The 217,592-nt window shown below is 39.0% G+C and overlaps 2 long non-coding RNA genes across 3 annotated transcripts in view; both read left to right on the top strand.

Moving 5' to 3' along the window:
- The first annotated feature begins 9,884 nt into the window (after nucleotides 1-9,884).
- On the top strand, nucleotides 9,885-117,195 carry LOC126500570 (uncharacterized). 2 transcript variants are annotated; one of them, XR_007591379.1, is made up of 6 exons: nucleotides 9,885-10,054; nucleotides 51,221-51,271; nucleotides 68,841-68,961; nucleotides 80,081-80,203; nucleotides 99,980-100,111; nucleotides 113,035-117,195. It is a non-coding gene; the product is annotated as an uncharacterized lncRNA (long non-coding RNA). The 2 variants fall into 2 exon arrangements; XR_007591380.1 differs by lacking the exon at nucleotides 51,221-51,271.
- Nucleotides 117,196-191,264: 74,069 nt separating this feature from the next.
- Nucleotides 191,265-217,592, top strand: part of LOC126500640 (uncharacterized) — a 69,885-nt gene continuing 43,557 nt past the window's right edge. Inside the window, exon 1 of the long non-coding RNA XR_007591392.1 lies at nucleotides 191,265-191,288. This is a non-coding gene — a long non-coding RNA (uncharacterized lncRNA). The remainder of the gene's footprint in view (nucleotides 191,289-217,592) is intronic.

Here is a 217,592-nt window from a genome sequence, read left to right as displayed (position 1 = left end):
CTCCCCCTCCCCCAACCAAGCCCCCCTCCCTCGTCAGCCCAAAAAGCAATCAGGGTTCTCTGCCCTGTGGGAAGTCCAAGGACCACCCACCTCCATCCAGGTCTAGTAAGGAATGTCATATTTTCTCTGCCTATGGTGATGGAAAGCTTTACTGGTATAGTAGTCTGACATAACATCTGTGGTGTCTGAGTGTCTTTAGAGCACCTGTGCAGGTCCTTAGGAATTTAAAGCTTCCATTTAGGAGTCAGGCTTTATTCTAATAGGGCTTCCTTTATAAGTTCATAGGTCTTTTTCCATTGCAGATTTTAGTATTATTTACTTGTTCTGTACATTTATTGTTTTGATTATTATGTCTTGAGGGGGCTTCCTTTTCTATTCCAGTCTATCTGGTCTCCCATATGCTTCTTGTACTTTTATGGACTTATCTATTTTTAGTTTAGGAAAATTTTATTCTGTGATTTTGTTGAAAACATTGTCTGTTCCCTTCACCTGCGCTTCTTATCCTTCCTCTATTTTTACTATTCTTAAGTTAGATCTTTTCACAGTGTCCTTGATTTCTCAATGTTTTGTGTCAGAAGTCTTTTAGATTTAACATTTTCTTTGACCAATATATCCATTTCTTCTATCCTGTCTTCAACACTGGAAGCCTGAATTCCATCTCATATATTCTGTTGGTGAAGTTCTTTTTTGAGTTCTTAGATTTTTTGTTTCTTGATTTCCTTTAGTTTGCGTTTTCTATATTGATTCTAATTCTGCTTTTAGGTCTTGAACAGTTTTATTGATTTTTACTATTTTTGTGTTTTCATATATTTCTTTAAGAGATTTTTTCATTTGCTCTTTATGGACTTCTATCATATTCATAAAGGCTCTTTTAAGGTCTCGTTCTTGTACATTAGCTATGTTGCAAAACTCAGGGTTGCTGGACTTTATCAAGAACACATTTTTCCTGTCTGTTATTGATTGTATTTTTATAATGGCATCTAGGTATCTGGGATTGGGAAGATTGTGATTCTAGACGCTTGTCTTTGTTGGTTGGGTGTTTTGTTTCCTGGTTTCTGTTTCCTCTCTGATTCTTAGGAGCGTGTGAAGGTTGTGTGCTGCCTGTAGAAAAATCTTCTGTGGTTGTGATAGATGTGGCCATGGGAGGTACCGGGTAAAGTGTGTTTCTGAATTTTGGGACCTGAGACTCAGAGATGTGGAAGAGCTGGGAAGCGGTGGAGTGTCTTCACAAAAGGGAAGGAAGCAGGCCTTCTGTCATCATCTGCTGAGTTAGTCCCTGAGAATGTGGAACAGTGTGAGAAGAGGCCAGAGTAGAAGGTTTGCTAAAGAGCTGGGGATAAGACTAGGGGAGTAGAATTAGGGGAAATGGAGAGAGAGAGGTAAATATCTTCAGCTAGTCTACCTATTTTCTTGGCAAGAATTGTATTTATTTTTTGCAACAGGGTTTTTCTATATAGTTCTGGCTATCCTGGAGCTCACTATAGAAGAGATTGGCCTTGAATTTACGAAGAACTGCCTATCTTTGCCTCCTGAGTTCTGAGTGCTGAGATTAAGTGTGTGTGTCACCACACCTAGTGACAGGTTTTATTTTTATTTATTTAGTAATCTCACTACCTTCCAATTATATCATATTTAAGCATAATGACATTTACAACTACTAATTTGAATATTTTACTACACTTTAAAACTACATTGCTGTTACTTGTGCATATAGAATTATTATATCTTGTTGGTGGTCAAAATGCAATGTGATCCCCTGTCTCCTAACAACCAAGACACACAGGGAAAGACAGAGAGACAAAGAGACAGACAAACACAAACACACCTTTCTTAATCTATGGAAGTTTCTGTAGTATGAGTTTTGTTTCTCTGACAACAATATATAAATTCTAGTTTTCTTGGGTTAATATTTTATAAGATAAAATAACCTAGCCTGTTGGTTTTAATTATCCTATTTTGCAATATTAGAACTAAATTTGTTTTAGATAGCATATAGTGGGGTCATTTAAAAATCCAATTTGAAAGTCTCTCTTTTCTAACTTCTGTGCTTAGAATAATTGTATTTAACATAGTTATTAATAGGTTTAGTGCAATCATTTAATTTTCTGTTTCCTCTAAATATCACTGATGTGTCTCCCTTCTTGCTTTTACTGAATGCATTTTAGGCTGTTTTCATGTCATATCTTAATATGTGGGATTCAGTGGTTACTAACACAAACCTTGTTTTCTCAAAACAGTTGAAGTATTTACCACTTCATCTGAAAGTTATCATTCTTCATTAGGAAATTTACAATTACACAGGCTCTATTAGCATCCCATCTTTATGAGATTTTATGAAGCTTTCATAACATGGTGTAACTATATACATTAAAAATTATTCCTATAAAGCTGGGCAGTAGTGGCATATACCTTTAATCCACTGGGAAGCAGAGACAGGTTAATCTCCAGGAGTTAGAGGACACTCTGGTCTATAGAGTGATTTCCAGGACAGGTTCCAAAGTTGCCGAGAAACCCTGTCTCAAAAAAAAAAAAAATTCATTTAAGACAAAAATTTCTTTTGCTTCAGTGATTGAACATATTTTAAATACTTGAAGTAAATATAATAAGCTGTTAAATTTAACAAAATTTTGCTCTGTTCATAGGATTCTTATGAAATGAATGTGTACTCTTCTGTTAATTTCACAAAAGTCTTTGGGATTCTCTTACCCTCACCCCAATCTCATTTCCCCCTTCTGCTGTTGCTGCCTTTCCCATCCAGTGAGTTCGGCATTTTGCTGTTGCATTTTTCAGTTCTATATTTTCCTTTAATTTTTCATTTTGTTTTGTTTGAGACAGGGTATTGCTGTATAGCCCTTGAACCCATGATCCTTTTTACTAAGCTTCCTAAGTCCCGGGCTGGCTAGTACGTGCCACCATATCCAACTTTGCCTGGTTTGCCTTTGCTGATTTTACTGGTTCATTGTTTGTTTCAAGAGTGCTTACTGATGCTTATTGAGCCATCCGTATAATGACTTTTCTACCATCCTTCACATAGAATGCTGACAACAGGCCACCTTAGCACTCTGCATTTGGGTTGTCTTGCTATGTGTTCATTAAGAGTTTTTTGGTTTTCTGTGCTGTACAATTTTGAATTCTACCCTAAACATTCTGAAGATAGCTGATGCTAAGGGTCTTCCTTAAAATGTGTGATAGGTAGGTAAGCCAGATGTGTTCACATACACTTGTAATCACAGCACTTGGTGGGTTGTGGCTTGCTGATCTTGAGTTGGTGGGCTATATAGCAAGTTTTAGACCAGCTTGAACTATACAATGAGTCCCCATGAGATGAATGAAAAAATGCAATGAAGAAAAAAAAAAGAGGGAAGGAAGAGAGGAAAAAAGGCAGGAAAGAAAAAAGGGAAGCAGGAAAAGGGCAAACATTGCTGTTGAATTTTAATACCACGGTTTCACTTGGTCAGGCTCTAGCTATGAATTTCAAGCAGGTTTCTGTAGGTTTGGGCTCAAAGATGTTAGCTCACTCTAGTGATGTACAGTTTTGCTCATCGTGTCCTGTGTGCTTTCCTATGATTATCTGACATTGGGACAACAAGCAAGCTCAATTTTCCAAATTGTTTAGAATACCCATTAGAACCACACTTATGGCCATGCAGCTTAAAAACTGAGGCCAGGGGATATAACCCAAGGTTTATTGGTCACGGTTTTCTAACGTTCATTCCCTCCATAGCCTTCTGGGAACAGTAAGTCCATTGGATTTTAAGAGCTTCTAAATGAACACTTCTCTTTCATGCTTTTGCTGTGAAGTCCTGTGGATTTATTTTTCTGCTTGCTGGAGCCTCTGAATCTGTATTTTGTCTTAGGTTAAGAGAACTATGGCACAGGTAACAGTGATAGTTGCCTCCTAGCACTGAGTGAGAGGCCTTTGAGAGGCTCCTTATTGTTGCTTGGGGCTGCCCACTAGAGGCTGGAGGAAAAGAACAGAGAACCACAATACAGAGGATATCCGGATTTCCTGCAAGATTTGAGAAGCATCATTGTATCCCCCAGTGCCAAAAGTAGAAAGCTTTCCTGCATATTTCAGGATATGCTCATGGCCACATCTAAGTCTAATTTTGAACTGCAATCAGTCCAGGGACTACTAGAGAAAAATATCACTACACAAATGTAAAACCATCTGCTGAATTTTAAATTTTGGTCTTCTTTCCCAACATTCTTGCTACTATTTGCTTTTCACCACCTTAAAATAGTTCCCATTACATTCATGACTATGAAGAGTTAATAGAGGCATATATATACATATGTGTGTGTGTGTGTGTATGTGTGGTGTGTGTGTATGTGTATGTGTTGTATGTGTGTGCGTATGTGTGCATCTGTATGTGTGTAGTGTTTGTTTGTGTATGTGCACATGTATATGTTTCTGGTATGTGTGTATGTGTGTATGCACTGGAGTTTCATTCTTTATTTTTCATTTTTAAAATGTTTTATGTTGAATTATTTAAGACGTAGCAAAGTTACCAAAAGAATTCAGACAGTTTCCATGTTTGTTTCACCTGGCTTTCGCCCAACAACAATACCTTACATACCAGAACATATTTTCAGAGCCAGGAAATAGATACTGATACAATATTACCAGTTAAACTATAAGATTTCTGTTTTATTTTGTTGCTTTTACAATGTCTGGTGGTGGTGGTGTGGTTGCTTGTATTGTAGAATGGAATTCACCTTGCCTATACACATTTGCATTAACATCACCAGAGTCAATTTATAAATTCTTCCATTGCAGCACAGAAAACACCTAGTACTGCTTCTGTATAGCCACAACTCTCCCCTGTTGCCCTATATGCTGGCAACACCAATCTGTTTTCCATCACTATAATTTTGTAATTCCAAGATTGTTCTATAAATGGAATGATACAGTATAGCCATCCTGTTTGAATAGAATCCAATTTTGGCTCCCATACTATGTGTTCTGTTGCTGTCAGGCATTCAGACATCCAGTAACATTTTTTTTCTGGGACAAAAGCTATATGATACTTCCCTATTTATTGAGAAGGGGCTGTTAAAAATCACACAGCTCCTTATTCAATTATTTTCCATTTCTGAGCGTCCAGTTGCTGGCCTCCTGGATTCAGAATGTCCCTTGGACAAAATGACCTTGACTCATGGCTTCAAACCACAAAGGAAGACAAAAAGACAGTGCTTGCCCTGTCCCCAGCCCAAGGGTGGCTTTTTCTGCCTTGATGAGACTGTGAGGGCTAAAGTGTAAGATCCAGGCAGAGCACATCAAAGCTATGTAAAAAGGGACACATTTAAACACACCTATTATCCCTGTGGATCAGTCAACAAAGTATTTCAGTCACTGATGAGTCTCTCTGTGTTCCCAGATTTAGTTTTAGGTGAGTACAACAGATTATTTCTTTGTTTGCTTTTCTATCTGCTTGTGGTTATTTCTTCCTCCTGAGTGGTTCATCACAGCAACCGTCATATAGCAATCATCTGTCAGTATGTTATTATATATTATGTATTGACTGCCATAAAGGATCATAAAGCTTTTCAGGTGCCTATAAAAATACCAGCCACTGGCTGCAAAGCATACAGCCACACTTATGCATTTTTTTACTCAGGACTTGGAGATATTAGCCCAAAGACAAGGCAGCCACCGATGGGGAATGGTCCATTACTTTCGGCTTCCTTCTAGTCTGAGAGATGGATGCAGAGCTTGGAAGGATGCAGGTTGCAGAGATGCAGAAAATGAAGTGGACAAAGCAAATGTGCTTAGTGCGGCTTTAACAGGTGGAGCAGCTGGTGCCTGTGGTGGTGGCGTGGTGTGGGGAGCTGTGACTTGTCTCTCTTGGTTATGAAAACAGATCTGCTTATCATTTTTTCCAGAAATGAGACACTGTAGTTGTAAGAGAGAATGGAAATAAAACAGAAGGATCAATAACATGTATTATTGATTGGCTCTTTGTGTCAACATTGGTCTTGGTGTCCAGGTATAGAAGACTGCATCTCACAATATTTTATAGGCAAGCAACAAAGGTGGAAACAGAAGAGAGAGAGAGATGATAAATTTGTCCAATGTGGTGGCTAAAGCTGAGCAGGAGACAGGGGAAGGAGGATCAGCTCGAAGGGCTTATCAGTTGTGATGGGTTGTTCACGAGGGAGTGTGGAGAAAAAGGGGCTTGGTGAACCTAAGGGATGAATTGACGGAATACAAAGGGGACCTTTGAGTGACAGCAAACTGTTCATGCAAAAGTCCTACCGGTTTATGTTTGGAAAGTGGGACGAGGATTCTATCAGTGGAACTGCAGCCTAGTGGGCAAAGAAGACAATAAAAATGAAGTCATCGCTAAAACCATAGGTGGAGGTGCATTTGATTCTGGCAGAATGGTGAGACAGCGAGTAAAGCGCTGAAATTATGGAACTGCCTGAACTTCTTTATGAAATAAAATATCCTTTAGATGCTGTGTTAATATGCAGAAAATAAACTGGACTAGATAAGAGTAGAATGGGTCTATGTAGTATGGAAAGTACTTGGCTGACATACTCAGATCTTTTGTTGTTATGGGATAAAAACTGTAGTATCCCTGTGCTAGACAGTCTGGTGTCAAGGCCTGGGAGATGGTGCACTTGGTAAAGTGCTTATCACACAAGCATGAGGGCTGTGTTTGAATTACTGGATCATACATAGGAAGGTGAGTGTGGCAACACTCATGTGTAAGTCCTGGTCAGAGTGTGCCAGCCCTCATCTGTAACCACAGTGCTAGGAGGTGGCAGAAACATACAGGTTCATTGAGGTCATGGATTAACCAGCCTGGCTGTGTTTGTAAACTCAGGTTTTGAAACCCTGTACCAAAATTAAGGTGGAAAGCAATAGAAGAAGACACTTTGTTTGACCTCTGGCCTTCACGGATGGGAGTGTGTGTCCATGTACATTGCCATATGCTTACATACATACCCACATGAACACATGTATGCATCACACATATGGATACACAAAATAAGATGGATAGTCATAGAGGGAGATCTCACCATTGGCTTTTCCATGTGTCTCCACACATAAACACGCACATATGCACACAACACAGGAAACCAGCCCTAAGTTTCTTGTTCACTGAATGTTTGAATCAGAGTTACTTCTCTTGGGATCTCTCATCTCATCCTCTGAATAACCTGGGACCATACACCTTGCTTTAGAGAGCAAGAGAGTCTTTGTCGCTACCTTACATTCTCTACTCTTTTCTTCCTTGGGTAACAACAACCAGTTTGTCTCACTCTGCTGCGTGACTCCAAGCAACTGAATTGCTCCACATGTGCAATGACCAGCTGCCTCCAGGGTAACATTCAGATCACACCTCAGTGATGAGGGGAGGCTGAACCCTCTTGAGATTCTGCTTCTCAAGAATGTACATCTTTCCCCTGACAGTCCAGTGTGGTCTTCTCAAGTGTTATGTCAATTTTTGCTACCACAACAGACCAAATCCTGCAATTAGTAGTACTCAATGATTCTTTAAGGGAAATAATAGCTTTTCTGGGTTATTTGGAGAACTGAGATAATCTGCAACTAAATCCCTTAGGGTGTGTGTGTGTGTGTGTGTGTGTGTGTGTGTGTGTGTGTGTGTGTATGCACGTGTGAGCACATGAATACACACGCATAATAGTGATGAAACAAATCCCCTTCGTTACAGCCTGGGAGAAGGGGAACCCATCTTTGGAAATCCTGCATGTGTTTTATATCTTTTCTGTGATTTCTTTTACTGTGGGGAAGGAAGAAAACCTTTATATTTTGTTTCTTTCCTTTACCTTTAGTGACTTTAATTCTTTTTTTCTAATTAAACTGAAAAAAGAAATGAATTGGAGAAAATGTTAATTATGTTTGGACAAGGATGCAAATTTTACTGAGAAGAGGAAAAAGTTACCTCACAAGGTTATGTGTCATTCTAGGAAAGAGTGGTAACTATTGGGAAGTAACTCAAGGAAGAACTATCTAAGAACTGTAACATCCGGGCCTGCTTGTGGTTTCTGTCCTGCCTGGTACCCCATAGCCTGCAAGTCCCAAAGAAAAATCACAGAGAGTCTACATTAATGATAAACTGATTGGCCCATTAGCTCTTGTAGCTTATTCTTATCTATGTTAGCCACATGGCTCGGTACCTTTCTCAGTGGGCAGGTCACATCCTGCTTCTTTGGTGGACTGGGCAGGAATGCGAGAATGGGCTTCCTCCTTCCCAGAATTCTCCTGTTCTCATAGCTCTGTCTCTAATTCCTGTCTAGTTGACCCGCCTATACTTCCTGCCTGGCCAATCAGCGTTTACTTAAAACACGATTAACAGAATACAGATAATTCTCCCGCACCAAAGAACAACACACAAGTGGTGGTGGCTTATGCCTTTATTCCCAGTACTTGGGAGGCAGTCTGATCTCTGAGTTCAAGACCAGTCTGCTCTACAGAGTGAGTTCCAGAATATTCAGGGCTACAACACAGACAAACCCTGTCACAAAAATAAGTTGTAGGGAGGTAAATATGGGGCAGCTGATAAGATTTCTTTGTGCAAACTCATCTTGATGTCAACTTTCAGTCTTCTTCAGGACTGTTAAAACCCAGGAGTGGAGGCTTTATGGCAGACCAAGCTCCAAAGTCCATTTTGTCTAGTTAATGGAAGCTCCTGCAGCTCAAAATTCTCCATTGCCAAAGTGAAATGTCTGGGTGTGGCATATTCATTGTATTCTTTTCTTCGGAAAATATAGTATCAGGGCCAACTACCTCAATGGCTTCCAGTTACACTTGGATTCAAGTCATGGCCCTGTCTAGAGTTTTTCCTGGGAGAGTCAATGCGAAGCAGTAAGAATTTATCCTTTAGAGTAGGACTACCATGTGCAGAGTCTTAGTTTTAAATAACACTATACACAACCAGGAAGCTTCTGGGGTTGTACCTAATATTTTCATCTGTAAAATTGGACTACTGCTAGCAATACTTATGGTCAGAGAACAGCCCAGTCTGGCTGCACTGGCTTTTTCCTCCAGGCTCACAGCTTGGGATATTGTACAATTGCTTTCACTGGAACTGACTGCCAGGGTCAGAAAGGAGGAGAGGAGGCAAGCTGTAGCCTGTGACTGGTCCTGCCTCTAACCTGACTCCTCTTGTGATGAGTGATGGGTTTAAGGTCCTCAGTGCTCTCTGTGAACACAGTAGACTCCAGAGGGAGGTAGTTCCTTCTTGCTGGAAGCAGACTCTTGCCTTAACTTTTCTGCCTTCCGTGCTGAGCTGGACATTCCCAGCTGTCCCCATCAGAACCCTTCCTTCATCTGTGGATACCACCAGAGAAGATTTTGTCAAGTTCCCTTTCCAAAATTTTTTCACAAGAGAGTGCTCATTTGACCGTGCTGTACCAGGCCATTGGTTGCCCTTCTGGAGAGTCAGAAATGCATGCTTCTTGATTTTCCCCTGGATGAAAATATGGCATAATTTAGAAATCCCTCAAGTTTATTTTTCACTCTTGATAGTAACCCAGGCCTAATAAAAACTTCCCTTATTTTTATTACCTATAAATCCTCCTAATGGAATTAATAGAGAGAAAGTCAGTTAGGTTTCTGTGCTCAAATCACTGTCTTACCCAAAATCCTAAGCAAGATCAGATTTCGTTATGTATTGTAAATGACTGGAAGCTCATTTATCCTTAAGATAAACCATGCTGCCTCTACATTAAATCTTCCTTTGGAATGCCTCCACCTTTTCTGACAGGCTCAGGTGAACTTGAATTTGCATGAGGCAATAGAAGACTCTACATAACAGGAGTGGGCCGTGGAGTTAGCCTTTGCTCTGAGCAAATATCAGGCTGTCACATGACAGGTGCTAGATTACTGTCTGCTTTGGACTTAGCTCGGAAAGGGTAACCATCCTGAAGAGTTTGGTTCTACTTCTCATGTCTAGAAGCAGCTGTACCTGTATGGCAATTCACTTCTGAGGAGCTTGCTATTCAAATTTCTGTGAAGAGAGCAATGGGACTTGTCTTATGCATTGGTATCTCCCGTTTCCACACCAGTGTTGGAAATAAGGTGAGTGTTCAGTTTCCCCTGCAAAATGAATGAGCACAACGAGGAAGGACAGCTTGTTGGCTTTAGACCCAGTGCTTTGGGACGGTCTGCTACTACATAGACTGTAATGACTTATTCAGCTTTAGCTATGACACACTGGAGCAAATATTTAAATATAAATGCATGATTAATATAAATTTGTAAATCAGTGAAAAGAGAAATAAACATATAGTTTTAGTGAAGAACTTTCTTACTTGTCAGCTGTCTTAGGGCTTCTATTACTGTGAAGAGACACAATGACCATGGCAACTCTTTTTTTTTAAATTGATTTTCATTGAGCTCTACATTTTTCTCTGCTCCCCTCCCTGTCTCTCCTGTCCCTCTCAACCCTATCCCAAGGTCCCCATGCTCCCAATTTACTCAGGAGATCTTGTCTTTTTCTACTTCCCATGTAGATTAGATCTATGTATGTCTCTCTTAGGGTACTTCTTGTTGTCTAGGTTCTCTGGGATTGTGATTTGTGGGCTGTTTTTCTTTCCTTTATGTTTAAAAACCACTTATGGGTGAGTACATGTGATAATTATCTTTCTGTGCCTGGGTTACCTCACTCAAAATGATGTTTTTTAGCTCCACCCATTTGCCTGCAAAATTCAAGGTGTCACTATTTTTTTTGTTCTGCTGTGTAGTACTCCATTGTGTAAATGTCCCACATTTTCCTTGTCCATTCTTTGAGGGGCATTTAGGTTGTTTCCAGGTTCTGGCTATGACAAACAATGCTGCTATGAACATAGTTGAGCACATGTCCTTGTGGCACGATTGAGCATCCTTTGGATATATACCCATAGCAACTCTTAAAAAGGAAAAACATTAAATCGGGGTGGCTTATATTTTCAGAGGTTTTGTCCATTATCATCATGGTGCAGCAGGGTAGTGTGTAGGCAGACATGGTGCTGGTAAAGTAACTGGGTGTCCTATATCTTGGCTTTCAGGTAATAGGAAGTGGTTTCTCTCACTGTGTATAGTTTGAACATAGGAAACCTCAAAGCCTACCCCTACTATGACACTCTTTCTCCAACAAGGCCACACCTACTCTAACAAGGCCCCATCAGTACCACTGCCTTTGGGGTCCATGTTCTTTCAAACAACCACATCAGTTTTTATAGTAACTGACCAATGGACAGACTGTGAAAGTTTGTCTCAGCCAATGAAGATCATCAGGTGTAGGGGTGATGGGAAAGAGCCTCCCTCCACTTTCTGAAGGTTTGTTGCAATTAACTAATCATGGACAGATTAAACAGGACAATAGGCACACGAATGCATTATAGGCTTAGAGGCAAGAGTACAGTGTGATTACCCATTAGTCAGAATTATTTATGAGATTTATATAAAAGCCCCATTTCAATGAGACAGAGAAGAGCTGGGCATGCATACAAATGTCTGGAGAATAATAGATGATGTAGTGGAATTCCATGCACTTGGAGACTATGTGAAGGCCGGGGACAGAGTGTCTTGGGCATATTAACTCTACAAGTGGTTATAGATGATTACATTTGGAATACTAACTGGGACTGAGCACTGAAATGGAAAACACTGCTGGATAACAAAAGTCTGTCCAGGCACATTGACAGATTTTATTATTTCAAAACAAGATATGAGTTTAGTTAAAAGAAAACTGGTATGGGAGGTCCTTCTGTCTGTGTGTTGCTTTGATTGGTTAATGAATGAAGAACTGCCTTGAGCCTGTGGCAGGGAAGAACAGGACTAGGTGGGGAAAGCTAGGCTGTATGCTGGGAGAAAGAAGGGCAGAGTCAGAGAGAAACCATGTAACCTGCCAGAGACGGATGCTGGAACTTTAGCTGGTAACCCACAGCCATGTGTCAATACACAGATTAATAGAATGGGTTAAATTAATATGTAAGAGTTAGCCAATAAGAAGCTAGAGCTAATGGGCCAAGCAGTGATTTAAATAATATAGTTTCTGTGTGATTATTTCCATTCTGGGTGACCGGGACAAACAAGCAGCCTCCTCCAACAGAAAACCAAGGAAAGGGGCCAGAAATAACTATTTGGTTCCTGCGTGAGTTTATATTTAAAGCACAAACAGAGGTATTAACTCCTTGGGCATTACTTTTGGGGGACAAAATATCCAGTATTTTATGGGAGAGGTGCTTTCTGACTAACTCAAACACACTGAAAATTATTGTTTTCCTATTTCTTTTCCCTCTTACCTTTTACCTTCCTCTTTCTCCTTCTCTTTTCTTCCTCCTCCTTCATGTTTGTCTTCCCTCCAGAGAGCCTTACAAAGAACCAGCTCAAATGCCACAGTCACCCATCCAGAACTGTTCTGCCCATACTGTTTTAAACATGAGATACATGATCTTAAACTGAGGGTGTTCAGAAATGTGCCCACTTTTTGTGTCAGAGAATCTTTCCCATGCAAGTGAGTATGCCTTTACCTTCCAAAGTTCCCTACTGTCTAGTCTTTCTTCTAAGTCTGTAAAGAGACACCATCGTAGCCAAAAGCTTTTCTGTGTCCCACCTGGTCACACACCACTTATAAAATAATCCCTCAGAGGCTTAATATTAATTATAGTTGTTTGACCAACAACACAGACCTTTTACTGGCTAGCTTTTATATTTAAATGAACCCATTTCTATTAGTTTAAGTATTACCATGAGGCTTGTGGCTTGTTACCTTACATCATGCTTCTACAGTGGCTGCTGGCATCTCTCAATCCTGCCTTCTGTCTCCCTGTATCTTTGCTTGGATCTCCTGCCTCGTTATATTCTGCCCTCATAGGCCAAAACAGCTTTATTCATCAACCAGTAAAGACGACACCCATTCACAGTGTACAGAAGGACTGCCCACATTACACCATGACCATGGCAACTCTTCCAAAAGAAAACATTTAATTGAGACTTGCTTATGGTTTCAGAGGTTTAATCTGTTATTGTGGCAGGGAGCATGGTGGTACGCAGGCAGACATAGTATTGAAGAATAAATGAGGACTCTACATCTGGATCTGTAGCCAGCAGGTAGAGAGAGATGCTGGGCCTGGCTTGAACATTCGGAATTCTCCAGCAAGGGTACACATACCTCAACAAGGCCACACCTCCTAATCCATGTCAAGTAGTACTACCCCTTAATGATCCAAGCATTCAAATATAAGAGCCTTGCAGGTTTTTACTGTTTAAACCATGATTCCTACTTTCTTGGTTTGTTGAGGAGCTTGCTCTGAGAATTCCCTCTAGCACACTCTTTGCTTGTTGCAAGTACTAAGCATTTCTTCATTGTTTATCTCTTAGCTGTGTTTATGGGCTTTGCCCTCAGTAAGGAACAAATTCACTGCGTTCAGTTACTACATTTGGGCAAAGCCCCTCTCAGTATCTGTTGTTTTTTAATTCTTTTAGTTTGAACTAAACAGCCGATGGGGTTACCATCTGAGGGTGGTGGCCCTGAACTCTTCCTTGCTATCTGGGTTCCAGCACTGGGTTGAGTTCTCTTGTGCCTGGAACATCCCAGTTCATCTTAGTGCACTCATCCCCGTCCCACCCCGACACTGTAAGACTCAAGTTCAGCTCGGTTGCAGAAATTCATGTTTTTCTATGATGGTAACTTGAGAAAATAGTCGAAAGACCTCTGTTTTTATTTGATTTCTTCCTCTGATACTGACACTTTATTTCCTTTTATCCAATTTCCTAACTTTTCTTGCCTAGGGATGTGTCTTCTTCAAGAGCAGTCGTGGGAAGGGCAGATGGAAAGGGGTACGGAGTCTGGAGCCAATTTTTCTTTTCTGTAGAGATCATTAAAGGACACTACAACACATTTAACTTAAAGGTCCTGGTAGGCTTCATTTTTGATTGTAGAACTGAGCCATAAAAGACTCTAATGAACTCGGCACGCGTGGGTGGCTGTATTGCTAGGAAAGGGTGGAAGGAAGCAGAAAGGAAGAGTAAGCGGCGGATTAGTTCTTTCCTGGTGAGGGATGTAGAACGCGAACAGGAAAATGACTAGTTAACATCAAGGCATCCAGGTGACCTTTCTGTGTCTTATTAAAATAGAGGAAACACTCAGATGAAAGACAAGCTTCTTGTGAGCCTCCAGCTCCAAAGACCTTGGTGTGATTTCAGGAGTATCAGTAAGTAATTTCCCTCTAAGACAGGCTGAAGGAGAAAGTAGAAAGGGAGAAAGCAGAGGTGTGAATAAGAAGACTTTGGTGTACTGAGTTTGAAGCTAGGGAGGCCTATGGTGAGAAGAACGGAAAGTGGTCTTTATCACTGGCAGCAGGAAATGTAAATCCAAGTCTCCAGATGCAACCTGAGGAGTTTCACCGTGGACTTCTACTTCTATGTAGCCAAGATTTCACTCATGCTGTAGAAAAACCATTTTAGGTTAAGTCATTAAGGCTGATTGCAGGAAAAAATACATGCCTAAACAATAGTATTTAGAGAGAGGCCTTGAATACCCATTAACAGTAGCTAAATCTATATTTTTTTGTGTCATTTGAAGTTACATTGTTCAAGGAATGTGATCTGTCTCTAACTTAAAATGAGTTATGCTTTTACTCAAAGATACTTTTTCTCTGTAAAGGGGTTTGCAGGTGCATTGGACAAGTTTGTAGATAAGAAAGGACTTACAGATAAGATAAAACAAGATAAAATGGTCAAGAGAATTCTTACTACACACAGGTCACAAGGAGGTCAAAACTTATATTTTAACCGTAAGCATGGCTCCAATCTTGTCTGTGAGTCTTTCTCAAAAATAAATACAGGCTTGCAGATACGAAAGAAGAGCTAATAAGTGTGGTTCATTAGATGTTTTAACCTTGTTTGAGATAGGTCTTAGAATAATAAATATCTCTATGTAGGTTATCTTTACAGGAGCCTCTGCGTGTGTGTGTGTGTGTGTGTGTGTGTGTGTGCATGTATGAGTGCATGCACGTGCACATGCAGGTGCTCATGCATAGTGTGCACATAAGCCAGATGCCAACCTTGAGTGTCTTCCTTAAGAGCTATCCACCTATTTTTTTTTCTTTTTCATCTTTTTGGCACCTGTTCATTCAGTCATGGGAAGGGCATGAGCATGCCACAGTACATACGTGGTAGAAACAGGTCAATTAATGAAAGTCAGTTCTCTCCTTCCATCATGTAGGTTCTGGTGATTGAACTCAGATCTTTAGGTTTGGTGACAGGTACCCTTACCCACCGAGTGCTCTCTCAGGTACTAGCTTATTTTTGAACCCAGGTCTTTCACTGAGACCTGGAATTTGCCCATTAAGTTAAGCTTGCTGATCAACAAACCCCAGGTATCCATCTTGGCCATACCTTGTTTGAGCTGAGTTTTTTTTTTTTAATGGGATGTTTGACATATAGAAATATGAGCTAATAAGAAATAAAGTTTTGTTTTATGCTGTCAAGTATAGTAATTTATTACAGCACCAATAGAAACCTAATATATACTCTATCATGTGCAATTAAGTTCTAAACAGAAGAGGTAAATAGAGATTGTGAATAGCCTACTTTAAAATTACAGGGTGAACTCATTTGCATCTTGAAATGATTCTTAACATTACAGAAGGATAAAAGGTCCCTTTAAGTAGCCCTTATTTAAGTGTTTGTTTATAGATCATTACTTGCTTAACAGAGGAGGAAGCTAAAAGATGAAATGTTCCAAGCTATTGCTGATTAAACAGCAATCAGAAATGAAGATAAAGCATGAGATTATAATATAACAAATGGACATTTACACATTCATTTCAAATATTTACATTTTATTTAACTAAACAAAAATTTTAGCATCTCTAGTTTTCTCTGATATATCCACCTTCTTTGGCAACCTGCATCCAACTCAGGCGAGAAACTGTGCAGCCAAGGATACCAAGGACAAAACGGAGAGAAGTTTGTCCTTAAGGTATAGCCTCTAAGTTGTCTTGCTCCCCAATTTTTTCTGACATAGCTTTTGGGAACAGAAAATACTCTCCCCTACTCCTGATGACCTGGCCTGCTTTCACATTTGATTCTGAGATGTATTTGATTTTGTTCCTATGTTTCCAGTATAAAAGTTGTCACAATCAAAATGTGGACACCTGTGTCAAACAAAACAAAAAGTAAGTAGAATGTGAGGTTGTGAAGGAAGGCATAGTTCTTGTAGACGATTGCTTACCAGTGATTATCAAAACATTCTGTCAGAGCCACAGTCTTGAATAAAGGTCAAATGAGAAATAAAACCAAACCACTTCAAGGATATTTGGTTCATCCTGGCCTGGTACCAACACTCTGGTGATAATCCTGTGGTGTAGGATTATTATTTCAAAATATCCGATGGCAGTCCATGGCCTTTTGGGTCATCCAAAGGGATTTGGCTAAAAGTTACAATGATCTTAGGTCAAACTCAGAGGAGGATAATGGATGGCTAATAAGGGTTCTAAAGATATCCCGTGATATTTTGGCTGTAGCCCTACAGCATTCAGCTCCCCACAATCACAGAGGTTGTAATCAGTAAATTAGTCTCAACAGAATGTTAGATACAGGTGTGCTTGCTCTTCTGGAAACTTCATGGCATGTTATCCTGTTGCAGTGGATTCAAATTTTATTTTCAGGATACTAAAAGTTCTACAATTTATTTTAAACCAAGTAAGCTTTCTTTTTCTTTGAAAGTAGTCACATCTGGTGGATATGGAGATATTGTTCATGAGATATCAGCTTCGCTGCGCACCTTACCTGGAATTAACTGCATGTGTTCTTAATGCTATTGGTCCCCAGCTATTCCCAAGTCTTTTCCATAACATGGTTTTTATGATACGATAACTCGTGTACTTACACATTCTTATTTATTAATTAAAATTCTTTTTGTCAAACAGGGTATGGTGGCACATGTCTTTAATCCCAGCACTGAAGAAGCAGAGGCAGGCAGATCTCTGTGAGTTTGAGGCCAAGGCAAGTCTGGTCAACATAGGGAGTTCCTTTACCACCAGATCTACATAGTGAGATTTTCTCTCAAAACAAAAACAAAGAAACAAAAATCTTTGACCAGGCTTCTTGTGTATATATTCATTTACCTCACTCTTTTCACTAATGTATTTTTTAATACATTTTTAATAGCTCAAATAAGAGTTTTAATAATTTTGATACTTATTTTTATCCAAAATGGGGCACCGAGTTCAAGGAGGATTCAGAGCATAACTATAAACCATCCACAAATCCATTCAATATATGTTTCACTTGTGCCAATTATTTACCACACTTTAGAAATTCATACAGATATGATCAGAAAGTTTTTAGTCCTTTATAGAGCTTATAATGTTTATTGAAGAAGAAGAAGAGATGATTGGTTATAATAATAATATCCAGAGAACACAAACACGAAGAAGATACCTAATGTAAGTAGAAGGGCATGTGTAGTTAATGGCTTTCTGTCTCTGAGATAAAATGCTGACACTATCAAAAAAGACTTACTTTGGCTCCTATTTTTACAGGTGTCAGTGCATGGTTAGTTGACCATAATGTTTTTGTGTCTGGTATAGTAGAGCATTATTGCAGAAACACATATTGGGGGAAAGTTGTTAATGTCAAGGTAGCAGATGAGGAGACATGAAAGAAACTGAAGTTTTACTATTCTTTCATGGGAACATTGTTGGCAGAAGCTCTTAATTTTGTTCCTGGCTGCTGAGCCCCCAAATAACCACACAGAAACTGTATTAATTAAATCACTGCTTGGCACTTTAGCTCTAGCTTCTGATTGGCTAACACTTACATATTAATTTAACCAATTTCTCTTAATTTGTGTATTGCTATGTGGCTGTGGCTTACTAGCTAAAGCTTCCAACATCTGTCTCCAGCAGCTTCATGGTTTCTGTCTTCTGTCTGAATCTGCCTTCCTCCTCCCATGCTATAGGCCAAGCCAGTTCTTTATTCATTAACCAAAAAAGCAACACATAGACAGAAGCACCTCCCACACAAACACATCTCCAATGACATAACCTCTTTTCTGAAGAGCCTCTACTTCCTAAGAACTCACAATCTGATAACCAGGCCTTCAGACATGGCTCTTTAAAATATAATGTGGAATGATGAAACACTTCTTACACCGGTTACAAAACAAAATAAGTGCATTGTGCAAAATGAATAAGAATCAGCCAGATATCTAGGAAAGAAATCAAGGTGATTTCACATCCTTTTGAGAGTACATGTGGCTGATGGATGCCTAGAAAAAAAGCATGAGATAATGATGCCAAGGGCAAGCTAATTCCCGGATGTTGTTTGATTATGTTCACATAGAAGCTGAGCAGAGAACCATGGTGAACAAAATTCTGGCAGAAAAGCAGAGCTAATAGGTGCCCAGATTATTCTTGAACTGGGAGTCTGTCTTTTGAAGATGAGGACTAATGTGCATGAAATCACCCCATGACTGTCCTTGTAAGCGGCAGGCCAGGGGGATGTGATAGGGAGCCCTAGAGATTCCAGGAAAGTAATCGTTTAGCAAAACACATTATTTCTGGTTTTTATGCTCCACACCATTCCCACTCAAACACTCTGGTCAAAGAGTAGATAATGACAATATAGGAGATTCTACTTCCGCTTGAAAGGACCACAAGAAGAGTAGACAGCAAGACATGTAAGAATTCAGGAGAAAGTATGGCCCCTTAGAGAACAGAGAAATGTGTCAACTGCAGCTTCCCACTCAGAGAGTCACCAGACAGTAGGCACCTTTAAAGTTCCTTTGGGTGGAACACACTACAGACCAAACAATGCTCTGGCCAGTGGCTACTTCAGAAAACAACTTCGTGGCATAGTTAGGAATGCAAAATTTTAATATTCACACTTATTAGCAACAATATACTTCATGGCTCATTTTATCCTACAGAGAATATGAGGAATGTAATAGACATTTTGTTTCAATGGCCAACAACTAACTCTAAAGGGAGACAAGAAACCGATTTCACCAGTTTCGATTCCCACTCCTCTGACAAGTGACTTCCCTTGCATCTCACTCTGGATTTCCTTTTCCATTTCTTTTTTTTTTTGTTTGTTTGTTTATTTTTTTTTTAGTTGTTGAAAAAAAATTTCCGCCTCCTCCCCGTTTCCCATTTCCCTCCCCCTCCTCCCACATATCGCCCCCTCCCCCTACTCCCCTCCCCCTCTCCCTGTTCCTCTCCCCCTCCCCCACTCCATTCCCCCTCCCTTTTGAGTCTGAAAAGCAGTCCAAATTCCCTGCCCTGCAGGAAGTCCAAGGTCTTTCCACTTCTATCCAGGTCCAGGGAGGTGAGCATCCAAACAGGCTAGGCTCCCACAAAACTAGTTCATGCATAAGGATCGAAACCTAGTGTCATTGTCCTTGGCTTCTCATTAGCCTTCATTGTCTGCCATGTTCAGAGAGTCCTCCGGTCTCATCCCATGCTTATTCAGTCCCAGTCCAGCTGGCCTTGGTGAGCTCCCAATAGATCAGTTTCACTGTTACAGTGGATGTAAGGGGTACACTCATCCATTGCTGGTAGGAATGCAAACTTGTGCAACCACTTTGGAAATCAGTGTGGCGATTTCTCAGGAAATTCAGGATCAACCTACCCCAAGATCTAGTAATACCACTTTTGGGAATATACCCAAGAGATGCCCTATCAGATGACAAAAGCATTTGTTCAACTATGTTCATAGCAGCATTATTTGTAATAGCCAGAACCTGGAAACAACCTAGATGCCCTTCAATTGAAGAATGGATGAAGAAAGTGTGGAATATATACATATTAGAGTACTACTCAGCAGTAAAAAACAATGACTTCTTGAAGTTTGCAGGCAAATGGATGGAAATAGAAAACACTATCCTGAGTGAGGCGTCCCAGACCCAAAAAGAGGATCATGGGATGTACTCACTCATATTTGGTTTCTAGCCATAAATAAAGGACATATAATTTGTGATCCTAGAGAAGCTAAATAAGAAGGTGAATCCTTTTCCATTTTTTAAAGCTCTGGCCCATTCTGCTTTGTCTTTCAATCTCCACCTTCCCTTCTAGGAATATATTCCTGATGCTTTTTTCCCCCAGAGCCCAGGTGATATGAATCTTTTCTGAAAACCTTTCTTGCATTAATTTCCCTATCCAAGACAGCTGGACAGTTTCTTGGCCAGTAATATGCCTTGGGTAAAGTCAAGATTTTCCATTCTTCTAGTTGAAAAGTTTGAATGCCCTAGGAAATGCTCATGAAGCCTCATCCCCAGTAGCCTCAGGGGTAGGAGAAACTTCTGGAAAGTGTACCTGGGGATGTGAGAGAACAGATTCTCTAAAACTTTCTTACTATCTCTCTATAGAGTTTTTCTTTTCCTTCTACTTTGAGTGGAGAGGAACTAGTAGTAAGGAAACCCATTTGTTTCTTTTCTGTAGGATGGTCTCTGTCACATTTAGGTTCAAGGTATCTACCCTTACCCATAGCTTTTAGATTCTTTTCTATAACTTTTATTTCATGGTTGGCCTTTAGGATGGAAATGGTTCTTAATACCTGTAAAAGAATAGACACCTCTTAACATTTGCATACGACTCTTTAAGGCATCTCTAACTGCCTTGAGTATTCATGTCTTATTTGATTCTGACAACTGTCCTTCATAATCCTAAAATGGTGGTAAAAAAATCCTGAACTTCATCCCAAGTCTTAACTTCATCCCAAGTAGTCTCCAGGAAGCTCTGCACTGCATAATTTGATCTGTCCACAATCTAAATGAAAGTATTTCATCACCCCCATCTTTCACATATGAAAATGCAAATGCAGATGCTATATTTCTCAGGTAAAGAATCCGTGTTTTCAAAGTCATGTTTGCAGCTACAGAGCTGATACCAAAGGCCAAGCGGCCTGTCTCCATCTTGCTGCATATCTGTTTTATTTGGCAGCACCTCTCAAACTGGAAAGTACACAGTATTCACACAGGATTTTATTAAATACAGATTTCATCACAGTTAGTCTTGGGTGAAGTCGAAGATACACATTTGGAAAAACCTCATCATGTGGATGCTGAGAATGAGTTATTTGAGTAAGAAGGTTGTAGCTGGGCAGTGGTGGTGCACGCCTTTAAACTAAGAATTCGGGAGGCAGAGGCAGGTGGATTTATGTGAGTTTGAGGCCATCCTGGCCTACAAGAGCTAGTTCTAGGACAGGTTCCAAAGGGGTGTGTGTGTGTGTGTGTGTGTGTGTGTGTGTGTGTATGGAAAAGAAAGCAGTAAGCATCAGAAGACAAATCTTTTCTCTCTATTCTCTACTGTGAGTTTAAGATCATTTTCCAAATAGGGATTTTCCCCTGAATCTCAACTAACTCTGTTGAAGCAAAAGCTATTCTTGAGATGGGGTCTGGATAACCTTTGAGTTCCTCTGCACTACAGATGCTAGGGAAAACATTTCTTAGAAAAACGTTCAGACACCTTGACCTCAAAGGCAGTTTTAGTTGCTATGAGTGAGAAAAAGATAGGAAAGGTGACATGATTTTTAATCCAAGAAGGCTTATTTCATCTGTGGAAATTACATATACTTTATAAGATGTTTAAATTAGCGAAAACTTTTTAACTTACCCAGGAGCTCACAACCTGGCAAAAGCAACTATTCACACTTTCATCTATTTACAGTAAGTTTAAAAATAAGATGAAATCATTAGTTTGCAGATGAAACAATGAAGATCACCTTGCATTGTTCAATTTATGGATTGTGATTGGTTTAGAAGTCCAGCAGGACCACTGCTCTATGACATTTAGGACTTCTATGTAAATAATTTTTGATGGTGGTATAATTTTTCCATTGTTTGTCCCAAGAAAATTTTCTTAACTAGTCCCAAACTGCACCCCTTCAGGTTATTTTTTGAGTTTTTGATGTTGCGATCAATACTGAAATAAATCTCAGTTTACATGTGCTGTGGTTTTCTTGCAATAAATTCCTAGTTGTGAAGTTAGTGGCGCATTAATTTCGGGCATTTTTAAGACTTGTTACATAGGCCCAACTTGCTTCTCAGAATTGCTGCTTTCCAGAAAGTTAAGCTTTATAGATGTCTCCTTCAAAATGTGGTCCTGCATCCTACGATCAAACCCAACTTCAGACCCCCTTCTCCTCTTGGAAATTCACAACATGCCCAGCCATTTACCTGACTTACTTTCCGAGTCTTTCTTCTTCGTACTATCTGAATGGTGCCAGTAGCTACCAGTTGGATTACTTGTACATGGTCCCTAAGGACATGACGTGTTACACATTTGGCTGATGGTAGTTTCAGAGTATGTTGTATATCATCAAGGTAGGGCATGAAAATGAGCCATAAGAAAAGAGAGTCAACTTCTCATGGCTTCTCCACCTCTGCAAGCTACCAGAAACTCTGCAGAAGAGGACTGGGTACTGTCTTCCAAGATAGTCATTTAAAGTCCATTTTTGATAGTCCATTATGTTAAGTTTAACTGAAATTAAAGCGCCTATGGTTTAACAGTGGTTCTTTCTCATCTATCAGCACGTGTTTTTCTGTTGTTCAACGTCATGTGTCTTCATATGTAGGAAGGGTGAGTGTCATGGAATAGGAGTGAGGGCCCCAGGAGGCCCACACTCTGCAGTGGAAGGGAAGTACCCTTGGTGGAAACCAGCATTCATGGTTACATAACTGTCAACTCAGGAAACGGGAGGAAATGAGTCTTATGTCTTCAGATAAGTCTCCAGGTTCAGAGAAGGAGAGGCTGAAACACAAAACCGTCATACCTTCAGTTGGAGATGAGCCTGGCCTCAAACACAGCCCAGAGTCTAGACTCAGTAGTGATTATAGGAACAAAGCTGCACCTGACCTCAGGCTCACTGAGCTCCAGCATAACCTCTGTCCACCCTGACTACAAGAGAAGACATGATCTGGAAAAAACCAGAAACTGTGCTCCAATTAAGAAGATTTCTTTCTGTTCTAATAACATGGCTCATGGCCTTTAGAACATATGATTCAGGGCCAGTATTTGACCCTGAGCTCTTGTCACCGTTTCCCAAGATCAGTGAGTACCTTTAGTTTCTTATTGTCTTAGTTAGGGCTTCTGTTGCTATGAAGAGACACCACGACAACGGCAACCCTTATAAAGGAAAGAATTTAACTAGGAGCTTTCTTACAGTCTCAGAGGGTTAGGCCATTATCACCCTGGATGGGGGCATGGAAGGAGCGTGGTGACATTCATGGCGCTGGCAAAGTAGTTGAACACAACATCCTGATCCACAGGCAGAAAGGAAGCCTGGGCCTAGTGTGAACTTTTGAAACCTCAAGAGCCCACTGGCAGTGACACCCTTCCTCCAACACGTCCACACCTCCTAAAACTTTTCATCCTTTCAAACACTGCCACACTCTTATGACTAAGCATTCAAATAGATGAGCCTATGGGGGCATTTTTACTCAAACCACCACATTTAATGATTTATAATAGCAAGTTTCATTATTACATCTCATCTATGTGATTATATTCACCCTGCTCAATCCTTTCTTGTCTCCTCTGATCCCTGCTGCTCTCCTTCCTTTTCCCAACCTGCCCTGTTTCCATTGTCATGTCTTCTGTGCTGTTAATCACAGCGATCGAGGGTCCAAGAGTGCCTTGTCTGTATTGTGTTAGGGAGAAAGTGTTCTGCAACAGTCCACCCCTGCCTTCGGACCCCTGTTCCACAACGTTCCCTGAACTTCGAGTGTGTCACGTAAATGTCCCATTTAGGACCCAGCTTTCAATTGTTACAGCACCTGGGTCAGAGATAAATCTCTGTAGTAACTCCTGTCCCCTGATAAAATAATCCTCTGTGACTAAAGGTCATAGAAGCATTGATCTGTAGGCATAGACAAAATGAGTACAATCAGTATAGTCTGTGCTGTCAATGAAATATCAGTAATATTTTCCTCACTAGAGCCTATGAGTGTAGTGGTATTTTAACTGCTTTTTAATAAATAAAGACTGCCTGAAGTTCTGAGAATAAAACAGTCCCACTGGTCAGCTTTAAGGACCAGATCATGCTAACACACACCTTTAATCCCAGTAGCCACACCAGTTGCCATAGAAACTAGACGGTGCACACCTTTAATCCCAGCCCTAGAGAGGAATTTAAGACTGGGGGGACAGCTCTCAGACACAGTCTCCTTCTGAGATTCTGGGAGGCAGGATCACCATTTCAGACTGAGATTGAGGTAAGAGTCAGTGGCTGGCTGCTTGGCTTTTTGGATCTTCAGGTTGAACCCCAATTTCTTTCTTTTTTTTTTTTTTTTTTGTTTTTTCGAGACAGGGTTTCTCTGTAGTTTTGGAGCCTGTCCTGGAACTAGCTCTTGTAGACCAGGCTGGTCTTGAACTCACAGAGATCCGCCTGCCTCTGCCTCCCAAGTGCTGGGATTAAAGGCGTGCGCCACCACCGCCCGGCTTGAACCCCAATTTCTAACCCTGAGTTTTTATTAATTGTGCTTCATATGACCTTCCGGTCACATTCACAGTGACAGTTGAGAATTCCTTTCTATGGAACAGGCCTCAAGTTCAATTATAAAGTTCTTGGAAGTGGGCCTTCACTGGTCCAGTTTGTGCAGCTCTCTGGGTTGAATGTATGTTGCTACCTGAGAGTGTCAGACTGTGGGCTCTGCATATGCTCCCAATCACCAGATCTCACTAGGGTGCTTGCTCAGGCACTACTCACAGGGACCAGGAATGATAGCTATGTTCTTTTCACTAAATAGACCATATTTCGGAAGCATGTGCAATGCATCATAATAGTTTTGATCTGAAGCCTGAGTCTCAAATTGAAAGTTAGGAGCATAGATCTGAGCTAGCTGTACGGCCCCTCCTCTCCTCAGCCTCTCCTTACCCTGTCCCTCCTGTAACTGCCCCTTGCTTGGGAGCTCTGCTGTGCCACTCTTCCACACATACTCGGCACACTGATTCCCCGTTTCAGGGATATCTTTATTTCTATCTTGCCACTTCAGAAACCCACATATCACTGGTTTGGTGGCCACAGAACTCTTAAGATGTAACCCTTCTTATTTCTTGAGTCATTGGGGCTCACCCATTGCTTTACAACAGTGCATAATCTAGTCAAGTTTTTTTTTTTTGGAGTGACTTTATCGATGAATTATGAGGCTCCCAGGGAAGGCTGTTTATGGCAATCACAGCTCAATGTAGTTTCATTTATCAAGAATAACAGCATTTTCCTCCTGAGATAGTAGCCAGACCAGAGTTGTCTAGAATCGTACATAGGATATGGAACAACAAAAAACAAACTAATTTCTCTAAGCTTTACAAACTGCCAACATGCCTAATAATGCACACTCAAGCCACAATCTTACACATTTCTGGGGACTTCAGACAAACAGAGCACAGTGTAGGTCTGCTTAGCCAGTGCCAAAACAGAGGTGATGGCTTCTTCTAAGGACCTCCATCCCTTGGAATGTACAGGGGATTTGTTCTAGATAACAAATTCTAGGGCTCAAGCCCTTTCTAGAAAATGCAATGTTTGTGTGTATGTTCAACTGTATGCCTTAAGTCATCTCTACATGATATATAATAACTAAGCTAATGTAAGTGTTTTGCCAATATTCGTTATACTGTGTTGTTCGGGGAATATTGTCAGAAACTAGGTTTATATGCAGGCATTATTTCCTCAAGTACCTCAAGTACCTTCGATCTGTGTTTGTTTAAATCCATGACCAGATGCCAAGCTTGTGGATAAATGGCAGACTGCAATTTCCTGGGAGCCTCTATTGTTATAAACTCAGGTTTTCCTCATGTCCTAATTTTTCTAACCAATTCAGACTAATTTTGTCATTGTTTGGCTCCGCAAAGCTTCCGACTAATTACTAAGCACATTCATCTTCAGTGGCAAGGCCTGTCTTCAGCCAGAGGGGACACAGGTGATGAAGAAGAAGGGTAATGCCGCTGACACACTGAAGGATGGCTCGCTTGATGTTCGAGGACTGAAAGGAGATTTGGGTCTAAATGTTTTCCAGAACCTTCAACAAGGCTTGCTTTAAACACAGGCCTGTCTCCTAGTCACACACATTGCGCCTGACAGAGCACACTCAATTTCCCCCACTTGCAGCCGTCTCTCAGTTGTTCCCAGTTGCCCCAGAAACAATAGCAAAGGGATCCAGAGCAAAATCAGATTACCTCTGATTTCATTGCTATTTCAGTTTCATGGATCATAGGTTTAGGTTATTTTAAGAACTGTTGCTGATGGAGGAAGGCAAAGGAATTCAATATAATAATACCACCAGTAACGTGACCAGATCGGTCTCTGAAAGCCTGCGCTTGGCCCTCTTGCCTCCTTCCTTCTCCCTGAAGATCTATTCCTTCTTTCTCAGACCACAAGTGAGCACCAAGGATAGGCACTGGGCACTGGTGACAGAAGAGGAACAAGGCCAGGACCCTCCCTAGTTCACCAGTTGGTCCTGAGGACAGCAGAGACTGAAGCAGGTTTTGGATCAGGGCCCCACAATACCTGTGGGGTAACGATGAGCATGCACTTCTCCCTCTCTGTGATTCGAATTTATGCCTTATAAAATTTGACAGTTTGTCATTCAGACTCATATCATCAAGAGGAAAGCCTAGCCAGGTCTGCTACCTTGGACTCACAGCTGCTCAGAAAGCTGAGGCAGAAAATTTAAAGACTTCTCTGGGTAAAGAATAGCTGTGTGTGTGTATGTGTGTCTCTGTGTCTGTGTTTGTGTGTGTCTGTGTGTGAGGATGTGAGGCATAGGATATAGATCAATGTGTGAGAGCTTATTTAGCATGTGTAAAGCCAAGTTTCAATCCCCAGTTTTTTTAAAAGCAAAAAGAAAAGAGAAAATGGCAAAAAAAAAGCACAGCCCACAATTTTCATTGCTCTTTTAAGTAGTAATATTTGTCTCTAATGAGCTTTCTTCTAAGACACAAAATTCAAGCCCATTCCAGAAACTACCAAAGACAATAGATCATACTGACTAAGGTCTCATTTGGTTCTAGAACTGGTACAATGAAAATCATACATTTCTTTGCTTCTGAAACCTAAGGGATTGATTTAGTTAGTGAGGACAGAGCAAGTAACCACAACTGAAAACTGGGGTTCTAAACAGGTTATGGTAACTTCAGAGTACAAACCTTTGACTACCTGTTCAATCTGCCAACAAAAAAAGGAGGGCCTGTTAGTTCCATTATAAAGCAAATTTGAGTAATGTACTTCCTTTATCCCTCATGTTTTCTTGACTCAAATTACATTGTGCTCCATTTCCAGATCAATATTCAATAGCATTGACATTGTCTTACCTTGTTTCACATTTCAGGGTTTTACCAAGCATAAAGTGTTTAATTCTATCCAAGTTGTTTCTGAGAGCCGCTGAGATTGCTTTTGATCTGAAAATATTGCTAACAGTATCAATAGATTTGTGGACATTGCAACGTCTGTGCCTCTCTTGTCAAGGTAACACTGGAGAGAATGAGAAGGACACAACCCTTCCTGCATGCTCCATGTATCACAGCAAGGGAGGCAGGTTTCACTCTTCACAGCAAGAAATGGATATCCCACATGTAAGTGAATGGAATAAATGTGTATTATGATTAGTACCATGAGTAAAATCAGAAGGGTCTTGTGATAAGGAACAGAGAAGATGGAGACAGGAAGTGTTACCTTTGTAAAACGATCCATGACGTTTTGAGAAGCTGATATTTAATGTTATTTCTGGACTCGAGGAAAAATTGGTAATATGAAAAACTGAGTCTTTTAAAGTCAAGTAATCTTACAGGTGCACATATTCACATGAACAAGTTCCCAGGCCCTAGAATGCACCGCAATGCCCCTTAAATCCAGGGGCAGATGCCCTGACCTGAACCTGGCAGTTGATGCCAATGTTTTCATGCTATGCTCAGTCAAACTCCTGTTAAAGTTTCTAGGCAGAGAAGAGTCAGGATGTTACTGGCAAATATAAGTGTTTCACTTGGTTATTGTGTAAAATTGGAGCTTCTGATTAAATCACTGATAACAAAAGTATATAACTTCCATTATTCAATGATACAAGAAAAATAACCAGTGCCTAATAAACACATTCAAAATCACCAATACATAGGGAATGCAAAAGAATCAGTGATAGAGTACTTAGTATCCATTAAGGTGGTTATTGTCATACAAATAGATGTCTGTATCAGCATGTCCTGTGAAGAATTCAGCTATCAAGTAAAATGGAGGAAGTACAACTATTGAAAACAGCAAGGCAGAAAACAAGTGATTTCCTGAGGACAGGACAGGAGCTGGAGTCCAAAATAGAGAAACATGAAGGGGCAGACATGAGGATTTTAAGGGTTAGGCACTAGCACATAAGGAGAGCTGAGCTCTGCATGAGTCCATGTGGGCCTTTGTGAAGAGGCAGCCTGAGTAAACGACGGTGCAACTCTTGAGGCACTATTGCTGTAACATAGAAGATGAGTAGACACTGGGCTTAAAGAATGGAGTTCAGAGACTCAGTTTAGTAAGGTAGAAGTTTTGGAGGCAAATTTTATTTTTTCCTTTTTTATTGAAAATAGATTCCTTTCTTATCCCATAGATCCTAATCATGATTTCTCCTTTTTCTACTTCTCCCAATTCCTCCAATCTCTGTTCTTTTCTGGATCCACTAACTTTCTGTCTCTTGTTAAAAAAGAACAGGCTTTAAAGAGAAAATAATAACATAAAGTGTAATGATATTAAAACAATGATTGTTGTATGGATGTCGGGCCGCTTCCTGCCACCCGGCTCCTGCACGGCTAGCTTTACCCGAAATAATTACATGGAAACTGTATTCTTTGGAACACTGCCTGGCCCATTAGTTCCAGCCTCTTATTGGCTAACTCTCACATCTTGATTAACCCATTTTTAATAATCTGTGTAGCCCCACGAGATGGTATCTTATCAGGAAGGATTCTAGCCTACATCCGTCTGGGGTTGGAGAATCATGGCGACTGCCTGACTCGGCTTCTTTCTCCCAGCATTCTGTTCTATTTACTCCGCCTACCTAATTTTCTGTCCTATTAAAGGGCCAAGGCAGTCTCTTTATTTAACCAATGAAATTAACACAAAACAGAAGACTCTCCCCCATCAAATGATCACATCAGAACTTAACAAGACAGGCAGAAGGGAAAGAGCCCAACAGAAAACATAATCAGAAGTCCACATGTTCACACACTCATGCGTCCCATAAAAGCCCTCAACTGGAAACAATAATATACACAGAGGACCTGGGGCAGACCTGTATGTGCCCTGTGCAGGTGGCTTTAGTCTTGATGACTTCCCATGAGCCTTGATCTTTGTTGATTTATAGGGCCTTGTGTTTTCTTGTTTATTTGTTTGTTTACTTGATTTTGTTAGCCTCCATCCCCTCTGGTTCTTACACTCTCTCCACCCTTTTTTCCACACAAGGTTCCCTGAGCTCTGAAGGAAAGAATTTGGTGGAGACATCCCATTTATGGCTGAATAGTCTAAGGTCTCTCACTCTGTTTATATTTGGTCATGTTGCTCTGTATTTTCTCACATCTGCTGAAGGAGGTAGCTTCTTTAATTATAGCTGAGCAAGTTGGTTTTTTTTTTTTTAATTTACCTCAGTAATACTTAGTTTTGGTCTAGGTCCTGGGATATCTCTAGTCTCAGGTTCTTCATCACCCATCCAGTGTCAGGTATGGATTTCAAGTAGTGGAATGGGCCTTAAGTTAAATCAGTTACTGTTTAGTTACTCCCACAAACTTGATACCACCATTGTCCTAGCATGTCTGACGGGCAGGATACCTTCCATTTGCTTACTCTATAACACCCTCTGTGGAATATGGAATGGTTATCATTGAATTAACAGCTAATATGCACATATAGGCAAGGATAAACCATGTTTGTCTTTCTGGTTCTGAAATGCCTCACTCAGGATGATTTTTTTCTTTGTTTGTAATTGAAAATAGATTCCTTTATCATAGATATATCCTGAATACAGTTTCTGCTCCCTTCACTACTTTTATTTCCTTCTCACCTCCTTTTCCTCTGGAATTACTCCCTTCCTATCTCTCATTAGAAAAGAACAGGCTTCTATCAGTTACCAACCAGACACACAAAAACGAAAGCTAATATGATAAAAACAAAAACTGTCATATGAAGGGTGGAGCAGGAAACCCAACAGGCGGAAAGGAGCCCTAAGAGCAGGCATAAAAATCAGAGACTCATTCATTCACACAATTAGAGTCCCATAAAAATACAGGGATGTCTTAACTTCAGTATGGAAGTCAGGAAATACATTGCATTGGGTAAGAGGTTATTCCTCTGTTTCCACCAGAAATAAAAAGCTATAGATTTCTTCAAAATTAATGAAGTTCAAATTTGACTGGAGGAGACCTTTTAAAAAATCTTGGTTATAGACATGAAGGAAGAAACCAAGGAAAACTGAAAGACAGAAATATATGCTGATTCCTCTACATGAGAACAGCTTTGAGATTGGATGAGACATGATAAATTTTGTTGCCTGTAGAGGCCTCATGACTTATTATTACATGCTACTATTTCATATTGCATGGATGGAGATTTATATTACAGTTTAGTTTTGTTTTCTAAACAGTCATATAAAGTTAACAGAGTCCATGTACCTGCTCAAACAAAGAGCAAAGAATCATTCATCTTTACATGAATTGTACATAATGCACATTCCATACTTTGTTAATGCAGATATCAATGTTAATTTTAAAGGTCTGTGTATTTTCAGAACAAAATGATCAGAAACCAATGAATATCTCCATCCATCGCCAGATGAAGGTTCATATTTCTCTTTTTGGATCTGGGTTATCTCACTCAGTAAAGTGTTTTCTATTTCCATCCACTTACATACAAAACTCAAGATGTCATTGTTTTTTTACCGCTGAGTAGAACTCTAAAGTGTATATGTGCCACACCTTCTTTATCCATTCTTCTATTGAGGGGCACCTAGGTTGTTTCCAGATTCTGGCTATTACAAATAGTGCTGCTATGAATATAATTGAACAAATGCTTTTGTAGTATGATTGGGCATCTCTTGGGTATATACCCAAGAGTGGTATTGCTGAATCCTGATGTAGGTTGATGCCTATTTCCTGAGGAACTCCCACACTGATTTCCAAAGTTGTTGCACAAGTTTGCATTCCCACCTTTTTACTCCTATGAGGTGTGATTTATTCATTTTGTTCTAGAGCTTTCAGGTATGCTGTTAAATTCCTAGTGTTAGATCTCTTCAATTGTTTTATGTAGGTACTTAGTGCTATGATCTTGCCTCTTAGACCAATCTTCATTATATCCAGTTAAATTTGGATATATTGTGTATTCATTTATGTTGAATTCTATAAAGTATTTCTTTTTTAAATTTATATCATGACATATTTTCATTCATAGCATATTGTACAGTTTCCTTGAGTTGGTAAGCTTTCTTTTTCTGTTGTTGATATGCAGCTTGAATCTGTGGAGGTCAGATAGTATGCGGGGTGTTGTTTCAATTTGCTTGTATCTATTGATAATTGATCTGTGTCTGAATATGTGGTTAATTTTTGGGAAAGTTCCATGAGTTGCTGAGAAGAAGGTGTCTTCTTTTGTGTTTGGGTGAAATGTTCTGTAGATACATGTTAGGTCTTGGATAATAAGATCAATTACCTCCATCCGAAGGAACTTTCTTTTCTGGTCTAGTCTGTTTGCTATCCTGTATGCTTATTATAATTTCATAGGCATTTTCTTCTTTAGGTTAGGGATTTTTTCTATGATTTTGTTGAAATCTTTTTGTGCCTTTGACCTATCTTTCTTCTCCTTCCTCTATTCCTATTAATTTTAGATTTGATCTTTCTATACTGTCCCAGATCTCATGGATGTTTTGTGCCAGAAGGCTTTTATATTTACTATTTTCTTTTCTTTGACAGATGTATCCATTTTGTCTAGTGTGTCTTCAGCACCTGAAATTCTGTATTCTATGTCTTACATTCTGTTGGTGAAGTTTGCCTCTGTGGTTCCTGGTCAACTTTTTAAATTTTTATTTTCTAATTTACCTCCATTTGAGTTTTATATATTGTCTTTATTTCCACATTCAGATCTTGAACAGTTTTATTTATTCATTTCCGCCACTGTTTGTGTTTTCCTAAATTTCTTTAAGATATTTATTTATTTCCTCTTGAAGGACCTCTCTCATATTTACAATAGCTGTTTTAGGGTCTTTTATTTGTGTCTTGACTATGTTGAAGTAATAAGGAGGGCCTGTTGTGATAGAATTTCTGGGCTTCAGTGGAAACATACTACAATGGCTATATTTTTTATGTTTTTGTGCTAAAGTCTATGCATTCAGGATCGGAAAGATTGTAATTCTAGATGCTGATATCTGGTCTTTTTTGTGTGGATGTTTTGTTCTTTGGTTTTGTTTTCCTCTTTAGTTCTTAGGAGAGTATGTTGGCTGTATGTTGTCTGTTAGGAAATTTTTCTGGGGTCCTGATAGATGTGTCCATTGGGGGTTCCAGGTGAAATTTTTTCTTTTTCTCTGTCCAGAATAATGAATCATGTGCAGTAAAAAGGTTAAATAATCCTGTTCAGTTGTAATGGGATCAGGCGATATTGAAACTACTTGCCATAATAATGACAGCACTCTTCAGGATATCATAACATATCCAAAATTTATTCATCTTAACACAAGATGTATTGTAGAACATTACCATTTATTAAAACAAGATAGAGAAAAATTTTCCTTCACAGTGCCTACTTCTAATAATTCTCAGCCTGTTAAGAGATATCAATGGAAGATTCTTCTACAAGGGACATTGAAAAGCCCCACTATGTGCCAATATTTTGTACAACAGTCATGGAAATGATTTGTGTAGTGTCCTCAGTCTATAATTTACCATTATGTGGATGATATCTTATTCGCTGATTCAAATGTAGATTAGAAAATATGTTTGAAGAAGTAAAAAAAAATTCCCTTGCTGGGGATTACAAATTGCTTCTGAAAAAAATACAAAGAGGAGATTCTATTGATCGCTTGGGATATAAAATAGGTTTACAAAAGATTCAATCCCAAAAGGTACTAAAAGGAGAGTTTTTTTGTTGTTTTCTTATTCTCATTTTTAATTTTGCATTATTAGTTAAACTTTCTGACATTCGTAACATAAACCAAGTGTAGAATCCTTCATTAGGTATAATTAATTTTCATTACTTTTTTCTTCCAAGAAGAATTATTACTAAAGCCATGATTTTTCTTCCAAACCTTAATTTTCCCTTGATCCAGCAATTTACATTTCTTTCAATATTTCCAGATAATAAGCATAGTGCAGTTCATGTGCATCGATCCAGATTTAGGAAGTATTTTCATCTTCAGCTTCATTTGCTTCTATTTTGTTTCCCCTAGGCCAAAGTAGGCCTGAGGCACAGAACTTCCCCTTGGGCTGGAGTGGGCCTGAGGCAACAAATTCTACAGGAGTGGGAATAAACCAGTTACCTAGGCTGGAGTGGGCCTGAGAAAGCAAGCTCCATAGGAGCTTGCAAAAGAAGAGATTTTTATGAGAGTCTTAATGACTTTCAAAAATTACTGGGAGAAATTTTTCTATGGCCCATTATTGGAGTAACTACTCAAGAACTGAGTAATTTGCTTTAAACCTTAGAAAGTGAAAAAGACTTAAATAGTTCAAGAGAATTATTAGCTAAAGCTGAGAGAGAATTGTCTTTGGCGGAAAAGAAATTACAGGGTGCTCATGTGGATTGTTTGGATCTGGAGCATGATTGCATTCTAGTTATTTTACCTTGTACTCATTCCCCCAACCCTCCCATCTACCCTCTCTTGAACCCCCTCCTATATTCCCTCCCAAGTTGATAGCCTCTTTTTCCTTATTAATGTTACACACACACACACATAAGTATATATCTGACTCAGTGGGTATATAAATGTATGTATATATGTATAATTTCAAATTATCTACTTACATTAACATTGTACTATTTTATATCTGACATTTTTCTGTTTATAACAAAACTGACTCAGTGGAAATATTGTCAGAGATAAAATAGTACAATATTAATATAAGTAGATAATCTAAACTTCATATTATTAGTGCAATAAAGTCATACATACACATGCATACATGCAAGTGCAAAAACATATACTCAGTCTCTCTCTCTCACACACACAAACTTACTTTTCATTAGTCTGATTCCAAAGCATAAACATATTATTGAAAGAGACAGCAACATGCCTATATCCCTACAGATAGGATGTTTATGGGAATTAATAGAGAAAAGAACAAGATTTTTTTTTTTATTTTGTTAGTGGCCCTACACCAAAAATAAAGGGAAAAATGACAAGAGAAGACATAAATGGAGATTATCAGCATTGTGCTCTTTAATCCAACCACAGGAACAAACAAAGAATGGAACTGTAAATTGGGTATTGAATATTCATGAAGACTCATCCAACCTACCCCTAATTGAAGATGGCAAGGTTTCAAGTAGAGGGGCCCTACTGAGAGATCTTCTGGTCATTGATGATGTGTCCTCAAATGGGATTGTGTGCCTTTGGTCTTTCTCCTTCTCTGGATTTCTAGCCACCTACTCCTGCAGTATGGCATCATAGATTCAAAACAATGGACCAGGTTGTCGTGAGATGAAGCCCCCAAATCATGACTCCCAAAGAAGCCTGTTTTCATTGTAAGCTGACAACTACAGGTATTTGTTACAGAATTTCAGGAGGCTAACACAAATGTAAATGGTATCCACACTCTAAAAGTTAAACAGAAGCCAAAGTAATCCTGTCTGCTCTTCAGAAGAGAAAAAGGAAATCCATATGAGGCCAAATATTAAAGGAAAAAAAATCCCACTATTAAATGACTTTACAAGCAAAATAGCCACCTCATTTTAAGAATTCACCATTAACCTGATTCCAAAGTAGAAGAAACATGTTACTGGAAAAAAAAAAAACCAGTAACACACCATATCCCTATGAATAAAAATCTTTAAAATACTTGCCAATTGTATATATTTAACTTCATTTTCCCATTCCAAATATGGACACTAATATTACCGAAAACAAAACAAAAAAAACCAAATATGGACACTATTTCTCTTTCTATCCTTCATTGAGTTTACCAACTCTTTTGTTTGTTTTAAGGCTCATAAGGGCATTGATTCTAATTTATGTTTTGTTTCAATATCCTCCCAGAATTTAGACTGAATTAAAGCTTGTGAATGACTATTATGCATATGTTTCATTTTATTTTCAATATCCCACAGTCATTTTAAAAGACTGAGGAGCACAAAAATGCAACTATCAAATTAGCTTTATTTATTGTATTCAGTTTTCCTCAAACTCATTTGCTATTTTTTGATCCATTAAAGATTGAGAGAATTGACTTAGCTTAACTTGATTATGGGACCATCACTTTATCTTTATATTGTATTAGCTTTTCTATTTGTGTTGATATGGTGTTATTCAGCATAATCACTTCATGGCATCTATAAGAACAGTTGTTATCAACAGTGCCATTAGTACTAAAATCACTTCCTACTGATGTCTGGCTGCAGCATCTGGCTCCTGTAAGACGTCTTGCTTTGATTCCCAGCTTGTCCTTCTTACAACCCCTCAGCTACCTGAACTTACTTAGTTCTTCCATTGCTTTTGTACTGTTCTTCTAACGTGATGTGTTGAATCATGTTCTTCCTCGCTGGATCATAAATCCCTTGAGAATAATGGGGGCACTTTGTTCTCTTCTGAGTTCCAATTCTTAACATCCTGTTCTTGAGAAAGAACCCAGAACATGTTTGTTGAATTGGATTTGAAAGAAAAATGGCAAAACATTATGTACTTAGAATTACTCATTGTGTGCCAAGGAGAATGTGCTGCCTATGAAATCAGGCAATAGAAATACAATTGAAAAACAAAACAGAAAACTAGAAGAAAGATGTACCTTCTCTCTCACTGCCCTAAGCCACTCAGAACACAAGGCTGTTTTTGCAGCTTTGTAGTGGAAGGTCGCTTCTATGAGCAACCTCTCCATTTTATAAGGAATAAGGCAGACAGGAAGGCCTCTGTGGTCAGAGATCAACATCTGGAAAAGACATGAATGTTCTTGTTGGGTATGTTGGCACACACTTGTAACAACAACACATGGAATCCCGAGGCCAGAGCATCATGATTTTGAGGCTCTCATGAGGTAAATAGCAAGTTCCAGGACAGCCTGAGTTATGAGACCCTTTTTTTTTTTTTTTTTTTTTTGTTTTTCGAGACAGGGTTTCTCTGTGGCTTTGGAGCCTGTCCTGGAACTAGCTCTGTAGACCAGGCTGGTCTCGAACTCATAGAGATCCGCCTGCCTCAGCCTCCCGAGTGCTGGGATTAAAGGCGTGCGCCACCATCGCCCGGCGAGACCCTTTTTTAAAAACAAAAAAATGTTAAAACAGTGTTTTCATTTTTGTGAGGGATACCAGAGCTCAGGAAAGTCTTTGAATGAAGGCAAAGATAAGGTTGGTTTGATGGGCAGCAATGGCTTCCGGGAACCCTGCACAGCCACTGTTGGCCAGCTTCTGACCTGAGGATGCCTAAAGCAACCTGGACTGTAGCTTCAGTAGTTTCTTTTAGAAACATGTCTCGAACTCCTTCTCTCGCATTAACCCCGTGCCTCTCTTGTGTACCTCTGATGACCCTTTGCGCCTGGTGAGCTGGGGAATGGGATGAGAGCTGACTGAACAGATATTAGCAGCAGATCCTGGAAATCCTCCATCGGCCTCTATGACAACTCTTCCTACTCCCTCCATACTTCTCGCCATTTCAAGCCTTTCTGAAATCATCTTGTTTTGACTTCTCTATGAAACCTATAATCTTACCTGGGGAAAATTGATAATGTGCTCTAACATGTAGACAGTAGTGAACATTTTTGCTAAAATATGCATTTTCCTATTGGTCTGGAGCATCTTTAATAGAAAAGTCAAAATTGTATCCTCATCCCTTTGTTTTGCATTTGGTACCTAGTGTTTGGCATGTAGTAGTCGACTGATACATATGAATTTATTGGAACTGGAAGGCTAGATATATTAACAGACTGATACCTGGGAGGAAGGTGCTTCATTCTGGAGCATTGGCCTTTACGTAAATGAGTCTAATGGTTCTGATATTCAACACTTTGCCAATTATGGTTGCTACCATCTAAAATACTACCACCCACTCATAGTCATTTTTCAAAGAGTAGTAAGTCTCTTGTGTACATGGATGTTGTGAATTCTGGCTCTAGTAAGGTAGCGCGTCATCTGCAGGCTCTATGCTAGGATTTAGTAGCAGAGCCAATGTTAGGGTTTAGCTGCAGAGTACCTTGGTGTGTTGGGGCCAAGCCATGTTAAAAAAATAGTAGCCCTCCTTTGCACAGATGATAAATGGGCTGAGAAAAATATGAGAGAAGCATTATCCTTCACAATAGTTACAAATAGCATAAAATGTCTCAGAGCAACACTAACCAAAGTGGAAGACCTGTATGACAAGAACTTTAAATCTTTGAAGAAATAAATTGGAGAGGACATGAGAAAGTGTCCCATGCTCTTGGGTAGATAGAATTAACATAGTAAAAATCACAATATTAGCAAAAGCAATCTACAGATTCAATGCAATGCCCATCAAAATTCCCGCAAAATTCTTCATGGACCTCTAAAAAACAGTACTCACTTCATATGGAAGGGTAAAAAACCCAGGATAGCCAAAACAATCCTGTACCATAAAGGAACTTCTGGAGGCATCACAATCCTTTACTTAAAACTCTACTACAGAGCTACAGTACTGATAACAGCCTGGTACTGGCATAAAATCAGACAGGAGGACTAATGGAACCGAATCAAAAACACAGGTATCAATCTACACATCTACGAACACCTGATTTTTGACAAAGAAGCAAAAAAAATATAAAGTGAATAAAAGAAAACTTATTCGATAAATGGTGCTGGTGTAACTAGATATCAACTTGTAAAATAATGAAAATAGACCCATATCTGTCACCATACACAAAACTGAAGTCCAGATGGATCAAAGACCTCAACATAAAGACAACCACACTGAACCTCATAGAAGAGAAAGTGGGAAGTACACTTGAACTTATGGCACAGGAGACCACTTTCTAAATATAACCCCAGCAGCACAGACACTGAGAGAAACAATTAAATAAATGGGACCTCTTGAAACTGAAAAGCTTCTGTAAAGCTAAGGACATAGTCAACAATACAAAATGGCAGCCTACAGAATGGGAAAAGGTTTTCACTAATCTCACATCAGACATCCAAAATACACAAAGAACTCAAGAATTGGTCATCAAAAGGGCAAATAATCCAGTAAAAAATGGGGTACAGACCTAAACAGGGAACTCTCAACAGAGGAATCTAAAATGGCTGAAAGACACTTAAGGAAATATTCCACATACTTAACCATCAGAGAAATGCAAATCCCAACAACTCAGAGATTCCATTTTACACCTGTAAGAATGGCCAAGATCAAAAACACTAATGACAATTTATGCTGGAGAGGCTGTGGGGTAAAGGAACACTCCTGCATTGTTGGTGGGAGAGCAAACTGGATAGTCCTTTTGGATATCAGTGTGGCAATTTCTCAGAAAATTAAGAAACAACCTTCTTCAAGACCCAGCAATACCACTTTTGGGTATATATCCAAAGGATGCTCAATTGTGCCACAAGGACATGTGCTCAACTATGTTCATAGCATAATTTGTCATAGCCAAAACCTGGAAACAACCTAAATGCCATTTGACTGAGGAATGGATAAGGAAAAGTTGGTACATTTACACAATGTTACACAGCAGAAAAAAAAAATGACATCTTGAGATTTTCTGGCAAATGGATGGATCTAGAAAACATCATATTGAGTGAGGTAACTCAGATCCAGAAAGACAAATATTATATGTACTTACCCATAAGTGGCTTTTAGACATAAAGCAAAGAAAACCAGCCTACAGTTCACAATCCCAGAGAACCTAGAGAACAATGAGGGCCCTAAGAGAAAAACATGGATCTAATTTACAGGGGAAGTAGAAAAAGGCAAGATCTCCTGAGTAAATTGGGAGCATGAGGACCATGGGGGAGGCTAGAAGGGGAAGGGAGAGGAAAGGAAGAGAGAAGAGAAAAATAAAAAAGTAAAAAATAAAAAAAGAGTGACCTGAATTGGGGGCGGGGCAGGGACTTTTAAAAAGTCAGTGAGTAGTGGTGACCCCAGCAGGCCTGCAGAGTGCCTGCTTCCTAAAATGTTTTGGAGGTCAACAAATAAGGAGTCTGGCTTCTGTTTTAATGTGATCCTAGGCCTGCTTTTGTTAGGTTACAGTTTTTGACCTCATTTATTAACAACAGAATATATTGATTAGTAACTCCAGCCGCATTCAATATAACCAAGTTCCTATAATGTTTTTCTCCTAACAATTTTTATTTGCGTGATGCTTTGCCATTTGCAATGTTCTTGCCCCTGAGTGTGCTGGAGATTAAAGGAGGTGACAGACGACCAATCAAAATTGCCCTGGAGTTTGTGCCATTAGTTTTTCTCTGCATTAAACACACCGATGATGGGTGAGCTATGTCCACGAACAAAGAGAGCTCCCATGGGTCCAGAGCACAGTTTAAGGCCTCCAAGTTGAGCAGGGTATAGTCTTTGGGTTTCTGGGCACTGTGTCCAGAAGTGGTCAGAGCTGAAAGGAAGCATAAGAAATTTGCAACATGACGTTGGTAGGTTCATGGGAACAAAACAATCTCTAAACATCCTCTGGGATGTGAGCTCCTTAGCCATCATAGTGACTGAAGCAAGGGGGAAGGCAGGCTTCAGGCACCCGGGCATGAAGGCCGAAAGAGATGCCTTGAACTCTGTGGTGGGGTTTTGGTGTCATGTTTGCTTTGATAGATGGATCCCCACACACCAGTATAAGATCTTGTTATGGACTGGGTGATGCCGGGGCATACGGGGAGACAGTGGAGATTGCCAACAGTAAGTACAGAAAAACAAATCATATTTAAAACAAATCAAACAGCTTTTCAAGCTGAGTTGGCCAGGGGCAATTCCAGGCAATTGGCTGCTCTGGGAGCTCATGGAATAATAACTTAGCCTCTCCCTGTCTGCAGCAGCCCAGTCACTTTCATGGTTTCTTAAACACATATTTAAGAATTTGTCACATTTTCTTTCTAGACAGTGTGCACCTTAAGATCAATGGCTCTCTCTTAAGTACTCCTTCCTTCCTGAAGGGATCTGGGCCTGGGCAATCAGCAGGGGCTCACAAACTGTTTGAATTGGGAAGAAATCCATGTAAGAATGCTGCGACTTTGTACTGGAGTTTTTGCAAAGAGCACAGTGGGTGTGTGCCTTGCCTGTGTGAAGGGAACTTGAAATGCCTTCCATTCGGACAGGCCAGATGTCCTGGGAGCTTCTAGTTCTTGAAGCTAATAACATTCTCTGCAAATACAACCTCAGTCTTCCAGTCATAGATTCAGCCCCCACTACAGAGCAAGGAAAGTTGCAGGCCAGCAGCTGCCCTGTGCTTAAGGCTCATGAAGCGTATTTCATCTCTTGTCTGGCCAGCGCAAGTGAGCATTGCTCTCCCTGCTGCCTGGCTGACTTATCCTCTTCCCTGTAGTCTGGTTTACTTTCTTGGACTAGCAGCTGTGTGCTCTAGCATGAGAAATCTGGCTGCTTTCACAATGTTAGGATCATTACTCCCTACACATACACACACACACGCAAACATATGCGTGCACACACACACTTCTAATGTTTGATATGTTATTTTCTGTGACTTCTATATCACTAAATAGCACTATTGTTACATACCCTGGGGCTATATTCAATTCTAAATGTGACTAACTTTGCCTCTGACATTCTCTCCGTTCGTTCTTGCTATATCGATCTGCTCCTTTTTAGCTCACATCTGATCTTCAGGGTGTCTCTGGTTCACCTCGAGGGCCCCATCACTCTGCCTTAGTACTTCAGTGCCTGGGATTGAAGCAGCCTTTTGTCATGCTAAGGCTGTCCTATCATTGCCACCACCCATCAAGTCAACTCTTAACCATATGTTAATTTCATAAGCCAGCAATCACACAGTATTTATATCCAATACTTGCTTTGAACTCACACAACATTGAACTCAAAGTCAAAATGCGGGCAAGTAAGGTAAGCAATTACAGAGTGATTGATTTTAATTACAATCTAGAACTACTTGGCTCTAAGCCCATTCTTTCTCTCTGTGATGACACCCTCTGTACCTGTGTATGATCATCACACTCTGTGCAACGCTCCTTCAGCTCCGCATGTGCACCGTGATTCTCCAGGGACAGTTCGTTTGTTCAGAATGTCAAGTGTAGTTGATTCAGACGAGAAGTCTAAATCTTCCACCTAGAGTGACATATTCACTCATGACTCTGTTGTCAGCGGTATGATTCTGTATGACAGTTTCCCTGAAGTTGCAACCCTGGCTCTTGCCTCTCAATCCATGTCTTTTTTAGAATCTGTCTTCCTATCTAACACTGGCTTTGCAGCTACCTAATCCTACTTCTATCTCCTAGCATTGTTTCCTTCCTGGATGCTTATCAGAGAGACGATGTCTGAAGGCAAACAGGAGGTCCACCTTAGTGCTTCTCACATCTATGCCATTATTTGGTGTCTACATAACAATAACAATAAAGTTATTGTTTTATGGCCAAAGGGGGGAACAAAATGTCCATCACTCACTGTATCCGGCTTAGACTCGGGCACCTGAAAATGATAGACCCTCTTCCTGTCTAAGACCCTGGGTATTCTTTTGGCCTATGAAGTGAGATGGAGCCTTAAGCATCAATTCATACTGAATGAAAAAAGAGAGAAGGTGGAAAGTCGAAGATAACAGGTTAAAGTGCTTATGTATATAAAGACGGTTGTAACTAATAGCTTCGACCACAGTGTGCACAGCTGCCCCGGGATTCACCTTGCACCTAGGCTAGTTTCCTCTGTGGTGCATTTCCAGTTCTCCCTGCCTTTCTCCTGCCCCAGATACAACTGAAATTCTTTCCCTGAAAGGTTGAGGCTGCGTTAGTCTGTTTGTTGTTGCTATGACATATACCTCGGCAGAATAACTGAAAGGAGGAAGTATTTATTTTGGCTGACGATTTAGGAGGTTTCAACCTCTGGTTAATAGCATTCCTTGTTTATGAGTATCCACTAAGGCAGAAAAGCTGGGCAGAAAGATGCAGTGGTGGGGGCTGCTCTTGTCATGGTGGCCAGGGAAGCAGTGAGGGGCAGAGAAAGGGTTGGAGCAAGATACTCAGTAAAGGCAACCCCCGTAACTACCTTTTCCCACTTAATCCCATGCTTTAGTATAATTGCCTTCTCCTCCAAATAGTGCCAACAGCTGGGAAGATGATCCTGTGGGGGACATGCCACCTTCACCATATCAGAAGGGAACTTTTATTACCAAAGATGTTGGTTTTTAGTAGTCCTGCTTCTATTGAATTGTCATTGCCTTCTATTGAGTCTTATTTCTAGAAATTGCTACTTCAGGCAATCCTTTGAGTTCCAGACATATTTCCTGACTATTGCAGACATAACTACATTTCTGTTTTATTGATAGAAACATCCCAGTTCTTATCTGTTAATTGATATAAATCACCCCAGGTAGAAGAGAACTTCATTTTCTGCCAAGATATTCAATAGTTTGTTGAGGAGAATCCATAATTTACAACTTAATGGGGTTGTCAGTACTCTTTGAATTTCTTTTACTTTGAAACAAGGGCTTGTACGGTCAGAGCTACCCAGGTCACAAGGACTGAAATTCTAAGAGCTTTGAATTACTTACCTGGTGACTCTCTTTATGGTATGGGAGGTGGTATAGCAATGGGAGAAATAGCATGTACTGACTGCTGGAAAGTGTTCATAGCATCCCTAGGCAATGGTTCTAACTCACAGGATACTGCCACCTAAATGAGGTTTCCTGGGAGGTATTCTGTTATTCTTTTAGGTCACCTGTGTCTAGATGGTGGAGTATGGGCTATGATCAAAGAATTTCCTGGGAAAGGTCAATTGGCAGACTTATGTTGCTGTTTTAAAGAGATTTTGAGCAGAAATAATGCAGTAAAGGAATGGTAGGGCAGTGTTAGAAAAGATTTCAAATGGAGATGGCACGTGAATTGTGAGGGTAAACATACACTCACAAAAAGACAGCTCCAACTCTGTTTTCCCAAACCCAGCCCTCCAGTCCTGCCCCTAACTTTGCAGCAGAGTGCCAGCTGCAGCCCCCTCCAAGTGCACACCTCCTGTGGATCCAACAGACTATCACTTCCTAACTGCCCCCTCCCACTTGTAGCTCTATCCCAGCCCCCACCTCCAGCAAGTGCTTCCTGCCAACCTAAGAGCCACTCTTCCCAGAGAAATAAATAGGACGAAGGCAAACCATCACCTCTCCTACTGCTACTGAGATCCAATCCCCTATCTCATCCCCTGCTCTATAGTTGAAAACCTTCTATGGTCTCCTCTTCTTCTTTGGCCCCATCACCAAAGGATGATAAAGACTTTCTCCTCCAACATTCCTTCCTCCAATTCATCACAGCATTCCAGACTCAAATACCAGCAGGCATTACTGATGAATACATCTGCTGAACAGGTCAGGAAAACAGGGAATCCCCAACCATCACACTCTCTAGATATCCAGAGAGGAAAAGGAAACCAAAGAATAAAACACCCACTTAACAAAGATAAATGCAGAAATCAAAATCTAGACCTATAATCATCCCAAATCTAGATGCCTAGACACCAGTAGAAAAACACAATTAAAAACAGCCAAAGAAATACGTCTTCACTAAAGCCCACCTATCCTATGAAGTATTCCAACATAACTGAATCACAAAAAGAATTTATCAGCATTTATGAATATGATAAATATATTTAAAGGAAAATAAAAGCAATTAAAAGAAACAAATAAAACTGTTCAAGACATGAAATTGGAAATAGACTCAATAAAGAAAACCTAAATTGAGGGAATTCTGTAAAAGAAAAGTTTAGGAATCCTAACAGGAGCTATAGAGGCAAGATTCACCAGCAATATGCAAGAGAACAAATTTAAAATCTGAGGCACTGAAGATCACAATAGAAGAAACAGATAACATCAGTCAAAGAAAATGTTAAATCTAAAAAACTCCTGACACTAAACTCCCAAGGAATCTGGGGCACCATAAAAAAGACAAAACCTAAGAATAATAGTTATAAAGAAAGGAAAAGAAACTAAGACCAAAGGCTTGGGAAATGTTTGAAACAAAATCATAGAAGAAAATGTCCCTAACCTAAAGAACGAGATGCCTATAAAGGTACAATAAGCACACAGAACACCAAGTATATTAAACCAGAAAAGAAAGTCCCCTTGGCACATGATAATCAAAACATTAAAAGTACAAGACAAAGAAAGTATATTAAAGCAGCAAGATAAAAAAAAGTAATCTTTCTCTCTCTCTCTCTCTCTCTCTCTCTCTCTCTCTCTCTCTATATATGTGTATACATATATATAGAGAGATCTGTTAGTACATCTGATAATGCAAAAGAGACTTTAGAAGCCAGAGGGGCCAAGACAGATATGCTACACACTCTAATAGATCACAGATGCCAGTCTCGACTAATATACCCAGCAAAACTTTCAATCACCATAGTTGGGGAAAATAAGATATTCCAAGTTGAAGTCATATATATATATAATATATATATATATATGCAAATACAGCCCTAAAGAAAGAAAACTGCAATCTACAGTAGTTAATTACATCCAAGAAAACACAAGGAATAAATAATCTCACAACAGCAAAATCAAAAAAAGGAACACACACACACACCAGCATGACCATCACCATCACCACCACCACCGCCACCACCACCACCAACAATACTACAACCACAAAGACTGCCACCACCACCACCAAAAATAAAATAACAGGAATCAATAATCATTGGCCATTGATATATCTCAGTATCAATAGTCTCAACTTTCCATTTAAAGGACACAGATTAACAGAATGAATAAAATCATGATCCATTCTTCTGCTGAAATCCAAGAAATATATCTCAACACCAAGAACAGACATTACATCAAAGTAAAAGATTGGGAAAAGATATTCTATGTAAATGGACCTAAGTAATAACCTTGTCATACCCAATTTAATATCTAACCAAGTGCTTTCAAACCAAATCTAATCCAAAGAGATAGAGAAGGACGCTGCATAAAATATCCAGGGGAAAAATCTACCATTTCAATTCTTCACATCTATGCCCCAAACCCAAGAACACTCAAGTTTGTAAAAGATACAATACTATAGCAAAAATTGCATATTGACTCTCAAACACTGTAAGTGGGAAGCTTCAGTACTGCACGCTCACCAATGAAAAGTTAATCCAGACAAAAACTCAAAAAAGAAATACTGGATAAAACGGAGGCTATAAAGCAAATAGACCTAACAGAATTTACAGAACATTTCCTTTAAACATAAAACAGTATACCTTCTCTTCTGCACCTCATGGAACTTTTTTCCAAAACTGCCTACATACAATTTCACAAAGAAAGTATCAACAGGTACAAGAAAATTGAAATAACTTCCTACTTCCTATCAGATCACCATGGGTTAAAGTTGGATATAAGAAACAACAGAAAGCTTACAAACTCACAACTCTGCTGAGTGAGAAAAAATGGGTCAAGAGAAATAAAGAAAGAAATTAAAGACTTTTAAAAATTCAATGAAAATGAATATAGAGCATACCCAAATATATGGGACACAATGAAGACTGGTCTAAAAGGAAATTCAGAGGATATTCTGTAAAAAACATGTACTGCATCAAATTGGAAAATCTAATAGAAATGGATAAGTTTATTGATAGATACCACTTACCAAAGTTAATTCAAGAACAGATAAAGAAGTTAAATAGATAACACTAATGAAATATAAGCAATCATTAAAAAACTCCCAATCAAAACGAACCCAGGGCCAGATGGGCTTTAGTACAGAATTCTACCAGACTTTCAAAGAAGAATAAATGTCTATACTTTCCAAATTATTATACAAAATAGAAACAGGAGGAACAGTGCTCAACTCACTTTATGAGTTTCCCTGATACTCAAACCACATAAAGACTAAACAAAGAAAGATAATTACAGACCAATTTCCTTTATAAACTTAAAAAAGATGCTTAATAAAATACTTGCAAACTGAACCCAAGGACACATCAAAAATATCATGTACCATGCATGATCAAGTAGGCTTCATTCTGTAGATGCAGGGCTGGTTCAATACATTAATATAAGCAAATGTCATCCACCACATAAACTAAAAGGAAAAAAAAAAAGAAACCACATGATCCTATGATTAGATGTAGAAAGGCTTTGACAAAATGTGACATCCATTCATGATAAAAGTTCTAGAGAGATTAGGGATACATGGGACATACCTAACATAAAAAGACAGTTTACAATAAGCCTATAGCCAACATTGACCTAAATGAAGAGAAACTCAAAGCAGTTCCACTAAAATCAGGAACAAGACAGGATTGTCTACTCTTTCCATATCTATTCAATATAATCCCTGATGTTTTAGGTAGAACAATAAGACAACTGAAAGTGGTCTAGGCTACAGTTTTGAAAGGAAGAAGTCAGAATATTGTTATTTGGAGATGGTATGATATTATACATATATGACCCTAAAATTTTACCAGGGAACACCTTCAGCTGAAAAACATTTTCCAAAATGTGGCTGAAACAAAATTAACTAAAAAGAAAAGTCACTATGATGGGGAAAACCTTGTTAGCCAATTATCTTTAAGAGGTGAATCTAAGTTAAGGCGTGACACTTCCCAGGTGCTCTCTCTTTGGGTGATTCCTGCGGCACCAGCAGAACTTGGACTTCTCATTTCCTGATTTGTGAGTTTTTTCCCTTTTAATAAATAAAAATCTAATTGTTTTATCCTTTAGCTAGCCTGGTTATTTCTACATCACTAACCCTCCTATATACAAATGACAAATGAACTGAGAAAGAAATCAGGGAAATAACACCTTTCATAATAGCCTCAAGTTATATAAAATATTTTGAGGTAACTCTAACCAAGCATGTGAAGACTCATAAAATAAAAATGTTGAGTCTTTGAAGAAAGAAACTGAAGAAATCAGAATATAGAAACATCTCACATGCTCATAAATTGGTAGGATTAACATAGTAGAGCTTGCCATCCTACCAAAAGCAATCTACATTTTCAATGAAATCCCCATCAAAATTCCAACAATTCCTTACATACCTTGAAAGATCAATACTGAACTTCATATGAAAAAAACTAAACAAAACAAAATACTCAGAATAGTTATAACAATCCTGACTAATGATAAAGAACTGTCAGAAGTATCACCATTATTGAATTCAAGGTATACTACGGAGGTATAGTCACAAAACTGCATGGAATTGGTATAAAAACAGGCAGTTTGATCAATGGAATAGAATTGAAGAGTCAGATATAAATCCAAATATATATGGAAATCTGTTTTTTATTCTAATAAATAATCCAGAAATATGCACTGGGGAGGGGGGAAGACAGAATATTCAGCAAAAAGTACTGATCAAATTGGGTATTTCCATGGAGAAGAATCCAAATGGACCCATACTTATCACCCTCACTTTTAAACTCAAGTCCAAGTGGATGAAAGACTTCACCATAAAACCAGATACCCTGAATCTGAAAGAAGAAAAGTGGGGAAGAGTCTTGAATACATTGACGCAGGAAACAACTTTCTGAATAGAACACCAATTGTGAAGGTACCAAGATCAACAATTAATAAATGAAACCTCATGAAACTAAAAACTTTGTGTAAGGCAAAGGACACTATCAATCAGACAAAGCTGCAGCCTATGGAATGAGAAAAAAATTTTTTAATCAAAGTCGTGTCTGATAGAAGACTAATATCCAAATTACATAAATAACTCAGTAAACTAGATATCAACCCCCCCCCCCAAACAATCCACTTAAGAAATGGGTTACAGACCTAAATAGAGAATTCTTACTAGAGAAACTTACATGTTTAGGAAATACTTAAAGAAATGTTTAATATCCTTAGTTAACAGGGAAACGCAAATCAAAACTACTTTGAGATTCCATCGTACACTTGTCCGGTGGCGAAGATCAGTAATACAAGTGACAGATTATGCTGGAGAAGATGTGGATCAAGGGGAACACTCTTCATTGCTGATGGGAGTTCAAACTTGTACAGCCACTTTGAAAAAGATATGGCAATTCTTTGGAGAGTTGAGAATCCATCTACCTCAAGATCCATCTGTACCACTTGTGGGCACATACCCAAAGGATACTTGATTCTACCACAAGGACACTTGCTCAAATATATTCACTGTAGCTTTATTCAAAATAGCTAGAAAATGAAAAACAACCAAGATGTCTCCCAGCTGAAGAATGGATAAACAATATGTAGTGCATTTACACGTTGGAGTATTAGTTAGTTTTTGAAAAAAATGACATCATGAACTTTGCAGACAAATGGATGGAACTAGAAAACTCATCCTGAGTGAGGTAAAGAAAAAGCTAAAAAGCTAAATATGGTATGTAATCACTTATAAGGGAATATTAGCCATTAAGTAAATAATTATCAAGATACGCTTAGTAGATCTAGAGAGGTTGGATAAAGAGGAGGCCTCTAGGGGCTACATATGGGAGAGAGAAAAAAAATAGATTTTAAGGGTAGACTGGAGGCACATAATGTTGGAAGTGGAGGATCAGGTAGTGGGGAGATTAGGTGGAATCTTATTGGTAGGGAAGGCTATGAATTCACACTTGGAAATTTGTGTTTGTTTTAAGCCTGATTAAGGTTAAATACAATCAAGCATATGAATCAGAGGTTGGTTGTTTATTGGGCCAAAACCATGCTCATGTTTGTTACAAAAACTTGAATTTTGGTTGATAATGTCTCCTAATTTGTGGTGCCTTCTTTTGCTACGTGGTCTTGTTGTTTAGGTACATAGCCGCACACTTTGGCAAGGGTTAATGACATATTTGGTATTCGTCTGGAAATTTAATATACATGCCTGGAAAGGACACTGTGCTGAAGTAAAAAGATTAGAACAAAATGAAAAGGATCAAGGACCAGTAAAGACATTGAAAATATAGAGTCTGTGAAGACAATGAAGATAAATCTATTGATATTAAAGACAAAGAAGAGAGACAATAATTTCTACATTTTTATTTAAAAAAAACATAACAAATGACTCCAATTTGGCAGGGCCTGGACATAATTCAATGCCAATGAGCAGCGATAATTTTGTTTTTATTCCAAGGTCCCAATATCCCTTCCAAATATCATTCTCCAAGGCAGCATAAACGTTATCATTAGAAAAAAGAGACTAAAATGTGGGGAACAAAGGGACATTTATCCAGATCTGACATAGGAAGCAAAATGGTTGGGACTTTTTAGATAAATAGTGTAGCATGAATAATAAAAACCCAGAAACAGATATTGGGGTTCAAGCTGAAGATCAGAAAAGCAAAACATCCAAGCCACTAGAGAAGTCTTACCTCTACCAAAGCTGGGTTACGGCAGACTGAGCCCCGACCCTCTGTCTCCTCCTGTCTTAAATTCCCCTTTAGTGCTGGAATTGAAGGTGATGGCTCCCTAGTACTGGAATTAAAGGTGTGTGACACCACTGCCTGGCCTCTAGTAGCTTAGTTTTACCCTCTGGTCTTTAGGCAAGCCATATTTATTAAAGCATAAATAAAATATAACTATAAAAATAGACTGCGGGACTACCTGGTAAGGTATGAATTCTATAGGCTATAAAGGCTACATCAGTTGAGAAGACATAGAGGGCAGCCTTCGTGACACACTGGGTATTCATAGCATACAAAATAATGCCAAGTGAGCAGCAAAGCTTTTATAAGTGTGACTTACAGAGACAGTAATGTATTGGCTTGACTCTCAATTAAGTTAGGATTTTCACACCTGCTCTTCTGCTAGGAAGGAAAATGGACCCTCAAAAATGTCCATGGACAAATTCTCCAAGTTATATTCTGTTACACAGAAAGTAGAATTTTTCATGTGTGGTTGAGTTAATGATTTTGAAATGGAAACTTTACTATGGACTATCTCAGTGGGCCCATTCTAACCATAAGCCTCTTCACCAGTAAGAGGCAGAACTGTCTCAGTAGGAAATGGATTAGATATGCTTCTAAGCTGGCCTTCTAGATAGAGAGACCATGAACCCAGGGATACAATTTGCATTTAAAACCTGGAAAAGACACTAAATGGGATTCTCCTCTAGGCATCCTGAAATCCCAGACTGGACGACACTGTCCTTAGCCCAATAAAACTCACCTAGGACTTCCAACTTATACTAGAATAAAAAAAAATAAGTTGGCCTGACTTTAAGTCATTAAGTTTATTTTTACAATAATTTTAATTTTTACAATAGTAATAGGAACCCAAATTCTCATACAAAGCTATCTGTAATAGAGTCTTTTGGGAATATGGCAGGGGTGGTATGTTTGGGTTATATGATAGTTCCATCTTAATTTTTAAGCCACCTCCATATTGAATTCCATAGGAGTTGTTCCAATTTATATTCCCAGCGAAGGGCTCTCTAATAGGCTCAACCATGGCAAACACGGCACCAACAGGTTTTGCCCTTTACTATTCTCTCTCCCTCGCTAAAAACCAATAAATTACATTCCCAGGTCTAGCCCTCAATGTACATTCCCTTATTTGGCCACTGACTCATTCCCGAGACAAAACACAAAGGTTCAACAATCAAAATTTATTTTTTGTCTAATCAGGATTTACCAACTTTTCCTGGCACAGACTTCCCCCCTTCCCTCCTTAAAACTCACCCCGCTGTTGCCGCTGCTAGCTGTTCTGGGGTAAAAAATGGCCTTGTTCTGAGAAGTTGGTGTCTGGGTGTGTCCTGTACCGACTCCGAGGGGCCACCCTCCCTTTTACCCATCAAGAGTTGCAAAGAGTTACTTTGAAAGAATCTTCATTCTAGATTTAAAAAAAAAATACTGCCTGGTAGCGATAATAGTCTTATAATGATACAAAGGACCGGAAATCACACCAGTTTTCCTACAGAGGATACTGTTTAAGTATATGTCTAAATAAAAACATTCTGGGAGAACAGCCAGTGATTCAGCAAACTGTGGCATCACATTGTAGAGTACAATCCAGCAAGATAGACATGAATGTAAATTTAAGCTTTGTTTCAAATTGGATATAACAGGTAAAAGCAAGTTGTGCATCTGAGACTCAGCAGTGCTGTATCTAAAATAAGGTAAGTAAACAACATGGACGGAGGGGGGAGGACCTTGGACTTTCCACAGGGCAGGGAACCATGAATGCTCTTTGGATTAGAGAGGGAGGCTGGGAGGACGCGGAAACTTTTTTTTCTTATTCTCAATAAAAAAAAATTAAAAAAAAATAAAATAAAATAAGGTAAGTGTATCGTCCACTGAATCATGGTTAAAGGGATTAGTTTTATTTATTTTATCTTATTAATGATATTTAATCAGATTTATTAATATTAATGCTATTTGTTGAAATATTTAGCAGACTGGAGAGCCCAACCCACTTTAAACTCTTCCTTTTAAGGAAATGATACAGACTGCTCACTTGTTTATTCTGAAGGCCACCTTCCTAGAAGGTTACAGGGATTGCAGTCAGAAGTCCCTCGGGAGCTTTAACTATCTAGTTTTTGTCAATGTGACACAAATTAAAGTCGTCTGGGAAAGAGGGAACCTCAAATGAGGCATTGCCTCCATCAGATTGAACTTGGGGAATGCTTGTGGATGATTTTCTTGATTAATGATTGACATGGGAGGGTCCAGCCCACTACCATCTCTTGGCAGGTGGTCCTGGGTTGCCCATGAAAGCAAGCTAAAATGGATGCTTCTTCACAGCCTCTGCTTCAGTTCTTGCCTCAGCCCCCACTCTTCCTTTCCTCTGTGGTGCACTGTTCCCTGTGTCAGTCAAGCCAACCCTTTCCTCTTCTAAGTTGATTTTGTCATGGCATTTTTATCACAGCAACAGAAAAACCAACAAGAACAAGGAGACTCACAGGCTATTTGCATTGAGAGAAGAGATTGAGTGCTGGGATCAGGGGATAGTGTTAGGGATCACATCTCCACATAGGAACAAGACCTTTGAGACTAAGACAGTGAGCATAGAATAGTGGCTGATTCTACACAGGTGGTTAGCATTACCAAGGAAAAAAAACAGCATAATTTTGACACTACCCAATTCTAATTTCCCAGTCTAAGAACACTGTCTTCCTTTGGTTATTTTCCCAAGCCAGCTAATTAAAAGTGTCTTCTCCCTATGAGAAAGCATGATTGACAACCACCATCTCTTAAACCTACAGCTGTTAAGCAATGTGTTTCTTTTATCCTAACATTTGCACTTAAAATGGATGGCCTGTCACAACTTGGTGAAATTATCTGAGCACAGCCTTGTCCATGGTGTGATGCTTTCCTAAGCCCATCTGGGACAGGAGTATCAAGCCCTCCCTGGTGCGCTGGCTGGGTCAGCCACAGCAGAACCCAGAATAATTGCTTAATACAGTGCCACCACTATGTTGCATGCAGGCAAAGTCACCAAGCTTTCCCTAGGAAACTGGCAGCTTTTCATAAGAGTTTTGCCCAGAGCAGCTCTCCAGAAGGGACAGAGATGTCCCAACTCCACGGAGGAAAGAGGATTACAAATAAATATCTGTCTCGTGCCAGATCCTTCATGGAAGATTGAACAGAATGGAAAAGTCAGCTAAAATGCTTTATTTTCATTAAAGTTTACATTTCATTATCGAACAATCCTTGTCTGATCAGTATGATCCTTTTTCCATTCACCTTTCTCTCTGAAAATGGTCATCTTGGAGACAGACAACTATTCAAGGGCAAGTCCTTGACTTTCTATCGATTGACCTCCTCTTGGACAATATGATAAACCAACTATCATTTTCTTGTCACTCACTTGCTACTCTTTACTCATCTGCATTTATAGATACCTGATGCTGCCTGCTGCCTGCCTCTTTGATATGTCAGTCTCCCGAGAGTTTCTTTCATTCTGAGTTTTTTTTTTTTCATTCTCTTTTAGCATTTTTTCCTGGCAGCTCAGCCACACGCACAGAACCAGATGCTAACCAAATGTTGAACACTTCTCCTGCCCTGAACATTTACGCTTTCTCCAGATTCACATATCTATGGGTTACAGCCAGGTGTTCTCTCAACGCTCACAGTACCTAAAGGACATTTTTGCATTATCTGGTCACTTTGCAACCTAAGCAGACTTACCCAGGTAATTATAACGGATCTGGGGCCACAGTATCTAAATCTCCAACTTATTTCCAAACACCTTAGCCGGTGTTAGGTTTGAATTAGCACAAATTCTGATCCCATGATAAGGCAAAACACCTGTAGCTCCCTGATTAACAAACTGGCATCTCTTAACCTTGTGAGGTGTTAATTTTACCAGCACTCACATTTCCAGTTTGTTAAATTTTAGATTTTGCAGAGATGGTTTTCAAATTTAAAAGTTACTGAGATTCTCATGAATTCGGATTCATCTGCTACAGAAATAATATATAATTTTTGATTACTTCCTCTTTGTAAAAACATTTCTAGCTTTGTAGCATGTTGTTAAGAGAAGCTGTCTCTCTCTTTCTCCCTCCCTCCCTTTTTTCTTCCCTTCCTCTCTCTCTCTCTTTCTCTGCCATCCTCCCTCTCTTTCTTCCTCTCCTCATATGTGTATGTGTCTCTTGGGGATTGATGTATACATGTGTGTACACATGTATGTGCAGTTGCTCTCACCCATGTGTGCATATATGGAAGCCTAATGTCAACATCGATTGTCCTCTTTTATACTTCATCTTACCTTTGAAGACAGGGTCTTTCAGTGAGCCCAGAAATCACTGGCTATTTAGTGAATACCCTCAGATTTGTCCCACCAACTCTGGTATGACAGGCATATTCTTCAGCTGGCTTTTCTGTAGGCACTGGGGATCTAAACTCAGGTTCTGATGTTATGCAGTGAACACTTTAGCCAATGATCCATCTCTTCACCCCCTCTGTCTCATTATTAAAAGTGTACTTCATTGACTCCTGTGTATTTTTATTTAATGAACTGTACTGGCTAATTTTATGTCAACTTGACACTGGAGTTATTGAAGAGGAGGGATTCTCAACCAAGAAACTGACTCCATAAGATCTGACTGTAGGGAATTTTCTTAATGATTAGTGAGAAGAAAACTTAGCCCATTGTGTATGGTGCTACCCCTAGACTGAGCAGGCCACAATGAGCAAGCCAGTAAGCAGCACCCCTCCATAACCTCTGCATCAGGTTTCTGCCCTGCTTGACTTCCTGTCCTGACTTCCTTCAATGAGGGATTAAGATGTGAAAGTGTAAGCCAAATAAACTCATTTATACCCAATTGCTTTTGGTTGAGGTGTTTCATCACAGCAATAGAAACCCTGATTCATGAGCTTTGTGAAAGTTGATTGTAGTTGGGAATGGGGAAATTAAAATGGATTGCTCTTTGGGCTGAGGAGGGAGGGGGACTTGATTGGGGGAGGGGGAAGGGAATGGGAGGCGGTGGTGGGGAAGAGACAGAAATCTTTAATAAATAAATAAATTAATAAAAAAAGAAAAATAAAAAACAACCTTTATATTCAATTTTTTTTTGAAATTTTTATACAAATAAGATGTCACATTCAATCCCCCCCCCCCCAATGTGCTCTCCTAAGGACTACTATAGTTCTTGGAAATGTCCCAGAGGTGGCCAGTGAGAACTCTGAAAGGCAGAATAATGTGGAATATTCATTTCATTATGTGAGTTTATCTATTGTGAATGGTTTAATAAAGAAGCTGACAGGCCAGTAGCTGGATGAGATTAGGCAGGAGAGTCAAACTTAGAATTCTGGGAAAGAGAAAAGCAGAATCTGGGACTTGTTAGCAGGTGCAAAGGGAAGCAAGATGGGCATGCTGTATGGAGAAAAGTTATCAAGTCACATGCAAAACATAGATAAGAAATACTGGCGGTGGGGAAGAGACAGAAATCTTTAATAAATAAATAAATAAATTAAAAAAAGAAATACTGGTTAATTTAGAATGCAAGAGTTAGCTAGTAACAAGCCTGCACTATTGACCAAGAATTTATATTAATATTAAGCCTCTGTGTGACTGCTTAGGAGTGGCTTGCAGGATAGAAATTTTCACCTACAGAATGAAAAAGACATTGCATATTAGTTAGCTGCCCTATAATTCAGTGGTTCTCAACTTGTGGGTCATAACCCCTTGGGTCAGATATTTACATTATGATTTATAACAGTAGCAAAATTACAGTTATAAATTAGCAACAAATTATTTTATGGTGTGGGGGGTGGTCACCCCAACATGAGGAACTATATTAAAGGTTCTCAACACTATGAAGGTTGAGAACCACTGCTATAATTGGAGGAGCAATGTATCTCGTCTTTCTATTCTACTGAACAGTAAAGAAAAACCCAGATTCCTAAGGTTACAGGACAAAACATCCCGGCAAGAACAGTGTTTCTTTGCCAAGTTGGATGGTGGTCCCTCTGACATGACATGAGTAAGTTAGTATTGACTGCCAATTACTGGCTTTACTGTTAGTGCTGAGGAGACCTTGACACACAGCAGTGGAGTAGCAGGTAATTAGAAGATTTTACAAACTCATGCTATGTGCTCTGCCAGCTTCATTCACACATCTCTGAAACAAAGCAGTAAAGTGGTAAAGACTCCAAACCAAACATTGTGTCATCTCTCTTCACTAAAGGCTATATATGTAAATAGATGTATGAGGATACTGTTTCACTAAATACAAACTTTTTTTTGTTAGTTACTTTTGTAAGATTATGGCAGAATGTTTGGCAGAAATTAGTTATGGGAGGACAGAGTAGTTTCAACTTATAGCTATACATGCTTTTAGTGCCTTGTGGGGTTGGGGGGTCAGGCATAGCAGAGTTCACAGTGGCAGAGGCATACAGTAAAGGCTTCAAACATCATGGTGGACAAGGAAACAGAAAAACTAAATTCAGGTTTCTGGCTATACCTTTTAAAGTTCCCTTCCCTAATGGCTTACTTTGGTCAAAATACAAATTTTGGGGAATATGTCAATTCAAATTGTAACACTGTTCATTACAAAAGAATCTTTCACATATTCAAGTAAGGTGAAAAAAAAATCATAGTGGCAGTGTGTTCTTTCTTCAGCCGTCTTCTGACCATATCAGCAGACCATGAACAAATGGTAAGAGTGGCAAAGCAAACAGGCTTCCTTTCATTGAGATTCCTCTTATGTCTCTAAGTGCTGAGTATCCACCCTTGCAAAATCATGTGACACTGAGACCCAGATCTAGCAGTTTTCACTGTGACAGCAATCCATTGCAAATGACCTTTGTTTTACTTAATACTTTTCAGTTTACAAATTTCATTCTGTTGAATATTTTTTTTCCTTTTATTGAAAATAGACTCTTCCCTCATACAATATATCCTGATACAGTTTTCCTTCCCTGTACTCTTACCAGTTTCTCTCCACCTCCCCTTTCCTCCAGATTCACTTCCTTTCTGTCCATCATTAGAAGAGAACAGGCTTCTAAGAGGTAACCAAATATGATAAAGAGAATATAGTAAGATTAAGCAAAATCTATCATATTGAAGTTGAACACAGCAACCCAATAGGAGGAAAAGGGACCCAAGAGTAGGAAGAAGAGTCAGAGACCCACTTGTTCTCACAGTCAGAAGTCCCATAAAGCTAATGGATATAACATATATATCTATATATCTATATCTATATATCTATATCTATATATCTATATCTATATATCTATATGTAGAGAATCTGGTGCACACCCATGTAGATACTGTGCTTGCTGCTTCAGTCTCGGTGAACTCATATTCACCTTGCTTAGTTGATTCAGAGGGTCTTGTTCTTCTGGTGTCCTCTATCCCTTTTGGCTCTTGCAATATTTTTACCTCCTGTTCTGGGGAATTCCCTGAGCTCTGTGCAAAGGTTTTGATGAGACTTCCAATTTAGATTCTTTCTCTACACATAATATTGGGCTGTGAGTCTCTGCATCTATTCCCATCTGCTGCTGGTAGGGTTCTCTCTGATGATGACTGGGTAGGCACTGATCTAGAGTATAGTAGAATATCATAAGGAATCAAGTTATTGATATATAGTTCTTAAGCAAATCATTTTTGGTTTTATTCTAGGTCTCTGGGTGATCTAATCCAGTGGTTCTGAACCTGTGGTTTGTGTCATGACTCATTTGGTAGTTGAATGGATCTTTTACAGGGGTCTCTTAAGACTATCAAAAAACACAGATGTTTACAATGAAAAAATTAAAGTTATGAAGTAGCAAAGAAAATAATATTATGGTTGGGGGTCACCACAACATGAAGAACTGTATTGATAGGTTGCAATATTAGTAAGGTTAAGAACCACTGACCTAGTTTCTGATTCTTGGTAACCCAAGCAGTGTCAGGTATGGATTCCTTCTTGTGGAGAGGGTCTTAGGTCAGGTTAGTTTCTCCCACAAGTTCTATGCCATAATTTTCCTAGCATATTTTCTAAACAGGACAGATTGTAGGTCAAAGATTTCGTGGCTGGACTTACTGGTATCCATGTTTCTCTTTTGGTAGCTTGCAAATTGCTTTCCCAGGCCAAAGAATCTAGAACTTAAGAGTGAGGACTTCATATAATCACTAGCTAGACCCCTCCACGTTAAAATAGCTGTGTATGAGTTGTCCTTGGCAATGGTACCTCGGTATCAGTTTGTAGAAAGCAAACTTTTATCTTACCAACAGTCTGGCTGTTTTAGGGGACATCCATAAATCCTGCTAGGACAACAGCTCAATAGAATGCAACCTAGTCCATCCACTGTAAGTCTTACCTAACTATAGCCATAGCTAGTTGAGACTCCATATCTCTTATTACTAGGAGTCCTCATTATTATCACTTTCATTGATTCCAGAAAGTTTCTACTCTATGAGTTTTCCACACCATCCCCAAATACTCCCCTAATTGCAGTCATTTCCTGTCATACTGCCTCCCTCTACCCCATCTCAGCCCCCACCTAATCTCCCCTTGACACCATCCCCACCTGCCCCCAGTTTGCCCTTAAAGTTCTATTCCATTTCCCACTCTCAGAAAGATCACTACATCCCCAAGATTCTTCCCCTTTACCTAAAATCTCTAGGTCTACCAATTTTAGGGTGGTAATCTGTAATTAATGGCTAATATCCCCTTATAAGTAAATATATACCATACTTATCTTTCTGTCTCTGTGTTACATAACTCAGGATGATTTTTCTACTTCCATCCATTTGCCCACAAATTTCATAATGTAACTTTTTAATAACCGAGTAACACTCCATTGTGTAAAGGCACCTCATGTTGTTTATCTCCCTTTCAGTTGAGAGACATCTTGGTTGTTTTCATTTTCTGGCTATTTTGAATAAAGCTGCAATGAACAAGGTTGAGAAAGTGCCCATGTGGTAGGATGGAGCATCCTTTGGGTATATGTCCAAGAGTTGCATATATGGATCTTAGGTAGATTGATTCTCTACTTTTTAAGGAAGCACTAGATACATTTTCAAAGTTGGTGTACAAGTTGGAACTCCCACTAGCAATGAAGGAGTGTTCCCACAGCTCCTCATTATTATTAGCTTAGCTGTCACTTGTGTTATTGATTTTGGTCATTTTTACAGGTATAACATAGAATCTCAGAGTTATTTTGATTTGCATTTCTCTGATAGCTAAGGATAATGAACATTTCTTTAAATATTTCCTAGACATTTGAGTGTCCTCTAGTGAGAATTCTGTTTAGGTAGTAACCCATTTCTTAAGTGGAATATTTGAAGTTTTTATATCTAGTTACTTGAATTCTTTATATAATTTGGATATTAGTCATCTATCAGATGTGACATTAATATTTTTTTCCATTCTTTAGGCTGCAGTTTTGTCTAATTGACAGCGTCTTTTGCCTTACAGAAACTTTTCAGTTTCATAAAATCCTATTTATTAATTGTTGATCTTAGTGCCTGCAATATTGGTGTCCTGTTCAGAAAGTTGTCTCCTATGTCAACATGTTCAAAGCTATTCCCTACTTTCTTTTCTACCAAGTTAAGTGTGTCTGGTTTTATGTTGAGATCTTTTATCTCCTTGGACTTGAGTTTTGTGATCTATTTTTTATACATCTACATGCACATATCCAATTTTACCAGCACTATTTGTTGAAGATGTTTAGTGTGTATTTCTTACTTCTTTATCAAAAATCAAAAAATATAAAATGGATCCCACATATTTGGGTATGTTTTGTGTTCATTTTCATTGAATTCTAGAAAGTCCAATTTCTGATATCTTCAATTTTTTTCAAAGACTTAAAGTTCTCATCATACATGTCTTTTACTTGCTTAGTTAGAATTACACTAAGATATTTAATATATTTTGTGGTTATTGTGAAGGGTGTTATTTCCCCAATTTTTTTCTCAGTCTTTTTGTCATTTGTATATAGGAGGACTACAAATTTTTGAGATAATTTTGTATCCAGTCATTTTTCTTAAGGTTGTAGGAGTATGTGGGTAGAATTTTTTGGGTTGCTTATGTATACTTTTATATCATCTGCAAATAGTGAAACTTGGACTTATTCCTTTTTCACTTCTGTCTCAACCATTTTTTTTCATTTAGCATTAATGTTCATAACTGTTCAGTGTCCATGAGTTTGTAAGCTTTCTGCTGTTTCTATTGTTTTTGATATCCCGCTTTAAACCCTGGTGGTCTGATAAGATGCAGGGACTTATTTTAATGGTCTTATATACTGAGGAGGTGTGGATGGGGGGGCAAGAATTGGGGAATGGGAAGAGGAGGAAGTCAGTGAGAGGAAAACATGGAGGGGAGGCTGCAGTTGAGATGTAAACTAGTAAATAATTTTTAATAATATTAAGATACTTGCTTTGTGATAGAGAATTGTAGGCAATTTTGAAGAACATTCTTTGAGGTGCTGAGAAGAGAGTATATTATTCTTTTGTGTTTGTTGGAATGTTCTGTAAAATCTGTTAGACTCATTTGGTTTATAACTTCAGTTAGCTACAGCATTTCTCTTTTTAATTTTTATCGAGATGACTTGTCCTTTGGTGAGAATAAGACAGTGAAGTCTCCTGCTATCAGTGTGTGAGAGTCATTATGCAAGATGTGCTATAGTAGTGTTTCTTTTTTTTTTCTTTTTCTTTTTTTTTATTGAGAATAAGAAAAAAAAGTTTCCGCCTCCTCCCAGCCTTTCATTTCCCTCCCCCTCCCCCCAATCTTCTCCCCTCCCCCCTCTCTTCTCCCCCTCCCCCCACTCCTCTCACCCCCCCTCTCCTATCCAAAGAGCAGTCATGGTTCCCTGCCCTGTGTTTCTTTTACACACTTGGGTGCACTTGGGTTTCAGGAGAAGATGTTAAGAATTGAAATATTATCTCGGTGGATTTTTCCCTGGATATTTATGCACTATCCTTCCCTATCTCTTTTAATTTGTTTTGGTTTGAACTCTATTTCATTAGTTATTAGAATTGCTACAGAAGCTTACTTATTAACTACTTGGAATATCTTTTTCTAACCTTTTACTCTGAGGTAATGTCTATCCTTGATGTCGAGGTGTGTTTGTTGGATGTATCAGAAGGGTCGACCCTGTTTGTGCACTTATTCTGCTAGGCTATGTCTTTTTATTGGGAAATTGAGACTATTGATACCAAGAACATTTAATGACCAATTGATTCCTGTTATTTTGATATTATTGTTGTTGTTGTTGCTGCTGCTGCTGCTGCTGCTGGTGGTGGTGGTGGTGTGTATGTGTGTGTGTGTGTGTGTGTGTGTGTGTGTGTGCATGTTTGTGTGTGAGAGTGAGTGTGTATGTGTTTCCTTTCTTTTGTTTTTGCTGGTGTGAGATTATTTTCTGTGTTTTCATGGGTGCAGTTAACCTCATTAGACTGAAGTTTTCCTTTGAACACCTTCTATAGGGATGAATGTATAGATAGGTATTGTTTAAACTTGCCTTTATCTTGGAATGCCTTATTTTCTCCATTTATAGTGATTGAAAGTTTTGTTGGATAGAGTAGTCTGGCCTGGAATCTGTGGTTTCTTAGAGCCTGCTGTCTGTCCAAGCCCTTTTAGCCTTTAAATCTCCTTTGAGAAGTCAGGTGTAATTCTCATAAGTCTGCCTTTATGTTACTTGGTCCTTTTGCCTTGCAGCTTTTGAAAGGTATGTGTGCTCCAATAGATTTCTCTGCCAACACAGTAAATCAGATCAAGTTAAATTAAAAACTAAAAGATCAGGTTTATTGCACAAAACACTCCCTGGTGATCTTTACAGGGCCATAGGTGAGGTGGGGGAAGGGGACAGGAAAAAAATTCACATGGCTGGATGTAGGGGTAGCCCCAGCCAATCACCTTGCTTGTAGGGCGGGGTCGCCTGAGGATATTTTTTACTAATAAATATTGCTGGTGTGCTCTCCCCGCCCCTTCTGCTTTCCTGTTCTCCACCGGAACCTCTGGTTCTGTAAGTCTCTTTCCCAATTAAAGCTGTATATATTATTACAATTTCTGTCTGCCTTCATTTAAGCCGCTACAGCTGGTCTAGAGAAGGGGGCTTAAATACCTTGCTGGTATAGTCTTTAGCAGCTAACAGCTTTGGAGAAGGAGCCTGAACTTTTGATGCTTTTCTTCTGAGAGGGGAGGGTTTTGAGAAAGAGGAGTAGGGCCGAACTAGAGGGAGGTTCCAGCAGAACAGCTTTTAATATTCTTTCTTTGTTCTGTATTTTTAGAGTTTTGATTATTATATGCCAAGGGGACTTTCTTTTCTTGTCCAGTCTATTTGGTATTCTGTGTGCTTATTGCACCTTCATAGGCATCTCCTTTAGATTAGGAACATTTTCTTTGATTTTGTTGAAAACATTTTCTGAGCCTTTGAGCTGGGATTCTTCTCTTTCCTTTGTACCTATTATTTTTAGTTTATGGGCTTTTCATAATGTCCCAGTTTTTCTGGAAGTTTTGTGTCAGTAGTTTTTAGATCTAACATTTTCTTTGACTGATGTATCCAATTCGTCTAGTGTATCTTCAACACCTGAGATTTTTCTCTTCAATCTCTTATATTCTGTTGGTGTATTTCTGTAGTTCCTGTTCAGATTCCTAAAATTTTCATTTCCAGAATTTCTTCCATTTGTTTTTTTCTCTAGGGGTTCTATTTTCATTTTCAGGTCTTGAACGATTTTACTTATATCTTTCGACTGTTTGTGTTTTGTTGGATTCTTCTAAGGGAGATTTATTATTTTCCTCATCATTATTTTTTGTTTTCTCAATTTTAAAAGGTATTTCTTTATTTCCTCTTTAAGGACCACTATCATATTTATAAAAACTATTTTAAAGTGTTGGGATTCATCTGTTAAGAGTTCTCTGTTTAGACCTGTACCCCATTTTTTATTGAATTATTTGTTCTTTTGATGACCAATTTATTGAGCTCTTTGTATATTTTGGAGATTTCTCTGCAGTGGGAGCACATTCTGCTCCTTCAGCCAATAGCCTTTAACATACCAGCCCAATTGGGTGTGGTCTTTTATAGTTTAAAAAGCAGTGGGAACCATGCCCCTGCTCTCTTGCTTCTGGCTCCTGTTCTAGCTGCTGGACTCTCTTCCTGTTTGTGCTCAGAGGATTGTTGTTTAGAATGGCGATCTGTAAGTTTTCCCCTTAAATAAATAACCATTTTATTATCTTAATTCTGCACTGGTGTGGGATTGTATTACAGCATCAATTGGCACCCGTCCGATGAGGGGTTGGTGAAGATCTTTTCCTATTCTGTAGGCTGCAGTTTTGTCTTGTTGACCATGTTCTTTGCTTTAAAGAAGTTTCTCAGTTTCAGGAGGTCCCATAAAGTTGCTGAAAGACACTTAAGGAAATGTTCAACATCCATAGTCACCAAAGAAAGCAAATCAAAACACTGAGATTCCATCTTATTCTGTAAGAATGGTCAAGATCAAAAACACTAATGACAATTTATGCTGGAGAGGATGTGGGGTAAATGGAAAACTCCTGTATTTCTGGTGGAAGTGAAAACTGGTACAGCCACTGTGAAGATCAGTATGGCAATTTCACAGAAAATTAGGAAACAACCTTCCTCAAGACCCAGCAATACCACTTTGGGGTATATACCCAAAAGATGCTCAATCATAGTACAAGGTCATGTGCTCAACTATGTTGATAGCAGCATTATTTGTCATATCTAGAATCTGGAAACAACCTAAATGCCCTTTAAATGAAGAATGGATAAGGAAGATGGTACATTTACACAATGGAGTACTACATAGTGAAAAAAATAATGACATCTTAAAATTTGCAGACAAATGGATGGATCTAGAAAACATCATACTGAGTGAGGTAACCCAGACCCAGAAAGATAAATATCATATGTACTCACTCATAAGTGACTTTTAGACATAAAGACAAAACCAAAATAAAAACAAAAGCAAAACAAAACAAAGCAAAAACGAACCTAGACAACAGAAAGGACCCTAAGAGAGACATACATGGATCTAATCTACATGGAAAGTATAAAAAGACACGATCTTCTGAGTAATTTGGGAGCATAGAAATCATGGGATAGGATAGAAGGGGAGGAGAGAGGAAGAGAGGAGATCAGGGAAAAATGTATAGCTCAATAAAAAGAATTTAAAAAAGTGTTGGAGTTTTGTTTGTTTTTTTGATTATTTGTTTGTTTGTATTTCAGGTATGTTGGAATATTCCCAGCATGCTCTTGTAGAATAGATGGACTATAGTGGAGACATATTGCCTTGGCTGTTATTGATTTTGTTTTGATGCTGGCATCTAGGCCTCTGGGTTTGTGATGATTATAGATCTTGGTGTTGACTTCTGAATTTGTTCCTGTCTGATGGGTTTTTATTCCTTGCTTTTTGTTTCCTCCCTGGACTTTTGGAGAGTGTGATGGCTGTGTGCTGCCTGTTTTTCTGGCCTGTGTTTTCAGGGAACACCTGTGTTGGGGTTTGAGGCTCAGATACTGGCTTTCTGGCAGACGTGGCCTGCAGGTTAGCAGGGAGTGCTGCTGAAATTGAGAGCTGGATAAAAGCAATGGATGGATGAAGGAGGTTAGAGAGGTAAGATCTGTGGGATCCAGAGCAGATGGAAGGGGGCATTTGGGGGGGGGGTAGTAAAGGCTGCCACAGGTGTTTTGCTGCAGAGTTAGGCATGAGACGGTGGGATTGGATCTGGGAGAATAGAAAAAAAAAAGGAGATGCTTTTGAATAGGGAAGACAAAGAAAATAATTGCAACATTGAATGACAATAATGGGAACAAAGAAGTGAATGGGATGCTTCAGAAACAAGTGGCTTTAGAATGTCCACTCTGAGGACTTTCTTTAAAGAAAACAATAACATACTTGATGTGGGGAAGAGAAGTTGGTGTATAAGAATGAACATGAGCGCATGTCCTATATTGGAGAAAAACGTAGGCAACTGAAGGCCATAATGTGGCTGAATGTTGGCTATGAAGAGAGCAATGCTGAACATGGGAGCAGGTTTGAATATTAGAAGATTCAGACTAGACTGTTTCTCGGCTTTTAGGTTATGACACAAGTCAATTGGAAGAAGGGGAAATCGTAAAGTATTTTATAGTTTAAGGTGAGAGTTATGGAGGAATAACATTGAAATCTGTCAAATGAGGAAAGTCAGGAGGAAGGATATATTTAAGAGGGAAACAGAATTTCAGATATGTAATATGTGACAAACCCATTGGATTATCAAGTGGAGCCACAGAGTGGACATTTGGATTGATGGATCTGGAGTTCAAGTGATGAGTCAAAAGTGGATGGAGTTATTCATGATGTTAAAGCTCGATACCCATTCCAGTGTGGATACTTTTAGTGTCAGACCTGTGACTTTGATGCAAAGAGTAAAAGAAGGAAGGAGAAATGGTCTAAGTCAAGTCGCATTTGCAAGTTTCTCTTCTCTCGGTAGCTAATAAAAGAGGTAGACAAAGGAGCGTAAGAAACTGAATGAGATTTGAACAAACTGCATCAACAGTGCAGGAGATATATAGAACAATGCTTTTAATAAATGCAAAATAAGTACTCATTATACTTCACAAACACTGACCATGTGGCAGGAGAGAGACAGGACATCAGGGTCAACACATGAAAGAAGATAGCTAACAATAAAATCTGGAACGCTTTCTCACCTAAGCTGTAGTAGCAAAGGGAACATTCCTATGAAACGCTTGTATCCACAAACAAGGAGGAGCAAATGCAGAGTAAATAAAGATGTGAGCTTGGTGACTCGGTGCTTTTGGAATTTTTCCCTAGATCACTAGCCCACTTCCATTCTCAGAGGTGCCTTTCTGTTTCTTAATGAACTGTCTCTGTTTCTATTATCTCGCTGTGTGTCCCTGGGACTATTCTTTGCCCCCAGAATATTTGGCAAGTGTCCCCTTCACTCAAAATGTCCATGAACGTTTCTTTCTGCTTTAACAAAGACATCCAACAAAGAGCAGTGACAATAAATGAGCACCTTTTCCCTTTTCCTGTCTTTCTTTTCTTCCCACAACTCAAGTGATCAGGAGCCCTTAAATAGCCAGGCTTGCCTAAGGAAGCATGGGTCCCACAGGCAAATTATGTTGCCATTGTCACAGGACCACTGACAAGCCAGTGTGGCAATACTCGGGCAGCAGCATGGGTCCGCAGTGCCATTGGTTCTGTAGGGCAACAACATTTTCTCTTTCCATCACTTTTTCTCACACCACCAATCTTCTTTTCAGCCTTCCAGAGGCCAGTCAGGATGACAGGAAATGGCAGAATCAGACATGCCTCCAGTGCCACAGGTAATGTGGTAGCTTACTGTCACCTACAACAACCAATGGCTCTGCATGTTGACCTGGCCAGGTGGAACTTAATTAACTCTGCTCATAATTTCACACTGCTATGATTTGTTTATTTCTGTTTTAGCACCCTCTAACTGCCCTCAAGCTCCCTGCTCCACTTACTGTAGACATTACTGCCATAGAAGAGTACAGAGCTGACTCCCCAGGGACAAGCACATTTCCTTGACCATTAGAACTATAGCAGGGAAGTTATGCCTGCTTAGAGGGTTAACCTGAATGGCAATTTAAAGCAAACAAGCCTTCCACATAAACAAGCATCCTCTCTGAATCTAGCAGCCAAAAAGTTTGGGCTTTTTAAAATATATTTATCTTAGTTGGTGCTCTGTTGCTGTGATGAGACACCATGACCACAGCAACTCATATAAAGGAAAGCATTTAATTGGGGCTGGCTTACTGTTTCAGAGAGTTAGTCCATTATCATCATGGTGGGGAAGAATGATGGTACAGAGGCAGACATGGTACTGCAGAAGCATCTGAGACTTCTAGATCCATATCTGCAGACAGCTGGAGGAGAGAGTGCCACTGAGCCAGGATTGAGCTTCTAAAACCTCAAAATCTATCTCTAGTGACACACTTCCTCCAACAAAGCCACACCTCCTAATTGTTTCAAGTATTGTCAAGTATTGATCATGTATTCAAATCTATGAGCCCATGCGGGGCATTCTTATCAACTACCGCATTTCACTCCCTGCCCCCCATAGACTTGTTACCATATCATAATGTAGAAATGAATTCGATCCAACTTTAAAAATCCCCATAGTTTATCATAGTCTCAACATACACACACACTCACTCTCAAAGTTCAAAGTCTTTTCTGAGGCTCAAAGCAATTTCTTAACTGTAACCCCATGTAATCATAATGAAGATGACATACTTCTAATATATAATAGTACCAAATATATAGTATCATTCCAAATGGGAGGAAAGGGAACATAGTGAGGAAATACTGGACTAAAGCCAACCAGGCAAACTTCAAACTTTGTATCTCCAATGATGATGTTAAAGTTCTAGAGATTTCCAACTTTTTTCAGTTTTGTTAACTGCAACATACTCCTCTCTCTGGGGCTTATTTCACAACCACCCAGTGTGCAGCTCTCTTTGGCTGATATCTCATGGCCAGCCATCTCCAGATGCCATTCGGGGTCTCAAGTTCAATCCAGGCTTCATCTTCATAACTTTATGCAATGGCCTCTCTGGGTCTTCATGCAGGACACTTCTGACACAAGCTTGTCCTCAGCAGCTTTTTTTTTTTTTAGCCATGGAGAGAATTTCCACAACCAGTTCCTTGTATCCTTGACTCTAAAGCTAGAACCACATGGCCAAAGCCGCCAAGTTCTGCTGTTTGATGGGGAACTTGGCTTCTTCATTCAAATATGTTTTCATCACCTTTCTTTTTTCTATAGTTTCCTTCACTGTTTAAGATTTCCTTTGATTCATTTGTATAAATTGGAAGTTTAGCTGTGAGGGTTTTTGCCCTGATGATACTACACTCCCTTTATTCCATTTAACATAAGACTTTTCTTAAACTTTTATCTCTGTGAGCCCTAGACTTAGTTCCGTTATACTTCCTGATGTTCCTTTTCTCCACAAGCTGTACATTATGTATTTTTCCTTACTCCACTTTCTCCTTTTTATTATAGATTTGTTGGCCATTAATAACCACATGATATAGTCAACACTAGACTGACTGTCTTGAAATCTCTTCTGCCAAGCCATTAGTCCAAAATTCTTAAGTTTAGCTGCAGGCAGATATTTTTGGACAAAGGCTGAAAATGGTCACATTCTTTCTTAAAATATTACAAGAATAGTCTCTAGGCCATGGACTAATATTATTCTTCCTGAAACCTGTTGACCTGAACTGTGATAATCTTCATTGCTTTCAGAACTACTGTCTTCCACATTCCAACTAGTATGACCTATTAATCCTTGTTTAAAGCATTCAACTACTTTACGAATCTAATGTCCCAAAGTTCATATTCCCTCAACAAGAGGCATGGCCAGGCCTGTGATAACAGTGCCCTGTTCCTTGGCAGCAGCTTCTGTCTTAGTGTTCTATTGCTTTGAGGAGACATAATGACCACAGCAACTTTTATAAAGGGAAACATTTTAATTGGGAATGGCTTACAGTTTCAGAGGTTTAGTCCATTGATATTGCAGTAGGGAGAATTGTGGTATACAGCAGACCTAATGCTGGAGAATTAGCCAAAAGTTCTACATTCAAATTTGCAGTCATCAGGAAGAGAGTGCCCCTGGATCTGACTTGGGCTCTTGAAACCTCAAAGTCCACCTTCCGTGACACACTTCCTCCAACAAAGTTACACCTCCTAATTGTTTCAAATAGTGTCACTCCCCAGAGATCAAGTACTCAAGCCTATGAGCTTATGAAGAAATTCTTACCAAATCACATTTCTTTATTTTCTTACCTCTTTTCTTCTGCAACTTAAAAGTTTTATTAATTCAATTTTTGAGAATTTAATGTATGAGTACTGCATTTACATCATTTCCTTCTACCTCATCCATCTAATTCCTCCCATATTCCCCAACTCTAATGACCATTAATTCTTTAATTATTATTGTTTTACACACACACACACACACACACACATACACACACACAGAGAGAGAGAGAGAGAGAGAGAGAGAGAGAGAGAGAGATATGCACACACACACAAAATCTTATGAGCATAGTTTCCCTGTGTGTGTGTTTCTATTGCTGTGGTAAGACACCATGAGCAGAAACAATTTGGTGCAGAAAGGGTTTAGTTCAGTCTATAGCACTCCATTCCTAAGGGAAGACAGGACAAGAAATCAAACTGGGCAAGAACCTGGAGGCAGGAGGTGGTGGAGAAGCCTACGAGGGGTACTACTAACTGCATTTCTCCCTCATGACTTACCCAGTCTTCTTTCTTATAGGGCCCAGGACTGCCAGTCCAGGGATGGAATCACAAACGAAGGGCCGGGTATTCCCACATCAATTGCTAATTAAAGAGGTGCACTACACAGGACACCTTCCCTACAGGACAATTGAGTGGAGGTATCTTAATCGAAAGTTGCTCTTCCTCAAATGATACTACCTTGTCTAATGGATGTAAAACTAGCAAGTGCAACATATATGTTTATGAATACTCATATGTATTTCTCACATGCCCTTGTGTTTAGGCCTAACCAGCCAGGATTGGATAATCAGAAGGTTCATCCAGAAGAAGACTAATTTTCCCGCCTCAGTATCCATTAATCGACTATAATGCTTCATCTAGGTGTAGGGCCTTGTGAGATTTCCCTCATCTGTGCTGGCATGTTAATTGATATCGTCTTTTTCCAAATCTTGTTTAGGAAACTATATTGTTGAGATTTCATGAGTGCAGTGTCCTGTAATGTCTGCAAGATACTGTTTTGAGGCAGAAGTCCTGGTAGTCTGGTTCTTACAAACGTTTCAAATTTATTTATTTTAAAGTGCTTCATAGGAGAACGCTGTTGTTTGACTGAGGTGAAAGAAGGAAGCTTAGTGGTACTCATAGAAGGTAATTAAATCTTGGGTGTGACTAATTGGCAATTAATTAACTCAAACCAGGGAAAGGGTAAGTGGAGTAATGTTAGTGACCCAAACTAGTGTTTCTGACTCATCTTATAATCAGATCCATCTAACAATGTTTGGGTTGAAGTTATGAGGAAGAGAGCTTGAACCCTTCAGATATTCTTGAGGACTCTGAAAATAATTGGCAGGGATGCAAGTCTGTGTCCAGAGGCCCTGGTATGTTTCCCTACTCGATGTTCCATAGATTATCGCATGCTATGATACAGCCTCAGGGATTTTTATAAGGTTGATCCTGAGACTTTAGAGAAAAAGGAATATATTTTACTGTAGCTCTCCCTGACCCCAGCACAAGCAAGGCAGAAGAAAAGTTTGACCAAAGGTTGATAGGTTAAATTATAATATCATCCCTACAACTGGGTCTATTCTGTAGGAATCAAGGGAATGATCTAAGGCAATGTATGTAAGGCCCTTATAGCTCTCTGTGATGATAGTAGCATACAAAGAAAATCCAAAAGTAAGAACCTGAGATGTTTTAGATGCTCTTTGCCTGTATCCAAACTCAGCTTTTCAAACAGTAAATAACTGTCAACAAGAATCAGATAAAGTAGGTTGTTTCACTCCTCAGAGATCCACCCACTTCCACATTCTCCCATTTATCCAAAGTAATCAAAAGGGAAGGCAATAAGTCTTGTGGAGAACATAGCTATGGCACTTTGTCACCTGTCTATTCTTTTTTTTTTTTTTTTTGGAGGAACCACACATAACATTTATATTCAGGATGGTAGCACTAGTAGTTTTGCTTCAATACAAAGTATGCTAGAGAACGTGTGAACTTCACACGTAGGCATGTATTTGAAATCTTCATTATCTGGACACAGATCTTGATAGTGAATCTCTTGATGATAGATATGTAGCTAATTTATCCCGGAACTCATGAAGATAATTATATTGCTTGATGGTCTGTATGGCCCCAGATCCCCTGACATCTCGAAGGCTGTCTATGGCTTGCTGTGGTGATACTGAGTCAGACAAGTATAGGAGGAGACAAGCAGCTACAAGACAGGATTTTCCAAGTCCTCCATAGCAGTGTATCAGGGTTTTCCGGTGGTTTTTAAGGCAGGTGGCCAGCTCCTAACACCCCATTTAAAGGGAATGACTGGACTCCCAGAAAAAACTGGAGGCAACATTCCCTTTTCAAACAGGGATTCTCTACAAAGCAAGGAAAAACTAGAAAGCTATTCTGTAGACCTCCAGAACTTCACTGGGCAGCTACAACACATTAATGTGGTTATCCGAAATCTGATTCCTATCTTGATATTTTTCTGTACTCATGAGTTTCTGAAACCTCAAGTTCTTTGACCCTGTTGTCACTATAGGCTGTCGCTTTCCTGATACCTTCCAAATAGACTAAAGTACTTCCTTGTTCCAGACTGACAACTCTCTTTTTCTGTTTATGGCCTAATGACTTATCCTAGAACTTAATAACCCAAACAACAATCTTAATACAAAATTTTTAATAATTTAAAATTCTGAGGCTTCACCAACTCGGGTGTTAGACACTGTCTTCTCACTGGTCACCAACAGAGACCTAAAAGAAGGGACCAAAGCCTGACATGATCACTTTATAGAAGAACTGAAGGTGCCAATGAAAGATAAAAAATAAAAAGACAGCCCTACAGTGCCCCTAAGAGTTAGACTTATTCCCTCCAAAGATAAGCATAGATAAAACCATTTTATCTTGATGCACTTGTATCTTATATGTTCAGAACTATTCCAATTGTTTCCATGCCATTCTTTGTAAAGACAACATGACAAAATAAGGTGAATCTGGAGTTTAAAGTCTTTGACAACAGAAATTTACACTTAGAATGTGTTTATAAAACATGACTATAATTTAGGAGGACATACTGGTACACGTTGAAAAGTTTCTCTCTGAGATATTGAATAAAATACTATTTTTCACCAAAATAAGAACATATTGTTACTTTGTTTCATGTGTCTAGAATAAACTCAATGCCACAACCGACAGTAGCTTATGTAACTAAAAACCTAAGAACCATTTCATTCCTGAAGGAAGATTCACTGTGTCAAAACAGTTCAAAATATCTAAGAAAAGCATGAAGCTTCATAAGAGGTTAGATTAAGAAGGTAGCATTATTGGTGTGAACTTTAGAAAATCAAATAATGTAGTTTTTCACACTACCAGAATAAGGAAGAAAAAGAATGTGATCATTGAAATAGGTAAAAAGTTGGTGATAAGATTTAATACCTATTCATCTTTGAAGTCTTTTTGTGCTAGGAATATAAAAGGATCATGTTGATCTGGTTAAAGTTATCCATAAAGAGAATTCTTCCATACATCATACATAAGGGCAGCATGGAGACAATAAACAGTATAAAGTATATAGCACTACAGTATTACATAATACCGGATAGTATTATATAACAATGAAGACCTAATAGGCCAGAGAAATAATAAACAACTACATTTAGATGTACTCATAGTATTCCTGACTATAGTAAAGGAGGAAGTAAAGCATATTTAAAAAAGGTTTTTTGTATAAAGGGTGATGCACCAGTTGGACATCAAGAAGGACAAAATGAAATTTAACTACTATTTTGCATCTAATAGAAAAACAGATTTCAAAAAGCAGTAATATTTATATAGCTCATAAGAAAATAATTCTTATAGAATATATTTATTTATTAGTGTAAAATGGGGTTGAAAATAACAAGTTTTGTAACTATAACAAAATGTTGAAAAAAAATCTATGTTAATAGTAAACTTCTGCTTCTAAATTTTTGCATTCTTAGAGTTTTTTTTAAAGCAGCGCCTATAAAAATATACTTGTGATGGTTTACCTTTTCCATTTGCCTGGATGTACAATCAAAAACTGAGCTGCTGTGGCAGCTCCAGCTGTTCTGGAACTCGTTCTGTAGACCATGCTGGTCTCGAACTCACTGAGATCACCTGCTTCTGCCTCCCTAGTGCTGGGATTAAAGGTGTATGATTTTCTTGACCTGATTATTTGAATTGTTTGAGGTACAATGACTAACCCTAAATGTGGGCTGTTTCTGCCTATGTAAATGCAGACAAAAGAAATTCAAAAGAAAATCTTTACCGCATTTTCTTTGCTCATCCTGAAAAGATTAATCTGTCCTGGTGCTGCTGTTGCTGCTGATGCTGATGCTTTTCTTTGCTGAGAGCAGACCCAGCTTTATCTGGCTTTCAATGTGGATTGAAGAGTTGCAGGTTTCTAGGAATTTGCTATGCCTTCAGTGCCAAAGAGGGACTACTGGACCCAGCCTCATGAACTGAGAAGCCACTGGTTTCTTGGCTTCTGTAGTGCTAAGCAGCCATTGTTGGACTACCCACACTACAGCAGAAAATCCAATGTAATAAATCCCCTTTGAATTATATTGATTCTACAGACTTTGTTACTCTAGAGAGCCTTAAATCAGTAGTCATATACAAAATGTTTATCTATCTTTATCAAATCCATAATGAAAATTAATTGACTACCCAGTAGAAAGCAGAGAAGGGACCTAAGGAGTACTTTATCAAAGCCTGTCCATTTGCCTTAGAAATATATATTTAAAGTACTTATGATTGTGAGTGTAATCAAAGAAAATGTAATCATATGTAATATAACATTTTACCAAACCAAATGACCATTGGGAAAAAAAAATCTCAGCACTTAGAAATTGGAGGGAGAAGGATCATGAGTTCAGTACTAGCTCAGGTTTGTCTCAACCAAGATCTTTTCTCAAAAAAAAAAAAAAATCACCAAACAGTTTTACTTCTTACAGAGGATTAATCTCTAGAATGCGGAAAAAGCTAGTAAGGGGAAGTTTGTAGGAGTTGGAGTTTGGTGAGAAGAAAAGGGAAATAAAAGAGGGTAAGGTCCTGAATGTTATCAGAATATATTATGTATATGTATGAAATTATCAATGAATAAATTAGTAAAAGAAAACAACACCAAACTCAAGCAAAACCTCTAGTATTTCTAAGTAGTAGTAAATATGACGTGGAATTGACGGAATTGACTCCTACCAGTAGGAAATTAAGTTTCTGTCAATATTTTGGAAAACATTTGTCATTGTCAAGTAAGGTCCATGCTTCACATTTGTGTATCTAGCTAGACCCAAATAAGTGTCTAAAGATGTGTACAAGGAATATATGCAAGAATGCAAGAGTGCTCTGAGTGATGTTATTTATAATGATTCTAAAATAGAAACAACCCAATGCCCATCAAAAATAGAATGATTAAACAGATATCTGCTCCTATATGTAAGACTTTTTTTTTTTTTAGCCAGCAGTAATCTATAAATTACAGCTTTCTGTTACAACAGGGAAGATTTTACAGCACTAATGTTTTGACAGAAAGAAGTTACACACAAATAATTTCATACTTGTCTTAATTACTTTTAAATTGCTGTGAAGAAACACCATAACCAAGACAACTTATAAAGGAAAGCATTTAATTAAGAGCTTGCTTATAGTTTCAGAGGGTGAGTCCATGACCATCATGGCATCATGGTAGGGAACATGCTTTTTGTCCCGCCCAACTCCAGCACAGTTAGCTTTACACCCGAAATAACAACACACAAATTGTATTAATTTAAACACATTAGTTTCGGCTAATTCTCACATCTTGCTTTAACCCATATTTAGTAATCTGTGTAGCACCATGAGGTGGTTGCTTACCAGGAAAGATTCAGCATGTCTGACCTGGCAGCTGGCTCCATGGTGGCTGACCTACTATGCTTTCTTTCTCCCAGTATTCTATTCTGTCTACTTCACCTATCTAAATCCTGCCCTATCAAAAAGCCAAGGCAGTTTCTTTATTAACCAATGAAAGTAACAAATACACAGATGACCCTCCTCCATCAGAATTTTTTTTTATAGTAGAGTAATTCAACAAAAGAGAAAGGGACTACAATGGTGTTGAATCCAGAACCTAGTGGCCAAGGTGATGAGCTCATTTGATTAATATCTTCATGCCTTGAAAAATCTCACCAAATACAACAGCATATGTGTATGCATGCAGGAGTACACACATGCTCTCCCCCCCCCCCCGTCTGTCTCTCTCTTATACATACAGAAGAAGGAGAAGAGGAGAGAGTGTGGGGCTAGGGGTAGGGGATTGGGAGAGGGAGGGAAAGGAGAAAAAGGAAAGGAAGAGAATGTCTTGATAGAACACATCCTCACCTTCCATGCAAGCTTCCCCTCCCAGCACATATCCTGCTGGGATTGCATATGCATTTATTTAGGCTGTCCTCCCATGAGACAGTATGTGCTATGTATTCAGTAGGAATTTTTTTTTCTTTCACTCAGCCCTTGGCATAGCGCCTAGCATTTTATAGGTGTCATATCTGAATGCATGAATACATGAGTAAATGCACGTTATGTGGAAGTATCCTTAGAAAAATCATTTGAAGAAGTCAGATTTGTCATGAAGAAATGTTATTAACAGTAATGCTCCTGCTCACTGATCAACTGCACTAATGCACTTAAACCAATAGATCTTGTATTCATTTAGCCAGCCATTCATTAATAAAAGTACAGTTACTAGCAATGCTGTGCCAGGTATGCAGCCCCGTGGGGGAAGGGAAATGATCACAGAAGTAATTTAGTTTTTGTGTGAGAGTAGTTATATGGAAACAACCCTGAATTTGTAGTTGTGTAGTTTAAATTTAAATTCTGTTTTTTTGTCTTTACATATTCCTTGGCATTAGTTAAGTTTCCGTCATCTTTTAGGCTGCTCTTTTCTCATTAGTGTGATGAGACAGATTCATCCTTTGCAGTGTGTTGGATTGCATGTGACAACCTATTTAAGGCCTATTAGGTGATAGTGCAGTGTGCTCTGCTATTCATTAAGAGCTGAGCAAAAGGCAAGTCAGGGATGGGGGAAGTCATTTAGCATCAGAGGTGCTGTGCACAGGCCTAACATCCCAGGTGTCTCTGCATTCCACAGGTGGCAGAACAGCTTTGGCTCCCTCTGAGATTTGTCCTCTTATCTCTACATATGTGCTGTGACAAGCGTATACTCCCATATATACATAATACACACAGAGACACACAAACACACACAGAAACACACACACACACAGACACAAACACACAGACACACACAGAGACATTCACAAACACACACAGACACACATACATACACACACAGAGAAATGCACAAACACACACAGACATACACACACACACACAGAGAGAGAGAGAGAGAGAGAGAGAGAGAGAGAGAGAGAGAGAGAGAGATGGATTGATTAAAATTACACAAAGATCTGAGGCAGAAAACTAGGGCTCTAAGTATCGTGAAATGTGTACGTTGATGAAGCCGAGATGCTGCTGTTTTAAAACAAAAAGCCTTTGGTTTAATCTCATGTTCTTCGGGCAATAATACAATGTTGCAGCTGGGAAGGATTTAAAATTCATATAACCCAAATATCCCTTTTGAAGGTGAAGGCTCTAGAGCGCTATGAAGGGAACTTATTTCGGGTCCTGAGCTTCATCCTGGGGTTGAGAACCAGTATGTATCTTAGAGACAGCTCATTTCCTCCTCCCTTGCTTGTGGGGGTTCTCTGCTGGGGTGCTAACAGGCAAGCTATTTTGAGGCAGGAGTTGTATAAAGAAAAGCTCACAGCAGTGCCCAGTCTTGGTCCCGCCATTGTGTTGGCCTCCTGTGATGCCGCTGTCCTTCCAAGGCACTTTGTGCCAGCAGGAATGTGAGGCAAGTTGTGAAATTCAATTAATTCTACAGCCAGCCCACATACCTCCCTCCAGGGCTGGCCCAGTCAGGATTAGGCAGTGCTAACAGCTAGGTCTGAAAATGAGGTTTCCAGCCTCACTCTCTTCCATTCCAGCAGCAACTTCTTAGGTTTTCTCTCTTCCCTCTTTCCTCTCCTCCTCTCTTCCTCCTCCTGTATCTCTCGGTCTTTCTTTCTTTCTTTCTTTCTTTCTTTCTTTCTTTCTTTCTTTCTTTCTTTCTTTCTTTCTTTCTTTCTTTCTTTCTTTCTTTCTGTCTCCCCTTCTCTCTGACCTCATAGGTTACAAAACTGATATATGGGGGATGCGTTTTCATAATTAAAAACCACGTTGGGTTTTAATCATGAGAATGCTTTTGTTGACGCTGGGAGACAGTGGCTTGTCTCTGGAATTCTAACAGAGAAACACAAGTAAGCAATCCTATAATCTGTAAGTAAAGGATTTCCAGCAAACCTACACCAAAATGGGGTCACTAGTTCTAGGCACTGTGGACAAAGGGATGAAGGGCATGGTTATAGCCTAGTTTCAGTGGATGTGGTGAGAAAATAGAGTCCTCTTCCCCTGCTGTAGCAAAGAATACCGTAGAAGGACAGTAGGAAGTGATATCAGGATCTCATAACGATTCTGAAGCAAACCCAGTGGGATTTAAACACAGCAAGAGTTGTGGGACGAAATTATAGTCTTCCTTCCAGTATTTTCCTTCTGTGGAATGAAATAAATGTTCACATTCTGTGGACCAATGAGCACAGGGAAATAATGTTTCGTCTCAGACATTCTGCAGGATATTTATGCGTCTGTAGATTGAATGTGGAACTTCAGGTCAACTGGCATGGCAGATGTTCACTTTGGAGGCCGGAGGGCTATGGTTTATAGCTCAATCTTATCATTGTTTTCATGATGTCACTTTTAGAGATAGGAAACTTGAGTATAAATCCCTCATTGCCAAGAAATACTGAAATGAGTTAGGATGGACCATTAATAAATTGAACAGTAAGACTGGCTTTTGCCCTTAGAAAATGGCTTTTAGTAAATAATTCAGTTTTTAGCCCATGTCAATTCTTTCACGTTTCCACTAGAGAATGTCATGAGAGCTGGTGTGGTATGACACCAACAACTTCACAGTGAGCTTTCTATCTTTTACCTCCAACTTCCTGTTGTCTCATGGTTATGAAGATCTGGAAACAAACAAATGAAAAATGAAAACTACAATGTTAACTTGGCAAACATAAATCTTAGAAAACTTCATTTTTTTGTAATAAGAATTTGTTTCTGAACAGAGTACAGTGAATAATCTAGACTCATATTGCTGTTGTCAATGAGAGATCATGGTAGAAGCTTAATCCTGCCTGGAGATTTATAAATAGAGAAGAACATTTTAAAAATAATCAGATATTCTTGGTTTTAGCAGCATGGGACACCAATCCATCTACTGAGTCTATTCCACTTGCTTGTTAAGTACAGTCTCTGTGCCTTGGAATCAAAGTGACTTCTCAATAAAAGTGTGACTGTGCTTTAGTTTGTGCTTTTTAGTCTCTCTTCTTCTGGTGGTGTTGGGTTGCTGTTGGAGATACTTCTGTGCACATAATATATTTACTGCTATGATGTCCTCAGTTATTCCTACTTTGGTTGCATTTCAAACTTTTAGTATGTTCTACTTAATTTTCATTTGTTTTAAAGTATTCTTTTAACTTCCCTTTTCAATTCTAACTTGAACCAATGGGCACTAGAGTTTGTTTTCTAATTTCTAAAAATTTGTGGAAAGCTTCTGATTTTTCCATCGCTTGTGTATTTCTAGTTTTATTCCATTGGGCTTAGAAAAGTACTGGGTATGTAAGTTTCAGTCTTCTCAAGTTTGTTAATAATTGTTTGTGGCCTAACTTTTAGGGTATTCACCAAAGAAGACTGCTCAGACATGGACTTAAGCCAATAAAAAGTATTAGCCATTTTTCATGATCCAATACAGAACTGAGCCTTTCTCAGGGTGAATGTTTAAGCACAAAAATCATTTTCTGGGACTAGGCAGTGGTGGTGCAGGTTTTTAATTTCAGCACTGAGGAGGCAGAGGCAGGTGGGTTCAAGGCCAACCTGGTCTACAGAGTGAGCTCTAGGACAGGCTCCCAGGCTCCAAAGCAACACAGAGAAACCCTATCTTGAAACAAAAAGAAAAAAAGAAGAAAAAACAATATACCCTCTAAAAAACAAAAACAAAGAAACAAAACAATAACAACAACAACAAAAAAAAACTTAAAAAAAACAAACCAAACAAAAAAATATGTTCTGGGTTGACACACTTACTTAACAAGAAACGGAGTAGGTATGTTTAAAGACTTTTCCAGAACTATGGACTCTGAAGGATTCATTAGGTCTTTGTTTTATACTCTGCATGGTGCTTCTGTCTTGGAGTCAGCTGTGCTAAGGTTTCAGGACCTATTTAGGTCTGTGACTTTGTTATATTTCCCACTGGTCTTAGTGAGTAAGTCAAATTGTGGACTTACCCATTTCTAAAGAGGTCCTAAGGACCATTTAATTTTACCAAACTGATACACAATTGGCTGTATAGTTTAAGAATTAGAACTCCAACAGTAATTCAATCAAAATGAGAATTAAAGGCCCAACTGGTGCTGATATTAGAGCTAGCCAGGGAGACCAAAAGAACAGGAACTGGTACCACTCTATCTGATTAATGACTTTGTCTTTCTTTCTTTTTTTGAGTTTTTCTTTTCAACCATGGAATGATTTTTTTTTTGTTTTATTGTTTTTACATTCTAAGCAAAGCTTCTTCGTCTTCCTCTCTGTCCAGTCTCCCCTCCTCTCTTCAGTCCTCCTCCACTGTTTCTCTTCAGATGCAGGTGGGTATTTCATAGATATCAGTCAGTCATGGTATATCAAGCTGCAGTGAGACCAGGCACCCCTCCTCCACCAAGGTTGGATGAGGCAATCTGGAATGAGGAATGGGTCCCAAAATCAGGCAACAGAGTCAGAGACATCTCCTGCTCTCACTGCTCGGAGTCCTACAAGAAGACCAAGATATACAATTGTAACATATATGCAGAGGGCCTAGGTCAGGCCCAGGCAGGCTCCCTGCTTGTCAGTTCAGTCTTCTTGAGCCCCTATGTGCTGTGTGGACAATGGTTTTCTACTCTGTAAAGATTTGTCATTTGTATTGCTTTAATAAAACGACGATTGGCTAGTAGCCAGGCAGGAAGTATAGGTGGGGCAACCAGGCAGGAAGTATAGATAAGGCAACCAGAACAGGAGAATTCTGGGGAGAGCAAAGGCTCAGATGGCAGTCATCATCCAGATGCAGAGGAAGCAAGATGAGAATGCCTCACTGACAAAAGGTACCAAACCACACGGCTGACGCAGACAAGAATTGTGGGTTAATGTAGGATGTAAAAGTTAATAAGAAGCCTGAGCTAATGTAAACCTCTGTGAACTTCTTTGAGACTGAACATCAGAGGGACCAGGCAGGACAGAAACCTCTGTTAACAACTATGAGTCCAGGTTTCTTGGTTGTGTGGGTTTTCTTGTGGTGCCCTTGACACCACTGAATCCTACAACCCTTTCTCCTCCTCTTCCACAGGATTCTCTGAGAATCTCATAATGTTTGGCTGTGGGTCTCTGTGTCTGTTTCCATCAGTTGCTTGGTGGAGCCTCTCTATGACAGATGGGCTAGGCATCAATCTTTTAGAATAGCAGAATATCATTAGAAATCATTTCATTGACTTTTTTTTTTTTTTTTTTTTTTTTTTTTTTTTTTTTTTTTTTTTTTTNTTTTTTTTTTTTTTTTTTTTTTTTTTTTTTTTTTTTTTTTTCCATTCATGTTTGGTTCTATCCTAGGTTTCTGGCGTATCCTGTTTCTGGATCCTAACTCTCAGTAGGGAGATCCTTCTAAGAGCATAAGTTTCCAGCTGTGTCAACCATCAGTTGGTCACCCACATCTTCTGCACCATCTGTAGCAGAGTGAGTAAACATCAATATTTTTGTCTAATGATATGTTGCTTTGGAAAGGAGTTTCTGCTTTTGTTCCACAGAAGATAAAAACTTGTGGATTCCTTCAAGGCTAAGGTCATTTGAGGGAACAAGACCCCCCCAATGAAAGGTCTCCACAAACCCTTAAAATACATTACCCAACCAACAGCAAGAAACAGTTTGGAGAAAAATATGCCCAAATTACCAAGTGATTATTTATAAATGTTTGTTTTAATTAAATATGATATAGAAATGAATACTTTGCATTGATATGGATCTTGGTTTATTGATAAAAATTTAAGGTCAATTTTGTTACACTTGTATATATATATATATTTCTACTCTTGTTTAAGATATTATGTGTTTGTGCATCTCATTTAAAATATAATATATAATTTAGAAATACAGATTAATAGTCATCTATAATAATCAAACTTTTAGTCATGTTAGGTTTTCTAGATGTACAGAGATATATATAAGATGGATAGGTATTCTTTAAATCTTCCAAAGACCTACAGAATATGGCATTTAAGGTGTTTTAAGAACTTAGTCTTTCCTTGACAGTGAGATATGTCTACTTTTGGCAGCACCAATTAACTCAATGATGGGCATTGAAGAAACCCATCATGAAATTTGCTTTCAATTGATAAAGATAGCCATTTGGGTAAGAAACTGCTCTTGTCTGGACTGCTTGATGACATGCTGTATGAACTTGAGATGTAGGATCCATGGAAAAATTACTGTTGAAATTGCCAAAAGATAGGATGCTCCTTTAGGGTTCCTGCTTCACAGAAGAAACTGTCAGACATTCTGCAGCACACAAAAGACAGAAACTGATGAACTTTGCCAGTACAAGGCAAACTTTGGGTGACTGTCCAAGCAGTGAGATGTCTCTGTCAATTCTCGGATTTTGGAAGTTGCTTGATTGCACTTCTTGTTTACTTAGGTAATGTTATATTATATCCTTCTGGGTTCTTTGAGGTGTTGGATACAGATAGATATAGTTTTCCTAAATTATGATAAAAGATAAAGTAGATATAAAACTTTAGACTCAGAAAGATAGGACAGATGATAGAGTATTTTCCTTAATTTATCAAATATAAATGGACTAAATATTGTAACTATAATTCTTGCTTGATAACTGTTTTGTATATGTAATGGTATTATGTTAAAATTAAAAGCTTTTTTAAATAGATAGAAAAGGGGAGATAATGTGGGATATCTTTCTGTATATGTGTTTCTTTTATTGGTTAATAAATCAAACTACTTTGGCCAAGGGCAGGGCAAAATATAGATAGGATGGAAGGATACATAGAGAGAGTAGGTGGAGATAGGAAGATGCTATGTGGCTGCTGAAGGAGAAGGACACACTGGAACATTACCAGTAGGCAACAGCTACACAGATTAATAGAAATGGGTTGATTTAAGATGTGAGAGTTACTCAATAAGATGCCACCAAAGGAGACAGATGCCAGACAGAACCTTACTGGTAGGCCACAGTCACATGCGAATATAAACATAAATAAAAAATGCAATAATTTAAGATGTAAGAGTTAACTAACAAGAATCTTGAGCTAATAGGCTGAGCAGTGTTTTTAATTAATACAGTTTTTTGTGTGATTATTTCGGGTCTGGGCAGCCAGGAAATGAATGAACAGCCTCTGTCTACAGCTTAGGTAAAAAAAAACTATCATATCTGCAAATTGTGATACTTTGATTTCTTTCTTTCTAGTTTGTAGCCCCTTTATCTCCTTATCTTAATTGCTCTAGCTAAAATCTCAAATACTATATTGAACAGATTTGGAGTAAGTGGACAGACTTGTCTTGTCCTTGATTTTAGTGGATTTGCTTTGTTTCTCTCCATTTAGTTTGATGTTAGCTATGGGCACATTATATATTGCCTTGATGTTTAGGTGTGTCCCTTACATAGCTGACCTCTCTAAGACTTTTATCTGGCTGGTTTTATCTGACCAATTCTTCTAACTGGTGTAGCCTGCACCTGAGCAGCTGAAGTCTATTCAAGCTGGTGCAGCTTGGGCTGGTTGTGGGTAGTTCCACCTGAGTGGTAGAAATCCAGTGGGGCTGGGGCAGAACCCAGGACACAGCAGCAGGGCCATGAACAAGCTGGAGAAGCATAGGCCTGGGGAAGGGATCTGAGGAACAGAATCCAGAGAGGGGTACAGTTCTGGTGGTAGGTGGGTCACTCATGGGTTCTGCGAGTTTTTTTTTTTAAATTATCCATGATATATGTAGAATTGTAAACTCTGTATTACTATCTCACAAGATAGATTCCTATATATTTCCTTTTCTCTATTCAACCGGACACTTAAAGTGAGCATCAGTAAATAATAGTCAAGATGCAATATGGATTGTTGGTCTGTAGTCACACTAGCTAATACGCTGTCTATTTTGTCTTTTTCAGTTTCCAGCCCAGGCCTGAGGGCACTGGGGGTTAGACCATGACCCTGTATTCATACTCATGGTGCAAACCATGAAACTGAGGATGAAGTAAAGGGGCAGGGAGTAGAAGGGTCTGAAGCCAAATGAAACCTTAATTTCAACAGATTCATACTCCAAAGACATTCCATTTGGTAGCAACATCTGTGACTTCAACTTTCTTGCTTGGTTGTGGTAGATCTATGGTGTAATACCGAGTATTGAAGTGTTCGAATCTGAGAGCTCATGAAGTTGTGCATTGCTTTGTAATGAGTACAGTTCTGAGATACACAACATTAGATAACGTCTTCATAGAGTGTGCTTGCCCAAACCTAGATGATGTGGTTTAGTCACCCAGCCTGTCCTGCTGATGCAATCAGTAGATGCGGTAACATGACCTGTTTAAGGCTGCTGCTAGCACAGCATGGAATTTATTAATTTATTATTTATTAATCATTATTTATTTATTTAGAGTGCTTGTATGGCTGAGAATACTGGAGGTCAGTCTTGGCTATTGCTTCTCAGGCTGTCCACCTTCCATTACGGGACAGGAGCTTTCATTGGTACTCTCACTGGAGCTCACTGATTCACCTAGATTGCCCGGCCAGCAACATCTAAGAGTCCTGTTACTTCTGCTTCCCAAGTGCTAGATTAAAGATGCGAGCTGCCCTTCCCAGCTTTTTATGTGTTTCCTGGGGACTGAACTCATTCATGTCTTCTTGCTTACAGGGCAAGATGTTTACTGGCTGCGCTTCATTCTTGACAAAACTCTATATAATCAAAAGGAATATATTATAAAATAATTACAAAAGGTACACAGACACTGTCCATAGGAAGTGGAGGGAATTGAAGGGCAGAAGCAGATATGATACCAAAGTGTTAACTAAGTAGAAAATGTAAATCTAATAAGATCAAGAAAGTAAGAATAAATCACGGAGTGGAAGAACAGGAATACAGCAAATAAGGAAACTATCAATGAGCACACATGATACATTTACTATGCCCACACGTATGATACATACTTTATACATTCATACAACGATTCCATGCCCTGGTAACTTATGGAGATTAATAAATTTACCCATATTTTACAATGTGTAGAAATGAGATATAAAATGGTCAAATTATTTATCCAAATTGCCACATAATATCTTTGTATAGTAGTATTCTGGGCTCATTGTCCAGTATGAGGTTGTAAACTGCATGTAATTATCATGAGAATTCAGCCTTTACTCTTCACCTTGATCTGCTGAAGAGTATAAGCACATCACACAGGGCCGTTTAGCCTCTGTTTGTCTGAAGTGTGCTCCTGATTATACTAATGCTGTTATTATTAACGCTCTTGGCAAGTAGCTGAACAATAACGGTGTATCCTTCACGGATCAAAATCATCTGATTACAGATTTCTGTGGTTTTAGTGTTTCCTCCAGAAGTCCAGGTATTGGAGCCTCAGTTCCTTCACAAGCTGAAGGAAGCAGATAAAACCTAGCAACAGATGTTTGAATCATGAAGATGGAACCCTTAATAGATTAGGTCCTTTCTCAGGGGAGTTCAGCCTGTGTATTTTTCTTTCAACATGCTCAGTCCACCTTCTGGCTTTTTCATCATGTCTAAAGCAACATGTAATCATCACAAAGTACAGCCAGCTGATATAGGATTTTCCTGCTTCCAGGCCATAAGCCCAAACAAGTTTTTTTTTTCTCTCTCTCTTCCTCTCTCCCTTCTCTCGCTTTTAATCAATTGTTCAGTCTCCAGTGTTCTAAAAACACAACAACAAAATAAATGAACAAAGCAGCAGTATTATCATTGATCACTTAGTCCACATGATAGTCATAGTTTCTCAATTTTAAAACAACTTCTTTTTGTAAAAATAATTTGCATAGGAATATTTCAAAACTATATATTGTATATCATTTTACATCATCTTCTTCACATACCATTTATTTATTAGTTTTTAGTATTGATGGAGGCTTTACATTTTATTAATGTTCTTATATCAATATGTCATTTAATGACATGAGTGTGTTCTGAGAAACACATTAGGGGATTCTTTCATTGTTTGAACAGCATAGCATTACACAAACCAGTTGTATATGCTAGTTGCCCGATGTGGCATATTGATTTAGCAGAGCAATATGACATTCAGGAGGAGACTGGAGATGCTGCTGATATATTTTAGCCTGTTGTATTACCTTAAAATATTTTTGTATAAATAGAAGGAGTATATGTTCAAGTAGTGCTAAGCCTAGTTTAGAAAGCCTATACACCAGTAGCATGTTCATTAATTTCAATGTCCAGTAGTATGTACTGGTTGTAAGGGTATGAACTTGATTTTACATGGTGGTAGTGAATTAGACTCATGTACACTAGCATCACACTAACCCATGAATAACATACTGTGCTATGGTATCATGATAGCTACAGTAACACTAGACAACAGGGATTTTTCAGCTTCACTATCATCTTAAAGGATATGGAAACACCCTTTATGAAAAGTTTATCAATGACAAAAGTGTCATTATTTGACACATGATACTAATTGGTTGCCACATTCCCATCCCTTCCATCACCCTCTGTTCCCATCCCCATTCCACCCCCCACTCTGATTCTGTTTATAAATAGGTAGGTCTTTCATGAGTATCAACAGAACATGGTATATCGAGTTGTAGTAAGACTTAGCACTTCCTCATGTATTATGTCTGAACAGGGAAACCCAATATGAGGAGTAGGGTTCCAAAAGTCAGTAAAAGAGTCTGAAACAGACCCTGTTCCCACAGCCTACACTGAGAAGACACTGAACAAGGGGAATACTTCTCCATATCTGGTGGGAGTGCAAACTTGTACAGCCACTTAGGAGTCAATTTAGAAAACTGGAAATCTACCATAAGACCCAGATATACTTATCTTGGGCATATACCCAAAGGATGCTCAATCATACCACAAGGACACTTGCTCAACTCTATTCATAGCACCATTGTTTGTAATAGCCAGAACCTGAAATGAACCTAGATGTCCCTCAACTGAAGAATAATTAAAGAAAATGTGGTACATTTACACAATGGAATATTACTCAGTTGTTGAAAACATGGAAATTTGGAAATTTGGAGGTTGCTACACTCTTGTAGAGAAATTTCACTAGGCACTATTGGGAATAGCATGAAGGTCCTTGTGCCAACAGATCTCTCAAGAAACCAGGAATATTAAGCACACAGAATTGTCTTTTTAATGGGAAAGAAAAAAAAAACCTGTTCTTCCATCCAGAAAGTTGAGAATTGTAAGTCATTGACAGCCTGCTGATCTGCGTTATCTCTTGGGCCAGGCCATAACAAGATCTTACAACCAGGACCAGAACTGTCTAGTAATCTAAATGACCCTTATAGCCAACCCCAAGCTTCCACAACCAGAATCAGAGGTGGCTAATAACCCAATTGACCTCTATGCTATCTGTACGACTGTGACCAGGCTAGAGCCATAGGCCCTTAAGCTAGTACAGGTTAGCATATCCCTAGAAGCCACCTTCTTGGAAGAAATGGTATGTATCCTGAGTTGAGTTTGAATGTAGTTGTGCTTCCTTGTGCATTGGAGATTGTGTTGCACTAGGAATCAGTTTTCCAGTTATGCTGGATTTAAATACATTGGGAAGTATTTGAGTATCTGAAGTCTGATCCAGGTTAACAAAGTCACTCTGCACCAAGTTCATTCTTATCTTTTCCCTGACTGACACCCGCAGCAACCCCCACACTCCACTATTCATTTAATTGATTGTGTTAGTAGGGACTAACCAATATTTTTTTATTCTCTGGTTCATATTCACTATGCCATGGCATATGTATTTCCCTTTACTAGTCTTAGAGAGTCACTTTACACTGTATGGACTTTTAGATATGTACCATAATATGAAACATCGCATTGACATTAGGGAAACTTGATTGCTCTTTGGGCTAACGAGAGAGGGGGACTTGATTGGGGGACAGGGAGGGAAACGGGAGGCAGAGGCAGGGAAGAGTCAGAAATCTTTAATAAATAAATAAAAATTAAAAAAAGAAATAAAACTATTGTAAAGTAAAACTATGAGAATTTCATAAAAATGAATCAGATATAATGCAAAAATGTCAACATAAAGTCTAAACAAAATAGAAAATTCAGAATAGACAAATAGCAAGTAAATATTGGTAGGTAGTAATTTAAAGTTTCTTACCAAAATCTAAGACCAGATGGCTTCACTGTTAAATTATATTTAGCATTTAAAGATAAGTTAATGATAATCTTCCTCAAACTCTTTTAAAAAATAAAAGAGAAATGAAGACTTCTGTAATGGACTTTCCTTTGGACTGCTACCTCGCTACCAGGTAATAATGACTTTGAGACTTCTTATTAATTATGAAAGCTTGGCCTTAGCTTAGGCTTGTTTTTAACTAGCTCTTATAACTTAAATTAACCCATTTCTATTACATCCTGTCAAATACCACCCATCCTGCTTCCTCTGTGTCTACTCACATTTCTCTCGTGGGCCTTGATTCCTTCTCCTTCCTCTATCTTCCTGGAAGTCTCACCTATACCTCCTGCCTAACTGTTGGCTATTCAGATTTTTATTACACTAATCACAGCAATACACCTTCACACAGTGTACAGATATTGCACAACATACTTCTACGCTCATTTACAGAAGGTGCATTACTCAGATATCAAACCAGATTAAGACAGCACAAGTTTCTCTCTGATATAAGATTAACTCATAAAAATCAGTACTCTTCTTTTATACAGATGAAAAGGGGATTGAGAAAAAAATCATAGAAATATCACTCTTCACAACAGCCACAAATAACATAAAATATCTTTTGCTAACTCTAACCAAACAAGTGAAAGACCTTTATAATAAGAACTTTAAGGCTTTGAAGAAGAAAGAAATTGAAGAAGACACCAGAAAGTGAAAATCTCTCCCATGCTCCTGGGTAAGTAGAATAAACATAGTGAAATAAACATGGCAATCTTACCAAAAGCAATCTAAAGATTCAATGCAATGACCATCAAAATCCCAGCAAAATTTTTCACAGACATTGAAAGAACAATGTCCAACTTCATATGGAAAAACAAAAAACCCAGGATAGGCAAAATAATCCTGTACAATAAAGGTACTTCTGGAGGCATCCCCATCCCTGACTTTAAACTCTACTACAGAGCTACAGTAGTGAAAACACAGCCCGGTATTGGCATAAAAACAGACAGAAGGACCGACAGAATCAAATTGAAGACACAGATATCAATCCACACACCTATGAACACCTAATTTTTGACAAAGAATTAAAAAAAATATAAAATGGAAAAAAGAAAGTATATTCAACAAATGGTGCTAGCATAACTGGATATAAACATGTAGAAGAATGCAAATATATCCGTATCTATCTTTATACACAACACTCAAGTCCATATGGATCAAAAACCTCAACACAAAAGCAACCACACTGAGCCTCATAGAAGAGAAAGTACACTTGAACACACGGGCACAGGAAACCACTTGCTAAATATATCCCCAGTAGCAGAGACACTGAGAATTACAATTAATCAATGAGATCTTCTGAAACTGAGAAGTTTCTGAAAGGAAAGGACACAGTCAACAAGACAAAACGGCAGCCTACAGAATGGGAAAAGATCTTCACCAATCCCACATCAGACAGTGGGCTGGTCTTCAAAATATACAAAGAACTCAAGAAATTTGACATCAAAAGAACAAATAATCTAATAAAAATGGGGTACAGACCTAAACAGAGAACTCTCAACAGACGAATCTCAAATGACTGAAAGATATTTAAGGAAAAGCTCAATATCCTTAACCATCAGAGAAATGCAAATCAAAACAACTCTGAGATTCCATCCTACACCTGTCAGAATGGGCAAGATCAAAAACACTGATGACAGCTTATGCTGGATATGATATAAGGGGTAAGGGGAACACTCTACTATTGCTGGTGGGAATGCAAACTTCTAGAGTTACTTTGGAAATCAGTATGGTGATTTCTCATAAAATTAGGAAACAATCTACCTCAAGTCCCAGCAATACCACTTTCGGGTATATACCCAAAGGACATGTGCTCCACTGTGTTCATAGCAGCATTATTTGTAATAACCAAAACCTGGCAACAACCTTAATCTTGTGGTACATTTACACAGTGGAATACTACTGAGTGTTAAAAAAAATGACATCTTGAAATTTGCAGACATATGGTTGGATCCAGAAAAAATCATATTGAGTGAGGTAACTCTGACCCAGAAAGACAAATATAGTATATACTCACTCATAAGTGGCTTTTAGAAATAAAACAAAGAAAACCAGCCTACAATTCACAACCCCAGAAAACCTAGACAACAAAAAGCATCCTAAGAGAGATATAATTGATCTAAATAGGAAGGAGCAAAAGACAAGAATTCCTGAGAAAAAAATGAAGCATGGGAGTCTTGAAAGAGTGTAGAAGTCAAGGGGGGAGAAAGGAAGGGGAGCAGAGAAAAAACGTAGAGTGCAATTAAAATAATAATTTTTTTAAAAAGACAGCACAAGTTGAAAGCTTAGGAAAGTTCATAAAGCCTGCAACCCCAACTTCCCAGAATAGTGCACAAAGAAGCTGTGGTGGTAGAACTCGTATTTCAAAAGTGGCGTAGGTGACTCTTTGTCTCCCAAACATTGTGAGACTAGAGATATAACAGTTATAGACCAAAAATCTAGCATATACAACTCCCTGGATTTGAGCTTTAGAGCTAAAAATCAAAGTTCAAAACAAAAGCAAACCCAACAGAAGCAGAGATAAATCCTTCTGGAGTCAGATGTGCTAACACAAATATGCAATCTAAGCACTCAGAGGCAGAGGCAGGATAATTGTGTGCCAGGCCAGACAAGACTGCACAAGGTTTGTTTCCAAAGGAAAATAAAAGAAAACTTTGGTACCAAAGAACAGATAGATTCTACCAGCATATTAAATACATTACACTTTGGAACTGAGTAGGATTTATTTCAAGGTACGAAGGTATTTCAAAACATGGAAATGTATTGATGAATTCATGCCAGACCCCTTGCCTTACACCTGACAGGGTTGACATGGCTCTGGATAGCAGAAAGATGTCTCTCCCTACCAAATTTCATCTAACCAGAAGTCTAGTATATACTTCTCCAGTCATGTGTATCAGTCAAGGAGTAAAATGACCAAGAGTCGAATAGCACTGAAGTTTAATAGTTTTATATTTCCTTTCTGCTTGCCTATATCCCCAAGAACATCTAATTTGAGCTTTAATATGAATATAAATGTGTCCTAGCAATGCTGGAGAGATAATGATTGTCCCTCACAGGAAAATGCTCACTATGGTGCTTTATCTAGTGGCATTTCAAAGATCCAGGAGACTCCCTGGGCTATCATCCATACTGGTGATAAATAGTGCAACATCTTTTGTGACATCTTAAAACTACCCCAAACTGCCTACCTCATGCCCTTGCAAGTCTTTATTGTATCATAAAACACACATCTTTTAACCCCGTATTGTTTAAGAATTTCTCTGTTTTCAAAGTGCATCTTCATGCTATTGAGTTTCTGCTATGGCTGGAGCTGTTGAAGTATCACTGTGCGTTAAACTGCCATCAGCTGAAACTCCTTATGGAGTCTTTCCCCTCCTCTTAAAAAAACAGATTCCATATGTCCTGTTAGTGCCAATCTCTAACAGTTTTCTGAAGATGCTCTTTTCAAGGCAGGGAAACTTCACTGTCATTTTAGACCTCAGTTTGTCCTTTAAGACTGCCACTCAAACTGACCAGGTCTACTGATTGAGGTAGTGATTAAGGGGGCACAACCTGACATCAAATGATCTAGGAAATTCTTTGTCCTATATCTGTACTGCTCATCTGTAAACAGAAAAATAACAGGAGGTGCCCACAGGGACATTTCGCTTACTACATTCATTTTTTGTTTCTGTACTTACATCCAGAAAGCATTATGAAGAGTTAGCAGTCATGGTGGTTATTGAAGTTCATGACATCCTGACTTCAAAGCCTCTCTACTACCAGCGAGGTCACCATCACAATTTCAGGGCTATGGCATTTGACCCCGTCTTCTGCTTTTCTGTAAGACCTAATATCACAACTGGTCACAGCCAGACATATCCATCAAACTCTCTGGTACCTATGCTCTTCCAACTTTGGGACCTTACGACTCTATTAAATTCTAGTTCCCTGCCTTAGGCCACCTCCATGCCAAATGTTCCATCGAATCCTTCCACGTAGTTAGAAAGCAATCTGTCTCTTTTCCAACATCTCTCCTTTATCATTAACCTTTCAAAGTAACTTCCTTCTCTATCATGCATTCATTTTAATAACCTCATTCCCTTTTCCCCTCTACACGGACATATGATAAGCTCAAATGAAAAAAGTACCCCTTTCACTTTTCCTTGCCTCGAGATACCTTTTATGCTTATGTTAAGTAAACAAAAAAATTGGTGCTGATTCAGATTCATGGCCACCAATATATTTCTGTATGTGTTTGCTTCATCTAATTTTTTTTCCTCCTTCAATTTCATCATATAAAGAATACAAAACTTCAAGGGCACTTTTCTTTAGTTCTGCATTTGCTGGGTGCTTGTTCTCCACACTTTAATAATGTCCAACTTACAACTGAAATCTCACATCAAACTGGGTAGTGATGATTTCCTTCATTGCATATGCAATAGTCAATGTGAACTTTAAAAGAAAATATATTGATGTGAGTATTCAGTCAATCTTCCCGGGATCTTGTTTGGATATAGAGTCTCTGCTGATGTACCGAGTTAATTTAAGATGCTGGATTAAGAAAGATACTAAATTCAGTGACTGGTTTATAGATTAAGGCCCTAGGTTGCCATTGAGACATACAGTGAAGAAGGCCAGAGGATAAGAAAGACAAGGGTGTCTAGGAACTGCCAACAGCTATAAAGAGGTATAGGTCATATTTTCTGCAGAGCTTTCTAAAGCAAAATCCTCACTGACACTGTTTTTGAACCTCTAGTCCCCAGAACTATTCAAAACAAGTCTCCATGTTCTAAGTCATCCAGGTTGTGACTTTTTTTTAAAACAACAATCTAGAAAATAAACATCAACAGTGATAATGATTTCCAATTCATGATTTAATTTCAAGGCTAAAACAAGGCACAAGATGAGCTATCAGGTAATGAGTGTTGAATGAATGGTCAAAGCACGATGGGGAGATTACCCATGAGCTTGGTACTAGGACAAGAGCTGATAATTAGAGGGAACTGGAGATGCTTAGTCTAGTTTGCTGAATGTACCGCAGTGGGTCCAGAGACTAGATTAGAAGGGCCAATAGCTACAGAAGAGCCATTTGCTACAGAATGACCAAAAGCCAAGAAAGAATAAATTTCTCTTACATCAAGAGTTGTTGTTGGGGTTTCTGTCCTGCCCAGTTCCCACAGTCATTAAGTCCCAAAGAAATCACACAGAGCTCTACATTAGTTATAAACTGATTGGCCCATTAGCTCAGGGTTCTTATTAACTCTTACAACTTATATTAGCTATGTTAACCATGTGGCTCAGTACCTTATTTCGCAGGGCAATCACTTCTTGCTTCTGTGGACTGCAGAGGAATGGGCTTCCTCCTTCCCATAATTTTCCTGGTTTGATTGACCCACCTCTACTTCCTATCTGGTTGTCCCATCTATACTTTCTGCTTGGCTACTGGCCAATCAGCGTTTATTTAAAATATAATTGACAGAATACAGACCATTCTCCCACACCAAAGAGTAAGGGAAACAAAGTAACTAGAGTATCACAGGTGAACATGGGTATAATGTGGTCAGAGCTGTAGAGTTGGGAGAAGACCACAAAGTGTGAATGCCAAAGCCAGGCAATAGGAGGAGCAGTTGGGGCCTCAACAGAATAGCAGGAGAGAAAAGATCATTTCTAGTCATAACGTGAACAGATTTAAATACAGAAAAATATCATGTAAGGTGAGCATCCACGAAACTGCCTAGGCTCCCACGAAACCAATAGGTCCAGTAGAATCAAAAACCCATTGCCATTGTTCTTGAGGTCTCAGTAGTCCTCCTTGTCCGCTATGTTCACCGAGACCAGTTTTGACCCAGGCTTTTTCAGACCCAGGCCAGCTGGCCTTGGTGAGTTCCTGATAGAACATCCCCATTGTCTCAGTGTATGGGTGCACCCCTCGTGGTCCTGAGTTCCTTGCTTGAAGGTGGGTGGTCCTTGGACTTCCCACAGGGCAGAGAACCCTGATTGCTTTTTGGGCTGACGAGGGAGGGGGATTTGATTTGGGGAGGGGGAGGGAAAGGGGAGGCGGCGGTGGGGAAGAGACAGAAATCTTTAATAAATAAATAAATTAATTAAAAAAAAGAAAAATATCATGCACAGCAAGAACCTATGTGGAGAGAAACGGTGGTTTCCAGGCCCCTCATAATCCTGCAAGCTTTGCCTTTGTTGTTAGAAATTTGCCTGAAAATCTGGGTGCCATTTGTGATTCAATTACCTTCACCCATAGGCGTAAAGAATTGGATTGTGGGAATAAAATTTCTCGTCTTGGCACTTGGGAAAAACTATCTCCCTAATTTACAATTTTGGCAAGAATCACTTAACTCATCTTGCTTTGAGAGCCAGGCATAGCTTTTCTGTTCTGTTTGTTTTTACCAGTAACTGTTATTAAAACTTCGGGCCAGCTATTTTCCTGCTTCTTTTGTTTGCTTTGTCCTTTTACAAATGCATGCCTGGGCTAGAAGCCATTCTTTCCTCCCTTTTTCTAGAATCCTAAACCCACACAAATAAAGATGCTGTTTGGCAGAATCACACACGAAGTCGTCTCAATAATTTGTACAGCTATTGTAAGCCAAACGGGCACAGTAACTTGGGGTCCTTGTTGGAGGAGACACCATCTATAAATCTGCTGTTCTCTTCTGGGACTCACAGGTGGGAGAAACCCAGAAACTCCCCTTTGAGCATTTGAAAATCCCATCTGGGTATTTTGAGTTGTCTGCATCACCTGCTAATCTGTTGGCAGGTTATGTTTAGGAGTGTCCTCACTGATGCCTTGTCATATTTAACCACAGATTTGGCAAATGAAGCAGAGAAAAATAAGGACCGAGGTTGGTTTGCCACAGAAGAGGCTAGAATATGGAAGCAATTAGAGTAACAGCATTGAAACATTTTAAAACTGGTATTGCCAGGAATGGTAGTTCATGCCTATAATTCCAGTATCTTGGAGGCTGAGGCAAAAGGATTACAGCAAGCATTAAGCCAATGCTGAGTATATAATGAGTTTGAGACAAGCCTGGGTTATAGACTGAGACACTGTCTTAAAGTTACAAACACACAAAAGGATAGCTTCATTTGAAAATGTAAAATGTCACAGGTTTGTGGAAGAGAAGGAACAACACAATCCCAGGCCAAATTCCGTCACGGATGTAGTGGTGGTGGTGGCTCATGAGATACCATCATAATCTAAGGAACTATTGGCAACTGATGGCTTTTGGGGGAGGGAGGGTCAGTGGTGGGGACTCTACACCTGTATTCTACCAGACAGTTCCACATCTGTGCACATCTGTAGACTCAGAGTATTAAGAAAAAGAAAAGGCATGTGAAGTTGAGAGGGAAAAGTAACTGGGAATGAGGTAGGGGAAGAATTAGAGGGGAAGGAACACAGTTGGGTTTGATTAACCCATTATATGCCTACAGGAAACTTTCGAAGAATAAAAAAATAGCAACCAAAGTCAAAGTGCTACAAAGTGGCCACACTTAAACTGTTCTGGTGTAGGAGGTCCTTCTGCATTTGTGTTGATTTTATTGGTTGAATAAAGAAGCTGCCTTTTGATAGGGCAGCCCTTAGGTGGGTGGAGTAGACAGAAAAGAATTCTGGGAGGAAGAAGGCAGGCAGAGAGCTGCCCCCCATGAAGCTGCCAGGTCAGACATGCTGAATCTTTCTTAGTAAGCCATGGCCTCGTGGTGACATACAGATTATTAGAAATGGGTTGAATCAAGATGTGAGAGTTAGCCAATAAGAGGCTAGAGCTAATGGGCCAGGCAGCAATTTAATTAATACAGATCTCCATGTGATTATTTCAGGCATTAGCTAACCAGGTGGCCTGGATGACAAGCAGCCTGCCAGCCCGGGTGTAAGCCAGTCGGGTGGTGGGACTCAGCCTGCTGCTCCATCACCTCATACTACACTGTTCAGAACAGGCAGTGGGCACCCTCACTGTGGGTGGAAGGAAAATATGTCTAGCAGAGAATTCTGGTGAAGTTGGGGTCATGCTTTTGCTCTATACCAATAGCTTCTGCATCTAGAAATTCAACCATTGAACAATGAAAATATTGGAGTACATTTATGCCCCTGACCATGTGCAGACCCTTTTTGTTTCTTTTTGTTTCTCCTTAGACCATATAGCAACCATTTACACTGGGCATTAGATTTATGCAGAGGATAATGTCCTCAGGCCTGCATCCAGTAGATGAAATGAATGCTCCATGCATTTTATATAAGTGTCTTGAGTATCTGCATATTTTGGTGTTTGTGGAGGTCCTGGAACATATTACTTCCAGAAAACACATGATGACTGTTTTACATAGCAGTGTTAAAACTAGGAATGTTTATTATGCTCACCCCATGCCCTGAACACTGCTGTGAAAGCTTCATGTGTGCTGGCTCTAAGACAAGCATGACAGTTAGAGCCATCATTTTCAGTAACAGATGAGGAAATCAGAGCATGTTCATACAGTTCTGGGGCCACAAATCTGATATGGCCCTAGAGCATGTCTGCCTAACTCCAAATTATATTCTTTCTTACACTGTTTGTTTTCCTTTGCCTGGTGGCTCTTTGGGATAGCATAATGATGCATCATTGGTACCCTGGGACCATTTTCTCAAGATCGCAAGTGGAGGTTGATACACGAGTTGACTAAGTAAACAATGAGCTAAAATTACATAATTTAAAGTACGTTATATAATATAATGATTAGCCAGCTGTAATACTACCAGAGTTGATAAATCAAATAATGCTTTTCAAAAATATCTTCATAATTGCTTAGACAAAATGATGTCTTCTGTGTTCAATAAAGTAACATTAAACAAGTATTATATCAATTATGTGAAATAAAAGAAATTAAGCAGAACAATTTTTTCTTGAGCCAACACACATGGATATCTCAATCAGTTCTGTAAGGCACCCATGACATTGGCATTTCTCTGAACATTATATTTTAATATGAGCTTATTAATTATTTGTCAAATAGAATTGGATGAAAAGATCAAACATATATTATAGGTTATACATTTCAGATTGTTGGCAGGTTCAATTAATCTCTCATCTCTGTAGTCCATAATTTTTGTAAATGAGAAAGTGCTCTTTACAAGTGCTAATATATTTGATAATTTCAGAGAAAATCCTGCTAAATAGAGCTGATTCATGAGTCTATTTTTTAAATTAAAATTGATATCTATTTTGGACCATATATTTTCAGACACTTCAATCAAGTGTGCTTTTCCTTGAGAAATATTTTCACAACCCAAATCTCATCAAATAAATTATGTATATTTGTAATTATTTTGACTGTTTCACCAAGTGCAGATACTCCAAAATCAGAAAATCAGAGGTCATCTAAAACTCATTCTGTTTTGTTGTTAAAAATCAATTTGCCAAAATGAAAACAAGACCTCTATTAAAATATCCCTTTTAAAGCTTCGATAAGAGAGAGCTGCCCTAGAATTGGACGTTGAGTTCTGCACACCATTTGGATTCTAGCCTTACTTTGTTTAGTCTCACTTTAGCTTTGCAAGATTACATTTAAATGTCTCCTTGTTTACAAGCTTGGCTTTCAAAATTTTTCAATTTGCTAAAAGCTCAAAAGCTGATTTGGGGAGAACCATTTGTTGCATGTACTTACTGAAGATTTATGGTTGATTTTTAATAAAGTGCCTGCCAGATTTAGAAGACTCATTTAAGCAGTGTTCAGTGCTGCTGCAGGACATTTGAGCTGATTCACAAAACACTTCCTGAAAGGCTCCACATTTTTTGAAATTTGACTCATGTCAAGATGGAAAGTTAAAATCCACTTGCTGCCAAGCCGAATTTCATATCTAAAGTGTTTGTCACACAAATTCTGCCATTCTATCTTCCTGTGTACATGTAAACAGTTATGTGTTTGGAGTATTGCTTTTATCTCTATCCTTAGGCTATCGAGGCTTATCTAAAACAACCAGGAATTCTGTGGAGAAGTTCCAAACAATTCCAGGTACTGGTGTTTGTTTCACAGATTCATTAACCTAGTCAAAATGTTCCTTAACAAAGAGCAGGAGGCCAGGCTTCACTAAAAGTTTCCTCTATTTGTTTAACAAAATCATTATCCAGGCTGAATTCTTTTAAAAATAAATTTATAAACACATTCACAACAATATAAAATGTTTCACCTTTAATAGAATGAATTATTATTATTATTATTTTGAGACAGGGTCTCTTGTATCCTTAGACTGATCTTAAACTTGCTGTAGACAGGAGAATGATCTTGAGTTTCTGATCTCATTGCCCCTACCTCCCAACTGCTGGGACAGAATGAACTTTGTAGCAGTTAATTTTTTTTAATGGGAGCAATTTTGACTAATTGCTGGATTTAATTTAGGTAATTATTTTTTGGAAACTTTGGATAATTCTTGGAAAAGTCCCACTTATTATATCTGTCAGACACCGGGTGATCTATGCTGTACTGTGTTATCACCTCTGGAGGAAGAATATGCTACTGTTAATGGAAGGAGACGCAAAGTAATTTCATGAGGACCATTGTGGATTCTGGAGGTTGTGTGTGGCCCACTTCAGTGCCTGCTTTGAACACTTTATAAAATAGCCCACAAAAACCGTTGGCTTTAAGGGAGAACAGAGGTTGTTTTTTGTAGCAGGGATGGTTCCCGCTTTGCCGCTGATCACTAAAGTGAGGCAGATTCAATCGAATTTCAATCGCTTTTGACCCATAGAGACTCTCCACGAAAATCTTGGCAGAACATGATGGGAAAACTGTGGCACAAATGGAGCAAAGGCAAACATGCATTTTTCATAGAGAAAAAAATGGTCACTTTCTTTTTGTACTTCAATTAGATAAAAGATACCTGACATAAAGCCCCCTATTATAAAACGAATGCTTCAGCCATATTTGACACACTTAGAATGTTATATTATACCATCTTCCACCCAAGTACTAAGCAGGCCCAACTTGCTTAGTTTCTGAGTCTAAATGAGATAGGGAGCATTCCGGCTGGGACAGCCTTAGACTGAAGTTATCATCTCTATTTAACTCAAAATCACTTTCTTTACCAGCCATTCTGGGCACTTCTAACAAGAGTTCCCTTTTAAATGTTATATTATAGGAGACATGAATTTCATAATGAACAGTACCAGGTTTATGATATCTTTCTATGTATTATTGGCCAGGAAGGTGACACAGTCCCCGAAAGGAACACACACTATTGCTATGTGTTCTTTATTGCTCATAATAAGTAAGTGGCGATAGTTTGTTGCTGAGGTTATAACCCACTTTGGTTACATGCCATTGAAAAATCATCTTCAAACTGACTATGAATTTTTTTCCTTGATGGTTAGATATCTTATTCTGTAAGTTGCTATGGGGATTCTGAGGGAAAAAGACATTGATAGCTTTACACAACACAGGAGATTGTGTGCTATAATACTGAGCTACAAGACTAAGTTCCCATGCCGGGCGATGGTGGCGCACGCCTTTAATCTCAGCACTCGGGAGGCAGAGGCAGGCAGATCTCTGTGAGTTCGAGACCAGCCTGGTCTACAGAGCTAGTGCCAGGACAGGCTCCAAAGCCACAGAGAAACCCTGTCTCGAAAAACCAAAAAAAAAAAAAAAAAGATTAAGTTCCCACCACTACAGTTGTAGCATGATAGCTATGGGAGTAAGTTACTGCTTACTAATTGCATCTGGAACCTGATATACAGGAAAGAGTTTATGTCCAGTCCTGTGAATTTGGTCAGAAGTCTGTAGTTGGAGAAATCATAGATTTTATTAGGGAATGTATTGGTACTTTTTCACTGAGTGCTCATCCTATAAAAGCACTTATTTAATACTTTCTTTATAAAGTAGATAGTGGATAATGCAGAGACTCATAACTACTCAAAGTTCTTAGAATAACGGACTGAGAATGATCAGACATAGACAGGTTATCTATACCAACCTTTCCCCATCTGGGGCTCAGGAAACATCAGAGAAAAGTTGACAAGATTTACGAGCTGGAGGATAGGAAAGAGAGTGTGAAATGCCTTCTGGATATGACGTGACTCTTGGACACTTCACCATACCACAGCTGTAGTTGCTTGCATAATACCTATAAAGATCAAGTCATTGACAATTCCAGCATAGTGGTGAGGACATGGAGTAAGGGAAACACTTACCCATTGCTGGTAGGAGTGAAAACTTGCATACACACTATGGAAATCAGTGCGTCGATTCTGTAGGAACATAGGAACTGATCTACCTCAAGATCCATCTATACCATTCTTGGATATATACCCAAAGGATGTTTCATCCTGTCACAGAGACACTTGGTCAAACATGTTCATTGATGCATTATTAATTATAACCAAAATTTGGAAACTACCTAAATGTTCCTCAATAAGTGAATGGATATGAAAATGTGACAGATTTGCACAATGGAATATAACTCGGTCATTAAAAAAATGAAATCATAAAATTCACAGATAAATGAATGGTACTAGAACAAATCATCTGAGATAATTCACAGATAAATGAATGGTACTAGGACAAATCATCTGAGTGAGATAACCCAGACACAGAAAGACAAATATGGTATACATTCACTTATATGTGAATATTAACTGTTAAGTCAATGATAACCAAGCTACAATTCTTAGAACCAGAGGTTTTGTATGAAGTAAGAGACTGAAGGAGGCTGGGAAGATAGATCTACCTAGGAAGAGGAAATAGAATGGATATTTATGGATAGATTGGGGCAAGGAGAGTGGAGTGGGAAGATCAAGTCAGGATGGAAAAGGTCCACAATAATTATAGTGCTTAGATGACCAAGAACCTGAGACTAGATAGCTCAGGGCCTAGAGTAAAACCAAATACTATTATTCCAGTAAAGAAACATATCAATAAAATGACCTCTAATGACATTCTGCTTTACTTATAGAGCAGTGCCTTACTCAGTCATTATCAGAGAAGCTTCTCCCTGCAGTAGGTCTAAAGAAACATAAAGACTCACAGTCAGACATTATGTAGATATAAGATACCTTGGAACACTCAATTAAATCCTTCCCCTCTGGCTCAAGGAATCCTGTGGAAGAGGAAGCAGAAAAAGAGTCAGAGAAGATGGAGGACACCAAGAAGTAAGGGAAAGTCAACAGGACCAGTGCACATAGGATCTCCCAGAGACTGAAGCAGCATGCATAGGACCTGCTCAGGTCAGTACAAGCCGGGGTCCTAGATCTGAATGGCAAAGTAGACACATGAACCCACACTTATCTCAGAAATATCTCCAATCGGTAACAAATTGCAAACAGAAATTTGGTTTCTCTAGAGAGTCTTTGGGTAAACTCTTAAAGGTAGGCGGCATGCTCGACCACATGCTCAGTCAGTAGAATGAACTCCAGGAGAGTTTGGACATTTCTGTTCTCTTATGGGCTTTTTCTTTCTTTTTAAAAATTTGTTTTCTTTCTTTATATTTAATTTTTACTTATATAGTTAGTGTTTTTCTCTCTTTTTACCCAGCATACCATTTGATATATATTAAGGCTTCTTATAAGGGACAGAAAGTGGGTGGATCCAGATGGGAGGGCTAGTGGGGAGGAAATGGGAAGAGTAAGAAGGAGAGAATTATAATCAGGATATTTTATGGAAGAATTTTTTGTTGTTGTTGATTGTTTTTTTGAGACAGGATTTCTCTTTAGCTTTGGAGCCTGTCCTGGAGCTTGCTCTGTAGATGAGGTTGGCCTCAAACTCACAGAGAGACCTGCCTACCTCTGCCTCCAGAGTGCTGGGATTAAAGGCGCGTACAACACCACCCAGTCCCCCCCCCCAAAAAAAATAATAAAAGGGAAAAAAGGAAAAAAAATTCCAGTGTAGATGGAGGAGGGGTTTCTGATGACTCCACTCCTACCTGAAATGTTAATTATGGTTGGTGACCTCTGGGAAGTGAGAGTGATTTTCCTTTGAGGATAGGGCCAGTGGCAGATTGCCCATACCTGTGCACCAGTTGGTGGCTGTGTACCTGTTTCTACACAGTCCGTACTAATTGGACCCAGAGGGTTAATAGCAGTAACAACAACAAAAACAACAACAACAATAATAACAATAATAACAATAATAATAATAAGTCAGGAGGGAGGCTGGTTGGCAAGTCTTGGAATGATTGAAGGGAAGTGATGAGGAATGGATAAGATCAAAGTATGTTGTATACACCTATAAAATATTATTTAATTTTGGCTTTGTTTGAAGAGCATATTCCTATCCATTTAGCAACCTTTTCTTCCCAAAGTCACTGGAAATTCCCTCTCTTCTCTCCTTCTGCCTGGAAATATTGATTAAGGAAATGTTTGCCTAATTCTAGACTTGGTGTGTTTGGCTTCTTGACTTAGTACAGTAACTTCAGAACTTACTGTAGCCTGTGTCAGCACATACTACGATGAATCTATTCATCTTTTACAGAACATTTGGCCTGGCTGTTTGGATTTCTGATATTAATTTGGGGGGGATGTACCCATCATTAGAAGAGCAAAGTCATACAGTCATTTTATTTAACTTTTTGAAGAATTGCCAGAGGCTAAGACATTTTGCACATGCACTAAAAATGTGCCATGAATCTGGGATACCACATCCTCACCAACTCTTGTGATTTTCTGTTTGTAAAAATTTCGCCAGTTCAATGCATCTGAACAGCTACCAGTGTTCAGGTTTGGTTCGTAGTTTACTGATGAATAATGATGTTGAACATCATTTCATGTGGTTTATTGGTTGTATGTATATCTTCTTTAGAGAAATGACTAAGTCTTTCACCTAAATTAAGCATATATTTAATCCTTTTGAATGCTTACGTTTATATTTTTGTTTATAAGAACTCTTTAAATAATCTTCAAATCATATCATATAGCCTATAGCTGATTTCTCATTATTTGGCTGCCTTTTTAGTTGATGCACACACACATATACACACACAGATGATTGAAGTCTACCAAAGACTGACTGCATGCCCAGTGTACCCTTTTACAAAACATATTATTTTGAGATGATGCTTTCATGTTTCTGCTCAGCTGCCCAGGCCATTCTTGTATTTGAGGATTGCCTCTCAATCTCCCGGGTAACTGGTACACCAGGCCTAGTTTGGATACATTTGATTTTATATACAGAAACTTGATAATGTCCTGTTATTTATTGCTTTGTCATGCACTTGGTATCATATCTAAGAATTCATCACCAAATCCAAAGCCATGAAAAATAACTTAAAAGTACTGTTATTTTTGTTATTATTTTATATTTAATTAACGTTTGCATTTGTGATATGGGATTCCCCTCTATATGCTGTGAATACCATTAGTTAATAAAGAAACTGCCTTGGCCTGATAGGGTAGAACTTAGGTAGGTGGGGAAAACTAAACTGAATGCTGGAAAAAAGAAGGGCAGAGTCAGAGATAAGCTATGGAGCTACTGCCAGAGACAGATATGCTGCAGCCTTGCTGGTAGGCCATGAGCCTCATGGTAAAATATAAAATACTGGAAATGGGTTTAATTAAGATGTAAGAGTTAGCCAATAAGATGCTACAACTAATGGGCCAAACAGTGATTTAAATAATACAGTTTCTGTGTGATTATCTCGGGGCTGAGGAACCAATAAGTGGCCTCTTCCTCCAAAACATTTGATGTAACAAGGAAGTAAAAATGAGTTGATTTTAATGTTGTTCAATTGCTTCAATGTTAATTGTTATAGAGATATAGTCCTCCATACAAGGTCTTTGTTATAGATCAAATCTTGATGTCCATAGACATCTAGGTTAATGCCTTGGGTTCCTTTAATGTTCTCTATGTACTCTTATGCCAGTGCAATGGTAGTTTCTATGGCTTAGATGTAAATTTTGAACTAAGAACATAAGAGTCCACAAGTATTTAATCTTTTTGCCTTATATTATTTTACCTATTTATGATGTCTTAAAATATGCCTTTGAAGGCTGTATGGTCCATTTCTTTAAGTTGTGGAAGATTACTACAACTCTGATTATTGGGACAGTATTCACAACATCCAAGATATGAAACCAGCCTAGATGATTCCAGTAAACAGATGAACTGACAAAGTAAAAATATTTGCATAGACTTTAATTTAGTCATAAGTAGGAATAAATTGCCAGACAGTGGTGGCACATGCCTTTAATCCCAGCACACAGCATAATGAAATACATTACATGGGACACCTATTTAAAAATAGCTGTATGCAGACATGCTTGCTCATGCTTGCAAAGCTAGAACTCAAGAGGATGAAGCAGGGGGATTACTTTGAGTTTGACATCATCTGGAATTAGATAGTTATCCATGTTGGGGGACTCAGTAGTTAAGAGTATTTGATGTTCTTGGAGAGGACCCAAGTTTACCACCCAGTACCTCTTTGAGTCAAAACAAGTTTTAAGTTAAAAATAAATGGCAGTTGAAATGTTAACAGGAATTACATTGAATTTATGTGTCATTTCAAGTAATATTTTGATATATAAGCATTAATCTATGTATCTAATGTACTTACATTTTATCCTTTGTTTTAATTTCTTTACAAAAGTTCTGGAGATGTCAATGTGTTACACAAGTCTTTGTATTTTAGTTCACCTTCTGTTCCCAAGTAACTTGTTCTTATGGATGCTACTATAGGTGTAACTGTCTTGTGAAATTTTTTTTGGTTCTTTAACACTGGTATATTAAAATATGTTTTTTCACAGTTTGCTAATATCTACTCTGAAATGTTCAGGTTTTTTTTGGATAATATCCATAGCTTTTTATAGATTCTTTGCCATTTATATGGTAAGGTCACACCACCTCTACCTAAAATTAGAGGGACTTGGTTTCTTTTCCAGCTTATATACCTTTTGTTGTTGTTACTCTGGTTTGAACTTTCAGTACAACTTGAAATATTTACAACACTAAAAGCAAGTATCCTTAACTTTTCCCTTATCTTAGTGACATTGTCATTGCTTATGGTGTAAGCATAGGTTTTTAGAAATCTATAGTACATATTAAACTTACCTCTACTCCTGGGTCTTTTCTAAGTGCCTTTTAAAATCACAGAAGATGAGGCTGGAGAGGTAGTTCAGCAGTTAAGAATTTTTGATGTCCTTGCAGAGGACCAAAGTTGAGGTCCTAATACCCATGTCAGACCAAATGTAAGTCCAACCCTGGAGGATTCAATGCTTTTTCTGGCCTTGATAGGCACCATAACCATGTACATATGCTCACATACAGATCCATGTATACACACATACACACACACACACACACACACACACAGAGAGAGAGAGAGAGAGAGAGAGAGAGAGAGAGAGAGAGAGAGAGAGAGGAACCAAAACCAATTTAAATCATTAAAAAAATAATGAAAAAGTAAAGTATTGGATTTTTCAAAATACTTTCTCCATTAATTGAAATTACTATTTCCCCTTCATTTATTTGAATAATGTATTGTATTGATTGGTTTTCTTATGTTAAGCTACTCTTGCATTTCTAGAACAAATCTCACTTGGTATATATATATATATATATATATATATATATATATATATATATATATATATATATACACATATATATAATCCTTTTAATGTTCTTGATTTAAATTTAGACCATTGTACTTTATGAAGCATTTTAAATCTATAACAGGCAAGTTTTTCACTGTGAACTCATCATGTACTATTTTTGCTTGTTTGTTTTTGTTTTCTTGTGTGACAGGCTCTTTGAAGTCCAAGCTAGCCTAAAACCTAATACTCCTGCCTCTGCCTCCTGGAGTAGTGAAATTACAGGTGTATATCACGTTATCCTTAAGTGTTTTGCAGTCAGGGGACTCCTCTGTACATGGCTTCTGCTGAATTCCTGGGCTTTCATTATGTTGATTTTATTTATATTCATTCATTTATATTTTCTAGATTTCTTGTTTTACCCACTGCTTGGTCAGGGATGTGTTGTACTTCTCATCCCTCTGTGCCCTTTTAAAACACAAGCTGTCCAATACTTAGTAGTTGTTATCTGTTATGTTGTGCTAACAATACCTTTTAATTCAGTTGATCTTGTTTGTGAACAAATATAATAAGTCTTTTCTGGAGAATGTGTCTTCTGCTGCTTTTAGACTGAGTGTTTTATATGTTCCTGTCACATTTCATTAATCTGTAGTATTGTTAATGTCCTCTGCATCTTTATTTACCTTCAGTCTGTATGTCATACCCATCATTAAAGGTGGTGTATTGAAGTCTGCAAATATTACTGCAGAACTGAGTTCTTACCTCTTCTGTTTTCTTCTTGTTTGCTTCACCTTTGCTTTGGTGCATGCATTTTGTAATCATTAAGGCTTTGTGATAAACTGACTTTTTAAAAGACATACAATGTACTTCTTTGTGTCATGCAGTAGTATTTTACTTAAGGTTTATTGTATTTGGAATTAACACAGCTACTCTAAGACTAATTTGGTTGTCATTTGCATGTAATGTATTTTTCATCTTTTCACTTTCAACATATTTATGCCTGAGTTTGTCTATTTTCTATCTCTACAATAGAATAGAATGAGAAGAGTAATTTATAATGAACATAAATATATTTTATACAGTTCAGGAAAATGGAGTGTCCAAACTTTAGGAGATGTCATCTGGTTGGGAACTTATTGTGTCACCCCATGGAAAGAGATGGGAATAATGATAGAGCAAACACTAGAGAGCAATAAATCATAAGTGGAGAAGTGAGCCCCTTTATAGTTAATATTATTCTGTTCATCAGGATGCAGTCCTAATGTTGTAACCACTCTGCAAAGGTGCTACCTCCTACCAATGTGGTAGCAACTAAATTTTCAAACATAAGCTTTTTAGCTACAGATTCCAAGTGCCATTATAGCTCCTCTTCATCTGTGTCCTTTTCACAGATCTCTCTAATTCTATCCCAATACCTCAAAACTGAACATATCCTAGCACCAATTCAGAATGGCCACATACAGGCTTATCAACTCACATGTGGCTTTACAATTTAGTTATAAAGGAAAATCATGTGAAATGGCAATAGGTTGTCTCATTTTGTGTATCTCTAGGGCCTCCGTGACTCATGGGGAGATAGCCATACCTGTTACTTAGACTCCCATTAAATAATCATGTCCATTAGTATCAGTGTTTTCCACCCATGTAGGATGCTTAAGATTAAATGCTCCTTTTTATATTGTAATATTATTAGCATACACGCTAACATATTTGGATAAGGATTCCTCATGCACCTTCGTTTTGGTTAACCTACCCTCTACACCCCAGTGTCTTCTACCACCTATACCCATCCCCACTTAAACATTTGACATGGTGTGCTTCCAGTTTTCATGTTGGATAAATTCCAATATCCTTCTAATTATAATTTCTCCTTGGGTTGCAAGATCATAGGTTCCCATATAAAGTTTTCTTAACTCTTCAGTTTTGGTAAAATTTTCCTCCTATTATCCCCCCCATGTTTGTTTTAACTATACCACTTCCCTTCCCCTAGTGGATATATTCCCAAGGATTTGTCTCTAATTACATGACTTCTGCATGTACTTCAAGTTAAACATACAGAAGATTCTAGTTTAAATCCACATATGAGAGAGAGCATGTCACATTTGTCTTTCTGGAGTCTGAATGACCTCAGTATATTTTTTTAGTTTAATTTACCCATATGTTTTGAATTATTTTTCTTTATAGCTGAGTAATATTGCATTATATATTTGTCTGACACTTTCTTATCCATCCATTAGTTGATTCTATTTCCTAGAGTTGCACATTTCACTAGTGAGATCTATGGTAATTTCACTCTCAACAGTATATCTTGCCAAGATCATCAGAATATCCAATACATACTTTGACATATATTGTTGGCTTAACTGTCTCCATAGCTGATGTGGGATTCACTGAGCAGCCAGGAACAAACAAACAGTGTTCCCACAAAACATAGCTCCTTTCCTTAAATGTCTACATAGTTAATAACTCATTGATGTCACCAACACTGACCACTTATGCCCTCCATAGTAAAGTAAAATCCATACCTGGCCCATTTTGAGCCATGAATAGGAAAGGAAAAGAGGTACATATTAGAAATTGGGAAATGGAGTTCAGAGACAGCCTTTGTACTGACTGTTTTTTTGTGAACTGGACACAAACTAGTCATCAGAGAGTAAGGAACCTCAGTTAAGGAGATGCCTCCATGAGATCCAGCTTTTTTTCTTTCTTTTTTTTGTTTTGTCTTTTTTATATTTTATTTTATTTTTTAGTTGTTGGAAAAAAAATTTCCACCTCCTCCCTGTTTCCCATTTCCCTCCCCCTCCTCGCACACATCCATGTTCATGAGTGAGATTGGCCTGTAATTCTCTTTCTTGCTTGAGTCTTTGTGTGGTTTTGGTATCAGGGTAACTGTAGCTTCATAAAAGGAATTTGGCAATGACTTTTCTGTTTCTATATTGTGAAATACATGAGATCCAGCTTTAAGGAATGTTCTCAATTAGTGATCACGGATCACTGGCCATGGAGAGGATCCTGGCCATGGTGGATCCTACCATTCCTGGACTGGTAGTCCTGGATTCTATAAGAAAGCAGGCTGAACAAACCATGGGAAGCCAATAAACAAACTTTCCTTCCCAACTTGCTTTTGGGTCATGACGTTTCATCACAGCAATAGAAATCCCAACTAAAATAGCCCTAGAGGTGAATGCTAAGGTTGCAAGGGGGTACCTATAGAAACCTTACCTCTGAAGCTAGAACTTGTTTCAACTGTTTCTAAACTAAGAATTGCATAATGGGTCAACATCATTCATAAATGAGGGCTTGAATTTAGATTCCTCAGCACCCAGTAAAGTCAGATATGAAGGAATGTACCTATAATCTCAATACTAGAACGAAGAGAGAGGAGGATCCTGTCTATTCAATCTAGTCAGCCATGAGCTTTAGGTTCATTGAAAGACACTATATCAAAATGAACACTTGAATAAATAAAAAAAGGTTGAAAGTAGTAGAGGAAGACACTGAGAAATGAGTTGCGTGGCATATACAACATGCAATAAAGTCTACACACAAATAAGCAGAAAAATAAAAAAGATTTCCAAAGTGTTTTCGTGATCATTTGCCACTGTTTTAAGGAATATAATGTTTATCCATACCAGTATGTTTAGTAAGCAGTCAACTGGTCATACCTTTAGAATTCTTGTCTGAGCATGCTTTTGTATTCTTTGCATGCTCAGGATAATTCATTCAGAATCATTTAACCCACCCTTCTTATGCTTAAGTATGAAGTGTTGACATTTAAACACAGAGGTAGCAAACATTCAACTACAATTACTACAATAGTACACACATAACCACATCCCAGTTTGGTTATAAAATCTATTTAATACCACAAATAATATCTTCAGCTAGTGTATTAAAAGGAGGACAGAATAAGAACACTTTAATGCTATAAATTCCATTTGAAAATAATATGTCTCTGTCCCTTTTACTGTACACAGCCATATGGAGCTATGAAGTTCCTTAAATAGTTTTCTGTTTAGATCCCTCTGCCAGATATTCTAGTCAGTTACTTTGGAAGCGGTAGGACCCAGAAACAATTATTCCAAGTTCCACATAACAAAGATAGCCTTTACCTCAATTTCCCAATAACGTCCTATTCCATTTCATCCAAGTCTTCATGACAATGACTTTTACCATGTACATTTCTGATTGTGATCACTTAAGCAATTTACGAGATGCTCTGGGCTTCTCGTATATTTCTTTTTCCAAGACCTTAACAGAATTGCTCTTGATACTCCATTCACAGCTATTGAGGCTTTTTCTAGCCTATTCCTCTAAATTCTTCTGGCCTGTAATCATTCATTTCAAAAATTTCTATTATCTGTTATAGCCCATCTTCTCAGTACCAAATTTCTGTCTTGGTCCATTTTGTGCTACTGTACCAGCGTACCATAGACTGTATAATTTATAGTGAATGTGGATTTACTTCTTACAGTATTAGAGATTAGAAATCTTAGATGAGGCAGGTGACATCTAGCAAGACTTTTTATGTTTTTGCTGTCATTCATGACAGGAAGCAGAAGGACAAAAAAAAAGTCACGAAATCAAAATTTTAGTTTTAAACCCTCTTATAATTGGTGTTATTCCATTCACAGGGCAGAGAGTTCTTGTCTTTACTACTGCTTACTGATGCCACTCCTTAATATGTTTTCATTGGGATTTACATTTCTGACACATGCTTTGCTAGGAGGGAAGAGTCCATTGAAACAATAGCATTGTTCTCAAGTCAAAATTAAACTTCCTATAGAAAAGCATTAATTCTGTTGTTTTTAAAATTCTATTTTATTGAGCTCTATAGCTTGACTGGAGGATTTAATCCATTGGGATGCATTAGATAATCATTAACTAAAGAATATTTATAGTTTGTTACTTGTTTTTTATCTCTTTTTTTCTTAAACTTTTTAATTCTACTTTTGGGTTTGTCTGAATTTTGTAATATACTATTTGACTCTCTTTCCATTTCTGCTTGTGTGCATATTTTTAGATGTACTTTTACTGGTTACCATGGATTATAATTATGGGTTATTATAGGAGGTTACAAATAACATCTTGAATTTATGACAATCTGGTATTAATTAATATCTACTTTAATAATAAGCAGAATATCTGCTCCACATAACTTGATCCTCACTATGCTGTTGTCACAAGTTACATCTTTACACATTGTGTTCAATAACACAGATTTATAATTATTTATTTCATTCATCATCTAAGTCACATAGAAATGAAAAATTACATTTGTCAAAGATATATTTTGTTCTGCAGCTTTGAGTTGTTATCCAATGTCTTTGAATTCCTATTGAAGGACTTGGAACAATCTCAATTTGGCTTATTGGGACATGCCTTGATTTGGAAGGGTGCCTTTACTGCCTTCGAATTCTTAGTTGACATTTCTCCTATGTCATTTAAACATGACATCTTGCTATCTTCTTGCTTTTTTCTTTTTCTCTATTTAAATTGGTTCCTTGTTTTAGTGAAAATTGTTTTTATGTGGTGGTTTGCTTTTCTTTTAATGCTTACTTCTTAGTGTTCTTATATATGTTCTTATATATTTGTTTTATGTATGTGGGTATTTTGCTTTGCATGTCATGTATGCATACCGCATGCATGCAGTGCTCATGGAATCCAGAAGGGAGTGTCGGATCCTCTGACACTCAAGTTACAGACTACTCTATGCCACCAGGTAGGTGTTGGGAATTGATCCCAGGTCTTCTGGAAGAGCAGTCAGTGCTCTTAACCACTGAGCCATCTCTCTAGGCCCTTCTCTTGTTACTTCTAATAAAATTTCTTTTTGAAAAAGGCCTGTGACAATTTGAGTAATATATGACTTACGTGGATCTCTCCGTTGACTCTATTTAGATATCATTGAACTTCTTGTGTTTGTAGACTGTTGCATTTCATAAATATTAGGTACTTTTGTCATGATTTAAAAATGATAATTGTCTTTCTTCATTTCTCCCCCTTTCTACTGTGATTCTCTTCATACATGAGCCCCTTAGGACTTATGAACTTTCTCCATTATTTTTGTTGTGTTCCCCAGAGAAGTTAGCAACAACTGTTCTTCCTGTGTTTAGGTGCACTAGTACTTATTTTGCCTAGTTAGACTGGCGCTGAATCTTTCTAAGAAAATTTCCCCTCCACTTTTTATAATTTTCAGTTCCAGTATTTTCACATGGTTTTATTTCATCTTTCCCTCTTCAACAATATTCTCACGACCGCCTATGCCTCATTTCTTTATGTTCTTTGCACATGACTTCCTGTTGCTTTTTGAACATGTTTTAGAGTTCTCTTAAAGTTCTGTCGGTCAGGCTATCGGGGGTGCACACCTGTAATCTCAGCACTCTGGAGGTAGAGGCAGGTTGATCTCTCTGAGTTTGAGGCCAGCTGGGTCAGCAGAGCAAGTTTCAAGGCATCCAGGGATGCACAGAGAGACCCTCTCAACAAAACAAAAGAAATAGGCCAGTGTCTAAACTTCTTTAAAGATGTTTTTGTCATTTTTTCCTTCAACTTTTCTTCATAAAATTTTCTCCAGTTGAAAACACAGAAGTATTGTTGCCTGTTGCATTGTATACCTGTAATTTGTTAGAGCTGATGCCGGAATTGGAAGGGTTAACAATTCCTGTATGACATAGGAACCTGGAAGTCAGATCTGCTTTCCTTCTAGATTGTTACTTAAAATTATCCACCATTTTAAGCTTTTAAATTTTTTTATTTTAAATTATTTTTATGTGTATGAATGTTTCACCTAATGCATGCATGTTTGTGTGCTACAAGCATCACTGTGCCCACAGAAGACAGAAGAGGACTTTGAATCCCCTGCAATTGTACTTATGGATGGCTTTGAACCACCATGTGGGTGCTGGGAATGGAGCCAGAGTCCTCTGAAAGAGAAACAAATGCTCTTAGCCTTGTAGCTTCTCTCTAGCCCCCTGATTTTCCAAATGATTTGTGTGTGTGTGTGTGTGTGTGTGTGTGCAAACTGATGATTTCGGTGTTGTCGCTGTAGCATTTGAGCATTCAGCTTGTGTGAAAACAGTGTTTAACACACATTTCCTTGCATATTGTTAACCCTGAAATCACAAGAATACAACACATTGCCCCTCCCTGACTTTTCAGGCTGGCTTTGTGCAAGGGCATCGCTTCACTGTGACGGGTTGCTTTCCTGAACAGAGAGCTTGCTCAGCAGAATTTAGTCAGCAGGGAAACATGGTCTCTTTTCTGAGCATGCTTTCTGTTCCAGACACGCCTCTGGTGCTTTTTCCTTCTCTAACTTCCTCAGAAAACTATCTTCCCAGACTTTCCTTTAGGCTGTAGGTTATGCTGTTTCAACTGGGGCCTCTTTCACAGTACGCACCAATTAGATGACATTTGTTTGGTTTATGTGAATGAGTACTCTTGAAGAGCATCATTTGATAATCAGGTTGAAAGAATTACAATGTTGTGAATGTTTGTGACATTTTGCCTTTCAGCCGCTAATATTCTCAGCAGTAAATCTCAAGAGTAGAAGTGGCTAGAGCCGGAGAGATGAAGGATACATGAGGTGTAGGGAAGAGAGGTTTCCTATGACCACTAATGTCCTCGCCATCTTTCTTTAATGTTCTGTCTGCCTATAGCAGAGAACTAAGTGGGCCTCAGAGTAGCCCTGTTCTGAGGAAACAGCCAGTTAGCTAGAAGAGTAATTACAATGGTTTCTTCCATTACAAACAGGATCCACTGTGGATGTGCTTGTATTCAGTGGAGGATCTCTAACTCCGATGCAAATTTGTTTAAGTATCCTAATGTGGCTTCCAGAAGTGCCATCTAAGGATTTATAGAATGCCTTATTCACTATCCTTTTATCCAAGCATTGTTTCTGACTCTGGAATACATTTATACATTGCTTTCCAGAGGAGTTTTATTAAAAAATATGCCCCTGCTGGAAGTAGGTAAGAATCTCCTCTGATATACATCCTCATCATTATTGGTTATTGTCAAATTCCATTTACCCATGAACAGTTGCTCATTTTCTAGTGAACCTGAAAAATGAGAATGTGGTATAGTTTAGCAGTTCATTTCATCAGTCCACATCCTGAAATACTCTGGAGAAAGTTTGTGAGAAAATATGCGCATTAATATTTGAAGCACCATCAGCAAGGGGGAGCAATTTATGTGTATGAAACAGTAAGAGAAATAAAGAGGTATTAGTATATCTACACAATGTAATATTGGGCATCCGTAGAAACAAGTGAATTATAGTTACAAATTGTGGTGTGAATAAATCCTCAAAATATTACATTGTGCTGAAGAAGTAGCCCAGAAAATAGTCAACATTATGATTCTATTTATGTAAAACCCAAGAAGAGCAAATATAAATCTGTTTTTAAAGCAATGTAGATAAATGTCAGAATCAATGAAAACAGAAAGGGGTGGTTAGCATAAAATTTCTCTGAAAGGGTAATGAAACGGGTAAGCCACACAGGGGCTTCTGGGATATTACCTAGCCTTGTTAAAGCTGGGAGGAAAGCCTGGGTGTGCTCATTTTATTATCTTTCCTTATCTATGTTTCCTGGAGAGTATAATCTGTTTCATCAAAACATCTCCTCTTTTAGGATTTGACAGAATTCAAAATATTCCAGGCTGTTTGTCACTAGGGGAACACCAAAGTTGTGAAGGAATGTGCCTCTCTTTCTGACCCAGACAAAGATGCCACATCATCACTAGAGAAGAGTTCTTCTGTCTAAAGGATGATACAAGTGAGTCTATACCCAGGGAAAGACAAGCAAGCCTTCCCTATTGGGGAATATACTTGAGCTCTATGGGAGACTCGGGTCTGGAAATGAGCGAGAAGCCAAGCAGCTACCCTAACCAAGGAAAAAAAAGACATCTTAGATAGAAAAAGGGTTTGTCAATAGTTTCCTTCTACATTGTCTTGTGAAAGTAAGGGCCTTGCAATTTGTGGACAGTCATTGCAACTACAGATGACTGGGGAGTGTTTGGTCCTCACTCCCAGTACCTGGGCTCAGCTGCTGCAACTCATCAGCCAGACGAGGGAGATGCTCAGAAGGGCACACCTGGCCTGCATTTGCAAGCAAAATGTATCTGCAGCTTCTATGCTACAACTCTGCTATTTCATGTAAGGCCTAGGTTCCTGGATCAGCCTTCCATGAAAGCATGAAAAACATGGCTCCTGTTTGGCCCCTATCCAGAATCTGATCATTTCCTACCACTCTTGGGTGGTCCCCAACTCTCTCAACATGACATTTTGGCACTTGTTTTTTCTCTCCTATCAGCCAAGTTGGAAGATGGAGACAGCATGGATTGTTTGAATCACTGTGGGAAATGGAAATCACCAATCTAGTCTGGTGGTTCTCAAATTGGATTGTGTGTGAACTTCACCTGGATGGCTTGTTAGAACATAGAGGTTTTGGCTTTCTCCCCCACAACTTTAGAACCAGCGGTTTATCAGTGGTTCAAGAGTTGGGATTTCTATCCGTTTTCCTGCGATTCTGATAATAGTCTGGAAACTTTCATAAGCATTTTTGATTTTCTCCAGAGCTTGGAAGTTTGGAGAAAGCAGAAGCTCCTCCCATACTAGAGCATCAGTTCACAAGTGACCTGGATGTATGCTTTACTGGATTCTGCAGTCTGAGACTGGGTATTGGCTCTTACAAACTATCGGTGATTCCAGTAGCTGTCCGGGCTCATTCGGGTCCATCAAACAGCGGAAAATGATAGGAAGGAGTCTCATGTCTGTCACCATGCACAAAGCTCAAGTCCAAGTGGATTAAAGACCTCAATATCAGTCTGAACACACTGAACCTGATAGAAGAGAAAGTGGGAAGTACTCTACAACAAGTGGGCACAGAGAGACCACTTCCTACGTATAACCCCAGCAGCACAGACAGTAAGGGCCGCATTGAATAAATGGGACCTCCTGAGACTGAGAAGCTTCTGTAAAGCAAAGGACACGGTCGCTAAGACAGAAAGGCAACCCACTGACTGGGAGAATATCTTCACCAACCCTGGAACTGGGTTTCTTAAAATGAAGCTTTCTATGTACAATTTGTAATTATCAAAGTTTTATGTGGGGTAATTGTGAAGTGACCCTCTGCAGGGGAGGGGAGGGGCTGGTTATGAGTTCTCTGTGGGTGCTTCTCAGTTCTAATTTCTTATTATAATGAAGACTGATTGGTAATGGGATCAACATTTTGCTCAAGGGCCTGCAAGTTTCTTTTTAGGAACAATTTCCCACTGCGGCACATTTGGTCTGTGAGGAGAGGGTAGCTGCTGGAGGCAGATGTACTGACAGGAAGCCAAACCCAAGCTGGCCTCCCTGCATGTGTGGCTGGCTCAAGGGAACCACCTGTCCTCCTTCCTACCCAAGGTGAGTGTAGAACAGCTTGGGCTGATGGCTGTCCCCAGATACATCCCGACAGGGTGGTCTCTGTGGAGGAATGAGATTCTATTAAATCTTAGTCATCCCCTGAGGCATCTGAGGGAGACAATAATAATCTTTAGATCTAGCCCTGAAGTTTAAAGAAATTATTAAGAATAAAATATGCCAGGAAACTTTGTAAAAACTGTCATAAAACACAAAACAAGATGCTAGGTTGGTCCCAGTCAATTAAGCAAGCTGGGATAAAGAAAAAAAAAAGAGTATTTCCTGAGCGTTTTCTCTGTACCTTGTAATTGAAATACCTCCGCTAATTTTCACATTCAGGGCAACACAGGAACCTGGAATTTGTCATTTTAATTATATGTGGAATTAAGCCAGGGTCAGAGAGGGTAATTGATTTCCCTAAAATTTGGCAAGTGGCTGAGTCTATGGTGTCCAAACTGGTCAGGCTCCAGATTCATGTTTACACCATAGGACCCTGTTTCCTCAATGTCAGGTCTCATTTATAGCAAAATACAGTAGGCCATCAAGGAACTAAATGTCTGTACGTACCAAGCATGTCTTTGTTGTCTGCAAAATACAGTTGGCTATCATAGAACTTAATGTCTGTACGTACCAAACATGTCTTTAGTTGTCTGCAAACAGTCACATGCTGATCAAACTCCATGCTCTCATCAAGGCTCATGGAATATTCATCTTCAATATTACTTAGGAGTCAGAAAATGCTAATTTATTCCTAATCATTTCTATCCCCAGCCCATCCTGTCTGTGCTCTTACCCTTCTACCATTTCTCCATCACACATTCATGAGTTCACCCGTTCACTCAATAGTCGTTTATTGAGAAGTTCCTATTCTATGCCAGCCATTTTTTTTTCCATTTTGGTTCTAGAGATACAAGACTGCACGAGATATATAGGTGTTTATGGACTTTTCTATTTGGAAAAATGTATATCAGTTTTGATTTTGTCTGCTGAACATGTTGTAATGAAAAATGCACTAATCTGAGGGGTGCAAGATTATTTTGTAGGAGACCTACCACTAAAGGAGTGGTTGCAAAAGTTCTTAAGGGAGAGAAAGGTCAGGCTCTACCAGATAAGTTACAGAACAAGAGATACAGTACAGAGGGGAGAATATTCCAGGCCCAGAGAATAGCGCCTGGGAGGGTACTGTCATAGTAGGGCCTGAGACAGTTTATAGAGCAGTGTGCTGTCTAGCATACCAACCATGGGGAAAGTTAGTGAAAGGTTGACAATGTGGTAGTAGAAGATCCGAAGGTTGTTGGGGGCTCATACATAGTTCTACTGCTTGGTAGCTCAGTGTAGGTCATGACCCTCTCCTGAGACCCTCTCTGACATAGAATAAGATACAGATAAAGATGCCTACTATTCTACACTGGTAAAGGGTTAAACAAAGAGCATGTAAAACAGAATTAATTCAAATGGGCTCAACCACCTTCTGCACTGTAATTCTCACTGTTCTTCCTCCCACTGTCCCTTGTGTCCTTGCCTTCATTAAAAGGTCTGTCCACTCTAAAACCTAGAATCTACGCTGTTTGTTTGCTGTATGGAAATGACTGATCAGAGGAGAAGATTGTAGTGATGGAGTGCTAGCCTTGTGACTTTCTGCAGATGGTATCCTTATTCCAGAGGGGCAGGAGAAAGATTGGGAGTTCTCTTCCTGAGAGTAACAGTGAAGGAGTGACTACTAGGAGCAACATTTTCAACCTTCCTTTGCTGAGGGCCTTTAATACAGTTCCTCATGTTGTCATGAACCCCGACCATAAAAGTGTGTTGTTGATTCTTCAGAACTGTGATTTTGGTACTGGGAGGAATCATTGTGTAAGCAATTATGTTTTCCTATGGTTTTAGGTGACCCCTGTGAAAGGGCCATTTGACCCCCAAAGTCTTCCTGGTCCACAGGTTGAGAACCACTGGATTAGGAGATTCCAAATAGCATCAAGTGTATTTAATCTAATGGTCAAAATAATGGTCTTTGAAAACATTCACATCCTAATCCTCAGGACTTTTAAAAATGTTCCTCAAATGGCAAACAGGATGATATAGAGGTGATTAAGCTAAGGATTCTGAGATAAGAAGATTGCTTAGATCATCTGCGTAGGTCCAGTATAATTACAAACATCCTTACAAATAAAAGGAGGAAATGGGATGTCAGAAGTAGTGGGAGATGCTGCTGACTGTAATAGGCCAAAGACTTTTGGATAGACTTTCTTCTCATGCATGGCTAGGGTCTTAAACTATAACATAAAAGAATTTCAGAATGGTCCAGTATGAACAACCTTTGGGATTTATTAAGAAAAAGAAGTAGAATATATACTTTAGATTTAAGTATAGGGAGGGAAAATGTAAGGGAGAGAAAAAGAGAGAGAAACAGAAAGATGAGTCAAGTGTCTTCATAATAACATGTGTGTGTATATGTGTGTGTGATTTTATGGCTTTCGAAGTTGTATAAGTAGTTTCTAACTTAAATTAAAAGTATATGAGCTGGTGTACTTGTTTTTCTTATCATCAGTAATTTTCTTATGTTAATGTAACATGGCTTATTCCATGCCCTGTTTAGATTTAGGAGATGAGAGAACATTACAGATAAGGCTACGCTGACTGGTTGCATATGCTTGGGGGCCTCAAGTGTACTCTATTTATTGTTTTACCCCTTCAGTTTAGAGTGCCTTTCAGAAGAGAGAGTATTATCTCTGTAGACACTTCTTCACAGTGGTTTTGATTTGTATTAGTTGTATCAAAAATCTTGAATTTCATGCATTGACAACATGAATCAGATCTCAGGCTTGGAGGAGCTTCTTTTCCTTCCCATGTCTTATTACTTTTTAGTCTTTCTATACTATGTAAGCTGTATCCAGAATAAAAGTGAAGAAACCATTGTCTTTGAGAGTGAGTGAAGGGGCCACAGGACAAGGAAGGACAGCAGTCTGTACACACTGGGGAAGGCAAGGAAAGGACACCACCTAGAAGCTCAGAGAAAATGTAGAGCCAAAGGAACTATTGCCTTGGTTTGGGCCCTTTACTACCCATTTCAGACTTGGAAGATGACAAATTAATGTTATTTTAACTCATAAAGTTGTGAAATTTATCATAATGACAGCAAGAAACTAACAAATTTCCAAATTGTTTTTCTTTGTTTGTTATGATATCTATATATGTATCTATTTATCTATTCAACTGCCTGCCCATCTGTCCATCAGTCCATTTATCCATCCATCCATCCATCCATCCATCCATCCATCCATCCATCCATCCACCCACCCCTCCATCTCTCTATCTCTCTATCTATCTCTCTGTCTATCTATCTATCTATCTATCTATCTATCTATCTATCTATCTATCTATCTATCTATCTATCTATCATCTATCCCAGGATGTCCTGAAACTCACTATGTAGACCAGGCTGACCTTGAACTCTCAGATCCACCTGCCTACAGAGTACTGGTACTCTAGATAATTTGGAGAAATTATGAACTACACTAAAGAAGTAAGTGAACTCCAAATCAGAAAACATCTGGTCCTTCCTTCACAAATTAATTCATTCACCTTAATCTTAGAGTTTCTCAATGTCCAGCAAATATTTAGACTGGTTATCAAATTATAAGCTTTGGTGTTGACTCCCTTCATCCCACATCCTCTGAATGTCTGCTATTGTATTAATCAGCTGAACTATTGCCATGCCAGAGTGTTTTAAGTCAGATACAACCTATTGCTAACTGGTCTCCAATCCTAATTTTCTTTTCTCTGTTTCCAGTCCTTTACAAAACCCCAGTGTAGTTCCCTCTCTCAAATCCGGCCAGCTACCAGATTCCTCATCTCTGTTGAGATGCATAAAAATAACTTAATTCCATGATTGGATTGTCTGCCTCACACCCAAGCCATCATTACCACAGGCAAAAGCACATTTTTAGCAAGCTAGTTAAAAATTTTCAGAGACAAAATTCCTTTCCCTTTTTCTTAACCCCACACCTTGTTGAAGTGACTGTATGCTTGGTGCTGATCTCATATTGGTTTTTTTTTTTTTTTTTGCAAGTAAACAATGGAGTTTTCAAACTCCATTGTCCATAGCTATTTTCTCTCCTTGCTGTTTGCCTTTTGATTAAACTTCTGCTTCCAGGCTTACTGTCCTTCAGATGTACCATCAGACCTGGATCCCTAGCAATGACGGAACAACACCTCCTGGACTGAGCAAATCGTTCTCATTCACCTATAAGAGATTAAACATTTAATGTGTCTCCCTGTGTCTCCTCTTACAAATCATCTGTCTCAATTTGGCACCAGTCTACTTTTTCATATTAATCTTGATTCAATTTTCTCCCAAGTGTTAAGTGCTCTGTACTGTTCCTGGCAATGTACCAACCCTTGAATACACCTGCCTCCATTATTCTAATTCTCCACCTCCATTCAAACTGTGTCCTGCTACTCTGACCCTCTTTCTGTTGCACTGCCCCATCCTCCCTCCAGACTGAAAGGAACTATTAATATCCTTCCAAACCTTAGGAGATCACCATCTACTTAATAATAAATGGTTTTCTTTCTTGTTTTCATATTCACTTACGTACTTACATATTTACGTATACTTTAGGTTTTGTGTCGGTGTGTTGTATGGTTATATGCACATGTGTTTATGATTTTGCTCATCCATGTGGGCTCATGTGGAAGGTAGAGGTTGACACCAAGAGTCATCAGTTTTCTCTCCTAGTCAGGATCTCTGTGGAGCCTCAAGTTCACTGCTTTAGCTAGACAAGCTGGCCATTGAGACCCTGGAATCTGTGCATTTGTCCTTCCACAGTGCTGGGTTGACAGGTACATGCGGGGCATGCAACACAGGGCTGTAAGCTTGAACTGCAAGTACTTTACCCATTGGAAAATCTCCCCAGTCTCTCCTTTTCCATATTCTGAGGCTGAATATAGGAATGTTCCTCCTGTTGCAATAAGGTCTGAGCCATTTACTATTATTTTGTTTCTTTTAACACTTAAAATTTATACCATCTTTCATGTGAAAAAGTACTAGGGACACCTAGCTGAATAGTCATGAATCTTGTTTGTTTTTTTTTTTTCTTTTCTTTTCCTTTTATCTTGCCATCTGGGATTGCATTCTCATTTTCAGAAACAATTTCTTCTCCAGTGGAGATTAACCTCTGAGAAGCATGCTGGAGCTCTCCTGTTTGAATCTCTATTTGCTCCCTGTGCCCCTCCCCACTGTACAGTGGGTCCCTCAAAGCTGAGCTCTATGGACTGAATCAATAGCTTCCTTTGCAGAATAATTTGCTTTAGACTTGTCCAATGGGGAAAAGCAGAAGAAGAGAAGACAGTGTCCCATCACCGGTCCAATGATATCACTGTGATATCACATGCCAAAGGCTGAAGCTCAGGTCAGGCTCTTCTGCAGTGAGGTATATCTTTGTAAGCTAAAGGCTTATCCCACTCTTATTGCCCAAAGGAGAAAGACGACATCCCTTGCTTCATGTTCCCTAAGCCCTTCTACGGTTTTGCAAGTAGTCCTATTTTTAAGAGTTCCCCAAATTCTCTAAATTCAGCATGCTACTTCCTCTCAGCCAGGTTTCTGACAGATCCTACATTTCCCCATTATTTTTTAAGGTCCTAGCTTCTTCTCTAGATCTTTCTGTGCTGGATCAAAACTCTCAGCAGATTCCAAAAAGCACTGCTGAAAAAAAGGGTAGACTGAATGCAAGCACATGCCACTCTGCACTAATAAAGTCGTCATGTATCATTACCGCCACTTTTATGACCTTCCAGGACGGTCACCAGGCACCTCGGGGTAACCCCAATGCCCAGTGCATGAGACTTCTGGGTGAAAGATAATGGGCTCAAGCTAAATTAGAACCATTACTGAGTGCTTAGTTTTTCTACAGCAATTGGAGCTCTGACATGCCCTCTGCTAGTGGCACAATAATGTGCTTCGGTCACAGAATGTCATTTTCCCCAAACCTCATCGCTTTCCTCTACGTGTTGAAATTTTCCAAATGTGAGCAGGGAAGTACCCAATTGGCAGGCTGGAAAGGGCAACTTCCCTGAAAAACAGGGTTAGAGGAGGCAGAGGGAAGGCAACAGGTTCTGGGCAAGTGGAATCGTAGCTTTGAACTGTGATGAAGAAAAGTAACATCCCAGGAAGAGAAGGTCTTGGCTCCCCTTCAGCTCCCAAGGTGATATTCATACTATTTATAAGAAAGAAAGGAGTAACTGGGACAGATCCAGGGACATGGCACTATGCTAAGTAGGGGGCTTTTCTGAGGGAGTTGGTGTAATGAAAAGCCAAAACTGGTAGATAAGAGTGAGGCAGAACAACTCTGAAGCAGACAAAGAGACTAGTCCTCTTATGGCCTCCAACTTACAGCATGATTGATTCTATGTTCCAGAAGTTGTTCTTTAAGTATTGAGGTCTTCTAGGAGGATGTAAATATGATGATTCTCAGGCTAGGTCAGTGGAGTCAGAACTTCTGAGGAGCCCTGCATTCTCCCATGATTCCCTGCTGTATGCTGAAACCAACCTGGCATCTGCTGGTATGTGTTATGGCCAGTGTGGAAGTAATGGGCCCCCTTCCCCATCTCTTCAGAAAGCAGGCACAACCACCAAAGGCACAAAAGAAGAGGCCTGGAGGTTTGGTGTAGGGGATGAGAAAGATTTTATAATGGAGACAGAGCTCGGTCATCTCATAGTTCATTCAGAGAACCTTTTGTTTTTAAGTTAGGCAGTGCCTGGATGCCTGGAGTCTCACAAAAGATGTGCCGCGGTGGGGCAAAGCAGATAACATTGCTTTAGATAAGTTGGATCTGGAATGTCCCTTAGGACCACCTCTTACAACTTGTTTGTCTGCCCAATGTTATTGAAAGGTCGTAAAAACTTGGGCCTACTAGTAGATCTTTTGACTGCCATGAACGTGACTTTGCAGTGGACTCTACCAGCTGCTGGTTTGTCTCCTTAGTTCCTAAGCAGAATGGATGTGTCTGCTCTGTGATCCCATCATGGCTCGGTGCCTCATTGTGATGTTTAAAGCATTGGGTCCAGTAGGCTGAAGCCTCTGAAACTATGAGACAAAGTAAACCTTTCTACTTTTAAAGTATATGAAGGGCATGTTTCAATAACAAAAACCCAACTAACATGCTCTCCCTGTGTTTTATAAATGCCTCCACCCCCAGTGCTCTAGAGTTTCTTACCTCAAGCTTAAATGGAGGACTCCAGGTCATGTCTTGCTTCTAATTCTAAGTCTGCTGAGTCATATTATTGCTCCCTGTTTATCAGAAACCCTGCTGCTAAAAACCTTACTGGTAAAACCTGGTTGGTAGGTGTTTGATCTCCCACCCACAAAGGGCTCCTTGGGGAAGCGAATCAGCATCTCTAGTCACAAGAAGAGACTCTGGTATCAAGCAACACCTCGTAATATAGAGGCCATGGCCAAAAAAAAAAAATAATAAGATCACAGATGACAGCCCCCGGAGCTTTTATAACTCCTGGAATATGTTAGGGGAATGTAGCAGTGTGTCTATCAGTTGGTTGGTGGCATGGAAGGAACAGTGGCAGTCTAGACACATACAGACCAGCAAAATTCAGTTCTGCATCTTCTGAATCTCTCAAGATGGTGGGTGATTCTTTAATTGGGAATTTAAATGTATTATTATTATTGATGTTTTTATTATTGTGTATGTGTATGTGTAGTATACATGGGTGTATATATGCATTCATATATAGGCATGCCCTTGTCATGGAAAGTGTGTGGAAATCAAAGAGCAGCTTTTCATGAGTCAGCTCCTTCCTTCCCTCACATGTCCCAGGCTCTAAAACCACTTGTCTGCCAAGTTTATATGGCATGCACTCTTACTTGCTGAGGCATCTCACAGGCCCTCGCTGGGGATTGCAAGTGGCTGCAGAGTGTTAATTATGTTACAGACTTTACTATGCCTGGATCAGATTTACTCAAAGATATATCCTCATGATATTTTGCAAAAAGATTGAGGAATAAGAACATCGGGTCATACTACTTACTTATTCTCCCTGTAATTTGGAGGTGAAATGCCCCCGTAAATCTCATGTGTGAGGGGCCTCATGGGATACATGCACACAGAAAAGGAAAGCAAAGCAAAGCAAAGCTCTCTTTCCATACATAGCTCTGATCAGAGTGGACAAGTGCAGAGTGCTTGCCTAGACCTACACTGACTTTAGACATGTGCTCTGGTCATATCGTCTGAAAACCTAACTCTGTCTCAGAATGTCACAATGTTATTCACAGTTTTGGAAAGTCACATACACAGGGAGATACAGGAACGGATGCTAGAGAGAAGCATTAGTTACATAAGATAATGCTGGGTATCAGAGTGAAGGATAGGGGCTCATTCTCACAGAGCCTGTGAGAAGTTGAGAAAAATCTAAGATATATTGATTTTTTTAGAGCTTGGATAAGCTAAATCACAAAGTAAAAATGGTGTCCTAAAATATAAATATTACTTCCTTTTTTTTACATTTGTTCCTTTATTTGTATAACTAAACATTTAAGTAACTGAGTAGAAGAGTGGGTACAATTCATCTTTATAAAATAGTTTTATGTAATTTAATTTTTTGCTTTTATTATTATTATTATTATTATTAAAAATTTCTACCTCCTCCCATCCTCCCATTTCCCTCCCCCTCCCCCTCGCTCTCCAGTCCAAAGAGCAGTCAGGGTTCAGAGAGCTAACCATGCAGTATAATCCTAAACTTAAAACAACCCACATGCTTTATCAAGGATGGTGGTACATGAGTAGAACATGTATTTATTTAAAGTTAAATGAAGACTGTGTCTTCAACTTTCAGTTGGTCAATTAGCTCTATGATGAAGCAAGTAATTATATTTGAACATGACATCTGAAGTGTATTTTAGAAGGCTTTATATCATTGGGAGCATTAACTCAATGTCCCTCTCATATTGCCAACCTCATGGTGGTTCAGAGCTGTTCTCACTGTGGTCCTCGTTGAAGTGAGGCCGAGAAGACAGCAGAATGTTGGGTGAGACACCATCACTAGCTCTTTAGCAGCATGGGACCATGTGTATTGGTCAAGTCTGTCCTCCTAGAAGAGGATGACCCCCAGACCAACTCACCCCCAAAGGTCTGGAGAGTAGGAACAGGGACAATCCTTTCCCCTCCTAAAAACAGCAGAAGCCTCACCCTCAGCATCAGGGAATTAACAGCCTTTTGTGTGAGGTCACACACAAAAAAGCAACACTGTAGCGGAGCCAGAAACTCCCAGTTCATGACTGTTCTGTGCAGACCTGCTTCTCGGAGACCTATAAATGGAGGTGGAGCCTTCATGTCCTGACCACACAGTCCCAAATAATCACACAGAAACTTACATTAATTACAAACTGTTTGGATTCAGGCTTATTACTGACTTGCTCTTATAACTTCAATAAATCCATTTCTATTCATCTATGTTTTGCAACGTGGCTTCATGACATCACGTGTTTCTAGAACATCTCCCTGCCTGTGACTATTCTCTCTAGACCTGCTTCACTGAGACTCCTGGAAATGACCACACCTCTCAGTTCAGCTTCTTGATCCAACCATATATCCAAGGCACAGGCAGCTTTTTGTTGGATTATTTTGTACAAGATAACATTTTTCCAAGGGCTCCTTCCTGGCTTTCTCAATAACCCTAACACCCACTGTCACTGGCCTGACAAAGCTGAGAAAAATTTAAAGATACTTTGAGTTTTTAGGTTTTCTTAACCACTTCTGTTTCTTTTGGTTAAAAACAGAGCAGTGACAGATACCTGGCTGCTCTTTCTTCCTGTGTTGTCCATTGTTCTTGGAGTCTGTTGCAACATCTCCCTGCCTCTCTGGGCATGAGAAGGCTTGCTGGCAGCTTCCCGAGAAGGTTCCACAAAGGTAGGCCACAACAGGGCTAGCTTTCACTTCTTTGGTGACATTTCTACTTGCACTGGCCCACTTTGCTGCAGCAGTGCTCTGCTAATGCAAGGAGAATACATTCAGCACAGAACGCCCTGGAGAGCCATGGAGATAATAATGCCACTATTCATTATTTTAAAACAAACATAATTTGGAGTGTGGATCTATCTGGAAGTGTGGAATTGGTTCCTCTTAAAGAGCAACTGGCAAGGGAAGAGCATGTGACTAGCGCAAGGGCAGAGGATACCACCCGGGCCACCAATGCAGGTTTTCTGACTCGGGGCCATCCTTACAGGCCCAGCTGCAATCACAGTTAATGTGGGAATATAGTAAGAGCAACAGGCCATGCATTGAGCACCTACTGGGTACTCTAGTTGCTCAATTCCATTAATCCCTCCTGACTACCCTGTTCATTCAGTATTATTTTCCTCTATAGGTATCGTTTTTTTTTTTTTTTTTTTTTTTTTGAGAATCACAAAAGTTGAGATATTTGGCTCACGGTCAAGTACTTAGCAGTTGAAGACTGCTCTAATTTCAAAGCCAAGGTCTTTCTATAACATGTTGTTATGGGTACAGTGATCACACCTGAGCTGAGAGACAGGATAAGTATGGCCTACAGGCAAGAAAGGGCATGAGAATTTAAAGCACATAAGAAGAGGCCCTTCCCATTGGGAAAGTTACAAATTGTACCAAATGCAGGCACCAACAAACTTTATAATATTGGGCAGCTCTGCCCTGGTTGTCTCATCTGTGAAATGGGCATTTCGATGCAATGAAAGCTTTGTTCTTTATGTTTCCTATGCTAAAATTGTATGTCAACCAGAGCATTTTCCAGTGATCTGCTCAGGTCATGGAGATAAGAAAAGGGACTCAAACTATACCCTGATAGCTAGAGTAGGGTTTAAAGAGAGATCATCCATCCCCACCTAACTGAGAGTTCGACCATAGAAGTATAACAAGAAGTGTTTGTTTTGCAATTATTTTTTGTCCCAAGAGCATTTTTCTAAAGTCCTAAAGAATTTTCTGCTTCTGTTTGGTAGGAATAGAGTGTTAGGAACCCCCATTATTCTTTGTTCAATAGATAAAGTGATCAACCCTGAAATTATATACACATAAACAATAAAAATGGGCTCAGGAGGTTATATTTATATAGTCGTCCATACATATACATATATTTGTATAAATAAATATATGTGTGTATCTAAAAATAAAGTAAAGGAGTCTGTCAATTTGAGAATTGGGAGGATATGGGAGGGACTGGAGAGAGGGAAGGGAAGCGGGGAAGTGGTACAATTCTATTTTAATAAGAATGTTTAAAAGAGACCATTGAGATGAATTCACAATGTTGTGCTTCAAAAATTGTTTCAGAGTTTGTGTGGGCTTCTTGGAAGTGGATGGCAGGTTTGTATCTGAAGTAAGACCCAACTCCACAGTGGCTGGTGTTTGAAAGCATCAGTGTGCACAAATCGGAAAAGCTTGGCTTGACTTTCAAGCCAAAGCGTGTGTACATCCTGGACAACGTGCTCACCTTCTTGGGGCTTTGGTGCTCTTGTGAGTAAGACTGAGATCGTACTGAAACTTAATAGGAGCAAACACATGAAGTCTCAGATGTGTGGCACTGACAGTGTCAGATCCAGGGTCTCTTTCCTCACTACATATATCGTCTACCTGGAGAGATGCTTCAGACTCTAGATTACATTCAGTGTAGCGAGGCTGTGAGCATTATCACTTACAGCTATTTGAGGCCATGGGCCCTTTAGAGAATACGATGAAAGTGTTAGCCTTTTGCCTGGAAGAAGAACCACACTGGGCTATCAATGTTGGGGAACACTTTTAGGAGTCTTCTTTCTTGAATCTCATTCACCATGCAGCCCAGGGTTCTTCCTGCTCTGAGAGCTATCTGTGACACAAGCCAGAGGAAAATCTGTTATGTTCCCGGTAAAGCACAGAGAGAAGAGGTCAGAGTCACATGGGCTGCCTCCTGCTCATCCTACTTGATGCTTTTGTGCTTACACTAGAATGTGCCCTCGTTCACCTGCACTTCCCACCCTCCCTAACTGGTTCCTCTTCAGTGATCTCTGACACCAGCAGGAGCACAATTAGTCAGAAAGAACAAAAACAGTGAGCTACCTGGACTCTGCTGTGGCCTCACCAGATGCTCTGGCGTGGTTGTTTTTAGGTAGCTTCCTGGAGCACGCTGAGGCTGCCAGATGTCCCGCTCCAGAGCACTCCCTGGTCCACTGAGGTGGCCTTGCTTCTCCCTGCTCAGGTATCCTGTGCAGCTACAATCATCTGTCCTCAGGCACATAGCTCATACCAAAGCCAGACATTTCCATCATCCCCATCAATGCTCCTTTATTCAGGACCTGACAAAAGAGCAGAACAGATCGCTGTGCTCCACCTGGGAAAAGTCTCTTGGTTTTCAGCCAGCTTCAGGCAGGTGAATCCTGGCAGCCTGGGCTGGGAGACATCACTCAATGTTGGGGACTGCAGCAGGTGACTTTCCCAAATGGCCTTCTTTGGGCACAAGTTCTTCCAATTTGTTTCTGATCATCTAAATTTTTGTCTCCTTGAGTCCAGAGACTCTGAATCCATGACACCCTTTAGATAATAACACAGACTGACCTATCTGTTGTTGACTTCCTACTAGATGCCGGTACATATCACCTTTGTCCTCTCTCCTCACCACCCTACTTTAAGTTGCTGCCTCATTCCTCATTTACACAGATTCATGCTGCAGAAGTTTTCATTTTCCTAATGGCTACACAGCTTTTCTCTCTCTGCCTCTACCCCTATCTCTCTCTTGCCTACCTCATTGCCCTATTATGCCTTTTTTTATTAGATATTACTATTCTCTAAAACTCTATTTCTTATTTATGTCTCTATCTGTTTGTGATATATTTCACTTGCTAAAGGGAGAAACTAAGAGGCCATGCCCCTGTCTTTCTTATTCACATTCTATCCCCAGGACAAGTTGAAGCACACAAAATTAGTTCTGTTGAATCAAATGTTTACGGGAAATGCGGCAATATATTGTATACTTTCCAAACTACCCCCTGGTATTGTTTGTCCAAAAATTTATCCTTCTTCAAAAGAGGGATTCAGGAAGCTCTGCAGACCAAGGGACAGAGGTCAATTATATTTCTGAGATAACATGTGGTGCCACAAAATTGGATGACACAGTAGACTGCCTACAGAGATGGATTGCAATTATTCTGGCCATGTCTGAGCTTCCAAATCTTATCGTTGGTAGCTATTTGTTTCTCTTCCTTTTCAAACTCATCTTTCCTCGGAGACATGGGATGTCTGAGTTCTCAGATATGGATTTCTGTGCCATGTTGTGTGGACTATCGGCCAGTTGTTGCTGTGTGACTGTGATGGACCTTAGCATACTGGTCACACTCTTGAGGGTTGATGACTTGAAGCAAGAATGACTCTTAAGTCATTAAGATTCCTTAAGTTCATGACATTTTCCAGAAAGTTACCAGGAGAGCTAAACTGGTCTGGTCACAGAAAATCTGCACTGGTGATGATGAAGAATATTAATATCATAATAGATAAGGTATATGCAATACTTAGTCATAGGAAAAGGACTTCATTGCGTTGTGTATTAGGAATAATAATATAGACTTAGGGATCTCAGATAAGGGAGGTCAAAGACATTAAACACCTAGGATTTAGATATATCTCTGAAGTCAGTACTTTAACTTTATCCACGGTATTGCGGGACTTCCATTTTAGATGAGGGATAGAGACTAGATTAGAAGGAACAGACTTGAATAAGAAGAGGCTGACTGGAAAGTAGTTCCCACAGGAATTGAAGTGGAAGTTGCTGAGGCCCGGGACTGAGAAAGAACATGTTGAAGTTTCCTTCAGGCATTGATTTTGACTTGAGAGGCATAAACACAAATATACAACAAACTAGGGAAAGGCTGTGTAATAAAGGATGGAAAAGTATCTTAATATATGTGCCTTCAGGTCAGGACAGAGCATGTGTCCTCCAGAGTATTAGTAGTGAAGAAGCTCAGCCTTAAGTCTAGGGGGAGCCAAGCTGGTCACCAGGGATTATAGAAAACAGTGTGAGGTTATGTTGTTTGTAGCACTGAAGAGGCAGCGCTAAAGGCCCAAGGAAACTCAGTTAAAGTTGGGAAGTAATTTAGAACTCTTATCTTTGGTGTTGTCTAGGATGCCAGATGCCTGCTGCAGAAATTTGAAAGGCAATTACCAAAAATTAGGCCTACAATATTACTCATCACAGCTCCATTCCTTATCAAATTGATACCCAAATGCATCACCTTTAACCATAATCCCCCACCTCTTTCCCATAGACTTCTGATCATAATAATATACAAAGGAGAGCTTCCAGTTTGCCTTCTTACCCCATCAACATAAAGAGATGTTCACATCTTTCCTTTTTTCTCTTCTAGTTGACATTCTTTTCTCTTCTTATCTTTCCTTTTTCCCTCTGTCCTTCCTTCCTTCCTTCCTTCCTTCCTTCCTTCCTTCCTTCCTTCCTTCCTTCCTTCCTTCCTTCCTTCTTTCTTTCTTTCTTTCTTTCTTTCTTTCTTTCTTTCTTTCTTTCTTTCTTTCTTTCCTGTCTCCCTCTTGTTCATTCTTCCTTCCTTTCCTCATCATACTCGCTTCTGTCTTCTTCCCATTTCCTTTCCATTTTAATTATTTGCCTGATTTTTCTAAGCCCCACTTATATGAAATACAGAGTGTCAGATGGAGAATGATGCAAACCTATTTTCATGTCTAATAAATACCTCTTTGATCTCAAAAAAAATCTTAAACAACTAGGACATTTTTATCTAAAGCTATATACCAATAGTAAAACTGTCCATAGATGAAAAATCCAAGGAGGATTTAAGAGAATAATTGTAGAACTTTTGAATGGAAGCACATTTTAGAAAAGAAAAACTGAGACTTTATAATAAAAACTCATATACATGAATAGAAAATATATGATATTAGCAACCCTCTTCACTTGGTTGTTGAAATAGGAGCGGCAGGGCTGCGTCCCGGGCACCCGGCTGCCCGCATGGCTAGGTTATGCCCTGAAATAATTACACGGAAACTGTATTTTTTTAAATACTGCCTGACCCATTAGCCTCTTATTGGCTAGCTCTTACATATTGTTCTAACCCATTTCTAATATTCTGTGTAGCCCATGAGCTGGCTTACCAGGGAGGATCTTAACCTGCGTCTGTCTGGAGCGGGAGAATCATGGCAACTCCTCGACTAAGCTTCTTTCTCCCAGAATTCTGTTCTGTTTACTCCACCCACCTAAGGGTAGGCCTATCAAGGGGCCTAGGCAGTTTCTTTATTAATAAGAAATCACTCCCACATCACTTGGTAGTTAAAGGATACAAGTGGAACTGGCTTAAGCCAGAGGAAAAATGTGAGGCCTTTGTAATCAGGAAGAAATCCAAATTTCAAATGGCACCAATAGTCAATTTTCTAAATAAATCAAGGGTTATTACAGCTCAAATACTGTGTAGATATGTGGCTGTGCCTTTTTAGGAAAATAATCTCAGTGTATTAAAGGCAATTGAAAATGTTCATTTTAACTTTTGGTGTATTTAAAATAAAAATATGGGCACAACTATGTTTATCATGGGAATATGATCTATAATATTAAATATAATCAAAGCATAATTAAAATCTAAGCTAACCATAGTCAAAAGGGGGTTGATTGACTAGACTGCAGGTCATTTTTACTATCAAATTTCATGCCACTACTGAACTAAGTATGATAACACATGTTTGTGATTTTAGCACTTGGGGTGGGGGCGAGCAGAATGATCAGTGATTTCAGGTTATCTTGATCTATGTAGCGGGACCTGTCTCAAAGCAACTAAAATTTAAAATATATGCTACAATTAAAAGGATCGGTGCTATCGATGTGTGGGGGTCAGATATTAAATGGAATTTGAGGGTCACTAAGTGAAAGAAAATTCAAGTTGCCAAGTCATGTAGATAATATAATTATATTTCTGTTAAATGTATGTGTGTACATGTATGTGTAGTCTTTATTTAATCATAGAAAAATGTAAAAATGAAGGCACAGTGACCTAATAGCTAATGTGCATCAATTTAGTCATGTGAGTCTAAAAGGCTTGTAAAATATTGTACATACAACTGTCAGTTGAGAGCCAGTAATATAAGACTGGGGAGATGTGGTTAAGAGCTTGTACTGCTCTTACAGAGGACAGAGTTGGTCCCCACATTGGGTGTCAAAACAGCCTGTACCTGACCTCATGTGTGCATATATCCATACAGATTCATACAGCCAAAAAACAGTGATCCATGGGAACCAGAAATATAAGGAATTTTAGTCTTCCAATTAGAGGGAGTTTATGGACTTGAGACTCATCTTGCAAATAGGGAAGCAGGCTTGAAGGAGTAGGAGAGATGAGAAAATAGTATGAATAACTTATAGCTGATTTCATGAAGAATAAATGAGAAAATGCACGTGATACACATTGCAGGACTGAAAAAAAACTCAGTTTTAATTGTGATAAGGGGACAAACTAGATGGTTTTAATCTGTGTTACAAATCAACATAACTTCCTTTCATAGCCCATTGTCGCTCGTTTCATGCAGGGCCATTTCTGTTCCTCAATTTGGGCAAGTCTCGGATTCACTTTAGGCAGCTGCAGCAAGTTGAGTCCTGACGGGTATTTTTTAAACAGCCACGAGACACTTATTGAAGTGAGACAACTTGGGGACATTTTCTTGAAGTGCAAATTGGCTAGCAGGCATGGGTTCTAGGTGGTTGTATTAGTGCCAAAGGACACGTTAGTTTTCTCAGATGCCACTGAGCAGCGTAATAAAGGTTCTTTCACAGGCTTCCAGCACACAGGGGTTGTTTGATTTCAAACTCCGCCTGCTATACAAGCAGCTGGGTCCTTAACCTTAAAAATGCCAACATTTACATTAATGTGAAGTGAAATACATACCAAAGAGGCTTGCAGAAATCAGCAGGAATGATGGATATACAGAAGATGCTCTATTTTCACACTTTTTCAGCCTCCAAATATGGAGATTGATGGAAGCAGGGTATACCACCCGGGAGTCTATGTGGGAAGACACTGGTCTGATCAGAGAACAGCATGGGGCTTGGAAGGATCAGGATACCAGAGAGTAAAAGACAGGGGTACAATGAAGCAGAAGGCTGACCATGAGCAATTGCTAGGGGAATTCCAGATATGAGGGTGCAACCAAGATCTCTGTAGTTAAGCCAGAGGGGTTCCAATGGGTGAGAAAAGAGTGCCTCTCAACTCCACCTTTACCCACATTTCTGTGGCCCAGAGCTCCCCTCTTCCCATCTCTTTTCTTCTATGATTTCCTGACCTAGGTCTGGGAATCTCAGATTCTTTTTTATAAATTTTCTGTAACATGGAAGACCAGTTGGCAAGTTCCTTAGTCTTTTCAGACTGTATCCTCATTTATATTCTGTTGCTGTGATAAAACACCATGACCAAAAGCAAGTTGGGGGACAGGGCTCATTTCGGTAATGCACTCCAGGTCCAGTTCATCACTGAAGGAAGTCATGGCAGGAACTCAAGGCAGGAACCTGGAGGCAAGAACTGAAACAGAGACCAGGAAGGAGTGCTACTTCTCGTGGCTTATTTGGCTTTTTTTTTCTCATATAGCCTAGGCTTGACTACCAGTGACAATGACCCTGGTGGACTGGAACCTCCCAGGTCAATCATTAATAAAGAAAATGCCTCCACAAACTTATCAAAAGGCCAGTCTGATGGAGGCCTTTTCTCAGTTCAGATTCCTTTTTCCCAGTTGACTCTAGCTTATGTCAAGTGGACAAAAAATTAACCAGCATAAAATGCCATAAGAAGCTATCACACACTGGTTTAAACAATGGATATTTCTTTTATTTTTTATTTTTAATAATTAATTGATTTTTTAAAATGTTTTATTTTACTTTTTATTAATTAATTTATTTTACATCTTGACCTGCCTCTCCCCCCTTCTCTCCTCCCACTTTCCTACCTCTGCTCTGCCTCACCCTAATCTCTGTATTCACTCAGAAAGGTGGCAGGCCTCCCATGGGCATCAACAAAGCATGGCATATCAAGCCGCCATCAGACCAAGCACAAACTGTTCTGAAGGCTGAAAGCATAGGTTGTGAATGTTGGTAGATAGGATTTCCCTTAAGTTCTCTTTCCTTGGCTGTCTTCTCCCTGTTTCACATGATCTTCCAAGTATGTGTGTCTTTGGCCAAGTACTGTGTGATTTTAGCAGACAATTTTTTTCCAAACTCTATTTTTATTAATTTTATTGAGCTATACATTTTTCTCTTCTCCCCTCTCTGCCTCCCTCCTCCCCTTCAACCCTCTCCCATTTTTAAAGACACAAGTCATGTTGGATTATAGCTAGCCCAACCATATGAACTCATATAACTTCGGCTATACCTTTAAAACTTATTTCTAAATAAGAATTTTTGGGGACAGGAGGTAGAACTTCAATACATGAATTTCAGGAGGACATAACTCATCTTAAGACATTGATTTCTTTCAGAATATTTGTCCTCTAAATACAATTAAATGTTCAAGATCATCTGTGTTTCTCTGTATATGTCTGTCTGTCTGTCTTTGTGTTCAAGTGTATGTGTGAATGAGTGTGACTATGTGAAAATATTCATGAATGTGGGAATTTATGTAAGATGACTCATTTTATCTTTGATAATACATTCCTCTTAGTTTAACAACTAAATAAAATTATCTCCCATAGCCATGTACCTCTAAGGAGGATACTAATTATATCCTTGGAAAAAATGTATAACAACTCCAAGGATATCACACAGAATGGCTTTATCACTTTTCTCCATCAGTGCCCTATAAGTTGGGCAGAAGAATTTCCCAAACTGAGCATGAAGTTATAGTGGGTGTCTAGGTTTGTCAGTTGTCATGTCCTCTGTTTCCGAAATGTAAGGCACAATTTACACAATACTGACTTGGATCAGATTCTCTAGAGGGCTTAGTCCATTGGCCTTGTATGACATCTTATACTTCAATGCACAGTATAGATACATATGGATATTCTCATGTTTATCATTATATGACATGAATGTAGCAGGAAGTGTGCTAAAGGGTATGCAGGTGTTAATGTGTCAATGTGTTAATGTGTCAATCCTGTGAAAGAAGCACCCTTGATAGTCTCATTCTACAGATGAGAAAACTAAGCAAAAAAGAAAATCAGAGAACTCTGAGGTCAAACAGTCAGTGACTGTCATCACATCTGAAACAAAGAATCCAGGACATATTTCTTCTTCACACAGCCCTTGGCAGGGCATGACTGCTATCTCCATCTGTCAGGTAAGGAAATACATGTACAGTTATTTGGACCCAACGATGCCTATCCCAAGTCACTTCTTCTTCTACTGCCATAGTCTTCATGAACACTCAAAGCTGGGCATACCTGCTTCTTTGGATCAAGATTCAATAGCATATAGAAATGGTATGTTCACTTAATGAGGTGGAAAAGATAGGTAGTTAGGTGACACTTGTTTCAAAACTTGGCTTCCTACTTTCCAGTTCTGTGATCATGATCAAGTTACTCCTCTAATTATCAGTTTCGTCATCGTAAAAGAAGGTGTAAAAATAACTGGGTGAGACTGAGTCTTAAATGTTAAGCCAATTTTAATTTAACCCTCACCAAATTGCTGATGAGTAATGCAATGAATTGATTGCTTTTTGACTGTGGCTTATTATGTGGCTGATCAATACTCTCCACTCTTGAGACCGACGCTAGACCCCCGTAAAATGACAAACTTTACAGTGTAGTAGTTTTAAACTTCAAGAGCCACTTTACCCTCAGTGTTTACTCTTGAGCTCCTATTGCTTCATAGAGAACAAGCCCAAGTGAAATCTGCTCAAAAATGAAAAGAAACATGGTATAGAATATAAAAATTCTACATGAAGTCATTGTAGACCAACTTGACCGGTCTATTGACTGCAGATGCATAAGCAAGCTGGGCCAAGATCAGTAAGACACTTAGTCATACTGTAGACTTGTGAAAAATAATACCTGAGTATTAAGTTACAAATTATAGTGTGGTTTATTATGCAGCAATAGCTAACCGATATAATCGGGTATTAGTTTTATTTGTACTATTTAGTAAATGCTCAAAAAACATCTCAAATACTGTACTCTTGTACAAGCTCTCAAGTCATTCATGAAAGAAAGTCCATGCAAGCTGCTCTAGGTGATTCCAACAACAAACAGGCAATAGCTGTTTCCATGTGTTCAAATAAACTGTGCTTATTCATTGACCTTGTTCTTACATCAATATTAGCTGATGTCTTTGTATGAAAGCTTTATTAAATTTGACTTTCTCAAAGAATCTGACACTTCCTTTGGCAAACAGGCCATAATTTAAATGTCATTGAAGTGTTGGGCAAAATGATTAGCAGCTTTCTTTTCCCCCACATAACCAATCTAAGAAGCAGAGGTCCAAGACGACAATTCAGGGGCTCTACTTATATTTCTGGACTGCAGTTTAAACACTAGGGCCTCTTGTCTGGATATTCAGGGCAAAGCCCAAATTTCTATGACAACCAGTGGCCTCTAAGTAACATTGGTCTGTAGGGCTTAAAGCATTTATCAAGCCTGCTGTGATTAGAACAGTGTGTGTGTGTGTGTGTGTGTGTGTGTGTGTGTGTACAGATACGTGTGCACGCATGTATGAATGTGTTTCTCTCAAATTATGTTTCACAGTGGTAAGATTAATGATAATTTTCTTCTATGAAGTTCTGATATGTAAGATATATGTTTTTGCTTACTAAGTGTTTCACATCATAGTAACTGAGAAGCAGAGAAAAAAGATACAAGAAATGGCTAGGGCAAGATATAGCTCCAAAGGATGTGCCATCAGCGACATACTTTGTCCAGCTAGACTCATATTCTAGTTTTCCTTATCTTTCAATCATTCCATTGCATTATGACTCTATCAAGGGGTTAACCCATTTGTTAGCTCAGAGTTTTCAAGATCTAGTGGTCTGTGGTAACGCCATCCCAAGCACACTCTCTGGTGGGCTTTTCTGGTCTCCCAGGTGTCTTAATCCAATCTAGTTTAACAATTAAAATTAATACTTTATTTATGTAATGAGTTACTATTACATCTGTATAACTATTAGGTACCTGAATCGGTTCAGTTCAACTCTATAACTTTCTACTTGAGTGATCCCAACTAGGTTTTTTTTTTTTTTTAACATTGATGAGTCTTAGATTGAACAGATGCACAATAAAACTTCTAGGACTGTTTTCTATCTCATAATGCTGTAGGTAGGAATTACAGATAGATATTAATGGTATTGGTATGTGTAATATAGTAAGAGCACTACCTGACACACAGGAGGCGCCAAATAAATATCACCAACTCTCCATTTGTGCCTGCATTTAAATCATTCAGAGTAGTGAATTCAGCTGTAGTAGCAGAAACAAGGATGTAAAAGCCCCACTTCTGAGTGGAAAGGCTGACTTGGAAAAGGGACAGTTACAGGTGACACACACGGGCAAGCTCTCATGCTGTGAAAGCAAAGATCTATGTAAGCCTCTAGTTCCTTTTTGGTACAGGAATTAGGGAGAAGTCTCTGAGAATGCAGCATTTGAGTTGAGTTTAGAAGGGTAAGGAGGATTTTGACAATTGGAAAGGTCAGGTACTCCAGGCAGGGGGAAAGGTCTTGAAAAGGGGGCAATCTAGGGCTGGCTTTCTATTGTGGGAAGTATGGAGAATCGGAGCAGGCAGACACTTGATACTCAGGAGACAGGTGTCAGGGGAGGGAGCTACAAAGTTTAGAGACTGAAGGAGGTCCCCAAGCTCCTGGAGATGGTCTTATTTCCTAGTTCGCCACAAGAGGGGGAGGGAATTAAAGCTATTTTGGATGCTGGGAATATAATTCCTCTGGAGACAAGAATTGTCATTGATGGAAAGTCAGCCTCCATGGTCCCGTCTGAACATGATTGGAGGCCCTGGGCATACTGTCTAGGTGGATTGGGGGGTGGGGTGGGTATGAACCAGTGTTAAATGACTGTGTGGTGGAATGAAAGGAAGTGGAAATGGGAAAGGAAGAGATGCAGGCTGAGCCAAACCTGACAGGGTGGGTGGGTAAAGGGGAAAAAAGGGAACCCCAGAGATGTCTCCTCCAGTGAGAGATTCTAGGGCAGGGAAGGGGGCTGTCATGGCTGTTGGGAGATGTGAGGCCTTCTATGGTTTGGTTTTAGGTTGATTTCTGAGAAAAGCTGTCGTGCTTGTTCAAAGAAAAGCAGCTGTGCAAACAAAAGGCCCCCAACAGATGTGTCTAAGAGACATCAGGGGCCAGGTGCTGGTTCTAGGGTAGAGATGTATAAAGCACAGAGGGACAGGAGACATCAGTAAAGGGAAAAGGCAGAAATCTGTTGACTAAAGACAGACACTCTTTAGAGGCACAAAACTAAAGGAAACATTGAGCTTTAGAACAGGAACAGCACACACTTTTGAACCAATGTTATTTAAATATTAAAGAACAGGGAGACACCAGCTGTTTCTCTTGGCTATACATGCATGTCATATGTCTCTATAACATTTGCATGTATAATTATTTTTTAAAATGCAATATAGAAGATGCAAAAATGTGCAGATATTTGCATCTTCAGAGGGAAACAAGGATGGCTCATTTTGAGGCTATTTTAAAATTGTGATCCTTAAATATGTAATAAAATTTCATAGCAATCTTCCTTGTTCAGTGATGGTTTAGGTTTTCTTTAAGACTATAAATAGGTCGGTACCATTCAGGGGATGCCAGGACTGACATATATTTACTAAAAGTGGGAGAGGGCACTAGGAAAGACCTAGAAATCCCAATGCGCCAGGAACAGATGAACATATTTATTTGTGCCACTAAGAAGAAAGGAGCCGCTCGCCCATAATTCCATGAATGAAAGGGAGACAACCTGGCAGGGTCATAGCAGTTCCCTCAAGAAACTCAAAGTGGGGCTTGAAATATGACTCAGTGGTTAAGACCACTTGCTGCTCTTGCAGAGGAGTTCAGTTCCCAGAGCCCATATAGTGTTCACAACCATATGTAATCCCAGTTGTGATCTGATATTCTCTTCTGGTCTAGCAATAGGTATGCCCATTTATGAGGCAGTATAGGTAGTTTTGTTAGGGATAAACACAGAAATGAAAAGTCAAGTTTTAAGGTCATTGCTGCAAAGTTACCACTTGCCTTCTGGGGACCACATACTCTGTCATTCTTCCAATTAATTTTCTTTTTGTCGTCTTTTCCAAATCATTTCCTATACACCAGCATGCTCAGGATGCTTCATGCCCCGGCTCCATTCAAATGCGCCGCAGAAGCAGATCAGATCTTTTCATCTAAGTTCAGATTCTGGGAAGTTTAAAATTTCCTTGCTTTGTCACTGCACATTGGGCACTGAGTGGAGAGATGTCCTGTCAATTTTCAGTATCTGAGAATGGAGAAAGGTTACATGGCAGCAATATAGCTACTGTGGACGAGGCCCAGAGAGAGTGGAGGGAGGGGGCACACTGGGATGGTATTCATATGTATAAAATATATGAGTGCCAAAGAAGATTAGCAGAGAAATATCCAGGTGTTTGTTGGGCAGCATTGATGGAGATTCCAGCAGCTTAACATAAAGCTCATGACAAGGACTTTTAGCTCAGCTTTTTCCGTGAGCCATTTAAGGCAATATAGATGGTGGTCCCTAATTCATGAGCAGTGCATATGTTTAGTTCGCTGATGTAGTCTGCTTAATTAAAGAGTGGGAGGAAGTGGCAAATATCTCAGACCCAAACACTAACCCTCCGTTGCCAGAGCTTACTCTTGGGCAACTCACATCCTTTGAAAATCTAGAATGTGCTAGGTAAATTGGAATAGCCCGACCAAAGTGTCCGGTCCCACATCTGCTTTCTACTTCTGCTGTAGTAACTGCTCTTCAAGGGGGCAAAGGGACACTGATGGTTATTCTGGTGAAGTCAGCTTGGGGATGGGAGGGCTTTGGGGAAAGTAGTGGGTTAGAGAGGGCAGCGAGACTACATAGGTAGTACGAAGAATCCTATTTATAGCAATCACCAGGTCCTACTTATACATAAAGACCCATATATGAGGATCTTCTTTTATACACATGTGTATATGCACACAATCACACATGCATATCCTTAAACAATATTCACATGTGTGTGTATCCAGTGATCTCACTTCAACAAGAATCTGGCATTCACAGAGCCCACCAATGCTGGATGAAAAATACCCTGAAAGATGTTTTCCCGCACTGAAGATATATGGAATGCTTTCCCTTGTCATTATCACTTAAAATACATTATAGCATGCAGTAACAATTAGCGACAAATAAAAGAAGAGGCCATGGATTTGAAAGAGGCATAACGATGTGGATATCTAGGACAGACTATGGCACTAATCTCCTGAGAGTATTGTACGTGTGTTTGTGTGTGTGTGTGTGTGTGCATGCCTGTGTGCAAATGCACACATATCCTCCTGTGTGATGTGTGTTAGGAGCAATGCGTACTGAAAATATATGAGATAGAAATCTCGTGTCACTTTTGTCTTTTCTGCCCGTGCAGTTCTCCACAAACCATTCAGTTTCTTAGATATTTTGATAAAAAATGAGAAGAATTATTGACATTAACAGGTGATGTGAGAATAACCTTATAGTAGCTATGAACAAATGTCCTCCACGTATTTAAGTTGATATCAACTAGTATTAAACTAGGTATGTAGGTAATGTCTCTGTATTCATTCATATACCTACATAAAATAATGGGATAGCTATAAATTCCAGTACACATGGTGATTTTATATGCATGCATGGGTAGTACTAGCAGTCACATGCATTCATATAAATACATGCATTTATGCTTAAGTAGAAACAGACATGGTCATACACTACTGCACTTTCAGAAGTCTCCTATCAGTCATATACATATATACACATTTTAGATTATAGATGGATGAACATATGTGTGTATTTATGCATGTAATAAAATTCACATTTCACATAGTACATATGTTTATTTACTTCTAAGACATGTCTATTCATTACATGGCTTTAAAAACAATGCTTTGATTGCTCACTTGATTACCCATCTCTTAGGGTGTGTTGTTACTTTTTAGAGGGATAAACATGCATGCTTTTTTCCCCTCTAGTCTATGGGGAATGGAGAAAGTCATTGTTTCATGGCAAGCATACAAGATGGATAAGGCTTTCTTGCCTGACTCACATCTCAGCTTGGCACACACAGCCAGCCAGTGCTTTGCTTTTCTCTCCTAGAGTCTTAGCCTGTAGTGTTCATTTCTGAAGATCAGCCCTGATCAGAACAAAGTGTTTTTCCTTTGTGCTGTATTCTGGGGCGACCCGTTGAGGAGATATGATTTTAATTCTTGTGTATTGTGGGGGCAGTGGAAGGGTGGACAGGGTTGTGTTTAAGATGCCAGAGTCCTCTCAATCTCTCTGCAGAGCCCTGAAGTCCTTGGGAAACTGGATGTGTCTGTCATGTGCCCATGTAGCTATTACACAAGCTTTTAATCAGCACTGCCGCTGGAGCTTCTAGGGCCTCTCTGCTTTGCCCACAAAGCTCTGGCCACAGGCCTGGGTACTGCCTGGATTTGCAAGCTCACCTTGGAGAAGAGATTCAGCGTAAAGGACTCAAGCTGTAGCCAGAACTGGTGGGAAGCGGATCCTTTCCCAGAAACGGTTATGTTCCATGAAGAAGGCCAGCAGGCGACCTCGTTTACATGGTCTCACTTCCATTTGTAAATTATGAATGGGATGAAGAGAGAAGACTTTGATCTATCAAATTTATGGACTCAATAACTGTTGCCATTTCAGACTATAGGGATCCCTGGGGATTATTTTTCCATGTATGCTTTGGTAGCAGCGCTCGAGAGAGACAAATGCTTAATATTCTGCTGTATTTATGGAATGTCAAAGTGCTTTCCAGGGTAATTACATGAATATTGAATAGCTTTGCTGAAATTTACAACTTGCAACTGAGTGTTTGGGCATGTGTCTTGCCAGCGCCCCTTCCCCCCTTGTAGACAGGATATCAGCTCTGGATCAAAGAACCCAAACAGAATGAAATCCAAATTCCTAGCCTGCCATTGCCTGTACAGCTGGACAACTTGGCTTGGCTTCATAAATACCATGAAAATGGTCAATTTCAAACCCAAAATATAGATTCATCATAGAAAGGGGGCTTAGGTGACATGGACTATCCCATGATAATTCTCAACAATAACACAAAGGGTTTTCTTATATCTTCCTCAGATTTGGAACAGTGAATCACACAATAGTACCCAGATAATTCTGTGGGGAGATGAGCTGTCCTGTTGGGTTTTCCAAATCTTTATCTCACTCTTTGATTGAATAGAACATTAGAGACCCTGAGTAAAGATCCTCACCTGTACCTGAAGAGGAACTATAGCGACTTTTAAATCCATAGCCTACAGCTGACTTAAAATAGGAGGTATATTATATAGTAGCTATTACTTCCCATTAAATTTCAGCTCAAATAATTTTGTGTGGTAGTCTCAGTTTTTGTTTCTTTTTAGCTAACAGCAGCCATTCATTAAAAATTTTAGTTTTACCATCTCAGAAGGAAATCTTAGACCCCCAGCTTGCTTAGATCCCATGGTGACTTTTCTTTATGGTACCACTACCTTTCCTTATGACACTGTCTCTGTACTTTATGCCTCACCCACTGTGTCTTGATAAGCCCTGGGATCCATCAGCTCATTTCAACTCACTCTATCTTCAGTCATTCACACCTTCTCTGAACCTCAGTGTCTTAAACATGCTGCTACTTTTCCTCAGAGGTCCGTTTGCCCTTTTACACTCAACATACCCACATACTCACTAATGTCTAGCTCAAATGCTAAAAATACTCGATCGACACAGAAAACAGACTCACCAAAGACACAGTCATTTCTACCAGACACCCCTAGGTATGGATAATATTTAAGAGCTGTATAAAATCTCTGGAGTTATGCAAGAGAACCAGAAGCTTGGAACAAAGAGAATGGGTAAGAAGGTATGAGTTAAAAGGGCTCGATCATCAACTGATGGATGAAAAAGGAAAGGACAGACCTCAGATCCCAGAGTGTAGTAATAAGTGTGGCGGGGCTGCGTCCCCAGCACCCTGGCTGCCTGGCTAGCTTATGCCCGAAATAACAACACACAAACTATATTCATTTAAACACTGCTTGGCCCATTTCTATCTAGCCTCTTCTAGGCTAATGCTCATACCTGGACTATGCCATTTCTTATCATCTGTGTAAGCACCCCAAGATGTGCTTACCGGGAATATTCTAGCCTACGTCCATCCTGGGTCGGAACTTCATCGCGTGTGCCTTGCTCTGAGAGGAGCTGCGTGAAGTCTGAGCTTACTTCTTCTTTCTACCAGCAGTTTGTTCTGTTTACTCCACCCACCTATGTTCTAACCAATCAGGACCAAGTAGTTTATTTATTGCTTAACCAATGAAATCAACAGATTGATATACCAGAGGGGTAAAGATTATTTTATTTTATCCATATTACAATAAGGGATCCAAGGTCTAGGTAGGGAAGACTGATCTGGAAACAAGGGTGTGTAACACAGCAGAAAACTGAAGGAAAGAAAATTTTATTATATAGTATGGATCATTGGAAGACATCAGAAGTGAATTAAAGAGAATTACGTCCACAATACTAAACTGCTCGTCACTGTAATTTTAAAGCCCATACATCTTGAAACTCACCTTTGCTTTTATTGGATAATGGGTTCTAACAGTCAGTTAAAGGTATTGCAGCCCTAGCCGTGAATTCCTTTCTGAACACAATTATAGGGTTCCTCAGTAATTATTCTTCTTTCTCATCCCACTGTGCTTTGTCCCTGCTGAGAGGGCTCCCAATAGACGTAGAGAAGCTCTGCTAACCTCTGTGCTGCATTCTTGTCCCTGACATCATCTACCTTTGATTTTGCTCTGTTATATCCTATCTCCCTTTTCATTTGCCTATCCATTAAAAAATGCCACTCTGAAGTCTTTGAAGCATCTCTGCTTAGAAGTTTTTGCCTATTCTCATCCTCCAGGTTTTAGATACCTTTAGGTTTTAGAGTCAGTGAATCTTTTCCCTGTCTCACCTACTGATGTTCTATTGGGGGACATTTTTAGGGGACTCAACATAAACATTACAGCTCCTAGTTAAAAACTTGAAGTTTTTGAATATATACTGCATTTCAAAAATTCCAAACATCCTCATGTGTATAAATTTCATCCATGATGTGTTTCAAGGCTAGAAATCTATAAAAAAGTGGGGTCCAGGTTTTTCCTCAGGCCCTTCTCCAAATTGGCAAGACCATAAACCAGGAAAGGATTGTATATAATTTTCATAATTCATTACATATTCATACAAGTTATACAACTACAAGTATTCACACATGTGAATATGCATGCCACTATTTTAATATCTGCATACCATAATGTGTGTGTATTCATAGCTTTAGGTGGTTATATTCATATATACACACGTGTATAGATCTGAATATTGTAATCTCAGAAGTAAGACTTGACACTCTAGTTTGCTTTGACTACAAGGTCAAATGCCCAAGAAACACACATGGGAATATAGGCATTAAATAATGGAAAGACTGCTTGGAGGAAATTGCATAAGATAGAAAAGAATCTCTATCTATATATCTATATCTGCAGTTACATGTCTGTGACTATTCACATACAATTATATATATGCTAATAAAATCTACATATCACAATGTATGTGTATTCATAGCTTCAGGTAGCAATATTAATGTATGCATGCACATCTGTATACATATTTGTATATGTATATATACCCAAAGTACATACAAATCCATAAGTATTAGCTGTGCAAGTATGGGTATATATACAAATAAATATTCACACACACACACATATATATGCAGCACTAGTTCGCACTAAATTGGGTCATGACTAGTCAATCTTTTTGCTAATAACAGTGAGCTTTGCGAGGTTAAACAAATAAGAGACATAGCAGAAAACTTCCAAATGACTGTAAGACAGACTAATTGCTCCCTGTCATATCAGATTGACTCTCCAGAACTCTGGTCAAAATGTGTGGTTGAAAATCGAGTGTGTTGGTACCAATGAACCTTCTTGAACCTCCTTTACAATATGATCACCCATCAGAGTGGAGATTTTCTATGACATTGTCTCTGTCAATTAGCAGTCTCTCAAGATGACATTGGGACTTTCTTACCTTAGCATTTTTAATGAAAGATACAAAATCTCCCATGCAATGTGTTTCTTTCTTTTCTCAGAGCACATTTTCGATTATATTGTCATCAGTATAAATAAAAATTGACCTTGCTAAATTGTATGTGCACAGATTTCTTTGAGTTTTTCTACAAAGATTACTACTCCATTTTTCTTCTTGAATTTTAAAAAAGCATAATAAAATCTTCTCTAGTTAAATGATCCATTGAAAGACAAAGACATTGTTGTTTATTTTGTTGGACTTTAAGCTATTATATAACACACAGCCACTATAAATACATATGTACATTGATTAAAATATAAAAATTGTATTCACACGTAAGATCTGGCTCACTCTGCAATGTTGGTCTCTATGTATGCACAGGCACGGCCCTACACAGGGTACTTTTATTTTATCTCCAGTAGTTAAATATCTGAAGGTGGAGACCTCTCACTTTTACGATGTAAAGAAGAGAATATGTGAGTTGAAACTCTTGAGTGATCCTGAGGTAAGTTTACCCTTCCATTCTGAAAAAGACTTTCCCCTCTTCTCCTGAGGTACAAACATACTGGTATGGTCTTAACTGAGAAGTACAGTAACTGAAATGATTTTAAGGAATCCTCCTACAACATCACCTCGTTTTCTCTGACTCATCTAATTCTTTCTTATCATCTTGTGTTCTTCCTTCCAACCCTCCCTGTCTGGTGATTCTGCTATTTAGTATTCTGGGATATTCTACACCTGCTTCAGAGCATCAACCCTGTCTAGTCCTTGATTCCTCTTCTGTCTTATTACTCTCATATTCCCAGAATGTAACACCCATAGGTTCTCCTAGCATCTCTGGCTTTAGTCCTATTGGATTTGAAAACAAAAACAAAAACAAAAAAAAAAAACAAAAAACAAAGCAAAACAAAAAAAAAACCCTTCATATGTAAAACTTGATGGTAGTAGAAGGACTGTACTTGAAAATCTTTATTTCCATGAGAACTAATTGCTTTCTTAAGACCACCTAGTCTTATAAATTTTTTTTTGTCCTTAATTCTTTTTGGAAGGACAGCCTTGGCCTCTAAGGCTAAGGGAGCAGTTACACATCTCCTTACTTTTGGTGTCAGTTAAAAACCATTCTGGCATCAGTAGACACTAAGTATGTCATATTTAATTTGTTCTGTAAAATTATTGGTAAGAAGATGAGACTAGCCTTGGTACTGGACTCAAATCCTCCTCATACTTAATCTTTACAGCATTGTATGGTATACTTGCCCTTCCTACTGAGAATCATATAGTCATTAACAGTAAGGTCATTGTCTGACTTTTGCCATATATTTTAAGAGAAGCAACAAGGAGAAAAAATATCAAGCTCCCTGCCACAGGAGCAGTGGGTTCTGGGGCTACTGGTTCTGTGAAGGAACAGTGAGTCGAAGCTGTGATCTTAGACATACATGGTCTATTTTCATTGACTGAAATCAGAGAAAGATATAAAAATATCTGTGTCCAGCTGTTGACTCAGTACTGGGTATCTTGCAAAGTGTAACACCAGAAAAGGCTTCCAATAGGCAACAGAGGATCTTATTGATTAAACAATAAATTTCCTTAGCAAAAGCACATAGATGCATAAATGAGTTGACTAAAACCCCATCTTTTTCTTGCTTTATCTCAGATGGGTCTCTTTCAGAGAAATATTGTGGTAATTAATGGGAATTAAAGAAAAATACAGTCTTTTGGCAAAGATTTTGTGAACAATATGATTGAAACAAAACAGTTTGGTCCAGGGGAAATTTGCTAGGTGTCTTCCAGAAACTTTATTTGTCCGGAAAAACTTGTAGAAGAATAGCTGTGACCACAAAGTCCTATCATGATGGATTTAAATTCCTTGAAATTTAATGTGCATGCTGATTACATTGATAATTTTGTTAAAATTTCGATTTTAATCTAGTAGGACTGAGAAGAAATGTGAATTTCTGCATCTTAAACAAGCATTCGAGTGATGCTGAGGCTACTGATCCCTTATACATATCTGAGGATATTTGGTAGTGTCTAAGGACCTCCGGGAAACATGGTTATGGTGGTGCTGCTGGCTGACATCTAGTGGGTAGAGGCCAGGAATGCTGCTAATGATTCTGTAATGTGCAAGACAACATCACCACACAGAACTACCTGCCTTATGTTATCAATACTGCTGTGGTTGAGAGGCCCTGCTTAATGGGAAATAGGTTTGCAGACTGTGACCCTGTGCTTGAACCATAATTATTTCACTTGATTTCTATGGCCCTTCTGAATTTCAAATCTCCTTTCTTTGGAAAGCATCCTAAGGAAGATCAACAAGTCCCTGCATAGTCCCATGCCATTAATGGTTAATAATTTTTATTATTAGAGCAACAGCATTAGAGGAACTGATTCTTTGCAGATTTATGGAAAAGAAGTTGTCATTGTTACTTATTATTACATGTTATCTATTTTGAACATTTAAGATACAATATCAGGGTCATTTAAGATACAATATCATTTAAGATACATTTAAGATACAATTTAAGATATATTTAAAGTTACAAATTAAGATACGTTTAAGATACAATATCAGGGTCAGGGACACAGGGAAGACAGTACTGAATCTATAATATTAGGTTTCCAACAAAAACTGGCCCTTCCACCATGAGGTAAATATCAACAACAGATAGATTCACAAATGAACAAATAGAATATCCAGCTGTTTTGTGGCATAGTCACGGACATTTTTGACCTTTCCACTTGTTGTAGCATTTTCTCCTTAGTATAGTCCTTGACTTTTACTTTAAACATATGTGTGTGTCCTTTTTCTTGTGATTCTGTGGGCTGCCTTTGTTTTGTTCTCAGAAAGAGGCTAGAGAGGTCCCGCCAAGGGTGTTTGACAGAAGTTGGCTGAGCCTGACTAGTTCCCAAGTGGAGAACATAGCGAGTTAACTGGGGTTCAGTCTTCCCCAAGCACCTCAGCATGCTTCTTCTGCTATATCGAGTTTTCCCTATGCATATAAAATAAGGAGAAGAATGAGTAAGTGTACACACACACACACACACACACACACACACACAAAGAGAGAGAGAAAGAGAGAGAGAGATGGGAGAAAAGAGGGGAAAGGGGTGAAGAGGGGAAAAAGAAATAAGAGAGAGAACTCCATCAATGTCTCCATAGTTAAGTCTTAGACTGACTACCTACTACAAAGAAAAAACACGCCAAACAGATGGCACAGCTGGAAAAAAAATTGTCTGTGTTTTACAGGGTCTATAAAAGCTCTTTATCACCCCAGCAGGAATGGGCAAAAACCTGGCAGGACATCAAAGTGCTCAAAAAGAATGCTGAGCATCGGCTTGACATGTTGGTGAAGATTTCCAGAATCATCTGCATCCCTCTGTCTTGCCAAAGATTCTGCACGTTGGCCATATGTCCTCGAGGTTGTCTTTTTCTGCTTCTTTCTTGCTTTATCTCACTCTTCTCCAGCTTGTCTGCCTATAGAATTTCACAGAGGCCTTTAGTCTAAAGAGTCACCATCTTTTCCAGATAGAGTTGATAGGGACAGGGAGTGTGATGTGGTACAGAAGAAAAAAGTGGGATGTTGGATTGACTTCACCAGGAGGATAAACAGGATCCAGCTTCTATTTGTACTCACAGCCATAATTCATTATCACAACAGGATAACAGACACAATTAGTAGACTAAAGTAGCCTATGTTTGGAATGAAATCTGAGAGGATTAGCCACAAGCTTCCAAAATCTTTTTCCATTGCTATCATACAAGACAAACTTAATTTTATCACAGGTCTGAGAGGCCACTGATCAGGGAAGTTCAGTAGGGATGCAACAACCAGTGTTTTTGGTCCCACGCTGATCACTTAAGCAGCTTCTGCTGAGCGTACATCCAAATTCCAGACTTCAAAAAATGCAGCCTAAGTTACATTTTGTTTTGCTTTGTCTTTGGCACAAGAAGTTTAGCCATAGCAAAGCATGGTGATTAGTGAGAGGTAGGAATCCCCTAATAATAATAAGTGTGAGTTCCTAGATATGACCCAAGAGCACGTCCTTACAACAGGTGTTGTTTCAAGGATAACAGTTTTGGACCTAAACTGTTGTTTTCAGTACCGTGATGTATCTATGCTGCCAGGAGCAGTTGGCAGCTCAGTTGGATCCCAGGGCTGCAGAGCTCTTGTAAGGTGCAACGGGGTTCACCTTCCCCCACTGAGCCTGAGATAGCAGGTTCTCAGCCATGCTGACAGTAGTCTTTGAAGATGCAGTCTCATGGGGGAGTGCTGCTCCCCTGGGTTAAGAGGTTATGGCAAAACAAAGGCAAATCCCTTCTCAGAACCTTCTGTATCTGTAGCATCAGCTGCTCCATTTTCCTACACTTTGGATCAGAACACTCAAGGTTTTATTCTTGTAAGTCAAAGTGTCTTTTTGAACAATGGCATGTAATTTTCCCCTTTCTTTTGTCCTTTTTTTGTGTTTTGATTTGAAAGCTTGTCTTTATCTTTGAAATGGAAAGACCTCCCCTTCCCTAAGGATATTCCTTGGCATACCTCCTTATGATTAACTCTGGTGAGCTTTTAATGATCCCTTTAAGTTTCTCATCTCATACCCCCTTATTGCTTATTTTCAGTTTTGCAAAGTTTTCTTCTATTACATCTGTAATTGTCCATGTTTGTTTTTGTGAATACTGAACATTTGAGGTGTGAATCTCCATGTTGTGTCTAATCATATATTTCCTAAATTATCTTTCTATTCACTCGTGAATGTGTTTATTCATGCACTGTGCTAACACACTGTATAAATGCAAAGATAACTAATGTATAGTGTCTACCATTCAGCATCTCCAAAGTGAAATGACATGAATCACCATAACTAACAGTGTGTTCGAGAACATAAAGGATGAGGTGGTATGGGGCTTAGTATGATATGCTCTTAGCTTTATTGTTTGCTTTTCTGACTTGCTTCTCTATTGTTATTAATTTTTATTGCTTTTATTTGGCTGACTTTGATATCTGTGCTTTGAAGTTTTTTCAAAAGCAATAGAATTTTATATTTTCTGTGACGAGATGATTAACTATTCCCTAGCTGTCTTAAGGAATTGTGTTTTAAACTCAGGTCCAGGCAACACAGACTAGTCTTTCCAGAAGGCTGGAAAGGTGTCATTCTTTTTCTCTTGTACTTTGAGCCTGATAGTGTCCTCACTCGGACCCAGAAGCAGCAAGTAGAACAGGAGAATTATGGTTCCTTTTTTCTTACTTTCTGTTGTACACTAGTATCTGGAACTAGGGATGGAGAGCAAGGCTCTCAAAGCTTCCAGGAAAAAGCCTTAGAGATGTCATGACTGCCTGGCTGTATCAAGGGACTCCAGCTGGGATGCAGACAGATGGAAAGAGTGAGTTGCTCCTGACATCTGCCTCCAGTGCACCAGTGCTCATCTGTTATCTCCAAAACCCCACTTATTCTACCTGAAGGATGGAGAAATGAACAGTGGTCTGGAGAAATGGTTCAGTCATTAAAGGCAAGGCTCACAACTGAAAAAATAAGAAGCAAATTGGTGCCACCGAAGAGGAGGAATGTCTAAATGTGGAGCATTCCCCCTGTGCAGTGGGAAGGACATGACTGAAAGGAAAATTTCTCATGGTCCTCCCCTCCTTAGAAGCCCTTACTATCCCCCAAATGGCTTCTGCTGTTGCTGTTCATGCTAACTCCTTGAACTGGATGGCTTAATAGTGATGATGTTGAAAGTGGGGAGAAATAGATTCTTGAATATCCAACTTATTTGGCCGCCTCTCTGGAGTTCTTTTTATTAGTTTTTCAACAGATTACTTGAAAATTAGTTTCTGCTATAAAAATAAAATTCCTCTTAATGCAATTGGAGCCCCTAGGGGACTTTTCTGTTCAATAATAACCCATTCTAAATACTGGTTTCTTTTGGTGTGTGGGTGTTATGGTAAGATATCTAAGTAGAGACAGAGATGGACTGCCTTCTAGTGAGTACTTAGCACTCACTAGGTCATGGAATCAATCTTTATCTTGGTAATTTTCTTTGGTTTACAAAACTAACCAACCAATGGTCAAATACTGTCCTTGCCTAAGAGATGTTAAGGCCTGGAGCTGGGGGATCGATGCTTGAACAAAGATTGAGAGTTTCATTGCTTTTGACCAACTGCCACTGGGAATATATTCATCTCTCGAAGGCCAATTTACCTTTCGTCTGCATGTGTGATATAGTGTCTTTCCATTAATATGTAGAGTCCAGGTTCTTTCTTGTTAGAATTTGAAAAGTCATTGAGGGACAAGCGACTGTGACCTTACACTCTCAAATGAAAGTACCTCTACAGGCTCTTCCTTCTTCACCCCCTTACATTTTCCTGGCTGGGATGTGTTTAAGATACAGTCCTATTATGAAGATTTGAAAGAAGTTGCCAGTTTCCATGAGCACTGCTTTATCTGGAACTATTGTTTTCTAGAGTTTTCCATTGCATTAACATGTGTTTGGCCAATTTAAAGAAGAAAGTATTTTCACTAAGGCCAGCTCTCTCTATTGTATCTGCAGATATCCATTCTTACATTTGCCTAGACCCAGACATAGTAAGAAAATCACACTGTGCACCAGAAAGAATTTTTTTCACAGGACAACACCCATATCCTAAATTTAAATCCATATTTCTGGTTTTATTTATTTGCTATTGCATTTTCCTTTTTTTCATTCAGCAATTGTGTCAATCTTCATCAGAGGAGAAAGTGGAGATGAAATGATTCTAGAAATTAAACCGTTTCAGAATGCTGTACCACCTCAGTCATAGTGGGTTTTTGATGTTGTTACTGTTTCATGGTCACCAAATAGCTCATAAATTGGATCCCCTCTTCACACTGTAACAATATAGCAGGGATTACTCATTTCATAGTTTAGTATGATAGAACCATTTTATTCCCTAACGCCAACAGTAGAAATCACCTTGTTTTCAGGGTGTTTCTAATGCCCTTAGCACTAATATATGGGCCCTAAATTTAGAAAGCATGGACTAAGTAAATGTTGTCACCTCTTCTATTTCTTAGCTCTTAAGATTCTTTTTAAATTTTAATATTCAGATGGAAGCAATGAGAAATCTAAAGAGAGAATTAAAATGTTTCTTTCCATCCTCGCCACCTCATGCCACTCTGAACACTCAAACTTGTCAGATTAATATAATCAAGTGTCCAGCTTTGATATACAGAATTTAAAATATGGATTTAATAGGGTAAGGCAGAGCCTAGCCAAAGTCTCCATTGGGAGAGGTCTAAGTGGAGGTAAAGATCACACCTGTGCAGGCTCGGGGAGCTGGAGGGGCGGGGGAGCCTCTCTGTGGAGCTGATCTGTCTGCAATCACAGGTCCTCCACTCGGAACCAAGTGCCATCATCAGGCACGTAGGCATCAAAAAGCAACGAGTCCCTAATTAAGGAGCTACTGAGTTTCTCAAGTAGGCCTGGGATGCTGCCATTTCAGGTCTCATTCACACGAGTCATCTGAATGGGGCAAGGCGTGTTGGACGTTTTAATTCCCAGCCAAAATGCCCCATGATTGGACCCTCTCCTCCATTCCTAATTCTAGCTGTTGAAACAAACTTCCAGTTACTTGGGAAAGTAGTGGAGGTCTATGGGGATGGTTCTTCCAGGGGTGAAGGCCTCAGGAGGAGGACACCACTGCCTACAACTGAGTAGCTTGTATGCATACTCACACCACAGAGCATGTCTAGGAAAAGGGAACACAAGAGAGACACTCCTGTGCCCTCCTGTCCAAACCAACTGATTTCTCAACAACAGAGAGACACTCCTGTCCAAAGCAACTGATTTTCCAAAAACAACATGAAAATTGAAGTTGAAATATGGATGGAATTTCAGCTCATGAAAGGTTCTATCAGCAATCCTGGGGAAGAGAGCAAACACCTGCTAAGGAGAACTGTTCTCATCACGAGTCCTCGTTTTCAAGATTTAAAAGAAAAAAAGACAGAAAGAAATTAAAATAAAAGTGGGAGGAAAAGCCTGAATGACAGTTTTCCAAACTGGAAGGGAGGATGGAAACCACTGAGGTTTTTAAAGATAGAATTTCTTGCTGAGACACAGTGTCAAAATTTTCATTATATCCATTTCAAGTCAGGCATTTATTACCTTTCCAGTAACTATATATCTCCTGGAATGTTCTAACTGTGATTTGCCTCTTAATTATCTGTAGAATTTGCATTTAAACCAAGTGAAAAGGTACTATCTACTCTTCAGCTTCCCATGGTGGTTTCCATGGTGACTAAAGTGTTTCTGTGTGGTTGGATGAACCGGAATGTCTGCTTCCTATAACATTGGCTTCGTAGTAAAGATCTGTCTCCTCCACTTCACTGAGACCAGAGAAGGAAAGTATCTAAAGTCCACTGACCCCTGTCTGATTTCTATGGAACTATTTTCACCCGAGACATCTCTCATTGCTGAACCCTTGGGGACAGGCTTTTGGTGGCTGACTTCTCCCAAAACAGTGAACTCCAACTGCTTTGTTCTGCAATTTGATCCTACATGAGCCGATCTGGTGTGTATCCCCCCTTCCTCTGACTCAGTTCTCTACACTAGAGATTGGATGTCTCTCTGTTCAGTGAGTAAGAAGGAAGATTAAGAAGCAGCATTTTCTTCCTCTGGCTAGAGGACACACATAAAGGTGATCATTAAAGTCAAGGTCAGCATGAGCCGGAACTTTGCTAAATATATGGAGCTGATCATCAAAGGCCTGGAGTCCAAGCCTGGGACAAAGTTGGTTCAGCCCTACCAAGCCAAGCAAAAGTAACAGAAAAGTCCATTTGTCTCTGGGCATTTCAGTAGATCCCTTGTCAGTGAAACCCAGTGGTTCTAAGGTCACCTTTTGCACAAAGAAAAATGATGAAGAAGAAACAAGTTTGCAGACAATACTTGTTGGAAATTGAAGCTTACTTGGTCTTGCATGATCTGTAAGGGAAGATGCAGGCTTCTAAGTCCTTCTATCACGAAGAAGGATGCTTAAAAGAAATACCACACTAGCTCAGAACTGAGTATAAAAGAAGGTTATTTATTTAGGGGTAGACTCACAGATCACAATCCTCTGCTGGAACAGGGAACAGCAACTGAATTCCGCAGCTGGAAAAGAGACCAGATGTGTGCTTTACATCGGCATAAATAGTATGAGGCCACTTCCTAGTGGGCGGATAACTTAAAGCCTACTGGCAGTAGGAATTCCTACAGTACTAGCATGTGTTGCTGAATTTGTGAAGCATGAAGGTGTGGAGGGGGAGTATAGCTGTCTTCATGGCTCCGAGCTCTCAACAGCTTGAACAAGCTAGACAGGTTTCTCCTACATCCCAAGGACCAGAATTCTTTATACCCTGCCTTAAAGTTCTCTACCAATCATTTCTGGAAAAACCCGCATCTTAGAGTTGCTGCAGACCAGTTCAGAATAAATAGAGCAAGTCAGGTTGAGGTGACTGAGAGTCTACTAAACCACAGGGGTGGTAGGATGTCGCCAGAATCTGGAATTTTTTTACCTTTGTTTATGTGGCTGGCCTTTAGTGGCTGAACCATCTGTCCAGCCCTGAGTCTCAAATTTTAGCTTGCTCTGTTTGATTTTTCTATTAGTCAACCTTCCCAGGTAACCAGAGAAGAACAAAGGTTTAAAAGATCCCATCCTTTGCTTAAATTAATCCTGATTGAAGTCTTCAAAACAAGCTATGTTGAATCAGAAGCATTTCATCTAGTTTATCCTAAGGATTAGCCGTAGCTGAGCACAGGCGTATGCCACTCTTTGGCTGGATAATTTTGTTTCCTCCCTTTTCGGATGTTACACTGTACTCACTTTTTGTATCTCAATTACAAATGTATAGTTTATTCAGTCTGACTGTCTACGGCACATGGAGAATATTGTGCATCCCCTCAGCACAATACTTCTCAGGCTTCTGGCTTAGTCCCCAGGCTACAACAGGGCCCCTTCCTTAGCTTGGCCTGTTTCCATAGGATTCAAACTGAACCACACTGGGACGTGCACACGTCTCAGGATTTTCCAAGGTAGTAAAGATGAAAACAATTTAATCATTGAGATTTGTTTCAGCTCTGTCTGAAAAGAACTGCCTCAGCAGATACATACACAGGGGAAGGGTTAGGGACCCGTGGGAACCTGTGGGCACGAAGGCAGAGTCCTATCAGGAACTGAGAATTAAACCACAGACTTGTGTATGCCATTGTCAATTCTTCTCTCTTTACATAACTGTTTGGATATAGAGCGTTCAGTGGGGGCTCTGTTCCCGAGGGTCTACGCTTCAGTATTCTTGCATCTGACCTTAATGTCTTCCATTTTGGTTGTTACTCTAAAGGGATTCACAACAATACAATTTTATTGAAGACTGGCTATAAACAGGCTGGAGCCTGGCAGTTTGTTTAGTCTTATCTTGAAGAGTCATTTCAGGCTACAACCACTGCAGTAGCATTATCAGAATCCCAGGATAGACGTGAACTTGTGCGGACAATCACAGTCCCACAGAAGCAGTCGTGAGGTCCCCATGGCCTTCTGGTGATAGTCAATTCCACTTTAGGGTTGATACTTTCAAACACATTCTTGAGTCCAATTACTTTGTTAATCATTGTATTTCAGGTAAGAACAGCTAATGCAACTTATTTAATAATTTTTGAGTAAGTAATAGATTATTATTATTTTAATCTTTTTTCGAGATTGTAATGAAATTACATCCTTTCTTTTCCTTTATTTCCTCCGAACCCTCCCATATCTAGCAGAGACAAAGACAATTCTCATGTTATTATTGACTGTGGACTCTCCACTTTTACACATTGTAGCCCTAATTCTCAGTGTGACCATATTTGGAAAAGCAGCCTCTCGGTAAGTAATCAGGGTTAAGTGAGGTCATGAGGGCTAGACCCTGCATGCATGAAATTAGTTTCCCAAGAAGAAGAGATACAGTGTTTGCACATACTCACCCCCTTGTCATGTTTCACATACTACATGAGGACAAGCAAGGGCTTTCTACAAGAAAGGAGAGTCCCAAATGGGCACCAACATTGTTAGAACTTGATCTGAGTCTTTTAGCTTCAAAACTGTAGGAACACAAATTGAAAGAGCAGTTTAAACCACTCATTCTTTGGCACTTTCTTTTAGCAGGATAAACTGGCTAAGACACATTTACTAAGCAGTCTACATTAGAAATGGACGGTCCACTTATTGCTGAAGATACCACATAGTTGAAATGTGGGAAACAGCGGAGTCAAGCTGCATCTGAGCTGGAAGTCCCTTTACTGATGGCTAGCATTTGTAATGCTGGCAGGTGCTGCACAGGCTATTGGGGGAGACATAGCATCCATGCTCTTACTCATCTGGGAATCTTTTACGGTACAATAGCAAGCCCTTCTGGGCAAGATGCTCCCAAGGATGTGATCACGGCATGATTCTTCTAAGGGTACCAACTACTTTGTCTTTGGATTGAAGACATACTCTAAAAAGGGGGAAAAAAGACATGGCAAGTATGTCTGATCAAAAGATTATGGTTAGGAATGTCATGGGTCTTAGGAGAATCTACTACTGATTGTTGGCTTTATAGATAGAAGATCAAACTCCTGTATAAAAATTTTTGTTTATACTAGTGCAACTCCCAGCCTCTGTCAGAGAAGTGCTTTTTGGCAATGGTGATGGTTAACTCAGAGATTCATGACTGGTCAGAGTGCTGAGAATAAGTGACTGTTGAGTGCTAAGCCCCTAACAGGACATACAAGACCCATATGTCATCAGGGAGCATCGAAGAAGATAGGAGTGAAAAGACTGGTAGGGTCAGATGATGGGCAGGAATACTATGTGACACCATTTACAGAAATGACATGGCTCTTGCAATCACAAATATACAGCCACCTACATAAGACACCACACACACACACACACACACACACACACACACACAAGAAAGCGGAGAACTATCGGAGGAGGAAGGAGGTCAACAGCTCTGAGAGTGGGATAAGAAAGAGTAATGGAAGGTACATTTGATCATAATGCATGATATACATGTATGATCTTGTCACAAATTAAAAAAAAATCATCTTAAAAGAAAGAGACTCTTTTTCTCTGAGAGGTCACTCAACTTGCTGTAGCTCTTTGCTTACATGTGATTTTTCTTTTGTTCAGCACAGAGCCCCTGAGGAGACGCTCCTTCTAGCAGAAACCTTTATTTGTTTTGATAGAAAAGGAAAATAAAAACATGTAGCATTATCTAGAGGATGAGAGCTCTGCTCAGCAAAGTCGAAAACCAATGCAGCAACTGGAAACCACATTTGCTCTCACAGCAAGAAATCCAAGCATCTTTGCTGGCCCTAATTTGTTTTTGTTTTTCTGAAGTTCTACAGTACTAAAGAGCGGCCATTCTTCCACTTCCCCTTGTTCATGGGATACCTTATTTTTTGTTTATCTCCCAGGGTCCCCCTGTTAGGAAGAGGCGGTATCTGATGAGTCTGATTTTGGCTGTTTGCTGATGTGGAAGGTCACTGACGCCCAGGTAGAGACAACAGCCTGCCAGGGTTTCCTTAACAGAGAAGGCTGCCTGGGTATGCATCATATAGGAGAAGACAGTCTGCAGAGAATTTGAAAACTGAAAAAAGAATGAAAGTTGGTTGGGTTTTGAACACCATGATATTCAAGTAATTCTAGACCTTAAAGTTAGAGACAAAACCCTTCTCCTCAAAGACGTAAATGTTTTTTATGCTATCCCACCTTTTAATTTGCCAACCTAAAGGTCTCATGACACATGCGAGTTTGGGGATATTGGAGGGATGTGTTCAGTGCATGGTTTACTAAAGCTGAACCTCATGCTCGCCCCACCTGCAGGCCCATCCCCTCCTGCCTGCAGATGCTCTGGAGGGGCAGCTTTGCAGGGAGAATTCTACTGATCTATAATTGAAAACCATCCAAACTCCATTTGGGCTGGGAGCTTTCTTTCCCCCAAGTAACTGCCATCCAGAATGAGCTGAGCTTAGCAGTTGGAGCCACAGGAGTGTTATAACAACCCACACTATAAATTAAATAATTTCCACTGTAGCATTGAAGAGTGAGAAAGAAAAAGGGAATGTAAAAGTGAGAGGGGCTCTGAGTTGGAAAGTGGGAGAAAGAGATAGAGAGATAGACAGATAGGCAGGCAGACAGACAGAGAGATAGATGATAGGTAGGTAGATAGATAGATAGATAGATAGATAGATAGATAGACAGACAGATGAGTAGAGATGGGGATGGTAGTGTCACTGTGGGTAGCAAGAGAAGCAGTCATGAAGAGTGGGAGTTGATTTGCACCTACTTGATTTCCCAGACTGTTACCCTTTCATCTTTGACCCTCCTTACCAATTAGCCCTCACGTGAATGGTATTAAAGACGCCCAGACTGTAACTCCCTGAGGAAAGGAAGCAGAGAATAATGTTAGTGGCTGCAGAAAAGACATCTCACTGTCTTCTACAAACTTGTATTCTCATGAATTGGCCTCATTTTGTGACAATACCCCTCCCTCTCCTGACATGTGAAAATGACATTTAAAAGCATCCTTGTAATAACAAGGAAGCTGTGTCTATACCTTGAGGGCAGAAGGCTCACTCTTTGGAAAATAGGACACTATGTCTAGGAGGGTAGACAGATCCAGAGAGATGTTCTGTAAAGTCTACAACTGGGCCTCCCTGTCCATTGCTCTGACCTTGGGATGTCATTTTCTTTAGTTTTGAGCATCATCTTTACAGGGCCCCTTTAGTGAATCCTTCACTGGGCCTCTTTGATCTCCAGGCCAGAGTGTGTTACCTGAAATATTCATTGGAGTCTGAAGAACCCCTAGTGTCATAGACCTTTTGCCAGGCTAGGTCCAGAGAGAAATCTCTGGGTGAGCCTGTGATTGAAGTTGCCTTATTTTCTCTGCAATGCATCAACACTACTAGGTCTGCCTATATGGAGCACCTATGAATTTACTTCTGACCTGCTATGTTTAGCAATTGTGTGAAATCTCCATCTGTGGGTTTCTGTAAAGGGTGTTTCCTATTAAAGAGGCTCCTGGGCCCCTGTGATCCTTGCCTGTGTGTATCCCAAACAGGTCCTTGCCTCTGAGACTAGAGTGGATTTCTGTAGCATATCTGCACTTGCCAGCCATCTCTTAGGCTTTGTTGAAGGAATCATGGTGCTCCCAAGGAGAAGTGACTAGTATTGTCTGGCATGAAAGCTATTGATTCATGCTAGAGAGCGTCTGGACCATCTCTCAGATGGCAGAGTCTAAGCCACATTAGGAGGACAACGAAGAACAGCTGATGGAGGGAGAAGTAGGCAGAGGTCACCTCAGGCTGTGTTGTCTGTAGAGAATTAAGAACAGTACAAGTTTCTGCAAACCAATTGTATAGCGATGAAAACTCTCAACTCACAACCTTCCTGCCTCAACCTCCTGAGTGCCAGAATATGCCACCATACTCAGAGATTCTGTGATATAAATGACAACCTATTAATCAGTTGCTTTAGTTATGATGGTTGAAATTTTATAACTTATTTTTAAGGTACCAAGAAACCTGTATTTATTTAGTTTGGATTGCCACCACAAAACATCATTTGCTGGGTAGCTTCAAAAAGGGAAATGTGTTTTCTCAGAGTTTTGGAGATGAGATGTTCCAGATCAAGGTATTCCTATACCTAGGACTGGCTTCCTTTCAAGCCTGACTTTTGACTCACAGACCTGCTCACTGTGTTCCATGTCTTGATGCTTGTGTATGGTTGTATGACCCTGATAGCTTCTTTGGATCCACATTTTCTCAGACACTAGTTAGATTGGATTAGGATCTCCTCTGCTGACCTCATTTTAAAGTAAGTACTTTATAAAATATTCTATATGCAAATAGAGTAATATCACAAGGAATAAGAGGTTAGGGTTTTAAAATATAAACCAGGACAGCTCATGACTGTATTATTTCTATACTTCATGAATTAGAAATAATTTCAGTAATAAAATTTTTACCCCTGAATTTTTTGAAATAAGTTCTCATATAACACATGAATCCCACTGAGTCCAATTCCTGAGTGTCTGGATTTTAATACAACCACATCCAGTTTTCATCCCTAAATAATTTTCTGGTCTAAGTTATGATCAATTGCTTCAATTACTGTTGAGTTTTTAATTACTTATTTTAAGTCAACATTGCTTTCAACAACATCCACATTAATTTACAGAGACACCAATATACATTTGGCCCCTGGCACACAGACCCAGCTACACATGTTTGTGTTGCTACCATTTGAAGTCATTCAAGCTCATTCGGCATGGGGGGTGCCTCCCACCCTTGTGTAGCTCTACAATGTCTCTAATAAATAGAAGATTGGGAGTTAGGGTTGATTTTGAAGGCGTGCTGGTTGATATAGCTTGAGCTTCTTCCGTTGAGGTTCTGCTTAGATTTGAAAATAGTGAACGTCATTGTAGACTTACGTAGGAAAAATCACAAGGCATTGACATTTAGTGCAAGATTTTCCTTTGTGTATTTACTTCACTTCGTTTTTTTTTTTTTTTTTACTTCAGGTCATTATGACTATTGTGATTAATATTGAGACTAATTCTGTTACAAGAGAATGAGAATGTTTTCTTTGCTGCCTGGTAACGCTTCGCTCCAAGGCAGCAGGTGACACTGAGTAGGGTTTACAGAGGAATATAGATTAAGGTGAGAATCTAAACAGAAGGCCTGAGATTTGGGGTCCAGTGGCATCCTTACAGGTGTGCATACACACACACACACACACACACATGCACACACAGAGTGATGACAGCCCAGACCAGATTCAGTGACATCAGTGACATTGAAGAGACTCCATTCTCCATGGGTTCAGCTATGCAACTGATGATCTTTTGTACAGAAAAGGCAGATTCCAAGTATTCATACTGATGCTCAGGCTCAGGCTCGGTTTGTGGTGAGGACCACTCAGGGGCTGTCACATCCCACTTGCTCCTTAAGGTAGCCAAGTATTTTACTTTTCTGCTAACAGTATGAAAGCGCACCCCAAGGCAGGATTCTCACAAACAGAATGCGAACAGCTCTTTACCTTTAGGGAATTCAGTGCTCAGAGAAGTCAGAAATACAATCCAGTATACCTCACATTCCACCAAAATTTACCCTCAGACAGCGAGGAGGGATTGTGTGTAGCTTTGGCCGAGCCCTGGTTGTAGAAAAATGTCATTTGATGCTTGGTGAGCCAACCTCACCAAGCGTCTCGCTGGGAGCCATCATTATCAAGTCCCAACAAGGTCCCATATCTGAAGGGCTAGGATGGATAATGGAGATGGGATGTTTCATGTACTGAAAAGAGTTGGGGGCAGGAGGAGGGACAGGGGTAAAGGTGACAGGAAGACTTGGTATAGAAAAAAAATCAGGGTGTGTGTTAAACTCTCTAGTCATCATGACTGGTTGGTAGCTGTCAGAGCTTGTGTAGCCTGTGAGACGACTAGAAGTCACTGTCACTAGTTCAGTACATGGCAAATTACTTTAGGCATGGACAGAAGAAGGTGTGCATAGAGGAGAGGACCCGGAAGATTCACAGGTGTGGCAAGTTAGTGCTTAAAATAAGTTGGAAGGGTGCATAGAAATTGAATTTGGACAAGATCAAGGGGAGTGTTATGCATATTCTAGGAAAAAGCCTTTGAAAAGTAACATGGTCACATGAGGTAGCCTCAGGTAGCTTACAGAGAACTTCAAACATTCCTTGTATAATTAAGGTGGACTGAGAGCCTTTGGATGAAAACCAAAGTACAGAGATGGTGCAGGCCCTGGAGCCGCATTCCAGACTTCTTGCTGCCAGAGAGGGAGTCCAGGTCAGATTCCATGTTCTAGGTCAGTCCTCAGGGAGTGGGTACAGCACCCCACCATCTGACTGCCCCTGGAATTGGGGCAGGACAGCTCCTGCAGGTGGAGAGAAGAGAGGCCCAGCAGGTAGGAGGACAGGCAAGGAAGCAGGCTTCTGTTATCTCCTCTGTGGGGTGCATCCTGTGAAAGCAGAAGGCAGCTTGTTAAAAATGCAGGTTGAATTAAGCTCAAGGCGTTATCTCCTGTATGTCCTCTGATCCTGGGTTAACTTTCTTCAATTACTGCAAGAGACAAGAAAACGCCCAAATGAGCAGGAGGCAGGAGGAGGCTGGCATTCTTCACCTTGCTGAGAAGGAAATGTATGAGCAAGAAGCCCAGTCTGGGGGACATGGATTCATTCCTGAGCAAATTAAATTCAACAGATTGGCCCAAATCTAGGGAATGCTCATTAGGCAGGAATTCTCGGGGACCTAAGCACTTGCCAGCCTAAGACTAGCTAGGTCACCTGGCTTTATTGAAGGCTTTTGCTTAAAAATGGAGATCTTTAAGAAACATAATTTTTATTGTTATTCAAGCATGTGTACACTGAAGAAATGAAGTCACCTTAAGTGATATTTATCAGTTATCAACGTTAAGACTTGTGGTTCAATCTTTCCAAATTTTACAAACTCTCTCTGCCCCCACATACATTCACAAACCTTCACACACGCAGGCACAGTCTCATACTGATTTCACACTTTTACCTTTTCCATCATGATGAGAAGATCCTGTTTGAAAACAAGTTTACAGATTTATTCATACCCTGTCCAACCAGAAAGCATGAACTGCTGTTCTGGGGATGCAGTGGAGATCCACAGTTGCCCTGCCCTGTTGAAATACACAGGAGACATCAGAGAGGAAGTACAAAGTCAGAAATTTTAGCCTTGGGTTTTAACAGGGCTGGGTTCAAGAACAGGAAAAGAGGGACAAATTAGGACTGGAGTGAAACCTCCAAATCAATGACATGAAGCCTGTGACCAAAGGGTTCAAGGAAAGGCATATAATTAGTTTTTTTTTTTACATTTATTTGCGTGTCTATGTATGCAAGTTTGGGCACACCTGACCATATGAGAATGCCACTGCATGTGTGAAGGTCAGATACAACTTGCATGAGTGGGTTCTTTCCCCATATGTGGGATCTGGCCAGCTCAAACACAAACAAACAAGTCTTCTTCAGCAGATGTGTGAGAATATACCATAATTGAGTGAATCAGGAGCAGAAAGAGATCAATGGGACGCTAGTACTCTAGTCCAGGAAATAAACAATATTAGTAGACAGGATCGGAGGTGGAACAAAGCACAAATCTCTGAGACTCGCCTAGGAAACAGACCAGCTGGTCATGGGAATGGATGCTTGTGGGTTGTCAATTATCAGATTTTCAGAGAAGCTGGTCATGTTTACCAACACTGGCTCAGGAGAAAGAACACTAGCTTTTCAGTTGCCCCCATCCTTTTTTAAGTGGGTGGTGAGGATGAAGAAAGGGAAAGCCATTTGGAACATTGGCCTGGGCCATGGATCTGGGGAACTGGCTACAGCTAACAATAGAAGCAGTCGATATGAAAAAGAATACAGTTTCATGCAGGAAAAGAACATAGAAACTTACTTTCCATGTAGCTAAACATAGATGACTGCCTGCTTAGGGTGAGAACGGGGGGTAGTAGGAAGTGTTATACCTTCATTAAAGGCTACACTTCAAAGTCTGCAGTTTGAGAGGGCATAAGGCCTTCTTATGATGTTGAATAGTTCTCCCTGAGCGATGTGGCCAAGAACTGGATTGAAGGTAGCCCATACCCCACGGTGGTCACTGTTGCAATGCTATAGTGTTTTTGGAGAGTAGGAAGGTTGGGATTATTAAACATAGTTTTCATGTATGCTATTTTCTGCTCATACTTGTTTTATCAGGTTATAAAGCCATTACTAGGGGGCATCAACATCTGCATTCTGTGTCTTCAATTTTAAAAATGGTTTCCACAGAGTGGATTGATTTATCATAAATTATTGAAATCCTTTACCCCCTTCCTCTGTCACACACACCTGGGTTGGGGATATTTAGGCTGTTTCCAATTCTGATAGCAAGTCTTTGTGTTTATACATGACTAGTATTAAAGTTAATTCTTAGAAGCGGAATAAAAGAATAAAATAAACATTAGTAAATATTGTAGTATACAATGAAGGATAGCTTTCAGTACGTTTGATTAAGACACCGAAGAAATTAGCTTGCATGAGTTCTGTTGATAGTTAGCTCATAGCACAACAAAGCCAAGTCAGAAAGAACTTAAAAAGCCTTTAATAAACATGTATTACACCATATGTGTTGTGACACTGACATTAGAACACTTTTTAGGGGCAGCCCTGAGGTTAAAACTCCCTGACCCCCAGGTTCCTAGAAGTTTTTAAGATGTGAGACAATGTCATTCCCACTTCATTAGCTCATCTGAATGTCCATAACAGTCTCTCTCCAGTGCATTTCCTTCATCCACTCTGGGCTTTCTCCATGGTCACTTTTCACAATGGCCTCCTTTCATCCACTCCCTCTTTTTAATGCTGGACAGCTCCTTTTTCTTCTCAGTCTTATGTCTTCCTTTTCATTTACTGATGACTACAAACTGGCTCATATTTCTGAATGGACTTACCTCAACTATGTGTTGTGAAGAGACCCCACGACCATAGCAACTCTTTAAAAAAAAAAACAGTTCAGAGGTTCAGTCCATTGTGGAGGGGAGAATGGCAGCATGCAAGCAGGCATGGTGCTGGAGAAATGGCCACGTGTCCTACATCTTGCAGGCAACAAGAAGTTGACTGACACACTGGGTGGTTTCCTGAGTATATGAAACCTCAAAGCCTGCCCCCACAGTGACACACTTCCTCTAACATGCTCATACCCGCTCCAACAAAGCCACACCTCATAACATTCCAACTATTACATGCCTATTTTCAGGTAGTCCAAGCCAATTCTACAGGAGAAAAGTTAAGAGAGATCGGACATATACATGCCATGTTCCATCTGTCTAGGGACAGAGTTTAACTCTGCCTGTCTTTGTTTTATTGTAATGCAAAACTGCTCTAATAGATGTAGATAGTACCATTCACAGAACTGGCATAGAGTTGTTAGTATCAAAGTAGATGTCTCCTTGCCGTTAATAAAACCTCAGTGCACATGTCCTAAGCATAGAAGCTGCAAAATATCTCACTTCCTGCCTGTGGATAAAGAGGAGGAGAGGAAGATGGAGAGAGGTAGGGAGGGAGGGCTGGAGGGAGGAAGGGAGGGAGGAAAGATAGAGGAGAGGCCGTTCTGGATTAATGCTTTGTAAATGAATCATTATAGTCACAAGACAGGAACTGAAGTCTGAGAGGTGAAGCTTTCATGTCTGCCTTACATCAACAGTGCTCCAGGCAATATTCACTTTCTTATGGACTTAGAATCCTAGAATGCTTTTTTTGAAACTCTCTTCATCATTTGTTTGTTTATTCTTTTCTCATATACATCCTGACCATACCCTCCCTTCTCCCCCATATCCATTCCTTCTTCATTTACCTTCATAAAAAAGCAGGCCTCCTAGGTATATCAACTGAACATGGAATAATAAGTTACAATAAGATTAGACATATACTCTCATACCAAGGCTAGACAAGACAACCTAGAGTAAGAGTATCCCAAGAGTTGGCAAAAGAGTCAGAAAACCCTTGCTTTTACCATTAGTCCCACAAGAACACCAAGCTATACAACCATAATATTCTGTTATACTCAAAGACAAGAGCCTAGCCAAACTGTCATCAGAGAGGCTTAATCCAGCAATGAATGAAGCAGGTATAGACATCCAGAGCCAAACATTAGATGGAGCTCAAGGAACCTCACAGAAGAGAGGAAGGAAGGATTATGGGAGTCAGAGGGCTTGCAGACACAAGAAAGAATCAACTAAGCAGGGCCCATAGAGGCTCACAGAAACTGAAACAACAATCAGAGAATCTAGAATACTTTTTAAAGACCAAGTCTCACATATCCTGGGCTGGCCATGAAATTGTTTCGCATCCTGTAGTTGCCTTGAATTTCTTCTGACCTTCAGCTTTCGGGGGCTGGGATTGCAGGTATGCACCAGTTTATGCTGTACTGGAAATCAGACCTAGAGCTCTATCCATGCTAGACAGATGCTCTAACAATTGTGCAGCATCCCCAGTACCCCGTTTGTTAAAAGAGAATTGTGTAGAATCAGAGAGGGCCATGAATTAGACATATACTCTTACATTACAGTCAACAGGCAGCTTTCAGGGGTTGGAAAAATGGTCAAGCACCCAAAGCTTTTTTTATGCAAACATCAGTTGTGAGGACTGGAGTTCTGATCCTCAGGTTTCCCTGTGCATATCAGGGGGTTTTGATGGTGAGTTCTGATCCTCAGGTCCCTCTGTGTATACCAGGGGTTTGTAATGGTGAGCTCTGATCCCCATGTCCCCCGTGCATGCCAGGGGGTTGTGATGACTCACTTGTAATTCCAACATTTGAACAGTCAAGGCAGGTGAATTATCTGAGTAAAAGGGAACAATATGGAAAAGCTCTAAGCTTAAGTGGAGACCCTACCTCACCCAGTATGGTACAGAACAACTTCGATCCCAGGACTAGGGGAGGCAGAGGCAGGTGAATATCTGAGTTTGATGCAAGCCTTGTCAACACAGTGAGTTCCAGGACACTCAGCACATGGATGCCCATGTTGACGTATGGGTGAAAACACATATATGTGTACATATATACCACACATATAAACATACATACATATGGAAAAAGAGAAAATAGGCAAATTTATAACTTCTGTCCAAAGGAGATCTTCATTAAAACAAGGAACATGAATTTGTAATCATCTTCCATATTGGTAAAGCATGGCACTTCCATAAAAGGAAACTGAGGCTGAGTGGCATGCAGCGGTGTGCTTCCATAGTGCACTCAGGTGTGAGATCAGTGCTGGTGCTGAGCCTACATTTTCCTTATTATTCAGTGTAGGATCCCATCACATAGCATGTGCTGCCTACATTTAGAATGAGTCTTCTCACTGTAATTTATCTTGTATAGAAACTTCCCCACAGATATGCCCAGAGGTTGGCTTCCATGATTCTAAATCTTGTCAGGTTGGCAATCCAGACTAACCACCATACCTGTGTTACAACATGGCCCAATCAGCTTCTGCATGACCAGGGTATTGCAGGATATTTGATCACATTGATACTCCAAGGCTGTTAATAAAGTTAACTTTGACTAGGGGGTGGAATCAGTGTCTAGCTGACCAGAATTAGCCCTAGAAAAGTCAGGAATATAGATAGAGTGATGCACAGGAAAGAGAAGGGAGAGACTTGAATTTTGTGTTGTCTTTTCAACCTGGGAAGTGTGGTGATATGTTGTAATACGAGCTGCTGGGCTGCGTCCCCAGCAACCCAGCCGCCTGCTAGCTTATGCCTGAAATAACAACAAACTATATTCATTTAAAGACTGCTTGGCCCATTTCTATCTAGCCTCTTCTAGGCTAATTCTCACATATTAATTTAGCCCATTTCTAATAATGTGTGTAAGCACCCCAAGGTGCGCTTACTGGGAAGATTCTAGCCTATGTCCATCCTGGGTCAAAGCTTCATCACGTGTGTCTCAGAGAGCAGAGCTATCTCATGTCTCTCAGAAGACAGGAGCATGGCGTCTCTGCTCCACAGAGCAGAGCTGTCGAGTCTGAGCTCACTCCCTCTTCCTCCCAGCATCCTATTCTGTTTACTCCTCCCACCTATTTTTTAACCTATCAGGGCAAGCAGTTTCTTTATTTAATTAACCAATGACCTTCCTCCATCAGTGATAGGGGTAGTTGGTCATTTCTCTGTCACTTCCTTGATCTATCATTTTTTTTACACCACTATCCCGAGTTTTTTTTATTGGTAATAGAACAACTTAGATAAACACCTCATCTAGCATTCAACATGGAACATGAGATTGCAAGGTAGCTTCTGAAGCAGCTGTCTCTACTGCTGCCTGCGGCACAGCTTTCTACCACTGGGTTCTCTGTGCCCACTTCTCAGGCAGCTCTCTTCTCCTCCCCATGGGCTTTCCCTGGGTCTACTCCCTGGGCTGCACCTGCACCAGCCTGGCCAGATCAACACCCATTCACTTCCACTTAGGGTTCTGTTGCTGCTGTTGCTGCCGCTACCATGCACCCCAGCTCCTCACTTTGGAGCTGACTCTGCTGGGAACAAACTGAAGAGTCAGCAGATCTGATGATCTGGGAATTCTTCAAAAGAGAATTAGGTTTTGTTTTTTAAAATCTTACCCATGTTAAGAATGGGGAATATTATTGGAATGCAGGGAGTTAAGACTGTGTATAGTTCACACAGATGGCTTGACAATGGAGAAAACAAATGAAGGAATAATCAACTTAGCTGAGATTGATATAATGTCAATTATAGTTACTGTTTGGTAATTCATGCATTATCCTTAAAAAGTGGTTTTAAGGGCTGGAGAGATGGCTCAGAGGTTAAGAGCATTGCCTGCTCTTCCAAAGGTCCTGAGTTCAATTCCCAGCAACCACATGGTGGCCCACAACCATCTATAATGAGATCTGGTGCCCTCTTCTGGCATGCAGGNTGTCCCACAACCATCTATAATTAGATCTGTTGCCCTCTTCTGGCATGCAGGCAGGCATGGAAGGAATGTTGTATACATAATAAATAAATAAATAAATAAATAAATAAATAAATAAATAAATAAATGAAAAAAGTGGTTTTAAAACTGCATCGAATAGAAATATTGACTGATAAAAAGACATAAGCATTAGAAAGACTTGCTATTGATAAGATACAAGATGTAGAAGGACCTACTAATAAAAGTAAGGCAAATGTCCACACGCAGACAGACAGAACCTATCACACAACTGCATGATGAAACTGAAAAGGGGCGGGCAGCTCAATGTTATTCGAAAACCAAACTTAGTTTATCCAGCTTCTCTACAAGAGTAACCACCAGATGATAGGGACTCCGAGGTTATGCAGAAGTTAAATGAAATCCTGTAGAAATGTTAGATTTGAGGAGATTTAAAGAAGTGGTCATTTCATATGGTACACATTCACCCCACGTGAAGCAGATGTTGAAGTCTTGGAGGACGCAGAACAGAATTATCCCCCAAGACTGAAAATATGTGGCTACAGCAATATTGGAAGTTGTTCCTCAGTTACAATGGAGAACATAATGGAAAGAGGAAGCTAGGGTCATAGAACAGTGACATAGGGCTAGAGATATTGATATTTCCCAAGAACAGTTTTTGTGTGAAGGTTAAATTGTGAAGACAGTATGAATTTAATGATTACATCTTGGCTTTATGTCATTTAGCAGCTTTAAATGCTTGGGACAAAGTTTTCTGAAAAAATCAGGAAAGAGGACTGAGTCATTTACAAAAATTATACAGCAGTCAAAAGAAGCCTTCATTGTGGTTTTGTGTGTGTGTGTGTGCATGTGTAAAGATTGACTTCAGATATAAATAGAATAATATCAGATCCAGACATTAGATAAATATTAATTGAATTTTTGGTTTTGAAATGCTAATTCAGAATGCAAAAATGATTAGGTCTTCAAAGGCAAGATCAGCACCCATAGATGAATGAATCAGAATTACAGCTGATACTGGATTTCACACTTATGATGCTACTTTGATAGAAGTGATTTCTAAAATTAAAAAAATCAATATGTCAGTTGTTTTAATTGCAATAAACAAGGTCATCTGGAAAAGGATTGTAGGCAAGAACATTCCTAGAAACAATAGTATTTCTATATATAATCCAAACAGAAGTCCCGAACCTACTGGAGTAGACAGAAAATGTGGCAGAGGTTGACATTGGACTAATGAATCCAGATCAGTAAGAGACAGACAAGGTAACCCTTGGACATCAGAAAATGCCTTAGAGGGCATCTTGCAGGCCAAATATCAAATTTGGTTCAACCACTCCTTGTCAGCATTGGAGAAACTCATTCACAGAACAAGTAAAACACTTAATGGCTATTGTTAAAAACTATACAACTTCAGTAGATAAGACAAAGTTTTCAGGAAAGACCATAAAACAGGTATTTTGACAAACTTCTATAAATGATCAGAGACCAAAACTGAAAGTACAAATAAGTGACAAAGTAATTGAAGGCTTAGTAGACACAGGAACAGATATAACAATAGTTTCACCAAAATCTTGATACCCAGATTGGCCGCTTCAGGAGGCTTCTAGGTATTGGAACTTTATTTGAAACAAAACAAAGTACAAGATGGGTGAAGTATATAGGGCCAGAAGATCAGATAGGAAAATCAAAGCCATACATGGCTAACATAGCAATGAATTTAGAGGGAAGTGGTTTATTACAGCAATGGAAAAATACAGATTAATATTTTCCAATCTCCAAAACAAACCATAAAATAAATAATACTTCTGAGGGCAATATTAAAGGTATTATAAGAACAAACACTGACTGCTTAGGTTGTACATAAGCAGGACACAACTGTTGATCTTTTGTAAGTACCAACATTATGACCTTTAAAATGGTTAACTGATACATCTGTGTGGGTGGAACAATGGTCTTTGACATCAGAAAAATTACAGGCACTAGAGCAGGAGCAGTTAAATTTTCAGCATATTAAAGTATCAGTCGTTGACCAGTCTTGGAATTCTTTTGTGTTTGTCATTTAAAAAATCTGGAAAATGGAGAATAGCACCAGATTTGAGACCTATCCTTAAAGTGATCCAGCCAATGGGCTTTTTTAAAAAAATATTTATTTATTATGTATACAATACTCTGTCTGTGTGTATGCCTGCTGGCCAGAAGAGGGCACCAGACCTCTTAACCTCTGAGCCATCTCTCCAGCCCCGCCAATGGGCTCTTTACAGCCTGGAATGCCTTTGCCTTTAAAAAAACAAACTTTTTTTTATTATTATACATTTAAAAAACAAACTTTTTATTATTATACCTTTACAAGAACAGGATAGAGAAAAATTTGCCTTCACAGTGCCTATTTATAATAATTTCCAGTCTATTAAAAGGTATTGGTAGGAAAAAAAAAGGTATCACGGGAAAATTCTTCCACAAGGGAGGCTAAACATCCCCACTCTATGAAAATATTTTGTACAAAAGTCATTAGAAATAATTTGTAAATGATTTCCTCAGTCTGTAATTTACTATCACTGATGATTCAGATATCTACTGATGAATATTATCTATTGATAGAATCAGATGCAGATACCCTAGCCAAAAAAATGTTTGGTAAAGTAAAGAAAATTTTATCTTGTTGAAAATTACAAATTACTCCTGAAAAATAAATGCAGAGAGTCTATCAATTACATAAGTATAAGAGGCTTACAAAAATTAAAAAAAATCAACCACAGACTGTATAAGTCAGGAGAGATCAATTATGATCTCTTAATGATTTTCAAAAATTGCTGGGAGATATTTACTGGCTACTTCACACAGTCAAATTAACAACCCAAGAACTAAGTAATTGATTTTAAACCTTGCAAGGTGATAAGGACTTAAATAGCGCAAAAAAAAATTATCAGCTGAGGTTGAGAGAGAATTGGCTTTGGGAAAAGAGAGTGTGCAGGATATGTGTGTGGATCACTTGGATCAAGAACTTGATTGCATCCCAGTGGTAACCTTCTGCTTATGCTCCTATAGGAATTCTCATGCAGAGTGAAGATAATAGCTTATAATGGACACCATTACTACACAGAATAAAAAATTAAAGACCTATGTAGAAAGGGTTTCCAAATTGATTCTGAAAGGATAATTGAGACTTTATCAGTTAACACTAATAGACAGAGCAGAAATTGTGGTGAATGAACTTTATTCCCTGGCAATACTGAGGCATGCATGGGCAGCTCGTGTATGTTGGTTCTGTTGAATTTGTCAATAATGGGTTTCATGGTCTAAGTTGATTAGAACTACTGACCAGGTCTCCTCCTCAAGAGGGCACCAGATTTCAATACAGATGGTTGTGGGCCACCATGTGGTTATTGGGAAATTGAATTCAGGACCTTTGAAAGAGTACGTGGTGCTCTTACTCCTGACTCATCTCTCCAATCCCTTTTACTAATGCTGAAATTACCTCATTATGGGCAGAAAATGGACATTGGTAAAGAGTTTGCAGAATTATTTTGGGAGACATTAGCAATAAATATCCCAAGAGACTTCAGTTTATAAAAGATACTAATTGGATTCCTCTGCACATTGTATATGCAACATTAATTTCTGAAGCCCCTACATTTTATAGTGATACAAATAAATCAGGAAAGGTAGGTTATAAGTCATGGAAAAATAAGTTGCTCAAAGACCTTATGATGTGGTTCAAAAATCAAAATTATATGCTATTCTTATTGTATTATTAGATTTTCCAGAACTATTTAATATAACTACTGACTCTCAATATGCAGAAAGAGCTGGTTTGTATATTAAAACAACTGAATGTAGTATGGATGATTCAAAATTAGCTTTCGTATTTATTCAATTTACAACAAATAATAAGAATTAGAAATTATCCTTTATATATAACACTTATTAAATCCCATTTGGGTCTACCAGATCCTCTAGGTAATGATGAAATTGACCTGCTATTGGTAAAAAATGTGTTTAAACCTTCAGAATTTCATAATAAACACCATGTTAATAGCAAAGGTTAGAAAAATTATTTTCTGTCACTTGGTGACAAGTGGTGTTCTTTTTATAACCAAACTCCACTACCTGCAGGAAGTAATCCAAAGGGTACTTAAAAAAATTCAATTCAACAAATAGATGTGTTTCATATATTTTGAAAATTAAAGTATGTACATCATAACATAGATAAATATTCAGGATTTCAATGGGTAACTGCTTTGAGTTCTGAAAAAACTGATTTTGTAATTGCCCATTTATTAGAAGTTATGATTATTGGGGAATACCTACATATCTTACCTACAAATTAAGATTAATAGTGTTCCAGCATATGTCTCTAGTAAAATGAACCAGTTATTTCTTTATTACAACATCAAGCATATTACAGGTATACCACACAAAGAAAACAAACTCCATATGGAGATTCTTTAATGTCCATCATCTTCTCTGAATACATTGGTGCTACCAGAAACAGACATATCTCACTGTCATGAAAAATCTTATGCAGTAAAACATCTCAAATGCCATCTTCTGCAGGATGAAACCTTACTGGTAGGCCACAACCACATGGCAATACACAGATTACTAGAAATGGGTTACTTTAAGATATAAGAGATATCTAGAGTCATTGACCAGTTTTGTAATTAACATAGTTTCATATGTTATTTCAGGTCTGGGTGGTTGAGAAATGAACAAGTAGCCTTCACCTACAGAATGGTACACCGATATTTGTCAACTACATCCACATAAAACTTGAAAGAGCTTGTAAAGGAATTCAACACACACACACACACACACACACACACACACACACATGCACACACAGAGTGATGACAGCCCAGACCAGATTCAGTGACATCAGTGACATTGAAGAGACTCCATTCTCCATGGGTTCAGCTATGCAACTGATGATCTTTTGTACAGAAAAGGCAGATTCCAAGTATTCATACTGATGCTCAGGCTCAGGCTCGGTTTGTGGTGAGGACCACTCAGGGGCTGTCACATCCCACTTGCTCCTTAAGGTAGCCAAGTATTTTACTTTTCTGCTAACAGTATGAAAGCGCACCCCAAGGCAGGATTCTCACAAACAGAATGCGAACAGCTCTTTACCTTTAGGGAATTCAGTGCTCAGAGAAGTCAGAAATACAATCCAGTATACCTCACATTCCACCAAAATTTACCCTCAGACAGCGAGGAGGGATTGTGTGTAGCTTTGGCCGAGCCCTGGTTGTAGAAAAATGTCATTTGATGCTTGGTGAGCCAACCTCACCAAGCGTCTCGCTGGGAGCCATCATTATCAAGTCCCAACAAGGTCCCATATCTGAAGGGCTAGGATGGATAATGGAGATGGGATGTTTCATGTACTGAAAAGAGTTGGGGGCAGGAGGAGGGACAGGGGTAAAGGTGACAGGAAGACTTGGTATAGAAAAAAAATCAGGGTGTGTGTTAAACTCTCTAGTCATCATGACTGGTTGGTAGCTGTCAGAGCTTGTGTAGCCTGTGAGACGACTAGAAGTCACTGTCACTAGTTCAGTACATGGCAAATTACTTTAGGCATGGACAGAAGAAGGTGTGCATAGAGGAGAGGACCCGGAAGATTCACAGGTGTGGCAAGTTAGTGCTTAAAATAAGTTGGAAGGGTGCATAGAAATTGAATTTGGACAAGATCAAGGGGAGTGTTATGCATATTCTAGGAAAAAGCCTTTGAAAAGTAACATGGTCACATGAGGTAGCCTCAGGTAGCTTACAGAGAACTTCAAACATTCCTTGTATAATTAAGGTGGACTGAGAGCCTTTGGATGAAAACCAAAGTACAGAGATGGTGCAGGCCCTGGAGCCGCATTCCAGACTTCTTGCTGCCAGAGAGGGAGTCCAGGTCAGATTCCATGTTCTAGGTCAGTCCTCAGGGAGTGGGTACAGCACCCCACCATCTGACTGCCCCTGGAATTGGGGCAGGACAGCTCCTGCAGGTGGAGAGAAGAGAGGCCCAGCAGGTAGGAGGACAGGCAAGGAAGCAGGCTTCTGTTATCTCCTCTGTGGGGTGCATCCTGTGAAAGCAGAAGGCAGCTTGTTAAAAATGCAGGTTGAATTAAGCTCAAGGCGTTATCTCCTGTATGTCCTCTGATCCTGGGTTAACTTTCTTCAATTACTGCAAGAGACAAGAAAACGCCCAAATGAGCAGGAGGCAGGAGGAGGCTGGCATTCTTCACCTTGCTGAGAAGGAAATGTATGAGCAAGAAGCCCAGTCTGGGGGACATGGATTCATTCCTGAGCAAATTAAATTCAACAGATTGGCCCAAATCTAGGGAATGCTCATTAGGCAGGAATTCTCGGGGACCTAAGCACTTGCCAGCCTAAGACTAGCTAGGTCACCTGGCTTTATTGAAGGCTTTTGCTTAAAAATGGAGATCTTTAAGAAACATAATTTTTATTGTTATTCAAGCATGTGTACACTGAAGAAATGAAGTCACCTTAAGTGATATTTATCAGTTATCAACGTTAAGACTTGTGGTTCAATCTTTCCAAATTTTACAAACTCTCTCTGCCCCCACATACATTCACAAACCTTCACACACGCAGGCACAGTCTCATACTGATTTCACACTTTTACCTTTTCCATCATGATGAGAAGATCCTGTTTGAAAACAAGTTTACAGATTTATTCATACCCTGTCCAACCAGAAAGCATGAACTGCTGTTCTGGGGATGCAGTGGAGATCCACAGTTGCCCTGCCCTGTTGAAATACACAGGAGACATCAGAGAGGAAGTACAAAGTCAGAAATTTTAGCCTTGGGTTTTAACAGGGCTGGGTTCAAGAACAGGAAAAGAGGGACAAATTAGGACTGGAGTGAAACCTCCAAATCAATGACATGAAGCCTGTGACCAAAGGGTTCAAGGAAAGGCATATAATTAGTTTTTTTTTTTACATTTATTTGCGTGTCTATGTATGCAAGTTTGGGCACACCTGACCATATGAGAATGCCACTGCATGTGTGAAGGTCAGATACAACTTGCATGAGTGGGTTCTTTCCCCATATGTGGGATCTGGCCAGCTCAAACACAAACAAACAAGTCTTCTTCAGCAGATGTGTGAGAATATACCATAATTGAGTGAATCAGGAGCAGAAAGAGATCAATGGGACGCTAGTACTCTAGTCCAGGAAATAAACAATATTAGTAGACAGGATCGGAGGTGGAACAAAGCACAAATCTCTGAGACTCGCCTAGGAAACAGACCAGCTGGTCATGGGAATGGATGCTTGTGGGTTGTCAATTATCAGATTTTCAGAGAAGCTGGTCATGTTTACCAACACTGGCTCAGGAGAAAGAACACTAGCTTTTCAGTTGCCCCCATCCTTTTTTAAGTGGGTGGTGAGGATGAAGAAAGGGAAAGCCATTTGGAACATTGGCCTGGGCCATGGATCTGGGGAACTGGCTACAGCTAACAATAGAAGCAGTCGATATGAAAAAGAATACAGTTTCATGCAGGAAAAGAACATAGAAACTTACTTTCCATGTAGCTAAACATAGATGACTGCCTGCTTAGGGTGAGAACGGGGGGTAGTAGGAAGTGTTATACCTTCATTAAAGGCTACACTTCAAAGTCTGCAGTTTGAGAGGGCATAAGGCCTTCTTATGATGTTGAATAGTTCTCCCTGAGCGATGTGGCCAAGAACTGGATTGAAGGTAGCCCATACCCCACGGTGGTCACTGTTGCAATGCTATAGTGTTTTTGGAGAGTAGGAAGGTTGGGATTATTAAACATAGTTTTCATGTATGCTATTTTCTGCTCATACTTGTTTTATCAGGTTATAAAGCCATTACTAGGGGGCATCAACATCTGCATTCTGTGTCTTCAATTTTAAAAATGGTTTCCACAGAGTGGATTGATTTATCATAAATTATTGAAATCCTTTACCCCCTTCCTCTGTCACACACACCTGGGTTGGGGATATTTAGGCTGTTTCCAATTCTGATAGCAAGTCTTTGTGTTTATACATGACTAGTATTAAAGTTAATTCTTAGAAGCGGAATAAAAGAATAAAATAAACATTAGTAAATATTGTAGTATACAATGAAGGATAGCTTTCAGTACGTTTGATTAAGACACCGAAGAAATTAGCTTGCATGAGTTCTGTTGATAGTTAGCTCATAGCACAACAAAGCCAAGTCAGAAAGAACTTAAAAAGCCTTTAATAAACATGTATTACACCATATGTGTTGTGACACTGACATTAGAACACTTTTTAGGGGCAGCCCTGAGGTTAAAACTCCCTGACCCCCAGGTTCCTAGAAGTTTTTAAGATGTGAGACAATGTCATTCCCACTTCATTAGCTCATCTGAATGTCCATAACAGTCTCTCTCCAGTGCATTTCCTTCATCCACTCTGGGCTTTCTCCATGGTCACTTTTCACAATGGCCTCCTTTCATCCACTCCCTCTTTTTAATGCTGGACAGCTCCTTTTTCTTCTCAGTCTTATGTCTTCCTTTTCATTTACTGATGACTACAAACTGGCTCATATTTCTGAATGGACTTACCTCAACTATGTGTTGTGAAGAGACCCCACGACCATAGCAACTCTTTAAAAAAAAAAACAGTTCAGAGGTTCAGTCCATTGTGGAGGGGAGAATGGCAGCATGCAAGCAGGCATGGTGCTGGAGAAATGGCCACGTGTCCTACATCTTGCAGGCAACAAGAAGTTGACTGACACACTGGGTGGTTTCCTGAGTATATGAAACCTCAAAGCCTGCCCCCACAGTGACACACTTCCTCTAACATGCTCATACCCGCTCCAACAAAGCCACACCTCATAACATTCCAACTATTACATGCCTATTTTCAGGTAGTCCAAGCCAATTCTACAGGAGAAAAGTTAAGAGAGATCGGACATATACATGCCATGTTCCATCTGTCTAGGGACAGAGTTTAACTCTGCCTGTCTTTGTTTTATTGTAATGCAAAACTGCTCTAATAGATGTAGATAGTACCATTCACAGAACTGGCATAGAGTTGTTAGTATCAAAGTAGATGTCTCCTTGCCGTTAATAAAACCTCAGTGCACATGTCCTAAGCATAGAAGCTGCAAAATATCTCACTTCCTGCCTGTGGATAAAGAGGAGGAGAGGAAGATGGAGAGAGGTAGGGAGGGAGGGCTGGAGGGAGGAAGGGAGGGAGGAAAGATAGAGGAGAGGCCGTTCTGGATTAATGCTTTGTAAATGAATCATTATAGTCACAAGACAGGAACTGAAGTCTGAGAGGTGAAGCTTTCATGTCTGCCTTACATCAACAGTGCTCCAGGCAATATTCACTTTCTTATGGACTTAGAATCCTAGAATGCTTTTTTTGAAACTCTCTTCATCATTTGTTTGTTTATTCTTTTCTCATATACATCCTGACCATACCCTCCCTTCTCCCCCATATCCATTCCTTCTTCATTTACCTTCATAAAAAAGCAGGCCTCCTAGGTATATCAACTGAACATGGAATAATAAGTTACAATAAGATTAGACATATACTCTCATACCAAGGCTAGACAAGACAACCTAGAGTAAGAGTATCCCAAGAGTTGGCAAAAGAGTCAGAAAACCCTTGCTTTTACCATTAGTCCCACAAGAACACCAAGCTATACAACCATAATATTCTGTTATACTCAAAGACAAGAGCCTAGCCAAACTGTCATCAGAGAGGCTTAATCCAGCAATGAATGAAGCAGGTATAGACATCCAGAGCCAAACATTAGATGGAGCTCAAGGAACCTCACAGAAGAGAGGAAGGAAGGATTATGGGAGTCAGAGGGCTTGCAGACACAAGAAAGAATCAACTAAGCAGGGCCCATAGAGGCTCACAGAAACTGAAACAACAATCAGAGAATCTAGAATACTTTTTAAAGACCAAGTCTCACATATCCTGGGCTGGCCATGAAATTGTTTCGCATCCTGTAGTTGCCTTGAATTTCTTCTGACCTTCAGCTTTCGGGGGCTGGGATTGCAGGTATGCACCAGTTTATGCTGTACTGGAAATCAGACCTAGAGCTCTATCCATGCTAGACAGATGCTCTAACAATTGTGCAGCATCCCCAGTACCCCGTTTGTTAAAAGAGAATTGTGTAGAATCAGAGAGGGCCATGAATTAGACATATACTCTTACATTACAGTCAACAGGCAGCTTTCAGGGGTTGGAAAAATGGTCAAGCACCCAAAGCTTTTTTTATGCAAACATCAGTTGTGAGGACTGGAGTTCTGATCCTCAGGTTTCCCTGTGCATATCAGGGGGTTTTGATGGTGAGTTCTGATCCTCAGGTCCCTCTGTGTATACCAGGGGTTTGTAATGGTGAGCTCTGATCCCCATGTCCCCCGTGCATGCCAGGGGGTTGTGATGACTCACTTGTAATTCCAACATTTGAACAGTCAAGGCAGGTGAATTATCTGAGTAAAAGGGAACAATATGGAAAAGCTCTAAGCTTAAGTGGAGACCCTACCTCACCCAGTATGGTACAGAACAACTTCGATCCCAGGACTAGGGGAGGCAGAGGCAGGTGAATATCTGAGTTTGATGCAAGCCTTGTCAACACAGTGAGTTCCAGGACACTCAGCACATGGATGCCCATGTTGACGTATGGGTGAAAACACATATATGTGTACATATATACCACACATATAAACATACATACATATGGAAAAAGAGAAAATAGGCAAATTTATAACTTCTGTCCAAAGGAGATCTTCATTAAAACAAGGAACATGAATTTGTAATCATCTTCCATATTGGTAAAGCATGGCACTTCCATAAAAGGAAACTGAGGCTGAGTGGCATGCAGCGGTGTGCTTCCATAGTGCACTCAGGTGTGAGATCAGTGCTGGTGCTGAGCCTACATTTTCCTTATTATTCAGTGTAGGATCCCATCACATAGCATGTGCTGCCTACATTTAGAATGAGTCTTCTCACTGTAATTTATCTTGTATAGAAACTTCCCCACAGATATGCCCAGAGGTTGGCTTCCATGATTCTAAATCTTGTCAGGTTGGCAATCCAGACTAACCACCATACCTGTGTTACAACATGGCCCAATCAGCTTCTGCATGACCAGGGTATTGCAGGATATTTGATCACATTGATACTCCAAGGCTGTTAATAAAGTTAACTTTGACTAGGGGGTGGAATCAGTGTCTAGCTGACCAGAATTAGCCCTAGAAAAGTCAGGAATATAGATAGAGTGATGCACAGGAAAGAGAAGGGAGAGACTTGAATTTTGTGTTGTCTTTTCAACCTGGGAAGTGTGGTGATATGTTGTAATACGAGCTGCTGGGCTGCGTCCCCAGCAACCCAGCCGCCTGCTAGCTTATGCCTGAAATAACAACAAACTATATTCATTTAAAGACTGCTTGGCCCATTTCTATCTAGCCTCTTCTAGGCTAATTCTCACATATTAATTTAGCCCATTTCTAATAATGTGTGTAAGCACCCCAAGGTGCGCTTACTGGGAAGATTCTAGCCTATGTCCATCCTGGGTCAAAGCTTCATCACGTGTGTCTCAGAGAGCAGAGCTATCTCATGTCTCTCAGAAGACAGGAGCATGGCGTCTCTGCTCCACAGAGCAGAGCTGTCGAGTCTGAGCTCACTCCCTCTTCCTCCCAGCATCCTATTCTGTTTACTCCTCCCACCTATTTTTTAACCTATCAGGGCAAGCAGTTTCTTTATTTAATTAACCAATGACCTTCCTCCATCAGTGATAGGGGTAGTTGGTCATTTCTCTGTCACTTCCTTGATCTATCATTTTTTTTACACCACTATCCCGAGTTTTTTTTATTGGTAATAGAACAACTTAGATAAACACCTCATCTAGCATTCAACATGGAACATGAGATTGCAAGGTAGCTTCTGAAGCAGCTGTCTCTACTGCTGCCTGCGGCACAGCTTTCTACCACTGGGTTCTCTGTGCCCACTTCTCAGGCAGCTCTCTTCTCCTCCCCATGGGCTTTCCCTGGGTCTACTCCCTGGGCTGCACCTGCACCAGCCTGGCCAGATCAACACCCATTCACTTCCACTTAGGGTTCTGTTGCTGCTGTTGCTGCCGCTACCATGCACCCCAGCTCCTCACTTTGGAGCTGACTCTGCTGGGAACAAACTGAAGAGTCAGCAGATCTGATGATCTGGGAATTCTTCAAAAGAGAATTAGGTTTTGTTTTTTAAAATCTTACCCATGTTAAGAATGGGGAATATTATTGGAATGCAGGGAGTTAAGACTGTGTATAGTTCACACAGATGGCTTGACAATGGAGAAAACAAATGAAGGAATAATCAACTTAGCTGAGATTGATATAATGTCAATTATAGTTACTGTTTGGTAATTCATGCATTATCCTTAAAAAGTGGTTTTAAGGGCTGGAGAGATGGCTCAGAGGTTAAGAGCATTGCCTGCTCTTCCAAAGGTCCTGAGTTCAATTCCCAGCAACCACATGGTGGCCCACAACCATCTATAATGAGATCTGGTGCCCTCTTCTGGCATNACACACACACACACACACACACACACACACACACACACAGAGAGAGAGAGAGAGAGAGAGAGAGAGAGAGAGAGAGAGAGAGAGAGAGAGAATTTAGCATAGTTTCTTGGTAACTGTATATTTTTTCAGCTGGGTTCTGTTTGCTGGGGATGAGCATGGATCCTTTAAGAAAAGTCTTAATGACGCGGCATAACAAAGAGCATAATAAAGAACACCTGGTTTGTGTTGCCAGCACAGAGAGACATTTCATTTTACAGGTTGCTAAGCTAAACCAACATATGTACTTTAAAGGTATCTTGACTTCAAAATTTGGGTCTAAGTATATGTTGCTTTGGAAAAGAGGTTCTGCTTTTGTTTCCAAACCAAACAAATAGGATGAGAAGCTGTGGATTCCTTCCAGGCTAATGTGGTTTGATGGACAAAGACCTCCTGAAGTGTTTCTACAAACCCCCAAATTACTTTACCCAACAAAAAGCAGGAAGCAGTTTGGAGAGAACTACACCCAAATTCCCTAAATGTTTGTTTATAAATGTTTGTTTACATTTAAAGGGGGGTAAGCTATATAGATGAATACTTTGTATTGGTATAGATCTTGGTTTATTGATACAAATTTAAGGTCAATTTTGTTATATGTCTATTTCTGCTCTTGATTAAGGTATTGTGTTTGTACTCATTTAAGAAATACAGGTTAATAAATAGTCATCTGTAGTAGTCAAGCTGGTAATCATGTTAGTTAGGTTTGCTAGATGTCCAGAGATATGTTTTAGATGGAGAGGCATTTTTCAAACCTTTCAAAGACTAACAGAATTAGGACTTTTCAATGCAATGAGACATATCTGATCTTGGCAGCACCAATTACTTAAAGAGGAAGATGGGAATCATAGAGGCTCCTTATGGAGTATGTTAGCAATTTGGGCAGGAAACTTCTTTTGCTTGGACTGCTTGATGTCATGTTGTGTGAACTGGACATAAAGAACTCACAGAAAAAATGACTACTGAACTAGTCTAAAGGTGAGACTGTCCTTTGGAGTTCCTGTTTCAAGAAAAGCCTGACAGACATCCTGCAGGACACAGAAGAAAGTGACTGACAAATTGCCAGTATAGGTGGAACTGTCTTTGAAATTTCCTGCTTCCTGAAAAAGTCAGACAGATACTAGTTGCCTGTAGGCTGAAGTTGGTTCCCCAATATTACAGAATAACTCCAGGCATCAAAATGTTTCTATCAAACATTTTGGAATGTTTGGAGTTTTGGAAGTTGCTTACAGTGCATTTTCTGTTTACTCAGATAATATTATATTCTTCTGGAGTCTTTGATGAAGGTGAAAATTAGATAGTTATAATTATAGTTTTCCCTAGTTATGATAAAAGATAACATAGATAAAAATATTGTAACTATAATTTTTGCTTGATAACTGTTTTGTTATATGTAATTTTGCTATGTTAAAGTTAAAACCTTCCTTTTTATTTAGACAGAAAAGGGGACGTGATGTGGGATTCCTTCTATATGCTTTGAATAACATTAGTTAATTAAGAATCTGCTTTGGGCCTATTACAGTGCAGAATAGAGCAAGGCAGGAAGTCCAAGCAGATAGAGGAGGAGAGAGCAGACAGAGTCAAAGAGATACCATGTAGCCACCAAAGGAGACAGATGCTGAACACTGGACAAAACCTTACCAGTAGGCCACAACCATATGGTGATACACAGATTAATAGAAATGGGTTAATTTAAGATGTAGAAGTTATCTAGGAATATACTAGAGTCATTGGCCAAACAGTGTTGTAATTAATATAGTTTCAGTGTGATTACTTCAGGTCTGGGCAGCCAGGAAACAAACAGCTTCTGACTACACATATCAACTTCTACTCCCAGTGCAAGTCCTTCTAGATCACATCCCTGACATTGCTCAGTTTCAATCCCATGTCTTCTTTTAATATCTCATTGAGCCTATAAGTATTGTCCTTAAGTCCATGGGCCTGACTCTCAGTTGGAGTACGGGAAATCTTCTAGGGGTCACTTCTGTGAAGACAAATAACTCTTGCTATTCCAAAAGACTTCAATTGTCAAAGCAAGGCAAGAGCTTTAATCCCAGAATTTGTTACTTGTCTGTGTCTCTGCCCACTGTAGCCACAGCCACAAGTATGGATAGTTTCTTCCTTATGGCTCAGGGAAACTGTAGTCCCTGCACAGTGCTGTGGGACAATGGTCTGTACCCTGTCACTTGTATTTTAAATAAATGCTGGTTGGCCAGTAGTCAGGACAGGAAGTATAGGCAGGGCATCCAGGCAGGAAGTAGAGGCAGGAAAATGAGAATTCTGGGAAGAGGAAAGATTCAGTCTGCAGTAGTCACCCAGACACAGAGGAAGCCAGACATAGAGCAAGCAAGATGTGACTGCCTCGCCAATAAAGGTACCAAGCCACATAGCTAACACAGACAAGAGTTATGGGATAATATAAGTTATAAGAGTTAATAAGAAACCTGAGCTAATAGGCCAATCAGTTTATAGTTAATGTAGACCTCTGTGTGTTTATTTGGGACTAAATGGCTGTGGGACTGGCAGGACAGAAACCTCAGTCAACAGCATAAGAGAAAACCAAGAAGCTCTAGGTTTTTCCTAATGGTAGTATATCCTCATGATCTCATTTAAACTTAATGTCCTCCACAAAACTCCACCTATAAATATCACATTGGGTTGAAGGGAAAGTTATAATATGAATTCTGGGAGGATATAAATGTTCTTCCCACTACAGAATATCATCAAGTTATAGAGTCTGCATTATGGTATTCAACACCAAGTTTATGACAACAAGTGAATACTTTATGCATTTGTGGAACATCTAGCTGACCTGTTGTGCCCCTTGCTTCACTGTGAGTTTACAAAGACAATATTTATCTTTGCATTCCTTTGTGTCCCCAAATGCGTCGCTCAGCACATACAAGCTGTTCAAAATTGCTGCTGCTCTTTTTGTTGTTGAGAGGTGTGGCTCTGTGTGTGCACATGCACAAGTGTGTATGTGTGTGTGTGTGTGTGTGTGTATGTTTGTGTGTGTTGTGTGTGCTGTGTATGTAGTGTGCATGTATGGTGTGTATGTGTGTGTGGTGTTTATGTCGTATGTGTATATGTGTATGTCTGGTGTGCATATGTGTGTGTGATATATGTGTGTGTGTGTAGTGTGTCTGTGTGTTTCTATAATATAGGAATATTGCTCTACCTCTTTGAAAGGGCTGACTTGATCATTTATGAGCCCACTGAGAGGCAGATGTCCTAGGGAATAATATGTTTTCACTACTTTGTGCTCTACTGTTTTCATTTAGCTTTATTTCATATTCATTCCAAGTTTGAACATCAATCCAATATTTTTTATTTAGAAAGTAATACAATATTTCTTTATGCTGATTTATTATCCTTTCCATGTGCTTGGTAATTGGATTATTTACCAGGTTTTTTTTCCCCCTCTATTTTTCACTGTATTTCTGAGTACTTAAAATTTTATTTATTTCTCTTCAGGAGAATTCCTTGGGATATAATTATAGAAGTAGAATTTCTAGGTCAAAACTATGAAGAATTTTAAGGGCTTTAATGCATTGCAACAGATTTTGCCTTGGAAAGATTGAACCCAGTTGCCATGCCCCAAATTGTGTGCAGTGGTTTCTATTCCCTGCAACTCCCCCACCCCCACCCCGCTGTCTTAACAACAATGACTTCAGACATCTTTAAAATCAGTTCGCCTTGTTTTGCTACTGTTTTTATGTTGGTAGTGCCTTTTCACAGGGAAGGAGAGGCCTCATAGTAGATCCATTCTCTTCTACAGCTAGTTTTCGTTTCCAGAATTCTAGAAATGTGATTTTATCAGAATGTCTATACATGGATTCTGCAGTTAAAGAAAGAAAAAAACCAGATTTAAAATGGCTGAGCTATCAAGTGCCTTTACTTAGGCTGCGAACTGTTCTGTTTATCTGGACTTAAGTCTTTTCCTTTCCTCTTGGTGTCCATTTCATCTCCTTGCTAGGAGAAAGCCTACTGGAGCAACCACACCACTTTGTTCTGTGCATGGCAATACTAGACTAAATGGTTAATCTTCCTTAAGCCTGAAGGGGCGTTGTCAAAAGTGACTGTCCCGTCCCTTGTGTCTTATTCAACTGAAATGGAATGCAAGCCCATTTTGAAATAATTGTTACATCTGAGTCCTTGTTATATTTTGTCTGTATTTCTAACCTGAGACCAAATGGGCCATGGAAGCAAAAATCGATAATGGGTTACTAGTTAAGTCAATTCCCCCAAAGCGGCAGGAACAAGCTGTCTGCAAAACTGGAACACCTGAGTAAATTAGGAGGAGACCAGGGAAGAAGAATTGGATACTAGATTAATAGCAGCAGCTTCCAAGTAAACACCAAAATATGATCATGCTCAAAAGCCTGAACTCAAAGAGAGTAAGACAGAGCAGGATATAAAGATAGACAATGAAAATTACAACTGTTAAGGAGAAAATCATGTTATGTTGAAAAAAAAAATACACTTTCTATATATAAACAACATGACAACCAAAACTATTTGGTCCACTTAATAAATAGAACAATGTATCAAGTTTGCTTATTCTTAGCAATCTAAGTGTTCAGGATGAGGACATTCATCTTACCTGCTTCTCCACAGATCAGAGCTAAGAGAACCAGCAAATCACTTCTCCTGACCTGGGTTTTCCAGTCTATGGACAGTGCATGCGAACAACTGACTTACCCATGATAAATGCCATGCTAAGAATTTCTCAGCTGCTTCAGTTTTGTAAGACCAAACACAATGGAAAAGTGCCAGTTTCAGCGTTTAGGGTCATTGAATTTAGAACTGTCCAATTAAACAATGTTTCTGGGTCACATTGTATTTTCTGGAACATCCATCCTGAGAAGGCAGTTTGATTATACTTTAGGAAATATATATCTGTTCTTGGGTTGCTCACTGCTGTCTTCTCAATGATTCTGTTTGAGCTTCAGAGTCTCTCTTTCTTCCCAAGTGCCTAAACACATCCTCTGGGCTGGGGTCTACTGTCTGTGTTTTATCCCAATTGAAGATTTCACCTCCAAAAACATATATTGGATGGTTCTCTTTCATGCTTTCTTCAAACTCTGATGAAATTTCTTTTTTTATATTAAGAAAAAGTTATATTTGACATCAATATATAATGGAAATGTTTTATAAATAATAAAAACTTAGCTGTCCATTATATACACAAATACCTGCTTTTAAAAGTGAGACTGTCTTTGAAGATCCTGTTAGAATATCTTGTCTTTCTTTATCTATGCCATGCCTATCATTTATTTGCTTTTTGGCCGTCTCTTTGTGGGAGGTCTTACCTGTCTGATTCACTCCTAGACTTCCAACTTTTACAGGGTTGGCATGAAGTGGATGCTCAATGAATCAAATGTTTCTCTAAATCAAACATGACTTTTTTTTAAAACAAAAATTACTTGTGACTAAATTTGTTTATTATAAAATGCATGTGGATATATTCAATATGAAAGTTAGATCAAGTTTTTATATAACCTTTTGGGTATATAAAAGCAGTTTTTTTCTGCAGTGTTTTAGCTATTTTTTGATCCTCTCTGTTTTCCTGTAACATAAATTCTGTATAAACTTGGTATCATGCTTTCAAATTATGTTTAAAAGGAAAAGCAAATGGCTTGCCAGGTAATGACCTGAGTTTGAGTTTGCTGCCTGGTTTTCATATGGTCAAATGAGAAAAACAGCTCCCATAACTTATTCTTTGATTCCAAAAAAGTGCGGTCACACTCATGTGCACATGCACACACTCACACACACACAAATACACACACACACACACACACACACTGAATGAGTAATAATTTAGGAGGCAAGAGTGATAGTTAAGAGCATGTACTACTCTTGCAGAAGACCCAGGTTCTCTCCCTAAGCAGGCTTATTGTATGCTTTGCAAGGAGGAGCTGACATATCCTCCCTCTGAGGGTGCCTGCACAAAAACCACCATGAAGACATACACACATGCATTTTATTAACAATAAGATAAAATATAAAAATGGTCATTTAAAAAATTAAAAATAAAAGAATTGTAGTTTTGGATAGAGATGTTACAGAATCTGAAGATTATTTTTGGGTAGACTTATTATGAAAAATATTGAATTTCTAATTTGTATTTGTTACTTTTCTTTTGCTGTGACAAATCACCATGACCAAGACCATTTATGAAAGGAAGTATTTAATTGAAATTGTGATTTCAGATGGCTGAAGTCCACGTCGACAGAGAAAAGGCATGGCAACAGGGACAGCTGAAAATGGCCTGTTTTTGAAAACTCAAAGTCCACTCCCAGTGTCAGACTTCTACCCACAAACCCACATCTCCCAATTCTTCTCAAGAAGTTGATCAACTGGGTATTAGTTATTCAATTTATGAACTTATGGGGACCACTCTCATACAAACCACCACACAACCTACTACTATGAATGATTCAATTTATTAATATCTGTCTGCAGATTTTGGGCAATGCATTTAGTGTTCTGTGTATAGGAATTTATCAAATTTTCTAATGTATATTAACATAATGTACATAAGATTTCTTTAACTTCAAATTCAGGTTGTTCGTTGCTTTTATTCATAGATACACTTGATTTTTTGTGCATTGATTTTTAAATCCAATGACCTTCTTGATCCCTGTTATTAATTATAATGATTGCATATATGCTTGTGTATGTCTATTAGTTATCCCTATATCATTCACTCAAATACAGTCTTGCTTCTTTCCATCTAAATGTGGTCTAGTACAGTGTAATAGATGGCCTGTAACTTCCCATGTAAGACCAAGGGGAAGTGGCAAGAGCAGAGCATCTGTGCTTTGATATGACTCTTAAGGAAACAACATTTAATCTTTTAGAATTAAGTATGAGCTATCTGTACATTTTCACAGATATTGTTTATGAATAAGAACATTCCATCTGTTATGGTGAATATTTATTGTCACCTTGACAATACTTAGAACCATTGCAGAAACAAACCTTTCTGCATGTCTATGGGGGAGTTTCTAGATTGAGTTCATTGAAATGGGAAGATGAACATTAAATGTAGTTGAGTTCATTCCATGGTCTGCGGTGCTGGTCTGAACAAAAAGACGAAGGTCGAACTGAGAACCAGCCTTCACTTCTTATTGACCGACAGTGGATGCTGTATGACCAGATGCCTATCACTTTTACTTCCAAGCATTTTCTGCCATGATGGATGGGACTCTCAAACTTTGAGACAGAATTGACTGTTTGCTCCTTATGTTGCTTGGTCAGGTTTTCATAACCTATTATGTGATAACTTTTATTTTTATTTGCTGACAATTTCATACATATATATGTATTATATTATGGTTGCTTTTCTTCCTGTCTTCTCTTATTTTTTCTCCCATTTCTACCAACTCCACTCCTTTCTTCCAAATTCTTTTTTGTATTCATGATCTTTTATTAGCTATGTAGATCAAGGGAATAGGATAGAAGATTCATATATAAGTCCATGCAATTATAGCTACCTGATTTTTTACAATGAAGCCAAAATCTAAGCCAGAGAAAAGACAGCATCTTCAACAAATGGTATTTGAGAAACAGGACATTGGAATGTAAAAGAATATTAGATTCATATATCAAATTCTGAATAAAATTTGACACCAAGTGGATCACAGACTTCAATATAAGACTATAAAAATGCTATAAGATACCATAAAAATGCTATAAGAAAATGTAAGGAATATGCCTCCATATAAGTATAGATGAAGATTTCCTCAATAAGAGTTTGATTGCAGGTGAAATAAGACCAACAATCCACAAGTAAGATCTCATCAAACTAAAAAGCTTTTGTGCATCAAAGTGTCTTGTTAATGAAAAGAAGTAACACCCCAAATGGGAGAAAATGGGAGCAAGAAGGTTCTTTCCTGCTGCCTAGGTTTTATAAAATCAGATGGCGCTATGCAGAGTTTTGGGGGAGTAGGAATTGATATTTCACTCAGTTATGAAACCTAAGATCTGTAATATGAACCTACCAGGTGAAATGTGCCAATTGTTATAATAGTGTCACAACTGTTATGGCCTCGCCAACTGCTTCCTGGTTGTATTTGAGAGAAAATTCATTCCTAGTACTGTAAACTGTATTCACAGCCTATGGCTGAGGGGATCTTAAACCCTAGAAAGGAAGTTCTTACCACTACTTATCTAAATTAACACAGAAAGCATCAAACTACTTGCTAAATACATTTTCTTATACCCACAGACAGAGGATACTCTCAGACTTAATCAGAGAAGCTTTTTTTTTCCCATACACAAAGTGAAACAAGCATGCATGACTGCACAAGATATTGAGAGCCAAGAATGATGGAATGTTCATTCTGTATACAAAACATTTGTATCATAGCCATAATGTTCACAGAATACTGCAGAGTAGGGGCAAAGAATATATATAAATATAACTTAGATACTTGCTACATATCCGTTCATAGTGTCTATTTTCCCTTCTACTTTTGGATAATTTGTCCCCAATAATTCACATTTCCCTAATTTGAGGATATAAATGCAGAGTGGTGGTGGTGCATGCCTTTAATCCCAGCACTCGGGAGGCAGAGGCAGAGGCAGAAGTATCTCTGTGAGTTTGAGGCCAACCTGTTCTACAAGAGCTAGTTCCAGGACAGGCTCAGGCTCCAAAGCTACAGAGAAACCCTGTCTCGAAAAAAAAAAAAAAAAAAAAAAAAAAAAAAAAAACAAAACAAATGATGAGCAGTCCAGGTTCCCTGCCCTGCGGGAAGTCCAAGGTCCTCCCACTTCTATCCAGGACCAGGAAGGTGAGCATCTAAACAGGCTAGGCTCCCACAAAGCCAGTTCATGAATTAGGATTGAAACCTAATGCCATTGTCCTTGGCTTCTCATCAGCCTTCACTGTCCGCCACGTTCAGGGAGTCCGGTTTCATCCCATGCTTATTCAGTCCCAGTCCCGCTGGCCTTGGTGAGCTCCTAATAGATCAGATCCACTGTCACAGCGGGTGGGTGCACCCCTTGTGGACCTGACTTCCTTGCTCATGTTCTCCCTCCTTCTGCTCCTCATTCGGGTCTTAAGAACTTAGTCCGGTGCTCCAATTTGGGTCTCTGTCTCTATCTCGATCCATCGCCAGATGAAGGTTCATCATTCTCGAGAGGGAGGGGGAATGGAGTGGGGAGGACGGGGAGAGGGGTAGGGGAGTGGGGGGAGTGGGAGATGTTTGGGAGAAGGGGGAGGGAAACGGGGAGGAGGCGGTAATTTTTCAAAAAAAAAATAAAAAATAAAAAACAAACAAACAAACAAAACAAAGAAGCTTTGATTCTAAAATGACCAGTAGTGATATTTGTTTTTTCAGCTTTGATTTTGAGAGTTTGTCTTCTCTACTTTATTTTGGAAGTTTAGGTAATACTTTGTCCATTTTGTTTATATTCTCCAAGGAAGAACTGTCTAGTTCAATAATACTTTTCTTTTGTTTTTATGTATTCCATTTCATTGATTTCCAGTGCGATCTTTATTATTTTCTTGTTTCTTTTTACTTTGGGTTTATTTTTCTCTTATTTTTCTAGTTTCATAAGATCAAAGTTCAGGTCGATTACTTGGAACCTTTTTTCTTTCTTAATATTGGTCACTAAAGTGATAAATTTACCCTTTGCCAGGCATAGCTGTGCATACCTGTAATCTGCTTGCTTGGGAAGATGAGAGAAGAGGATCCAGGGCAGTCTAGAATACATAACAAGCCCTTATCTAAAATAAAGAAACAAAGCAAAATTGAATAAATAATAATAAAATGGATGTCTCCCTCAGTAATGACTTAACTGTGTCCTTTTTCTGACAGCAAAGGCACCACAACCTGGCCTAATTCTGAGGCTCTAGCCTGAGGCATTCTCTCAAGGTACTTCATTCAGGATTCAAGGTGCTACTGCAGGATTTTGACTTCTACTGTATAAAAGAATGTCAAAATTAAGAAAAGATTTTTGAGAAAGGTAAATTGGGGTTGGGGGTGTAGTTAAAACCACGGGCTGCTTTTCCAGAGGACGCAGGTTCATAACTGTAACTCCAGGATTAGACACACTCAGACATATATGCAGGCAAAACACCAGTGCCCATAAAATAAAAATAATAAATTATTTTAAAAAGGAAACGTAAATTAGTATACACCAGGAGGTGATGAGAGGTAGATAGATAGATAGATAGATAGATAGATAGATAGATAGATAGATAGATAGATAGAGGACAAACTGGTCCTAGAGAAAAGCTGTTGGCTATGCTGTTTTCTTCAACTCTGCAATCTACCTTGTGTTGCTACTGTTAATATCATCATTTATTGACACTGAAACCCAGCTTTTGTCTCCCAATGTGGGATGAAGATGATTAGTTCTTCATGAATCCTCAGTCTCCTGCATCAGATTGGGATTGCTGGGGTACCCAGCCTTATATACTAGATTTTCAGCCACTCCAGGGAGAAGACAACCATTGTTGGACTCGTCAGATCTTATTCTCTACGTCAGTCTAAAAAGGTTCGTGGATTTTCAAGTCGCATGGCTCGAAGAATGTAATGACCACAAGTTGAGACTAAACACGTTTTGAAAATTAAGTTAGAACTAATGGGAAAGTTTATTTTTCTTTTCTTAAAGAATTCCCTTCAGTTGGTGAGAAGTGGCATATGGGGCATGCATTGTTCAGACTTTGGGGGGTGAGAGATGTTATTTTGCTGTTGCTATGATGAGGTACCGTGACCAAAAGAGACTGAAGGAAGAGAGGGTTTATTTTAGCTGGCATTTCTGGAGGTTTTAGAGAGTTCATAATGGTGTGGGAAGGCACAGGTAGGCCGCAGGAACCGGAAACTGACTGATCGCATTTCCGTCCACCCATAGGAAGCACACCATGTTTAAAGCCCAAACAACGTGACCTTTGAGTTTAGTATTATTGACCCTTCTCTCCCATGTTGATTCAAATGAAAAATGGCCCCCATAAAGTGATGTATTTGAAAACTTGGCCCCCAGTTAGTAAGGTTGTTTGGGAAAAGGGTTAAGCAACCTTTAGGCAGCATAGCCTTGCTAACAAAGAAAGTGACTGGGGATGGCTTGAGGGAGTAGAAAGACTTGTCCAGCTTCCTCTTGCAACACTCTTGTGTTGCTGTGGCAATCTCCATGGCAGGTGCCAGCCTTCTTTCAGTGACACTATCAAACAGCCAGCCAGAAATGCAAACCAGACTTCCAGGTGAGAGTCCTTTAATTTTCTGTTTTTTTTTTTTTTTTTTTTTTTTTTTTTTTTTAACTTTCTTCGAAGCCTACCAATTTTAATATGCTTTCATTGTCATTCTGGTAAAATGTTTTTAATTCCTGCTTTTAGTTGCTTTGTTGTTCTGTTTATTTGGGTGAATGGATTACTAAGAAATGCACTGTTTGCTTTTCTCTCAGATGGGGTTTTGTTTTCCAAACAGTCTTTTTGGTGAGCAGATTTGTTGAAACTTCCAGTGAAATCTAGTTTATTATTATTCACTTTGGATTATTCCTCTTAGTGACCTCATAAGAATGTATTTAATTCTCACAATAAACTGATTAGCCCACTGAGATAGAATGTGTGTGTGTGTGTGTGTGTGTGTGTGTGTGTGAGAGAGAGAGAGAGAGAGAGAGAGAGAGAGAGAGAGAGAGAGAGATTTTTTCTTTTGTTTTTTTGAGACAGGGTTTTTCTGTAGTTTTGGATCATGTCCTGGAATTAACTCTACAAGACCAGACTGGCCTCAAACTCACAGAGATCTGCCTGCCTCTGCCTCCTAAGTGTTGGGATTAAAGTCGTGAGCCACCACTGCCAGGCTAAGAGAGAGAAAATTTTAATTCATATGTATATTCTTGCGGGTTTTCTATAACATATCTTTAGTCATAATTTGTATATTTAGAGTCATCATCCAACTTTATTATATAGTGGAGGGGTAGATTGAAGAGTTTTTCCTTAATGCATTAGGTAGGTAGTAAAAAATGAACAGGGTTCAAGGTCATTAAGGATGGACCGCCTTCTTCATAATCAGTTTAAGACTCCACTTCTTGTGTCCCTATCAGCAAATTAATTTTGCAATTGAAAGGGAGTAATAAAAGAGGGGAGCATGAAATATGCTTAAAATTAAGTTGAATATATCTGCTAGGCATTAAATCCATTCTTATAACCTAATTATTTGATGCAAAATCAGAAGAATCAAGAGTTCAAAGCCAGCCGAAGCTAAATGTGGAGTTTGAGGGCAGACTGAGCTGCACAGTATCTTAAGGGAAAGATGTAAAAGAAATGGGTAAATTCCAAGATTTATCCAACCACCAAAATTAACTAAGAAGAGATCAAAAACCTATCAGATTCATAACAAAGGAGGAGATTAAAATAATAATAACCATTATTATTATTATATAACCTTCCTACAAAAACAAACCCAACAAATAAAACTAATGCACAGATAGATTCCCAGCAGAATTCTATCAGACTTTCAAAGAGCTACAATTAGTATGTCTTAATTTATTCAAAAATAAAAATAAAACCACAGGGAACACATAACTACAACTTGTTCCACAAATCCAGCACTACTCTAATACCAGAACCAGGTAAAAATACCTAACACCAGGAGTAAAGACCTATACCCTTGATGAACTCAGATGCAAAACCCTCAGGGTCCAATTTTTTGCCATTGCCTTTGAGATTTAGTCCTTAAGTCTCATGTGAGTGTGTTAACTGATACTCTTAAGAACATGCTTCTACCTCTATCTGTCTCTCTCACCCTCCCCTTCTCCCTCCCTCCACTTTTGCTCTCCTCCTCTCCCCTTCTTTTCTCCTTTTCTTCTCCCTCCGCCTCTCCCTCCTTCCCTTTCTCTGTTAACTTTTCTTGGAGTTTAATAAGCGTCAAAGTCGACATATTCTTGTCAGGTTTTTGTTGTTGTTTTGTTTTTTTTCTGAAAGGTAATCTCATGTAACCTAACGTGACCTTGAATTCCCTAGACAGTGGAGGGTGACTTTGTTTCTAATTTTCTTGGTGCTAACTCCTAAATGCTGCCATGACTGCCCTATTTTACCTGGTTAGTATACAATTTGTAATGTTGTGGTTTAGTCACCCACAGAATAGGATGCTTCCCTCCTTTTTCTTTGCTGAAAACAGAAAACATGGTAGACCTGACAATGTCACAGACACATCAGAGGATCAGAGGGGCATGAATAATTTGTAACTGTCTTGATGGAAATTCTAGGGAGAGTTAGCCAACTTCCAGAACAGATCTCCAATGGCATGAGAGGTATGGACAAACTTCCAGAAAAAGGGCTGAGCCTTCCACAGAACTTTCTGGAAGGCTGATTAACTGCTGAGATCTTCAAAAATTATGGAGAGGCTGGAGCTTTGCAAGTCCAGAGCCTGATTAAAATTTATGCCAAACTATCTTTAGCCCCCATATTAGCCATTTCTTTCTCACCTCTATTTTAGACCTAAAATCCTTGTGACTATCAGATGAAACTTTGTAAAAATGTGTTAATTCGGGAGATTCTAGTTTCCAATGACCTAAAAGCAAAATCTGAGGCTACAGTAGAGCCCACTCTGCTGTGCATCAACCCACCTGTCCAATCTCTCCACTAATGTATTTGAAAAGTGCTTTGGTTTATGACTTTCTTTGTTCCTCTGCTAGGAAAACATCATCAAACTGTTGCCAAGTTGGAACATGGAATTTGAGGTTATCAAAATCCTTTTCCTGGGCCATATTCAGCCATCTTTGGCTCCTGAATAAACTGGCTCTTATCCCTTTTGAGGGAGAAGCTGTGTTTGTATCCACAGAAGGTAGGTCAAGAGGATTGGCCTGTGGTGTTCATAGTGGTTAGAGATTAGAGGTCAGGATGAGTGTTCCTGCCCACAGCCAGGACTGCATGGCATGGCTTCTCTCTGATGCAAAGGAAGGGCAGAGTGAGGCTTTCTTATCTTCTTGCCTGATGTGGAGATAAAGGAAGCAGAGGCTTTGGGATGAAAAACAGTCAGTGATCAAACATCAAAAATGACATGAAACTCACAACATGTCACAAATTAGGATCATTTAAGAAATTTTTCTTTCCAGGGGCTTAAGCAGAATGAGCCTACCTTTCCTAGCAGTCATTAATTACCTAGAGTTCTTCATCTCAGGGCCTTGGGAAATTACCCCAATCATGTTAGCCTAGCAATCAGTTGATGCTGTCTTTTTCCAGGTCTTATTTGACCACTGTATTGAGACTCTCTAGATGCACCTTTGCTGTCATATATAGAAGATACTGTCTTACATCAGGTTTCTTGGTCTTATGGCTCTTACAATCTTTCTACCTCTTCCTCCTTGATGGTCTCTGAGCCTTCAATGAAGATGTTATCCTATACTATGTGCTCAGTCCTGAACACATACATAAAAGCAATGCTAAATGAACTCAGCATATTGGGCAGAGGTGGGCACAACTTAATCTTTCCCCTTTCCAACATTTCCACTTTGTTTCCCTTCCTGGCTTTGATTTGTACTGGATTTCTTTTACAAAGTCAGGTTTCAGAGTCTCTGTTTACTCTGAGTCATAAGACTATGCTCTTGGTTTTCTAGGTATATAACATTTAAAACTGTCATTTTGAGGTTTAGTTTATGTACGTAAAACTCTCCATAGACAAAGCTCACAGTTTGATTGAACTGTGGCTTCCTATGTACTTGCAAACCCACTGAACAGGTCCAGACAAAGAACAGATTGATAGTCTCAGCCAGCTCCTCAGGTCCCTTTGTATTCTTGTCCCTCCCAGATCCACTTATCCCTTCATCATTTCGCCTACAACTTAACTGCTACTAAGTGTTTGCTGTATTTCAAATGGAATAACACAGCATACACACAATGATATTTTGGCAGATTTTCTGACTCCTACCTACCCCTCAGCATAGTCATTTTGAAATTCAACATATATTCCTTACTTTAATTTTCTTTTTGTGAGGGGCTGAGAACTATTCCAATATACATATAATGGAATTCATGGATATAGCACAACTTATTTTGTGATTTGTTCACATATACTCAGATTTCTGACTTTTCTTATTTTTACAAATGGAGATTCTATGAATGCCTATGTAAGAAAATAATTTGTTTTCACAAATGATTCTAATTGGAATTTTCATATCAGGTAGTATATAAAACAACTTAAGAAACTGTCAAGTTTTGTCCTGTTTATTTGGGGATTTATTTCCTCTACATTTTCTAGTTTCACAAAATACAGTGAAGATCCCTCTTTTGATATTTGTTGACTGATCAGTTCCTCTATCCAAACTGATTTATTTTTCTAGCAATGCTTCATGCTATAACGTTTCCTCCAAACAATGCTTTGGAAGTTTCCCACAAACCCTGACTCTTCCATGTTTGTTCTCATTCACTTCAGAATGCCCTCTATTTTCCTTTCGATTTCCAACACTTTCACACAATCACTACTGAGAATCATGTCATTTAACATCCAACTATCTGGGCATTTTCAAAATGATACATAAACATTTCCCATTTCAATGCTGAGGGATCAAAGCCTGTGATATGCAGAGCTTGAGTCTTTTAAAGTTGATCAACCTCTATTCTATGGTCTTGGGCATTGATCTGTCTCGCTTAAAGTTCCCTGTGGGCTTAAACCAGGTGCTCATTTTGTCTTGGGAAGTGACGTATAGTTACATGAACAAATGTCAGTCGGGATAAAGTGTTGCTAGGGTTGCCTGTGACTTCCCATCCTCATGCATTTACTGTCTAGTTAATTTATCAATTATTGAAAGAAGAACACCGAAGTCTGACTATAAATGCAGATCTGTTGATCTTTATAGTTAGATGAGTTTTTGATTCATATATTTTGAGCTCTTTTATTAGGTGCATAAACATTTAGAATTGTCATTTTTCTTGATGAATTGACTCCCTTCTCGTGAGGAAATAAATTCCTCTATTATTAGTAGCATTCTTGGCTCTGATATCTACTTTATCTAATGTTAATACAGCCGCTCTAGCTACTGATATTTAGTTTCAACATGGTATTTTTTCATTCCCATTACATTTAACCTATTTGTGTCATTACTTTGAAAGTTAGCATCTTGGAGGCAGAATATATTTTGATCTTGCTTTCTCAAACCCTGTAACAATTGCTCCTGTCAGTTTGAGAGAACAGTTGACTTAGGCCGCATGCATTAAATGTATTCATTCATGTTTCAATTTAAATTATTATCTTATTTGTTTTCTCTATGTCTCATTTGGGTTTTTCCTACTATTTCTTCTTTCTTTTTGACATATTCAATACTTATCTTTCCATTTTTGCTAGCTTAAAGGCTTTCACTGTGTATTGCCATTTTGCTGGGTTTAGGATTTCCTGACTCTCCTCTAATCATCATGCTCTTAGTTGTTCACGCCATTTCATATTTACCAGGAAAATTTAATTGCAATATACAAATCGAATATTTCCAATTTAAAAATCTCAATTATAAAAGGCTTCAAAATCCATAGGCCTTGATGTTGATTTGACATCACAAGAGGAAAACTGTATGTGTCCTCATGACGGCTAGTTGAAAGGGAAACTCAGGCACACCACAAACACTGTATAAAACGACTTTGAAACTATCTGCATAAGGTGTAGATGAACATATTAGTGCTGTGTTTGTACTTGAGACTCATCTCCAACACGTCACTTTTGGTGTTTAAAAATAATCCTAAATCTAGCAGTTCTGGCCCCAAGGGTTCAGACAGGATGTTCAAACCTGTCCTCAAATTTCCCCTACTATCCGTCCTTGCCCTGCTTTTTTGTCAGCCATTTTACTCTCGTGTAATTAAAAACTTCACATTGTCTTGTTGTTTTTTTTTTTTTCTTACTTGCCAACAACATTGTGAACAGGAACAATTTCTTCTGCGTTTATCTACACATTAACCATTTCTGGTTTTCTTTTGTTCTTTAAAAAATAATCCGTAGTTTGGTCAGGCACCATTGGCATTTTGTCTAAGGGACTTCCTTTCATGTCCTTTGGAGCAGAGCACTACTGGTAATGGAGTGTTTTGTATGTGAAGAGAAACCCCGCTTTTCCTTTATTTGAGGAAGTTTTGTTAAACTAAAATTCAGAATTATTACTTTGAAACGTCTCCATGTTTTATAGTTTTAAAGATGATGGGAAATCTGCTATTATCTTTGTCTTTGTATTTTTGTACTTAGCCTCACCTGTCCTTTTTCCACCCTTGTCACATGTTTGATTTTTTTTCTTTATCCCTGGTTTTAAACAGTAATGTTAATCTTCCTATCTGTTCCCATATGTCTCTCCTGCTCCTACCCCAAACACCCATCCCCAAACCAATCTCTGTTCTTTCTTATCTTCTGTGCTCATTACTAAAGTTAAATCAAAATTAAATAAGCAATTTAAATGGATCCAAGACTCCTAGTTAAATATAAGCAATAATTAAAAGTCTCCCCAAAATAACAAAAAGCCCAGTGCCAGTTGAATTCAGGACTGAATATACCAAACTTTCAAAGACAAAACAGTGCCAGTACTCCTCAAATTATTCCATAAAATAGAAACTAAAGGAAAATGATCTAATTTTTTATGAATTCATTATTACTCTGATATTAAAACCACACAAAGATCCAACAAAAAGAGAAAATTTTGAGAAAATTGGAGGATAATATTTTTATAAACATAGTATAAAATTTCTCTATAAAATATTTCCTAATTAAATCAATGAACACACCAGAAAGATTATCCATAGTCAAGTTAGCTTTGTCCCAGAGGGATGGCTGTTCAACGTATGTAAATAATTAAACAAACATAATCCAATACTTAAACAGACTGAAAGACAAAAACCACATGATCATTTTATTGCATAAAAAAAATGCCTTCGACAAAATCTAAAACCCCTTCATGGTAAAATTTCTGCGGACATTAGGAGCAGAAAAGGCATACTTCAACATAATTAAGGTAAAGTAAGCACAGGCAACACCAACCTAAATGGAGAGAAATTTAAAACATTTCTACTAAAATCAGGAACAAGACAAAGATGTCTACTCTTTTCATGCCTATTCAATACAGTACTTGCAGCCTCAGCTAGAACTATAAGACAACCAAAGGAGATCAAGGGCAAAGAGATAGGATATGAAGAAGTCAAACAGAAAGAAAGATATAATTTTATCCATAAAGGACACTAAAAACTTCACCAGGAAGCATCTTCAGCTGATAAACACTTGCAGCAAAGTTGAAGCATACAAAATTAACAAAGAAAATCAGTAACTTTTTTATATACAAGTGACAAACAGACTGAGAAAGAAATTAGGAATGCAGAGCCTTTCATAATAAAATCATAAAAGTTTAGGGGGGACAACTAACTAAGCAGGTTGAAAGACTTATATTATAAAAACTTTAGTATGCTGAAGAAAGAAATTGAAGAAGACATCAGAAGATGGAAAGTTCATCTATCCTGATGGATCATAAAGGTTGATATTAAAAAAAAATGGCTACCCTACCAAAAGTAATCTAGAGATTCAATGTACTCTTCCTCAGTGGAGCAACCCAGAGTCCAAAAGACAAGTGAAGTCTGTTTTCTTCTATATGTGAGTGTTAGATTTTAATGCTTCAATACACATGCTAAGAATCTGTATAAATACACTGGTGAGGTACTGAGTAGGGTATGAGAGAAATCAGGGGAAGCGGAGGGGAAGTTGAATATAGTGTTATAGAGGCAAGGGGAAACTAACAGGTAGTTTAAATAGAGAGGGGAGTGGAAGAGAAGGGTAAAGGAAGACATGGGAGGGACAAGCGACACTAAAGGTCACTTGAAAAATCAAAACAACACATGGAAACCAAAGACTGTAGAAGATTTCTAAAATAAATAGAAATTGTTTGGACATGCAGCACCTGACAAGATGCCATCTTTGGAAGAACCACCATGAAGAAAAACTGTCAAGTTCCTTTGTCACAATGAGCATATATGAGATGGAAATTGCATAAAATAGTGGAAAGCATTGGAAATGGTCCAACATGCAGGGAAATAGAAAGGGTACCTTCCTTGTTGTATAAATTCTTTTTGTAAGATAATTTGTCATTTGGGTTAGCAATAAAATAATTTACCAACAATGTAGAGGGCAGTGAAATAAGTAAGCAGAAAGAGAGACATCAAGAGAGAAGCGGTGGCATTTGTCTATGAGATTCATATAGTTTACGTGAGATATGCTGCCCTGCCCACGAGTGGACTGCACAGAGTTAGTGATGCTGACTCCACCCACCAGCAACCAGCCAGAGTCCCAAGCAAGTATGTCTCATCAGCCACTTAAAGAGATAACCCTACACCCTGCAGAAATCCATTCTCCCTGAACATGGGAGCACATACACAAGTTAGAGATGGAATTTTTTATGCGCTTAGAAATTTCCAAATATAGATTTTCCATGAGTGCTATGGCAATTTGTTAAAATACCAAAATGAAATATCTTCTCATTAGTGGATAGGAACCGCTGATTGACTCCAGGAATCAAGGAAATACATAACTCCAATTTCTGCAAATACCACTGCCTAATTGGGATGAAAAATGATAGTGTGATTAATTATGCACAGCCAATGATGACCTTCTTCATTTGGATTCATGAATTTCTGTGAGCCATCTTTTGCAGATACTGCACGAATCAATTTGAATTTGGCACTAGGCTTTTGTATCTCTGAACCACCAAGAGTGAAGCAAATATTATTAATAAATAATGATGCATAGCCAAACATATTGCTCTTATTGAGAATTTATTACTGTTAATATTATTTATTTTTAGAAGGTGTGCTGTGTACTTAATATATAAAATAAAATATTAAATATTGTTTACTTCATCCTCATGTCACTTTCCCCTTTCCATTTTGTAAGATCTATAATGTGCATAATGAAATTTTTATTTATATTCACAACTGCAATTTATTCTATATTCGTTATTAGAATGATGTTTTAGATAGCAACATATATATGTAAATATTACAAGGGTACATGTAAAGTTTGTTATGTCAGTATACTTTATACTGTTGTATATTATTGATTGTAGGAATTAGTCTCCTGTAGAATTTGTTAGGTGGAGAATCAGACAAGCCCAGTGAGACTTGTGTGAGCTGGAGAATCAGTTCTTAAGCCTTGTCCTGCTCTGTGGCATGGTGTGTTGGCTCAGGAGCCTTCTGAGACTCACATGGATTTAGATGACTTTAACGCTGTCGACTTACAAGACCTTAGAAAAGTGAAGGCCTTCAACTTTAATTTCCCCTTTAAAAAGGAACACGGAATAATATTCAACAAATTACTGAAAAGATTCGGTAAATTACTCCTAGTAAAGCAATTAGAGTGGTGTGTAGGCTCATTAGTCCATGCGCTATCATTGGCATTACCGCCAGCAAGAGTGAAAGCTAACGTTTACCCCACCGCTATGAAGTGCCAGGGATGTGCTATTCTATAGGTCTCTACATGTGTCAATCCACTTAACACTCATTAAAAAGCAACACAAACCAGATGACAAATGTATTCAAAATTCCAACTTTGGATAGAAGCCAAGGACACCTGTTGTTCTCCAGCAGGATGCAGTCACTGCTTTCTGTATGAGAAATCCATACTCCTGGACAGAGAAGATGAATGGGTTGGGAGCTTCATTGAGATAAGCTTGAAAAAAATAGTTTGTCTAATTGTCCTGAGTCAGATGAAACTATCACATGAGGTTATTTTCCTGCCTTGGACATCATATTTGACCATCAAAGTCTCATTTGTTTCTCATGAAATGAGCAATTTAGTTCTAATATTAAAATCGACTTTGAAATAAATGATTTTGGCAGGATAGAAATTATTCACTTATTGATATTAATAAAAAACAAACAAAATTAGTCTCTTTTTCACTCCCTCCCTTCTTCCTTCTGTTTGTGCGATTGAGTGCACGTTTGTGCACACATATGCACATTTGTGTTTGTGTGTTTGTATTTAATAATGCCAAATAATTATGGAATGCTTTGATCCATGTCTATTTGATCTCAAATGGTGATGGGAAAATACCATCTCTACAGAGATATAAAGTAGAAGGCAATACAAGAAGGAACTAAGGAAATCACTTCCCCAACATACTGGTGATTCCACCTTCAGTGACCTGTGTCCTGCAGCTAGTTCTTATGTCCCATAGAACTCACAACTTCTCAAAGTAACACCAGCATGTGATGATCAAATATTCAAATACATGAGTATATGGGTCAAGTTTAATATGTTAATCACGACAGGGGCTTTAGCCTTCATTAGTACACCACAATGATGGCTAGATTGGTGGTAAATTGTTGAGTAGCCAATTGATGGACATTTCTAGGATCTCCATTGTGAGGATTTTCTCTTTGGAGGAATAGTTGGTTCTCGGGTCTGAAGATAGTCTTAATGGTTCTGAAAAAACATCGAAACATAAAATTTTAACTACATAGGCAATCTCTTTCAGGGTCATCTAAACCTTTACTTGAATGTATGTGCCCTCTGAGGATGGTCGGTTCTGAATGAATCTTCAAGTTTTCCTCCAATGAGAAAACAAAAAACAAAACAACAAACAACAAACAAACAAACCCTAAAAGAATCAGGAAGTAACTTTGGGCATCATCTAGAGAGGGAAGAGAACCAGGAATTCTGCGAATTTGCAACTCTTCCCAGTTGTGTTTATTGGTCCTTAAAGACTCATCTGTGCTCCTCTCTTTTTTAAAATTCATTTTCTTACCTTCCCTCCCTCATTATTTTCTTTCTTCCTCTTCTCTCACTCGCACACTTTCTGTGTCTTTTCTTCATAAATAGATACCAAATAAGGGTCAAGCTTGTTTGTCCTGACATGTCTGATGCTTGTGAAGGAACTCACTTCTGATCTGGGGAATCTATGTTTCTATACATAAGAGCCATGGCCTTCATGGCTGTAAGTAACTGGGCACATGAGAAAGAGTGTTATTCCCCAAGGTGCCTTAGAAAGAGCTCTAGTGGTTTACGCAATGGCAAGACCTTCCTACACAACCGTGCTCGAAGCCTAGAACTCGGATGCCATGGTGCTTTCTTGTTGTGCTCCAGATGCCTGCTCCTTTTCAAGGAACTTTCTCCTGAAGTTTAGGACAAAATCTGAATATTTTGTGAAATGATTTTCTTATTTCAGATTTTTGCAAGACCAAGGCCATTTTGTAAGTCCAGTTATGCACAAAAAGTAAGCAGAGAAGAACTCAGGAGCCAGTAAGAATCTGGGTGAATCAACCAGGAGATTCATTTGGACAATGAAAATAAAATTGTAATGAGATATTTACAGTATTCTGAGAAGAAAAAGATATGTTTGCTTATTTTATTGCTGAATTTTAAAGAATTCCTAAAGTATTTCTCTCTGATGTTGCAGTAAAATTCTATATTTAAGACTCTGGATATACTTTGTATTTTCACTCTCAGCCACAGTAAGTGCCATATTTTTGTACCTTCACTTAACGCAAACAAACAGAAACAAAATCATGCCTTGAGCAATTACAGTTTGTTGTCAACTGTGACTATGTGAGTTATACCAAATGTGTAGCATAAAGGAAGCTGAGCTTATCAAATAGTGGTGACCAAAGTCTGAGTGTATAGGATGCTGCTAGACATAAAAGAGGGAGAATGGTCATGAAGAAAGGTATAGATTTTATTCTATACACATCATAATCATAGCCAAAATTAAAAACCATAAATTCTTACTTAGACCTCAGGTATTACATGCTGCTAATGCTTCGCTGAAACCCTGTATTGGGGAGATTACTAAGGCAGTCTTCAACCCATGGCTCAAAACAGAGCCAGGGAATCCTTTCAGCATAACTGTCTCCAATAGTCTCTTGACCTCTGTGATATTTGAATGAGAAGTGTCCCCACACAGGCTCATGTATTTGAATGCTTGGCACCTAGTTGCTGGTACTGTTTGGGAGCAGTTATGAACTCTTTAGGAGATAAGACTTGCAAGATGAACTATGTCCATGTGGGAATTCTTCCAGAATTTGTAGTCTTGTCCCACTTCCAGTTTTTTCTTCTTTCTGTGTGGTTAAAGAAATAATCTTTCAGTTTCTTGTTTATGTGGCCACACCTTCTACTTCCTCACTTGCCTCCCACTTTTATACGCTTATTTCCACAAGCTGCTTTTGTTCATGGTGTTTAATTACAGCAACATAGAGAAACTAGTATAACCCTTGACCCCTCTCTCTTGGATATCAAAATCAGTATTGACTTGCTTGGGATAGAGTGCCTCATCACCTTGTGTCTTTACTCCCTGCATGTTTGATTTTGGGTAAATATGTCAGCTAGACCCTTTGGCATTTACTCTATCTGGTGTGATGAGTTAAAATGTAACCTTCTATGTCCTCACTTTTTATGGCTCTCTAAGGAATGTGCCAGATGAAGCATCTTGTTTGGTATCCTCTCAGAGGCATGTGATTTCTGCATTTCTCCAAACTTTCAGGAATAGCAATGATAGAAAGGCTATGAAATGCAGATGCAGAAGATTTTACTTGGTTTTTTTTTTTCCTATACTGACTCCTGGCCAAACCTCAAGTGTTGTTTAAATTTGCATAGTATTTTTTTTATTAAAGTAGAAATTTTGTCTACAATCTCTCAATAGTCAACATATAGTTTAACACAGCTTGGTTTATATCCCCAGATGTGCATGTGCGCTCATGTGTGTGAGTGTGTGCATCACACACATATATGGGGAGATAAACCAAACCATGTAACACACACACACACACACACACACACTAAACAATGTGCCCCTTCCCTCACTCCATGAGCTCAGTCTGGCCTAGAGCTCAGGATTTACCCGAACTACTTCCAGGTACTGTGATTAAAGGCATGTATCATCATACTTGGGTTTCCCCAGTTAGCTTCATGTAGAATTTTCCTACCTAGAATTTTTTTAAATTAAAAAGATTTATAGAATTTTAATTCGGTTATTCAGAACAGTCTAATGCATTAGGATAGAGATTTTTGCATTTCAAGATCTCCACTCTAAACAGTGTCCTTAATGAAGTGACACTTTCCAATAAGATGCAGAATTGGTAGACAGACGTGAAATGCCACTGAAGTCTTGTTTTTATTTGGCCAAGTTACTGAGAGTCATCCACCTGTGCATTCTTTATACTGTTCTCTGGAGATGTCATAGACTAGTGTGTATATTCCTTGGCTCCTCACAGCAAGTGCTAAATATCAGTAAGCTATATATATATATATATATATATATATTATATATATATATTTTTTTTTTTTAAAGGGAGGTACAATTGGCAACCCTCAGGGCTTATTACAGTCTTCTCTCTGCTTTTAATGTCTGTTTATTTCCAGGAAGATGTATGCAAGAAACAGAAAATATGGAGGGTGATGTTAAAATGTTATAAGGAAAAGTGGTGGGGGAGGAGAATGAAAGACAGGCACAGTGGAGAGGTAAGAAGGGGGAAGGGAAATGGTAGAAAGTAAAACTTAGAGAGGACAGTTGAAAAGGTTCACCATTCCCAAAGGAGAAGCCCAGAGAAGGTGCAGGGAAAGATCTGTAAGGAAGCATATCAGTCAGACTTTCTCGTTGAGTGACAGCAATACTCAACAGGACAACATCAGGGATGAAGGATGTTTTTGTTCGCTGTTCCTGGTTTTGTTCATTCAGAGCACCTGAAAAGATAGCATCACTGTGATAGGTAGGTGCATTCAGAGTTCTCTTCTCTGTGAACAGGAAGCTTGCAGGGTTCTCTTCATGGTGAACACAAAACTTCCAGGATTCTCTTCATGGTGAATAGGAAACAGACAGGGGCTAGGTGCTACATCTCACCTTCTAAAGCAAGTCCGAAGTGTCTTTCCTCACCTCCTGACATTTCCACAACCTCCTAAAATAGGAACTCAATGTTTAACACTTGAAGCTGGGGGAGACACTTCATACTCAATCTGTAACAGCACATAAGAGAGGAAGGAAAGAGTGGTAGAGAATTAGGAATCCATGGGGTGGAGGAGAACAAGCAAGTCGTTAGATTGAAAGTGATTATATCCTTCTGACAGCTTCCTAGGTGGGGAAAACTGGAATAAATTTAATAGTTTAAATATTACAAATACGGGCTTCCCTGTCAGAAGAGAGGCATTGGTACTTTCTGGAATCCTTAAGGAGAATTCATTTTCTTACCTTTCAACTGATGCTCAGCTTGTGCTAAGAGTTCAGTACTAGTAATACTAGCATTGACTGTCTCTCCCAATCACTCTTGCTTCTGCTCCACCATCTTTTACATCCCACTTTTAAGGACACTATGATTGCTCTGGGCTCATAAGAACATTGAAGAGTCTTTTTGTCATTTAAAGGCAGCTAACTCACAATTATAATTTCATTTGTAACCTTAATTAATCTTTTTGTGGTTTGTGGTGATGCATATGTAAAGATAGTTGTAAAAACAATACTGGCAGTATGACAGCTTCAAATGATTTCCAGACCGCTCCGCCCAGAAATCAATCCCATGTATGTGTGTGCAGATGTCCTAAGTCTTGGTGTTTTTCTTGACTGAGGAATATATAATTTTATGCAGGTGTTTGTTCTCCCTCTGAATAACCACCTTGGCTTATAAAAAGAAAATTCTCATATTCTAAGTGTGTTATGTCAGATGAAGGAATATTTGACCCGTAGGGCTGAAAATCAAGGCTAGAGTTAGAGATAATTTTCTAAAAGGAAAAGATCCTGGAAAAGAAAGCACATCAGAAATAAAACGTTTTTAGCTCTTTCTGTTTCCTGCCTTCTTGGAAAAATTCCTCTTTCATATAGAAATAGACAGTTTTGTGGTATATTAAAATGGCTGCTTAGTGACTCAAATTAGTATATCCATCTTTTAAAAAAGAGTATTTATCATCTATCTATCTATCTATCTATCTATCTATCTATCTATCTATCTATCTATCATCTATCTATCTATCTATCTATCTATCTATCATCTATCATCTATCTATCTATCATCATCATCTATCTATCTATCGTGTGTGTTTGTGTTTTTTGTGGGTGTGTATGTGCTCTCTTGCCATTGCATAATGTCTGGAGGTCAGAAGCCAGCTTGCAGGAGTTGCTTCATCTTTCTGTTGCATGGGTTCCAGAGATCAGTCTCAGGTCATCAAGCTTAGCAGCAAGTACTTTAACCTGTTGAACTATCTTACTGGCTCTATCTATACTTTTTAATTCTACTAAAATGAAAAACAGTATAGTTAATAAAAAATATGAAATTCACAGAGTGAACAGTTTTTGATGTTCATATTCTGCACTAGAAGATTTTAAAGTTGCCTGCATTTAAAATGTATTTATTATGGACTCCTTTATCCAAATATAAGTCAATGATGCAAAAATGTAAAGTTATAGCTAACATCTTTTCAGTAATGTATGACTGCAAAAAGTTTAGCATAGAACTACATAATATTTATTTGTGAAATATAATAATTCTAGCATTTACTCTGAAGGAGATAAAGAACCAGGAATAGACAAGGATGATAATAAACAAAATTTTTATATGTAACCAGAAATCAGTAGAAAGATAAGCTCTCAGTGAGCATATACAGGTGCAAAGTTACATGAACAAATAATTTATGAATTCACTCTGTAAATCCATGAAAGGCATCTGGAAGACTGCGATATCTGACTTTTCAAGTTGATAACACTAGAAAAAAAAACATAGGTAATAGTGAGAAGATGTCAAGACATTGAGACATTTCTGAATCCCCAAGTTCTGGTTTCTGTGCCTGCAGGATCCCAACAGCTAGAATATGCTGTATGGTGTGAGAAGTTTTATTAAAATTTTTTGAATATGAACTAAAATTAATTTATTTTTGTAGAAAAATGTACTAGGCATTCAGTTTAAAAAATCCAATAGATATAGTTTAGTGCCCAAGGAAGGAAAATTCATGAGCACAAAAGGGATAGATGATAAAGATGTTAAGGATAGCTGATACATAAAAGATCATAATTATAAATAGATGTATGTGTATATAAATATGCCTAGTAAAACATAAACTAGAAGGCACATGCCTACAGCTTTAAGCCAGAAAAGCAGATTTTCTCCAAAGAAAAGAAAGAATATAATCTCATATAGAGATCATATAATATGATCTTTAACAGGGTTTGACAGCATACATAAACTCCTAGTGAAGTGGAAGACAAACAGGACAAAAATTCTTATGTTTAGACAAAAATAATCATTTACCTCTTAGGTTAAGGAACGATATGTATGTGTGCATACAGACGCATGCATGTGTCTGTGTGCCTGTGTGTGTCTCTTCTCCTATGGAGAAAAATATAAGAACATATGGATTAAATTTATCAAATGATAATTTAACTAATCAGTAACATTAAAGAATAACAAAGAAGAAACATGATGAACAATGACCGAAAAAATACTTATGCATCAATTTGCATACATATCATTTAATTATGTTTTCATGGTAGAAACTGATAACATGACCCATTGATAATTTGTACTCTAAAATTCAACAGAAATACATAAAATAAATTATATAGAACAATAAGGGTAAGCTATAATGACATGAAAATAAAAAAGTTAAAAATAACCTCAAAGATGACTTAAGTTTCATGGTTTCAAATTGGCTAGAGTTAAAAGCCCTTGAATATTTCCCTTTTTAATGAAGGTGTTATGAAGTATTTGGATATCAGCATTTGTAGGAGGAGGCCTGCTTGTTTGTCCCAGCCACCCAGAAGCAAAATAATCACACAGAAACTGTATTAATTAAATCACTGCCTGGCCCATTAGCTCTAGCTTCTTATTGGCTAATCTCTTACATGTTAATTTAACCCATTTTTATTCATCTGTTTATCGCCACTTGGTAGTGGCTTACTGGCAAAGATTCGGCATGTATGACTCTGGTGTCTCTCTCTCTGCCTTCCTTCAACCAGCATTCAGTTCCATCTTCCCCGCCTACTTAGGTTTTGCCCTATCAACAGGCCAGAGCAGTTTCTTTATTCATTAATGGTAATCACAGCACACAGAGGGGACTCCGACATCAAACATTTTTATTATAATTTATTATTTATATATTAATACAGTAAGGCAAGTTAATAGTGTTATCACTTAGAGGTAATTGGGCAAGGGTATATTTATATGGCTGGCAGGCTAATAATTGAGATAATTAAAATATAGTAGAATCGTAACTCATAAACCCAGAGAGGTCAGGTAATAAAGAGGGGTCTAGGCGGGGAATAAATGGACCTCTCTGGGAAGGGAAAATAAAATAAGGTTTAAGTGTAGAATGGGGTAGATGGGACAGAAGCATGAGGTGGCATCAGGTTTGAAGGTAGGAGAGGGAGATAGTGCAGGGAGAGATAGTTGAAATTGGGATCATTTCAGGGTGGGAACCTAGTGTAGTGGAAACTTCCTGGAATCTATGAAGTCCCAATGAAAACTCCTAGTAATGGGGGATATGGAATCATACTGGCCATCTCCTGTAGCCAAGAGAGGCTTCCAGTGACAGGACTGGGTTGCAATCAATTGAGTTCTTGGCTGTCCAAAGGGTCCCACGAAAATCTCCATATAACCCAGGTTGTTGCTAAGACAAAGAGTTGCTTTTGGCAAACTGACAGCAGGGTCCCACTGCCAATGACAATATTCACACAATTCACTGAACATGAAGAAGTCGAGCTGGTGCCTACATGGAGCCTTCATGCTACCTTCTACTCCTCTTGGTGAGGGAAGGTACTTTGCAGGATACTAAAAGAGAAATGTTGACACCACCCTGGTCACAATATCTTAGATCAACAATTTGTGCTATCTCTAAAATATGTAGGTCAGTGGTGACACAACAGTCATGGGAATAGCCAGACAATGTCTGATTTAACTCAAGACCTACTCTATGAGAAGAAACACAAGCCCCATACTACTTGGGTAACTAAAAATCAGAGACCAGATGGTCCAGAGACCTGGGATAAAACAAACACAACTAGTCCAAAATTCAATAAAATAATGCCTAATGATATTATGCTATACACATAGATGAATATCCTATGCAGTTATCATGAGAAAGGCTTTTTACCAGCAGCAGTTGGGAACAGAATCAGAGACCACCCTCAGACATTATGTAGAGAGATAGTCTAAATTGGACGTCTCCAAAAAATCCCTAAGAGCTCAGGGAATCTCATGGAAGATGATGCAGAAAGACTGCAAGAGCCAGAGAGGATGGAGTACATAGGAGAACACAGATCTCTGGATTAACTAAGCAAGGAGCATATGACCTCATAGAGATTGGAGCAGTAAGCAAAGGGCGAACATGGATCTGCACCATGTTCTCTGTACATATAATAGCTTTTAGCTTCGTGTTTTTATGAGACTCCTGACTATGAAAACAAGTGAAGTGAGTCTCTTATTCTTGTGCCTGCTCTTGGAACTCTTTTCTCACTGTGTCCAATTTTGATATGATATGTTTTACTTCATTTCATTAAAATTTGTTTTGTTATGTTTGGTTGTTCTTAGAAGCCTATTCTTTTCTAGTGAAAGACAGAAAAGGAGTGTTTCAAGAGAGGAGGTGTTGTTTAGAGAGGGCCTACTTGTTCATCCCAGCCACTTGGCTACCTTGGCCCTGAAATAACCACACAGAAACTGTATTCATTAAAACACTGTTTGGCACACTGAGACAATGGGGATGTTCTATTGGGAACTCACCAAGGCTAGCTGGTCTGGATCTGAAAAAGCCTGGGATAAAACCGGACTCGCTGAACATAGCAGACAATGAGGACTACTGAGAACTCAAGAACAATGGCAATGGGTTTTTTGATCCTACTGCACGTATTTGCTTTGTGGGAGTCTAGGCATTTTGTATGTTCACCTTACTAGACCTGGATGGAGGTGGGTGGTCCTTGGACTTCCCACAGGGCAGGGAACCCTGATTGCTCTTTGGGCTGACGAGGGAGGGGGACTTGTTTGGGGGAGGGGGAAGAAATGGGAAGCGGCGGTGGGGAAGAGACAGAAATCTTTAATAAATAATTTAAAAAAATAAAACACTGTTTGGCCCATTAGCTCTAGTTTCTTTTTTTTTTAAATATAATTTTTTAGCTCTAGTTTCTTATTGGCTAATTCTTACATCTTAATTTAACCCATTTCTATTAATCTGTGTATCATCACATGGCAGTGGCTTACTGGCAAAATTTGAACCAGTGTCCATCTCAGGCAGAAGATCCATGGCTTCTCCAACTCTGCTTTTTTTCCTCCCAGAATTCAGTTCTGTCTTCTCTACCTAGCTAAGTTATGGTCTATCAGGCCAAGACAGTTTATTTATTCTTTAACCAATACAAGCAACAAATAGAAAGGAGAACCTCTTACAACAAAAAGGAAAATAGGGAGGAGCTGGGAGAACTAAAGGGAGGGTAAACTATATATAATCAGTATACATAATATGAGAAGAAAATCTATTTTTAATTAAAAATTGTACCTCAAGGGACACAGTCAACTATTGTAAATTTATATTGTGTTTTTAGTTGTATGAGGGATATTTATATCATGTTTAGGGATTTTATGAGCAAGTTATTATTTCCATTTGGAAATTAAATATGACATAAGGAGATAGAATGGATCATGTGTCAAGTTGACAATTGGTAGACATGTGATGTTATTCTTCAGTTTCTCTTCTTTAGGAATCAAGCTAGATGGTTGGTGTTATAGACTGACTACCTTCCCCAAAGTTCATGTGTTAGCAACACAATCCTCAAAATAGTAGCATTGATAGGATAACCTCTAATAAGTTATCTTATAAGGGCTCTGTTTCCAAGAATAGATTAATACTATTTTCAAAACAAAACAAAATTTTGTTTAATAGAAATTATCAAATAAGCATATTTTATTTCTTATACTATATGCATTGTTTTTCATTTATAAAGTTAAATAACATCCAAGATATCATGAAGCTGAGATGCTTTTAGCTTCTTTCCTTGTTTAAAACCTTGTAAAGTAAAATATCAAGTGTAAAACTAAATGAAAATCTAATATTATGGTAATTAAGACACCTTTCTTAAATAATTTCTGATGTAAGATGAGTACCAGACTGGAAATTTATACTAAGTGAGCAAACTGCATGCTGACATTTACATGATAGTGATATGTAACAACTGTAGGAGGTGGTAATGATATATTAAATTATTTTTTATTATATAAAAGCCAATAGAAAAATACATTTGAGTATGTCACAATAAAATGTTGAAAATACCAAATGATACAAGAACTTGAAAGATTGAAATTAATTAATGCTAACAACTAAAGCTGCATAATGTAAAGCAATAGAATACATAATAAGATGAATAGAATCTCAACAAGCTCAATTTATGAAAAGACTGAAAATGGAGCAGCGGCAGAACTCTTAGGCACATGAGGTGGGCTCTACACAGAGACCAAAAAAGCTGTGAGCATAACATTTAGCATTGAGTGCAGAAACCAGAGAAAGTGTATAAGTCATTCACATCTCTGCCAAAGCTTAGGGAACTTTGCAGAAGATGCAGCAAGAAGACCTTAAGAACCAGAATATAGGATAGAAGGTCATGAAATTCCAACCTCTCAATTTAAAGCAACCTTTAACTGTGAACTTACAACTGTTCTGGGTGTGCACAAGACACAGGTCCTGCCAACGGTCCATCATGAAGTGGGTTCTCCAGGCCATAACCCTTCCTGATGAACTAATAGCTACCAGAAGTTTCGTGTGCAGCGAGAATTGTTGTAAGGAGGGGTTCTTGTTTGTCCTGGCTACCAGGCTAGCTTACACCTGAAATAACCACACAGAATCTGTATTAATTAAAACACTGTTTGGCCATTAGCTCCGATTGGCGAATTCTTACATATTAGTTTAATCCATCTCCATTAATCTGTGTATCACCACGTGGCAGTGGCTTACCAGAAATTCTAACCAGTGCCCATCTCAGGCGGAGGATCCATGGCATCTCTCTGACTCTGCCCTTCTTCCTTCCAGCATTCAGTTCTGTTTTCCCTGGTTACCTAGGTTCTACCCTATCAAAAGGCCAAGGCAGTTTCTTTATCCATTAACCAATGAAAGCAACAAATAAACAGAAGGACTTCCTAAACCAGATAATCCTTGATTTTTGTTGTGTATCCATTGCTGAGTCCTCTGGGATCTAATGATGGCCCTGAAATCGTGGACATGCTGATAGCCTTGGTGTGTCACAAGGTTGAAAAGAAGCAGCCATAAACCTGGGGTGGTGATTTATAGCATGGAAGAGAGTGGACAGTGATGGTAGCAAGATGGAGGAGGATGGGGCTTGAGAGTGGTCAGTATGCCTTGTGTATATGTGTGAAATATCAAATAAAAAAGTCTAATTAATGAAGAAAAATTGGATGTGTCTTTGCGAAGTAAGTAGCTCCGGCTAACTTCAAACTCATTGTTCTTTTAAAGCCTTCAAAATACTGGAATTATAGGTTGATAGGTTCATTCTACCACAGCAAGCATTGGGGGTTATTTTTGGTATATTGTTAGCAAAATTATGCCTCCCAAACATAAAACAGATAATTTTAAGTAAAGAGAAAGTGCACCAACAGATAAACACAAATAGTGAAGACGAATGCTAAAATTGTGATTGTTGTTTCAAGTGGGTCTCCAAACCTGGGTATAGAAACAGATCTGGATTCTCTTCCAAAGCAGGACAGGCATTCAGGACACACTATGAGGGCAACTTTGCAACCCTTGCATAATACTTTGTCTCTGCGAGGCAGCATGGGTACAACCACAGAGCAACCTAGATCAGGGAAGTAGCAGGAAGTTTGGGCATATGTGCCAAAATGCTGAGATGGCACTAGGCATTTACAGAGTCATGTGGTGTTTGCAGCTCTCCCTTCAGACACAAAACAAAAGCCCATGAAGCAGTCTCAGTCAGACTAACAACACTCAAACACAAAGCTCCCTTCAGGACTATAACCACCAATCATTTAATAATAAACTATTCCATGATAGACAGAAACCATATTCAACCAGTGGAAAGCATTACACCAAGTAGAGAAAAATAAAAGGGCTACTCTGTGTCCTGTTGGATAAGGGATTGAGAGAGCTGGTGAGAGGAAGGTAACATAAATATGAATTAACCCTACTAGCAAAACTCTGATAAGTATATATGTTAAAATCTAAAGTATAAATACTTGAAAATAGAAATGGAACTAACTTCTTTCAAATCCTTTTGACTTTTGAAATGTAGGGTCTTTAAGTTTGACCAAAGCTTTCTTGCTCGCCTCAGGTGGTTTTAACTTGGAAGTTGGGGTGTCTGATGTTCACAGAAAATGCAGAATATCCACCTACTCAGGCAGGCGCTTCTGAGCTCTTGTCTTGCAAATTTGAAGAACTGAATTTGTGGATCACAGAAGGCTGAGTTCAGAAGGCAGTAGTTTTACTATAGTTTCGTAGGTAAAGGCTAAAGGGAAGTCAAAGTCCCAAAGAGCAGAAGTGGATCTTCAGAAATGAGATGGCATTGAAGTACTTGTCTATGGGCATTTTATAGAACTTATCAAAGAAAATAAGGTAAGGTATGGGGAGGATGAGCTAGACAGTCCTGTTGGCCCAAACATGACATGTCCAGGTGCCTCCTCTCTAGACAAAGAGTGTCCAAAAAAGTTGCCTACTTAGGAGAAGAGAAAAAGAGGGGAAACAGACTTCTTTTCTATAATCCCTTATCAAAACCCATTTTGTCCTAAACATTTCTAGCACCCAAGAAAGAGAGGAACTGCCTATGTACATTTATTCCACCCTTATCCCCAGAAAGTTCCCTGGGAAGGGAGAGAAATAGAGGCCCCTTTTCTTCTCCTGTGTAGTTGAAGCCCCAAATAAGGGGCTTATAGGCCTCAAACAAGACAGAAAGTTAAACCCTGGAGACTAAATCTGCCCCAAGGAGATAATACCCAAAGGACTATCACTGTGTCCTCTCATGGGCTCCACATACTACCCAAGAAATTGGTCTTTTTGTGTGTTCTTAGTCTCATTAATAAAAGAACCTAAAGATGAGTTCAAAGCAAATTTGAGGACAGTTTGCTAGAATTTAAGAATAGAAATGAAGGTCAGTAGGAAGCTGCTTGTCAGCAAGAGGGAGATGGAGAAGAAGAAAAGAGAAATGAGACAGATTCATCTTCCCATCACTTTAGTACAGAGGGTGATCTCCTAGCCAGATGATTGACAGGCCCAACCTGATTAGTTCTCCAGGCATGAAACAATAGTATGTAATATTTTAATCATTGGAGCAGATCTGAGTGTTATGTCTCTACCTGAAAAACAGATGTAGATTCCATTGTTTTGACCAAGAGGGAATTCCTTTCTCTTAATAGGCCTCAACAGAGACCAGACAGGTCTGCTTTTATCTATGGTATTTGAAATTATAAGAAGTGGAAAAGTTGGTGTTTACCTTTTTAGTGTTGCCATGAAAGCAGCTGATCCTGAAGGCATAAGTCACAAAACAATCCCACACCAGTTCAGAATAATGAATAATAAAAAGGTTATTTATTTAAGGGGATAACTTACAGATCACTGCCCTAGATAACAGTCCTCTGAGTGAACAGCAATAGAGTCCAGCATCCGGAAGCAGGAGCCAGAAGCAAGAAAACAGGCACACAGTTACTGATGTTTATTATAATATAAGAGACCATGCCCAAGTGGGCTGGTATCTTAAAGGCTATTGGTTGAAGGAACAGAATGTGCTCAAACAGCACCATCCAAAGTTACCCATGAAGAAAATTTCCATCTTTAATGACCTCCAAGGATGTGTAGCTGCCCAACAGAAAAAAAAAAGTGACACAAGTCCCTGAAACAAATGTGGTAATGAATATATAAAAGTTCAAAAATGGTAGTAATAGTGGGAATTTAATGGTAATTTAAGACAATAAAAATCATTAAAAAGAATTAATAATGTAAAAATAATTGCTAGTGTGTAAAATTTATGCACTAAAATAGATACTTCGTGAACAAAAACTAAACAAAGACCAATTAAACATAATTTGAGATAAAACCCAAAACTTCAAAGTTTTTTGTTTAGTGAAAAGAATAATTAATCATGAAGATAATAGATAATAATTTTTATGCAACCAGGAATACTTCTTGATATACATAAAGAATAAATGATTAGTAATGGAAGACAAATTGGCAAAGTTAGAAATAGTGAGTTAATGTCTGTCTGTCTGTCTACATACACATATATACAGGAACTGACATTTCTCTGAAAAAAACTAGAATAAAACATATCCATCAATTGAACAAAAATCTGAAAGATTAAATGGCAATAAGAAAATTTTGACAGAAAAAGGAGAACAAAGATAACAAGAACAAAAATAAAATTTCTTAAATATATATTGAAAATATATGTGTGTGGAGCAATGTGATTGGGGTTATTATATCTCTAGATTAATATACTTTGGATGGGGTTAGTTATATCTTAACCATGGGGAATTGACTAGTTACATAATTCTCTGCAGAATTTGACTACCTCATAACAAATAATCCCTAGAGCCTGATCACCCTACGTGTTTAGTCTATGCACTGAATCACACTGGCACTTTTAGAGGAGCAGAGAGGGTGAGAAGTTCCATGAAAGCTCCCCATTCAGCTGCTGTCAATTCCAAACAATCAGGAACAAAGGGAGACCTAGATGGCAAGTGTTAGGTAGGGTGATTAATTGCATTTCACCAAGCCCCAAATAGTTCATACTCATTTACTAACTTTAAGGGCCTTCTTCAAGACAGGGGGCTTATGCTAGAAAGTGAACACAAAAATGAGTGACCTTGAATTTTGGCTGACTGATAATGGGCCACAGAGAATTGACAAAATCCAACTTCTTGCTGAAAGATGTATGAGTTCCTTCAGCAGACAGGTAAAAGAGGAAATGGATTGGCTTACACAAGTAAAGAGCTTTGGACATATTGATTTTTATAAACAAAACCCTCTGAGTGTCCTAGAAGCATAAAATACTATGACAATCTGTTTTCTTGAAACAAGAACCTTGAATAACTTTCACCCGAGATACATGCTAAAATGGGAGTAGAATTAACTATAAGTGGCTTTTTCTTCTTTTTTATTTAATAAAAATAAGCTCGCTTGACTTTTCTTGTTTATGATGAAGAAGATAACACATTTTTTATTTATGACAGCTCTTAGGATTTAGGTTGGAGCTGGGGTCTGCAGGTACAAAACCCACCCTTATCCAGTCTCTTTCTTCACTAGAAAAACTCATACTGTGCTGGCTAGTCTTTTGCCAACTTGACACAAACTAGAGTTATCTGAAGGGAGGAAACTTTGGGAACATGCCTCCATGAGAATTCAGCTATAAGACATTTTCTTAATTAACTCGATGGGAAAGGGTCCAGCCCATTGTGGGTGGTGCGAACCCTGGGCAGGTGATCCTGGTTTCTGTAGGAGGGCAGGCTGAGCAAGCCAGGAACCAGGACCCCTCTCTGGCCTCTGCATTAGTTCCTGCCTCCAGGTTCCTGCCCTCTTTGAGTTCCCATCCTGACTTTCTTAGGTGATATAGAAATGTGAGCCAAATAAACCCTTTCCTTCCCAACTTGGTTGGACCATGGTGTTTCATCACAGCAACAGTAACCCTAAGACAAAACACAGAAAATAAACTCTAATTGGGATAATGGAATATATCGTGGGACTCTGAGAAGTTAGTTTTTTTCTGCCTCTGGGTTTATATGCTTTCTTTTCATTTCTCTAACACATCAATTCTTAGATTATATTGTTCATTTACCAATTTACTCACTCCTACCATTGTGAAAACCCACCAAAAATCATGCTGTACATCAAAGGTGAAAAAAAATCAACCGTGTTTATATTATTTTGTCTAAGAATGAAAAGAGAAAACAGAGAAGAGGTGAAGGAGTCCAAGGGTTAACTTTTTGGAGTTATTAGTCTGCAAAAAGGGGTCACCTTGATTATTTCTTATTATGTTACAGTTAATACATCCACCACATGTAAATGATAAAATATCTTCAGATTGTATGGTAAACTTAATTTTTTTTTACCGAGGCTATAACCCTACAACTTTGCTTCAACTCAAAGGTGCATGCTTTCTTTATTATTATATAATTATACCAAATCTGAAGGCAAATTAAGTTGACTATAATATTGGTGTTCCATACAGATATCTGCAGTGAATTTTTCAATTTTTCAAATCATCACTGGCCTGGCTAGGTCCAGTTTCTTATTGGCTAGCTCTTACATATTGTTCTAACCCATTTCTAATATTCTGTGTAGCCCATGAGCTGGCTTACCAGGGAGGATCTTAACCTGCGTCTGTCTGGAGTGGGAGCATCATGGCGAATCACTCACTCAGCTTCTTTTCCCCAGCATTCTCCTCTGTCTACTCCGCCTACCTAATTTTCTGTCCTATGAGGGCCGAGGCAGTTTCTTTATTATTAACCAATGAAATCAACAGATAAGATACAAGACCCACCTCCATCATTTCCCCTTTTTCTGTTTAAACAAAAAAAGAAAGGCTTTAACTTTAACATAGTAAAATTACATATAACAAAACAGTTATCAAGTAAGAATTACAGTTACAATAT

Source organism: Alexandromys fortis, unplaced genomic scaffold, assembly GCF_014885135.2.
Source record: "Alexandromys fortis isolate MF-2015 unplaced genomic scaffold, M_Fortis_MF-2015_v1.1 scaffold_46, whole genome shotgun sequence".
Taxonomy (NCBI): Eukaryota; Metazoa; Chordata; class Mammalia; order Rodentia; family Cricetidae; genus Alexandromys; species Alexandromys fortis.
This window is presented reverse-complemented; position numbering and strand designations above follow the sequence as displayed.